Genomic DNA, 281,325 nt, shown 5'->3' on the forward strand with positions numbered 1-281,325 from the left:
GCATAAGGCGAGGGCGGCAGGGGACAGTGGGGCGGGAGTTTGTTTGCTTTGGCATTAATTTCAGAGCTGCTGAACGTGGACAAAAGAGAGAAGGAACATTCTCCTTTCTTCCATTCCTGTAAATATGGGCCCACCTACCCTCCACTTAAGAAGGGTGGCTTTTCTGATTTTAAGATATCAGGCAGCCAGGCGAGGTGGCTGACACCTGGGATCCCAGAACTTTGGGAGGCCGAGGCAGGAAGATCCCTTGAGGCCAGGAGTTCGAGACCAGCCTGGCCAACATTGCAAAAACCCATCTCTACTAAGAATACAAAAATTAGCTGGGCGTGGTGGTGCCTGCCTATAATCCCAGCTACTAGGGTGGCTGAGTCAGGAGAATCGCTTGAACCTGGGAGGTGGAGATTGTAATGAGCCGAGATGGCCACTGCACTCCAGCCTGGGTGACAGTGAGACTCTGTCTCAAAAAAATAAATTAAAAAAAAAAAAAATAATAATAATAAAAATATATAAATTGACTGAGCTTTAAAATAAAGTAGTCAGAGGCCCAGGGTGGTGGCTCATGCCTGTAATCCCTTTGGAAGGCAGAGGCCAGAGGATCTTGAGTGCAGGAGTTTGAGACTAGCCTGGGCAACATAGGGAGACCCCACCTCTACAAAAAAAAAAAAAAAAAAAAAAAGCTAAGCATGGTGGCCCATGCCTGTGGTCCCAACTACTTGTGAGGCTGAGGCAGGAGGATTGCTTGAGAACAGGAGTTAGAGATTGCAGTGAGCTATGATTGCACTACTGCACTCCATCCTGGGTGACAGAGTGAGACCCTATCTCTTTTAAAAAAAAATTTAAAAAGTAGATTTAGTGTGAAGATTCAAGAAAAGAAAGAGAAAGCAAGCAAAACTTTAAGGAGAGGAGAATCGAAATTGGCTGTCTTCATCCTGGACATAATGGACACACCAATTCATGTTACATACTAGAGTTAACTAAGTGTTTTCAGAAACAGTTGCCATTAAACCAACATAGTTATTGAAGCTCTGCTCTGTGTTCTGTGATAGGCACTGTGGATTCAGCAGAGACTAAATCAAAGTCCTTGATCTCAGAGGACATATTTCATCTAATTAAATTCACATATCAGCCTTATGAGGAGGTGTTCTTCCTGTTTCAGGTAATGAGCTTGAATTTCAAATAATGAGCTCAAAACCATATAGGCACTCAGTGGCTGAAACTTCTGTGCCCACATTCAGCTTTTGTTCTATGACTCCAGGCTGGGAGTCATGGAGCTGAGGAGGCAGCCGGTTGTAGAGAAGCAACAGATTAATAAGTAATAGTAAATTATTGAAAGGATATTTACAGAACTGAAGGAAAAGCTGAACAGGTGGTCTTTGGAAAGGACAGAAGCCAGGATAGTTCCAGCGTCCAGGCAGCAGACACCAATAGTCAATGCTTCTACTTTGGGTCAAGAGAGAGAACTCCAATAGGCTTAGGGTGGGTCAGGTGCTCACACTCCTCTAAGGAAGGGGAGGGTCCCTTGAAGAATAGTACCATAGACTACCCAATGTTGGAGGATAATGGCCCCAATGCAAAAATGGGATCCTGCTACCAGACGAATGGGATACAGATGCCAGGTAGCAAAATCCAACAAATGTACACGTGCCAAAATCCCAACTCCATCACTAAGAGCCACGCAATCCTCTGAATATCAATTAGATTAATTGACACTCTTTTTCCTCTTGCTACTGTGGTACATGCAGTAGTTACCTTTATTCTTCACTTTGTTTTCTCATAAGACTAACCAAGGAGTTTTTTAAAATAAAGAAATAAAAGCAAAATTGCTTATTGTCTTATTCTATTCATTGGCAAACTAGTAACATTAAACTCCAGACAGAGCCGCTGGAGAAGAATCAAGTACAATTTAGTAGAAATAACACTGTATGTGTGAGGGTGAGTGTGTGTGTGTGTGATGGAAAAAACTTTGTCCTGCCCAAACTGTAAGTCATGACCATGCCCCTCTCAGCAGAAGTTTATCTTTTTGGAAGAAGTTTGGAAGAAGTTTATCTCATTTGGAAGAAGTTTATAAGAATGCAGCTTAAAAAAAATCGTGTGATTTTGGAGCAAGGTCAAGCCTTTGCTATTGCTTCCACATTTCGTTTTATTTATTTGTTTACTTTTTAGTTTTTTGGGGGTTTTGTTTGTGTTTTTGAGACAAGGTCTCGCTCTGTTGCCCAGGCTGGAGGGCAGAGGCACCATCTCGGCTCACTGCAACCTTCGCCTCCCGGGTTCAAGCGATTCCCCTGGCTTAGCCTCCTGTGTAGCTGGGATTACTGGCACGCACCACCACATCCAGCTATTTTTTGTATTTTTAGTAGACACAGGGTTTGCCATGTTGGCCGGGCTGGTCTCGAACTCCTGATCTCATGTGATCCGCCCTCCTCGGCCTCCCAAAGTGCTAGGATTACAGGCATGAGCCATTACGTCCGGCTAGTTTTTAGTTTTTTGAGACAAAGTCTTGCTCAGCACCCCCAGGCTGGAATGCAGTGGCATAATCACCGTTTACTGCAGCCTTGACCTCATGGACTTAAGCAATCCACCCACCTCAGCCTCTGGGATAGCTGGGACTACAGTCACGTGCCACCACACCTGGCTAATTTCTGTAGTTTTTGGTAAATGAGGTTTCACTATGTTGCCCAGGCTGGTCTTGAACTCCTGAGCTCAAGTGATCTCCTACCTTGGCCTCCCAAAGTGTTGGAATTACAGGCATGAGCCACTGCCCCAGCCTGTTTTATTAATTTAGTTAAAAATATATGAAAAGAGGCCCTGTGCGGTGGCTCACGCCTATAATCCCATCACTTTGGGAGGCTGAGGCGGGTGGATCACCTGAGGTTTTGGAGTTCAAGACCAGCCTGACCAACATGGAGAAACCCCATCTCTACTAAAAATATAAAAAATCAGTCAGGCATGGTGGTGCATGCCTGTAACCCCAGTTACTTGAGAGGCTGAGGCAGGAGAATTGCCCTAACCCAGGGGAGGTTGTGGTGAGCTGAGATTGCACCATTGCACTCCAGCCTGGCAACAAGAGTGAAACTCCATCTCAAAAAGAAAAGAAAAAAAAAAAATATATATATATATATATATATATATATATATATATATATATATATATATATATCACATATGAAAAGGCCAGGTATGGTGGCTCATGCCTGTAATCCTAGCACTTTGGGAGGCTGAGGCGGGTGGGTCACCTGAGGTCAGGAGTTCGAGACCAGCCTGGCCAACATGACGAAACCCTGTCTCTACTCAAAATACAAAAATTAGCCAGGCATGGTGGTGCATGCCTGATATCCCAACTACTTGGGAAGCTGAGGCAGAAGAATCACTTGAACTCGGGGGCAGAAGTTGGCAGTGAGCCAAGATCACACCATTTCACTCCAGTCTGGGCACAAGAGCAAGACTCTCTCTCTCTCTCTCTCTCTCTCTCTCTCTCTCTATATATATATATATATGAGAAAAGCAGGCAGGGCATGGTGATCCACACCTATAATCCTAGCACTTTGGGAGGCTTAGGTGGGCAGATCAGTCGAGCACAGGAGTTGGAGACCAGCCTGAGCAACATGGTGAAAGTCTGTCTCTACCGAAAATACAAAAATTAGCTGGGCGGGGTGGTGCGTGCCAGTAATCCCAGCTACTCCGGAGGCTGAGGCAGGAGGATCGCTTGGGAAGGCAGAGGTTGCAGTGAGCCGAGATGACACCACTAGACTCCAGTCCGGGTGACAGAGCAAGACACTGTCTCAAAAAATAAAAAGAAAAAAGAAAAGAAATCACCTGCCTTATGAAGAAACAGTTGGTAACAGATATAAGATACAGAATGTACAGCCCCTGGTATAGAATAAGTCCTTAGAAATGTTAGTTCCTCTCTGTCCCTGTGTGACATGAAGGGAATTCCAAGGCCAGTACCACTTCCTGGTGGCTTCCCTCACTTAAGTGCTGTGTACCCCATTGCAAAAGCATGTCTCCCAGGTTCCTGATACCACATCCCATGTCCTCTGCCTTTGGGGCTCTCATAGGATAAAGTGTCATTTTCTGTATGAGCTAGAAAAGAATCTTCCGAACAAACGTCTGCCTTGGGAATGATGATATAACTGAACTGAAAGGACAATTAGTTTTCGTCCCCAGACCAACCCAACCTTCAGGGCTGGGGACTCATTTGATGCTCCCATTCAAACAATTGGAGAACATTGTCTCTGAGTACCGGGGCTTTTTAGCCTCTTTTCTCCAAATGTTACATCCTTAGGGGCTTTGAATAGTAGAAGAGCCTACAATAGTGGTTCAGATGGAAGCATGCAGGCACGTGGAGAGTTTCCACTCCCTGATCCCTGAGACAAACCTTAGGGTGGAAAAGAGGCTGCTGGGGAGGTTGGCTCTGAATGTCAACCTAAGGGCTTGTGGGCAGGGGCAACATGTTGACCTGGCTTCCTTTCCACTCTGAGACATCACTGGCTCTCATGCAGAGCTTTTCTTTTCTTTTCTTTCTTTTTCTTTTTTTTTTTTCTTTTTTTTTAGACGGAGTTTCACTCCTGTTGCCCAGGCTAGAGTGCAATGGCACAATCTCGGCCCACCACAACCACCACCTCCCCAGTCCAAGCGATTCTCCTGCCTCAGCCTCCCGAGTAGTTGGGATTACAGGCATACGCCACCATGCCCAGCTAATTTTGTATTTTTAGTAGAGACAGGGTTTCTCCTTGTTGGTCAGGCTTGTCTCGAACTCCTGACCTCAGGTGATCCACCTGCCTTGGCCTCCCAAAGTGCTGGGATTACGAGCATGAGCTACTGCGCCTGGACTTTCAGTTTTTTCTTTCTTTCTTTCCCTCCTTCCTTCCTTCCTTCCTCCCTCCCTCCCTTCCTTCCCTCCCTCCCTTCCTTCCCTCCCTCCCTTCTTTTCTTTCTTTTCTTTCCTTCTTTCTTTCTTTCTCTCTCTCTCTTTCTTTCTTCTTCTTCTTTTTTTTTTTTTTTTTCAGGGTTTCACTTTGTTGCCCAGGCTGGAGTACAGTGAGTGGCACGATCATGGCTCACTGTAGCCTCAACTTTCTAGGCTCAAGCAATCCTCCTACCTCAGCCTCCTTAGTAGCTGGGATTGCAGGCATGAGCCACTGTGCCCAGCGTAATACAGGGCTCTTCATCCAGGATCCCAAGGGGAAACAAAGATAGGATAAAATTACATTGCATTTTCACTAATCTCTAACTGATATTTAGCATCTTCTCCAATGATAAATGTAGGCAATAAACCTACACAGGTATTTGTAGTACATGTGACTGTTGTTAATAGAATTTACAGGTTTATATCATCTTCCGATAGTTGCAGAAATTTCAAAATGTCATGTATGCTCATGGTTACTTTGTAGTTAGTGGTAGTGGTTAGACTCACCACTAGATCTTCTTACACATTTTGCTTCATTTTGATAACTGTACTTCAATATGATTGTTTTCCTTTGTAATCCCGTTTATTTTACTTTATGTAGTTGAAGGTTATTCTGAGACTCCACAGACTTCTCCAGACTTCCAAAGCCTGTCTTAGACATAAAAAGTTAAGAAACCTTAAACCTCTAATGATGCTGTCATTTCCTGTTCTGTATTATTTTACAACCAGGGCAATTAGGAATGCTTTCTTCTTCTTCCTTCATCTTCTTCTTTTTTGAGACGGAGTCCTGCTGTGTCACCCAGGCTGGAGTGCAGTGGCACGATCTTGGCTCACTGCAACCTCTGCCTTCCAGGTTCAAGCAATTCTCCTGCCTCAGCCTCCCAAGTAGCAGGCACCCACCGTGCCCAGCTTTTTTTGTGTGTATTTAGTGGAGATGGGGTTTCACCATGTTGGCCAGGCTGGTCTTGAACTCCTGATGTCAGGTGATCTACCCACCTCAGCCTCCCAAAGTGCTGGGATTACAGGCATGAGCCACCTCGCCTGGCTTGCTTTTTTGTTTAAACTAAATGTTTGCTTGTAAAATTTTTGCCCATATTTTCTTCATTATTACTCAAATTCCATTATTCATTTGCCAAATATTTAGAAAACATTTCTCTTTTACAAAACCACGCTGCATAAAACTGTTATTATGCGAAAAATAATCCTTACTCACCATGCCCTCCACCCCGACCCGCCAACCCCATTTACAATCTGGTAGAGGAGCTGAACTGTTTACTTACATAGGACACACAGGCTGCAGCTTACCATGGACACGGAGGGAGATGATTGTTCCGGGTGCAGGCAATAAGAAGGTGTATTGTGTGTGGAGAATTTAAAAATAATTCTAAAACCAGCTTTTTTTTGAGATGGAGTCTGACTCTGTTGCCCAGGCTGGAGTGCAGTGGCACCATCTCACCATCTCAGCTCACTGCAGCCTCTGCCTCCCGGGTTCCAATGATTCTTCTGCCTCAGCCTCCCAGGTAGCTGGGATTACAGGCACACACCACCATTCCAGGCTAATCTTTGTATTTTTAGTAGGGACGGGGTTTCACCATGTTGGCCAGGGTGGTCTTGAACTCCTGACCTCAGGTGATCCTCCCGCCTCGGCCTCCCAAAATGCTAGGATTACAGGTGTGAGCCACTGCACCCAGCCTAAAGCCAACTTTTTATTGATGCTGTGCACCAACAATTATAAAACAATGTTAGTGAAAAAATACCCCTTGTGGTGTAGCCTCCTCCCACCCTGCTTGGTATACCACTGCACACAGGGGAGTTTAACCATTTCCAGTTTACACACACACACACACACACACACCCTTTGAAACTTCCTCTTCTCCTCCTCAACTCCCCCAGCCCAGTTCTCATGTCACTCTACTCAGGGTGGGATCTGCAGCGCTGCTGGGCCAGTATCCCCGAAGGTGAGTCCAGCCCTCTCCCTGTAAGCTCCTTGGCCTCTGGATGGTCTCATTAATAGTCCAGGATGAGCCCTGCAAACTTGGCGTCTATAGGCAGGTCTCAGCTCTTCTTAACGCCCCTGCGCTTGAACCCCTTGGCAACTGCATTTGACAGTACATGATGCCCATCCCTCATCTCCAGATTTTCCATCCTTCAAGAAAACTCTGGATTTCCTCGTCACGCCAAGGCTTAATGAACTGGCCTGGCAGCTTCTCTGGTCCTCAAGATTCCTTTTCTTGCCTTACTTTCTGAAGACTTCTAGTAGTTTTACGTGGAGGTGTCACTGCCTCCATTTTTCTGCAGTTCTTTTTTCTGTACCCCAGGGACTGCAGGGAGCTGACACCTCATCTGAGCTGCTAGAATTGAGGTGAGAAAGGAGGTTCCTAAGTGCAGAAATGTGTTTTCTCCTCTCAGCCACCACTGAAGGCCTTGGATGTGATTGAGTCAGACCTCCCCTGCACAGTCTCCCTTTGGATTACCTCAAGATAAACCAATTTGTGACTTTAATTACATCTGCAAAGTCCCTTCCCAGCAGCACCTAATCTAAAGTGTGATTCAATGAGTGAAAGAGGGTGTGCTAGCGATCAGGTAGGGAAGTGATTCCAAGGGTCCCTAGACTCCACATTCCCAACGGCAAAATGTGACGTTGTTACGTTCTGACAAGTGAACTCTCCTCCCAAATTCATTGCCTGAGTTGATGCAAATGAATTCAGCCATGCCTTTTGGGTTTGGCATCTGAGAAGTGTCTGTGACTTGGGAAGAGTGGTCAGAATGGCAGGTGATGGGAAGAGACCACATTTCAGCTGGTGGAGAGTGAAAGGACAGCCAACATCTTGCTCCTTCTGAAGCACAGACATACTGGAGATTGAAAGTGTCTGTTGGCCTCACAGGCATTGAGGAAAGCCTCCCATCCTCTCAGATTTTCCTCCTTTTTCCTGAGGTCCCCTGAACCTGATAGTCTGTAATCTTATTCCATGTCTGGGCCAACAAACTACCTTCCATGGAGGATTTGAATATAATAATCAGTTTCCTCTGCATTCCTCCAGAACAGAGTCCACACCATCCACGAGTCTACCAAACAAAAGCTTCCTCACTGGTCTCAATGTTGAGCACTCAAAGTTCTCTGAGCTCATTTAGCACCAACCCATCATCCTTAAAATCCACAGGATGGGCGGGGTGCAGTGACCCATGCCTTTGATTACAACACCTTGGGAGGCCAAGGGGCAGATCTCTTGAGCCCAGGAGTTCAAGACCGGCCTGGGCAACATGGTGAGATACCATCTCTACAAAAAAAAAAAAATTTTTTTTTTTGGAACAGAGTCTCACTCTGTCGCCCAGGCTGGAGTGCAGTGGTACGATCCCAGCTCACTGCAACTTCTGCTTCCAGGGTTCAAGTGATTCTCTGCCTCAGCCTCCCCAGTAGCTGGGATTGCAGGCATCCTCCACCATGCCCAGTTAATTTTTGTATTTTTAGTAGAGACAGGGTTTCACCATGTTGACTAGGCTGGTCTCGGACTCCTGACCTTGTGATCCACCCACCTCAGCCTCCCAAAGTACTGGGATTACAGGTGTGAGTCACCACACCCGGCCTACAAAAATTTTTTTAAAAAATTAGCCAGGAATGGTGGTGCACACCTGTGGTCCCAGCTACTTGGGAAACTGAGGTAGGAGGATTCCTTGAGCCCAGGAGGTTGAGGCTGCACAGTGAGCTGTGATCACGCCACTGCACTCCAGCCTGAGCAATAATGAGACCTTATCTCAGAAAACAAAAAAACAACCAAAAATATCCATAGGATGAAACATATGTTTGATTCTGACAACTTGCTCATGGCACCTTCTGAATGGCCCAACCCCTCACAGATCCCCAGACCAACCCCCTCACACATCCCCAGACCAACCCCCTCACACATCCCCAGACCAACCCCCTCACACATCCCCAGACCAACCCCCTCACACATCCCCAGACCAACCCCCTCACACATCCCCAGACCAACCCCCTCACACATCCCCAGACCAACTCCCTCACAGATCCCCAGACCAACTGTTTTTGTGGCAGAGACAGCTTCTTGTAACCTCTTTTTTTTTTTCTTGGAGATGGAATTTCACTCTTATTGCCCAGGCTGGAGTGCAATGACATGATCTTGGCTCACTGCAACCTCTGCCTCCAGGGTTCAAATGATTCTCCTGCCTCAGCCTCCTGAGTAGCTGGAATTACGGGTGTGCACAACCACACCCGGCTAATTTTTGTGTTTTTAGTAGGGACAGTGTTTTGCCATGTTGGCCAGGCTGGTCTCGAACTCCTGGCCTCAGGTGATCCACCCGCCTCAGCTTCCCAAAGTGCTGGGATTACAGGCGTGAGCTACTGCACCCGGCCTACAGCCTCTAATTTCATTTTCATCCAAAAACTTTAATGGAAGACCCACGGATTCCCTCTTCAAGTAACAGCAAAGCCCATCTCCTTTAAGATTTCTTTGATCATCTTTGTAAAGCTTGACCTTAAAGTCTTCTGAGGATTTCTCCTCGAGGCAAACCAGATACATATACATTTGTATTTCTGTCTTCTTCAACATGAAATTATCCTTATTCCATTTTTCTTTTATCTCCCCTTTTTTTAGGATCAGTGGGTTTGGGGATTTTCTTTGCAGAAGTTCTGCATTCCTAGCATTGACATCTTGTACATTTGCAGGAGAGCTAGATGCCCACCATTAGAAAAGCCACACTTGGGGGCCGGGCGCGGTGGCTCAAGCCTGTAATCCCAGCACTTTGGGAGGCCGAGACAGGCGGATCACGAGGTCAGGAGATCGAGACCATCCTGGCTAATACGGTGAAACCCCATCTCTACTAAAAATACAAAAAACTAGCCAGGCGAGGTGGCGGGCGCCTGTAGTCCCAGCTACTCGGGAGGCTGAGGCAGGAGAATGGCGTAAACCCGGGAGGCGGAGCTCGCAGTGAGCTGAGATCCGGCCACTGCACTCCAGCCTGGGCGACAGAGTGAGACTCCGTCTCAAAAAAAAAAAAAAAAAAAAAAAGAAAAGCCACACTTGGCTGGGTATGTAGCAATGAAACCTTTAGTGGCCTTGGGAAACCACACCTTCTTGTCCAGATCCCACTCACTGTGGGAGTCAGTTGGCTGCAGCCCTAAATAACCCATTTGCCACTGAGATCTTCTTATCTGTTGCAGTCCTTGGTGTCTCCATATAATTTTTGCATTCACAACTGCTCATCAAGTCATCATTGTCATCCACTTCATGTTTGCTACCTAGTCAGGGGCAGGGTTCAGGTAATCAAAGAGGCTGCTCTGCTGGGCCTGCAAGGCTCCACCAAGTATGTCTGAGGCAACAGCCCAAGCACTGTTGTAAACATTTGCATTAGTCCGTTCTCACACTGCTATAAAGAAATACCTGAGACTGGGAAATTTATAAAGAAAAGAGGTTGCCGGGCACGGTGGCTCACGCCTGTAATCCCAACACTTTGGAAGGCTGAGGTGAGTGGATCACTTGAGGTCAGGAGTTTGAGACCAGCCTGGCCAAATATGGTGAAACCCTGTCTCTACTAAGAATACAAAAATTAGACGGGCATGGTGGCGCAGGCCTGTAATCCCAGTTACTTGGGAGGCTGAAGCAAGAGAATCACTTGAACCAGGGAGGCAGAGGTTGCAGTGAGCCAAGATCATGCCATTGCACTCCAGCCTAGGTGACAGAGCAAGATTCCGTCTCAGAGAAAAAAAAAAAAAAAAAAAAGAAGATGTTTGTTGGGCACAGTGGCTCATGCTTGTGATCCTAGCAGCACTTCGGGAGGCCGAGGCAGGAGGATCAATCACTTGAGCTCAAGAGTTTGAGACCAGCCTGGGCAACATGGCAAAAACCTGTCTCTATAAAAAATACAAAACTTAGCTGGGTATGGTGGCATGTGCTTGTGGTTCTAGCTACTTGGGGAGCTGAGGTGGGAGAATTGCTTCAGACCAGAAGGTTGAGGCTGCAGTGAGCTGTGACTGCACCACTGCCTGGGTGACAGAGCAAGACCCTATCTCAAAAAAAAAGAGGTTTAATTGGCTCATGGTTCTGCGGGCTGTACAGGAAGCATGATGCTGGCATCTGCTCGGCTTCTGGGGAGGTCTCCAGAAACTTACAATTATGGCAGAAGGCAAAGGGGGAGCGAAGCTTCTCACATGGCAGGAGCAAGAGAGAGAGGGAGGAGGTGCAGCACACTTTTAAACAACCAGAGCTCACCAGAACTAACTATCATGGGAACAGCACCAGGGGGATGGTGCTAAACCATTCGTGAGAATCCACTCCCATAATCCAGCCACCTCTCACCAGGCCCCACCTCCAACACTGGGACTACAATTCAACATGAGATTTGGTGGGGACACAGATCCAAACCGTATCAACATTGAACACATTGCATCTTTGAATTGTCACAGCAACCCTGTGAGGTGGGTACTAGTGTTATCCACGTTTTACACAAGAGGAAACTGATGCCCAGAGACCTTGCCAAGGTTATAGACAGGACAGCTAGTGCATGACAAAGCTGGAGTTGGAATGCAGCCAGTTCTGCTTTAGTAGCCACTTTCTTGCCTGCCTTTCTATTGTTCTTTATTTCTTTATCTTTTTTTTCTTTCTCTCTCTTTCTCTCCTTCCTTCCTTCCTTTTCTTTCTTTTTTCTTTTCTTTTTTTTTTTTGAGACAGGGTCTGACTCTGTTGCTCAGGCTGGAATGTGGTGGTGCCATCTTGGCTCACTGCAACCTCCACCTTCTGGGCTCAAGGCATCCTCCCCCCTAAGCTTCCCAAGTAGCTGGGATTACAGGTGTGCACCACCACACCTGGCTAATACTTGTATTTTTTTTAGTAGAGATGGGGTTTCGCCATGTTGGCCAGGCTGGTCTTGTACTCCTGGCCTCCCAAAGTGCTGGGATCAGGCATGAGCTATTGGACCCCGCTTGAAGCTACATTCTTTTTTTTTTTTTTTTTTTTTTTTTTTTTTTGGAGACAGAGTCTCGCTCTGTCGCCCGGGCTGGAGTGCAGTGGCCGGATCTCAGCTCACTGCAAGCTCCGCCTCCCAGGTTCACGCCATTCTCCTGCCTCAGCCTCCCGAGTAGCTGGGACTACAGGCGCCCACCACCGCGCCCGGCTAATTTTTTGTATTTTTTAGTAGAGACGGGGTTTCACCGTGTTAACCAGGATGGTCTCGATCTCCTGACCTCGTGATCCGCCCGTCTCGGCCTCCCAAAGTGCTGGGATTACAGGCTTGAGCCACCGCGCCCAGCCTTTTTTTTTTTTTTTAATGAGCGATCTCAGCTCACTGCAACCTCCGCCTCCTGGGTTCAAGCAATTCTCCTGCCTCAGCCTCTTGAGTAGCTGGGATTACAGGCACCTGCCGCAACTCCTGGCTGTTTTTCTATTTTTAGTAGAGACGGGGCTTAACCATATGGGCCAGGCTGGTCTCAAGCAATCCGCCTGCCTCGGCCTTCCAAAGTGCTGGGATACAGGCATGAGCCACCACACCCGGCCAGGCCACATTCTTAAACACCACTTTTTACAGCTTCCTAGAAACTAAATGGGTGAAATCCAGCCTGCCTCCTGTCCTTGTTTTTATCATTTCATAGTGAAAACATAAACTCCCAAGCCCACCTACTCTATTGCACTGTGTCTCCATGACACTCTGTACTTTCTGGATCTGACTCAGCCCTCCACTTGCCCCCTCCCTAACCTGCCTGTGCCCTCTAATAAACTGCAGCCCCCTCCTCTTACCCTTAGCTTCTCCTTGGAGCATTCCTTCCACTTCCTGGCGTTAAGTGAAATTTAACTCTCCCTTGAGGGCACTACCTCCTCTGCAGGCTTCTGAAATGAGAGTTGTTGATTTTCTTACAGCTGAGGGTGCTCTCCTGGCTTCAGATTGCTGCCTCCAGACTACTCCTCCCCTAGCCCCCAACTCTAGCTTAAAATAACCCTCTGCCTTCCAGGCTCAGCAATTAGGCTAAACTTTCCTCTTCCTTTCTCACTGCTACTGTCTGCCAGCCCCCTCCACCTCACTCAGGGGAACGCTGGCCTAGCTGACGTCTAAGTCTTTGCATTGAGTGCTTCCTCAGGGTGACTTCGTTGTCCACCTGGAGGATCCATTCCCTACCTGACCTCTCAATAACCTGGGCACTTGATCCCAAGAAACTTCTCCTCTCCAACTCGGCCACACATTCTCATTGTCACACCCTGGACCTTATCACCTGAAGGAGCCCCTCCTTGAGAATCAGCCAAGCAGCCTGCTCTTAACCCCCACCTCCTAACCTTCTGTCCATCAGTCTGTCTGCCCTCCTCGCAACCAATTTTCAGTCTCCTAGGACCTTCGGATCAATGATGCCCTCCTTCTTCCAGCTTATGAGCCCCTCCCTATTCAGTTCAACTCCACGACCCTTCATTTCAACACCTCTCTGGACAATATCGCCAACTCCCCTTCCCCTCTGTATTTTCATCCTTTTTATCCAAGTGGCAAAACCCTAACCCTGGATGAGCCCAGTGATCTGTTTTCTTCAGGATTTTACTCTGATAGCCAAGAACTGTTGGTGGTGGAAATCACACAACCAGGAAATGGTTCCCACTCCTCACTCATGATCATGAACTCTAAGGAGGCTCCCAGAATTGTTTAGTGGCCCAACCACATCACCCTGGTCAATGGCTATGTTAAACCTCCCTGGTCCTTGAACCTCTGAGGCTCTTCTGTCTCTCACCTCACGCTCACTTGATGACTGCCCTCTTATGTCACAGAGAAAACCAAAGTCATCAGAGGTGAGCTCCCTCAACCATCTGTCACCACCAGATCCACACCCCTCCAAGAGGAACATAATGCATGCAGCGTGTGTACCTTGATTTGATCCTGATTTGAAATATATGTATAGGCTGGATGCAGTGGCTCACGCCTGTAATTCCAGCACTTTGCTTGAGCTCAGGAGTTCAAGAAGGGTGGATTACTTAAGCTCAGGATTTCAAGACCCACCTGGGCAACAAAGAAAAACCCTGTCTCTACAAAATAAAAATACAAAAATTAGTCAGGTGTGGTGGGTCACATCTAAATAGAAGTTCCAGCTACTTAGGAGGCTGAGGTGGGAGGATCACTTGAGCCTGGGAGGCGGAGGTTGTAGTGAACTTTGATTGCACTGCTGCACTCTGGCCTGGGTGACAGTGAGACCCAGTCAAAAAAGAAAGAAGGAAAGAAAGGAAGGAAAGAAAGAAAGAAAGATTGAGAGAGAGAGGGAGGAAGGAAGGAAGGAAGGAAGGAAGGAAAGAAGGAAGGAAAAAGAGAAGAAAGGAAGGAAAGAAATGAAAAAGAAAGACATTTTGAAGAAGACATATAGAAGACATTTTGAAGAAGACATATAGAAGACATTTTGAGGCTAACTGGGGAATATTTGAGCATATTCTGCTATCAGACGAAGTGAAGGGGTGATCGTTATTTTCTAATTTTTTTTTTTTTTGAGACTGAGTCTTGTTCTGTTACCAGGCTGGAGTGCAGTGGCGCGATCTCAGCTCACTGCAACCTCTGCCTCCTGGGTTCAAGCAATTCTCCTGCCTCAGCCTCCCAAGTAGCTGGGATTATAGGTATGCATCACCACGCCCGGCTAATTTTTGTATTTTTATTAGAGATGGGGTTTCACCATGTTGGCCAAGATGGTCTCTATCTCTTGACCTTGTGATCCTCCTGCCTCGGCCTCCCAAAGTGCTGGGATTACAGGTGTGAGCCACCATGCCTGGCTGTGATCATTATTTTCTTAGCTGTGATTATGTATTGTGGTTATGGAATCTCCTTATTTTTGGGAGATGCATGCTGAGGTACTTGGGTGTGAAGCACATGCTTTCCTATATTTTCACATGGTCCAAGAATGTTTTAGTAGTCGCTTAACAATTTCTATGTTAAAAAAAAAAAAAGCGGCGGGGGGGGAGCCGGGCACAGTGGGTCACGCCTGTAATCAATCCCAGCACTTTGGGAGGCTGAGGCAGGCGGATCACCTGAGGTTGGGAGTTCAAGACCAGCCTGACCAACACCGGAAACCCCATCTAAACTAAAAATACAAAATTAGCTGGGCATGGTGGCACATGCCTGTAATCATAGCTACTCGGGAAGCTGAGGCAGGAGAATCGCTTGAACCCAGGAGGCGGCGGTTGCGGTGAGCCGAGATTATGCCATTGCACTCCAGCCTGGGCAACAAGAGTGAAACTCCATCTCAAAACAAAAAACAAAAAACAAACCCACAAAAACGTATATAGGCCTGGCACTGTGGCTCATGTCTGTAATCCCAGAACTTTGGGAGGCCAAAGCAACAGGACCCCCTCAGTCCAGTTTGAGACCAGCTAGGCAACAAGGCGAGACCCTGTCTCTACAAAAAATTTAAAAATTAGCCCGGCATGGTGCCATGCACTGTGGCCCCAGCTACCTGAGAGGCTGAGGTGGGAGGATGGCTTGAGCCCAAGAGTTTGAAGCTGAGATGAGCTATGATCAGGTCACTGCACTCCACCCTGTGTGATGAAGTGAGACCCTCTCTTGGAAAAAAAAAAAAAAAGAACCATATATATATGTTTGTATATATATAATATATAAATATTTGTATATATCTATAAATAACAATTGTTAAATCTAAGTAAAATGATGGACATACAAACAATATTGTATTATATTTTCAAGTTTTCTGTACATTTGAAATTTTTCATAATAAAAAACTGGGCAAAATTCTGTCACTTCCACTTACTGCTCGACCCTTTCAGGCTGGTGTTTATCTCTACCTTGCTGCTACTCAAATGTTTTTTTGCAATGAACTTTATGTCATTAAGTCCATTGTTTCGTTTTCTTCTTACTTGAACTGCCACTAGTAGCTGACGTTGCTGGCCCGTTCTTTCTTGGAACACTGTCGTTTTTTGGCCTCCAGGACTTGGCATCTTCTGGCTTCCTCCTATCCCTCCTCTGGCTGCTCTTCCACCCCTCAGCTGGCCCACTCTGCCTTTGACTGAAATCACCTGGTCACATTGGAGGTCATCAAGAGAGGTTGGTCCTGGACCTTCCTCTTCTCATGCTACCCTTTCCTTCCAGGGGATCACACCTGTCCTATGGCTTCAGTTCCTATTAGCTGGTTACTCTCAAATTTATCTCTTGCCTCAAATCTCCAGATTTGACCACCTTCCTGCCTGGCATCCCTACTTGGATATCCCAAAGGTACTACTAGCTTTTTTTTTTTTTTGGAGACAGAGTTTCACTCTTGTTGGCCAGGCTGGAGTGCAGTGGCAAGACCTTGGCTCACTGCAACCTCTGCCTCCTGGGTTCAAGTGATTCTCCTGCCTCAGCCTCCGGAGTAGCTGGGATTACAGATGTGTGCCACCACACCCGGCTAATTTTTTGTATTTCTAGTAGAGACAGGGTTTCACCATGTTGGCCAGGTTGGTCTCAAACTCCTGACCTCAGGTGATCCACCCGCCTCAGCTTCCCGAAGTGCTGGGATTACAGGTGTGAGCCACGGTGCCCAGCTTAATTTAGCATATTTGAAACAGAAGTCATGATCTTCCCCCAGAAGCAGTATCATCCTCAGATCTGAACCACAGGGGCCCTGCCCTGGCCCACATACTTTAGGGGGATTCACCTATCACAAACAACCTATCACACACATTTATTACACATGACACCTGGGCACCTCTGTCACTGATCTGCTGTCAGTGCTGGCACGGCACAACCTGAAATCTTACACATCTCCTCTTGTAATTAACGCCGTTCAAGCCCTGGGGAACGGTGACTTCTGCAATCTCTTGCCCTGTATCCTGGAAACAAGAGATGACTATAGCCCAATTCTGTGAAAGTCTGAGGTTGTGCCTCTGCCTGGATTCTGAAGCACATACTGCTTTGGAGTATAGGGAGGATTTAAGCAATGGAAACACGTAAGTGAAAGAAAGCACACCTTAACCAGCTTGTTAAATATTGCCTCTCAAATAGTGTGATAAAGTATCATTTCCCAATAGTGTTGAGTACAGTTTTTCTTGTTGCTCTTTGTTTTAGAGGTATGGATGTATGTTGTGCTGCATTTACAACAGTTGCAAAGGATAGCTGAGGAACATGTTGCTGTATTAAACAATCCTTATTACTCTTAAATTTGTATGCATGCAGTGGGAGGGGTGGTGAGGGATAAAAAAAAAAAAACTACACATTTACAGTGTACACTCCTCCAGTGATGGGGACACCAAAATCTCAGAAATCACCACTAAATAACTTATTCATGTAACCGAACACCACCGTTCCCCAAAAGCCTATTGAAAATAAAAATTGAATACATGTAGGTCTAGATATAACTCGTGTGAAGTATGATATTGATTCTCTGTGTTGTAATAGATGGACATTGAATATGAGATTATGAATACAGTCATCCTCAGTATTCACCAGGGATTGATTCCAAAACCCTCACTGATGCTCAAATCCCTTGTATAAAATGGCATAGTATTTGCATAAAACCTATGCACATTCTTCCATATACTTTAAATCATCTCTAGGTTATCTATAGTACCTATTGCAATGTAAATGCTGTATAGTTATACTGTATTTTTTATTTGTATTATTTTTATTACATATACATTTCTTTCTTTCCTTCCCTACTTCCTTCCTTCCTTCCTTCTTTTTTTTTTTTTTTTTTTTTTGACAGAGTCTTGCTCTGTCACCCAGGGTGGAGTGCAATGGCATGATCTCAGCTCACTGCAAACTCTGCCTTCCGGGTTCAAGAGATTCTCCTGCCTCAGCCTCCTGAGTAGCTGGGATTACAGGCACCCACCACCACGCGTGGCTAATATTTTTGTATTTTTAGTAGAGATGGGGTTTTACCATTGTTGGCCAGACTGGTCTCAAACTCCTGACCTCAAGTGATCCACCTGCTGTGGCCTCCCAAAACGCTGAGATTACAGGCGTGAACCACCGCATCTGGCCATATATATTTAAAAAATATTTTTATTCTTCGGTTGGTTGAATCCACAAGTGTGGAACTGCAGATACAAAACACCAACTGTAGTGTAATTTTTATAAAACTATCTGTCTTAGTCCATTCAGGCTGCTATAACGAAACACCTTAGACTGAGCAATTTATAAACAATAAAAACTGCTTACAGTTCTGGAGACTGGAAGGTCCAAGATCAAGGTGCCAGCAGATTTGGTAACCAGTGAGGGCACACTTTGCTTCATAGATGGCACCTTCTTGCTGCATCTTCATGGGTGGAAGGGCCAAACAACTCCTTTGGGCCTCTTTTTTCTAAGACAGGGTCTCGCTGTGTCACCTAGGGTAGAGTGCAGTGGCTCGATCTTGGCTTACTGCAAGCTCCGCATCCGGGGTTCAAGTGATTCTCCTGCCTCAGCCTCCTGACTAGCTGGGATTACAGATGCCTGCCACTATGCCCGGCTAATTTTTGTGTTTTTAGTAGAGAGAGGGTTTCTCCATGTTGCCCAGGCTGATCTTGAACTCCTGACCTCAAATGATTAGCCTGCCTGAGCCTCTCAAAGTGCTAGGATTACAGGCATGAGCCACCGCGCCCAGCCTGGGATTCTTTCATAACGGCATTAATCCCACTCATGAGGACAGGCCCCTCATGACCTAATCACCTTCTAAAGGCCCCATCTCTTAATATCACCACATTGGGGATTAGGTTTCAATTTATGGATTTTAGGGGGGCACAAACATTTATGCCATAGCAATACATAATAAAAATTAATATATATATATATTTTTTTGAGACAGGGTCTCACTCTGTCACCAGGCTCGAGTGTGGTGGCTCAATCATGGCTCACTACAGCCTCGACCTCCCAGGCTCAGGCAATCCTATCTCAGCCTCCAGAGTAGGTGAGGCCACAGGTGTGCGCCACCTCCCCTGGCTAAGTTTTCTATTTTTTGTAGAGATGGCATTTCACCATGTTGCCCAGGGGGGTCTCAAAACAATGGGCTCAAGTGATCTGCCCACCTTGACCTCCATAACACTGGGATTTCAGGTGTGAACCACTGTGCCCAGCCCAAAATTTCAAAAAAAAAAAAAAAAAAGGCAAGCAAAAAGTCAGCTTTATCTAAATGTGTTTGATTTAAAATATTGATGTGTATTAATTATCATTTATGTTTTGTCCAGATGTTGTGTCTCATGGCTGGGATCCCAGCACTTTGGGAGGCCGAGGTGGGAGGATCGCTCGAGCTCAGAAATTTGAGACCAGACTGGACAACATAGTGAGATCAGCTCTCTACAAAAAGTAGAAAAAAAAAAAAATAGCTGGGTGCGATGGCTCATGCCTGTAATCCCAGCACTTTGGGAGGCCAAGGCAGGTAGATCACTTGAGGTCAGGAGTTTGAGACCAGCCTGGCCAACATGGTGAAACTCCATCTCTACTAAAAATACAAAAAATTAGCAGGAGAATGCTTGAACCCATATGTATATATGTATACATACGTGTGTGTGTGTGTGTTTATATATATATGTATATGATACAAAATCAGCCAGGTGTGGTAGCACACACCTGTAGTCCCAGTTGTTTGGGAGGCTCAGATGGGAGGATCGCTTGGACCTGGGAGGTCAAAGCTGCAGTGAGTCGGGATCATGGCACTATGGCACTGTACTCCAGCCGGGATGACAACGTGAGATCCTGCCAAACAAAAAAAAAAAAAGGAAAAATGAAAAGAGTGATTTCACAGAAAATTTGAGATTTCCAATTTCTCACGGCAGTGCCAGCTCTGAATTCCTATGTGGCAACACTGGACCAGGAGGTTCTGACCCTCCAGGAGGGGAGGGTGCCCTCCAGCCTGTTGTATCCTTCCCATGGCACTTGGCACATTACCTGTCTGGCCCTTACAGGAATTTGAGTTGCAAATTGATCTAGATCGTTGAAGGAAGAGTCTGGGTCTTCTCAGTTTTGGGGCACTTTCATTGCCAAGCAAGGTTCTTATGAGATTTTTAGAAGTTGAGATTAAAGAAGAGTTTATATGCAGCTGGAGGTGATGCCTAACAACAACCGTAATAACAGCATCAACAACGACAAAAACAATAGCCTAGAGCAGTTGCTCTAAGCCAGGCAGTGTTCTAACACACTTTACACAACTTATTTACTCTGACGACAATGCTATTAGATAGCACTTTGAATATACACATTTTGTAGATGAGGAAATTGAGGCATGTAGCTGTTAAGATTTATACCAGCCAGGCGCGGTTGCCCATGCCTGTTCCCAGCACCTTGGGAGGCCGAAGCGGGCAGATCACAAGGTCAGCAATTTGAGACCAGCCTGACCAACATGGTGAAACCCTGTCTCTACTAAAAATACAAAAATTAGCCTGGCATGGTGGCGGCTGCCTGTGATTCTAGCTATTCGGGAGGCTGAGACAGGAGAATTGCTTTAATCTGGGAGGCAGAGGTTGCAGTGAGCTGAGATCACACCACTGCCCTCCAGCCTGGGTGACAGAGTGAGACTCTGTCTCAAAAAAAAAAAAAAAAAAAAAAAAAAGATTTGTACCAATTTATACTGTCCAATAGGAGGAGTGAGACTCAACAGGGGGCAGAGGAGAGAATAGGTCAGGAAATAATCACATCTCTCCACCTACACAGCCACCATCATTGTACCCTTCTAAAAAGACTGACAATAAACTTTCATTTAGCACTGTCCCATTTATTAGCTCATTTCATGATCACAGCAACCCAGTTAAGCAAATCCTCACCTTTGCATCGCCTGCTTTGTATCACTTTTTCTTTAAAATTAAAAATTAAAAAAATGGGTTACAAATTCGGCTAACGCCCATCCCATTTCTCTCCTTCCTTATAGTAATTATCATTCTAAAGTTGTTGGGAATTATTCCCATGCGTACTGTATACTTTTTTTTTTTTTTTTTTTTTTTTTTTGAGACGGAGTCTCGCTCTGTCACCCAGGCTGGAGTGCAGTGACCGGATCTCAGCTCACTGCAAGCTCCGCCTCCCGGGTTTACGCCATTCTCCTGCCTCAGCCTCCCAAGTAGCTGGGACTACAGGCGCCTGCCACCTCGCCCGGCTAGTTTTTTTTTTGTATTTTTTAGTAGAGACGGGGTTTCACCGGGTTAGGCAGGATGGTCTCGATCTCCTGACCTTGTGATCCGCCCGTCTCGGCCTCCCAAAGTGCTGGGATTACAGCCTTGAGCCACCGCGCCCGGCCCGTACTGTATACTTTTAAAAGATATGTTTGCTTTCCTAAACATATACCACTGTTTTGTGTATTTTAAAACTCACAAATAATATCATACAACATCCATTTTTGCAAGTTTCTTACTCATTACATTGCTACATATGTCTATAATTTATTTAACTGCCACATAGTATCCCATTATAAGAACAAACCATACTTTATTTATCCATTTTACTTAACAACAGTTAGCTTATTTCCACTTTTTCTTGACAATTAGCTGATACTGCAATGACCATTTTTATCCTGGCCTTTTTGTGCATGTGTAGAAATGTTTTTCTGAGGAATAGATCTAGAAGCAAGGTTGCTGGGTTATAGGGAATATTCATTTTCAGCATTAACTGGTGCCAAAATTTTCTTCAAATTTGTTGTATCTGTTTACACTTCAACACAAAATATATGCATTCCTATTGTCCCACATTTTTGTCAACAGTGTTAATTTTAATTTTGGTGATTTTGTGTGTGTAAAATGGTATCTCATGCTGTGATTTGCATTTCTACATTACTGGTTAAATTGAGCATATTTTCTTATGCTTATTGACCATTTAGGTTTCTTTTTTGTGACTTGCCTATTCACAGCTTTACTCATATTCTCTTGTGTTGTCCTTTTCATATGGATCTGCAATTTGTTTATAAATCCTGATTCTAATCCTTTGTTGTTTATGTAGGTTGTGAATATTCTCCAAGTCTGTGGTTTGTCTTTTACTTTACATTATTTCTTATAAAAGCTTAAAAATCTTTTAATGTGGTCATATGTGTCAATATTTTCCTTTATTGCTTGTGCATTTATTCATAGTTGACAAATAAAAATTGTATCTATGGTGTAACAACATGATGTGTGTGTATATATGTGTGTGTGTGTGTGTGTGTAATGGCTAGAGTAATTACCGTACCTGTTATCTCACATACTATCATTTTAAACGTGATATTTGAAATGCACTCTCCTAGCAATTATTTTTATTTATTTATTTTTTTAAGACAGGATCTTGCTCTGTCGCCCAGGCTAGAGTGCAGTGGCAAGATTACAGCTCACTGCAGCCTGGACCTCCCAAGCTCAAGTGATTCTCTCTTCTCAGCTTCCCAAGTAGCTGGGACTACTGGCACGTGCCACTACATCCCGCTAATTTTTTCTAATTTTTGTAGAGACAGGGTCTCACTATGTTGCCTAGGTTAGTCTCAAATTCTTGGGGTCAAGCAATCAAGCAATCGGCATCCCGAAATGCTAGGATTACAGGCGTGAACCACTGCGCCCAGCAGTGGTTATATATATATTTTTTAAAGATGGGGTTTCACCATGTTGCCCATGCTGGTCTCGAACTGGTCTCAAGCGATCCACCAGCCTCAGCCTCCCAAAGTGCTGGGATTACAGACATGAACCACTGCAGCTGGCCAGCAACTTTCATGTATACAATACATTGTTATTAACTGTAGTCATCATGTTATACAACAGATCTCCTGAATTTATTCTACCTAACTGAAATTTTGTATCCTTTAACTAAAGTCCTCCAAACCCTGCCCACCCACCCCTCGCCCTCCAGCCCATATGCAACCACCATTCTATTCTCTACTTCTGCAATAAATTTTATTTTATTTACTATTATTTTTCATTTATTTTGAGACAGGGTCTCACTCTGTTGTCTGGGTTGGAGTGCAGTGGTGTGATCACAGCTTGCTGCAGCCTCAAACTCCTGGATTCAGGAGATCCTCCTGCCTCAGCCTCCTGAGTAGCTGGGACTACAGGCGCATGCCACCATGCCTGGCTGAGTTTGACTCTTTAGGTTCCACATATAAATGAAATCATGGTATTTGTCTTTCTGTGCCTGGTTTATTTCATTTAGCATAATGTCCTCTAGGTTTATCCATGTTGTCACAGATGACAGAATTTCCTTCTTTTTAATGACTGAATAGTATTCCATTGTGTATATGTACCATAATCTCTTTATTTATTCATTGATGGACACTTAGGTTGATCATGTCTTGGCTATTGTGAATAATGCTGCAGTGAACATGGGAATACAGATATCGCTTCAACATACTGAGTTCATTTCTTTCTATATACACCTGATAATGGAACTACTGGATCACATGGTGGTTTTATTTTTAATTTTCTGAGGAAGCTCCATTCTGTTTTCCAAAATAGGTGTACAAATTTACATTCCTACCAATAGTGTGTGAGGGTTCCTTTTTCTCCACATCCTCGCCACCACTTGTAATCTCTTGGTTTATTTTTATTTTTTATCAGAGCCATCTTAGCAGGTACGAGGTGATATCTCACTGTGGTTTAAATTTGCATTTCCTCGATAATTAGTAATACTGAGCATTTGTTTTTCATATACCTGTTGGCCATTTGTGTGTGTTCTTTTGAGGAATGTTTTTTCAGACCCTTTGCCCATTTTAAAATCAGATTTTTGGCTGGATGCAGTGGCTCATGTCTGTAATCCCTGCACTTTGGGAGGCCAAGGCAGGAGGATCACTCGAGCCTAGGAGTTCAAGATAAATCTGGGCAACATAGGGAGACCTTGTCTCTACAAAAAAATTCTAAAAATTAGCAGGGCATGGTGGAGTGTGCCTGTGGTCTCAGCTACTTGGGAGGCTGAGGTGGGAGGATTGTTTGAGCCTGGGGGTTGAAGGCTGCAGTGAGTTTTTATTGTGGCACTATATTCCAGCCTGGGCAACAGGGTGAGACCCCATCTTAAAGAAAAAAAAATCAGATTTTTGGTTTTCAACAACTCTTGCTATTAAGTTTTTTGTATATTTAAAATATTCACCCCTTATCAGATGTATGGTTTGCAACTATTTTGTCCCTTTCCATAGGTTGTCTGTTGATTGTTTCCTTTGCTGTTCAGAAGCTTTCATTTGATGCAATCTCATTTGTCCAAAAAAATCACTGCCCAGACCAAGATCAGAGGCCGAGATTGCACCACTGCACTCCACCCTGGCGACAGAGAGAGACTCCATCTCAAAAACAACGACAAAAAGGATCTGAAATTGTAAAAATACTAGAAGAAAATATAGGAGCAAAGCAATTCTCCTGCCTCAGCCTCCCGAGTGGCTGGGACTACAGGTGTGCACCACCACATCCAGCTAATTTTTGTATTTTTAGTAGATATGGGGTTTCACCATGTTGGCCAGGATGGTCTCAATCTCTTGACCTCATGATCCACCCGCCTTGGCCTCCCAAAGTGCTAGGATTAGAGGTGTGAGCCACCATGCCTGGCCATTTGAGATCTTATGTTTAAGTCTTTAACTCATTTTGAGTTGAAATTTTTTTTTTTTTTTTTGAGACAGTCTCTTTCTGTCCTTCAGGCTAGAGTGCAGTGGCGTGGTCTTGGCTCACTGCAACCTCTGCCACCCAGGTTCAAGTAATTCTCATGCCTTAGCCTCCCGAGTAGCTGGGACTATAGGTGTGCACCACCACCCCTGGCTAATTTTTGTGTTTTTGGTAGGTTTCACCATGTTGGCCAGGCTGGTCTTGAACTCCTGGCCTCAAGTAACCCACTGGCCTTAGCCTCCCAAAGTGCTAGGATTACAGATGTGAGCCATTGTGCCTGGCCTGAGTTGATTTTTGTGTATGAGATGAGATACGGTCCAATTTTATTCTTCTACATGTGGATATCCAGTTTTCCCAGGACTGTTTATTGAGGAGACTGTCCTTTCCCCACTGTGTGTTCTTGGCATATTTGTAAAGGATCAGTTGGCCATAAAATGTGTGGATTTATTTCTGGTCTCTATTCTGGTCTTACATGTGTGTTTTTGTTCCAGAACCATGCTGTTTTGATTAGTATAGCTTTGTGGCAGCTTCTGAAATTAGGTAGTGTGATGCCTCTAGCTTTGTTCCTTTTGCTCAAGATTACTTTGGCCATGTGGTCCTTGTCTTTTGTGGTTCCATATGAATCTTAGGATTTTTTTTCTATTTCTGTGAAAATGTCATTGGAATTTTGATAGGGGTTGGGGTAGTGTGGCCATTTTAACAATACTAATCTTTCCAATCCATTAACATGGAATATCTTTCCATTTATTTGTGTCTTTCTTTCTTCAATGCTTTATGGTTTTCAGTGTACAGATTTCTCACCTCTTTAATTAAATCTATTCCTAAGTATATTTTTTGATGCTATTATAAATGAGATTGTTTTCTTGATTTCTCTTTTGGTTGTTGCATTATTAGTGTACAGTAATGCTACTGACTTTTGAATATTGATTTTGTATGCTGCAACTTTACTGAATTTATTAGTTCTAATAATTTTTTGGTGATATCTTTAGGGATTTCTCTACATAAGATCATGTCATCTACAAAGTGACAATTTAACTTCTTTCTTTCCAATTTGGATGCCTAGGGAGCCGCAGTGGCTCAGGCTGGCTGTCCTGAGATTGTGCCACTGCACTCCAGCCAGGTGAGGCTATGTGTTCGAGGCCAACCTGGTCAACACTGAAAAATTTGGATGCCTTGTTATTTCTTTCTCTTGCCTATCTGTTCTGGCTAGAACTTCTAGTACTATATTGAATAGAAATGGTGAGAATGGTCATGCTTGTCTTGTTCCTGATCTTAGAGGAAAAGTTTTTAACTTTTCATGATTATGTATGATGTTACCTGTGGGTTTGTCATATATGGGCTTTACTGTGTTGAGATACATTTTGTCTATACCTAATTTGCTAAGAATTTGTATCATGAAAGGATGTTAAATTTTGTCAAATGCCTTTCCTCCATCTATTGATATAATCAAATAGTGTTCTTCATTTTGTTAACTGCTTGTACTTTTACAATTTTGTATAAAAAATCCTTCTTTATTCTGATATCACCAATATATGATCTTATATTTTCTTTGAACAGTTTTCAGTTTTCCTTTTCACTCTAGCTATCTGAAATTTACTTCTGGGTAGGATGTAATGTAGAATTTATTTTGTGTGTGTGTGTTTGGATAGCCAGTTAACTCAAAACCATTGAGCTTTCCCACTGATTTATGTCACTTTCATTATACACCAAGTCTCATATCTTTGAGGGTCTGAATTAGTCCATTCTTGCACTGTTATAGAGAAATACCTGAGATTAGATAATGTATAAAGTTTAATTGGAAGCATGGCTGGGGAGGCCTCAGGAAACTTATAATCATGGTAGAAGGTGAAAGGGAAGCAGGCATGTCTTACGTGGCTGGAGCAGGAGGAAGAGAGGAAAGAGGTGCCGCACACTTATTTATTTATTTATTTTTTAAGATAGAGTCTTGCTCCATTACCCAGGCTGGAGTGCAGTGGCACAGTCTCAGTTCACTGTAACCTCCACCTGCTAGGCTCAAGCGATCCTCCCACCTCAGCCTCCTGAGTAGCTGGGACCACAGGAATACATCACCATGCCCAGCTTTTTTTTTCTTTTTTGTATTTTTGTAGAGATGGTGTCTCATCATGTTGTCCAGGCTGTTCTTGACCTCCTGAGCTCAAGTGATCCTCCTGCCTCAGGCCCCCAAAGTGCTGGAATTACAGGCATGAGCCACTGCACCTGGCCTCCACATACTTTTAAACAACCAGGTCTCGTGATAACTTACTATCATGAGAACAGCACCCAGTGGGAAATCCATCTCCATGATCCAGTCACCTCCCACCAGACCCTACCTCCAACAAAGGGGATTACAATTCGACATCAGATTTTTGTTTGTGTGCGGGGGGACACAGATCCAAACCCTATTAGGGTCTGATTCAAAAAAGTTGTATTCTGTACTGTGGTCTATTTATGTGTGCATATACCAGGACTAGACTCTTTTAATCACTCTAGGTTTCAACAAGTAAACTTGTGACGTATGGTTAGGCAAGGGATCTCATATTCTTCTGCTTCAAGTTTTGTTTTTTCTTGGCCATTTACCCTTCCATAAGAATTTTAAGGCTGGGTGCAGTGGCTCATGCCTGTAATCCCAGCACTTTAGGAGGCTGAGGCGGGTGGATCACAAGGTCAGGAGTTCGAGACCAGCCTGACCAACATGGTGAAACCCCATCTCTACTAAAAATACAAAAAAATTAGCCGGGCGTGGTGGTGCACGCCTGTAATCCCAGCTACTCAGGAGGCTGAGCCAGGAGAATCACTTGAACCCAGGAGGCGGAGGTTGCAGTGAGCTGAGATCGTGCCATTGCACTCCAGCCTGGGTGACAGAGTGAGACTCTGTCTCAAAAAAAAAAAAAAAAAAAAAAAAGAGAGAATTTTAAGAACAGTCTGTCAAGTTCCATAAAATATCTGGTTGGGGTTTTGCTTAAAATTGTACTGAGTTTTTAGATTTGAGAAAAATTATCAGTTTTATATCAAACTTCCGTCTTTATGAGTAGGGGATCTCTTCCTATTCTTTTATAACTTCTTTATGTTCTCTAATAAAACTTTATAATTTTCTCCATAAATATCATATACAGACTTTCTTATTTATTCCTAAGTATCTTATGATTTTTGTTATTACAAATAGTATTTTCTTTTTTCTTTTCTTTTCTTTTTTTTTTTTTTTTTTTTGAGACAGAGTCTCGCTCTGTTGCCCAGGCTGGAGTGCAATAGCACGATCTCGGCTCACTGCAAGCTCCGCTTTCCGAGTTTATGCTGTTTTCCTGCCTCAGCCTCCCGAGTAGCTGGGACTACAGGCACCTGTTACCTCGCTCGGCTAATTTTTTGTATTTTTAGTAGAGATGGGGTTTCACATATTAGCCAGGATGGTCTGGATCTCCTGACCTCGTGATCCGCCTGCCTCGGCCTCCCAAAGAGCTGGGATTACAGGCATGAGCCACTGTGCCTGGCCTAAAATGAAATCTTTTATCTGTTTATTGCTTTGGTGTAGGGATATTGATGTTTGTGTATTCTCCTTGACCCCAGCAAGGAAATTGTTATTTCTGAGAGTTTGTAGGTTCTTGTGAATCTTCTTTGTATAGTAAGCGATCTACGTATAGTAGTTGTCTATGTATAGTGATGGCTTATTTCTTCTTTTTCTTTTTGTGTCAGTTCAGACTTCTCGGCAGAAAGGTAAATAGAAACTGTAAAAACTGGCATCCTTGTCTTTACTTTGGAAGTCACTTCCTATTCCTAGTTAGCTAAATTAAAAAGATTAGAAAAGAAATAGATTCTCACTATGCAGTGGTTATTCACAACCTCAGTCATAGAGCACGACAGCCTCAAACTCCCAGCCTCAGTGGACCCTACCACCTTAGCCTCCCAAGTAGCTGAGACTACAGGCACAAGCCACCACACGGCTAATTTTTAAATATTTTGTAGTTCACTGCAGCACTATTCACAATAGCAAAGACATGGAGTCAACCCAAATGCCCATCAATGAAAGACTGGATAAAGAAAATGTAGTACGCAGCCAGGCGTGGTGGCTCACACTTGTAATTCCAGCACTTTGGGAAGCTGAAGCGAGTGGATCAGGAGTTCGAGACCAGCCTGACAGACATAGTGAAACCCCGTCTCTACTAAAAATACAAAAAAATTAGCCAGGCGTGTTGGCAAATGCCTGTAATCCTAGCTACTCAGGAGGCTGAGGCAGGAGAATCTCTTGAACCCAGGAGGCGGAGGTTGCAGTAAGCTGAGATTGTGCCAGTGCACTCCTGCCTGGGTGACAGAGTGAGACTGTATCTCAAAAAAAGAAAATAATAATAATAATAATAAAATAAAATAAAAAAGGCCGGGCGTGGTGGCTCACACCTGTAATCCCAGAACTTTGGGAGGCCAAGATGGGCAGATCACAAGGTCAGGAGTACACGACCAGCCTGGCCAACATGGTGAAATCCTGTCTCTACTAAAAATACAAAAATTAACAGGGCATGGTGGCACTCGCCCATAGTCCCAGCTACTTGGGAGGCTGAGGCAGAAGAATCGCTTGAACCCAGGAGGCAGAGGTTGTAGTGAGCCGAGATTGTGCCATTGCACTCCAGCTTGAGTGACACAGCAAGACACCATCTTAAAAAAAAAAAAAAAAAAAGGAAAAAAAGTGTAGTATGCGTACACCATGGAATACTATGCAGCCGTAAAAGGGAATGAGATCATGTCCTCTACAGGGACGTGAATGGAACTGGAAGCCATTATCTTCAGCAAACTAACACAGGAACAGAAAACCAAACACCATATGTTCTCACTTATAAGTGGGAACTGAATGATGAAAACACCTGCACACATGTGAGGGGGAACAATAACCCACTGAAGTCTGTCAGAAGGGGAAGTGGCAGGAGGGAGAGCATCAGGAAGAATAGCTAACGGATACCGGGCTTAATATCTAGGTGATGGGTTGACAGGTACAGCAAACCATCATAGCACATGTTCACCTATGTAACAAACCTGCACATCCTGCACTTGTACTCCGGAACTTAAAATACAAGTTGAAAAAATATTTTGTAGAGACGAGGTCTCACTATGTTGCCCACTCTGCTCTTGAACTTCTGAGCTTAAAGAATCCTCTTGCCTTGGCCTTCCAAAGTTCTGGGATTTTAGCAGTGAACCACTGCACCCGGCCTCCAGTTTTGGATCCTGCATCTTGCCACATTATTCCATGCTGGCTTCTGAAGCCAATGAGGCAAAATCAGAAAGGGAAACTAAAAAGTTAAAGGGGGAGAGGGTCTCACAGGCAAGATGGAGGGAGCCTGGGATGAAGGCAGGGCTGTGGAGCTGAATGATGCCAGGAATTAAGGAGGAAGTAACAGTGTTAGGTAATAGCACATGGGACTCTTGGGCTGCAGCTACAGAAGGGAGGATCATGGCCTTAATTCATCACTTCTGAAATCCTGAAATATCTAGCTTCCTGCCCAGATCCTGGCAAGAATGCATCTATCCAACCACTATTTATAAAGTATCCAGTGCTAGGTCCAGGGAATGGCAAGAGTGAGCATCTGCAGTCATAGTCCCTGACCTCAGGGAGCTTACATTCAATGGGGCAGACAGACATCAATCTGTATATAATCATCAACAAATGTAGAACTCCAATAGGGCCAAGTGCCTCTGAGGAAAGGTACACCTTAGTGTGAGTGCTCATAATAGGGGAATTTGACCCTGAAAGGAAGGTCAGGAAGCCTTCCCTGAGGCTGTTAAGAAGCTGAGGCCTGAAGAATGAAGAGGAGCTAAGAGGAACAGAGGAAGGAGCCTTTCCAGCAGGGGGTCTAGCCTCCCTGGAGGCTCTGTGAAGGAGGAAGCACAAGGTGGACAGGGACTGGAGTACACGAGTAAGGGGGAGTGGTGGGAGTGGCTGGAGAGAGGGGCCACCCCTTGCAGGGCCTTAGAGGTCAGGTTAAGGACTTGGGTCTTTAACCTAAGATCAATGGAAAACCATTGAATAGGTAGGTTTAAGGAGGCTGACTGAAACAATCAGATTTGCATTTTTAAAGGATCCCTCTTAGGTGTGCATCATATTGTAGAGAAGGCCATTCCCAGCCTCTTCACCTACTGCAATGATTCAGAGAAGGCCACATGGTCCACATGGTGGCTGGCTCAGGGATGTGGAGGGTTGAAAACGAGTGGACAGACTTGAGATATATTAGAGCAGATAAAATGGATAGGACTAGGTGCTGGATTAAATATTGAGATGCTCATTCTAAACCGCCCCTATGTCAAATCCTTGGAAGGCAGGGGCCATGTCACATGACTATGATACCCAGGTCCCAGAACAACTCCTGACACATGGTAGACTCAAAACACATTTCCTGAAAGGGTGGAAATGATTAGCAGTCTCTCAGGTAATCCTTTGACCTCTAAGGGTATTTAATTTCTTCCAGCATGTGTCAATAATCAACCTCCTTGGTACATCATAGGGAGAGATATTGCCGAGTTCCAAAGAGTATACTCTGGGCAAGTTAATACAAGAATAAGGTCTCACTTATCCTATAACATGAAGAGTAACAGTAAACTTGTAAGAACAAGGCCTGGTGAAGCAAGGAGTAGGCACAGGAAGATGGCTCATCAAATAGGGGTGCTGGGTGTAGTGTGAGCACCTGAGGCAGGAAGAACCCAGCAGCCCTCCGGGAGAACCCAGCAGCCTCTAGGGGTAGGGTGGGAAGAGTTGGGGGACTAGGATTTGATGGTAGGGGGTTGTCATGGAGATCTCTGGAGATTAAGCTACCTATTTTTTTTTTCTATTTTTATTTTTATAAAAGAACCCTTAAGGGCATTTTTTTGTTTGTTTGTTTGTTTTGTTTGGAGATAGAGGTTCACTCTATCTTCCAGGCTGGAGTGCAGTGGTGTGATCTCGGCCACTGCAAACTCCGCCTCCCAGGTTCAAGTGATTCTCATGCCTTAACCTCCTGAGTATCTGGGATTACAGGCATAGGCCACCACGCCTTGCTAATTTTTGTGTTTTTTGTACAGCTAGCGTTTTGCTATGTTGGTCAGGCCAGCCTTGAACTCTTGGCTTCAAGTAATCCACCTACCTTGGCCTCCCAAAGTGTTGGAATTACAGCCATAAGCCATCATGTCCAACCTAAGCTATCTCTTTAAAATGATCCTTCAAGAAAGTCCCAAGGAGTCTAATCCATCCACGACAACAGCAGGTCTGAGACAGCCTGGTGAAATTTCTCCGACGAAGGACAGTAGATGGAAAAGTGCCCCAGGACCTCTTATTTATATAAAAAAACAAAATTTTTTAAGACACTTAAAAGTATGGATTCTTTTCTAAGAAACAGAGGAAACTTTTCCTGGCCTGCGAGCTCCCTCAGGTATTGGCATTTTGGTCTAGAGTGAAGTGGACCTGGGCATTCCAGCTTTGAGTGGGTTCAGGGGAGACACTCAAGCTACCCCTTATGGTTACTCTGAAAATCACTGTGGCTGGGGGTGGGTGGAGCTCTGCTCTGTTATGCTTCCCATAAGTGGAGGAAGTCTGTCTCTGAGGCTGCCCTGCCACGCTCATAGAGCGCTGCAGGCTGGGGGCAGTGATGCAGCCACAGGGGCTCTGATTCCCTGCCTCCCCACTGTGTTCATCTCTTTCCTCCCCATATATGAGGCCTGGTGTCACGGCAGGTGGGTGTTCCAAGTGAAACCACAGTCACAGAGGCAAGCAGTAGAGCCTGTCCCTGATGTGGCCCTGGTGATGCTGCACCAGACTGGGCTGTATCAGAAACCGTGCCTGTAGCCTTTGCTTCTGCAGACTTGCTGGTGCTGCACCGGCCCTGAGCAATGTCCAAAGCCCTTGCCTCACTGGTCACTGTGATGGGGACGCCCCCAGGTATGGTTCTGCTGCTGGTGTTACAGGTTGGAGTGGGGGCCAGCACGCTCGTCTACCACAAGAAGGCTCAGGTGGCACAGACGTAAGGCTGCTTGCCTGTGTGTAGAGTGGCAGGCTGCAGCGGGCTGGAGCTCTGGGGAGAGGCCCTTGCCACGCTGGCAGCAGTGATTGGGTTCAGGCAGGTGTGTGCTGCAGTGCTGGGCCAGGTGTGAGCTGTGGCAAGAGCTGTGGCCACACTTTCTGCAGGAATAGGGCCTATCACCTGTGTGAAAGTGTTCATACAGGTCCAGGTGGGCCCCTTGGCTGAAGCACTTCCTATATTAGGGGGAGGGGAAGGGTCCCTTGCCCAGGCTGTGTAGAGAGAGGTGAGAGCAGTGGGAAGAGACTCCACATTCCAGGCAGGAAATTTGAGTGGATTTGTGGGTGGAGATGGGGGTCCCTGGTAGGGGAGTTGGGGAAGGGTCGGTTGTGACAGCTGGCGGGTGGAGTGTCATAGGAGGTAGAGGGCTGGGTCTGTCCTCTCTTCTCCTCCTCCTCTTCCTTTGCTCCCAGCCTGCAGGGAGAGGGGAAAGAGGTGAGAGCAGCACGGGGGAGGAGGAAGCAGAGGAGACAGAGGTGGGAGAGGAGAGGCTAAGCCCCACACCCAACTGGCGGTTTCAGTGGTGCCTCCCTCCTCGCTGAGGTGGACTGTGAAGGTGGAGAAACCCAGAGCACAGCCTCCTGTGAGCAACTTACCAGGGCGTTGAGGGCTGCCAGGCAAGGACAGGGCCCTCAGAGTTAGGCCTTGCCTGGGCAGGGGTCTCCTGGGGGAACCTTCCCTCAGGCCCCTGAGGCTCTGGGCTCCAGAGCTCAGCTTCTGCGTTCAGATACGCGGTCTGCTCTGCTTTGGAGACTGGGAAGCCTGAGAGAGGTAAAATCGTGCTGGGTGGTAGGTAGGGTAAGGGAGAGGGAGCTTCCCCCCATCTCCCTCACCCACTGCAGAAAGGCTTCTCTGTTTCCTTCCCCAGCCCAGTCCCACCTCCTCTGTGAGGCTGCTCCTAACCTCCCCACTGGCCCACAGTGATCCTCCTGCTTGGGAGTCACAGAGCCCCCCCGCACGGGCCCTTTGCCATTCTTTATACTATAAGGCAAGGCGGTAACATTTTGTGGGGCATCTTCTGCAGTGTCCTCAGCCTTGTGAGAACATCAGAAGCACACGGAGGCTTGGGAAAATGCAACTGCTGGCCCCACCTCCAGTTTCTCAAACAGCTGATCTGGGGTGGGGCCCAAGAATTTGCATTTCTAACAAGTTCCCAGGCGATGCTGATGCTGCTAGTCTGGGATCCACACTGGGAGACCCCCTGATCTGTTAGGCATGTAACTTTACTTGTATTATCTCTAAATTCTCAGGGCAACCTGTTATTCTCCCCCATTTTGCAAGTGAAGAAACAGAGGGAAGACCCAGTGCCTTGTGCAAGGTCGCTCAGTTTCTAAGTGGCAGAGCTGATTTGAACCCAGGTTTGTCTGACTCTAATACTGTATCGACCCTTCTTCCTCTACCCTGTTCCTCTGCATTGTCAACTATTGCACATGTATCTTGTTCCTCAACAAAATAGTAACGTTTTCTTTTGCACACTTTGTATCTCTCACCTTGCCTGACCCAGTAACCCAGGCTTGATCGGGAGGGACTGAAGGACTTGGAAAGGAAATGCCCCGGTGGAGCCAGGATGGAAACGGGTTCCTGTGTGTCTCTCACATGGTGTTACCTAAATATACAGCCATGTCTGTGAGGTTCAGTCACGGGGGTAGGAGGGCGAAAGAACACTCGCACCAGGCCGTGGGGGTGAGGGGGGGGGGCACGAAACGAAATGTGATAGAGAGGGGGGCGTGTGGGGCCAAGGTGAAGACTGGGGACCCAGGAGGGGGCAGGCTGTTTCAGAGTGAAGGCGGGGCGGGCAGCAGAGACAGAGAAGAGGCTGCCGGGTGGTTAGGGCTGGGGAGGACAAGGAGGGTGAGGACAATCCCAGCAGCTCTTGGAGCCAGAAGTCAGGTTAACTCCAGACTTTCGGCTTCCACTTCGGTGTCTCACCCGACTCCTCCCCACCTGCTTCTCTACCCTGAAACTCCAGGAACAACGCCCATCTGCCTCCCACTACAACTTCCCCTTATACCATTCACCTCTTGGATGCTTGGGGTCCGGGAGGAGGGGAGTCAGGATCACGGGTTCCAGGAAAGTGGGTGTAGAAAGGGGCTCCTATGAGGGTAGAAGTGGGTGTTGTCTGCTTCTGCAGGCAAGGGACCAGCCAGCCCAACTGGTCCGCAGTATTTGCTGGGGCTGGAGGATGCCCACCTGCATCTGCGGGATTGAGGGTACTGGGGAGGAGGCCGAACAAACAAGAAATCCCAAGGGTGGAGAAGGGAGCCATCGGATCGGCGGGTGGGCTGCCCAGCTGCGGAACTGGGAGGGCCAAGCGGGCCTTAGAGGGAAACACGACCGGCTCCTCTGCCAGTGAGACAGAGAACTGAGCAAGGGGGAGGAATCTGGGGCCAGAGGGGCTGGGGGTACCGAGAGCAGAGGAAACAGGAAGTGAGGGGCAGAGAGGTTGCGGGTGGTGGAAGGAACAGCAGTCGGTTCTGGAGAGGCGGTTCATCTGCCCCGAATCCCTGCACTGCCTCGGACCGGGTGTGCAGTCGTGCGCCCCTGTCCCCTCAGCCTCAGGCTTGGTGCCCAGCCCCGCTCGAGGAACTCGAGGCCGGTAAGGCAGCCGCGGCTTTCCTTGATGCCCCCAGTCCTCTGCTCTCAGCCGCTGCCTGGAGGAGCACAGAACTACAGTTCCCGGGCGGCCCTCCCTCCGCTCAGCCCTGCCACCCGGCGGGCAAGGGCTGTGCACTCGCACTCCTAGTCCGCAGCCCAGCCTGCCCTTTTTTGGGAGGTGGCCCGGGGACCGGGATGTGGAACAGGGAGCTCCTCCGCAGCCCTCCCCACCTTCCTCCCTCTTTCCAGCTATAGAAACCAGCTGCTCACAGTGACTTCCAAACATCACGGTCCTTCCCACATCTACAAACATCCCTTTCTCTTTTGAGCCATTTTCCTGCTTTCCCTTTAGTCTTGAAACCCTGGATTTCAGCCTGGGCGACTCAAGTTTTAGGGGAAGTATGGGGTCCGACTTGGCACCTGTTTTTTATCCTGTCTTCCAGCTTCATAGATAGTTCCTATTTTCATACATATTTGCTAATTTGGAGTTTCCGACGACATATCATGAATAACCCGACATTTTCTCCCCATTTCCAACGCTGATTTTACATTATTTCTAGGCCTCCCTCCCCAATCTATTTCCCTTTTTCTTCTACACTCCTGATAAACAGACACACAGAACTGCAGGTTTCAAAGAGGAAAAAAGCACGTTTGTTGTTGGTAGGAGGGCGTGAAGGGGAGGGTTCTTCACCTTCTCCAACACGTTGTATAGATGGGAAGTTGCAGGGCAATAGAAAAGGCAGCAGATGGGGGCGTGTTTTGCCCCACTCTGTACAATATAGAAGAATCTCATATAGATACTTTGTATAAAAGCCACGTGTCCTCATTTGTGTCCTCTTGTTGGCGGGCTGGGCTGGGGATACTGGGGGACAAAGAAGCTGGGGTGATGGACCAGGACACAGGGATACCCCATGGTCCCCTTCCTCTGGCTGTCCCCTGGTGGGGTCACTTTGGATCCTTGGTGGGAGCATAGCACAGCTCCAGTGGCCGGGACACCTTCCAGAATTTCTCATTCACCAGCTCCAGGGTCAGCGAGCCATTCAACGTCTGAGGAGGGAGTAAAAGGGGGAGGGGAGGAAAAGAGAGAAGAAAGTTGGAGAAGATGGAAAAGGAAATGAATGAGAGGCAAAAGGTGGAAGGGAGGAAGAAAGAAAGAAAAAAGGAATAATAAAAGGGATGGGGCAAAAAAGGACACGGATGATGGGAAAGGAGAAGGGACATAGAAAGAGATGGAGGATATATAGGGGAAGAGTGCTGATGAGTTAGACCAGGTTCATGGTTCTATGTGGCCCAGATCACCCTCCCTCCTCTCCCCTCTTCTACTACTGCCCTCAGAAGCTCTCACCGTGAACGCCCCGCCTCCAGGTGCGATGTAGATGGTGTACTGCTTTTCACTGACGCCCTCCAGGCTGGGCAAAGCAGGCTCCTCAGGACCGTCACCTCCTCCGGCACCCCCGCCCTCCCCGCCACCCCCATCAGGTCCTCCGGTGTCAGAGGCGCCCCCTCCAGGCCCTCCTGGCTCCCCTGCTTCCTGCTGCTGCCTCCGCTCAAGGGCAATGCGCAGGGCCAAGTACTTGGAGAGGTGGTCCACTGTGGCATTCCCAGTTGTCTTCACATACCTGGAGTGGGAGGGAGGACAGGCTTAGAGCCAGGACGCCTCAGATGGGGACTGGAGGTAGGGGCTTTCCAAAATGGATTCTGGGTTGGGGTAGTATTTTGGGTTTGGGCAAAGCCCACTTCTGATGGAAATCTGTGATCTTTGGTTTCTCAGTGGCTGGGGGAAGGACAGGGCTCCTCACCTAGTCTGGCAGTATTCTCCCTTCTCCACGAGCAGGGGGTGGGGCCGGAACACGAGCTCAATTTCTCCACCTGGCTCTGGGGGGCTGGGGGCCCCAGGAGGGCTTGGGGGGCCCAGTGTTCCCCCTCCCAGAGTCCCTCCCCGGTCACCAGAGTCTTCCGAACCGGCACCCCCACCCACCCCACCAGTGCCGCCTCCCCCTGTCCCTACACTGCTCCCCCCTGCACCCCCTCCACGGGGTCGCTTGGGAGCAGGGCCTGGGGCAGAGTCAGGGGCGGAGTCTGAGCTCACATCTTCTCCATCCCCTTCTCCCTCCCCAGGCTCTCCTTCCCCCCCACTCATCGTTGTGGTCTGATCTGACCCGGGTATCGGCCGCCTCACACGCTGGGCCCTGTAGAAGCAAGTGATTAAGGTTAGAAAGCATCCAGGATAAAGGGCTTAGACTTTAAACTTCAGAGAATTAAGAGATAAGAAAAATCCTCATGATGATACCTAACATTTATTAAACACTAACTGTGTGCTAAGCACTCTGCTAAGTGTTTTGCACCAATCCCCTCACCTAATACAATGAATCCTATGACACAGGTAATTATATTATCTCTATTTTATGGCTGAGGAAACTGAGGCTTAGAGAGGTTAAGTAACTTGTTAGCGATCATAGGCTGACACCTCTCAAAATGTGGTAGCAGCACAGACATCCCCTGGGAGCTTGTGAAATGCAGACTCTCGGGCCCAACTGTAGACATACTGAATCAGAGTTTGCATCTGAAGAAGATCTACAGGTAATTTGGATACACATGAAAGACTGAGAGATGCTGGCCTAGGAGGTGATTTAACTTCCAGCAGTATAAATCCAGAGCTTATTCTCAAAATCGCTCTACTGTTCTAACTTCTAGAAAGTCAAGAGGTAAACTGTATTTTTCCTTCTTCTTTTTTTTTTTTTTTTTTTGAGACTGGGCCTTTTTCTTTCGCCCAGGCTGGAGTGCAGTGGTATGATCATGGTTCACTGCAGCCTCCACTTCCTTCCTAGGCTCAAGGGATCCCCTTACTTCAGCCTCCCAAGTAGGTAGGACTACAGGCATGTGCCACCATGCCCACCTAAATGTTTAATTTGTTGTAGAGATGAGGTTTCCCTATGTTATTCAAGGTGGTCTCAAACTCCTGGGCTCAAGTGATCCTCCCATCCTCACCTCCCAAAGTGCTGGGATTACAGATGTGAGTCACTGTGCCCAGCCCTATATTTTTCTTAATAATAGCAGTGCCAGTTGTTTACTAAGAAACTGCAATTTATACCCATGATTTCCAGCCCTAATGATCAGTCTGTGGTCAGCTCTTAGGATGCTGAGGCTTAGAAGCTAGCAGGCAACAAAGACTGATCCACGGACCCATCCCACCACTCCTGCTTCTCTCCTGACCCTCACACCTGTGCATGGCCTGCATTCGTAGCCCCTCCTCAATGCTGGAGCTCAATGCCTGCTGGTTGTGCAGGCGGCTCAGGCGGATAAGCACTCGATCTTGATGGGCCTCATATTCCTCCCGGCTAGGATAGATCTTAGAGATCAGGGCATCAAAGTTGGGGTCTGGCCGTAGGGATCGCTTGGATACCAGCTTCTTTCGGCAGGTAGGACACTCCTTGTTCCTGGGGTAGAAGAAGGGAAGCCCTGAGTGGTCAGTCAAGGGAACTGAAGCCTAAGCTGAACCAAGACCAGTGAGAGGGCCCTAACTTTGTACCCCTTCATCTCATCTCAAACATGTCTCTCCTATTACCCGCTCCGTAGGGCTGTGACAATGCAGTCAGAGCAGAATCTGTGGAGGCACTCCTTGGTGGTCATCGTATTCTTCAGCATGTCCAGGCAGATAGGGCACATGAGTTCTGAATGCAGTGACCGAGGGGAAACAGCAATCTCTGTGCCATCCATTATGGCTTCCTGGAGGCATCAGTGAGTAGAAAGGTGGTGTGGGTTAGAGGGAAAGGGGTTTTAGAAACAGCAGCCCATAAAATAAGAGTTTTGAAAAATACAGTGAGAAGGCAGAATCTGGGTACCCATGCTGGTCTCTATTCGAGACAAGAATTCTGAGAAAGAGAAGGACTGATGACTTGGAGCAAATGGAGAAAAGACAGACTTTAGTGTCCATTAACTAAGAGTAGGAGCTTTGGAATAGGAGGATCTGAGGTAACTAAGTGGCCTAGGAGTGAAGATGGCACAAATCTGTGGCTGAGAAAAACTATTCGACAAAAATGTTTAAAGTCCTGGTGCTACCTGTATTAGAACCCCATAGGGTGCCTGTTAAAAATTCAGATTCTAAGAACCCAATCCACTACTGAATCAGAATGTTGGGGAGCATGAAGCTCTGCTTTTAATAAACTCCCAAGGTGAGTCTTATATGCACTGACTTATAATACTGAATGAGGAACAGGGAAGGTAATTTTTGTGTTTGCGATCTTTCAAATGAAGACAATAATACTTGCTCCACCTCTCTGGCAGGACTGTTTTGAGGATTAAATGAGGTAAATGCGAAGTGCTTTGGAAAGATTAAGGTGATTCAAAGATAGGGCCAGGCAGGGCAGAATAGAGCAAATTATGGAAAAGAAGCTGTGTGATGGGGTCTGTGGATGGAGGGGTTTGCGGGAGGGGGTAAGCCTGAAAGGGAGAATGCCTGTCACCTGCGGGGTCCGGTGCAGCTCATACAGACTCAGTTCCCACGTTTTGCTGGCATTCTGGGCATTCGCCGGCGTCGTCATGGTGACCGGGCACAGACCCCCCCCACCAGGGCTCTACAGCCGAGGAGGAGGCGAGGAAGGCTGGGGGTGGGGGAAAGGGGAGGAGGGCGTTAGGGGGCCGCCCCTCGCGCAGACCCCGCCCCTCCAGAAGCGCCCCTCTCCGCCCCCGCTCCCGCCCCCGCGCCGGCACTGCCCCTCACCCAGCTCCAGCCGTTCGCGCTCCCGCCGCCGCCGCGCCTCTCTCTAGGCCCGGGCTCCTGCGCCAAGTTCGCTGGGTCCGCAACTGCTGCTCAGACAGCAGCTCCCGCCACCGCCGCCGCCATGGCCCGGGCGCTGGGGCCCTACGTCACTTCCGCCTGCTCCTCCGCTACACCCGCCCCCCCGCCGGCGGAGACGTCACCCGCCATTCGCGGCGCGGGTGGGACGGGACGTGGACGCCGAGGTTCTCCCGCCCACGGGACGAGCTCGTCCCACGTGAGGATCCTGCGTCCCGGGAGTTCTGCGCCACTTAGGGAACCACGGTCTCCGCCCCCGGCCCAGCACCGTCGCGCGGCCAACAACCTTAGCCTCGGTTCCCTTCCAGAGGCCCCCACCCAGGGCCTCAGCTCCAGGGGGCGGGGCCTGGAATATCTGGGACCCCAGGAGGGGACAGAGGGTTCGTGAAAAGGGCTACCTCCCCCACTCTGCGTACCCTGGCGACTCTGGGGATCAACCCCCCTTACTTCTCCGTAACCCCCATTCCAGGATTCCGTGGAAAAAGGCTGCAAAAGATCCTCTGCCGCTTTTGCCCTCTAGTCCAGAGAACGCACCTAGGTCCCGATGTGCTCGGGATTCCCCTTACCACCCTGGGGACTCCCTCCACCCTCCACTTTGGTTCTCCCTAGACCCTCCGACCCGCTCTCCCCCTCGAGGTTTGGGGGCGGCGGCTCGGGACGTCCAGACTCAACTCTCGGCCAGAGCCATAGACTCGAGAATTGCGTTTGGACAATCAGGAGCCGCGGCCCGGGGCGGGGAAGGGAGGGAGGCGCACGGGAGGAACGGGAGGAATGGAGACACCACGCGGAAACAGGGACACACACAAGATGGGGCTCCCATTGGGGAGTGGGGGTGCGCGTGTGGGTGGGGTACACAGGGTCAGAATGTCTGGAGTGGGAAGTGGGCAGAAGCCTCTTGCAGGACTCTAAAGTAAACGAAGGGGATGGGGAGGAAAGAGAAGAGGAAGGGGCAGAGCGATCCCCATTGAGTGTAGGGAATGAGAGGGATACGGAGCGAGGGGGTAGGGGGCAGTTAGAGACCCTGATGGACGTCTTGTCCCCGCCCGAGCTGAGGCTCCCGGACTTGGGCTGCGGCTGCCAGGGGGTGGCCTGTCTCTGGGACAAGGCAGCAGTGGGTGCCCTCGCCCCCCACCCCAGTTCCCCCCTACTTCCCTGTCCTCTCCTTCAGTCCGTGGCCAGTCCTTATGTGGGCGCCAGAGTCGATTAGCGCAGACCCCCCTCCCCTTCCTCCTCCTCTTTCCAGCCCCCTCCCTCCTGCTCTCTCCAGCCCCTTTCATCGGCTGGTTCATTCCCCTAATCCTGGCCCCCTCCCCTAATCCCCCCCATCCGACCCCAGGCCGGCTGCAGCTATTGTAAGGTGGAGAGAAAGGGGAGGGGGGGACTCAGAGAAAGGAGAGGGGTGGGGGAGGGCCACCTGTTCCAAGACCCCCTTTCAAGGCCAGACTGGACACCAAGATGAGGCCATGAACAAATCAACCTTGGGGACCATAAGAACCCAGGGAGTTGGGGGGAGGGGACTGGTGCTGCAGAACCAGTGGAAAGGGGTGATGCAGAAACCCCTCCCTCCAAAAAGACCCGGAGTGTCACGCATACACAGTGACACACACTCTTTCCTCTCACACCCGGCGGCGGGGGTTGCCCTGGGAGACCAGGCAGTGAAAGGGAACAATCCTTCGGGAAAGGGAAAGGAGGGGGAGGTGGGGAAGGGTCTGAGGGCTTGGACACAAGAAGAACCGGAGGTGGCAGGGAAGAGGATTTGGAATTTATTAGGGTCACAAGCACCCCTGCTTCCCATATTCAGCATTCCTGAGCCATACACTGCCACCCCTTTTGTAGCCTGGGAACTTAGAGTCCTCATCAGCAGGAGGCCAGGCAGAGTGATGGGGGGGTGAGCAGAGTCCAGGGTCCTTGAGGCGGTTACATGAAAAGACCTCCTGGGAGGGGCAGAAACATTTGGACAGATGCATGGGTGGAGAGACAAATGGGTTAGGGGGTGCCCACTTTTGTCCCTGGCCTTGGGGACCTCTGCCCTTCCCAGTGGCTCCAGACTCCCCTTACTTGCTTTCTCATATAGTCTGGGTTCTACTTCTCTGCCCTGTCCCTCCCCATGCTGGCCTCATACCAGTGACTTCCACTGAGGCCCCTGTGATGTATCCACTGTCTTCAGATGCCAAGAATGCGACCACATCTGCCACATCTACGAGAATGGTGGGGAGAGGGCAGAATCCTGCTCACTCCTATAGACCCAAAATAGCTATAATCTCCCACCAAAGACATCCCTCTCCACAAACCTCTCCACAGACACCAACCACCAGTCCCATAGAAAATCCCAAAACCTTGGGGATCTCTTCATTCAGGCCCCCTTCCCAGGGACTCCTCTCCATTCAGTGCTCACCCTCAGGGTCCCCCAAGTATCCCATCGGGATCATTTCAGTAATCTGTAAGGAAATACTCATGTGGGTGAAAGCTGCTTTTATGGATTTTTTTGAAGACTGAGTCTGTGACCCTTTTTTGTTTTCATTCCTCATACATTCATTGAATATTTAATGTTTGCCAGGAACTGTGCCCAGTATTCTCTCTCTGTGAAGCCCAGAGAGATTGAGTCTCTGAATGCTTCTGCCCTCCACCCACAGCCTCCTACCTTGTCCACCACTTTCTGTGGCACTTTCTGTGTCATGGGTGTTGCAATGAACCCTGGGAGGACAGAGTTACAGCGGATCCCATGTCTGTGGGAAGGAGAGTGGCTGCTGATTCTGGAGAAGGCTGAATGCTGGTCCCTCCTTCAGACCCCCCAGGTGCTCCCCAGCACCCTCAAGCATCTGACCAACCGTCCAAGCTCCCGGGCTGCAGTCTGGGTCAGCCCAATCACTCCAGCCTTGGATGCTACATAGTTTGTCTGCCCCATGTTCCCCACCTATAGGTGAGTCAGAGATGTGGAATGAGTCAGGAGTCTCAAGGAGGAGTTCTCCTCTCTATGCCACTTGGCTGGCTGACCTCGTCCAACTCAACCTGACCTTTCCTGTGATGCTACTAATGTTGATGATGGAACCACGACAACCACTGGACACCAGGGCTTGTGCTGCAGCCTGAGTGACTAGGAAGGTACCCTGGCGGGAAAGGGTAACAAGGGAGAAAAGATCAGCTGGGGTGACAGCCCTCCTTCAACTCCCTCTCCAGGCTAAGGGGGCCAAAAGTAGCAGGTTCAGAGATCGCCACCTTGAGGTTGACAGCTATGACTTTGTCCCAGTCATCCTCAGACATGTGCAGCAGAAACTCATCCTGGGTGATGCCCGCACAGGACACAACGACAGATGGTGGGCGAGAAAAGCAGGCCTATGGGAGGGGGAAGTTACGCATCAAAACCCCCCCCGCCAAAGTGCCGGGGCAGTGGAGGTAATATTAGAGCTTTAGAGGGGGAAGGTAGCCTGGCGTTCACCTGCACTTGTTCCAGCAGGCGCCTGGCAGCTCTGGCCTCAGACACGTCAGCCTGGAAGGCAGCGTGGTTCCCTCGGGGCGGCCCCTCCTTGTTCCCTGGCCCGCCCAGCAGCCGCACCGTCTCCTGTGCCGCTGCCCCGTCCAGGTCGCAGGCAGCTACGGTGGCCCCCTCTCCGGCCAGGCGTACACTGACTGCTCGGCCGATGCCGCTCCCCGCACCTGAGGTAGGACAGAACACGCCGGACCGGGCAAGGGGAGGAGGCGGCAGAGATCAGAGGTCACAGGGCAGAAAGTTAGTAAAATGTGGATAAGGGGTCAGAGGTCACAGCAGCCGCGGACTCCAAGGGCAAGCCCCTGACATCACTCCAACACCCCAAACCGCCCCAGGAGAGAACCCCCTCAACCTGTGACCAAGGCCAGTGCGGAGCGGAGCCGGTTCTGGAGCTGAGACGCCATTGCGGCCTGTGGGTGGGTGGGAACCCCAGCACTAAGCCAATCCCAGCGCAGAGGGGGGTGTGGCCAGGGCAAAGCCGGGGCCAATCAAAGACCCGCCAGCCTTAGGCCATCTGTGGCCACCAGCGCAGGCCGACCTCCCACTGCGGGGGCGTGGCCAGACACTGCTGCTTAGGGGCCCCGGGTGCGGAGAAGACAGGGGGCCCCATTCCCCCCAAAAAGACAAAGACTGCATGTGGGGCGGAAGATCGGAGGACTTTATTTCCGGTTGCCACCCCTCCCCCTCGAGTCAAACAGTGATATAAAAGGAATAGAAACAAAAAAAATCAGGCCATGAGATTACCAACTAACCCTCTCCCACCCCCATCCCCCGGAATCACTCCCAAATTAGGACACATGATTGATGTCTGATGTTTATCCCCGACTCCTCCTGTTACCCTCTCTGTCCAGGACTCTGGTCTTCTCTGAAGCCTTCACCGACTGGTGGGAGAAAGGGAACTGGACCTTGGAGAACTTTCTGTATGGCAACTTGGTTCTCCGAGAACAGGTGGGGTAGGGGACACCAGGTAAGCTGCCATCACCCCCTCTCCCTTCCAACCTTCTTCATGGCCCCAACATGGTCAAGGGGTGCCCAACACTATCATCCCTCTGGCCTCTCATTCTCACTGCTCCAGCCTCTAAGACTGCCAGCCCTTGAAGGCCCTAATGCCAAAGTAACCATTCTCCCAGTCTACAGTTCCTTCCTTTGGCAGATGTCCCTGGCCAGGGCCCCCAACCTCTACACACCACTGACCTGGAGTTAGGGGTAGAAGTTTGGGGCAGGAGTAGTTTATCCCACGCCTCACTCGAGATGGGCAATCAGCACCATCATGACAACTCCCCCCAGCAGCCCCAGCACCTCCAGAAGTGACTGCAATGGTGATGCCTCCCTCAGCAGCTCGGGCAACACAGACACTGTTGCTACGTAGATAAAGCCACCTGCAGTAAATGGCAGGACCCAGCCAGGACCTGCACCACCTGCAACTTCACTGCCCACTGCTCCTCCTTCAGTGAGAAGGGCACAGGCTGTGCCTGCCAGTGCCCCTACTGCTGTCAGTAGTTGCAGACGCATTGCCTGATGGGCAGAAAAGAGAAAAACACACTCACCAATAGCTAAAGATTATCAGTGGTTTAGAAGTGGCTGGTGGGGTATAGGTATAGGGGACATGGATTTGGAAACTAAACATCAAAGTAAAAAGAGAGGAGGGGGCGGTCTAGAATAGACAATTTCTGAAAAATCTTAGCGATCAGAGGTCCTTTCCAGACTTTCTGATTGAGTAGGCGTGTGTGTGTAAGACTCCACTAAACCATTCAGATGGTTTATAGACCACAGTTTAAGAAATACTGAGCTAAAGGACAAAGTAACCAGAACTTCTTTCCCCTCATTTCTAGAGGACTTGTCAATGACAGTATGAATTGTTTGGAACTAACAAGAGGCTGTTTGGGTTTAGGGTGAGTGAGGAGAAATAAAGGGTTTGAGGTAGCTGTGTTTGGCAGACATCACCAACCTGCTTTTTGCTGCAGCCAGACTGGACCAAGATGGCAAAGTCTCCGACCTCATGGGGCACTTCATGTAGCAGGACAGTCATTGTGGTCAGGATCCCTAGCCCCCGACCCCCTCGAAAGGAAGCCCCAATGGCCAGACCATCAGTGAAGTTGTGTGCCAAGTCAGCAGCCAGATTCAGGTACCCTGACACACGCAGATCTTGTACAGGACGAGAAGAGAAAATGATCAGAGGCCTCCATCACCACTTGTTCAGTCTTGGTCAGTTATTCTCACACCTCCCCTCAGAGACCACTTCACACCCAGTCTTTTAGTGTTTCCGAGACACCTGCCATTACCCACAGCACATATTCCATGTGATTTGTGATGATGTCCCTTGCCCAAATTTATGACCAACTCTGGCCCTTACCTAAGCCTCTTTTTTCTTCTTCAGCATTCTGAGGTCTCACTGGCCCATCTTTGGGTACCGTGCTCCCTCCTCGTCTCTTCTGAACCCCCCCTGTTTCCTTTTCTTCTTCTTCTGAGCTCTGCTTCTCCTTGGTAGAACGCTCTGAGGGAAGAAAAGAGTTAGTCAGCGTGGAGAACAGATCTTCCAACATGTCCTCTCCCTCCTGAGGGCCGTAAGATGAGGAGATTCTGAGGCAGGCAAGTCAGCTTTCGGGAAAGTTGTTCCTGGACTCACCTTGTCTTCCATGTCCATGACTTCCATGTGTGTGACTGTGAGCGTGTCCATGTCCATGACTGTGACCATGTCCTCCTTTCACATGTCTCACAAATTTCTCCACAACAAGAAAGGCAACAATTCCACTGAGAACCCACAGTCCCACAGACAGAATGGGGCCCTGGCCTGGGAATGGAGGCATTGAGACATTAAAGGAGATGTGCATTACAGACTCCTCCTCCTCAAGTGCAGGAGGTGAGGAATAGGGAGAGACAGACCTTCCCCAGCACCCCAACTCCCATCCCCATCTGTCTCTTCCTCACCACTGTGGGAGTGTCCATGTCCGTGTTGCTCCAGAGTGTGGTGAGAATGAGGTTCTGGAAGATGGGGGGAAAACCAGATGAGGGAATATCTGACACAAAGGGTGTGTATTTGGGGGAATATCGAAAGGTCAGGGATCATAAAGGAGAAAGAACCCTTTTCCCCCAAAGAACAAAATAGGTTAGATTTGAGGTAGAAGTCAGAGGTTACTTACCAAGAGCATGAGGAATGAGGTGCAGGAAGGCATCTCCCAGGAGGCCACCGGAAGCAAAACTGAGCAAGATCTGAAGTAGAGAGCGATGCCGGGGGGAGTTTGACTCCACGGGGATAAGGAAGAGGACAAAAAATGGAGCTGCTGAGATCAGCACTGTGGCCCCCAGTGCCTGGTGAGGGAGAGTCAGGGTCAAGTACTGTGGTGTTTTCCAACAATCCAGAACCAGCCCCTCTCTCTCCCATCCCCTGGAGACTCACATAAGCCCAGAGAGTGACAGCATCCAGGTCCTGCTTGATGCCTGGAGCCCCAGACTCCCCATAGCCTCCATGGCTATGCTCATGGGAGTGGCCATGGCTATGGCCATGGTGTAAATCCTCATGTGAATGTCCATGGTCGTGACCGTGGGTATGTCCATGCCAGATGCTCTCGTGAGTGTGGCCATGGCCATGGGCATGGCTGTGTCCATGGTGGAAATCTTCATGTGAGTGCCTGTGACTGTGGCCATGGAAGTCCTCTTGCAGATCGTCGTGCAGGTCGTCATGACCCGCGAGTCCAGCCACCAGAAGCCCCAAGGCCGCCCAGGTCAGCAGTCCCACGGCCACCCAGTGGGGGGCCCCCAGGCCTCTGGCCATCACGCTGACCAGAGGGACAGAGACAGTGACTCCACTTGACTCAACTCTATACCTACACAGGGTCAGCTTTACTCCAATAGCGCCCTCCGTCCACCTCTATGGGCCGCTCTCCCAATCCCTTAAGTTCCCACCTACCTACATTGTTCCCAAGACTAGTTCTCTTTATCCCGAACCCCCTCCCGGATGTAGAGCCCTGGGACACTAGTCTTTCACCAGCCACTTTACAGACTCTCTGGGCCCTCGTCTCTATGACTCATTAGGTAAGGAAAAGGCCTAGAAAGGATGGTAGAGAAAAACAGAATTCTCACCAGCTCCGGGATCCTCTCCTTTCCCGGTTTGCTCGGACGTGGCAGTCCCGCCTTTAGCTCCCGCGAGAACAGGAAGTTCCGTTCCACCTTCGTCCTAGTGCCTTTACCAATATGGCGGTACTCTGGTAGCGACGAATCCATCCTGCACTGATGCGCATGCGCGAGTGTGGAGGTTATTTGAGGGGAGGGTGGGCGAGGCGGGCTAACAGGCCGGAGGAGACCGCCTCCTCGGTTTCCAACTAGACGAGGGGGCGGGAACTCGCGCCGAGACTTCCCGTCTGTACAAAGATGGCTGCCACATTGGCGCTGTCATTTTGGTACAGAGCAGAGCGACGGGCTTAATTCTACCCAATCCAGGCCAGAGTCTTTCTCTCAGGGGCTTCCTCGTGCTCAGCTACTCCTCCGATCAACCCCTGGGAATCCCTGGGAGCTCTTCGGTATCCCTACTCTCAGCCAGGGATATGTCTTGGGCCGCTCGCCCGCCCTTCCTCCCTCAGCGGCATGCCGCAGGGCAGTGTGGGCCGGTGGGGGTGCGAAAAGAAATGCATTGTGGGGTCGCGTCCCGGTGGCGGCGGCGACGGCCCTGGCTGGATCCCGCAGCGGCGGCGGCGGCGGCGGTGGCAGGCGGAGAACAACAAACCCCGGAGCCGGAGCCGGGGGAGGCTGGACGGGACGGGATGGGCGACAGCGGGCGGGGTGAGTGTCCCAGCAGAAGGGCAGGCGAGCCAGTAACCGCGTTATCTGCAACCCCTCCCCCACACCCTCCTCTGGTTTTCCTGGCGCTCCCGCCCCCTTGTTTGTAAACACGCGTCCCCTCCCTCCCGAGGGCCTTAGCACCCTCCTCCCCGGGGCGGGGCGGGGAAGGGGAGCTTCCGCCCTCCTAACCGTGACCGCTTGAGGCCTTGGGCACCGGAGGTCGCGGGCGTGGGAAGGGCACGATTCCTCTTAAGCTTCAGAACTTTGGGCGTTTAAAGGCAGATCCTGCGTCGTAGGAGGGGTCTCTCCCGCCTCTCTCTTTCCCCTGCACGCTCTGGCTACCTGGCTTTACGCTGGGAATAGAGGGGCTCGATGGTCTACCCCACGTGTTGCCCCACCCACGAGACAGGTGTGGCTTTAGGATGACCTGGTATTCAAATAGATCGGTTGGAAAATTTTCCTCACCTGAACTATCTTCCTCTCCTTGTCACCTCCCTCCTCTCACCACAATAAGGAGTTATGCTGTGTTTTTTTAGCCAGTCAAATATAGCAGTGGGGGGTTGTATATCAATTTTAGTGACACTAATGTTTATTAATAAGTTCTGATAACCCACTACCATCGGACCAGCCGGAGTTACACAGTTGTTTGACAGCAGGGTGTCTCTGGACTTGGGGATGGGTGGAGTGGGCTGGGTCCGGCACGGTGGGGTATTAGAGAATTAAAGTCTCTAGTTGGATGTTTGAAGACTCATTTTCTTTTTTTGTCTCTTCTGTCTCTTTTGTGTCTGTGTACGTGTACATACCCCTCCCTAAGACTCCCGAAGCCCAGACAGCTCCTCCCCAAATCCCCTTCCCCAGGGAGTCCCTCCCCCTTCTCCTCCTGGACCACCCCTGCCCCCTTCAACAGCTCCATCCCTTGGAGGCTCTGGGGCCCCACCCCCACCTCCGATGCCACCCCCCCCACTGGGCTCTCCCTTTCCAGTCATCAGTTCTTCCATGGGGTCCCCTGGTCTGCCCCCTCCAGCTCCCCCAGGATTCTCCGGGCCTGTCAGCAGCCCCCAGGTGAGAGGTTGTGACCAACTTACTGCCTGGCCACTTTCATTTTCTTGTTTTCCTTGTAACCGAGGATCCATATGTGAACTTCCCCATGGCCCATTGACCTTCCAATTCTCTAATCTTGTCAGTCCTGTGGTCTTTGTGAGACCCCTTGCCTTTCCTGAGGTGACTGATGTTTCAGTGCATGCTTCCTCCCCTAAAAGAACCCTAATATTCTTTGTTTTTGTGTGTGTGTGTTTTGTTTTGTTTTGTTTTTTGAGATGGAGTCTTGCTCTGTTGCCCAGGCTGGAGTGCAGTGGCACGATCTCGGCTCACTGCAACCTCTGCCTCCTGGGTTCAAGCGATTCTCCTGCCTCAGCCTCCTGAGTATCTGGGATTACAGGTGCCTACCACCACGCCCAGCTAATTCTGATATTCTTGATGTCCTTTTCATCTATCAGTGATTTTCTGCCCTTTTGGTCCCATCTGCTTTCCCAAGACACCTGCCCTTCGGGGTCACTGTGTTGCACAATTTCGGGGGGCCTGTTTATTCTCTTTGGGGTTGTGCTCCAGGGATGGCCCTTCACATAGACTGCAGTGTAAATGATGCCCTCTGGAATGTGCACTGCAGGGCCTTGCTTAGTGGTAGGGAATGATTTCCATCACTTCTGTGAGATTCTCCTTCCCAACAAGTCTTCCTGTGACTTCCCTATTTCCCCCATCCCAGATTAACTCAACAGTGTCACTCCCTGGGGGTGGGTCTGGCCCCCCTGAAGATGTGAAGCCACCAGTCTTAGGGGTCCGGGGCCTGCACTGTCCACCCCCTCCAGGTGGCCCTGGGGCTGGCAAACGGCTATGTGCAATCTGCGGGGACAGAAGCTCAGGTATGGGGCTCAGAGGATGAACAGAGAGGGAGAGTCTGGGCCGTGTATCATCACCTGTGGGATTCCCAGGGCTTATGGGGTTTGGTCAGAGCAAGTGACCTGGGGGAGGCTTGATGAGAGTAAAGAAACTGAAGCTGAGATGTAGGATGCAATTGGGGGGAAGGTCAGAGGGAAAAGGGAGTGCCTGTAGGGTTTCTGAACAGTGGGGAGACTGGGACTGGATCATCACTCAGCTCCTGGTTCCCTATCTCTGTATTTGGCAAACGGAGAGGACTTAAACTTTAAGTTTTGCTAGGGGGAGATTGGAAAGAGACTAAATGGCGAAGCTGTCTCCATGCAACCTTCTTATTGCTCCTCCCGTTTCCCTGTAGGCAAACACTATGGGGTTTACAGCTGTGAGGGTTGCAAGGGCTTCTTCAAACGCACCATCCGCAAGGACCTTACATACTCTTGCCGGGACAACAAAGACTGCACAGTGGACAAGCGCCAGCGGAACCGCTGTCAGTACTGCCGCTATCAGAAGTGCCTGGCCACTGGCATGAAGAGGGAGGGTAAGGACCTTCCCTACCCAGGTGTCTTAGACCACATACCCTTCTCCCCTATCCGACTCAGACTGTGTAGGTCTCTGGAAGGCTGGACTGTTCTCTCTCCTCTAGAGGGCGATATTTGATTTCTCTCTCCCTTTGCAGCTCTCCTCCCTGTTACTCTGTTCTGGCCCTTCAGTTTCCTTCTTAATGATTAGGCCTCTGTGGCCTGCACCTGTGACCCCTCCCTAGACTGGTCCTAGGATAGAATAACTTTTCCTTACCCATGATGGGCTGTCTTCCCATTTCTAACCTAAGTAGTTCCTCCTCTCTTTGATTCCATGGACCTTCTCTGGTCTTTGTTTCCTGTTATCTGTGGTCTTTCCTCTAACTCCTGGGACTCTGACACTCTTAAGCTTACAGACTTTACTGAAGACCTCAGGGCTTCCCTTCCTTCTCCATCCTCTTAAGTCAGATTCCTAGGATTCTGAGAGACCCTTTAGAGTGCATCTTGGTCAAAACGCCCACTTTAGAGAAGATGAGCCTGAGGCTTGGCTTTCCCAAGGTCATGCAACAAAGGAGTGGCAGGCAGGTTTGGGATCAGAACCCACATCTCTGAAGACCTAGGCCAGTGCTCCTTTCACTGCCTATTTGTTGAGTAAGAAGAGCACAAGATTTGCACTCAGACACACTTAGATTAAGTTGTATGACCTGCTATGTAGTATATGAATTTAAGCAAACTAATCTCTTTGAATCCCAAGTTCTTCATCTTTAAAAATGAGAATAAATGCTTCCAGCATCATTATGATAATTGAATAAATGTTAAAATGTGCTTAGCATGTTTCTTGGCATATTTTATTTAAAAAAAAATTTTTTTTCAATCAGCTTTCTCAGGCATGTTTTTTAACCATGTAGTAGGCTCTCCATTTAAATTCCTCCCTAATTCTTTTACCTACCTCACCTTTCCAGACTGACTTATCTGCCCTTTTATAACCCTTGCTTCAGGGCTGCCCCCAGTCCACCCTTTCTAGTGACGTCCCCATTCATATAAATATCTCCCAAGGGCCATGAGATCCTGATGAGGCCAAGTATATTTGTGGAACCCCTTCATGGATGGCTGCTGACTTTCCATTTTTTCTCTCCCGCTTCCCCCTGCAGCGGTACAGGAGGAGCGTCAGCGGGGAAAGGACAAGGATGGGGATGGGGAGGGGGCTGGGGGAGCCCCCGAGGAGATGCCTGTGGACAGGATCCTGGAGGCAGAGCTTGCTGTGGAGCAGAAGAGTGACCAGGGCGTTGAGGGTCCTGGGGGAACCGGGGGTAGCGGCAGCAGCGTGAGTGTTGGGGTCAATCCACTCCCCTTGGTGATGGGGGTTGGGGGAGGCAGTCTAGGTCTGTTCTATATCCCCTCCCCCTCCTTTCCCCTCATAACCTTCGTAACACTACTTGGGACTGGAAGTGCTGCCAAACAGGTCTTTCAAACCTCTGAGGTGGATGTGATAGCTCCTTCTGTCTCCAATCCCCAAACAACCCACTGGCAGAACCACAGGCATGTCCCAAATAAATAATTGTTTGCACGAATGCCAGAAGAGAAGCCTGACTTACAGGGATTGGTTTGGATGGGGCTCACAGGAAGACTATACGTAAGGAGGGGTTGTCAAAAGCCTCTTACAAGGGGCTCCCAGCGTATCTCAAAATCTTCCGTAACTCTTACCCCTGTCCCCTGCAGCCAAATGACCCCGTGACTAACATCTGTCAGGCAGCTGACAAACAGCTATTCACGCTTGTTGAGTGGGCGAAGAGGATCCCACACTTTTCCTCCTTGCCTCTGGATGATCAGGTCATATTGCTGCGGGCAGGTCAGTGACCTTGGATCCCTTTGACCTCTTGACATTTGACCCCTCTTTGACTTCCCAACCTTTAGTGACCCCAGTGGCCTTACCTTGTGTACTCGGAGCCAAACTTGCTGACCTCGCCACCTCTTTTCTCCTTTTCTTCTACTGATGTGCTTTGAATCCCTTGGCCTGATTTCTGGCTCCTGACCCTTGCTGCCCCACCCAGGCTGGAATGAGCTCCTCATTGCCTCCTTCTCCCACCGATCCATTGATGTTCGAGATGGCATCCTCCTTGCCACAGGTCTTCATGTGCACCGCAACTCAGCCCATTCGGCAGGAGTAGGAGCCATCTTTGATCGGTCAGTGGCCCTCGGCTAGGCTGGCATGTAGATAGAGGGGGTGGGGCTATAGGCTGGTCCGTGTCCAAGGCTGGCTGAGCTGTGACCTTTGAGTGACCTGCAGGTCCCTCTCCAGGGTGCTGACAGAGCTAGTGTCCAAAATGCGTGACATGAGGATGGACAAGACAGAGCTTGGCTGCCTGAGGGCAATCATTCTGTTTAATCCAGGTAAGAGGAGGATTACCTTTGTCTCTCAAGGCCAAGGCAACCTTGGAGCCTCCTCTTCTCCGAGACTCCTAAGTTACCCAGCTATCCCCCTCAGTAAGACCCTCAACCTGGAAATCTCCCAACTGGCCAAGGAAAAACCCACATCCACGGATCCATCCCACAAACCCAGTGGGCCCTGCTTCCCTTGCCAGGCCTCTGGTAAAGGGCAAGCAAATGCAGCCCAAAAGGGGCATCCTGTGACTGACATCCACACGGCCATCCTGATTTGGTTTGTCTTCATTTCTCTTCCTCCTCTCTTCCCTGCCATCCCAGATGCCAAGGGCCTCTCCAACCCTAGTGAGGTGGAGGTCCTGCGGGAGAAAGTGTATGCATCACTGGAGACCTACTGCAAACAGAAGTACCCTGAGCAGCAGGGACGGTGAGATGGGGCTGGGGGCACTGAGGCTCCCTTGGGAGTGGGGAGTGCGATGAGGATGTATTTAGGGCCCGTGTGCTTCCAGCTCTCAATCCCCCTCTCCCACCTCCACTCCAGGTTTGCCAAGCTGCTGCTACGTCTTCCTGCCCTCCGGTCCATTGGCCTTAAGTGTCTAGAGCATCTGTTTTTCTTCAAGCTCATTGGTGACACCCCCATCGACACCTTCCTCATGGAGATGCTTGAGGCTCCCCATCAACTGGCCTGAGCTCAGACCCTGACGTGGTGCTTCTCACACTGGAGGAGCACACATCCTAGAGGGACTCCAAGCCCTGGGGCAGGGTGGGGGGCCATGTTCCCAGAACCTTGATGGGGTGAGAAGTACAGGGCAGAACCAAGAACATAAACCCTCCAAGGGATCTGCTTGATATCCCAAGTTGGAAGGGACCCCAGATCCCTGTGAAGACTGGTTGTCTCCCTTCAGTGGCCTTGAGTCTCTGAATTTGTCGGGGTCTCCCGTGATTTGGGGTGATTTCTCACCCTCTGTCCTTCCCCCAGCACAAAGCACTGGCCCTGCCTCCAGGACCTTGCTTCCTTCTCATCTTGCCTCATTTTGCTTCCCATCTGAAGAGTGGAAATGGGGAACTCCCCCAGAGGTGGATATTGGGGGGCAGGCCCCCCAAACTGATGGACATGAGAGTAGGGCCTGACAGGCCTTCCTCTTCTCAAACCTGGCAGATGGGGGCCTCTCTGGAAGAGGGAGGGGCCCTGTTACTGTCCAGAGTCTCTTTTTACACTTCACCTCCTTCTGCAGTCAGACTGAAATATAAAAAAGGTGGTGGTGGTGGTGAAGGGGCTGGTGGAGATGTATGAACCGATCTGCTATTTTTAATTTCCTCTGAGGATAGAGACTTGCAGTTAGACTCAAAGAAGTACTGTACTTTCCCAGGTTGACTAAGAAATGCCAGTGGTGGAGGTGGGTGTTTGGGAAAGGCAGGGCCCTGAAATGGCCTGTCTCTAGGGCTCTCCAAGCACTAGCCTTCCCAGCTTTCCCCCTCCCCATCTCTTCTGTCTAACTTGGGGAAGGGGCCTGGGCTGTGAGGACAGGGCCCCCACAGGGGATGTTTTCCTGAGTGTAGTCCGGGAGGCCTTCCCTTCACAGCTCTCCTCCAGCCCTGGGCACATAGCATAGGTTGGGGACACAGGATCCTGGCCTGAGAATTGAGGGGAGGTGGCCAGCCCGCAGAGGTGGGGTGCTGGGGCTGCATGATTTTTGCCCTGCGTCCTTTCTCTTTGGGGCTCCTTTCCCCTCTCACTCATACATAAAATCGCTTTCAAATTAAAATCGCTGTTTTCTGGACTGAGGTGACTGTATGAGGATGGGCAGCGCCGTTTCGGGCTTGGGGGGGTATCCGGTTGGGAGCTCCGGACGCGATCCCTGGACGCTGCCACCGAGGTTCCCTGGGGCCCAAGAGGTGGACGCAGGGTGGGGGACACAAGGCAAGCTTTGTCGGGGAGGGGGGAGAGGGTGTGCCAGGCTAGGGGCGGGGCCGGCCAGAGGAGGAAGGGGGGCGGTGGCTTCTCAAAGGCGCCTTGTTCGCTCGTGCCCTCTCCGCGCCAGCGGGCGGCGGCGCCTCGGCTCGCTCCGGCCTTCCCTCCGGCCGCGCTGCGGGCTCCGGGCAGACCCGGCGCCGTGCCTGCTCGTGGGGGCGCACTGGGCGCTGAGCGCTGCGGGCTTCTCAGGCGTTGCCCGCCAGGAGGCGGCCCACGTCCCTGAGTGACCCCATTTCCCTGGACTCTTCCAACCAGAGTCAACTGCTCGCTCATCTTACCACTGCTCCCCCTCTACCTGGGCCCTGGAACTCCCTTACCGCGTCCCCCATGTGCATATCCTTGGACCTGACTATCCTGTGTTTGTCGGTGGGTTCCGGTCTCTGGCCTCTTGCTCCCCGTAGAACACCTCCCCACACATCCCCCGCCCCAGTTCGTCGCTATCTATAGCCTTGTCTATAAATACCCCCGCCCCGGCCCGCTCTGTAATTACACGGGGCGGGGTGAGGGAAGTAATTATGGAGACCTGATTATGGGTGGGGTGGGGACTGCGACCCCCAGGCCCGCCTCTCCCCTCCCACTGTGCCCTAAATCCCACCCAGGTCTCTGCTGAAAGGGGACTCTGGGCCCCCAAGAGGGAGGGAACGGGAGTGGGTGTGTGTGACTGGACGTTTGGGTCCTAGAAAAGGAAGGGGCTAGGGAAGATATTTGGGTTCCCGAAAAGAGAATCTTAGGGTACAGGCCATTGAGACCTACAAGGAGCAGGAGAGAGCCAGAGAGAGGGAGGGTTCTCGCCTCCCTCCCCAGGTGGAGACTGAGGGTGGGGTTTCCCCTTGGTGGCTGTGGGCGGGCGGCTGGAGGCAGGGGCCGGGCCGGGGGCGGGGGCGAGGTGGGGGCTCTGGGCGCCAGGGTGGCCGGGGACACACAGAAGCGGCAGCCACCGAGGAGGGAGCAGTGCCGGGAGCCCCGACGGCGCCTTGCTGCATGGAGCTGGGCCGCTGACAGCTGCTGCTGCCCGCAGCCTCTGACCTCCCTGGGACTCCAGCGTCTGAGGCTCATAGTCTGCTCCCTGTCTTCTGTCAGCCTCAGAGCATCCAGCGTCTCAGGCCGACCTGGGTCCCTGGGTCCCTGGGACCCGGCGTTCCGGTTTCTCAGCCATGGAGCGGTGCAGCCGCTGCCATCGCCTTCTCCTCCTCCTACCTCTGGTGCTGGGGCTGAGCGCGGCCCCAGGCTGGGCAGGTAAGCGGAGTCCTGATGCCTGAGTCCTCAGAGTGTGGCTGGAGCTCCGAGTGTCTCTGGGAAGGGGACAGCTGATGCCTGGGGCAGGAGCTTCTGAGTCTAACAAGGAGATTTGGGGCTTCAAGGGTCCAGGCTGGAGGGCAGGACACCTGTGTTCCTTGGATTCAGGGTAGGGATCTCTTCCTCCTTAAAGTGACTGGGGGAGGGCAGGTAGGGCTGAAAGGTGGAGGACCACTTTCGAGAGCCCTGAATGGGGATGGATGCTTGTCTTGGGTCCTTGGGAAGAGCTGAAGATGGCCAGAGCTAAAGATGGCCAGGGCCAGCCGGGTCCAGTCATTGCTGGTGTGGGGGTGGTAGATGCCAGTGTTGATGGGTGAGGCGTGTGTGTCTTCTGGCCTTTCTGTTGCTATCTCTGGGATAAGGGGTGAGCACCTGTGATTCAGAGCAGAGCCCAGTAAGCCCAGAAAGAAAGGGTGCCTTGACTACCTGTCTCATTAGCCTCCTGGACAGGGACCCCCTCCCCCTCCCTGTGCCCTTAATGCTGCCACGCAGCTGGCTCTGGGGAGCACTGGGGCTGGCTGCCAACAGGACGGCCCGCCGGACAGGCCAGGATCAGGTGTCTGAGGCCAGAGCCAACTCTTTGCATTCCTGCCTAGCCCCTCCTCCCTCTGGCCAGCCAGGCTCCCCTGGGACCCTGGTGTCCACAACCCCGATCTTTTCCTTCTTTTTCCCAGGACCCAGAATTCCTGGCTTCTAGGAAAGGGGATTTGATGTCAGGGAGGAGGGGGCTGTGAGCACCAAGCCCTCAGCAGGCTGGGAAAAGTCCACTATTTCTGGAGACACTGAGGGCTGATTTGTATTTAACTTGACGATTCAATTCTTCTCTGCTTTAGAGAGAAAATGGTCAGAATGGCAGCATAAAGGATTTAGATTAGATTTCAGAAGGAAGAACTTCCAAGATGTGAGGACAGTGAGGCCCAGGGCCAGGACATTGAGGCGTATGGTACCTGTAGACTCTAGGAGTCTTTCTTAGGGGGAAGAGGGATCCTCTGGCATGGAGGCAGGAGGATGGCTAAGATGACTGTTTCTTATTTCAGGAGCTGAGTCGGTAGAGATGGGACTTTAGGGAAATGAGTTACTGTGGAATTCCTAAGGTTAGAGAATAAGGCATCTGGGGGGCCAGAGGTAGAGTGGTGGAGGGTGATGGGGCTACCAATGGGGAGCCTGTGGGGCAGATTAGGCTGGAGACAGTGGGGCAAGTATGTGGCCTGGTGTGGGAAGATGGTGGGCGGACCTGTGGGTAGGTCGTCTATATGATCGAATTGTACTCCCCTGGGGTTTGGTGGAGGGTAGGGGCCTCCAAGGTCTCCTTGGCCTGGGGTCTCTGTGAGTCTCTGTGTCTCTGTCTCACTCACCCTTCGTCTCTCAAAGCAGCCCTTGTGTGTTGGTGTTTGCGGAGCTGCCACACGCGCGGGGGCCAGGCTTAGGCGGGGGTTGGGGGGGAAGGCCGTGGTTTCCCGGCTCCTGGACTCAAAGGGCCTTTTCTCTGCCTGCCCGCCCCACCTCAACCACCCCACCCAGCTCTGCTCTCCTGATTGCTCTGGCCTCTGCCCTGCCCCACACTTCTATGAAAGTTTTGCTGGAACTCTCTTTGGGATTTTTCCAATCTGGAGCTGATGGTGTGAAGAGTATGTATACAGAGGAGCAAGTGAGGTCGAGGTGATCTTTTGTTTTCCAGGGAGTTTGAGCCCTAGGAAGCTGAGTTCTAGGTAGACAGGGCTGGTGGGCTGGGTCTTGAATCTTTGGGTCCCAGGTGGTGGGGTTGGTGAGGGGGGTGAGACAGGATTGAGGTTCCAGGTGTGGGGAGCTTGCCTGGGTTCTGGGCAAGCACTCTGATGGGATCCACAGATGTGTGGCTCGGGGCCCTGGACTTGTTCCGGCTCCGCGTGGCAGCTTCAGCCCCCGCCCCCCATTCCTCCACCCCTCCCCAACTCATCTCCTAAACCAGGAGGCACAGACTCCTGGGAGAGCTTTCTTGTATCTTTTTCCTCAGCATGGTCAGGGTTGTTCCCACCCCATCCCCCAAACCTGGGATCGGTAGCTGCTCAAAGCCCCTCCCACAGAGCTGCCTCTCTGGTCTCTTCCTCGTGGCCCCCCTGCACCTCCTGTGCCCAGGATGATCGATTGCCCAGATGTTGTTTGTGCTGGAGACGGGACAGGTGCCAGAGACCCAGAGAGTGAGAGATATGGAAAGAGAGTGAGAGCGAGGGAGAGAAAAAGATGGACAGAATGTGAGAGAAACGGAGGAAGACAGAAGAGATAGAGACAGAAAGACCAACATAATGAGACAGAGAGAGTAAGAGAGTGAGAGAGACAGGAGACAGATGGAGAGTTGAGAGAGATGTTCAGAGAGCACAGAGAGAGGCAGATTCATAGGCTAAAAGACAAAGGGAGAGTGTAAGACAGGCAGATGCTAGGAGAGAGGGGGGCAGGAGTGTCGTGGGGATGAATGCCGGCTGATGCTGCCCTGCCTCCAGGTACCTTTGCATTTCCAGTCCATTCAGGCACTGTTTAGAAGCAAGTGAGGGTGAGGTGACCTTTGCCTTGCAGGGAGTTTGAGCCCTGGAAAGCTGAGTTCTAGATCCCAAATGTCCCCTATTTATGCCCTCCTGAGGGCACGTCCCTTCTCCTGATAGTCATGGACTCTCCCAGGTGCACCCCCTGTGGATGTGCTCCGGGCTCTGAGGTTCCCCTCCCTCCCTGATGGTGTCCAGAGAACGAAAGGCATCTGTCCAGCTGATGTGGCCTACCGAGTGGCACGACCTGCCCAGCTCAGTGCACCCACTCGCCAGCTTTTCCCAGGTATGGGTGACGTGGTGGGGTAGGGAGGCCTGGGGGAGGTAATGGGATGGGGCCTAGGATCAGACACCAGGAGGAAAGAAAGGGGTTGTGGCGACTCCCTTTGCCTCTCACTCTGTGTGTATCTCTCTTGGATACTAGGAGGATTTCCCAAAGATTTCTCTCTGCTGACTGTTGTCCGGACTCGCCCTGGTCTCCAAGCTCCCCTCCTGACTCTCTACAGTGCCCAGGGTGTCCAACAGCTGGGCCTGGAGCTGGGCCGACCTGTCCGCTTCCTGTATGAGGACCAGACTGGGCGGCCTCAACCTCCCGCTCAGCCAGTCTTCCGAGGCCTCAGCCTCGCAGATGGCAAGTAAGTTTGTTTGCTTCTCTGGTCTGCTCGGCCCACACTTTGAGGAGGAAGTGCCCCGGAACTCCTACACTCTAAACTGTGAAACCCTTCAGACTCTTTGGGCCACACCACACCTACCCACTGCCCAAACTTCAGTCACTTCTAGTCCAGAGTTTGGGCTTTACAGTGTGCAGCCTTCTCTGCATGTTGAACTTGCCTGTACCTTGGGCCAGTTACTTAAAGTTTTTGAGCCTCACTTTCTACATCTGTAAAATGGACATTAAATAGAATCGACACAAATAAGAAAGTGATGGCATGGTGCCTGGTGCACTGTAAACACTCAGTAAACGGTAGCCTTTGTTATTACTGCTCTTATCACCATTCGTTTCAACTCTCATCACTGCTCTCCAACCATGTTGACTCCCCCACTTCAGTCAGCCACCAGTTCACTTGAACCTCTCCCTCCATGTCCAGGTGGCACCGCGTGGCCGTGGCTGTGAAGGGCCAGTCTGTCACCCTCATTGTTGACTGCAAGAAGCGAGTCACCCGGCCACTCCCACGAAGTGCTCGTCCAGTATTGGACACCCATGGAGTGATAATCTTTGGTGCCCGTATCCTGGATGAAGAAGTCTTTGAGGTAACCAGAGCAATCAGAGGCAGGATTGACTTCTGGTCCCCTGTCTTGTGCCCACTCCCCTCTGGCCCCAGCATGTCATCTTCCTATTCCCTAGGCCTGCATTTTTTTTCTTGTGAATTTTCATTTCCATTTTATATCTTCAGGGCTGCTGTTCTCTGCAGGAGAACTAGATGCCTACCAGCAGTACTGTCCACAGCCACTTACTCTGTCCCTCAGTCTTCATCAGTTCCGTCATCCATCCATCCCTTCAACCCCTCTCTCTCCTCACCCACCCATCCATTCACTCACTCGCCAGACAACCTACGCACACATCCACCACCCACTCCCCCATGCATTTACTCATCTATGCATCACACACCCACCTACTCATGCATGAAGGCTTATATCCACCCACCTGTCCATCCTCCCCTGCTTAACCACTCTTCCCTTCAAACCACCCATCTATGCTTCCATCCATCTATCCTCTTCAACTCCTCCATCCAGCTATCCACTCACCCACCCACCCACCCTCCCCATCTACCCATGCATAAAAGGATGCATGCATTCCTTCAGCTACCCATCTATCCATTATCCTTCCACCAACTTAACCACTCCCTCCTTCAATACACTCATGCACCCATCTCCTCACCCACTTATTTCCCATCTGACTATTCATTCACCCACATAAGTTCACCCATCTACCTATTCACCCATTTGCTTCCATCTACTCTGTAACCCCTGTTCATCTACCCACCAGTCTACTCTCCCATATATACATTTATTCATTCACTATTTATCAGTGCTCCCATTCATTAATGTGTGTAAGCCCCCAGCCACCCATCCACTCATCTATCCATTCATCCATCCCTCCATTCACCCTCCAAGCCAGTCAACATTTTCTGAATACCTGCTGGCCAAGGAGAATAAAGAAGAAGAATATAAAGTCTCTATCACCCCCAAGAGCTCCCAGGTGGGCTCTGGAAATGAGACAACATCCCCTAAATTACGGTGCAGTGGAGAGTATGCTAAGCACCTTGTGTGGGCAAAAGTAAATGCCATTGGAACTCAGAAATGGGTTCTCCCCACTCCATTTCTAGAGGTCCAGAGAATTATCATCATCACTGCCATTGAAAGACCAAGGCATCTAAGGCTGAGCCCTGTCTCTGGAAGCCACTGTGAAAGGGTTCATGCATTGCCACAAAGGGCAGAGGGGAGGCAAATAATTCTGGAAGGCCTGGGATCTGGTCCTGATTCTGCCATTCTAGGTGACCTTGGGGCAGTCATTGCCTTTTTGGGCTTTTCTGAATGGAATGTATCTGAAAAATGGGTAGAAAGAAAGATCCTTGTTCTGCCAACTTTCCTGGTTGTTATGAAGGTCCCATGAGATCCCTTGAGAACTGAAAAGGGCTGTGCATATGGAGGACTGACAGTGACCTTCTCCCGTCATAGGGTTTTGCCTAGGATTGGCCTCCTACCCTTTCTCCTGGATGATACCCTCTGCCTCTCTCTCTGAATCTCTCTGCTCCATCTTTCTCATGTCTTTGCAGGGTGATGTCCAGGAGTTGGCCATTGTCCCAGGGGTCCAAGCAGCCTATGAATCATGTGAACAGAAGGAGCTGGAATGCGAGGGGGGCCAGAGGGCAAGACCCCAAAACCAACAGCCTCACAGAGCCCAGAGATCTCCAGAGCAGCAACCATCAAGACTTCATAGGCCACAAAATCAGGAACCCCAGCGCCAGGTGAGGGAGCCAGGAGAACCCCCAAGTGCAGCACACCCCAGAGAGGGAAGACGCCCAGGCATCTCTCCTCCTTAGTTGTCCTCCCCACCCTCATCTTCCTATTCTCATCACCCCCTCTTCCTAGTCCTCATTCATCAGCCTTTTTATTTTCATCTAAAAATAAAAAGAGTTGTTATGAAGAATTCGTGGCTGGGAGCTGTGTTCCCTGCTCTGCGTCTCCTCTACCAGTCTTCCTGGAACTGTGTCCCTGGGTTTTCCCTTCCTTCCTTGAATTAAGAGATTGGGAGACAGTGGGGGCGTGGTGAGAGCTGGGGAGGCAGGTAGGAGAGGAGTGTAGAGGGGACTGAAACCAGGAGAAAGCAGTTAGGACGGTGAGACCAAGGAGGAGGAATGGGAAGAAGTGGGGATGGAGGGAATGTCAAAGTAGGGGTGGGTCTGCAGAATTGTGGGGGTGGGGAGCCTGGTCTCTGGCCCCCACCTACCTGGAGGGGCAGGAAAAGGGGAGGTGGTGGGGGAAGGGAAGGGAAGGGAGCTTGGGTTAGGTGGGGCCTTGACAGTTAGAATACAGATAGGCTCTGGGGTCAGTGGACTGAAGATCAGAGGGTCAATCTCTTAATCATGTCTGCTTCTGCCTCACATGTGGAACTCCTTCTCTCTGTTACACCTCCCCCCACCTCCCTCCTGACCCTCAACCTCTCCTTTCATCTTCAACTCTCTGTTCCCCAACACCCACACCATCTTTTTATCTCCCTCTCCTGCCCTTCACCCCACACCTTCCAACTACCTCATCCCCTTCCTGTCTATGCCCACCCCCCAATCCCAGCCCACTGAGTCTCTCTACTATGACTACGAGCCCCCGTATTACGATGTGATGACTACGGGGACAACCCCTGATTATCAGGTAAACTCAAGGGACCCCTTCATTTCTTCCCTTTCTCCCAGCACCCCCAGCAATCATCTCCTAGAACACCTTCCTCCCCCTCCATGCTGTGGGAAGAGGCACAGTGTGTTTAGATGATGGGGATTTACTTACTCCCTGCCCCCTCCCTGTCTCTCTGCTGCAGCACCCTGGGAGCCCCCACCACAGGCCTCCCCTTTCCCCTAGGGGGCGTCGGACCCCTCCCCGAAAGCCTACCCCACCTGCCAAGCGGTCAGCGGCCCGGCAGGCGTCCCCCTCACCAGACCGGAGGCCCTCTCCAACTGCAGGCTTTGGCCCAGCACAGGGCCAGCCTCCCCCTTCCCGACGCCCAGCTCGGAGGGCAGCTTCCCCCACTGCCTGGCCCCCCCCCAGGACCAGAGGCAGCGGTTACTGGCAGGTAGAGCTGGGGCATCCAGATCTCTGCCCCCAAACCTCTATGACCTTGGAGGTTCACTCTCCCCAAACTATCCCCCTCCAAAGGGGCTGCAAGATCTGAGATTTCCCCCATCCCCCAGCACAGACAGACCCTGCCCTTGGGGGACGGGTGCTGCTTTGCCACCCTTCCGCTAACCTTTCTCCTTCCTTCCCACCCTGTGCTACTCTTCTCCTTCTCTCTTTGGGGTCAGGACCCCACCCCAGGTGAAGAGGAAGAAATCCTGGAGTCAAGCCCCTTGCCACCCCTTGAGGAGGTAACTTTATGCCCCACCCTCACCCTAGCTGGGGGAAATGGGCACCTGTGACTCACTCCCCTCGGCCCATGACATCTTGATGGACCAGCCCCTCCTCTGGCCGGAGGGTTCTTCCTCATTTCCATTGATGGCCTCTGTCTTTGGGTCACTCTATAGTTCTGTGGGTCTGCTTGTCTCTCTCAGTCCAGCCAGTTCCCTTCAGTATCCAGGCCTTCTTCCACGATTCTTTGATTCCAGAGTGACCTCGTCTCCATGTTGGTGTCTAATGGTCTTACTTTCTATGTCCTATTTCTGTTTCCAGGAGCCACTTTCTGTCCAATGTTGTCACCGTTTGTCTTCCCTATCTCTCTGGTCATTCCTGGACTACTTTGTCTGTCATTGTGTTCATGGACTGTCCACTCTGCATCCAGCCCTCCGGCCACCCTTCATTTTATCCACCACTTCGTCCCACTGGACCCACTTTCTGGACATCTCTCCCCATTTTCAGCCTTTGATGGCCCTTCCATTTATATACAACCACTCCCATGGCTCTTCTTGGGAGAAAAACTCCAGTTCTGATTAACCTCAGAATCCTTTGGGCTAGAAGTTTTCACACCCTGGGGTCCAGGGTAAGCCTCCTCTCAGCCCTAACATCCCCATCTACTCCTCTCCCTCCCCATCCCTGGGAAGGAGCAGACAGATCTCCAGGTCCCCCCCACAGCCGACAGGTTCCAGGCAGAGGAATATGGGGAGGGTGGCACAGACCCTCCTGAAGGGCCCTACGATTACACCTATGGCTATGGGGATGATTATCGTGAGGAGACAGAGCTTGGCCCTGCCCTCTCTGCGGAGACAGCCCACTCAGGAGCCGTAAGTGAAAGGAGCTTCTCTTTCATTCTTGACCACCAGTGGGAGCTACAAGAATTGCTTCTTGTTGGTTTTGATCCTTGGCTGTTGGCTGTGAGCAACTTCCCATCTGTGACTTGTCATTTTCTGTTCACATATGATATATATGTTGCTTGAAAAGATTACTACCTGCCTTCCCTTGCCAAATGTCTTACCTTGTGACTCTTGTGGATACTTCTGCTCAGGGCAATTGGGAATTTAAATAAAAATTATATAGCTACTTCCTGTCTTTCTTGATCACTTCCTGTCTAACTGAAACTGGATTTCATAAAGCTTTTGGTCAATAAACTACTACCTTGTGTCCATTTTCAGAGTTTCTCTATCATTTCTTCTTGGTGAAACAATTTTTTTGTTCATGTTTCTACCGAACGATCTAACTTCCTATGTCACCTTTTTGTTAACCTACAGGCCACTTATTATCTGTCCCTTCCTGCCTTCTCCAGCTGTGGCATCCATCTTGGTAACTGTGTCAGGTTGGACTGCAAGGGATTTATTATTTCTGTTCTGGCTCTAGTTTTTCATGCTATCTTGTGACAATTTCCTTTGACAATAAGCCACTTCCTGTATGTCTCAGGTCATCTAAATCATAAAGTTTCCATTGTGGGCCTCAATATTTCTCATGGCTACTTCCTGTGTGTCCTAGCCTTGATGTTTGTGTTTTCTGGAAGAATTACTCTTCACTGTCATGATTCCCTTTGCAGGAGTCACATTCTACCTGTTTTGTGCCCTTCTTTTCTCTCTGGGTCATGGTAGCCATGTTGTTGTTGAAGGTTCACTTCCTGGATCCTCTTTCTTTGGCTGCTTCCTGTCTGTTCAGCCACTTCCTGTTTGTCCAGTTTGTTTTCTAGCCATGTTGGCCATGTTTAATTTTCCTTGGCTCTGGCATCATTCTTGCTTCCACATGTTTGTCATTTTGTTCTGTGTCCCTTAGTTGTTCTCATATCTTCCAGTATTCCCTGTCAGTGGGACTGCTTCCTGTCTACTCTGCTCCATCTTCTGCCTGCCTTGCAGTTCTGGCTGCCTCCTCTGCTGTGCTGCTGCGTCCCATACCTCCCCTCTCTTGCCTCCCTTGAGCTTCTGCTGACTTTCTTTTATGCTGCTCTCTGGGTATTTGGGGTTGACATGGGATTTCAGAGAGTTTTGAAACTGATCATTGCTGTTTGGTCAGAATGAAGGTGGAGAGGGACATTCTGAAGATCTTTGTTGGGGGGAGTTGGGGTGGTGGTGAATGTCTCCCATTCTCCCTGTTCTTTTGTTTCTGGCCCTAGAGTTGGGAACAGTTATCTGAGTGGAGGTGTGCAAGGGAGGGAACTGGTGGGCTTGGAATGTACTTGAGGGCCAGAGGAAGGGCAATGCATTCAGTGGGGACTGCTCTCCAATTTTTTTTTTTTTTTTTTTGAGGCAGTGTCTCACTCTGTCACCCAGGTTGGAGTGCAGTGGCAGAATCTTGGCTCACTGCAACCTCTGCTTCCTGGGTTCAAGCAATCCTCCTGCCTCAGCCTCCTGAGTAGCTGGGATTACAGACATGTGCCACCACGCCCGGCTATTTTTTGTATTTTTAGTAGAGACGGGGTTTCACATGGTGGCCAGGCTGGTCTCAAACTACTGACCTTAAATGATCTGCCTGTTTCCGCCTCCCAAAGTTCTAGGATTACAGGCGTGCGTCACCGTGCCCAGCCTCCAAATTTACTTGGAGTATGGATGCTTAACCTTTGGGGCATATTTAAACTTGTGAACCCTTTGACATCCTAAATAAAATTCTGTGCATAATAGCATATACTTTTTCATTTCTGGAGAAAGACTCAGAGCTTTCATCAGATTCTTTTTTTTTTTGAGATGGAGTTTTGCTCTTGTTGCCTAGGCTGGAGTACAATGGCACGATCTCGGCTCACTTCAACCTCCACCTCATGGATTCAAGCGATTCTCCTGCCTCAGCCTCCCAAGTAGCTGGGATTACAGGCATGTGCCACCACGCCTGGCTAATTCTGTATTTTTATTAGAGATGGGGTTTCACCATGTTGGTCAGGCTGGTCTCAAACTCCTGACCTCAGGTGATCTGCCTGCCTCCACCTCCCAAAATGCTGGGATTATGGGCGTGAGCCACCTCACCCAGCCTAGCTTTTATCAGGTTCTCATATGGGTCCATGCCCTCCTCTTACCCCAAATAAAAATCTACCCACAATCTTAGAGAGATTCTTTTATGATGTATCGGGGTAAATGTGTGGAAGGTTTCTTAAGGTTCTAGGGATTCCTGGGGTCAGAGGGATTTTGGGGGATAGTATAGGGTCCTCTAGAAGAGGGTTTGGGAAGGTGGGTGGTTTAAAATCCCTGGAAGGGGCCGGGTGTGGTGGCTCATGCCTGTAATTCCAGCACTTTAGGAGGCCAAGGCAGGTGGATCACCTGAGGTCAGGAGTTTGAGACCAGCCTGGCCAACATGGTGAAACCCCATATCTAATAAAAATACAAAAATTAGCCGGGCATGGTGGTGCACATCTGTAATCCCAGTGTAATCCCAGCTACTTGGGAGGCTGAGGCAGGAGAATCTCTTGAACCTGGAAGGCGGAGGTTATAGTGAGCTGAGATCGAGCCACTGTACTTCAGCCTGGGTGACACAGCGAGACTTCTCAAAAAAAAAGAAAAAAACCCAAAAAACCAAACAACAACAACAACAACAACAACAACAACAAAAACACTAGAAAGGTCTGGGGACCTTCCTGAAAGAGGCTGTCAGGCAGATGGAGAGGTTGTGTTTGCTGAGGTGGGGCTGGGAACTGTTTAGGGGGCAGGGAACCCTGAGGTCTCCTTGGCAGGCTTGAAAGGTGTATGAAGAGGGAGTTTTAGGGGAGGGCTGTGGGGCTTTCGGGTAGGGCTGAAGTGGTCTTGAGAGGATCTAAGAATCAAGGTTGGAGTTGAGATGGGGGCAGGCCTGGTGCTCACAGGCCCCACTGGGGGTTACATGTGTGTCTCCCTCAGGCTGCCCATGGACCCCGAGGGCTGAAGGGAGAGAAGGGAGAGCCTGCGGTGTTGGAACCTGTAAGTTATGCTGGTCACAGGGCTGAGGTGGTGGAAAGAGGAGAAGCAAGTGGGGTTTGGTGTGCTGGTCCTGTCACCTCTGACTTTTAACTTTTGGCTTCACAGGGTATGCTTGTGGAGGGGCCTCCTGGCCCAGAAGGCCCTGCGGTGAGTCTAGCAGTGACCTGGTGACCATGCTTTTCTCAGAAAGCCCTGCTATGTGCTCATCTGAGCCGTCCCCACATATGCCCAGGCCTCGTCCTCAGAACTCTGGAGCATCTCTCCAATCAACGCTTCCCAGATTCCCAGATCTCTTCTGCACAGACCACTCCTTAGCCACAGGCTGAGTGCCCACACCTGTCTGAATGCCCACACCTGACCCCTACTGTTTTGTTCCTCAGGGATTGATTGGTCCCCCTGGCATCCAGGGGAACCCAGGCCCAGTTGGAGACCCTGGAGAGCGGGTAAGGGGGTGTCCTCTATGTGAGGGGGGAGCTTTGGGGGAGCTAGTGGTATCCAAGTGGGGGCTGCCATGCCCAGTAATTTCTTGTTAGGTGGCTTGTTAATGAATGAGGGGATGGTTTGCTTCCCAGCAACCAGAAAGGAGGGCAAACTCTGGTTGGGGAGGGTACTAATCTGGTTTCTCACCCTCAGTTTTCCCCATGGGGGTGGGAGACTCAGGAAAGAGCTAGAGGAGTCTACACTTATTCTGTTGAAGAGGATGTTTCAAAATCGTGCTAAGATCTTGATGTTCCCTTATCTGTCACCCCATATTTTGCATTCTCTTCCCACTCCAGGGCCCTCCTGGCCGAGCAGGGCTCCCTGGATCAGATGGGGCTCCTGGTCCTCCTGGCACATCTCTCATGCTCCCAGTGAGTTGTCTCTTGGGTTTTGGAACCTGCTGATGGGAAAGACAAGGAATTGTGTCGTGTTACCAAGAACCAGATGGGCAGAAAAGCTATGGAGGAGTCTCAAAAGATCATCACTCCAAAGGGATTTGTCTTTGGGGTTGGGGAGATGGGTCCTCATTAGATGACCTAGAACAAAACACCAGTCTTCTAGGACTGGGCAGAACAGCCTATATTTCAGGGACTCTAGAACCAAAAGAGAGTCTTTCTGGAGGCAGAGGCTGGACAGTGGAGGAGGAGGGCAGGAGCTGAGTTTCTGGAATCCTCTAAATGGTTATCTGGAAGCCATGGGAAATGCTGGATGGGCAGAACCTGGGGCAAGTGGCAGAAACGCTGGAGGGAACCTCTGCCTGGGAGGGTCCCATGGCTTTCTTGGAAGAGAATCTGGATCTTCTCTCCTTGCCCTCAGTTCCGATTTGGCAGTGGTGGGGGTGACAAGGGCCCTGTGGTGGCGGCCCAGGAGGCTCAGGCCCAGGCGATCCTGCAGCAGGCGAGGGTGAGTGGGGCTGCTTCCCTGGAAAGGGAAGGCTCTGGAGGGCACTGGAAGGTTTGGTTGGAGTGAATGTGGGGCAGGGGAGGCCTGGGTTGGTTTGAGGTTAACAGGGAGGTTGGGGAGAATCCTGGGTAGTGGATGAGGATCAGGAGAGGAAGGGTGAATTTGGAGGCTGCTGCGGCTGGGGGTTCCCACTGCCTCTCCCTCAGCTCTGCTGTCACCCTGCTTCCCTAGCTGGCGCTCCGTGGACCTCCTGGCCCCATGGGATACACAGGACGCCCTGGACCCTTGGTGAGTGAGCAGGGTGCTTGGGTGGAGGATGCTTTATTTGTGTGTGTGGTGTGGATAGTTCTGGAGAAGGGCTTCTTTTGGGGAACACTCAGAGGCCACTTTTGGGTGTGTCCTTCATTACGACCGTCCTCTCTTCTCTCTCCCAGGGCCAACCTGGGAGCCCTGGCCTGAAAGGAGAGTCTGGAGACTTAGGACCTCAGGTGACCACCCTCCTCCACTGCACCCCAGTATCTGTTCCCCAGCTCAGTCTCCCTCACTCCCCTCCCATGCCTCCTAACCTCACCCCATCTCTCCTCTTACCAGGGCCCCAGAGGACCTCAGGGACTCACAGGCCCTCCTGGCAAAGCTGGGAGAAGGGTGAGTGCCCCAGGGGTGGATGGGTGTTGCGGGGAGACAGGGCCTGCAGTGTAGGGGACTGCGCCCCTGCTTGCTCTGACACTTCCCTTGTTCTCCCAGGGCCGGGCAGGTGCTGATGGAGCCCGGGGGATGCCTGGAGAACCTGGAGTGAAGGTAACAGGCTTGGGCCCCTCCCTGAAGCCTGTAGCCTTCAGCCCACCCTGGGCTCAGTTGTTTCTTGGGGATGGCCTAGTTCCCCAGGCTCCCCCAGGATCAGTGCCCCAACTCAGGTGCAGTAGGAAGGGGTGGGGTTGGACAGGGCTGTGTCCTCACTCTGGCTGCCCCTCCTCCTCCTAGGGTGACCGAGGTTTTGATGGACTCCCAGGGCTCCCTGGAGAAAAGGGCCATAGGGTGAGTACATTAGTGGGTGTGTGTTGTAATTGGGGATAAATCTTTTGTGGGAGTGAGGATAGGTAGGGAAGGGAGGTTGGAGGCTTGGCAGGAGCTCGGTGAACGTAATGGGTCGGCTAAGTGCAGAGGTTCAGTGTCTGCCTGTGTTGGGGGCTCTGAGGCCCCTCTTATGAGTTCCCCCATTTTGCAGGGTGATACTGGTGCCCAGGGCCTTCCTGGTCCCCCTGGTGAGGATGGAGAGAGGGTACGTGTAGTGGCAAATGTAGGGGCTGGGTGCAGGGGAGGTCTAGAAGGCACGGCAGCTTCACCATGTCCTCCTCCTCCAGGGAGATGATGGGGAGATCGGGCCTCGAGGGCTGCCTGGAGAGTCGGTGAGTGTCCAAGGGCTGGTGCTGGGGGAGGGGGCTCTGGGGAAGCCAGGAGGGGGACATGGGCACTAAAGGGACACAGTTTTATCCATTCATGCTGTCTCCTCCCCTCACCCTGAATGCAGGGACCTCGAGGTCTCCTTGGCCCCAAAGGCCCACCTGGTATTCCTGGACCTCCTGTAAGTGACTCCCTGACTTCTGACCCTGAGGTGACCCCTTGACCTCTCCAACTCTCCACCTTTCTAGCTGCCTTCCTGCTCCCTCTCCTCTCTCGGCATGCTTCCCATTCCCCGTGAGCTCCCCCGGCTCTGGCCCCACCCTGCCCTGCCTCAGCCTTCACTCCCCAGGCACAGGGAGGGCCATGTGGTGTGGTGCCCCGAGGGCCCTTGGGCATAGGAAATAAATCCTTGAGAAAAACAAAACGAATGCCCACAAGCCCACAGATCCACAGTCCCACACCCTGCAGGCCTGGGCCAGCTGTGTTTGCTTGGGTTCGGGATGGATTGGAGGTCTGACTGTCCCAACCTTGGGAATGGCTGGGCCTCTGAAAACCACAGGTCCCTCTGGGCCACCTTCAGGCTGCTCACACCCGTCTTGTGTTTCAGGGCGTCCGAGGCATGGATGGTCCCCAGGGCCCCAAAGGGAGCTTGGTGAGTGATGGATGGCAGATCCCGCCCCCATTCTTATCCCCTGAGGTCCCTGCCAGCATCCTGTTGGCCACTATTTTGACCCCTGTCTGCTTCCTGCTCTTGCCCTCTTGGCTGTTGCTGCTGGGACTCAGCTCCATGCTCTAAATTTGTTCTGTCCCCATCTCCTTCTGACCTGTGCCTGGTCATCTGTTTCTAGGGACCCCAGGGAGAGCCAGGACCTCCTGGACAACAGGGCACCCCTGGGACCCAGGTGAGTGGTGCCCCTACTCCCTTCCCCAATTTTCATGGCTTCCCTTGGGCTTCCACAATGGGTCAGATGCTGGAAGAATACAGGAAATTAAGGGTCTCAGGCCCTTGTCGCTCATGCTCTGAATGGGGAGGCTGGCTGGAAGACACCCTGGGAGGCCCCTGTGACTTCTCTTTCCCTGTATGTAGGGTCTCCCTGGGCCCCAGGGTGCCATCGGCCCTCATGGAGAGAAGGTAAGTGACTAAGTGATTTGGAGGACAGGGGTTTAGAGTGGGAATGTAGAGAGAACCCTAAATGTCTGCTGGGATTTTGTCTGTGTCCAGACATGACCCTCCTAGTGACCCTGAGCCTCTTTGTCTTCCTGTAGGGTCCTCAAGGGAAGCCAGGGCTCCCTGGCATGCCTGGCTCAGACGGACCCCCGGTGAGTGGGCCCCCACTTCCGAATCCAGTTCCCTTGGCCTTCCGCCCCAGTGCATGACCTCAAAGCTCCTTCAGTGACCCTTGCACTGAAAGGTCACTGGTGGTGCTTGTCCATGGACAGTTGGCTTCACTAGGTCACAGGAAATTTGTGTTGGAAGAAGTGTAGGGAGGGGTACAGAGAGGGTGACAGGGGCCACTGGTCACATTTTCTATCCCTTACTCCCAGGGTCACCCGGGGAAGGAAGGTCCCCCTGGAACCAAAGGAAACCAGGTGAGATTTTCCATGTCTTTAACCCCTGAGGGAATCTCTACCCAGACTCTAGAGCCTCAAAGTCCTCGGGATTTCCTTCTCTCATTATTCATACGGCTCTGCCACATTCTCAATTCCTGTGCCCTGTAACGCTACCCAGACAGCAATGTTGTTACTTCCATTTCTCCCACCCCTGGAGGTCCCCACAGTGACACTCTGAGGCCCCTTTATAAACGCCTCTCTTTTTTCTTCCAGGGTCCCTCTGGACCTCAGGGTCCTCTAGGATACCCAGGACCTCGAGGGGTCAAGGTAACTGACCACCAGGCTGGGAGACAAAGGGCTGTGGTCAGGGGAGCCATATGGGATCTTAGGAGCTTGGTCCTTCCAACCCACCTCCATCTCCTGATCACTCTATTTCTATCCCCTGTCTAATTCTAGGGTGTGGACGGAATTCGGGGTCTGAAGGGTCATAAGGGTGAGAAGGTGAGCACCATGCCCCCAGCTTCCCAGCACGTCAGTCCTGCCATCTCCTCTCTTCACTGTCTTCCCTCCAGCCTGCCCCGCACTGCCCTCCAGCTCCTGAGCCCCTGCTTCCACCTATGTTCTCGGAATCCCCATTAGAACCCCAGCCCTCTGTCATCTGTGGTGTCCTCTCACCTCTATCTTTCTTAGGGCGAGGATGGCTTTCCAGGGTTCAAAGGTGACATAGGCGTGAAAGGTGACAGGGTGAGTAGAGATTCCACACTGGCCCCAATTCCGTGTCCTACTGAGCCTCCACTCTGGAGACCCCAAGCAACAGTTTATTCTCCTGAGTCTCCAGACTCTGCAGTTCCAGTGCTGTGTTCTCTTGGGAGCCTGACCCCTACAGGATGATAACCCCATGGTCTGTGTCGTGCCTGCCCTCCCATCACTACACTATCCCTGCCTGCCGGCTCCCTGTCCTGCAGTGGCTCCTGGGACCCCTCCAGCCCTCCTCAGCCTCACTGATGCCCGTTTCTCCTCTGGGCCCAGACCCTACCTCCAGTCCCCGACACTCACCTGTCCTTCCCTCTCACACAGGGCGAGGTTGGAGTCCCTGGTTCCAGGGGAGAGGATGGTCCTGAGGGGCCAAAGGGACGCAGTGGACCGACTGGAGACCCTGGGCCCCCAGGGCTTATGGGCGAGAAGGTGATGGGATGAGGGTTTTGTGCCTGGGTCCTCTGGAGGTGTGGGCACTGGGGTCAGGATGGGCATGGGGGGTGCCCGCAGCTGAAGTCAGCCAGTCAGTTGAAGATGGCCATGCATTAGTTATACTTCTCTCTGTGTAAATGGCATCTCCCAGCTGCTGATGGGCAGAGGGGATATATAAGAAGTCAGGGAAAAGTCCCTGTCATGAAGAGTTGGATGGAGACGAGGCTTAGAGAGTAGCTGTTGCTTCAAGGCAGAGTGAACATGCGTTCGGACTCCAAGCAGCAGGAGTTCTGAGATGAGAGAGTCTAATAGCAGTGAGGTCTGTGGTCTCCTGAGCTGACTCTCCCCAGCGCTTGCCCTGTGCCAGGTGCTGTGCTGATGCGTCCTGTCTATACTATGAGGTAGGCATGTGACAGCACTGTTTTGCTGAGGTTTTTACGGAGGCACAGGGATGCTTGTTAATTACATGGCCAGTGAAGGGCAGAGCCAGGGGTTATGCCCAGTCAGTCTGGCTTTAGAGTCTCTGCTCCTAAGCCCTGCTCTGCAGCTGCCTGGGCAGGATGAGCCCTGGAGCCTCTGGGGAAGGGGGCGTGCACAGGAGTCAGGGTGTGGTGGGCAAAGGGCCTGCAGGGGGACTGGTCTTGGTGGAGCAGGAGTGGGTGCTGGAGTAGATCCCACCTCCCTCGTGGGGTAGATGGAGCTGAGGTTGACAGGTGGGAAGCAGCTAGATCACAGTGACCCTGAAGGACCTGATACCTCTGCAGGCGCAGGGGAGGTGGAATCCCAGCACTAGAATTGGGGAAAATCCACTTGTGAGAAGGAGAGACTACAAGTCAGGCAGCTGCGGGGCAGGCAATGGCGGGCTAGAGGCTGGGCTGTGTGGGGTGCGTTGCTGGGTGGGGGCTGGCCATTATATGTGAGGGTTGAGGTCTCCAGGGGTGGAGCAGCATCTGGATCTCCTCTCACTCCTAACTGCTCCCTGTCCCTCCACAGGGCAAGCTGGGTGTTCCTGGTCTGCCTGGCTATCCTGGACGTCAGGGACCCAAGGTGATGCCGTGCCCCATACGTGCCCCTCTTCCTCTCCCTTCCCTGATCCCTGATTCCAGGAAGCACAGATGCAGGGCAGCGGGGGACCCCAGAGGGAATTTAGCTGACCCCCATTTTATAGATGACGAAAGAGGCCCAGAGAGCAGCAGCGGTTTGTCCAAGGCCACTTAGTTCTTGGCAGAGCTCAGGTCTCCCTCGCCACTGCCTTTGTGGCCTCTCCTGACCCCCTTTGCCCCTTCCTGAACCCTACCTTTCATCACTTCTCAATTTCCCCCCTTCTCTATTCTCACCAGGGGTCCCTAGGATTTCCTGGCTTTCCTGGTGCCAGTGGAGAGAAGGGAGCCCGGGTAAGCTGGGGGATGAGAGTGGGTGAGAAGGGAAGGGCTGGAGAGGTGTAGAGGGGGTCTGTGGGGAGTCTCACGCTGGGTAATGTTCTCTCTGCTTCATTCCCATCAGGGCCTGTCGGGGAAATCAGGGCCTCGGGGAGAACGGGGCCCCACGGTGAGTGCAGGGGAGAGAAACAGGTGGCTCAAGGTCCAGAGGGAGGCATTTGGGTTTTTCTGACAACTCCTCTCCCCTCTGTAGGGTCCACGGGGTCAGCGGGGACCCCGAGGTGCCACTGGGAAGTCTGGAGCTAAGGTGAGTGGTCTCTACAGGGCTCCATCTGCCCCCCTGCCCACTCAGCCCCAGCTCTCTGTCAACACCCTGACCTCAGGGACAGCTGGAAAGCAGCTCTTCCCACTCCCTGACTCTGTTTCCCCCCAACAGGGAACATCTGGTGGTGATGGCCCCCATGGGCCCCCTGGAGAGAGGGTGAGTGTGGATCGAGAGTCCCCTTCCCCTGAACTCCCCAGGAAGCCTGGGTGAGCCAGCTCCCTCCTCACCCCAGGGAGGAAGCTGAGTTCCACCCCTCAGCCCCTGCCCCTATTCTCCTGACTTCCACCACCTCTGTCTCTAGGGCCTCCCTGGACCTCAGGGTCCCAATGGGTTTCCTGGACCCAAAGGACCCCCGGTAAGTTGACCCTGAGCTCTGACCCACTTCGCTTCTCTGAGTCCTTCTTCCCTGCCCCCTTTCCAACCGAGAGTTCACCTGACACCTGAACCCCTTCCAGGGCCCCCCTGGGAAGGACGGGCTGCCAGGACACCCAGGCCAGAGAGGAGAAGTGGTGAGTGATGCTCCTGGATACCCATTCTTGGGGGGCTCCCTCAGACCCTTTAACCGCAGAGCTGTCTGGAAAGTCCACAGGGACGTTCTCCTGGCAGAGTGGAGCCTGCCCTGGTGCTGCTCAGACCCAGGGCCCAGGGCTTGGTGTGATCCTGCCTGGGATCCCTCCTCCTGGGAATCTGGCCCACAGCGCCCACACCTGCTTTCACTGCATTCTCCTCTCTTCCTCGCCTAGGGTTTCCAAGGGAAGACCGGCCCCTCTGGTCCTCCAGGAGTGGTGGGACCTCAGGTACGTTTGTCCCTAGGAGAGAATGGACCCCAGACCCTAGCATTAGTCTGTCTGCCCCTCTTTTCTCGGTCACACATCCCTGCCCCTGGTCCGCCTGACCCAGACTCCTGGGGCTGGGGTCAATGGTGGGGGCTGGGATTTCAGGCAGGGGTCCTGAGCTTCAGTCTGTTTTGGGGTACATTCTCATCGTCTTGTCCCCCAGGAGAGGCAGTTCCCCGACAGAGACACAAGGTGGTGTAGTTACTCCACACGGGGCAGGAAAAAACCCAGCAGTGGCCCAGGAATGCTGGGGAATTTCCCGGGGGCTTTGGGGCAGGGATAAAGGGGTTCTGGAGGAGTGTTTTAGGGTGGCCAGGTTGGGCTCTTTTGGCAGACAGTGGGATGAAGGGCCTGAGACTGGGAACTCTCTCTGCCTTTGTCTAGGGAGCAGCAGGAGAAACCGGCCCTATGGGGGAGAGAGGCCACCCAGGCCCCCCAGGGCCCCCTGGAGAGCAGGGACTACCTGGGACAGCTGGAAAAGAAGGAACAAAGGTCAGTGAGGGGCCAGGCAGAGGGGAGGTTGGGGAACTGGGGATTGAGGTGCTGAAAGGAACAGGGAATTGGCGATTTGAGGGGGGCTCGAGAGCTCTCTGTTTAATATGGGAGCATGGCTGTGGCTCATCACCACTCTTTTCCTTTTAGGGTGACCCTGGTCCCCCTGGGGCCCCAGGGAAGGATGGTCCTGCTGGTCTGAGGGGATTCCCAGGAGAGAGAGGCCTCCCAGGCACTGCTGTGAGTGTGACTCCCAGACCCCTGCCTGTCACAAGCACCAAGCGTCCTGAGTCCCCTCCCTGACCCGGACCCCCTCCATGTCACTCCCCACTTGCATCTTTTGGAACCTGTCTTCCCTCCCCAGCCCTTACCCTTCTCTTTCCATGAAGTCTCATCGTCCCCAAATGTTTGGTTCCTAGGGTGGACCTGGTCTGAAGGGGAATGAAGGTCCGTCTGGCCCCCCTGGCCCTGCAGTGAGTCTGGGGTTCCAGGGGGGAGGTGGTAGAAAGGACCCAGGAAAGGGGTGGGTGAGGAAGGGTAGGAGTGGCATTCCAATACCACCAGGGGCTGTGGGGCTGTGCGGCTGGGCAGAGGCTGTCCAGGGACAGCCAGAATGCGTCTGATTTTGGGATCTTCTGGGAATTTTGGTCTGAGGTTCTCTGGTATGGGCAAACTGGGGTCTCCTTCCTGGGGGTCTGACTCATCTGTTCTCTCAGGGCTCCCCTGGGGAACGAGGTGCAGCAGGATCAGGGGGACCCATTGGTCCGCCAGGACGCCCAGGCCCGCAGGGTCCCCCTGGAGCCGCAGGAGAGAAAGGCGTCCCGGTGAGTGTGGGGGTCCTGGGGAGGGGCTCTGGGGAGGGGTCTGGGAGCCTAGGGTTGATGGGCTATGACAAGTTTCCTGTGGGGTGTTTAAGGGTGAGGGTCACCTCCAGGCTATGACTCCTTCGTCCTGTCCCACAGGGTGAGAAGGGCCCCACTGGCCCGACTGGCCGAGACGGGGTGCAGGGTCCTGTGGGGCTTCCTGGTCCTGCTGGGCCTCCAGGTGTGGCTGGAGAGGATGGAGACAAGGTGAGGGACCCCACAGACCCCTACAATCTTCTCTCCAGATGAGATGGCTGACCTGGGCATGACCCCTGGCCCCTGTCATGTCATCCTTCCCACTCTACCTATCACCTTTCTCTAATATCTTGTCTGTCTTCTCCTCCCAGGGTGAGGTGGGGGACCCTGGACAGAAAGGCACCAAAGGGAACAAGGGTGAACATGTAAGTGTCCATGACCTTGACTTCTGATCTCCTGGCCTTTAACCTCATTCCCACCTGATCTCTCTCCCTGTTTTGGTGTCTCTGACTCTCTTCTCTCACCCAGGGCCCTCCTGGACCCCCTGGACCCATTGGTCCTGTGGGGCAGCCTGGAGCAGCGGTGAGTGACCCCTCCACCCCCACCAAAGGCCCAGCAGCCTCTGGTCCTCCCTCAGCTCCCCCTCTGCCCTTGGGGCTGGGAGTGGGAGCAGGGGCTCTGGGCATGGCACCCAGCTCTGTGTGGTATTTGTGGATAGAGAACACCTGACCCATGACCTATCCCTGTGTCCTTGTCTCTGCTTTCCCTCCACCTGCAGGGAGCAGATGGGGAGCCTGGAGCTCGGGGACCCCAGGGACACTTTGGAGCCAAAGGCGATGAAGGAACAAGAGGATTCAATGGGCCCCCAGGACCCATTGGCCTACAGGTGTGTTGGGGGATAGGGACAGGGGCTGAGAGGTGGGGTCAGGATGGGGTGATGTTTGCCCCAGACCCTGCCAGCAGCCTGCTGATGAGGACTGGTGGGCATGTGGGGTCTGAGGGGAGGGGACTGTGGGGCCTATCTGCCTAGGGTTGTGCTTTGAGTGGGGTGGTCACCTGGGCCCATGTTTTGTATACCTGCACAGGGTTTGCCGGGCCCCTCTGGGGAGAAGGGAGAAACAGGAGATGTGGGTCCTATGGTGAGTGTGACCCCTACTGACCCTAGCCCCCATACTAGTCACCCCTCTCCCTGGCCAGCCCTCACCCCACACCCCACTGCCGACTCCCTGGCCTGGCTGCTCGTCCTCCTCTCTCCACCACTTATGCTCAGCCGTCTCACTTCCCTTCCCCATCTGTGGTGTGTCTCTTTCCCCCCAGGGACCACCTGGCCCCCCAGGACCTCGAGGTCCAGCTGGACCCAATGGCGCTGATGTGAGTCATCTCAGCCCCTGTCCCTTCAGATCAATGTGTCTGGTCCTCTGCCTCCCTTTCCCAGACCATAAACTCTAGTATCGTCTCAGGGGCCAAGAGAAGCCCTTACTCCTGGGAGGCCTCCACTGCCTCACTGCTGTGACCTTGGGCTGCTCATCTGGGACTTTGCCCCTGAAATGGCACCTCCTTCCTAAGCAATGACACCTATTTCTGTTCCTCTTCCAGGGCCCACAAGGCCCCCCGGGAGGTGTTGGGAACCTGGGTCCCCCTGGAGAGAAGGTAACTGGGAAGGGGGTGAACGGAGCAGTCATGGAAGTCGGGGATGAGAGTTGGATTTCTGCCAATTTTGGTTGGGGAGACAAAAGAGAATGAGATGTGGGGAATATCAGAATTGTTTGGCCAGGGAAGGAGAGGAGGTTTTTGACTCTAATCTCTTTGCAGGGGGAACCAGGAGAGTCAGGATCTCCAGGGATCCAGGGCGAGCCAGGTGTCAAGGTGAGTGACAGCTCCAAGGCCCTACTCCCCAATCCCCCTCACCCGCCTCAACCCTGCCTCTAGTTTTTCTGTGACCTCCTTGAGCTGGAACTCCTCTGCAGCAAGAGTCTCTGCTCCCTGCCATCCTCTGTGAGGCCTGATCCCTGGTCTGAGTGAGCCCTTCTTCCCCTTCCTCGAAGGGAAGGGGACCAGGGGATTCCCCTTATAGGCTTGACTTTCTGTGTGTGTCCCATTGTCACTGAGGGGAGTAGGGGATGGCTGAAGGTGTCTCGGAAGCAGAGGCTGCAGCCCTGACCTTCAAGACCCCCTGGGCCATCTGTGTCCTCCGCTTGTTCTGCAGGGTCCACGCGGGGAACGTGGAGAAAAAGGAGAGTCGGGGCAGCCCGGAGAGCCAGGACCACCAGGGCCTAAAGGCCCCACAGGCGATGACGGCCCCAAAGGGAACCCTGTGAGTTTGGGGCGGTGGGGATGGAGTCCTGTCAGGCCCTGTGAACGACAGACCTGGGAATATGGGTGTGTGTGAGGGAGGATCTTGGAGTGTGGGGAGCCCAGGATTCGGGGGGATGCTCTGGAAACGGGGCATCTGGAGGGATGCATGGGGTCTAGGATCCAGAGAGAAAGTGAGAGATGCCCTGCAGTTAACACCCTGAGGCATTATACAACACGCAGTGCACGCGGTGGGGAGAGGGGTGCAGAGGCCTCTTCCTGGGGGGTACGGGTGGACACTGCCTCTAGAGGGCAGTGGCATGTGCCTGTGGGCATCTGTGCTGGGTGGGCTCAGGGAGCTGTGACCCTGACTCTTATTCTCCCTCTGGATCAGGGTCCCGTTGGTTTTCCTGGTGACCCTGGCCCCCCTGGAGAAGGTGGCCCTCGGGTGAGTCTTACTCAGAGAGGGGAAGGGGCAAAAAGGGTGGGGCTTCTATGGGGGGGCCTCTGTGTGGCCGCTGGGCTTGGGTATTGGGAAGCTGGGGTTATGGCAGGGCAGGCAAGGGGATGGAGGATTGACCGTTTTGGGGGTGATGCCAGCCAGGTTGGGGGCCCATCTCTGACCTTGCTTCACCTCTGCAGGGCCAGGATGGTGCTAAGGGTGACCGAGGCGAGGATGGTGAGCCAGGACAGCCTGTGAGTGACTGGTGACCCCACAACCCCCCTGAGCCCAAGCCTCATCCCCTTTACCCCTCTTCTGTGCCCCACTCCTGAGGGGCTGAGGAGTCCCTTGGCTGGAGGATAAACACTCAGCTACCCCAATTCCTCTCTCCCTAGGGATCCCCTGGTCCCACTGGGGAGAATGGACCCCCAGGGCCACTTGGAAAGCGGGTGAGTGAGGTGGACCCCTGAGACCTCGGGAGGCAGTCCCTGGGCTGTGTGGATGCAGGCTGGGCAATGGCAGGTGGGACGGGCGGGGAGGTGCCTGGTGTCTGCATTGCCCTGGCTGGGTGTGTGGGCAGGAGCTGGTGGGTTTAAGGGTGTGCAGTATCTCATTGCCCTGGGCAGAGTGTGCGGGCAGGAACTGGTGGGTTGATTGATGTGTGGTGTCTTGGGCATGTTCGTTCCTGGGTTCTAGTGTGTATGTTCTCACCAGGGGGAGTGGTGGTTACTGACAAAGCAGAATGGAAACTGGAGGAGGGGCTGGCTGGCTTTTCTGTGGGCCAGGGGTGAACGTTTTTAGTTGCTGGGACAGGAGACGGGCCACCAGGTAGGGTGTGGGCAAGTGACTCTTCACAAATGTACAGACTACCCAGTATCTTCACAGCTGTCACAGCTGCATCTGTTCGCACATCTGTGAATCAGCCCTCTGTGTGTGTCCCTGTGTACGCACATGTGTGTGTGTGCGTGTGTATGTGTGTGTCCAGGACAGGGAGGGGAAAGAGTTGAGCCTGGCTGCCCATGGCCTCATGTGCTCTTCCTTCCCGCTCCATCTGCAGGGTCCTGCCGGCTCGCCTGGTCCCGAGGGGCGACAAGGAGGGAAGGGAGCCAAGGTGAGGGAAAGGCCGCCCTGGTGCTGGAGCATCCGCTCCACCTCCCACCCCTCAGATGCCTCTGTCCCCAGATGCCTACCCCATGTCCACCTCTCCCATGTTGGGCCCTTCTGGGGAGAGGCGTTCCCTATACTTGTACCTGTGCTAGGGGCTCCTGGAGTTTGGCCCTTCCTCCCTGCCTCACACCTTCCACCTTGGACCCTCTGCCCCCTGCCCACACCCCACTCCTCTGCCCTTCAGGACATATTCCTTGTGTGTGTTTCAGGGAGATCCTGGTGCTGTAGGTGCCCCGGGGAAGACAGGCCCGGTGGGTCCTGCCGGTCCAGCAGGGAAACCTGGCCCTGATGGTCTGAGGGGGCTCCCAGGCTCAGTGGTAAGTCACCGTAGGGAAGGGCTGGGCCAGGGTGGGAGTGAGGAGCCATGGGAGGAGTGCAGTGTGGGGATGCTCCTCCTGACCCCTGTGGTCCCCTCAAATCTTCAGGGTCAGCAAGGCCGACCTGGAGCTACAGGCCAGGCTGGGCCCCCAGGTCCTGTGGTGAGTGACTGGGATAGGGCTGGGTGAGGGGTGAGGGCGCTGCCCTGGGACAGAGCTGAAGCCCTGGAGGAAGTGGAGACTGTTGGGGAGAACTTGGTCCCACCTCTCCCTTGTGGGCCAGGGGTGAACCTTTTTAGTTGCTGGGACAGGAGACGGGCCACCAGGTAGGGTGTGGGCAAGTGGCTCTTCACAAATGTACAGAGAGTGATTTCCCATCTCTCCACAGGGACCCCCAGGGCTGCCTGGTCTCCGGGGCGATGCTGGAGCCAAGGGAGAGAAGGTGAGTGACAGACACATGGCCAGGTGTCTCTCCCATCACCCTTGACCCTGAAACCTGTGGGACTCGAGTGCCCACTGCTCTGCTTCAGGCCTCCAGCAGCCAGTCCCAGGGGGTCCCTGCTCAGTGAGGGCCACTCACGGACCCTGTGCCCGGCTCCCACTCCGTGTCTTCTTGGCCCTTCTCCCCATCCACATGACTCCTCTTTGCATTCTCTTGACTGCCTGCACCCTTCTCTAGGGCCACCCAGGTCTCATTGGACTGATTGGGCCCCCGGGTGAGCAGGGAGAGAAGGGAGATCGGGGACTTCCTGGGCCTCAGGGCTCCCCTGGGCAGAAGGGCGAGACGGTGAGTAGAGGGCATGGTCCTGGAAGTTGTGGGGGTTGAGAGTGGGGTGGAGAGGGGTGGAGCTGGAGTTGGGACTCAGCTGTGGGTGAGCGAGCAGATGCTCAGGAGGGTGTGGGAGGAGGACCCAGTTGAACCAGACCCTACCCTTCCTAGGGTATCCCAGGAGCATCCGGCCCCATTGGTCCTGGAGGCCCCCCTGGCCTCCCGGTGAGTACTGCCTCTGTTCCTCCACCAAATCCCCTAAACCCCTCTGCTGCCTGCCCATAGCCTCCCAGTGACTTCCACGGAACCACCAGCCTAACAAGCATAGTCCTCAGAGTCCCCCATTTGTCCTGTCACCCCCAGTCCCTCCTCCCCATACCTCCAGGGCTGTGAATGTCCTGGTATCCCCACAGGACTGCTCCTCCTGTAGTAACCCAAGGCTCCTGTGAACTTGGGACCTTGCCTCCCCGCTCCTCTGAGTCCTGACCTTCCCCTGCAGTGACTGTCTCTTTCTTGTTCCTCATTTCACAGGGACCTGCTGGCCCCAAAGGAGCCAAAGGAGCCACAGTGAGTGACCCCCTTCAGCTCTGACCTTTGCCCCACCCCCCTCTGGACTTGATGATGTTTCTCCAGGGCAAATAGACTCCCCCCAAGGAGCCCCTTAATCCCAGCCAGGAGGCTGATTTGATCCTTCTGTGACCTTGATCCATACTTGACCTCTTGACCCCTCCATGACCTCATTTATTCCTTGTCAGGGCCCAGCCGGACCCAAGGGAGAGAAGGGTGTGCAGGGCCCTCCAGGACACCCGGTGAGTGAGGAATGGGGGCTGCTCCCAGGGCCATCCCCTTCTGCTCCATTGCTGCCATACTTCACCCTCACACTAACCTCGTCTCTTGCCCTCTCCATCTGTCCCTGCACCCAGGGTCCCCCGGGCGAGGTGATCCAGCCACTGCCCATCCAGATGCCCAAGAAGACTCGGCGCTCGGTGGATGGAAGCCGCCTGATGCAGGAAGATGAGGCCATACCGACCGGGGGAGCCCCCGGCAGTCCTGGGGGGCTGGAGGAGATCTTTGGCTCACTCGACTCCCTACGGGAGGAGATCGAGCAGATGAGGCGGCCGACGGGGACCCAGGACAGCCCTGCTCGCACCTGCCAGGACCTAAAGCTGTGCCACCCAGAGCTGCCTGATGGTCAGTGCCAGCCTCAGGGTGCACAAACATCTCCCCCACAGCATGGGTACCGAACAAGCAGAATGGATGCTGGGGGAGTCCTGGAGAAGGTGTTGGATTGAGGGTGAGGGCTGAGGGGCTGGGAACTGCAGCTATTTACCAACCAGATCAGAAGTATCCCAATACTTGAGCAACTGACCTGGGTCAGTATGTACCAGTTGGTTATCAGCCCAGTGTCTGCAACAGCAGATAAATATACATCTGTGCACACACCTGTTTGCACCTGAACAGATGAATCTATATGATCGCCTGCAACCACATGTTGTCCCAGTATAAGGCTGTCCATACTCGGACCTCCTCCAGTCAGAGGGTCTGGGGTTACTGTTGGGGGCAGAGGTGTCACATGATGAAAGTGGGCTGCAGCGGTAGGATGGGCTATATTCTAGGGTTCTGGGAGGGAGGAGGACCAGGAGACTAAGAGCATGATGGGGAGGGCTGGGAGGGAAGAGGGAATGTGGGGGCAAAGAGCATCTTGGAGCCTGGACCTGGGTGGCCCTGACCTCCCCTTTCCGTCACCCAACAGGAGAGTACTGGGTCGACCCCAACCAGGGCTGTGCTCGGGATGCCTTCCGAGTTTTCTGCAACTTCACAGCAGGGGGTGAGACCTGTGTGACGCCCAGGGATGATGTCACGCAGGTGAGAGCTGGCCCCTGGCTGCCCCTCCCCTGCCCCATAGTGCATCCCCTCAGGGCCTAGTGGTTTCTGGGTTTTGGTGACAGTCTTCTGGCTATTGCCCCCCATGGAGCCTGCCACCCCTTCTCTACTTCTTAGCTTTTTCTTCGTTTCCTTCTCACCGGTCCTCTGATGTTCACTTTGCCTTTCGTGTACCCCCAGTCTCCTGGCTCCCACTCAGCCCCTCATTTCTTTCCCAGCCCTTGCCTTCCAGCCATTCCCTGCTTATGACTCTGGCTCAGCTGTCCTGGTGCTGTAGATGCTCCTGAGGCCCGTCTCTGTCTCCCCCTGACACCAGCCCTCTCTCTCCTTCCAGTTCTCTTACGTGGACTCAGAGGGTTCCCCAGTGGGTGTGGTCCAGCTCACCTTCCTGCGGCTGCTCAGTGTCTCAGCCCACCAGGACATCTCCTACCCCTGCTCTGGAGCAGCCCGCAACGGTCCCCTGAGACTCCGCGGGGCCAATGAGGATGAGCTGAGCCCGGAGACCAGCCCCTATGTCAAAGAATTCAGAGATGGCTGCCAGGTGGGAATAGGAAGAGCTGGGTGGGGGACTGATCTCAGATTCAGGCTGGAGGAAGGAGGTGGGAAGACCCCTTGGGCAGGGCACCCAGGGAGAGCAGGGAGGAGTCTTGTCCTGCTGGATTGTCGGGGATGCCTGAGGGAGCTCAAAAGCCAGTGAGCAGGGTGGAAAAGATGGAAGCCATCAGGTGAGGGTCATTTGGGTACACATACCAGCGTCACACAAGGTAATGCAGACATGTACACAGACTGGCACATGGCTGCCCAGCAGAGGCACACGGTGGGGAAGAAGCAAGCACACACGCATGGGCACACAGACACTCCCAATCTGTACATCCTGAGTCACCCTGATGTGGCCAAGGTGCTCAGAGGAGAGGTGAGCCTGGGCCCCTACCCAGCTCACCCTTTCTTCCCTGTCTCGCCCTGAAGACACAGCAAGGCCGGACGGTGCTGGAGGTGCGAACGCCTGTGCTGGAGCAGCTGCCGGTGCTGGATGCCTCCTTCTCAGACCTGGGAACCCCACCGAGGCGGGGAGGGGTGCTGCTGGGGCCTGTCTGCTTCATGGGATAGGACCTTCTCTGTCTGATCCTGTCCATCGGAACCAGGCCCACCTGGAATCCCACAACATCAGCTCTGTGCCACCTCCCAAGAGGGCTCCTCACCATCTAGGGAGCCTTGGGCCAGGGCACCGAGAGCCCTTAGTCAGGGGCAGGCCAGGGGAGGGGTGAAGTGGTTGCCCGGACACCCCATGGGAGGAGTGGCATCTGGGGCTCTTGGCCCTCCCACCTGGAGCCTGTGACCCGTTAGAGAGCTGAGACCCTTATTTAAAACTCACCTCCCAATCGCCTCAAACAAATGGAAGAGAAGAGAAAGGACACGGTGTATTTTGTATTTAAAAGTAATTATATTAATTATTTAAAGCGTGGAAAGCAAAATAACAAAAAAGAGAAATGCCCACAAAAATCAGCAGATGTTGGAGATAGGGCTCTCGGGGGTGGGCTCCGGCACCCACATCCTTGTGTCAGGACTTTCCTCAGTGACTGTGTGTGTGGGGTTTCAGGGCTGAACCCTCCCTCCCTCCCACCTCACCTGTCACACCCACTGTGAAAGTTGGAATATGTGGTCTCCCTGGCCTCAGGGCTCTGACTCTGCCAGGGTGGGGCTCTCTAACCCACGGGTGTTGGCTGCCTGGCCCATGTGCACACTGTCTCTTCCACTTGGTCTGGGTCTGGCAGGCACTGCCTGCTACTTGAGGGCCAGGATGCTCCCCCAGGGAAGAAACGGAATAGTGTGGGGTGTGTGCAGGGCTGCATCCAGCAGATGGCTGGAATATTAAAATTCTTCTATATTGGCTGGTAAATTGCCATGGCCCTGAGCCACTGAGTATGTTCATTGCCACCTCTGTCCCTCCCCTGGGAACCCCTCCCCTTCCCTGATCCTGAAATTAAAGGGTTAATGTGTGGCATATGGAAGGGACTCCCAGGACCCTGTGCTCAGTGTCCATGCTGACTGATGGTTAAATAACGTGATTGTTTCCTCCTAGGTGTCTGTGTCACTGCTCGTGTTGTTATTTCAGTCTCCCCCAACACCCATCTGATATTCCCTCTCCCCAGCTAAGTGGTTACCAGAATCGTATGGCTTAATCCAGATACCCTGCAAGCCCTGCCCAGCTGGGGTGTCAGGGCCCAGAGTTTACAAAGCCTGGGTGACTAGCATAAAATTACAAATGACGCCCCAGGGACACCAGGTAGGGGTTTAGGGTCCCTGTGGCCCAAGGTTCTGACACCGGTATGCAGTTGCTTCTGGGTGAGGGCGGGCCTGTGCTCCAGAAGGAGCCTTACATAGCCCAGTCTAATCTCTGTAAATGGGGAGGCTGAGGCCCACTTTCAAGAAGACATTTACTGCATCTGTACCTCTGGTCACCTGATGCCTCCCCATCAGGCTTGTGCTGTGCTGTCATGAAGACCAGGACTGTGGCCAGGCCCTCTACACTCGCATGTAGTCATGTGCACACTCCTTGAGTCTTTGTGTTGGGTGGAGATGCACAGTCCCTGCTGTGTCCCCCGACTCTTGACTGACCCCCACTTTCCTAGCCTCCCTCTCCTGGGCACTCAGAAGCTCTGCTCCCTCCGGGTTAGGTGTCCAAGAAGGCCTCTCTTCCAAGGCTGGCCGCGCAGTCGGGACCCCCTAGCTGGCACCCATGGGGCTTCACATTCCCAAGCAGCATTGCCTGGCTCCTGCCCGTCAGGGCGCTGCATTAAAACGTGTTCCAGGGCCTCATCCCACCTGGGACGCCGCTTCCTCGCGGGCGCCAGGCTCGCGGGTGCGTGCCTTTGTGTCCCGGTTTCGCATCGGCAGCCTCGGGGAGGGCCCGGCGGGGGTGCCCTTCACCCTGAGCCCACGCCCGGGTAGGCTGCGCCCCCGCCCCTCCTCCTCGTACTTCTTCCTCCCAGCGTGTCCCCGACAGCATCGGCTTGGCCGTCCCGGTCCCAACTCATTCTCGATCGCAGGAAGCCCCACGTGGGCGTCTAGAGGGCCACCCTGGCCCGGGCGGATGCGCGGAAAAACCTCTGGAGGATGGAAGCCGCTCCTTGGCGCTGGCGCCTCCGCTTCTGCCGCCCCCTAGAGCCTGCGCTAAGACCGCGGCCCTGCACCGGGTGAGCTGAATAATCCCGGTCCCTCAACGCCTCTCCCTCGTCACCCGCTGAGCCCCCACCAACTCCCCCTGACCCAGGAGGCCAAATGGAGGAAGAAGCCCCAGATCTCATCTGTCAGGGGTCCGGTGGTGGATAGGGTTTCTGGGATCACCTATGCCCTCCATCTCAATATCCAAGGGCCAGGGGCTTCAGACACCCCCTTCCCTCCCTCTCAGGGTCAGATCAAGAGAAGATCAGACCTAAATAGGTGCCCCCATCTGTTTCGCCCGCATCCACTCCCAGCCAAGCTAGGCTGGAACTGAGGTTTCTCTGGAGCTCTTTCTGCAGCTGGAGCCAAACCAATAGAGGTCGCCCCCGGAAAACCAAGAGGACTTTCCCAAAGGTCACGTTTGGTCGGATGCTCTGAGTTCCGAAGGCTTCTCTGCATGGAAACAATGCTATACAGTCACTCGAATAACATTTATATACGGCAGCTAAGTCCCCAGGCCAATCCACAAAAGCCTATTTAATTACACAGTGCTGCCAACCAACCCCATCTAACAGTTTCATGAGGGAGTCTGTGCCGAGTCGCTGTTGAGGAGGCCAGGCCCATAGCCTTCTCTTGGCAGCTAACTTCTTCCTCCCCTCCAGAAAGCTAGGGCCAGGCTTTAAGGAAAGGTGGGAGGGGTTTAAGGTCAGGGCTGTAGAGGCCAGGTTTTGGGGTGGAGCTGGGTGTGAATAGGCCAAGTGCCCAGGCCTCTGGGCCTGTGGGTATTGGTAGCGTCACCATTGGCTGGTGGGCAATGGAGGCTTCTGGATGGGGTTGGAGGAGATAGGGAAGAGAAAGGCAGAGGTTTTAGGGAACTACTTTGGGTTTGATTGGGACAGAACATAAACTTTTGTTGGAGCAGCCAAGTTCTGAAAAGTATTGACTGCCTATGGAAGGAATTGAACTTGAACTCAAAAAGTAAGAGAGAGTCATTGATGGTGTTTGAAAAGGCGAGTGATGTGATGGAACTGTGTGCTGCTTGGTGGCGGAGAAGAGGAGGGTTTGGGATGGGGCGCGCAGGGAGATCATGTTTTTGTTTTTTGAGACAGAGCTCTGTCGCCCAGGCTAGAGTGCAGTGGCACAATCTCAGTTCACTGCAGCCTCTGCCTCCTGGGTTCAAGCAATTCTCCTGCCTCAGCCTGCCGAGTAGCTGGGACTACAGGTGTGCACCGCCACCCCCAGCTAATTTTTGTATTTTTAGTAGAGACAGGGTTTCCTCATGTTGGCCAGGATGGTCTTGATCTCTTGACTTTGTGATCTGCCCGCCTCAACCTCCCAAGTGCTGGGATTACAGGCATGAGCCACTGCGCAGGACATCTTGTATAGACGGAGGGCTGTGGGGTGGGTCCTCTGGCCTGTCACACCCTTGGAGCTGCTTTTCAGCTTTGGGCTTATATTTTTAGCATTTGCAACTTATAATCAAAAAATAACTCGTGAAATAAAAATAACTTACAGACCACTTACATCACTGTACCTGGGAGCGCCACATATCCTAGAGGGCCATGGGCTACACAGAGCTGTTCTTGTCCTCTCTTGGCTGTCTTGCATGCTGAGGTTTGTAGTTTTGAATGAACCAGGGCAGGTAGGGGTGGAGGTGAGATAGAGGAAGGAATGAGTCAAAACAAGGCTCTCAGCCTGGGCAACAATGCAAGATCCCTTCTCTCTCTTTCTCTCTCTGTCTTTCTCTCTCTTTCTCTTTGAGACAGGGTCTCACTCTGTCACTCAGGCTGGAGTGGAGTGGCAAGATCATGGTTCACTGCAGCCTTGACCTCCCTAGTTTCCAGCGATCCTCCCACCTCAGCCTCCCAAGTAGCTGGGTTTCCAGGCGTGTACCAGTAGTTTTTGTAGAGATACGATTTTTCCCCTGTTTCCCAGGCTGGTCTTGAACTCCTGGGCTCAAGCGATCTGCCCATCTTGGCCTCCCAAAGTGCTGAGATTACAGGTATGAGCCACCACGCACGGCCCTTTTTCTCTACAAAAAATAATTTAAAAATTAGCTGGGCATGGTGGCGTGTGCCTGTAGTTGCAGCTACTCAAGAGGCTCAGGCAGGAAGATCGCTTGAGGCCGGGAGTTTGAGGTTGCAGTGAGCTACGCTCCTGCCACTCCACTCCAACCTGGGTGACAGGGAGAGACCCCATCACAAACAAACAGACAAACGAACAAACAAAACCAAGGCTCCCGCTGCCTCAGAAATAAGTTTCTGTGTAGTAAGTGGTGGCCACCTTGTTTTGTGGTTAACCCTTTTTGCTACAAGTTTGGTGTGGTCAGCAGGGGGCATCAGGGCCACACCGGAGCTTCCTTCTGTCAAGCTGCGCGGTTCACAGAGACTGTACGTGTGTAGGCCATAGTTATGTTTCTCAGCTCAAACCTAGAGTAAGCAGAAGTCACCTTGAGTGCTTACGATTGGCCTTCTGTTATCTTTTCTCTCATATTCAGGGCAGTTTCATGGGAACTGGCACTGACAGCAGACTGCCGTCTCAGTAGGGAAGACCTGTCCTGCTAGTCCTTGAATAGAGACCAAGGATATCTACAGGGGCATCTCCTTTAGGGCTCTCCCTACATGGCCAGGATGGTAGAACGAACACAGCTCTTAGCTTCCGTGAGAGCCAGCATATCACCCTGTCTGGCTTTCCCTCAACTGGCAGGAGCAGGTCAATCCGTTTTGTTTACTTTGCTCTGGCCACTTTATTTTTTGAGACAGGGTCTCACTCCCCTTGCCTAGGCTAGCATGCAGTGGTGCGATCATGGCTCACTATAGCCTAGACTTCTCATGCTCAGGTGATTCTGCCACCTCAGCCTCCTGAGTAGCTGGGACCACAGGCGAGTGCACCACGCCCAGCTAATTTTTTGTATTTTCAGTAGAGACAGGATTTCGCCATGTTGTCTAGGCTGGTCTCGAACTCCTGGGCTCAAGCAATCTCCCTGCCTCGACCTAAAGTGTTGGGATTTTCTGGCCTCTCTTTCTGTTAGAAACACCTTACTCTAGGTTGAAGGACTTTTGGTTCCCGAGACATGGATGGTTTTCCAAAGTACAACAGATAAAGGCCACACGGGCTCTATAGTAGCTCAGGTAAAGGTCATGTTCCAGGTCTTCGTCACTTCACCTATAATAAGCTTGGACTCCGGCAGAGCCTCGGGCCAAAGAATGTGGGTAACAGAGATATGTTCCTTGTTGTGTTCACATCTCCCCGGGGCCTGGGCTATATTGTTGAGTTAGGTAATGGGCCTGCTGTCCTCACGAAATAAGGCATACTGGTATTTCTAAAGCTGGGAGAGATTTCTTTTCTTTTTTTTTTTGAGACAGAGTCTTGCTCTGTTGCCCAGGCTGGAGTGCAGCGGTGCAATCTTGGTTCACTGCAAGCTCTGCCTCCCGGGTTTACGCCATTCTCTTGCCTCAGCCTCCCGAGTAGCTGGAACTACAGGTGCCCGCCACCACACCCGGCTAAATTTTTGTATTTTTTTTTAGTAGAGACAGGGTTTCACCGTGTTAGCCAGGATGGTCTCGATCTCCTGACCTTGTGATCTGCCCACCTTGGCCTCCCAAAGTGTTGGGATTACAGGCGTGAGCCACCGCGCCCGGCCAATGCCCCGGCCAATGCTAGGAGAGATTTCTTATAATTCCATTACTTTCCAGTTGTGGTTATTTTTATTAATGCCTGCAGGTTTTCTTTACTTTTAGAGCTGTAAATCTATAGAAACAAACAAACCCCAAACCAGCAAACCTGTTTCAGAGACATTAGGGATAGGGAGAAGATGAGAAATAGCACCCTGTTTGACTGGGGCCCTGGGGAGAGAGGGACTCAGACAAAAGAGTTTGAGTGGCAGGTGGTCTGTTTTGGGTGGGTGGAGCAGACTTAGGGCCAAAGGTGGCACTGATTTTAGCTGGCAGCAGTCCTCTCTGTATTTCTAACTGAGACTTCTCCTTCCTTTAGCTTAGCAGGGATGCTTTGCTTCTGAGTTGCACATTTAACCTCAGCATCAGTTTCTTCACCTGCAAAGTGGGATAATACTTGCTCTGTAAGGGAATAATTCCCCCTTTAGTGACAGCCTTTGCAATGGAAGTGGAGGGGAAGGACCTGACAAGATGTCTTGGTTCCATCTCCATGTCTTAGTTATTGCTGACATGCGGGTGTCTGAGGCATGCTACTGTCCCTTTTACACTTTTGATCTTAGTGCTGTTAAAATTCCCTACTTACTATTATTATTATTATTTTGTTGCAAATAGCAAAATCGGATTCAGAATAGCTTAAGCCCTAGAAGGAACTAATTGTAAAAATATTGGGTTTCTCAGGATTTGAAGACAGAGTTGACTCAGCAGGGAAGAGTGAGAGCAGTTCTGGGGACCTCAGGGGCTCATAGACTTTGTCCCTGGAGTGTGGATACCCACCACTCAGCAGAGCTGCTGTTGACCTCTGTGTCTCTGGGCTCCATGGTTCAGAGTCATGGAGAGACAGTCTGGTTGGCTTAGCTTGGGTCATCTGGCTCCCTGAGAACCAATTTTCTGTGGCTGAGAGCCCAGTGTACCAACAAACAGATATGTAGGATGCCTTTTAGTGGAGGTGGAGGGGCATTGGGGGCACTGTTCCCAGATAATGTGGGATCCTAAGGCCCCCAGAAGGTGTCCGCTCTCTTTCCCTTCTTCGCTTCCGTCTAAACAGACTCCTTTATATGCATTTGACCAGCATGATACAACCAGCCCCTTCATGACCACATTTGCTCTCCCTGCCACTCAGTCTCCTGGATGGGCAACCCAAAGTCACGTTCAGCTGCTGTGGCCATGACTTCTCTTACCTCAGAGGCCGACATCTCTGCCAGTTCCTATTTTGCCACTTTGTGATTCAGCACATAAACTTTCGTGGCCATTATATCCAGGGCTGCATTGCGACTTCTGCGGGCCCTGTGTACTTTTCTAAACAATAAACTCAAAATCATACTTATGACCGTGTTGATATACAGGCAAGTATATTAATATTATATATTAAAATATTTTCTTCAGCCTTAAAGTAATTTTTTTTCTATTTTAAAAGAAATGTAAACATTGCCATGGGCCCCAGGGAGTATTGTGGGCCCTAGGCACTGTGGCTGCTGCACATAATGGATCCATGGGCCCTCCTTGTGTCTTCGTTAAAGATTTTACTGTTTTACTCTTAAAATGCAATCACAATTCTATTACCACATTTTTAATAATCATTCCTGTTGTCATCAAATATCCAGTCAGTGTTCAGATTTCCAAGATTGTTTTGTAGGTTTTGCGTGTGTGTGTGTGTTTGACTCACGATCCAAATAAAGTTGATGGTCTTCTAATTCTTTAAAGATCTACATTTTCCTTTATTTATTTAGAAGTCCTTTTTGTTTACGTTTATTATGGACAAATTTAAGCATATACAAAAGTGGTTTATTATTGCTGTTTTTTTTTTTTTTGGAGAGGGTCTCACTCTGTTGCCCAGATTGGAGCGCGGTGGTGCGCTCAAGCGATGCTCCGGCCTCAGCCTCCCAAGTAGCTGGGACTACAGGCGCCAGCCACCATGCCCGGTTAATTTTTTATTTTTGTAGAGACAGGGTTTTGCCATCTTGTCCAGGCTGGTCTCCAACTTCTGAGCTCAAGCAATCTGCTCGTCTTGGCCTCCCAAAGTATGGAATTACAGGCATGACCCACTGAGCCTTGCCTGTTATTGCTATTTTAAAAAGAATTAATACATATTAAAAATCTTTTTCAGTTCTAATTTTGAATACAGTAAATATCAATAACAATATCATAAGTAAAGCTTTTCAGTGTTTTCAGTACTTTTTAAGAGTATAAAGGGGTTTATACTCTTAAAAAGTTGAGAGATTTTTTTCAAATTGAGATTTAAAAAAATTGGGAATCACTAATCTAGAAGAACTGTTAAAAATAATCACGCCCACATGTGCTCACCCTTAGAGACCTGGATTCAATCCATTTGGGGCCTGAGCGAAGGGACTTGTGAAAAATTTCCCCAAGCGATTCCAAAGTGCAGGCTGAGTTGAGAACCTCTGCTGTAAACTGGAGAGATCCCAGTAAGAAATAAGCAGCTGGGCACAGTGGCTCATGCCTGTAATCCCAGCACTTTGGGAGGCCAAGGCGGGTGGATCACATGACGTCAGGAGTTCGAGACCAGCCTGGTCAACATGGTGAAACCTTGTCTCTACTAAAAATACAAAAAAATTAGCTGGGTGTGGTGGCACATTTATGGCATCCTAGCTACTGGGGAGGCTGAGGCAGGAGAATCACTTGAACCCAGGAGGCGGAGATTGCAGTGAGCCGAGATCATGCCACTGCACTCCAGCCTGGTAGACAGAATGAGACCCTGTCTCAAAAAAAAAAAAAAAAAAAAAAAAGAAGAAAGAAATAAGCAAAGATGGCCGGTTGTGGTGGCTCACACCTGTAATCCCAGCACTTTGAGAGGTTGAGGCAAGCGGATCACCTGAGGTCGGGAGTTTGAGACCAGCCTGACCAACATGGAGAAGCCCCGTCTTTACTAAAAATACAAAATTAGTTGGGCATGGTGGTGCATGCCTGTAATCTCAGCTACTCAGGAGGCTGAGGCAGGAGAATCGCTTGAACTCGGGAGGTAGAGGTTGCGGTGAGCTGAGATCATGCCATTGCACTCCAGCCTGGGCAACAAGAGTAAAACTCTGTCTCAAAAAAAAAAAAAAAAGAAAAAAAAAAAAAAAAAAAAAAAAAAGAAAGAAAGAAATAAGCAAAGGCACAGAGTGGGAAAGGCAAACAAATGCCCTAGATCTGAAAGGGCCTTCTGGAAGCTGCTGCATCCAACAGAAATGCTTGCAAATGCAGGCCTGGACAACCCCAATAACAGGGGCTAAAATAAATAGGAATTCATTTTTCTCACAAGAAATCTGAGGATGACAGCTTCCGGCGTTGGTTTGCTCATCTAATGATGCCATCAAGGTCCCAGACTCTTCATATCTTTACACTCCACCCTCCTACAATGTTACCCTTACATATTTTCTTTGGCTAAACTATAAGTACGTTTTTCATAATAGCTGTTCCATTTACTTCACTATCAAACATGACATTCACCAACAAAGAAAAGATGCATTAGACGTGTTCGATACCCCTTAACTGTAGCAATGTCTGCCACCACTTTGCCGTCTTGAAAGAGACATTTTATGGCTATTGCAAATGCTTTGAAGATACTAAGACTTGTACCTGGCAGCTATAGATGAAATGTGGGAAACTGGGAAGTATAATTGCCACTGAATTGTGTTATTGATTTATTACTGCAAATAAATCTACGCAGGTCCCTTCTGAAATCAAGATGGTCCTGAACTCAACAAATGTCTTATTGACATGCATAACAGTGGCTGGTATTCCTTCTTTATCCTGTTTGTCAGTTTTTGGAATTCACTGATTAGATAAAAATAATCTCACTTGCTCCTTACTAATGAGTTCCACAGAGGGGCATGATGTTGGAAAAGGCACCATGCAAGGCGTGATTACTAAGAAGACAAAGGGCTTGTGGGGGAGCTGTTAGGGAGGGTCCTGAGCCAGGGCTTGGGATAAACATCTCATCATTTTACTGTATTTGATGCTTGGAAGTGACATGCACTTTGCAAACTCCATTTTATGTTTTGATGAGTTTGTGCTTATTTGGCTTGGTTAGGATTAGCTGCAGTTGTGAGAAACAGAAAACCCTGAAAACAACAGTGTCTCCACCAAGATAGAAATTCATTTCTCTCTCACATACTACCCTAGGGCTGGTGTAGTGTTTAAGTGTCAGAGACTTAGGTTCCTTCTCTCTTGTTCTTCCACCAGCCTCAACATAGCTCTTCCCTCTCAGGTCCAATATGACTTCTTGAGTTCCAGCTTTCATGTTTGTATTCCAGTCAGCTGAAGGAGAAAGGGGAAATAAGGACAACCCCTCTTTTTTTTTTTTTTAGAGGGAGTCTTGCTCTGTCGCCCAGGCTGGAGTGCAGTAGTGGATCTCAGCTCACTGCAACCTTCTCCCCTCAGGTTCTAGTGATTCTCCTGCCTCAGCCTCCTGAGAGCTGGGATTACAGGTGCATGCCACCACGCCTGGCTAATTTTTGAATTTTTAGTAGAGACGGAGTTTCACCATGTTGGTCAGGCTGGTCTCAAACTCCTGACCTCAAGTGATCCACCCGCCTTGGCCAGTACCTTTAGGCAAAGCATTATAGCAGGCGTCTAAAAACAAATGGGCTGTTTTGTTTTGCTCGGAAATCTCTCCCAAAGGGATTGTTTTGTTTTTTGATGTATTTGAAGGCTGTTATAAGTATCTAGGGCTTTTGCTCATGGAGTAGCTCCCCCCTTTCCTCGTGAGGCCACCATTAGTTACTTTTCCATATACGTCTGCCTCTGAGGTGTCTGGCAGTATGAGGAGGCCTCTGGCTTTGTTAGTACACCACTAGGATGTTTACAACGTGGATCAAGACTTCTTTTTCTTTTTTTTTTTTTTTTTGAGACAGAGTCTCTCTCTGTCACCCAGGTTGGGGTGCAATGGCACAATCTTGGCTCACTGCAACCTCTGCCTCCCAGGTTCAAGCCATTTTTCTGCCTCAGCCTCCCAAGTAGCTAGGATTACAGGCACCTGCCACCATGTCTGTTGTGGGAAATCAGGAACCCCAAATGGAGGGACCGGCTGGAGCCACAGCAGAGGAACATAAATTGTGAAGATTTCATTTTAATATGGACTTTTATCACTTCCCTAATAATACTCTTATAATTTCTTATGCCTGTCTTTACTTCAGTCTCTGAACATAAATTGTGAAGATTTCATGGACATTTATCAGTTCCCAAGTAATACTCTTACAATTTCTTATGCCTGTCTTAATCTCTTAATCCTATTATCTTCATAAGCTAAGGATGTACGTCACCTCAGGACCACTATTGTACAGATTGATTGTAAAACATGTGTGTTTGAACAATATGAAATCAGTGCACCCTGAAAACGAACAGAATAACAGTGATTTTAGGGAACAAGGAAAGACAACCGTAAGGTCTGACTGCCTGTGGGGTCAGACAAAAACAGCCATATTTTTCTTCTTGCAGAGAGCCTATAAACAGACGTGCAAGGAGGAGAGATATCACTAAATTCTTTTCCTAGCAAGGAATATTGATAATTAATAATCTGGGAGAAGAATTGCATTCCTGGGGCGAGGTCTATAAACGGCCACTCTGGAAGTGTCTGTCTCATGCGGTTGAGATAAGGAGTAAAATACGCCCTGGTCTCCTGCAGTACCCTCAGGCTCACTAGGGTGGGGAAAACCCCACCCTGGTGAATTGGAGGTCAGACTGGTTCTCTGCTCTCAAACCCTGTTTTCTGTTGTTTAAAATGTTTATCAAGACAATACGTGCACAGTAATTCTAATTTTAATTCCTCATCAGTAATTCTAATTTTGCCCTTTGCCTTGTGATCTTTGCTTTGCTGTTTGCCATGTGATCTTTATTGCCCTTTGAAGCATGTGATCTTTGTGACCTACTCCATTTGTACATCTCCTCCCTTTTAAAGTCCTTAATAAAAACCTGCTGGTTTTGCAGCTCAGGTGGACCTCACAGACCTACCGATATGTGATGTCACCCCGGCAGCACAGCTGTAAAATTCTGCTCTTTGTACTCTTTCTCTTTATTTCTCAGACTGGCTGACACTTAGGGAAAATAGAAAGAACCTATGTTGAAATATTGGGGTTGGGTTCCCCCAATACATGCCCAGCTAATTTTTTGTATTTTTCGTAGACACAGGGTTTCACTATGTTGGCCAGGCTGGTCTCGAATTCCTGACCTCAGGTGATCCACCCACCTCAGCCTCCCAAAATGCTGGGATTACAGGCATTAGCCACTGTGCCCAGCCACCTCAAGATGGTTTTAATGGTTAGAAATATCAGCCAATTGAATTTTCAGAGACATATGCCACCTAATTTTGTATTCAATACTTAAGTCATTAAACTCCAGTGGTCTGTATACCTGTTTGGTCTCTAAGACAGTTTGGCCTCTAAGTCTGATAGAACTTTCTGTGATGATGGAAATGTTCTACATTTATGCAATTTAATGTGGTGGCCACTATTCACATGTGGCTACTGAGCACTTGAAACATGGCTAGTTCACTAAAGAACTCAATTAGAAATATAATTTTAATTTTAATTAATTTAAATGGCCACAGGTAGCCAGCTGGCGCTACCATATTAGACAGCACAGCTCTGAGGCATCTTGTTCTCTTAAGGACACACATAATTCAATGAAGAGACCCAAGTTTAATACAGATGTGGGATATGCAGTCTTCAGAATTCAAACATGCCAATTAATTTCTGTTCCTCTTTTTCAAGTAGGGGGTTTCAAGCACAAAGGCTTTTGCCTGGTCTTGGGCAGAATTTTTCTCCCCAAAATTTTACTGAAATTTGTGCTCTTTTATAGTCTGTTCCTTTTAACTCATAAAATTAATAATGGAAGACAGAGGTTTTTGGATGCAATTGCTTTAAAAAAAAAATCAGCTTCAGGCCAGGCACAGTGGCTCACACTTGTAATCCCAGCACTTTGGGAGGCCGAGGCGGGCGGATCTTCTGAGATCAGGAGTTTGAGACCAACCTGGCCAGCATGGTGAAACCCTGTCTCTACTAAAAATACAAAAATTAGCTGGGCATGGTGGTGCACACCTGTAATCCCAGCTACTAGAGGCTGAGGCAGGAAAATCGCTTGAACCTGGGAGGTGGAGGTTGCGGTGAGCTAAGATTGAACCACTGCACTCCAGCCTGGGTGACAGAGTGAGACTCCATCTCAAAAATAAATAAATAAATAAATAAATAAATAAAATAACATAAAATCAGGTTTACTGAGATATAATTTAAATATGGTAAAACTGTAGCTGTACAGTTATTTATGAGTTTTGAAAAAATATTCATTTTGTAACTACTATTACAATCAAAATAATATTTTTATTACCCCAAGAAGTTTCCTCATGGACACGGTTTTTTTCAAGTCACTCCTGGTTAATGTGTCATTAGGGTAATAAAACAATGATAATTCTTGAATTGGATTTAGGCTGTTTAAATTTTGCTCAATGGATTGTACCTCGGGGGTGGGAGAATTTACTCTGGCAACTTAGTAAAGGTTGGTGCTGCCAAGTGAAAGCAGACTGTTGGTGAATATAATTTATTGGGGTTGAAAAGGATACATCAGCCAGATTGATGCATGAATGCTAACCAAGGGTTGATTTAGCAAGATCTTCTACTAAGGAAATAATATGTACAGTGCTAATCACATTTTATTTTTCATAATTGAGTTAAATATTTAAAGTGATTAGAATAGTCACTGCCACTTAATACTACTTCAGAATTAGCGACTTTTCTTCATATTGGTGTAATTCACAATTCGCTTCCAAGCTCCACCTACCTTTTGGCTGGTCAAAATGAGTTGTTAAAGAGTCCCACTGGTGGGATTATGTCAGATTTCTCCAATAATGTTTTCATGATTGTTATTTTACATATTCTCCTAGGGATTTGTCACTATTTCACATTACGTTGTTTTGTGGGGAAGTGGCATTCCAGAGGTTCTTTTTTTTTTTTTTGAGATGGAATCTCGCTCTGTCACCCAGGCTGGAGTGCAGTGGCCGGACCTTAGCTCACTGCAAGCTCCACCTCCCGGGTTTACGCCATTCTCCTGCCTCAGCCTCCCGAGTAGCTGGGACTACAGGTGCCAGCCACCATGCCTGGCTAGTTTTTTGTATTTTTTTTTTTAGTAGAGACGGGGTTTCACCGTGTTAGCCAGGATGGTCTTGATCTCCTCACCTCGTGATCCGCCCGTCTCGGCCTCCTAAAGTGCTGGGATTACAGGCTTGAGCCACCGCGCCCAGCCCCCAGAGGTTCTTAAGAGCTTTTCCAGCTCCCAGAGTTGCAATTGTAAGTTCAGATAACATGCCCAGGGGCAGGAGAAATCACCATAGAAACTTTTTTGGTTCTCTGTATCTCCCATTAATGTTTCATAACCTTCCACCTTGATACTTTCCTCTCCACATACCCTGGTGTTCAAAATAGCCCTTCTTATTAGATTGGGTTTTCCTAATTAAAAGTCACCACTGATGTTATATCCCAAAGTTTCTGGAATTCCTGAACATTGTCCTTTGTCTAAACTGTTTTAACTTGAGTGCAGGGTGCCTCCAGACACAGGTTGGAACAGATCTGGAGGGAAGAACACTGGGGCTGTTTCTCCTGTCGTATGAGAGGATCTGGTTTTAGAGCAAAGCTCTTTAAGCTTGGAGAATGAATCAAAGGTGTGGAAGTGCCCTGTTTCTGTATGTTCTAGGAGAAATGTGTTCTTAACGTTTATAAGCTTTTTGTCTTGGCATTCCCCTTTGGCTCGGTTCCTAGCACTGTTAAATTGCATGAGTTGAGGGGTTGCCAAAACTATTGCTAAATTTGTAGCTTCTGTATCTGCTAAAATTGGACTATTTTTGATGTTTCCTTTAACCTGTTTTGTAATCTTATTAATTTTCTAGTGAGCCCATTGTGCTGTTGGAATTCTGATATCCCCAAATCTAATGAGCCATGACCATACACTTTAGCTCCATTCCCACTGGCTTCTCAAATTCTTTTTCATTTTTCCAATTCTCTAGCACTTTCTCTTATAGGTGATTCTGCCTTAATTTAAAATTAAATGAAAACTTCAGCCCCTTGGTCTCACCAGCTGCTAGCATTTTAAGTGCTCAAGAGCCACCTGTGGCTAGTGGGGGCTCGGTTGGAGAGCTGGATATAGAACATTTCCCTGACAGCAGCACTGCTCAATGTATCGCTCTCTGATGATCACACCCAATTTACAGATACTAGGATGGTCTAACTATGTACACTTTCTTCCAAATGATGTCGAAGGCTTTCTCTCAGTTCGCATCTGTTAACAAATATTTTAGAGTCTTTATGGATCAATCTCTCATACATCTCTGCAACAAAAATATATGTATTCATTTAATTCTTGTTTTAATTGACAAAAATTGAATCTATGGTATACAATACGATGTTTTGATTTCTATATATATGCGTACATTGTTTAATGGCTAAATCAAGCTAATTAATATATGCATTACCTTACATATTTTTTGTGTTTGGTGAGAACACTTAAAATTATTCACTTAGCAATATTCAAGTACACAGTACATTGTGATTAGCTAGAGTCACCATGTTATACAGTACATATCTTGAATTTATTCCTCCTGTCTAACTGAAATTTTGTATGCATTGATGTTTATTTTTACATTCAACTCATTAAAAACATAATTATGTCACAGAGGTAGGAGGTTTTGAAAAAAACAAAAAACCAAACAAAAAAATATAATTAGGTTTGTTTGGCAATCTAGCAATGCTTAGTGTGCAATGCTTTTTACAGCCGCTGCTAAAAGCAGAGCAAAACCACAGAAACCTATGTGCTGCCAAAACCTATGTATTTGGTCATATTTATTTTGATATGTGTTTTTTTGTGTGCCTAACCTTTTCTCTAACTTTTTTTTGTAAAAAATGGTGGAGTATTCCCAAATAGTTGACAAATTCCCTTGTTTCCTGTTCTGTCTAGATTTCAGTGTTGGCCACTAGGTGGGGATAGGATCCTGTTTCTCTAGCCTTAACATGATTTTTGAATTTCGATGCTTCGCAATGGATAATCTGACTTTTTCCTCGAAAGTTTTAAAACATTTCTTTTGTGAATTCAAAACAACAGGTTTTAATTCTGTGTAGTTATCCAATAAAAAGGAATAAGAAACAAGTGCTAAATTATTTACTTACAGTGTTTCTGTATGGAAATCCTTACCCCCAAGGCGGCAGGCTTCACAGCTTGACTCAATGGTGAGAAATCTGAGTTGACTCACAGCTTTCTGACTGTACTCTGATGGTACTACGTTAGGATAAATTCTTGGCCAAACAGAAAATCAGGGGAGACTTCCTTCTCCTTGTCAAACTCTAAATTAATCTACTCGTTCTTTTCATAAAGCAAAAGGTGAAATGTTGAGGACTCTGAGTCAGTTATCAATCGAAATGACTTTTAAACTAAGTCCCTTTTAATTATGACTCAAGACAATATTAAATTAATCACTGGGTATTATAAACACTGGCTTCTCAGTCCTCTGCAGATGAGGTTTGCTTGTTTGTGTCTTTCTTTCTTAAAATCCCAAATAGTGAAGTCTCTCTTAAGCAATGGAGGCTCATTCATAGTCAAACTCTTTGCATGTAAAATTCTTTGGGTACAAAGTAGATGGCCTTCCTCTTGTTTTTCTTTTTCTGGAGACAGGGTCTCACTCTGTTGCCTAGGCTGGAGTGCAGTGGCATTATCATGGCTCACTGAAGCCTTTACCTCCCGGGCTCAAGTGATCCTCTTGCCTCAGCTTCCTGAGTACCTGGGACTACATTTAGTTTTTATTTTTTTATTTTTTTGTAGAGACAGGGTTTTGCCATGTTGCCCATGCTGGTCAAGCTATCTGCCTTCCTTGGCCTCCCAAAGTGCTGGGATTATAGGCATGAGCCACCAGGCCCAGCCTGCTTTCCTCTGTTTACCAAGATGTTTGACTGTGGATATGTAAAAGGACAACTTCCCTTTCTCATGTGGGGCACTGAGAGAGGGGCAGCCTCTATTTCCTACAAGAAATATAGAATAGAAAATGTGTAATTTCTCATGGTGTTCTGCAAAAATTAAAAATTTCACAGAACACTCATCTGCATCCCTGGTTTGTAATTTTAGCTTTCCAAAACTTGTCTATATGCTAATATGATTCATAAAACGTTTGTAATAATTTCAGAATGAGAATTTTAAAATGAATTTAGTTCTATATTTTCTATAGTAACCAATATTTCCAGAAAAGTAGGATTTAAGAATATCTTCTATAGCAATATATGCCTTTCTTTGTCTTTTCTTTTTTTTTCCGAGACAGAGTCTCGCTCTGTTGCCCAGGCTGGAGTGCAGTGGCGTGATTTTGGCTCACTGCACCATTCAATCGGCTGAAGGCCTGGCTGGAACAAAAAGGGAGAAAAAAGGCGAATTCACTCTCTCTCTGTTTTGGAGTAGGGAGTCCTATATTCCCCTCCCCTTGGACATCAGATCTCCAGGTTCTCTGGCCTTCACACTCAGGGACTTGCACCAGTAGCCCCCCATGTTTTTGGTCTTGGACTCAGAGTTATTCCACCAGCTTCCCCGGTTCTCAGCCCTTCAGACTTGGACTGAGCCATGCTACTGGCTCCCCTGTCTCAGCAGCTTGCAGATGGCCTAACGTGGGACTCCTCAGCCCCCATAGTTGAGGGAGTGAATCCCCAGCATAAATCCCCTCTCATCTGTCTACCTATGTATATCCAATAAATTCTGTTTCTCTGAAGAAGTCTAACTAATAAAAGCCCCCAAAGGCCCTAGTGCTGGTCTGTTACTAGCTTCCTGGTAGACAATATTTCACACATGGCATCCCAGCTCCTTGTGGGAAGAATTACATGTGTCCTGTGTGGCTCCAGGGGAACAGGATCCTTGGAAGCCTGCGCCTGGTTTCTCCTGGGCTTTGCCCCATGTGCCTTTCCCTGTGCTGAGTTTGCTTTGCATCCTTTTACTATAATAAATCAGAGCCCTGAGTAGGACTGCATGATGAGCCCTGTGAGTCCTCTGAGGGCATCATCTCACCTGGGGTGGCTCCGAAGGCCCCCAACATAGCTCTTCCTTTAGCACTGGTATCTGATAATATGTAAAAATCCCCCCAAACCAACTTGTCATCATAATTTATGAACATATTTCATCAAAATTTCCTGTAGTCACATCCAAGAAGGTCAGTTAAGAAAGAAAAACTCTTTAAGTTTGGTTAAGGCTCTGCCATTTTTGAAAATTCATATTAATCTAATAATATTGTAGCAACTACAAGTTTTCCTGATTGCTATTTTTTTTTTTTTTTTTTTTGCTGGGGGGATGGAGTTTCGCTCTTGTTGCCCAGGGCAGAGTGCAATGGCACGGTATCAGCTCGCTGCAATCTCCAACTCCTGGGTTCAAGCAATTCTCCTGCCTCAGCCTCCCAAGCAGCTGGGATTACAGGCACCTGCCACCACGCCCAGTTAATTTTTGTATTTTTGGTAGAGATAGGATTTCACTATGTTGGTCAGGCTGGTCTTGAACTCCCTACCTCAGGTGATCTGCCAGCCTCAGCCTCCCAAAGTGCTGGGATTACAGGCATGAGCCACCGTGCCCAGCCTCCTGATTACCATTACATAAAATTTGGACTTACTGGCACATCGTACTGTGAAATGACTGGAGAAAACATGACTTCTCTCTTGGTATTAAACATCAATTAAGATGAGTTACAAAAATCATAGTAAACTGTATTCTAAAAGCAAGCCTATGCCTGAAAAATCTGGTATACACATAGTTTTTGAAACTAAGGATGTATTTTCACTGTATAACCTGCAAGAGAAGGAGTTGGGGTGATCTGGTGAACATAGAGTTATGGAATAAGTGTGTATCTACAACTTAGTACAAATCATATACAAAGAGAACAATAATGTATCATGCGGCTGCGCATGGCGGCTCACTTCTGCAATCCCAGCATTTTGGGAGGCCGAGGTGGGTGGATCACCTGAGGTCAGGAGTTCGAGACCAGCCTGGCCAAGATGGTAAAACCTCATCTCTACCAAAAACACAAAAAATTAGCTCTCAGCTACTCTAGAGACTGAGATGGGAGGATCGCTTGAATCCTGGAGGCAGAGGTTGCAGTGAGCTGAGATCATGCCACTGCATTTCAGCCTGGGTGATAGAGTGAGACTCCATCTCTAAATAAATAAAATAAAATAATATAATATATTATGCTATTCTACCTGTTATTTAAAATTGGGATCTTATGTTGATTTCTACATTTGGGAAGCATATTCCTAATAACTGACCTGCATGATCAGTTTTGTATTGTGTTCAGTGGCAAAGCCAGGCTTGGTGTCTGTTCCATCTGGGAACACCAGGAGTAATGGTCCCACTCCTTGCTGCTGAGGGTACAGCATGAATTTGGGCAGCACCATGAAGTAAAGCAAATGTGAGGAGATCCTCTATCAGTTGCACTCCTATTTAATAAGGAGACTTGATCATTATCAAGAAGTTAATTTCTCCATGCCGGGGTGAAACCATACTGACTCATCCTGGGGCTCTTCACTGGACCCAGTGATCACCAAATCCTTCAAGCATAAAATGGCCATGTGACTATCTCCTTCCTCTCAGGATGAAAGGGGCAGACAATAACATTGATTTATGTTCCTCAGGAAAGGACACGCTATAAACTAGAGAACATGGGAAAGAGGAAGTACATGAGTTAAAATGCAGGCACACAGTGGCATGTGCCTGTGGTGCCAGCTACTGGGGAGGCTGACTGGGAGCATTGTTTGAGCCCAGGAGGTGGAGGCTACAGTGAGCTGAGATGGTACCACTGCACTCCAGCCTGGTTAACAGAGTGAGACCCTGTCTCTCTCTTTCTCTTTCTCTCTCTCTCTCTCTCACACACACACATACACACACACACACACATATAGAGAAAATAAAGGAGAAAAATAAATTGTTCTTAAACATAAAATTTAAAGTGGGGTTCTTTGTATCACCACATTCTTTTTTGAGATGGTGTTTTGCTCTTGTTGCCCAGGCTGGACTGCAATGGTGCAATCTTGGCTCACTGCAACCTCCGCCTCCCAGGTTCAAGTGATTCTCCTCCCTCAGCCCCCCGAGTATCTGGGATTACAGGCACGTGCCACCATGCCCAGCTAATTTTTGTATTTTTAGTAGAGACGGGGTTTCACCATGTTGGCCAGGCTGGTCTCGAGCTCCTGACCTCAGGTGATCCACCCGCCTCAGCCTCCCAAAGTGCTGGGATTACAGGCATGAGCCACCGTGCCCAGCTGACTCTAAAATTTCATTCAGCTGTGCACCCAGCTTCACCACATTTTTATAAGAAGAAATAAAATAATAATTACTAATTAAATAATTAAATATTGTTTCCTTCTCCTTATATGTTTGAAAACATCAAAGATTTTCTCCAAAATTATCAAAGCTATAAAAGGGTCAATATAATATCACCTGGTAACAAATGAATTCCTCTATGATGCAAAGAATCAATGTAAAATTATGAAGAAATATCATCCATTCACAAAAGTAACTACAAATAAAAAATCCCAACTTCCGTAATGTATTTCCTCGTTAAGAGGAAGGTGATTATGACGTCCTAATTTTCGTTTTCTTCACTTACCCCCACGCTCTGCAGTAGGCAGGGGCTTTCTGGGTCCTGCTGGTGCCTGATAATTCTCCCACTTCTTCCCGGCAGCTCTAGCATCTTACTTCCCCAGCCACAGCCTGTTTCATCTCCAGCCTTTCTGCCTGGACAGGGGTGGGGAAAGGAGTGCTGGATTCGGAGCTCCTCCCTCCCTGCACCGCCTCATTTTCTCCTCCGGGTCTGGCGCACAGTGGCCATTGCCGATGCACCCTGAAGACTGAAGGAGCCAGGGCAGAGCCAGGATCCTGCGAGCCATGGCCCTGGCTGCCTTGCTGAGCCTCCCGGAAGCCAGGTCATCAGGGGTGAGTGCTCAGGTGGGCGAGGGAGAGTGGGGGCTCTGGGCGCTTCTGGAGTCCACAGATGCTGTTTTCTTTCCTGTTTCTTTTCTCTCTTCTTTACTGTTTTGCGTGAGGCTCCCTTTTGCTTTCTCTCATTCTAACAACAGTATAACCACCGTTTACTGAACGCGTCCTGAGTGCCAAACCTCATGTCCTTCCTCACAACACCATTTTCAGAAAGGCTTTCATTAACGCAATTTTAGAAATGAAAAGACTGAGACTCAAAGAGATTCATAAATGTCTCCTTTCCCCCATGTCCTCGCGCTGAAGAGGGAAGAGCCGGGGCTTGGCAACCTCCTCTGGAGATTCTCTTGTAAATTGTAGAGGTCAGCTTCCTCAAATAGGAGTCTGCAATGTGGGTTTGTTTTTTTTTTCTCCTTCCTTCCTTCCTTCCTTCCTTCCTTCCTTCCTTCCTTCCTTCCTTCCTTCCTTCCTTCCTTCCTTCCCCTTCCTTCCTTCCTTCCTTCCTTCCTTCCTTCCTTCCTTCCTTCCTTCCTTCCTTCCTTCCTTCCTTCCTTCCCTCCTTCTCCCTCCTTCTCCTCCTCTTCCTCCTTCTTCCTTCTCCTTCTCCTTCTCCTTCTTCTTTTCTCTCTCTCTCTCTCTCTCTCTCTCTCTCTCTCTCTCTCTCTCTCTCGATACAGGGTCCTGCTCTGTTGCCCAGGCTGGAGTGCAATAACGTGATCACAGTTCACTGCAACCTTGAACTCCCAGGCTCAAGGGATCCTCGCACCTCAGCCTCCTGGGTAACTGGGTCTACAGGTGTCTGTCACCACACCTGGATAATTTAAAATATATATATATATATATATATATATATATATATATATATATATTTTCTTAGATATGGAGTCTTACTGTGTTTCCTAGGCTGGTCTCAAACTCCTGGCCTCAAGTGATCCTCCTGTCTCAGCCTCTCACAGCACTGAGATTACAGGTGTGGGGCACCACACCCAGCCTGTTAGTGATTCTCTCCCATTTCATTCAGTCCTCAACCCACTGCATTCTCCCTTTTTCTTCCCCACATCTCTGATGCTGCTCTCAGGGTGACCTTTATACAACCCAAACCAGTGGTCACTTCTCTGTCTCTTGTGTATCATTAGTGTGTTTGTGATGCGTCCGCTCCTCTTTCCTGAACTTTTTCTCCTGTCTGTTGTCTTTTATGAACCCACTTCCTCTTTGTTTCCTCCTACTTTCTAGTCTTCTCCTTTTCAGCCTCTTTTTTCATGTCTGTGTTTGTCTGGATGCAGGAGCACACACTCAGACCCTTGCTATTCTGACTTTATGTACTTTTCTTGAGTGGCCCGATCCAAATGTAGAACTTTGCTTATAATGAGTCTCCTTCCAGTCTATGTCACTAACCTAGTGTAGCCTGGGACCCATCCATTTAGCTCTCTGTCCTCAGATTAACTCCATTTGTTCCCACAGAAATTCAAACTAAGCATGTTCCAAACAGAGCATCTAACCTTCTCTCAATTATTTCATTTTTCATCACCTTTGCAGTCACTGATGCCACAGTTCTCCACACTGTCTGGGTATTCTGGACTCCTTCATATCCCTACTTCTGGCACAAGATTTAGTGATTCCTGTGGCCTCTCATGTCATTACTGCCATTCAAACCCATCTGCTGTCTTCCTCACCCCATGTTCCTGCCTCTGCCTACACCCTCATGACTTCCCACCTGATGGCTGAAGAGTTGTACTGGTCTTGCTTTCAAACCAGCCTCCTCCAACCCATCCTCCTTACCGCTGCCCCCTCCACACACAAATCTCATCATGTTACTGTCCTGCTTAAGATGCTTCACAACCTCCCATGTCCAGTGGGATAAAATGCAAACACCTGCCATCAGCACACAAGGCAGGTTACAGTGCAGCCCGGCCCACATCCCACCTGGCTTCAGTCACGCTGAAGAACTGCAGTTCTCCTTGCAACTTCATGCCTCTCTGCTCCTGCCTGCTTCTCCTGCTGGAAATGCCATTTCCCCTTTCTCTGTTTTGCTAACCTCAGGTAAACACAGTCTCCAGGAACCTTTCCTAAATCTCATTTTTTCAAAGTGCCCTCTTTATGCTCCTGAGTGGCTCCAGTGTATATCTTATGGTACTCAGTGGTGATCAAAACAACCTATGGAAATAAAAAATTAAAAAAACACGAAATAAAATACACATGTAGCAATCTTCTTTTCTTTGTCTCTTTGGATTTTGGATTTCAAGCAGCTTGAGGACAAGGCCCATGTCTTCTGAGTTACATCCTTAGTGCCTAGAGAGCGAACATTCACAATGAGTGTTTATTTAACGGAATGAAAATTAACATTTGAAGGTGGAATTTGCTTTAACATGCACAGACCTTTAGTTTTAGACTGTGTGAATATAATAAAAACAATGTAACCTAAGGTAAACAAACTACACCTCTGTGGCACAGCTTGTATGTCACGTTTTTCATTTGGTTTTTCTTTGGGCTTCGTTTCTGTAGGTAAATAATTCTCTAGCCCATAAACTCAGTGGAGGATCCTCAGCATCCGTGTGTGCCTCTGAACGTGCTGTCACTTGATGCATCCAAGGAGAGGACTGGTTTTGTTGGGCTTCGGGGGGAATCCTCGCTTAGGGAACAACAACCATGCAGTGTCATTTCGCTTCGCTTCCTCTTCCAGGCTGAACCCCGTGCTCTCTCATCTTTGTTCTTTTACTGTAATAGTAATAGACTTTTTTGTTGTCAACCTTTTGCTGCTTCTTATACATCAGGTAAAGCTAAGATACTATCCCATAGGTGTTTCAAATGCAACAACTTTTATTTCCAGGTAAAACTACACTTGAAAATACACATTCAACAAGAACATTTTGTGAATGTTATGTGAATGACAACACTTTTAAATTTACTATGCCTTAAAATGAAAGTGTTTTGATAAAATTATATAAGGTACCATTTTTATTCTAAAAGTAAGAACATAACTTGAAGTCTACAAATAGCACTAAGATTCTGGAGGTCTTTTCATGTCCTGCATTATTTTTTTCCCCGAAAGATTTTGATTTCATCTCCCCACTTCCCTGCCTTGCTCTGTGGCTATATCAGTATTTTTTATGTCTGGTCCTGTAGGGGTTCTGAGACCCTGTGGGAATGGGGTAGGGGGACTATGCAATTTTGTTTTTACCAGGAGTTGTGTGACTTGGGCAAGTTACTTTATTTCTGTGGTCAGCTCCCTAATATGTAAAATAATTTCTTCTGTTAAATCAAGTTTAGCCTAAACTTGGTTTAACATATTTTAAGTTTGGCCTAAAGGTTTCTCTGTACATCACGAACAAGTGGAGGTGTAAACAGACCGTAGCCTACAGTTGTGCCAATCACCAAGTTTTGGCCAATCATATGTAGCCAACTGTTTGAACCATGTTCAAGTTAGGCAGACATTGAGCTGTAACCAATCTGGCCGTTTCTGTACCTCACTTCTGTTTTCTGTGTGTTACTTTTCTTTTTCTGTCCATAAACTTTCTTCCACCACGCGGCTGTGCTGGAGACTTTGAGCATACTCTGGCTTGGGGGGCTGCCCGATTTGTGAATTGTTTATTGCCCAATTAACCTCATTTAAAATTTATTCAGCTGAAGTTTTTCTTTTATCAGGTGGTGTCAGCAGTGGGGTTGGAAGTAGAGCTTCTAATCACCCGCAGGAGTGCTGAGTGACCTACGAGGTACACTCCGGGCTCATTGTGTCTCCTTCTCTCTCGGAGCAGCTGGGGATCGTGGGAAGTTCTCTCTCAGATTCTGAAGCTCCACAGATTTGTGTGTTGAGCTCTCTTGAGTTTCTTTGAGTAAATTTCTGATCCTGATTGGGTTTGAAAGTAGCAAAAGAAATTGAACTGAGTCCAGGTTTGGACTGGCTCCAGTAATTAACTGGCTTGGATCTAGTTAGAGGCCTCTTACATCTAACTGGATCAGAAAGAAACCAGTATTAAATGGCAATATTGCAAGGGTGTAAAATTTGGCTTTTGGAAATTCACAGGGATTTTTGTGTTCTACTCCTTTGTTTCATTTTTCTTGTGCACTTATGTAGGAAAAAAAAAATCATTGGCTAAGTTGAACAAGGGAACCTGAGAGCAAAGCCAGTATTTGAGATAAAAACGTGATCCTTAATTTCTGAAGAACTGAATTCCTTTTGGATTACACATGCATAAGTAGTAGGCCCTGGAAGGAGCAAAGTCTTACAGAAATTGTCCTGGCATGGTGGCTCACACCTGTAATCCCTGCACTTTGGGAGGCCGAGGTGGGTAGACTGCTTGAGGCTAGGAGTTTGAGACCAGGCTGGCCAACATTGTGAAACCCTGTCTCTACTAAAAATTAAAAAAAAAAAAAAAAAAAAAAAAATTCAGGCATGGTGGCATGTGCCTGTAATTCCAGCTATTCGGGAGGCTGAGGCACAAGAATCACTTGAACCTAGGAGGTGGAGGCTGCCATGAGCTGAGATCATAATACTGCACTCCAGCCTGGGTGACAGAGACTGTGTCTCAAAAAAAAAAATTTTTTTTTTACTAAAGAACTTGCAGTGGAACATTCCGAAAGAACAACACTGCACTGAAGTGCATTTGAAAATGAGGACTCCCAAATCAGTGTCATGTACAGTCATGTACGGTCTCATGTAGCGATGCCTATTGATATGCAGAAACTTCTAAAAAATTTCAAGACTTTACAAAAAATAAATAAAAATTTTAAGCAACTAATTGATTTAAAAAATTAAATCTGCCTTGCACTTTTCGCTGATGGCTGTGGGTGACAGGATGAGGCATGTACAGGATCATGGGACATGGGGAACTTTTTTCTCCCCAAAGCGGAAACTTGAGAGCTGATGAGACGACTGGAAAAGATCCCTTTATGACTGACAAGCAGCTCCCTGAAGTTTTTTGTTTTTTTGAAACGGAGTCTCGCTCTGTCGCCCAGGATGGAGTGCAGTGGCACAATCTCAGCTCACTGCAACTTCCGCCTCCCGGGTTCAAGTGATTCTTCTGCCTCAGCCTCTCGAGTAGCTGGGATTACAGGCACCCACCACCATGCCCGGCTAATTTTTTGTATTTAGTAGAGACGGGGTTTCACCGTGTTGGTCAGGCCGTTCTCAAACTCCTGATCTCAGGTGATCTGCCCACCTTGGCCTCCCAAAGTGCTGTGATTATAGGCATGAGCCACCACGCCCGGCCCTGAACTTTTAATTTAGTGTCACTGCAATAGATGGGTCCTTCTCTGGCCTCCCTGAACTCTTTGCCTTCTCCACCCTGCTGCAATCAATGCTTTTCTTTTTCTCTTTCTCTTCTTTCCTTTTTCTATCTTTCTGTTACATCTTGCCTAGAGACCACATGTTGAAACTCCTGGCTGGAGGTCATTCCACCCCACTTTGAGTGGATTAAAGATAGCAGAGCCCAACCAGGGGCAAGTTTAAGCCTTACCAGTTCAATATTGGGCACTAAGCAGAGTGGCTAATGTCTAAGTTCTGTCACATGTATTTTGCTGTGGCTGGACGGGAAAATATTAATTCCGCTCCCCCATGCAATCTCTTGGGCAGCATCTTACAAAATTGAGAGGTTTTTGCCTATGGTTCCATGAAATCAAACAAGATGATTTTCCTTTGCATTGTGACTTGGCCCCCAGGCCACACACACCAGGGTGCAGCTAACAGGGTCACTAGGGCCATTCAGAAAGAGGGAGCCCGGAAGCCTGGCATGCTAGCAAAAAGGTAAGAATTTCTTAGCAGTCGGACTTCTGGCCTCTCTCTGTGTGGAAATGGTTGTAGGAATGGTAAAAATCATGGTGTCCTCTGCAAAGTTTTAATTAATGATAAAAAGGATTTGTGAGCTAATTTTAAGCTGTAGCAGATCTGGTGTACTTTGTGCTATGAATTGGTCTTTCTGTGTCATTTGGTCATAAAAAGGGGTTAAATAGGATCAAATGTGGGCCTAGGACTCCCAGAAGCCTGCTGTTCAAGCCAGCCTGGCAAACTGGTCAGTTACAAACTGCAGGTCCCTGAAACCAAAAAACACTGGATAAGGATTCCCTCTCATCTTGTTGTATGTCCTTGGGAGCTTGACCTTATAACCACATGATGGTACTTGCTTTTGGTCTCCACCATCTGGAGGACAGGAATTTTGGAGTTCATGTCATAGTTAGCTCTAAAAATTGTCTTGAACAGTTAAAAGCCTTTGCAAGCGGAAAATTGGCCGCTCTTCCTCTTCTGGGAAGAGCAATGGAAACCACCAGTGGTGTAGCTTAGTGGTTAAGGCTTTTCCATCTTATGATGGTGGCCAGGGTTCAATCACAGCTCAGGGAATGAGACCTGTTTGGTTTGAGATCTTTGCTATTTGCTGATTCTCTTCCCCTCATGAACAACTTCTGACTCCTCATCTTGAGTTTTCCTTTCTCTGAGCTATGTTTGGAAATTCTAGAGTTTGTAAAAATTGCTTGCTACCCTTTTGAAAATACCTCGTACACTTGTGGTTAAGTCATAACCTTAGTTAAGGCTTATTGGTTTCACCTGGGAGATTGCCTTTGGTAAAGTTCAAAAGCCAGACATATTGGCTGTTTAGCCTGGCTAAAGTTGAGTAATAAGATATTTAAAATGATTTTTTTAGGCTGGGCACAGTAGTTCATGCCTGTAATCCCAGTGCTTTGGGAGGCCAAGAAGGGTGGATCACCTGAGGTCAGGAGTTTGAGACCAGCCTGACCAACATGGAGAAACCCTGTCTCTACTAAAAGTATAAAAATTAGCTGAATGTGGTGGCTTGCACTGGTAATCCCACCTATTCAGGAGGCTGAGGCAGGATAATTGCTTTAACCTGGGATGTAGAGGTTGCAGTGAGCTGAGATCGCACCACTGCACTCCAGCCTAGGCAACAGAGCAAGACTCCATCTCAAAAACCAAACAAAAGGTTTTTTTTTGTTTTTTTTGTTTTTTTTTTTTTTTAGAAAGAGCGCTATAGTTAAAAGTCAGCTTAATTAAAAGTGGATATCCAAGCTATAGGTATATTTAAAAGGCCTTTTGGTTTTTTCTCTTCTTGGATCTTGTTTTTTTTTTAAGTTTTTTTTTTTTTTTTTTCTATTTAGCCAACTGAATTGTTTTTCTCCATTTTGTCTTCTTGTCACTTTTGTTGCACACATGAGAGGACTTAAGGTAACTTCTAACAGCCTGGGACTCCTTGGGAAAAACAGAGGAGGCACTACAGATCCTGTTTTGGGATAAACCTCTGTTTTCCTCATGAAACACCAGGAATCAAAAGCAGATAGATCCCTCTGAAAATCTAAGGCTAAGTATCCTTTTGGGGATGGCCAACATGGCAAAACCTAGTCTGTACTAAAAATACAAAAATTAGCCTGGATAAGTGGTGCACACCTGTAGTTCCAGCTACTGGAGAGTCTGAGGCATGAGAGTTGCTTGAGCCTGGAAGGCGGAGTTGCAGTGAGCCGAGATTGCACCACTGCATTCCAACATGGGCAACAGAGTGATACTCTGTCTCAAAATAAAGGAAAGAAAGAAAGAAAGAAGGGAAGAAAGAAAGAAAGAGAGAGAGGAAGGAAGGAAGGAAGGAAGGAAGGAAGGAAGGAAGGAAGGAAGGAAGGAAGGAAGATCATTTCTACAGTTAACTGCTTAATGCTGATGCAGTTTCTGAAAACTTCACAAGTAGGCACAATTCTAGAATATGGTGTCTTTTAGGAGGTTCCTGAAAGGATGGAAAGGACCCCAAAAAGTACTCTTGATTACAGGTTTCTGATAACTTTAGAATCATATCATTTTTACTGGGTAAGAAAATTCCTGGAGCTTTTTTTTTTTGAGACAGAGTCTCACTCTGTCGCCCAGGCTGGAGTGCAGTGGTGTGATCTTGGCTCACTGCAACACTGCAAGCTCCGCCTCCTGGGTTCACACCATCCTCCTGCCTCAGCCTCCCGAGTAGAGTAGCTGGGGCTTCCTGGAGCTTTAATGAAAAGACTGACTGGTTTATAAAACTGCTATTCCAAGTAGAATACAAATTAATTGAATACCAAGAAAATACTTTGCAAGTCTTTCATGCTAAATCAGCCAATACTGAAATTGTTTTGATATACAATTTGAATAAACTCCGTGGTCTAACTCAAATTACCTGTGATAACCCATCAGTTATCAGTGCTATGCCCCTCAACTGGAGAAACAACCGTTTTAAGCATGGACTCATGGAGAACCAAGGTGGCTGCCTTATCCTTCCTGAGCTTTTAAAGCTTTTATAATTTAAAGTTCTGCATTCCATCACTCATCATGGAAAAGATAAAATGATCCAAGTTAAATGCATATTGGTGTGGTGACTTCTATATTGCTAAAATAGTTTATGACCAATGTTTGGCTTGCCAAATCCATATTCCTGGGAAGATAATCAAAGCTTCAGGTACATTCTGCTACCCAGTGAGCCGTCTAAACATTTATGAAGGGATTTCAGTCAATTGTCATTTTCAGTGCATGTTTTCTGGTTGTGAAAAAGCTTTCCTATACAAGTCAACTGATGTTATAACAGTAGATTATTATGACACAGTGTATTTTCACCAGATAAAGAAAGCTTTTTATGGCTCACTGACTGAGGACAGTCAATCCCTTCACAATCTGGAACCTGAAGATTGGATCTTCTGAGAACATCAGAGAAAGAGTGCCCCTGCCATCCACACTGCAGCAAACATCAGAACCATGAACCTTGGGTTCATAATCTCTCAACTGAGAAGGATCCCTCCGCATTCTTGAAACTGTACACCCATCGGAACCCTTAAGGTAAAGCTAACCAGGGAAGTTTCTCCCCAGAGGAAGATGGTATCCTTGATGTGAAGAGCTTTTACCAAGATCACAGATCACGACTTCTCTGCTATAATGAGGCTCTTATCTTTGAGTATTTTTCTCCTTGCTTATGCCTCTATGAACAATAGAAGTACAAAGAGGGTCTGTTGTGTGCACTCATGGGGTAGGTATACTTTTATTTGTGAAGGGTTTTGCAGCCAGCCTTATACATGGATAACCTCACACCTTGATAGATGAAAGATGAAGGCCCAGTGTAGGTGAGAAGTTTTAATAGTACATAGGTTGCCTCATCATCAGTCAGAAACAGAACATTGATTCACTCCCCTATTCCACATCATGGGTTAAAGAGAACATTGCCAGGAGGACTTCACTCTTCTAGAAGTGTCCTTTTTACCATGATTTGGAGTAAAACAGGCAATGATTAGAAATGTATCCCTCATGATAGGCTCTAAACAGAGTCTACTGTAAGGGCTATGGTTATGCAACAGATTTTAAATTCTTTTGTGAAAGTTATGCTTAATAATAGGATTGCTGTAGGTTACTTACTGGCTAAACAGAGAAGTATCTGTGCAGCTGCTGGCACTTGTGGCCTATGGAGAAATACATCACATCAGGTACTACAGAGATTCAGTTGTAGGTAATGAAGAGACTGCCTAGTTAAGTGAGTAACTCTTTATTTAGTTCATTCTTTGATCTATTTAATTTCAGGTGGTTTGGTTTATGGGGACCTTGGGTAAGGAGCATACTACAAACTCTTGGTATTATCCTCCTGATAGTCGTAATAGTAGTCTACCTGGTGCACTGTATTCTCTCAAAAGTTTTACGGCCGGGCGCGGTGACTCACGCCTGTAATCCCAGCACTTTGGGAGGCCGAGATGGGCGGATCACGAGGTCAGGAGATCAAGACCATCCTGGTGAACATGGTGAAACCCTGTCTCTACTGAAAAATACAAAAAACTAGCCGGGCGAGGTGGCGGGCGCCTGTAGTCCCAGCTACTCGGGAGGCTGAGGCAGGAGAATGGTGTGAACCCGGGAAGTGGAGCTTGCAGTGAGCTAAGATCCAGCCACTGCACTCCAGCCTGGGCGACAGAGTGAGACTCCGTCTCAAAAAACAACAACAACAACAACAACAAAAAAAACGTTTTAAATGTTTGCATGTAGCCATCTCTAGAATGTCAAATTGTCTCTTTTCACCTGAAATGACAAGAGTGAAAGAAATGTGTGACCATGAGGGCACTTTAATCTATGAATGATGTGCTGAGACTGGAAACCCAAAATGATGGTAGCTGAGAGTGATGCTAAGGCCCTAGGCTTTGGTCACATTCTCACTTAAGTGAGAATAAAAGGGGATATTTAAGTGAGAATAAAAGGGGATATTTTTAAACAAAATCACGAGAGGTCATTGTTTTGGACTTCAATGAAAGTCCAAATGCACTAAGCTCCAACAGATCAGACCAAACCAAAATGAAGTCAGTCCCTCGTGCTAAATGTGGCATAATTAAACTAAGACTTTAAGGAAACACGTAGATTCTAGAACAGACTAGGTTTTGTTTTTTATCCTATAAACAGAACGTTCCAGCAAAAGGAGGTACCCTGTAATCTAACTCTTACAAAAATAAAATAAAATAAACAAATAAACTGAAGTCCTTGTTCCCCCTTACAAAACTCCTTGTTCTGCTATTTCCCAGTGGGTTTTAAGACCAAATAAGTACATTTACAATGGTCATAGTGGCATCAATGACTAAAGTTTTGGTCAATCTCTCAAAATTGAGATGACGACCAAAAAAGCAAAATTGTTAAATCAAGTTTAGCCTACAGCTGTCTCCTTACATATTTTAAGTTTGGCTTAAATGTTTCTCTGTACATCGTGAACTATAATAATAAGTGGAGGTGTAAACAGACTGTGGCCCACATTTGTGCCAATCACCAAGTTTTGGCCAATCATAGCCAACTGTTCAAACTGTGTTCAAATAAGGATACACCCAGCTGTAACCAATTGGGTGTTTCTGTACCTCACTTCTGTTTTCTGTATGTCACTTTCCTTTTTTTTGTCCATAAATCTTCCACCACATGCCTGCACTGGAGTCTCTGAACCTACTCTGCCTCGGGAGGCTGCCGGATTCACGAATCATTCATTGCTCAATTTGACTCTTTTTTTTTTTTTTGAGATGGAGTCTCACTCTGTCGCCCAGGCTGGAGTGCAGTGGCATGATCTCGGCTCAATGCAGGCTCCGCCTCCCGGGTTCACGCCATTCTCCTGCCTTAGCCTCCCGAGTAGCTGGGACTACAGGCGCCCACCACCACGCCTGGCTAATTTTTTTGTATTTTTAGTAGAGATGGGGTTTCACCATGTTAGCCAGGATGGTCTTGATCTCCTGACCTCGTGATCCACCTGCCTCGGCCTCCCAAAGTGCTGGGATTACAGGCGTGAGCCACCGCGCCTGGCCCAATTTGACTCTTTTGAATTGAATTCAGCTGAAGTTTTTCTTTTTTTCTTTTTTTTGGAGATGGAGTCTCACTCTGTCACCCAGTGTGGAGTGCAGTGGCACAATCTCAGCCCATTGCAACCTCCCCCTCCCGGTTCAAGCAATTCTCCTGACTCAGCCTCCCAAGTAGCTGGGACTACAGACACCCTGCCTGGCTAATTTTTGTATCTTTAGTAGAGACAAAGGGGTTTCACCATGTTGGCCAGGCTGATCTTGAATTCCTGACCTCAAGTGAACCACCTGCTTTGGCCTCCCAAAGTGCTGGGATTACAGGCATGAGCCACCATGTCTGGCCAGATGTTTTTCTTTTAACACTTCTACATGGAAGTGTGAGGATTCAATGAGTAAGTTGAGCACATGGTACATGTTCAGTGAATACTTTCTGATTGTGTTCAGTGTTATCATTATGGGAATGGTGTGAGGGATATGTAAGTCTTCAGAGACCAGGGAAACACCTGAAATCTTCTATGAGTCATCTCTGTCGTTGTTTATCCCCATTCCTTTTCTTTTCATTCGTTTTGCATTTCTCATTTTCTGTTATTCCCTTGCATTCCTAAAAACCTTCCCGTTACCTGCTTGCTTCCTGTATTCTGTGTCGTTTCCTACATGTTCACCATTCTGCAGTCTTCTTCCCCTTCACGCAGCAGACCCTGTGTCAAAGTATGCAGAGTTTGTGCAGACGCACAGACCCTCTGGGGAGTATGTGTTTGAATTTGATGAAGATGAGCAGTTCTTTGTGCACCTGGACAAGAAGGAGATGGTCTGGCATCTGTCAGAGTTTATTCATGCTGTGAGGGGCAGAAAATGAAGGGACCAGGGATGGAAAGGGATGGAGGACAGAACACTAAGCTGGCAGTCCTAACCCCACTGTGTTGGCTCTACTCCAGGTGTCAAACTTTCTCAGTCAGAAGTTGATATAAGGAAGTGACCATCTTCAGGTCTCCTTTGAAGCTCCCAGCCTAGCTTTCTTTTGAATCTCTGCTCTTCAACCACAATGATTTATGTACCTCAAGACCCCTCCACCTCCTGGCTGCCTGTGATCTTCCTGCACCTAGCACTCAGCAAAGGGTCTGACATTTAGATAGCACTCAATCAATATGAAGAATTTAAAGTACAGTGACAAGGTGGTGCCCACACTGGATGGTCTGTATGCTGTGGTCGCATCAGGGACCTTTCTCTGCACCACATTTTTCCTGAGAAATCCCAGAGTTCAATAAATACCTGTGTATGTCAGAGCTAGACACATCTGATGCCTTTCTGTGACTGCTTATATTCTCAGTTCCCTAGGAATGCAAATCCTGGACCTGTAATTGTAGGATACAGGTGCATTATGGGTGCAGATACCTCAGTTTTGCATCCTGCAAGGGTTAGTCTGGAGATTGTTCACTCCACTCTGGGTATTGCTGACACCTACAGCATGTTTCCATGGGACAAAAATGGAAGGGGATGACTCTGATTGGATAGTGAGAGGAACACAGGTAGCTCTGGGAAACTGACCAGGGATAGGTGCCCAGGGGCACGCAAGGCCCAGAAGCTGCTTGTGAGAAGTCAGGGAGAAGGAAGCCAACAACTGGATGTATCAGAGAGCCACTGAGTGCTCATTATGTGTATCAGGAGTTAAGAATCCATCCTCTACATGAAAAGAAAAGCTTAGACCAAACATGTCTTCTACCTTGATTTACAGTAAATATGAAATGCAAAACATGTAACAATTTTGGACTGTAAAAAAAAAGATCAGTGTTTGAAAGAGTGCTGCACATATTGCTTTGCACTTTCAACAACGGGGAGGCGTTTCTCTCTGTATGAATTTTTAGCTCAGGAGGTCTAGGCTGGTGAATGAATGCAGACTTACAGGATAAATGTCTACTGGATGCATTCAAAAGGCCAAGCAACATTTGGTTAAGGGGTATTTGTGACGGCATTCAGAGAAAATGTTGAAAGTGTGTTAGATTGTATTTATCATTGTAAATTCTGATGCTCATTTAATTTCTTAACAGTAATGCTAATACATGCTCTTAGTAAGTTATATGTCGAATCAGTGCTATGTCAATATGGGTCCTATCACACAGATTTGCAGTCTGCTCACCACTGAATAGCTAAGAATAGTGGCTTCAGACCTGAATGGATGAAGACACAGAACACGATGATGGGGCAGCTCACTGAAATACAGTAAATCCAGGAGAGGTCCATGTCCAACGGGCCACCTTATACAATAGCTTGGATATCCCCATTTTCATGGTTGTCTTCTTTCCTATGTGTAAACCACATTGAACTTCTTTATTAACTCTCACTGTTTGCCAAAACTCTCAAGAAAAAAAGTGATGAGACATGACTTGGTATATATTCTTAACAGAAAACAATCGTGTTGGGTTTTGATTATTGATGGCACTAAGGAGAAAGGAGCTTGGCTGGAGGCCCCATGAGAGAAACCATGCATTGAATCCAGGAACAGAATGATAGAAACTGGCTTCAGGGCAACTGCTCAGCAGCAGCATCCTCTTGGGAGGCTGGGGGTCTGTCCTTCAAGCAGATACTGGGACTAAAGAAACAGAAAATGCTTGTTCCAAGGCACATTAGTCTTTTAGGCAAGGTCAAGAACCCAGTGGAGGTAAAAAACAAAGTTATCCCAGGTTGCAGGCCCCCTTCCTTTAAGTCCCAGGAGATAAAAATAATGGTGAGAGGCTGAATCTCACGCTGACAAAGAATAGAGTTGATCTGAGCTTCCTTTAGCAATGGAGCCATTCAATGCTCTTTCCCCACTCACCCCAGGGCTGAGGTTGAAACAGGGGTTCAGGCCTGACACTCTTTTCCTAGAGGAGTCTCAGTGTCACAATGCACAGAAAGGACTTATATCCTCCTGTAACTCCCCTAATAAGAAAATCAAAGCAGGAATATTGCCTGTTTATGCAGATCCTTGTTGAACTGAAATGACAGGAGGAAAGAGAATGTATTCAGCTATTGAAACCACCTCAGACAATTAGAGAAACGTTTCCGTCACACTTCCATTGCCCATCACTCAATGGACGCTCTGCAGGAGGCTGAGTAACTGGGACTTCATGCATCTGGCTGCATTAAGATGCTAGGCTGGGATTCCTCTCTCCTTAGAAGCTGTCCTTGTTCCCGGACTATGTGATTCAGTAAGCTCTCTGGCAGTGCTTTTTTGTCTCAGCCCCTCATCATGGAAGAAGGGTGAGCAAGTCGGGAGAAAGGCAGGTATCAGTCACCTCACAGGATTTCTCACCTTTCTTGCTCCTTCTGTGTATGAAGATGCCCACTCCACAGATGATGAGCCCCAGCACGAAGCCTGGGGCTCCTGTCAGCGTCTTGCTCTGGGTAGAATCAGACTGTGTCTCTGTGAAGAACAGGCTCAGGTTGAGTGTCAGCTCCAGCAGCTGCACCCCTGCTCACATCCTGTCTGAGATCCTGGAGCCTGATGCAGAATATCGGCACGAGGACAGTGAGGGGGATACACCTTGCATAATAGGAAATTGAGAAACAGTCACTCAATTCTGGAACAGAGGGTGTGACCTCAACAACAGACAAATGCAGATTCAATTAGCTGCCTTTCAGAATAACTAGAATAAGCTAAAAGGCTGAAGGAAGACAATAGTTCCCATGTGTAAGGTCAGTTCAGGAAGTGTCTGGTCCCTAGATTCTTGGACAAGGAGAGGAACTATGAATCTTTAGGACCTCCGAGGCTGCGACAGGCAAGTCTCCATTGCCCCCAGATTAAAACTACACTCAGGGTCTTGTATAGAAGAAAAACGGGGTTGGACATGGCCCCAGGGTGTAGACACAGAAGACAAGACGAGTGAACCCCAGAGCCAGAGAGTCCCTGCTTTCCAGAGGTGGAGTCTAGAGGGTCATCAGAGACTAGCTCACTCCACTCCACAGTGACAGGACTGTCCAGGCTGGGGTGCTCCACTTGGCAGGTGTAGACGTCTCCCTGCTGGGGGGTCATTTCCAGCAACACCAGTATCTGGAAGGTCCAGTCTCCATTACGGATGAGGCTGGTGGACACGACCCCAGTTGTTTCCTCCTGTCTATTCAGGAACCATCGGACTTGAATGCTGTCTGGGTGGAAATCTGTCATGTGACAGACGAGGAGGTTGTGGTGCTGTAAGGGCCCCTTCTTGGAGGGGGAGACATTCAGCCTCGGCTGGACTAGGAGTGGGGAAGTGGAAAAGTGGAATAGCATTTGAGATTATTATTTCTTAGACATGCTCATTATGGAACTGATTTCTAGATGTTGAAAATAGGAATGATGGTCGGGCACAGTGGCTCATGCCTGTAATCCCAGCACTTTGGGAGGCTGATGCAAGTGGATTACCTGAGGCCGGGAGTTCAAGACCAGCCTGACTAACATGGAGAAACCCTGTCTCTACTAAAAATACAAAGTTAGCTGGGCGTGGTGGTGCATGCCTGTAATCCCAGCTACTCAGGAGGCTGAGGCAGGACAATCGCTTGAACCCGGGAGGCGGAAGTTGTGGTGAGCTGAGATCGTACCATTGCACTCCAGCCTGGACAACAAGAGTGAAACTGTGTCTCAAAAAAAAAAAAAAAAAAAAAAAAAAAAAAAGAAAGGAATGATGTGATTAGGCCAGTGGATACGGGGAGTACTGAGAAATAGAAATAGTATTGAGAAGAATAGGAGGCACACAAACTTACCAGTTTGTAGCACATTTAAAAGAAATCTTGTCTATCAGCCACTGATTAACAGCCTTTGGACAAAGAATATTTAATCAGCAGTGACACTACCTTATCTTTTGAGTGCTCTATCCTGATGTAAAAGATGAAAAATTTGCTCAAATAATTTCTTGAAATTAATATATATATAAAAACAACATTCTCACGGTCTATTAATCCAATAACTATATTTCATAAATATACCAAGAAAATAAAGTGAGCTTGACATGACTTATTCTGCAAGTAAGCTATGGATTTTCTGGCCTTGCCTACACTCAAAATCCTCCTATTTACATAATATCCTGAGCCCCTACATGCTTAAATGGTAGAAATCCCATCCTTTTCCCTAAGTTCCTCCTCCACACTGTGTTGTCACGTCCACTGAGGTTCTCACAGATAACCAGGTGCTGGCTGTGCCTTGACACCTCTCTATTTTTGCCCCCTCTTTTTCTGCTGCTTACAGATCAATTTCCACACTACCACCTGCAGCTTTTCCTTTGGACCTCAGCCGCCAGTACCCTTTTCCTCCACAGAAGGCAGAAAAGGGCCAACTGCCCCTAGAGAACAGCCCAATTACAGGAATGTTCCAAATCAGAGCTTCTAGGTTCTTATTTACTCTGTTCTTGAGAACACAAATACCTTGACGTGGGCCTGTGCCAGGTAAATCAACAGTCTTGAACTAAGCCACAACACTTACTATGGTATTTTTGCCTTGTGTCCAGGATTATCCACATTCACGGCCTCTTCCCTCGATGTGATTTTATTTCAGAAGCACTTGGCTCTCGCTGTACTTCAACCACCTCCATAAACTCAACATCCATCAGACTGGTCAACTGATGTCTGAATCCCAACTGTGGATTAAGTGGAACTTCTTCCCCATAGGTGTCCTGGGAAGCATGAAAATCATATAGGTGTCTGTTTTAAGGTCCCAGAATATTCCATGAGAAGCACTTTGCTCCATCTTCTTTGTCAGGAGCTGGTCAGCCTGGAGCACATCAGAGACCTCCAGGGGGCGCTGGAGCTAAGGCTTGATACCCACTGGCCTCATTTCTGACCTAATTCAAATATATTTCACCAAGGCAAGGATTCCTGTTTGTTCTAGTTGCCTTTGCTCAATTACTTCTAGATTTGGGTGGGCATCCACACTGGAATGGCCAGGACTTCTATCCTCCTTCTTCCTCCATCTTCCCCACCCGTGTGTTTTTCTCTACTCTAATTCATGCCCTTATGATTTTCCTGGACAATAATAGTAATTTCTTATCTCATCTCTCTGCCTCTGGTTCCTGCTGTCTCCAACTGACTTCACAGTCTTCCGAAAACAGATTTCCAGCCTTGTCATTTTCATTTGAAGATTTCTGAAGATTTTAAAAAATATTCAGTGTTCTGGCACTTATCTGGCTGCTGAGAATCACTTGGGAGCTGATTAAAAACATAGATCTCCAGACCTCCCCACCCAGGGAATCTGAATCTCTAGGCAGTGAGTCGGGGGGAATCTTTGCTTCACAGAGGATCTCAAGGAGAGTCTTCTGAGCAGCGAGGTTGGGGACCTGCTGGCCTAGAGTGTAGCAGGACGAGCCGCAGACAAAACCTTTCAGACACTGAGTTGTAGAAGGAAGGGCTTTATTCAGCTGGGCGCATCGGCAAGCTACTGCCTTAAAATCCAAGCTCCCCGAGTGCACAGTTTCTGTCCCTTTTAAGGGCTCACAACACTAAAGATTTCACATGAAAGTGTCATGATTGATTTTAGCAAGCAAGGGGTACATGACAGGGGTTGCATGCACTAGTGGTCAGAGAGAAACAAAACAGGGCCGGGAGGGAGTTTCACTACGTTCTTTTATACAATGCCTGGAATCTATGAATAATATTGGTTTCTAAGTTATGAATTGATTTTTAACTACTGGGTTTAGGCCAGGCAGGCCCAGGCCTTGTTTTGGGCCTGGCACCGGGCTATCTGTCTTTAGTTTTACTTCCTTATTTTTTTTCTTAAAACAGGTACTGAGTATAAAACAATATAAAACAATATGAGAGGGTCTCTCTCTTTCCTCAAGAGGAGAAACCCACACTCCTTAGACTGGCATCAGGGGGTCTCTGCAATCTGGCAGCTGATTACCATGAAAGAAAATGCTGCCACGTCGCTGATTTGGGCCTCTATGAAGTCTTAGTGACAGTTTTTGCAAATTGTATTACTTTTATTTGGACACCTCTCTCAACCAATTACCTCAGCAACTTTCCTAAACCCATGTCACTCTCCTCATCCTTACTCAATGTGTCCATCTTCTCCCTCTTATTGGATGACATTCCTTCCACTTTCCCAGGAACAGAGGGATCAACGGTGTGACCTCCTGAGCCTCCTCCTCCTCCCCCTTCATTCTTTCCTCTCTCTCTAGGACAAAGGTCCTGTTTAGTGCAAGGCTCACTAGTGCTTTTTGGTCTCCTTCACAGGATTTCTCTCTTGGCCAAATTAATACAGGGGTGGGTTATTAAAAGATTATTTTAGGCAGCTTGAAAGGGTAAAAGTTCTTGGTGGAATTTGTCTTTAATAAAAAGCAGCCCAAAACCATTTTTTTCTCTAACAGAAAGCAGCCTGAAAACTCAGGCATAGATATGCAAACTAGAAGTTTTTATATGTAAATGCCAGCAGCTGTACCTGGAAACCAGGTAATTCAATATGGCGTTTCTCACCCTCTTTTCCTTCTATGTTTATAGGTGTCATGGCAGCCTCCAGGTTAAAGCCGTGTGCAGGTATCATGGCTGCCACCAGGTGGAGGCTGTATTTATATAATAAAAGACTAGGGTGGGAGGGCCAGTCTTTTGCAGGTTATGTAAATGGCACACCTGGTCAAACCAATCCCCTGAGCCCTATATAAATCAATCACTGACTCCTCAAGCCTCGTACAAAACCAGTTGTGTTCCACTACAAACAGGAGACCCTCTCTTGGGCAACCTGCTTTCTCAGCATTAGGAGGTTTTTTTCTCTCACTCTTCTTTTCTGTCTATTAAACTTTCCACTCCTAAACCCACTCCTTGTGTGTGTCTGTGTTGTGAATTATTTTTTTGGCTATGGCAAAGAACCAGGGTATATACCCCAGACAATGGAGCTGTTTCATTTTGGGAGCTCATCCGGGATCCGAATCAGAATGGAAGATAGAAACATCAGAGGGTTGCGTATAGAGCAAACCTCAAATATGTTCTTTAATTTCAAGGCTGTCTTCATACCAGTTTTCTTTCACGGAGAACTTCACCATCGCATGAGGCTGGGAAATGTCTTGGGGCAACTGAAAATTTCTGGCCAGGGCACACCCTGGTGTTATTCAAAGGCTTCTGGACTGAACCCAGCCTCCGACAGCCTGTCCAGGTGTTGGTAATGGATCTCCAGCTATCCTGCTGCAAAATTTTCCTTTCTTTTCTGTCTGTGGTCACTATGTCTCCTGTCCTCTCTGTGTGTGCAATTTGCGGGAAGTTTTACAGTTCAGGGAAACAGTCCTGTTAGGAAAGATCGGCAAATGCCACAGGCAGTAACTCTTACTCTATCCTGTCTCTGGTGAGCACACGGTATTTCTAAGCCAACAGCACCACCGAGAGGAAATAGAAATCCTCTTCATCAGGCACCCTGTCGATTTTTTATCGTTAACACTGCAGCTTCCAAATTCTTTCTTTCCGTGCCACTAGAAAAGCCTCTTCTGTGAACGGGAAAGCTCTGTCTTCAACAGTTAGGAGTAAAATGTCCTCTGTAGTGAAATTTTACTTCTGATACTGTCCCATCATCAGGAAAAACTGCCATTAGGTTCCCACGTTCATTTCTGTCTCCAGTTAGGACAGTACTTAATTAGCAAGGGGATTTTAGGTTCAGAAGTTAACCAGAGCCATTTTGCTAAGGGTAAATGTTTTAGCATGGTCCATAATGGTGGGCAATCTAGTACATTGCCTCTGTTAAAGGAGCCTACCCAAAGACAACATAGTCTCTCTGGAGATCCATTTTTCAGGAAGCCAGGCAGATCACACAAATTTAAGATGTCAAAGGGGATCACACAAGGTGGTTAAGCTAAGGTTGTGTGGGTAAAGCATGATTAATCCCATCACTTAGCTTATCCAGTTCCATGGCTTGGAGGACCATACATACAACCATGGGTGGCACATTTAATGCGTTGCCAGGACCCAGGAACCAAGGAGAGAATACAGTAGGGAGGACGCTTCCACTGTCTTCCCCTCTACCCTGGGTCACAATGAAAGAAAGGGGACTGAAATGACACTTTTATTCTTACTTCTTTTTCTAGATGGGTGACAGACTAGCTTCAGCTTGCACCCCTCTGGAGTGCACTCTGAAACACTGGAACTCCTTTAACCTCAGGACTTTGAATAGAAAAGTGACTCATTTTCTTTTGCACAAGGGCACGGCATTTTTACGAAACCTTTGCAAACATTGTAAGATCAGCCTAGCTTTTTAAATAGGTATATCAGATAGGCCTATAGAAAATAATCCCCCAGAGTTAGACAGGCAGTTTCCAAGGGAACCATCTCAGAATTCCCCTTATTTGGGGTCACTAGTGTGGGGAAAATAAAGATAAATCAGACTGTTGCTGTGTCTATGTAGAAAAACGAAGACATAAGAAACTCCATTTTGATCTGTACTAAAAAAATTCTTCTGCCTTGAGATGCTGTTAATCTGTAACTTTAGCCCCAACCCTGTGCTCGCAGAAACATGTGCTATATTGACTCCAGGTTTAATGGATTTAGGGCTGTGCAGGATGTGCTTTGTTAAAAATGTGTTTGCAGGCAGTATGCTTGGTAAAAGTCATCTCCATTCTCCAGTCTCGAGTACCCAGGGACACAATGCACTGTGGAAGGCTGCAGGGACTTCTGCCCAAGAAAGCCTGGGTATTGTCCAAGGGCTCCCCCGAGACAGCCTGAGATATGGCCTTGTGGGAAGGGAAAGACCTGACCATCCCCCAGTCCAACACCCATAAAGGGTCTGTGCTGAGGAAGATTAGTGAAAGGGGAAGTCCTCTTTGCAATTGAGATAAAAGGAAGGTGTCTGTCTCCTGCTCATCCCTGGGAATGCAATGTCTCAGTGTAAAACCCCATCGTACATTCTACTTACTGACATAGGAGAAAACTGCCTTATGGCTGGAGGTGAGACATGCTGGCGGCAATACTGCTCTTTACAGCACTGAGATGTTTGTGTAAAGTCAAACATAAATCTGGCCTACGTGCACATCCAGGCACAGCACCTTTCCTTAAACTTATTTATGACACAGAGTCCTTTGCTCACATGTTTTCCTGCTGACCCTCTCCCCACCATTACCCTATAGTCCTGCCACATCTCCCTTACCGAGATGGTAGAGATAGTGATCAATAAATACTGAGGGAACTCAGAGACCAGTGCTGGCGCGGGTCCTCTGTATGCTGAGCGCCGGACCCACTGTTCTTTCTTTATACTTTGTCTCTGTGTCTTATTTCTTTTCTCAGTCTCTCGTCCCACCTGACCAGAAATACCCACAGGTGTGGAGGGACTGGCCCCCTTCAACCTCAAGCTCCCTTTTCATTACAGGAGTTTAGGCAAACAAAGGAAGACTTATGCCAATTTTCTGACAACCCCAATAGGTAGATAGAAGCTTTCCAGAATTTAACTCGGGTGTTTCACCTCACATGGAAGGATGTTATGCTGTTCCTAAACCAAACTCTAACCGCAGTTGAAAAGCAGGCAGATTTGCAGATGAGCAACATGTCTCCTATAATACACCAAAAGGGAAGAAAAGAGATAGGGAAAGTGAAAAAATAGCAGAAACACCATTCCCAATAGGAAGGGAAGCAATTCCTCTCGACAACCCCAATTGGGACCCCAATAGCTCTGCAAATGAATAGAAATGGAAGCACTTTTAAATATGCATATTAGAGGGCCTATGAAGAACTAAGGCCTGACCTCTTAATTCCTCTCAACTGTCTATGATAGACCAAAAGCCAGATGGGAATCCTGCAGCTTTTATGGAAAGGCTGAGAGAGGCACTAATAGAGCACACTTCCTTAGCCCCTGATTCAATCAAGGGATGGCTCATTCTGAAGGACAAGTTTATTACATAGGCAGCTCTTGATATTAGAAGGAAACTGTAGAAGCAAGCTATAGGACCAGATAGCTCCTTGGAAAACCTCCTGAGGGTGGTCACTTATAATAGGGACCAGGAGGAGGCCCCAAAAAAGAGAAAGCTCAGGAGAAAGACAGAGGCTCTAGTAGCAGCTTTGCAGGCTTGCAAGGTCTGGGATCCCCGAGGTGCATCCGCCAGTTGCTATCAGGGTGGGAAGCCAGGACATTTTAAAAAGGAGTGCCCAAACAGCAAGAGGAAGCCACCTCAACCTTGTCCAGCCTGTGGTGGAGACCACTGGAGATCAAACTGCCCCCGGAGATGGAGGTCACTGGGGTCAGAACCCGTCTCACAGATGGCCCAGCAGGACTCATGGGTCCCAGAGCTCAAACCCCAGCTCCAGTGGCTCAAACTGCCATTGCAGCACAGGAGCCGCCAGGTGATTCTGGAAATTGAAGGAAGGAAAGTAGACCTCCTTCTAAACAGTAGAGCCAGCCTCTCTCTCTTTTCTCCTCTTTAATCCAGGCCTCTCTTCTTCCCATAGCATGATTGTAAGGGGTCTCAGGAAAAATTCTATTTCAATATTTTTCTCAACCTCCTAATTGCAGTTAGGAGGACCTATTGTTTACACATGCTTCCAAGCCATTGTCACCATGGCTCTAGGCTCTACTAGTCAAAAAACCCTCCAAATTAACCTTAGGAAATAATTTAACTGTTTACACCCCACATAATGTAGCAGGATTACTGTCCTCTAGGGGAGCCTTTAGCTAACAAACAGCAGGTAAAGCAAGAATACATAAAGGCAGGATAAGTAGTAGTCACTCTAAATAATGTCTCTCCCAGACACAAGCACTCAATTAACTGAACTAATAGCTCTTGCAAGAGCACTTAAATTAAGCAAAGGAAAGATAGCTGCTTAGTTCTCCGTGTTCATGCTGCTATTTAAAAGGAAAGACATTCTCTTACCACTAAATGATCTCCTATAAAATATCACCAGGAAATTAACAGGTTATTATCCTCAGTTTTGCTTTCATGAAAAATAGCAGTAATGCATTATAGGGAACATCAAAAGAGAACAGATGATGTAGCCAAAGGAAATAGGTTAGCTGACCAGGGAGCTAAATGGGGCAAGAAAGCCTCAAGGCATTAACACACTTCAAGCCCTTTTAATCTCGGAAGCCTCCATAAGAGAACTTAAACCTCAGTATTCCCCTGCAGAAATAAAATAAGCCATTTCTCAAGGGTATCCCAGCCCTGAGGATGACAAACTCCGTTTGCCAGCCTCCAGTCAACGGAAAGTCCTTAAAATCCTTCACCAAGCTTTTCATGTAGGAAAGGATAAAACGTATCAATGAGCTGAGAGATTGTTTTCAGGCAGAAAACCTCTAAGTTTAAAAATGTAACCTCTCTAGCTCACTTCCAACAGGAACTGGCACAACTAGCAAAAGGCCAACCCCAGGAAATTGGACCACTTTTACTTAGCCAGAAAATGTGGTATTAGTGAAAACTCATCACTCTCTCTCTCCCCTTCCCTAAGCCAAGCTGGGAAGGGCCCTACACAGGTCTTCTTTCAACCCCGTCAGCAGTAAAAGTTACAGGTATCAACTTCTGAATTTATCATACTCAAGTCAAAGCCTGAAAAGCTGAGGGAGCAACCTTTGACAGCCCCGAAGAACATCCTGAATATCAATGTGGAGAAAATAGAAGATCTTAAGCTGAAAATCATAAAAGATAAGTAAATGAGTGAGGGCTACTCATCTTAGTGCCATTCATACCTCACAGGTACTGTTTATCATTTCTACCTTTCCTCTCAAAATTAACTGTCCAGTATTAGAACTTATTTTTAATGCATATTTGCAGGGAGATTTTAATTATACATGGGACTGCATTTGTTACTTTGTAAATCCCCAAAGGGAAACATTATATCTTGGCAAGCAAACTTTTAAACAGAAATTATTTACTACACCACTTTTGTGGGAATTGTTATAGTCAGGCTATTATTTGCAATAGAACTATATACTGTGGCACTCACAATGTCGAATTCTGGTTGTAAAATTCTAATTGCTGTAATATTTTGCCTAATTATCATCTTTATGACAGAATTAATAATTGCAGGAAGGATTTGGTCAAGTTTGTTTTGCTTACAGCAGGAGTAATAGTTACAGACAAGAAGTAAGCATGGAAGTTTTACTATCACTAAATTTGATAGGACTTTTTATTGAAGATTGGTAATACGGTGCACTCTAAGCTGTGGAAAGAAGGTTAGAAAGAAAGAGATTTTATATAAGAAACGATCTTGTATAGTAAATTCTTGTCCTAAAAGGAAATGACTGGTTGTTTAAAGGAACTGGCTGTTTAAAGGAAGGATGTTTAGGACAAGTCAGAAAGTTGAGTATGCTGTAAGAGGGTCTGTGAAAGTCATGAAAGAATTTAATAATTAAGGAATTTAATAATTAAAGGAAAGGAATTGCCAAGATTAGCACCAAAGTTATTTTAGCCACCCAATAACATATTTCTCCCAATCATATCATAAGTTATAAAGAATGGCCTAACTTAAAATTATGCCGTAGCAGCAAGTCAAGGGGGAAGTATATGTTTTTCGCAAAAGAAATGTTACTTTTATATTAACCTTTCTGGTGATGTACAGCGACATCTAGTGGACACAAACCAGTATCACAATCTATTGGTGTAACTAACAGGTATCAAACTCTACTGTCATATTTATGGTCTGTAGGACCCCTACTAACAGTGGTAATCTCAATACTCATATGGTAACCCTATATTTTAAACCTTCTTGTAAAATTTATTCCTTTTCGCCTAGAAGCAATCAAACTTCAAATTGGTGCTGCAAACAAAGCCACACACGGACATGTCATTCTTCCAAGAAGCCTTAGATCAACCTCAGTTGAAGCCCCAACTGCAGTCCCCCAGCACGACGCCCCTTTTCAGCAGGAAGTAGCCAGAAATAAACGTCATCTAATACCCCCTAACAGCAGTTATGGTTACGTCTCCTGAGGGAGGAAATAATACAGGAGTTATTAATAAATTATTTTTAGGCAGCTAGAAAGGGTAAAAGTTCTCAATGGAATTTTCCTTTAATAAAAAGCAGCCCCAAACCATTTCTTCTCTAACAGAAAGCAGCCTGAACACTCAGGCATAGATACACAAACTTGAAGTTTTTATGTGTAAATGCTGGCAGCCGTACCTGGAAGTCAGGTACATCCAATATGGCGGTTCCCACTCGCTTTTCCTTGTCACCACGTTTACGGGTGTCATGGCAGCCTCCAGGTAAAACCACATGTACAGGTATCAAGTCCACCACCAGTTGGAGGCCGCATTTGAATAATAAAAGACTAGGGTGGGAGAGTCAGCCTTTTCGTGGGCTATGTAAGTAACACAACTGGTCAAACCAATGCCCTGAGTCCTTTGTAAATCAATCACCGCTTCCTCAAGCCTCTGTACAAAACCGATTGCATTCCACCACAAACCGCAGACCCTCTGTTGGGTAACCCGCTTTCTCAGCATGAGGAAGGATTTTCTCTCTTCTTTTCTATTAAACTTTCCACTCCCAAACCCGCGCCTCATGTGTGTCTGTGTCGTGAATTTTCTCGGCCATGACAAAAAACCAGGGTATATACCCCAGACAATGGAGCCGTTTCAAAATCACAATGTCCAGTTCCCAGGATCCAGTCCTATGCTCCTCCCGCTGGGTCCCCTCTCCCTGGGTGGTCTCATGTAGCCCAGGCCCCTCCCCGGCCGCAAACTCTTCTCTCTACCTGCCCATCAGACCATCTATCTGCCCCTCAAGCATCTCAAACCCAGGGGTCTCCCTGCAGGTTTCTTCTCTGCGTGGCCTGCTGTGCCATCTCCACCTCCATCTCCACACCACACCCCTGCACGCTGTGTGACCTTTCCCCTCACCCTCACATGCAGTCAGCTGCCAGGCCTGATGAAATCCCGGGAGTCTCTCTCCCTCCATCCTCCTCACTCCAAGCTCAGCCCAGTCTCCGTGCTCACCCTCCGACAAACTCCGGTTGGGCTCCTCCCATCAATTGCCAGCCCAAAGTCCCCTTCCCTCCAGGCACTAAGATCCCTTAGGCCGGCCCGGCTGCCCTTACTCCCTGGGCCCGGCCCCCACGGCTGCCCCAGGAGCCCTGGTCCACAGCCCTCACCTCGGCGCTGCCGGAGGAGTGGCTCCATCAGCTCGTACTTGTGTCTGCACACCTTGTCCACCTCGGCTCGCTTCCGTTCCATAAAGTCCTTCTGGCTGTTCAAGTACTCGCCCGTGGGCCGCCCCATCACTGCTAGGAACTCCCCCACTGCGCTGTCAAAATGCACGTATTCCTCCCGGTTGTAGATGAGCCCGTCCACAAAGCGCTGAGTCCCATTGAACGCCTAGCATTCCTGCCGTTCCTGGTACACGGAATTCTCTGTGAAGAGGGTGGAGAGATGGGGGTGGTGCCACCCCCAACAACACCCCCTCCTCAATATTAGCTATTTCCTCAAATCTTCCCACTCAGGGCTGGATTTAAAAATACGATTTTTCCTACTACCGAGTTCTGTGGTCCCAGGCAGGTCACAGACCCTCTCCAGGCCTCAGTTTTCTCACCATGCAGTGAGAGGATTTGCTGAAAAGAATGAGACTCACTGCTCAGGGTGGTTGAGCAGTCCCTTCGGCTGGCGGCTGGAGGAGGAGGGGGAAATATTTCATGTGAAGCCTCAGAGAGGAGCAGAATCTCATCGGGGGAGGGTCCCTCAGGCAAAGAAACAGAAGGCATGGGAGGAGCTGGGGACCTGGAGGCTGGAGCTGCTCCCCCTACCCAACTTCCTGCCTGACATTTCCGTCCTGATGTCAGTCCTGGCTCAAATACCACCTCCTCCAGGAAGCCGTCCCTTCCTTCTTTCCCTTTTTACAGCTAGGTGCTCTCTTTTCTCTGCCAGTTTCTTAAGAATACCTCAACTCGCTCTTGCTGTTCTGCATGCTGGAAATGTAGAAATCCATTTCCATGCATTTCCTTTCCTTTTCTTCCTTCCTTCCTTCCTCTCTCTCTCTTTCTCTTTCTCTCTTTCTTTCTTTCTTTCTTCTTTCTTCGGAGCATCCCTCCCTCCCTCCGTCCCTCCCTCCCTCCCTCTCTCCCTTCCTTCCTTCCTTCCTTCCTTCCTTCCTTCCTTCCTTCCTTCCTTCCTTCCTTCCTTCCTTCCTTCCTTCCTTTCTCGCTCTCTTTCTCTCTCTCTTTCTTTCTTTCGATGGAGTTTCACTCTGTCACCCAGGCTGGAGTCCAGTGACGCAATCTCGGCTCAGTGCAACCTCCGCCTCCCGGGTTCAAGCAGTTTTCCTGCCTCAGCCTCCTGAGTAGCTGGGATTACAGGCGTGAGCCACCATGCCCTGATAATTTTTGTATCTTTAGTACAGATGGGGTTTCACCATGTTGGCCAGGCTGCTCTCAAACTCCTGACCTCGAGATCTGCTCACCTCGGCCGCCCAAAGTGCTGAGATTACAGGTGTGAGCCACCGCGCCCGGCCAGAAATGCATTTCTTAAAACTTCTTCAAGTTTGCCATAAGAAAGACAATGTAGCCTGAAAGTTAATTTTCACTTTTCAAACATGGCTGTAGAAAGACTTGATCTCAAAATACCTGGAAAATATCTTAATCGATGAAAATCACCAGAACAACCAGAATACTAAGTGGCTGGACTCCTTTAGGTTTAGAAGCATTGATGGTGTCGTTTTTACATAAAGAAGTGTGGCAGCCTTTTCCACCTGTGGTTCTTCCTAGGGAGCACCATGGCAGTGTCCGGCAGGTGCATGTGTATATGGAAGTAGCAATGACCCAGCACATATCTGCTTGCTTCTGTCTGAGCCTCTTCAGACCTGATCTGCTCCTGGTCACAGTGGAGAAATTAAGGTGCCGTGATTTGCACACAGCAAATTAAGATTTGTTTTGGACACCTGTTTCATGTTCTACAAATTTACAACTCACGTTTGTTAACTCACCCCTCACAGAAGATGCACAGCTGGTGGCAGAAGACAGTGGAGAAGGGGTGGGGCTGGTCTCAGGGGCACCATACACTCGGCCTGTAGTTTCCAGTGTCATCTCTAAGGCAAGACCCCAGGACTTCAGATATCCTAACCTGCTTCTTCTCCCAGTGCCTTGGGCTCCAGCCTCTGAAACACCCAGGCCCGTCGCCCCCAGCCCCTTTAGTCCACCCCTGCCTGTTCAACTGCCCCACTCTGAGTGTGTATCCTCTCATTTTAATTTGTTAGTCTTTGTTTCTCTTCCTCATTCACCAATACGAGAACATGTTTTAGTCAAGAGTAAGAATTTCAAAACTTTCCTTTGCAACATTTAACTTTTTAAATGGAATTTTACCTGCAAAGCAGACATAAGTGATGAGTGTACGGTGGAATTTGAAACCTTCATTTTTTTTTGTATATGGGAAACTTTATCCTGTTTGTGGGACCCTTGACAATTGAGTTACCCAGAGCACAATTTGAAAATCAATGATCTGAGTGAATTCATCTCTCACTCAAAATGGGATATATTAACATATAATTGCAGAAAGATATAAGGGAGGCCATATGGGTAAGAAAAGGAACATGTCCCAGGTAGGGGTTCCAGTTCTTGCACTACGACTGATTACTAAGTTATCTTGGGCAAGAAACAACCTTCTAACTCTCAAATTCTTGAAAGGCAAAATAGTAATAACACTATTTACCTAGTAAAATTGCTGTGAGAACCAAATGAGCTCACATATGTAAAATACATAGTATTGTATCTGTCACTGCTCAATCCATGTTAATTAGTTCCCTTCCTCTTTTCACTGTGTGACCTGTTTGAATAGGAGCAAAATTCTAAATAAATGCGTATGAAAAACGAACTGGATCAGCTTATGAGCTACTGGAAAACCTCAGGAAGACTTTCCATGGGCACCAGACCTTAATGGTTGAAAAGTGTTGGCTGTTTGCTGACTGGATCTTCCCACCTGTCTTCTGTGCTAGTGATTTTATTTGAGGACTTAGATTAACAGAAGAGTAAGTACCCAGACTCAAATGCACAATGAGCTTCTGCAAGTGCCAGCTGGTGTGACAGGAGGACTCAGGAGTGTGGCCCTAATGCCTGGGGTAGTGGGTGGGGTGAGGTAAGAAACTCAGCTGTAAAAAGCCCATTTTAAAGCCTGTCAGAGACAAAAGAGTGTTGCCTCCAGGAGTCTGGTTTTTCCACCTGCTGTGTCATCTCCTGCTCCCTAGGTGGTGTCTCAGCCAAGCTTTTCTCCACCCTCCCCTCCCTCACTTTAAGCCACAGCCTGGCTCCTTGTGCCTTTCCTCTTGTGCTGTGTTTGAGGATGGAGATGCGTGTGGAGTTGGAAGAGCATGCGGGGAATTGTGGAAATGGCCCTGTCCATTCTACCCACTCCCTATGGCTCCAGCTCTCCCTCCAGCAGGTTTTGATTGAACATTCATTCTATGCAGGGAGTTCTGATAACCCATCCTCAGTGCCTGTCACATGGCTCCACTGCCTCATCTCATTCCCCCACCAACCTCAACCCAGTCTTTGCCCCTCTACCTGTTCATTGCCCAGCATCATCACATTCCCTCCTGTGCTTTCTGCTACCCTGCACCTTGAGGTTTCCATGGCGTTTCCCAACACCACCCCTCATCCTACAAACAACTCTACCTATGGGCACTGTTGCTATGGACCTCCTGCTGGACACTGTTCAGTGTCACTAGTGCTGCTCCAGCCTCCTCTCTCCCCAACCTCACCCCTCTCCAGTTTCCAGAGCTGAGCCGTCTTGCTGGTTAGTTCTCAGCACTCCTCTGTGACTACAAGTGCAGGTTCTCCACCCTTTCCTGGACAATGAACCTGAGGTAACAGGTGAGGGACTCTGGGGTTTGAGGGGCTGTCCTCAGGAGATTCGAAGGCTGTTATCCTGGAAAATGGGGAGGTGACACGAGGACAGTACTTTCTAGGTAGGTCCTAGGTGGATGTGGAACGGTCTCAGAGGAAGGGTCTATGCAGAAAGGTGGAAGTCAGTGGAAAAGTAAGGCGCCTACTTTGCAGTCCTTCCTCTCAGGGTGTTGATGTAAATTTGGGCCAGAAAGGTAAGAACATTCTGAGAGGAAAACAGTGGGTCATAGAAGCCATAATATTACACCAGCCACAAGGAGACAGCAGGAGACAGAGGTTTTTCCCTTGGTTACTGCTTCCTTGGCTGTCTGATAACCTGCATTCAATCTCTTTCACGTACTCACACATCCTTATCTCATTCTTCTGACAAGTTTCAACCCACCCTGATATTCTAACCAAGTTCTGGGGAGGCTGGGAGAAATACTTTCAACAAGAGTGCCTTCAGGGGCTCAAACCTGTCCTCCTCCCTCCCATCTTGCCTTCATTGTCCAAGGGGCACGGGCTCCTGCTCCACCTTGGAGAATGACAGGCATTCTCCATGAGCACTGAATCCTCAGTGATCTTTGGAGCCTGGACACACCGGCTAAGGGCTCTCTGCCTGAGTCCCCTCAAGGTTGGATGCAGATGTGAGCACACCCAGGAGCCTGCACTTGCCAACCTCTCTCTCTGCAAACCTTGTCTGTCCAAGGTTATCCTGAACCTCTTGGCCCCATTTCCCCATAGACAAGCATCCTGACCCCTGGGCTCCTTATTTATTGTGTCCATGTTCCTGGAGAGACAATAGACCTGCTGGATAGCAACCTATCCTATAGGAGGTGAGTTTGATTCTCCAGCTGTGATAGAAGGACACTAGGCTGTGGCAGGAGCCCCACATGCTGTCTCAGAGTCTGGTTCCATGAGGAGAAAGTCCCCTAGGAATTGTTCCCTGAACCAGACCCTCCAGGAATGGCAGCTCTGCTCTTACCTGGAGTGGCCCAGCCCTGGACCACAGATATGAGCAGCACCATCAGTAATGCTGTCAGAGCCACTGTCCAGGGACCCCTTGAAACCTGTAGGATCATCACGGAGCTGGAAAAGGATGACAGAATGAAGACAACTGCATTCAGGAAAACAAAGACTCATTCAAGGAAGCTCCTATCTGAAATATTAGAGACCGTGAACCCAGGTAGTCTTCTGTGACCCTGGGATTGGACAGACTCTGAGAAAAGAACCAATGGGCACTGAGCTTTGTATGAGTCATTGCTCACTGGGCAGAAAGTTGGTATGAAAGATCTGACAATATGGAGCTGGTGATGCTGTTAAGATGACAGATGGAGAACAGTGACACTCATTTTAACCAGTGAGAGTCATGAGTTTTGGGGAGATGATGTGTTTTCTTTGCTCTGAAGGTGATCTCATATTCTGCTGACCCATCTATGGGCATTACCATTTCCTGAATTCTGCCACACCTCACACACCCACAGGACATGGCCTGGTGTGGAAGAAATGCTATCTCAGTGTGTAAAAGTTCATTCAGTGGCATAATTTAGAGAGATTAGAGTACCCATCCCAGATCTGAAAATGAGGCCTGGAGGCTGTCTTGCCTTTGTTCAAGGCCATGCTTCAGATTAGCGCCCATTCATATCTTCTTTCTCCCGCATGTCTGTGGGTCCTGAGATGTGCGGAGGATACTGGCTCCTTCCATAGGACTGTCATCGGGGTCAGCAGGGCTCAAACTAGGGACCTTACACCTGGGAGCATGGACACACCACCTACACTACTATGTAAGTATGCAGCTTTAAGGACACCGCCTCTCTTGGACTTCAATACTTTGTCTTCAATATGGGGATGATATAACCTGCCTCTACAGCAGGACTCTTAAGATCAAATTAGATCAACAGATCTGTAACTGCTTTGGAAAAATGAGACTATAAATTATACAGTGAATGAGGAAGAAATGAAAAAAATGTCATAAAAGACCCTACCTTTTCCAAAACATCTGATTCTGTTGTGTTTATACTGAATAGTTTAGTAAATTTTCAAAGAATATTACTCCTTAATTTAAAGACCTATAAATGTGATCCTGTATGACCTCCTAATTTAATAATGAAAATGTAAAAGTGGCTTCATTTATTTATCTAAACATTAAAATTTAAATAGAAGACTAGCATGTAAAATTCAAGAGAACAAAATAATTATGCAGTAGAAGGAGTCAGTATAGAATTGTGGGGAAAAAGCTCAGCTTCCCTGCCATAGTCACCAAGACAGCATGGTACTGGTATAAAAACAGGCACATAGACAAAGGTAGCAGAGTAGAGAACCCAGGAATAAACTCAAATACTTACAGCCAACTGATCTTCAACAAAGCAAACAAAGACATAAAGTGGAGAAAGAACACCCTTTTCAACAAATGGTGCTGGGATAATTGGTTATCCACACGTAAGAGAATGAAACTGGATCCTCACCTCTCACCTTACACAAAAATCAACTCAAGATGGATTAAGGACTTAAACCTGAGACCTGAGACTATACAAATTCTAGAAGATAACATGGGAAATACCCTTCTAGACATTGGCTTAGGCAGGGATTTCATGACCAAGAACCCAAAAGCAAATGCAATAAAAACAAAGATAAATAGTTGAGACTTAATTAAACGAAAGAGCTTTTGCACGGCAAAAGGAACCATCAGCAGAATAAACAGACAACCCACAGAGTAGTCACAATCTGTACATCTCACAGAGGACTAATATCCAGAATCTACAACGAACACAAGCAAATTGGTAAGAAAAAACAAATAACCCCATCAGAAAGTGGGCTAAGGACATGAACAGACAATTCTCAAAAGAAGATGTACAAATGGCCAAGAAACATAAAAAATGCTCAACGTCACTAATGATCAGGGAAACGCAAATCAAAACCACAATGTGGTACCACCTCACTCCTGCAAGAATGGCCATAATCAAAAATCAAAAAACAGTAGATGTTGGTGTGGCTATGGTGATCAGGGAACACTTCTACACTGCTGGTGGGAATGTAAACTAGTACAATCACTATGGAAAACAGTGAGGAGATTCCTTAAAGAACTAAAAGTGGAACTACAATTTGATCCAGCAATCCTGCTACTGGGTATCTATCTAGAGGAAAAGAAGTCATTATATGAAAAAGACACTTGCACATGCGTGTTTATAGCAACACAATTTGCAGTCACAAAATCATGGAACCAACTCAAATGCCCATCAGTCAACGAGTGGATAAAGAAACTGTGAGATATATCTATATCTATATGTCTGTGAGATATATATATCTAGATAGATAGATATAGATAGATACAGATATAGATATAGATATATACGATGGAATACTACTAAGCCATAAAAGGGAATGAGTTAATGGCATTTGCAGCAACCTGGATGAGATTGGAGACTATTATTCTAAGTGAACTAACTCAGGAATGGAAAACTAAACATAAGTTCTCACTGATATGTGGGAGCTAAGCTAAGAGGACGAAAAGCATAAGAATGATACAATGGACTTTGGGGACCTGGGAGGAAACGTGTCAGGGGGCGAGGGATAAAAGACTACAAATAGGGTACAGTATATACTGCTCAGGTGATAGGTGCACCAAAATCTCACAAGTCTTCACTAAAGAACTTACTCATGTAACCAAATATCACTTGTACCACTATAACCTATGGGGGAAGAAACAACATAACCATGAACCAACTAATAAAAAAGCAACCTTGCCTTCAGTCTGCATCCTACCCTAGAGACACTCTCCCTGTGTCCTCTTACTTGGAGCTAAGCTTCTGACTTTTGTCTTCAGTACATCCCTGAGGACCCTCTCATCATGGCCATCAGGAACCTCTGCAGAAGGTCAAATCCAATGGGTTCTTCTCAGTGCCTCTGACTTGAGTTACTGATAATATTTGCACTGTAATCCACTTCTTTCTAATGAGCTACTCTGTCCTTATTTTTCTCCTATTTACTGAATCCTCCTTATCCTTTGAAATCATCTCTTAAATATCATGTTCTCTCATCATATCCTGAGATCCCTGCATTTCTGATTTTTGGCACTCTTCCTGGAAAATCTCATCTAACCTACAACTATGCCTGATGACTCTCAGTTCTCTGGCTTAAACTCCTCTCCTGAGACCACCCATCATACATGAATGTTTATGTATTATTATTCCTTAGATAACTTTCAGATATGCTAAGTGCAATAGCCCCACACTGAACTCAATGTCTTCTCTCAGCCAGGCTGTCTTCTCTCATTACCCTTTCTAATGAATGGAATTGAGATGTTTTCACTGGGCTGGGCAGACGTTGGTCAAAGGATACATCCATTTCATTTCATTTAGGATACATTTCAAAGGACACATTTCATTTAGATTGGAGGAATAATTTTTTTTTTTTTTTTTTTTGAGACGGAGTCTCGCTCTGTCGCCCAGGCTGGAGTGCAGTGGCGCGATCTCGGCTCACTGCAAGCTCTACCTCCCGGGTTCACGCCATTCTCCCGCCTCAGCCTCCGAGTAGCTGGGACTACAGGCGCCCGCCACCACGCCCGGCTAGTTTTTTGTATTTTTAGTAGAGACGGGGTTTCACCATGTTAGCCAGGATGATCTCGATCTCCTGACCTCGTGATCCACCCGCCTCGGCCTCCCAAAATGCTGGGATTACAGGCTTGAGCCACCGCGCCCGGCCCGGAGGAATAATTTTAAGAGTTTTATTGTATAACATGGACTATAGTTGCTAACAATGTATTGTTGAAAATTGCCAAAAGGGTGGATTTTAAGTGTTCTCACCACAAAAAATAAGCATGTGAGGTGAGCCATAAATTCTTTAGCTTGATGTAGCCGGTCCATGATGTACATGCACTTCAAAACAACATACATGATAAATATAAACAATTTTTGTCAATCAAAATAATTTAGAAAAGTCACACACACACATACACATACACACACACACACAGAGATGATTGCATTGGCTAGTCTAGGAATAAGAGTTATCTGGGAGTTTTCTACGTCAGATATCACCGACATCACTCACCAATAATCCCTTTAATGTCAATCAAATTAAGTCCTCTTCTTCCATCATTTTGCTACTGTGCCCATTTCCTCTCTCTTTATTCAGGCACTGTTGGTCTTGCCTCTTGAACCAACTTCTTCCACTCAAGCTGCCCACTGTTGCCATAGTGATCTTCCTAAATTGCAAATGTGCCATCACTCTTCCGCTTAAAATCCTTCAATAATTCCTTATGACTTCCAGGACTTCCGAGTAACGACTCCCGAGTTTTGCATGTAACATCTGTCATGATCCAGCCCCTGCCTGTCTATTTTTCCTCTTTTCTTGCTGCTGTTCCACATCCAAAGCTGGCTCCATTCACACTGAAGCATCCGAAGTTCTTCAAATATGTCATGTGCCACACTGGGCCCACACTTTTGAACCTGCTTCCTGCTGTGTGAGAAGTGGCTTCTGCCCTGTTTTTGGACTGTCTACACTGAAGCCATCCATCTGTTCCCCAGCAAGCCTTCCCTGATTCCTTGACAGCAGCATCTTGTGCATGCCCCATATCTGCACTTATCCATCTGGGCCTGTGTTGTCTTGTCACTTGTGGTCCCTTCTGTGAATTGTAAGCATCTGGAGGACAAGATGTATATCTTACTTTTATTTGAATATTTAGCATCTAACGGTGTTCGACAGGTTTTTAACAGTGTTCGATAGGTTTTTAATACTATTTTTTTACTATGACATTATAGTATATGTTAATATCCAGTAGGACATAGGATATATTTTCTCTCTTTTCAATTTTTCATTGTTTACACACATTTATAATTCTATCTATAAGGATTTACAATGACTTAAAATGAATGAAATGAATGGAGAATGTTAGATATTAAGAGACAGTGTGGAAAGCCGGGCCGGGACTTACCTTAGGTACAAAATTTAGGAAGATACCAAAAGAACTCAGTAATAAAAGTCAATCATGTTTTAATGAAATATCTTAAGAAATCTAAATTAATGGAATAATATATAATGAACAAAATGTCAAAAGAGAACTATTCAAAGAAAATGGAGAAGCAGAGAGGCAGAAGAATTAGTAGAATATACTGGCACATAAGCCAAGGAAGTAAAGATTTCCAGGAAGGAGGAAGTAGAGTGGAGTCAGAAGTTCAATAAAAGTCATTTCAGAAATCTTACCTTGGTTTTGAAATCCTTACAGAGAGCAGTTTTACATAACGTGAGCAATTATTTCTCCTTCATCACCATCATTCCAGAGTTGAGCTTCTTCTCTGGCTTCAGAAATGTGGCCCTTCCCCTTGTCAGGATATGTTGGAGACGCGATGCCTACAGATGCCCTCAAAGTCAGCAGGGGTTTGGGGCGAAATTCATTGACTTTAGGGAACTCCTTGACTTCTAAGTGCTGTTCACCTGGAGGACCAGAGCGGGCACAGAGATGACCACGTAGCTTCTGCCTGGGACCTAAACAGGGCAGAGAAATAGGAGGATCAAGTATAAAGGGAGTGGGGAAGATGGGTCTGGGCTTACAGTACTGAACCCAGGGATGACCGTAACTGTATGTGTCTCGAGGCCGGTGACGAAATATGTGAAAGAAAGAGGACTTAGGAGAGCTCTGAATTCCAGCTGTCCTACAAACTTCATCTCAGCTTTCTTTCTCAGTTCATGTGCTCTCTACCACAAAGCCTGATGGAATTGCTGACCCTTCAAGTTCTCTTCTCATCTGCACACCTTCCCTCCTGCTGCACACTGTTCAGCGTCATCACACACTTCTCCAGCCTCCTCTCTTCCCAGTCCCACCCCTTCCCAGTTCCCACAGCTGAACTGTCCTGCTGAGGAGTTCTTAGCAGCCCTCTGTGACCACAAGTGCAAGTTCCGCTCCCTTCTGAAACAAAGTCTCCCATTTATTCCCTCCTGAGGGCATGTCCTTTCCCCTGACCCTCATGGACTCTCCTAGGTGCACCCCCTGTGGATTTGTTCCTGGGTCTGAGGTTCCCTCCTTCCCTGATGGTGTCTGGAGGGCAAGGGGTATCTGTCCCCCTACTGAGTGTCATAAACTGCCCAACTCAGCACACCCACCCTCTACCTCTTCCTAGGTGTAGTGACAAGGCGAGGGAGGTAATGGGGTGGGGTCTGGCTCTCTTTGCCTCTCACTCTGTTTGTATTTCTTTCGGGCATCAGGCGGATTTCCCAAAGATTTTTCTCCTGACTGTTTTCTGGACCCGTCCTGGTCTCCAAGCTCCCCCTCCTGACTCTCTACAGTGCCCAGGGAGTCCAACAGTTGAGCCTGGAGCTGGGCCAACCTGTCTGCTTCCTGTATGAGGATCAGACTGGACGATTTCAACCCCCTGCTCAGCTGGTCTTCTGGGGCCTCACCCTAGTAGTTGGCAAGTAAGTCTTTTTGCTCCTTTGGTCTGCCCGGCCCACACTTTTAGGAGAAAGTGCCCTAGAACCTGTATACTCTAAACTGTGAAACCCTGTTCCTTCTTTTGGCCACACCACACCTACGCACTGCCCAAAGTTCAGTCAATTCTAGCCGAGAGTTTGGGCTCAGAGTGTGGCATCTTTGTCTGCATGTTGTGTTAGCCTGTACTTTGGGCAAGTTACTTAAATTTTTTGAGCCTCAGTTTCTACATCTTAGGATGGACAGTAAATAGAATCAGCACAATCCAGTGAGAAAGTGATGTCCAGTGTCTGGTGCATGGTAAGCACTCAATAAATGGCAGCTTTTGTGATTACTGTTCTCATCATCATTGGTTTCAACTTTCATCAACTGCTCTCCAACCCTGTTGATGTCCCTGATTCAGTCAGTCACTTGAACCTCTCACTCCATGACCAGGTGGCACCATGTGGCTATGGCCGTGAAGGGCCGGTCTGTCACCCTCATTGTTGACTGCAAGATGTGAGTCACCCGGCCTCTCCCCTGAAGCACTGGTTCAGTGTTGGACACCTGTGGGGTGATAATCCTTGGTGCCTGTATCCTGGATGAAGAAGTCTTTGAGGTAACCACAGAAATCAGAGAAGGGAGTGACTTTTGGTCCCCTATCTTGTGCCCACTCCCTTTCTGGCCCCAGTATCCAATGTTCCTATTTCTTAAGCCTTCATTTTTTTTTTTCTCTCATGAATTTTTTTTTGCATTTCCTATATTCAGGACTACTGATCTCTGCAGAATAACTAGATGTCCACTCATGTGGCAGGACTGTCCACAACCGCTTATTCTGTCCTTCAGTCTTCATCCCCCCATCTATCCATCCCTTGAACCCATCTCTCTCCTCATCCCCCCCACCCATTCACTCATTCACCAGCCCACCTACGCACACATCCACCACCCACTCCCCCAACCATTTACCCACATATGCATCATACGCTTACCCATCTACTCATGCAGGAAGGCTTATATCCACTCACCTGCCCATCCTCCCCCTGCTTAACAACTCTCCCCTTCTTTACAACCATCTATTCGACCATGCTTTTGTTCATCTGTCCTCTTCAACTTATCCATCCATCTATTCACTCACCCACCCACTCACACGCCCCATCTACCTATGCATACAAGGATGCATGCATCCGTTCAGCCACCCATCTATCCATTATCCTTCCTGGAACTCAACCACTGTCTCCTTCAATACACTCATGCACCCATCTCCACACCCACTCACTTCCCATCCAACCATTCATTCACTCACCTATTCAATTCCACTCATCTATCTATTCACTCATCTGATTCCATCTACTCTGTACCTCCTGCTCATCTACCCACTGAGCCTCGCATGCATAATTCCCTTTGCAGGAGTCCCATTCTACCTGTTTTGTGCCTTTCTTTTCACTCTGGATCATGGTAGCCATAATGTTGAAAGTTCACTTCCTGGATCTTTTCTTGGCTGCTTCCTGTCTGTACAGCCACTTCCTGTTTGTCCGGATTGTTTTGTGGCCATCTTGGCTGTGTTTAATTTTCCTTGGCCCTGGCATCAGTCTTGCATCAAGTATTTGTCATTTTGTTCTGTGTCCCTTAGTTGCTCTCATATCTTCCAGTATTCCTTGTCAGTGGGACTGCTTCCTGTCTACTCTGCTCCATCTTCTGCCTGCTTTGCAGTTATGGATGCCTTCTCTACCCTGCTGCTGCATCCCACACCTCCCACTCTTGGCACCCTTAACCTTCTGCTGCCTTTCCTTTATGCTGCTGTCTGGGTCTTTGGGATTGATGTTGGATATGGGAGAATTTTGAAACTGATCATTGCTGTCAGGATGAAGGTGGGGAGGGGCATTTTGAAGATCTTTGTTTTGGTGAGTTGGGGTGGTGGTGAATGTTTCACCTTCTCCCTACCCTTATCTTGGCTATGGCCTGGATTAGGAACAGGCATCTGAGTGGAGGTGTGCAAGGGAGGGAACTGATTGGCTTGGAGTGTACATGAGGGCCAGAGGAAGGGCAAAGCATCCTTGCTGGGAGAGGAACTGTGGGGTGTATTGTAGGGGGCTGCTCTGGGGCTTGGATAACTGAGCCCAAGAACTATATCTTTTGCAAAAGCCAGTTATGAGGCCTCAGTTTGGAATATCTCTGGGGATGCTCTCCAAATTTACTTGGAGTATAGATACTTAACTTGTGTAGGGTTTTTACATTTTTGAACTCCTTCAAATTCTAAATAAAATTGTGTGCATAAGGGCATATACTTTTTCTTTTCTGGAGAAAGACTGAAAGACTCAAAGTCCTCTTTCTGAAAAGAGGCTCTCTGGGATTCAGAGAGGTTGTGTTTGCTGAGGTGGGACTGGGAACTGGGGTACTGGGAACCCTGAGGTCTCCTTGGCAGGCCTGAGAGTTTTGTGAACAGAGGTATTTAGAGGAGGCCTGTGGGGCTTGGGTGTAGGGCTGGTCTGGTCTCCAGAGGACCTAAGAATCAAGGTTGGAGTTGAGATGGGGGCAGGCCTGGTGTCCTGGCTGCTCAGGTTACATGTGTGTCTCCCTCAGGCAGCCCATGGACCCTGGGGGCTGAAGGGAGAGAAGAGAGAGCCTGCAGTGCTGGAACCTGTAAGTGATGCTGGTCACAGGACTGAGGTGGTGGAAAGAGGAGAAGCGAGTGGGGTTTGGTGTGCTGGCCCTGTCGCCTCTGAGTTTTAACCTTTGACTCCACAGGGTATGCTCCTGGAGGGGCCCCCTGGTTTAGAAAGCCCTGCGGTGAGTCTAGCAGTGACCTGGTAGCCATTATTTTCTCAGAGATCCCTCCTATGTGTTCATCTGTGCCTTCTTCACATATGCTCAGGCCTCCTCCTCAGAACTCCGGAGCATCCTTCCCATAAAAGTTTTATTTAAAAAAATTATTTCAATAGTTTTTGGGGAACAGGTGGTGTTTGGTTATATGGATAAGTTCTTTAGTGATGATTTCTGAGGTTTTGGTGCACCCATCACCTGAGGAATGTACACTGTATCCAGTGTGTAGTCTTTTATCCCTTACCCAGCTCCTACTCATACCCCTAAGTCCTCAAAGTCCATTGTATCATTCTTATGCCTTTGTGTCTTCATAGCTTAGCTCCCACTTATAAGTGAGAACATACAATATTTGGTTTTCCATTCTTGAGTTACTTCCCTTAAAATAATGATCTGTAACTCCCTCTAGGTTGCTGCAAATGCTATTATTTCATTCCTTCTTAGGGCTGAGTAGTATTTTAAGGTACATCAATCATATATATCTCTATATATATATATATCACATTTTTTTCATTCACTCATTGATTGATGGACATTTGGGGTGGTTCCATATTTTTGCAATTGTGAATTGTGGTGCTGTAAACATGTGTGTGCGAGTGTCTTTTTCATACAATGACTTCTTTCCCTCCAGTAGTGGGATTGCTAGATCGAATGGTAGATCTATTTTAGTTCTTTAAGGCATCTCTGTACTGTTTTCCATAGTGGTTGTACTAGTTTAATTTCCCACCAGTAGTGTAGAAGTGTTCCCTTTTCATCACACCTACTCTAACGTCTATTATTTTTTTGATTTTTAACTTATGGCCATTATTGCAAGAGTAAAGTGGTTTTGAAATCACATAATGGTTTTGATTTGCATTTCCCTGATAATTAGTGATGTTGAGCATTTTTTCATATGTTTGTCTACCATTTGTAGATTTTCTTTTGAGAATTGTCTGTTCCTCTCCTTAGCCCACTTTTTGATGGGATTATTTGTTTATTTCTTGCTGATTTGTTTGAGTTCGTTGCAGATTCTGAATATTAGTCCGTTTTCGTATGTATAGCTTGCAAATATTTTCTCCCACTCTGTGGACTGTTTACTCTGATGATTATTTCTTTTCCTTTGAATAAACTTTTTAGTTTAATTAGGTCTCATCTGCTTATCTTGTTTCTTTTGCATTTGCTTTTGGGTTCTTGGTCATGAACTCTTTGCCTATGACAATGTCTACAAGAGTTTTTCTGATGTTATCTTCCAGAATTTTTATGGTTTTGGGTCTTAGATTTAAGTCTTTGATCTCGGTTGATTTTTGTATAAGGTGAGAGATGAGGATCCAGTTTAATTCTTCCACATGTGGCTTGCCAATTTCCCCAGTACCATCTGTTGAAGATGATGTCCTTTTCCCACTTTATGTTTGTTTGATCAATTGGCTGTAAATATTTGGCTTTATTTCTGGGACTTCTATTCTGCTCAATTTGTCTATGTGCCTGTTTTTATATCATTCCCATGCTGTTTTGGTGACTATAGCCTTGCAGGTAATATGATGCCTCCAGATTTATTCTATTTGATTAATCTTGCTTTGGGTATGTGGGCTCTTTTGTGGTTCCATATGAATTTTAGGATTGTTTTTTCTAGTTCTGTAAAGAATGATGATGGCATTTTGATGGGAATTGCATTGAATTTGTAATTGCTTTTGGCAGTATCGTCATTTTCACAATATTGATTCTACCCATACATGAGCATGGGACGTGGTTCTACTTGTTTGTGTCATCTATAATTTCTTTCGGCCGTGTTTTTAGTTTTCTTTGTAGAAGTCTTTTACCTCTTTGGTTAGGTAAACTCCTAAGTATCTTATTTTTTTGCAGCTACTGTAAAAGGGGTTGAGTTCTTGATTTAATTCTCAGCTTGGTCACTGTTGGTGTGTAGCAGTGTTACTGATTTGTGTACATTGATATTTTATCCTGAAACTTTACTGAATTCATATATCAGATCTAGGAGCTCTTTGGATAAGTCTTTATGGTTTTCTAGGTATACAATCATATCCTTAGTGAACAGCAACAGTTTGGTTTCCTATTTACTGATTTGTCTGATTGCTCTGGCTAGGATTTCCAGTACTTGTCTTGTTCCAGTTCTCAGGGGGAATGCTTCCAACTTTCCCCGTTCAGTATAAGGTTGGCTGTGGGTTTGTCATAGATGGTTTTCATTACCTTAAGTTATGATCTTTGTATGTCAAGTTTGCTGAGGGTTTTAATCATAAAGCAATGCTGGATTTTGTCAAATGCTTTTTCTGTGTCTATTGAGATTTTTGTTTTCAAATGTGTTTACGTGATATACCACATTTACTGACTTGTGCATATTAAACTATCCTTGCATCCCTGGCATGAAACCCAATTGATCATCATGTATGATCTTTTTGATATACTGTTGGATTCGTTAGCTCGTATTTTGTTGAGGATTTTTGCATCTATTTTCATCAGAGATATTGGTCTGTAGTTTTCTTGTTTGTTATATCCTTTCCTGGTTTTGGTATTAGGGCAATCCTGGGTTCATAGAATAATTTAGGGAAGATTCTCTCTTTCTCTATGTTTTGAAATAGTTTCAGTAGGATTGGTACCAATTCTCTTCTTTGACTGTCTGATTGAATTCAGCTGTAAATCCATGTGAACCTGTGATTATTTTATTGTTGGCAGATTTTAAAAACTTACCATTTCAATCTTTCTGCTTTTTATTGGTCTGTTCAGAGTTTCTATTTCTTCCTGATTTATTCTAGGAGGGTTGTATATTTCCGGGAATCTATCTCCTCTAGGTTTTCTAGTTTGTGTGTGTGAAGGTGTTCATAGTAGCTTTGAATGATATTTTATATTTCTGTAATATTAGTGGTATTTTCTTCCATTTCGTTTCTAATTGACGTTATTTGGATCCACCCTCTTCTTGGTTAATCTCACTAATAGTCTATCAATTTTGTTTATCGTTTCAAATAATCAGCTTCATGTTTCATTTACTTTTTGTTTCAATTTCATTTATTTCTCCTCTCTTTGTTATTTCTTTTCTTCTGCTGGGTTTGGGTTTGGTTTGTTCTTGTTTTTCTAGTTCCTTGAGGTGTGACTTTACATTTTGTATTTGTGCTCTTTTAGACTTTTTGACGCAGGCATTTGATGCTATGAACTTTCCTCTAAGGACTGCTTTTACTGTGTCTGAGTGGTTTTCACAAGTTGTGTCACTATTATCCTTCACTTCAAAGAATTTTGCATCTTGATTTCATTGTTGACCTGAAGATCATTCAGGAGCAGATTATTTAATTTCCATGTATTTGTATAATTTTGAGGGTTTCTTTTGGAGTTAATTTCCAATTTTATTCCACTGTGGTCTGAGAGGGTACTTGATATAATTTTGATTATCTTAAATTTATTGAGACTTGTTTTGAGGCCTACTATGTGGTCTATCTTGGAGAATGTTTCATGTGCTGATGAGAATAATGTATATTCTGCAGTTGTTGAGTAGAATGTTCTGTAAATATCTGTCATTTTTTCTAGTGTAATTTAAGTCCATTGTTTCATTGTTGACTCTGTCTTGATGACTTTCTAGTGCTGTCAGTGGAGTACTGAAGTCTCCACTATTATTGTGTTTTTGTCTATCTCATTTCTCATGTCTAGTAATAATTGTTTTATGAATTTGGAAGCTCCCATGTTAGGTGCATATATGTTCAGGATTGTGATATTTTCCTGTTGGACTTATCCTTTTACATTATATAATGTCCCTCTTTGAATTTTTTAACTATTGTTGCTTTCAAGTCTGTTTTGACAGGTATAAGAAGAGCTACTCCTGCTCGCTTTTGTTTTCCGTTTGTATGGAATATCTTTTTCCACTCCTTTACCTTAAGTTTTTGTGAGTCCTTACGCATTAGATGACTCTTGAAGACTGTGGATACTTGACTGGTGAATTTTTATCCTTTCTGCCATTCTGTATCTTTTAAGTGGAGAGTTTAGGCCATTTACATTCAATGTTAATAGTGAGATGGGAGGTACTGTTCTATTTCTTGTGCTAATTGTTGCCTGAATTCCTTATTTTTTTTTCTTTCCATTATTGTTTTATAGGCCCTGTGAGATTTATGCTTTGAGGAGGTTCTATTTTGCTGTATTTTGGGGTTTTGTTTGAAGTCTTAGAACTCCTTTTAGCATTTCGTGTAGTGCTGGTTTGGTAGTGGTGTAGTCTCTCAGCATTTGTCTGAAAAAGACTGTGTCTCTCCATAATGAAGCTTAGTTTTGCTGGATACAAAATTCTTGCCAGAAAATTATTTTGTTTGAGGAGGCTAAAGATAAGACCCCCAATCCTTTCTGGTTTATAGGCTGCTGTTAATCTGATAGGTTTTCCTTTATAGGTTACCTGATGTCTTTGCCTTACAGCTCTTAAGATTCTTTCCTTTGTCTTGACTTTAGATAACCTGATAACTATGTGCCTGGGAGATAATCTTTTTGTGATACATTTCCCAGGTGGTTTTTGAGCTTCTTGTATTTGGTTGTGTAGATCTCTAGTGAGACCAGGGAAGTTTTCCTCAATTATTCCCTCAAATACGTTTTCCAAACTTTTAGATTTTTGTTCTTCCTCAAGAATGCCAATTATTCTTAGGCGATTTAACATAATCCCAAATTTCTTGGAGGCTTTATTAATTAAACTTCTTTTTTCTTTGTTTTGGACTGGGCTAATTTGAAAGTCTTGCTGTTTGAGCTACGAAGTTCTTTCTTCTACTTGTTTGATGCTATTGTTGAAACTTTCCAGTGCATTTGTGTTGCTCTAAGTGTGTCTTTCATTTCCAGAAGTTGGATTGTTTCTTTTTTATGATATCTATGTTCCTGGAGCATTTTTAATCCATATCCTGTGTTTTAAAAAATTTTCTTTAAGTTGTTTTTCACCTTTCTCTGGTATCTTTTTGAGTAGCTTAAAATCAACCTTCTGAATTCTCTATCTAGCAATTCAGAGATTTCTTCTTAGTTTGGATCCATTGCTGGGGTCTAGTGTGGAGGTGGTAGGGGAGTGAAGTAGACTCTGTGAGAGTCCTTGGTTATAGATAGACTTAGTTTGTGGCTTTCTCAAATGCTGGTTATGCTAGCAATGCAGTTGTCATGTGGACAGACTGAGAACCACTGGTTAGTCAGGATTTTTCAGAGAATGGAATTAACTGTTTTCCTCTTTCTTGGAGCAGTTATTCTGTCATGAGTTGTTGTAATGTCCTGAGTTGTTTGGCCTCCAGCCGGGATATGGTGCTTTCAAGAGAGCACCAGCCACAATAGTAGAAGGGGGATGTAAGCTTGCCCTAAGCTGGCCAAGATAAACATTCAGTTTCTCAGGCAATGGGCGGTGTCATAAAGCTCCCAAGAGTTTACATCTTTGTGATTGGCTACCAGGTGGGTAGAGAAATGCCCTCAGGTGTGGGCAGGATTAGGCAGGTCTGAGCTCAGACTCTTCTTGGGCGGGGCTTGCTGTAGCCACTGTGAGGGATGGAGTGGGAGGTTTTTCTCCAGCCAATGGAATTATGTTCCAGAGGGGATTATGGCTGCCTCTGTCACCAGAGAAGTGGGGGAAAGCTGGTAGCAATAGGCTTCAGCCAGCTCCCACGCAGTGGGTGAGGCAGGTCTTGCTCCTGCTGTGCCACACTAACAGCATTGAGTTTATCTCCAGGCAGCCTTCAGGAGGGACTCAGACCTCACTCCAGGCTATAAGTTTCCTGCTTAGAAAGCAAGCACAGCTCTCAGGCCATGTGCCTCCCTCTCTGCCCACAATGTTGGCAGTAACTTCTGCTCTTTCTCCAGCAGTTCCTGTTCACCCCCAGATTCTGCTCCAGAGGATCTGTGCCCAGTCAAAATTATAACAAATTTCAGTTGGACGCTTCTTTCACACTGTGACCCTTTCCAAATTTTGCCGTCTGCCTTCCTCCAGGGCCCTTGTGATATATAGTCAGGGATGGCATCCCTGGGCGTGAACTAAAGACTGGGCGTACCTACAAGACTCCACTGCTGCATCTACTTTTTTTTTTTTTTTTTGAGACAGAGTCTCGTTCTGTAACTGAGGCTGGAGTGCAGTGGGGCAATCTCGGCTTACTGCAAGCTCAGCCTCCCAGGTTTACGCCATTCTCCTGCCTCAGCCTCCCGAATAGCTGGGACTACAGGCATCTGCCACCACGCCTGGCTAATTTTTTTGTCTTTTTGGTAGAGACAGGGTTTCACTGTGTTAGCCAGGATGATCTCGATCTCCTGACCTCGTGATCCGCCTGCCTTGGCCTCCCAAAGTGCTGGGATTACAGGTGTGAGCCACCGCGCCTGGCCTACTTTTATATTTCATGCTAAATCTATTTCAGGTCTAAGTAAAGTTAAATCCTTTTCCTGTAATCTGGATTTTTCGGGTTCCCCAGTGGGGATATGTGCTCAGTGGCAGGTTTTTCCCCTCTCATGCTTTGGGGATGCACAGTTTTTCACCTGTCTGGTGGAATTTGCAGTGGCCCCTCACTTCTTTAAAAGGATCTATGAATTCCTTCGGTTTTCTGGGTATTCTCCTTCAGTGCTTCCTTTCTTGAGGGATGTGTGAAGTGAGTTCCTCAAGATATTTCTTGTCAGGTGAACAGTCTGTGATCTCTGTAGGGCCTTTACTACCCCTGGGCACTATTTGCCCCACAGAGTGGACCTCACTTATGCAGGGCCTGGGAAGAGGCTGATTATAATCTGGTGTCTGAGGCCTGGCAGCACCAGACTCTCTTCAGTGAGTCAGGCTCAAGTCTGAGCACATCTGCAGAGCTTATGTTTGCTGTGTTGCTCATGGAAGGCAGGGAATCAAAAATTGTTTTCTTTGAGATGGACTCTCACTGTTTCCTAGGCTGGTTTCAAACTCCTGGCCTCAAGTGATCCTCCTGTCTCGGCCTCTCAAATCACTGAGATTATAGGTATGGGCCACTGTGCCCAGCCTATTATTGATTTTCTCCCGTTTCATTCAGTCTTCAACCCAATGCACTTCTCCCTTTTTCTTTCCCTCATCTCTGATGCTGCTCTCATGGTGGCAACTAATGACTTATACAACTCAAGCCAGTGGTCACTCTTCTGTTTCTGTCTTATGTGTGTCATTAGTGTATTTGAGATGCATCCTCGTCTCTTTCCTGGAAGTTTTCTCTTGTCTGTTGTCTTTTATGAATCCACTTCCTCTCTGTTTTCCTACCACTTTCTAGTCCTCTCCTTTTCAGCCTCTCTCTTCATGTCTGTATTTGTCTGGATGCAGAAGCACACACTCAGATCCCTGCTATCCTGACTTTGTGTACTTTTCTTGAGTAACCTGACCCAAAATTAGAACTTCACCCACCATGAGCCTCCTTCCAGTTTATGTCACTAACCTAGTGTAGGATGACACCCATCCATTTATTTCACTGCCTTCAAATCAACTACATTTGTTTCCCTAGAAGTTAAAATTCAGTATGTCCCAAACAGAAAATTTTATCTTCTCTCAATCACTTCATTATCACCTTTGCAGTCACTGATGCCACAATTCTCCACGTTGCCTGGTTATTCTAGACTTCTTCATATCCCTACTTCTGGCAGATGATTTAGTGATTCCTATGGCCTCTCATGTCATTACTGCCATCAAACCCATCTGCTGTCCTCTTCACCCCATGTTCCTGCCCTGGCCTACGCTCTCATTACTTCCTACCAGAGGGCTTAAAAGTCCTACTGGTCTTTCCTTGAGTCCAGCCTCCTCCAGCCCATCCTTCCTATCAGTGCCCCATATAAACACAAATCTGACCATGTTACTCTCCTGCTTAAGATCCTTCACAGTTTCCCCCGTGTCCTGTGGATAAAATGCAAACACCTGCCATCAGCACACAAGGCAGGTTACAGTGCAGCCCGGTCCACATCTCCCCTGGCTTCAGTCACACTGAAGAACTGCAGTTCTCCTTGCAGCTTTATGCCTCTCTGCTCCTGAGCCTGCTTCTCCTGCTGGAAAGCCATTTCCCCTTTCTCTGTTTTGCTATCTGCAGGTGAACACTGTCCCTAGGAACCTTTCCTAAATTGTATTTTAACTTTGTTCCTAAGTAGCTCTTGGTATACCTTGTGATACTCAGTGGTGATCAAACCACACATGAAGCAATCATCTTTTCTTTGTCTCTTTTGTTCTTGAATTTCAAGTAGATTGAGGACAAAGTCCCTATCTTTAGAGTTACATCCTTATTACCTGGAGAGTGAAAGTTCACAATAAGCATTTATTTAACTGAATGAAAATTAATATTTGAAGTGTGGAATTTGCTTCAAAATGTGCCAACTTTTAGTTTTCAGATTTTGTGAATATAATAAATATAAAGTAGCCTAAGCTGAACCAATTACATCTATGTAGTCCAGTCTATACACCATGTATTTTTTTTTCCTTTGGGCTTCATTTCTGTAGGTGAGTAATTCTCTAGACCCTAAACTCAGTGGGGGACCCTCACCATCCGTGTGTGACACTGAACCTGCTGTCACTCTATGCATCTAAGTAGAGGACTGGTTCTCCCCGTGTTGATCTGGGAGGGGAAATCCTCACTTAGGGACTATCAATCATGCAGTGTCATTTTGCTTCACTTCCTCTTCCGGCTGAACCCCAAACTCTCTCATCTTTACTTTTTCACTGTAATAATAATTCACTTTTTGTTATCAACCAGTTGCTGCTTCTTACGTATCAGGTAAAGCTAAGATACTATCCCATAGGTGTTTCAAATGCAACAACTTGTATTTCCAGGTGAAACTACACTCCACAAGAAAATTTTGTGAATGTTATGTGAATGATAATACTTTTAAATTTACTCTGCCTAAGATGTAAGTGTTGTGGATAAAATTATATAAGGAACAATTTTTCTTCTCAAAGTAAGAATGTAACTTGAAGTCAATAAATGCCACTAGAACTCTGGAGGTATTTTCATGTCGTTCACGATTTTTTTCCACTCTGAAATATTTATTCCATCCTTCCACTTCCCTGCCTTGCTTTATGGCTAGATCAGTAATTTTTAATGTATTGTCTTGTAGGGTTTCTGAGATCCTGTGGGAGTGGGGCAGGAGGACTACTCAATATTGTTTCTACCAGGAGTTGTGTGACTTGGACAACTTACTTTACCTCTAGGGTCAGTTCCCTACTATGGAAAATAATTTCTTCTACATGGTGGTGTGAAGACTCAATGAGTAAGTTTAGCACATAGTAAGTGCCCAATAAATATTATCTTATTGTCTTCAATATTATCATTATCATAGATGGATGTTAAGTCTTCGGGGACAAGAGAAACAACCTATATCATCCATGGGTCATTTCTGTCTTTGTTTCTTCTCACTTCTTTTCTTTTCTTTCATTTTGCATTTCTCATTTTCTGTGTTATTCCTTCATGTTCCCAATAACCTTCCTGTTACCTGTTTGCTTCCTGCATTCTGCATAGCTTCTTTCATATTCATCCATTCTCCATCTTCTTCTCCTTCATGCAGCAGACCATGTGTCAACATATGCAGAGTTTGTGCAGACACACAGACCCTCTGGAGAGTATATGTTTGAGTTTGATGAGGAGGAGCAGTTCTATGTGAACCTGGATGAGAAGGAGATGGTCTGGCATCTACCAGAGTTTATTCACACCTTTGACTGTGGCGCTCAGAGGTGTATTGCTGGCATCGTCATGGCAAGGAAGCACTTGAACACCCGGTTCAATGGTCCAAACAGGCCTCGGCCACAAATGGCACTGCCTATAGCTGCCTGTTGCTCTACAGTCCAGCTGGAGGGATGGGAGGGCCTCTCTGCCACACAGAGAACTAGAGGCCATGCTGCCCGCTCATGAATGAGCCCCTTCCCTGAGAGCGAGCAGTGTTGGGGCCACACAGCTGGGCTCTTAGGACAGCAGAGGGGGAGGTGTTTTCATCTTACTCAAGAGAAAGGCTAGACTGAGGGGCCCAGGTCAGGAGCATGAGAGGCTGTGACCCTGCCCGGGATCCCTGGGGGAGCAGGAGGATGGGCCTGGGAGAGGTGGCCCCTAATCTGGTGAATATAGGGCTTGGGGTGGTGGAACCTTTGAGACTCAGTCAATGGCAGTAGGCTCCTTGGGTTCTATCCCCTTTTGGAACCCCCCGATGTGACTGTCTTTCCTAAGGAGCCTGTGGCGCTGGGCCAGCCCCACACCCTCATCTGCCATGTTGATAAGTTCTTCCTGCCGGCGCTGAACATCACGTGGCTGCACAATGGAGTCAGTCATTGAGGGTATTGCAGAGACCATCTTCCTGCCCAGCAAGAAGCTCAGTTTCCACAGGTTCCACTACCCGATCCTCCTTCCCACGGCCGAGGACACCTGTGACCTCCAGGGGGAGCACTGGCACCTGCACCAGCCTCTCCTCAGGCACTGGGGTATGGGGCGCCCTCCCTCTGCCATCACGGCATTGGCACCACCTTTATTTCCTGGACCCATCACCCCTCAGCACCTGCTTCCCTCAATCCTATGTTTTATGGTCACTTTATCCAAATTTCACCATCTCATAATTTCAAATACCCAACACCTCCCACACCCAAGTCCAGCCTCTGCTCTCTGTACCTTATTACTCTGTCTTCCCTTAGAAGACAGATAACTAATCCGGGAACTAATCCAGGTGCCTGAGACCATGGAGATGCTGGTCTGTGCCCTCGGCCTGCTGATGGGCCTGGCGGGGATCCTCAATGGCACCATCGTCTCAAAGACCAAGCGATCTGACAGCATCCCTGGGTCCAGGGGCTCCTGTGAGTCATCCTAGAGGTGCATTAGGGACACAGTGGAATAGACGAGATAAAAAGTTAGGGGTGAAGAATGGGAAAGAGAAACACTTCACCAGGGGCTCTTTGAGCACTGATGTTTTAGTGCCATTGGGCTGGATGAAAACACTAACAAATGTAATGAGAAATGACATTCATTGGGTTGCTTACTGTGTTCCAGGCACTATTCTAAGTGCTTCTCATGTGTTCACTTATTTACATGTGGAGGTTGGTTCTTATTTATTTCATGTTACAGAGGGGGAATCAGACACGGGGGGAGGTGAAGGCCACACAACTTCAAAGTGCAAAGCTTGGATTTAAACTCAGGCTTTGGACCAACAGTGGCTGCAGTCTTGTCCAGTATTAGATTATTTCATCTGCACCCACAATCTGTCTTCCTCCATTTTACACAGCCTTAATTTTCTTCTGCCCGCAGAGGGATGTTCAGAACTCCCAATGCCACGTTAAACATTTCCAGCAACGAAGGACATCCTATCTTTTGCACAATCTCACAGGGAATCCACCTCATTTCTTTGAAATATATAAGCTATAGACTTTTGGTTCACTATCTTTAACACGTCATGAAATTGATTAAATTCTGTCTATGTCTTGAGCTGAATTCAGTTTAAATTAATATGAATTTTGTGGAGTCCACTAATGTGTTAACCACGTTATATATTTTCTGACACTGAAGGATCATTGCATTCCTAGAATAAATCTAAATTGGTCAAAACTGATTGTTTTTATAATGTACTGTTAGATTCAGTGACTGTCTCTGGAAATACAAATGAACCAACCTCATAAAATGATCTCAAAAATGCTGTTCCATTCTGTTTTCTAGAATCACACATGTAAGAGGCATAATCTGCTCCTGGAAATGTGGGAAGATGCCCCTAACGGCAATATGATCAGGACAGGGCCTTTTGGAAGGCGATTCTTTGCTTCCCATGACAATTTCTTTGATATTCTCTACTCTATTTTAGTTTTCTATTTCTTCCTGTCGTTTTGACCTTTATATCTTTCTAGAAATGTATCCATTTTATCTAAATTTTCAAATTTATACGTATAGAGTTGGTTGTAAGATTTTTGCATATTAAAATGTGTGTACAAATAGTCATTTCCCCTTTTCATTCTGAATCTCCTGTATTTTCCTTAGGAGTCTCTCCAGAGGTATCATTAAGTTTTCATTGCCTCAAAATTTGATTTTGTTTGTCTTCCCTATTTTTATATTTCATTGAATTCAGCTTTTGTCCTTATTGTTTACGTGTATATTCTTTTTTCTGTTTTTCTACTCTTCCATCCTCTTAATTCACATAATTATCTTGTTTGTTTTCAGTCATTTCGCTCTAACAAAATTGTTTAACAAATAGTCTGACATTCTATGCAGCATTTTGAATGAACTTATCTCATCTTTCTATAAAGACTAAACATTATGTTTTCAGTTATTTCCTCTCCCTCCACTATTTCCCTGACTTTCTAGATGTCTAATTATCAAGATGTCAGATGTCTGTTTCTATCCTTCATTTCTCTTCACTTTTCCTTTACATTTTCTATGGTTTACTCCATCATATTTTCCTTGGGGCAGTTTCTCAGCCTGACTTTTTGCTTATTAATTACACTTCAGTTGCAAAAGTCCTATTTATTATCTCATTTATTATGTTTCTTATTCCAATCTTTATCAAAGCTCAGTATTTGTGCTTGATTCATTGGCTTCTTGCTTTTGCTTCAAATTCCCAAATTCTCCTTTACTTCTCTATTTAAGCCCTTTTATTGTGAGCTAGGGGACATTTGGAAGAAACACACAAACCAATAGAACGTACGTTGAATGATTATCACCACAAGCACTCATGTAACTAGCACCTGGGTGAAGAAATAGACTGTTGCCAGTATCCCTGTGCCTTTCCTTAGGCCAGCAGGTAGTTTGTAAACTTTTCAGGAGCCAAAGGCTACTGATATCCATAATGCCTAGCATTGCTCCTGGTACACAGTAGGTCTTCCATAAATATCTCTTGTAGAAGTATTTTATTATTTATTTAATATGTACTGCTTAAATATTTTCCACTTTCAAGGATTCCCACTCATTTGAAATTAGTTGCAGCCATGTGATTTACATTGGAAAATGAGATGCGAGAAGTGTGTTCTTTCTAGGAGGGATCATTAAGAGCCAGTGAATGATTTCTTAGGTTCCCTTCATTCTTCTGGGGAGGTTCTGGGAGCAGAGGTGCAGGAGAAAGCCTGTCAGCCTGGCTTCCTGAGTAAGATGATGAGCAGAGCTTCCCGGACGACTTACTTTGGACGTGTAGCATGAGCCAAACCTGGATATCTGGGTGTTTGTTACTTTAGCACAGCTGATCCTATTCTTACTGTGTAAAAGGAGCTGAAGGGAAGGTGCTCAATGAGACTTCAAAGAACCTGAGGGACAGGAGAACTAGAAGGATGTTTCATCCCATAAGCCAAGTGCACAGGACTTTCAGGGACAGTTTACAATGTGATGTGCTCAAAAGGCGTCAACTGTGGTAAGTGTTCACTGACCTGGTAGCAAATGGTTATTAGAATCCCTTTAAAGAGCATCTTCACAGCCCATGCCCAACTCCCACCTCCTTCCACTTTCACCATCCCCTGGCTCAGCCTCACTGCTACTTGACAAATGGGCACAAAGGGAGGATGAAATGACTTCTCCTTAGGGTCCCCCTTGATCACCATCTGGGACTGCATCATCTGTTGGGTGGACCACCTTCTCCTTAGGAGACTGTGAGGGGTAGAAAATGAAGGGACCAGGTGGAAAGCGGTGGGGGATACAACACTCAGCTGGGAGTAAGCCCACGGGGTGTGTTCTACTGCATTCCATCTTTCTGAGTCAGAGGCTGACACAGGGGAGTCACCAGCTTCATCTCTCCTTTAAAGCTCCAGTCCCAGCTTTCCTTTGAATCTCTGCTCTTCAGCCCCAGTGACTGATGTACCTCAAGACTCCTCTGCCTCCTGGCTGCCTTTGATCCTGCTGCACATAGCACTCAGCAAAGGGCCTGACTCTTAGAAAACACTATAAATATTGAAAATTTGAAGTCGAGTGACAAGGTGGTCCCCAATTTGGATGGTCTCTCAGCTCTTGTCTCCTCTGGGACCTTTCTCTGCACTGTATTCTTCCTTAGAAATCCCAGAGTTTCATAAACACCTGCATATGTCACAGTGAGACATGTCTGATGCCTTCTTTCTGTGACTGCAGGGCCTTTCCTTATCTCCTTATACCGTCAGTTCCCTAAGAGCACATATCCTGTTCCTGCAATGTGGGTGCAGATCCCTCATTTCTGATCCTGCCAGGTGTTAGTCCAGAGATTGTTCACTCCACTCTGGGTACTCCCTAACCTGTAACGTGGGTACAGGTGACAAGCATGGAACAGAATGACTCTGATGGGATATGGTTTGGAATGTTGACTGCTCCGTGGCTCTGAGGGTAGAATTTATGTGCTCTGGGTCTGAGGATTTCATAGTCATCTCAATTTGAAGACTTTCTGCTATTCTCATGACCTCCTTCCATCGCTGAATCCCTGGATTAAAATCATATTAATTTTCTGCTGCAAAAGTTTCTCACAAGTTTCCTGTGAAGCCAAAGTGAAAATAAGACAGATAAAGGGTCCTCATTTATTTACTATATACTGGCCTCATTACCCCATTATGTGACAGCTGAAATTACTACACAGAAACAAGTCAGTAGCATTTTCCTTTATAGTTTTTGAGGAAACGAGGCTGAGCAGGGATAAGGATGTTTTAAAAAGAAAAAATGATTGTGTCCTATTCCCTAGGTTAAGAGGATTATGAGACATAATTTGTTATCCTTATGGGTGGCTTCTCTTTCCTGACTCCCTCACTTAGTCCATCCTCTCTGTAGACTCCAGCTATATTTACTTGTATCTGTACCAGTGAAGCCCAAGTCTGTACCTTCAGCCCCACCTCTCTTGGAATTGGAGGCAGCCGGTCCCCATATGGTGGATATTATTTGCAAGGGGAGGTGGGCAAGAGGAGCACAGTAGTTTTTGTGAATTGACCAGGGACAGGCGCCCAGGGACACACAAGGCCCAGAAGATGCTTGTAAGAAGCCAGGGAGATTGAAGGCATCAACTGGATGTATCAGAGAGCTGCTGTGCACTGCTTATGTGTATCAGGAGTGAAGAATCCATCCTCTACACAAAAAAAGAAAGTTTGCAACAAACATGTCCTCTACCTTGACTGAAAGGTGTCAGTGTGAGACGCAAAACACATAACAATGTTGGATTGTTAAAAAAAAAAAAAAAACCAAAAAGGCCAGTGTTTGAAGAAAAGTGCTACACGTATTTCTTTGCTCTTTCCCTAGTGCGGAGGCATTTCTGTCTGTATGAAAATGAAGACAGGAGGTCTAGGCTGGTGGATGAATGCAAACTTAGATGACAAATGACATCTACTGGATGCATTCGAAAGGCCAAGTCATATTTGGTTAAGTAGTATTTGTGATGGCATGCAAAGAAAATGGTTAAAGTGTATTAGATTTATAAAATTTATTTATTTATTTATTTATTTATTTATTTATTTATTTATTTATTTTTTGAGACAGAGTCTCGCTCTGTCGCCCAGGCTGGAGTGCAGTGGCCGGATCTCAGCTCACTGCAAGCTCCGCCTCCCGGGTTCACGCCATTCTCCTGCCTCAGCCTCCCGAGTAGCTGGGACTACAGGCGCCCACCACCTCGCCCGGCTATTTTTTTGTATTTTTTTAGTAGAGACGGGGTTTCACCGTGTTAGCCAGGATGGTCTCGATCTCCTGACCTCGTGATCCACCCGTCTCGGCCTCCCAAAGTGCTGGGATTACAGGCTTGAGCCACCGCGCCCGGCCGATTTATAAAATTTATAATTTTAAATTCTGATATTAATTTAACTTCTTAATAGTAATGATAAAACATCCTCTTAGAAAGGTATATGTTGAATTAGTGCTGTGTGAATACAGGCAGATTTGCAGTCTGCTCACCATGGAATAGCTAAGAATAGTGGTCAGAGACCTACATGGATGAAGGCACTAAACTTGATTTGGGGCAGCTCACTGAAATACAGTCAATTCAGAAGAGTGCCATGTCTAACAGGCCTCATTATACAATAGTTAACACATCCCCATTTTCATGGTTCTCTTCTTTCCTACATGTAAACCAAAATGAACTTCTTTATTAACTTCTACTGTTTACTAAAACCCTTAGAGAAAAGTGACAAGAGATGATTTGGTGCATATTTTTAAAGGAAAACAAACACTCATGTTGGATTTTGATTATTTGTGGTGCTAAGAAGAAGGGAACATGGTTGGAGGCCCAATGAGAGAAACAGTACTTTGGATCAAAGAGCAAAACGATAGAAACTGACTTCAGAGCAACTTCGTGGCAGCAGTATCCTCTTGGGAAGCTGGAGGTCTGTCCTGGAACCAGGTGCTAACGAAACAGCAAATGCTTGTTCTAAGGCACATTAGTCTTTTCGGTGAGGTCAGGAGCCCTGTGGGGGTAAAGGACAAGTTATCTCAGGTTGCAGGCCTCCTTCCTTTAAGTCCAAGAGAGAAAAATTATGGTGAGAGGCTGAGTTTCAGGCTGATAAAGAACAGAGTTGATCTCTGCTTCCTTCAGCAATGGAGCCATGCAATGCTCTTTCCCCACTCACCCGAGAGCTGAGGTTGAAAGAGGGATTCAGGCCTGAGATTCTCTTCCTAGAGGAGCCTCAGTGCCACATTGCACAGAAAGGACTCATATCCTCCTGCAACCCACCCCACAAGGAAATCAAAGCAGGAATATTACCTGTTTATACAGATCCTCGTTGAACTGAAATGAAAGAGGAAAGGTTTTGTATTCAGCCATTGAAACCACCTCAGATAATTCGAGAAACATTTCCATCCCACCAACTTCCATTGGCCATCACTCAATGGACGTCTCGCAGGAGCCTGAGTACTTGGGACCTTATGCATCTGGCTGCATTAAGATCCCAGCCTGGGATACCTCTCTCGCTATAGGTCATGTTTGTTCCCTGACTATCTGATTTCAGTGGCCTCTAGAGCTTTCTGACTTTTCTTTTCTGTCTGAACCCCTCATCATGGAGTAAGTGTGAATATGCCAGGGAAGGTAAGTCCCGCTCACCCTGCAGGTCTTCTCACCTTTCTTGCTCCTCCTGTGCATGAAGATGCCCACTCCACAGGTGATGAGCCCCAGCATGAAGCCCCCGGCTCCCGTAAGCGTCTTACTCCGGGCAGAATCAGACTGTGCCTCTGAGAAGAACAGACCCAGGTTTAGTGTCACCTTCATCAGCTGTGCCCCTATTCAAGTCCTGTCTGAAATTCTGGAGCCTGATGCAGAATATTAGGACGAGGACTGTGCCAGGGGAAAAGCTGGCTTAAGAGGAAATTCAGAAAGAGTCACCCTCATATCTGGAACAGAGGGTGTGATCTCAACCAGGTGGCAAATGCTGATTCTGGAAGTTGCCTCTCAAAATGCCTGAGAAGAGGGTAAAATGCTGAAGGAAGAGATCCGTTCCTATGTGTGAGGTCAGTTCAGGAAGGTGTCTGTGTCCCTAGATTCTCTGACAAGTGGGGGAACTATGAATCCTTAGGACCCCTAGGCCAGGGTCAGGCAAGTCTCCATTGCCCCTGTTTGAAACTACGCTCAGGAGCCTGTACAGAAAAAAGATGGCGTTGGACATGGCCCCAGGGTATAGACGCAGAAGACAAGATGAGTGGACCCCAGAGCCAGAGAGTCCCTGCTCTTCAGAGGTGGGGTCTAGAGGGTCATCAGAGACTAACTCACTCCACTCCACGGTGACAGGACTGTCCAGGCTGGGGTGCTCCACTTGGCAGGTGTAGACGTCTCCCTGCTGGGGGGTCATTTCCAGCATCACCAGGATCTGGAAGGTCCAGTCTCCATTACGGATCAGGTTGGTGGACACGACCCCATCTGTTTCCTCCTGTCCATTCAGGAACCATCGGATTTGAATGCTGCCTGGGTAGAAATCTGTCACATGGCAGACGAGCAGGTTGTGGTGCTGTAAGGGCCCCTTCTTGGAGGGGGCGATGTTCACCCTCGGCTGGACTAGGAGTGGAGAAGAAAAATAATGAAATAGCGTTTGAGATTGTCCCTCCTTTCCTTCCTTCCCTCCTTCCTTCCTTCCTTCCTTCCTTCCTTCCTTCCTTCCTTCCTTCCTTCCTTCCTTCCTTCCTTCCTTCCATCATTTTTTTTTGAGGCATAATCTTGCTCTTTCTTTCTTTCATTCTTTGTTTTTGCTGAGATGGAGTCTTGCTCTCTTACCCAGTCTGGAGTGCAGTGGCGCAATATTGGCTCACTGCAACCTCCAGCTCCTGTGTTCAAGCAATTCTCTTTCCTCAGCCTCCTGAATAGCTGGGATTATAGGTGCCTGCCACCACACCCGGTTAATTTTTGTAATATTAGTAGAGATAAGGTTTCTCCATGTTGGTCAGGCTGGTTCTCTAGGAGCACTTGACCAACTCCTGACCTCAAGGGATCCGCCCACTTGGCCTCTCAAAGTGCTGGGATTACAGGCCTGAGCCACTGCTTCTGGCCAGATCATTATTTCTTAGGCATGTTCACTATGTAATTGATCCTAGATGTTGAAAATAGGAATAATGTGATTAGTGTAGTGGGTAGGGGTAGCACTGAAAAGACAGAAACAGACCTTCAAGTAGAGCATGCGTGATCTTGAATAAAATAATAATTAGTAAGCATATAGGGGAATGGCAGGGAGACAGTTTGCACTCTGTAGTGCATTTAGGAGAAATTTTAACTAAAGTAATTTGGGCAAAGAATATTTAACCAACTGTGAAATTACCTATCTTTTCAAAGTTCTATCTTGATACAAAGGATGCAAAATTTACTCAAATAATATCTTGAAATTAAGATATACAGACAATGGAATTATGGTGGCCTGTTAATCTAATAACTTTATTTCATGAAAATACAAAGAAAATGAAGAGAGCTTGACATGTCTTATTCTGTAAATAACCTATGTATTTTTTTACCTCACCTACAAAAACTCAAAATCTTCATATTTACATAATATCCTGAGCCCCAGATTCTTGAGTAGTAGAAATTCCGTCCTTTCCAAGCTCCTCCTCTGTGCTGTGTCTTCAGGTCCCGTGAAGGTTTCACAGATGACCAGGTGTTGCCTCCCTCTGCATTTCTGGATTTGTGCCCCAGCTTGTTCTGTTGTTCTCAGGTCAATTTCCACAACTGCCACTAGGAACTTTGCTTTTGGATCTCTGCCACCAGTACCTTTTTCCTCCTCAGAAGGCAGAAAAGGCCAGGCAGGGTGGTCATGCCTATAATCTTAGCACTTTGGGAGGCTGCAGCATGAGGATCACTTGAGCCCAGGGTTTCGAGACCAGCCTGGGCAACATAGTGAGAATCCATCTCTAAAAAGAAAAGTAAATTAGCTGGACATGGTGGTACCTGTATCTGTAGTTCTAGCTACATGGGAGGCTGAGGCAGGAGGATCACTTAAGCCCAGAAGGTTGAGGCTGCAGTTAACCATGATGGTGCCACAGCACTCCAGTCTGGGAGACAGAGTGAGAACCTGTCTCAAAAACAAACACAAATACAAAACAAAAAACGAACACAGAAAAGGGTCAAGTGCCCCTAGAGAACAGCTCATTCAGGGAAATCCAATAGAGAACAGCTCATTCAGAGGAATCCCCTAGAGAACATCTCATCAAGAGATGTGTCTCAAATTAGTCTTCTAGGTCCCTAATCACTCAGTTCTTTCCTTTCTACTTCCGGAGAACAAAAATACCCTGACATGGGGCTGGGCCAGGTGAAAGCAGTCTTGAACTGACCCACAACCTTCACTCCCTATTGTATTTTTGCCTTGTTCACAGACTGATCCACATTGCCAACCTCTTCCCTCAATGTGAGTTTATTTCAGGGGCACCTGTGTCTCAGTACTTCATCACCTCTGTAAACTCGGCATCCATTAGACTATTCAACCCATGTCTAAATCTCAGTTGTGAATTATGTACAATTTCTTCCCCATAGAGCTCGTGGGAACCATGAAATCAGGGGGAATACTTGAGTGTCTGTTTTAAGGTCCTAGAACATTCCATGAGAGGCATCTTGCTCAATATTCTTTGACGGGAGCAGGTCAGCCTGGAGCACATCAGCAACCTCCAGGGGGTACTGGAGCTAAGGCTTGATACCCAATGGCCTCATTTCTGACCCAGTTCAAATACATTTCACCAAGGCAATGATTCCTGTTTGTTTTAGTTGCCTTCTCTAATGCCCAGAAAACATTTGCTCAATTACTTCTAGATTTGGGTGGGCATCCACATTGGAATTGTCACTACTCCCTTTCCTCCCCCTTCCGACCTATCCCCTGCCTCTGTGTTTTCCCTGTTCTAATTCATGCCTTCATTGCAATTTCCCTGACAAATAATAGCAGTTTCCTACCTCATCTCCCTGCCTCTCGTCCCTCCTCTACCCAGCACCCTTAATTGTGTTCTGAAGACACAGCTCCAACTTTCTCTTTTTCAATTTTCAAAAATCTTCAGTGTTCTGACAATACTTATCTGGCTACATGGGAACCTCTAGGGAGCTGATTACAAACAGATCCCCAGACCTCCCCACCCAGGAAATCTGAGTCTCGGGGCGGTGAGTCTGGGGATCTGTGCATCACAGAGGATCTCCAGGAGAGTCTTCTGAGAAGTGAGGTTGGGGACCTGCAGGTCTAGAGGAGAAACCCACACTCCTTAGGCTGGCGTCAGGGCTCTTTGCAATCTGGCAGTTGATTACTGTGAAAGAAAATGCTGCCACGTAGCTGATTTGTGCGTCTACAAAGTCTTAGTAACAGTTTTCGCCAATTGCATTAGTTTTCTTTGGGCACCTCTCTCAACCATTACCTCAGCAACTTTCCTAAGCTCATGTCACTCACCTCATCCCCACCCAGTATGTCCACCTTCTCACTCCTAGCAGGTGCACTTCCTTTCACTTTCCAGGAACAAGGAAATCAAAGATGTGATCTCCCCAGCTTCCTCCTCCTCCTCCCTTCTTTTGTTCCTGTCTCTAGGAAAAAGTCCCAGGGCTCAACCCCACACCCTGATGCTGCTCTCTCAGGTCCCTCAGGTTGGTGCACCAGGCTCCCCACTCCACAAGTTCACAGGAGGAAGCCAAAGTTCCAAGGCCCTCCTGTCTCATCCTTAAGAAATCCTCTTACTGAACACATCTCACCTCTCTCCATCCCTTTACACCCAGACTTCCTGAAGGAAATAATGAATGAGCTCAGACACTGCCCTGTGCCAGCCATGGGGAGCCCAAGACAAACAAAATCCATCTCAGCCCTGAGGAGGATGCGCCATACTCAGCCTCATCCACCCCCTCCCATTCCAGCTCCCACTGCTGCAGTCAACCTGCTCTCCCCAGGTGTCCCTGGTTTCCAAACCCACTTTCCGTCTTCTGTTTTCTGACCTTTCCAAGTCACTGGCACCGTTGTCCACTACACTGTTGAGGTCCCCTCTCCTCAACTTCCAGGACTCTTCTCTGAGGGCCTCTCCTCACACTGCACTTGGTTTTTTGTTTTTTTTTTTTTTTGTTTTTTTTTTTTTGGTCTCTTTCACAGACTTTTCTGTCCTGGCCAAATCACAACTGTCCAGTTGCTGGGATCCAGCCCTTTGCTCTTCCCCCGGGGTCCCTCTCCCTGGGTGGTCTCATGTAGCCCAGTCTCCTCCCTGGCTGCAGACCCTTCTGTTTACCTTCCACTCAGACCATCCATTTGGCCCCTCAAGCATCTCAAACCCAGGGGTCTCCCTGCAGGTTTCTTCTCTGCCTGGCCTGCTGTGCCATCTCCACCTCCATCTCCACACCACACGCCTACACGGTCTCCTGTGGCCTCCTTTCCTCTCATCCCACATGCAGTCAGCTGCCAGGCCTGATGAAGTCCAGGGGTTCTCTCTGCTCCCATCCTCCTCACTCCGTGATCAGCCCAGTCCAGGTCCGCACGCTCCCTCCCCTGACATGCTCCAGATGGGCTCCCCCACGAATCCCCAGCCCAAAGTCCCCTTTCCGCCTGGCACTAAGGTCCCTTAGGCCGGCCTGGCTGCTTCTGCGCCCTGGGCACGGGCTCCCGTGGTTGCTCTGGGACCCCCGGCCCAAAGCCCTCACTCACCTCGGCGCTGCAGGGTCACGGCCTCGTCCAGCTCGTAGTCGTGTCTGCAACTCGTGCCCGCCACTGCCTGCTTCTCCTCCAGGATGTCCTTCTGGCTGTTCCAGTATTCCGCAGCAGGCCGCCCCAGCTCCGTCACCGCCCGGAACTCCCCCACGTCGCTGTCGAAGCGCGCGTACTCCTCCCGGTTGTAGATGTATCTCTCCAGGTAGCGCTGTGTCCCGTTAAACGCGTAGCATTCCTGCCGTGCCTGGTACAGGTAATTCTCTGCGGGGAGGGGGCGGACATGAGCGGGGGCGCCACTCTCACCTAATCCCCTTTCTTCCCCCTTCTCTCAATTTTAACGATTCTTCCCAAATCTTCCCACTCAGGACTGGATTTTAAAATAGGAGTTTTCCTAGTACCGAGTTCCGTGGTCCTAGGCAGGTCTCAGAGCCTCTCCAGGCCTGTTTTCTCACCACGCAGAGAGAGAATTTACTGAAAAGAATGAGATTCACTGCTCAGGGGGACTGAGTGATCACTAGGGAGGGGCGAACACTGAGGGGAAGGCAGTCCCTTCTGCTGGCAGCTGGAGGAGGAGTGGGAGACGTTTCACGTGGGGTCGCTGGGAGAAAAACCAGGGGCGGGAGGAGCTGGGGATGTGGAGGGCGGAGCTGCTCCCCCTACTCAACTCCCTGACTGACATTTCCATCCTGATATTAGTCCTGGTTCAAATGCCACCTCCTCCAGGAAGCCCTCCCTTCCTTCTTTCTCTTTTCCATAGCTAGGCGCTCTCTCTTCTCTACCAGTTCCTTGAGAATTCCTCAACCTGCTCCTGTTGTTTTGCATTTAGGAAATGTAGAAATATATTTCTTAAAACTTTCTTCAACTTTGGTATAAGAAAAACTCTGTAGCCTGAAAGTTAATTTTCAAACATGGCTGCAGAAAGACTTGGTGTCAAAAGATGTGGAAAATATTTTAAACAATGAAAATCACCACAACCACCAGGGACCTGTTGGGGTGGAGTCCTTTGGGTTTAGAGGAATTTATCTAATTTTTTTGGGCAGTTTTTATGGTTTTATTTAAACACAAAACGTGGACGTGAACTTTCTCTCATTTTCTTCGCTGTGCACCCTGGCGTTGCGGTTGGTGACTGACGGCCGGCTGGGTGACTCTTTCCACAATGGCTTTGCAGTTCTTGGAGGAAACTATGAGCCATCTCAACACAGTAAGATTTGTTGCACATCAGCAACACTTTCAGCTCCTTGATGTTGTGGACCAGAAACTTCTGGAAGCCACTGGGCAGCATGTGTTTTTTGTTGTTGTTGTTGCTCCCATAAGCAAGATCTTGGCATCAAGATCTGACCCTTGAACCTTCTAAGAACCCTGTTGTCGAGACCTCTGGGTTTCTACCAGTTACACTTAATTTTGAGATTTCAGTCTGAGTGGTGCCGCATGAACTTGTTGGTCCTCTTTTTGAGGATCTTGGGCTGCATGAGGAGTCTGAGGGAGGCCATGATGCGGAGGAAGAGATGGCTGCCAGCTCCATAGGCAGCACCAAGGAAGACAGCATTGATGTAATTTTTACATAAAGAACTTTGGCAGCCTTTCCCACATGCTGTTCTTCCTAGGGAGCGCAATGAGCAGTGTCTGGCAGGTGTGTGTCTACACAGAAGTATTAGTGATGTGGCACATGTTTGTTTCTGTTTGAGTCTCTTCAGGCCTGCTCTGTTCTTGGGCACATTGGGGAAATTAAGGCGCTGTGATTGTTCTGCTCATCTGTTTCATGCTCCACAAATTAACTTCTCCAGGTTATTAACATCACCCCTCACAAAAGCTGCATAGCTAGTTGCAGAGGACAGTGGAGATGGAGTGGTGCCGGGCTCAGGGGCACCACAGAGTCCACCTTTAGTCTCCAGTGTCATTGCTAAGGCAAGATCGCAGGCCTTGACTCAGATATCCTGACCTGCCTCTTCTCCTGGTGTCTTGGGCCCCAGCCCCATAAACTTCCAGGCCCAGCACCTCCCAGCTCCTTGAGACCAGATTCCTCCTCCTCTGCCTTCCACCCGCCCCTCCCTGTTCAGTTGCCCTGCTCTGAGTGTGGATTCTCCCATTTTCTTTTGTTAGTCTTTGTTTCTCCTCTTCAATCACCAGTAAGAGAACATTTTTTCACTCAAGAATAAGAATTTTGAATTTTTTCTTTGCGGCATTTAATTCCTTTTTTATTTACCCAGTCTTAGGTAATTTTAAAAATACATTTAACTTTTGAAATAGAATTTTACCTGCCAAGTAGATATAAGCGATGAGGGGTTTTATGGTATAATTTGAAATCTTCATGGTTTTTTTTTCTTTTTTTTTTTTTTTGGTATATAAGAAACTTTACCCTGTTTCTTAACAATTGAGTTGCCCAGAGCACAGTTTGAAACCACTGATCTGAATGAATTCATCTCTCACTCAGAACAGGAGATAGTAAAAACCTCTAGCTCCCTATGGGTTGTCTCAGCCAAGCTTTCCTCCCTCAGCCTCTTTAAGCCACAGGCTGGCTCCTCAGCCCTTTTGTCTTGTGCCCTGTTTGAAGTTTGGGATGTGTGTGGAGTTGTAGGAGCATGCAGGGCATTGTGAAATCGGCCCTGCCCTCTCTACCCACTCCCCTATGGCTCCAGCTCTCCCTCCAGCAGGTTTTGATTGAACATTCATTCTACACAGGGAGCTCTGGTAACACACCCTCAGTTCCTGTCACGTGGCTCCACTGCCTCATCTCATTCCCACTACCAACCTCAACCCAGCCTTTGCCCCTCCTCCTGTTCACTGCCAGCATCACATGCCCCCTTCTGCTCTCTGCTCCCCAACCTCTGGGTTTCCTTGGTGGCTCCCAACACTGTCGCTCATCCCACATAACAGCTCTGCCTATAGAATGGGGGTGCCGCATCCCCTCACCTTCTGCTGGACACTGTTCAGTGTCACCTGCGCTGCTCCAGCCTCCTTTCTCCCCAGCCTCACCCCTCTGCAGTTCCCAGGGCTAAGCTGTCCTGTTGGTTAGTTCTCAGCATCCCTCTGTGCCTACAAGTTCAAGTTCTCCTACCCTTCCCGGACAATGAACCCAAGGTAATAGATAAGAGGTTTTAGGGTTTGAGGGGCTGTATTCAGGAGAGTCCAACCTTGCTACCCTGAAAAATGAGGAGGTGACATGATGTCAGTACCTTCTAGGTGTGTTCTAGGAGGGGTGTGGAGGGGTCTAGGAGGAAGGGTGTAAGCAGAAAAGGTGGAAGTCAGTGGAAAACTAAGGTACCTACTTTGCAGTCCTTCCTCTCAGAGTGTTGGTGTAAATTTGAACTAGAAATATCCTGAGAGTATCCTGAGAGAAAAACAATGGATCATAGATGCCATAATATTACACCAGCCACAGGGAGGCAGCAGAAAGAAGATATTTTTCACTCGGTTACTGCTTCCTCAGCTGTCTGACAACCTGCACTCAATCCCTGTTACGCACCCACACAACCTCATCTCATTCTTCCTACAAGTCTCAACCCACTCTAGTACTCTCACCAAGTTCTGGGGAGGCTGGGAGAAGTACCTTTAATGAGAATGCCTTCAGGGTCTAGAACCTGTCCCCAACCTGCCCTCCCATCTTGCCTTCATTGTCCAAAGGGCATGGGCTCCTGCTACACCCTGGGGAATGAGAGGCATTCTTCATGAGCACTGAATCCTCAGTGATCCTCAGAGCCTGGACACTCCAGCTTAAGGCTTTCTGCCTGAGTCCCCTCCAGGCTGGATGCAGATGTAAGCACACCCGGGAGCCTGTACTTGCCAACCTCTCTCTCTGTAAACATTGTCCATCAAGTTTATCCTGGATCTCTTGGCCCCATTTTCCCAAAGACAAGCATACTGACCACTGGGCACCTCTCTCTGTTTGCTGTACCCATGTCCTTGGAGAGAGAATAGGCCTGTAGGGTAGCAAGCTATTCTATACGGGATGAACCTCTTCTCTAGCTGGGAAGGGAGGACACTGCCTTAGGGCGGGAGCCCCTGCAGCCTGTCTCAGAATTTGATCCCTTAAAGAGAAAGTCCCCAAGGAATTGTTCCCTGAGCCAGACCCTCCAGGAATGGCAGCTCTTCTCTTACCTGGAGTAGCCCTGCCCTGGACCACAGATGTAAGCAGTACCATCAGTAACGCCATCAGACCCACTGTCCTGGGGGCTGCAGAAACCTGCAGAACCATCATGGAGCCAGAAAAGGATGGCAAAATGAAAAGAGCTGCAGTCAGGAAAAGAAGGACTCACTAAAGGGGGCTCCTGTCTGAAATATTAGAGACCATGAACCCAAGTAGTCTTCTGTGACCCTGGGATTGGACAGAGTCTGAGAAAAGAACCAATGGGCACTGAGCTTTGTATGAGTCATCACTCACGGGGCAGATGGTTAGTGTGAAAGGTCTGAAAATATAAAACCTGTGATGCAGTTAAGATGACAGATGGAGGATGGTGACACCCATTTTAAGCAGTCAAGTAAGTCATGAGATTGGGGGAGATGATGTGTTTTCTTTGCTCTGACGCTGATCTCAAATATTCTGCTGGCCATCTACGGGGATTATCATTTCCCCAATTCTGCCACACCTCACACACTCACAGGACATGGCCTGGTGTGGAAGAAATGCTATCTCAGTGTGTAAAAGGTCAGTCAGTGGCATGGTTTAGAGGGATTAGAGTACCCATCCCAGAACTCAACTGAGGCCTGGAGTCTGTCTGTCTTTTCTTTGTCCAAGGGTGTGTTTAAGATTAGCACCCGTTCATATTTACTTTCTCTCAGAGGTCTGTGAGTCCTGCAATGTGCAGGAGATACCAGGTTCTTCCACAGGACTCTCATCAGGGTTAGCAGGGCTCAGTCTAGGGACTTTATACCGGGAGCATGAACACACTGCTCACCCTACCATATAAGTATGCAGCTTTAAGGACACCGCCTCTCTTGGACTTCGATTCCTTGTCTTCAATATGGAGATGATAGAACCTGCCTTATAGCAAAGCTCTTAAGATCAAATGAGATTGATAGGTCTAAAATTGCTTTGGAAAAATAAAGCCCATAGAGAATATAAATTGACTAGTAAATAAGGAAGAAAGTGAAAAAAGAATCATCAAAGACCCCACCTCCTTCAAAGCATCTGATTCTATTTTGTTTATAGTGAATATTTTTACAAACGTACAAAGAACATTACTTCTTACTTTAGACACTTGTAAATGTGATCCTGTTGGACCACAAATTCTAATTTCAAAAAAGAATCAAATTGGCATAATTTCTTTTTTTTTTTTTTTTTTTTTTTGAGATGGAGTCTCGCTCTGTGGTCCAGGCTGGAGTGCAGTGGCCGGATCTCAGCTCACTGCAAGCTCCGCCTCCCGGGTTTACGCCATTCTCCTGCCTCAGCCTCCTGAGTAGCTGGGACTACAGGCGCCTGCCACCTCGCCCGGCTAGTTTTTTGTATTTTTTTTAGTAGAGATGGGGTTTCACCATGTTAACCAGGATGGTCTCGATCTCCTGACCTCGTGATCCGCCCGTCTCGGCCTCCCAAAGTGCTGGGATTACAGGCTTGAGCCACCGCGCCCGGCCTGCATAATTTCTTTAAATCGAAATTAAAATGTAAATAGAAGGCTAGCATGTAAAATGCAAGAGAAGAAAATAATTATGTAGTAGAAGGTGTCCAGTAGGATTGAGGGGCCAGGAAAGGAATGTGGAGAAAAGCTCAGGTTTTTAGTAACTGCCTGGATGGGACGCTTCTCCTTATCATTTGTCTGCCATAGATAATTAGACGGATACTTAATTCCTCGATGTCTCAGGTAATTTATTTTTACAGTAGACATTAATAATACCTCCCTCAGGTGTAATGTGAGGTTTAAATGAGGTAATGCGTGCAAAGCACTAATAACAGCATCTCTCATGTGCTAATCTGTTAGTAATTGTTATTTATGCAAGGTAAGGCTACCACAAATAAGATAAAATATTAATGTAATTTATGTACTTCATCATTACATTAAATAGTAAATGTTTTGTGATCTTCTCTATGAGTGTCGAAGAAATCGCTCAAAATTGAAATATTTAAAATGAGACTAGAAAAGTATTTTCTTAAATATGGTAAAGACAATAAAAATAAAAAAATGAACATTACCTTTTACAGAAAAGCGTTAGAGAAACCCTTCTCAAAAACAACATCAAAATATGGGTGTACATTGTTACCATAGGTAATGCTGTCCTGGGTATTCTTATATGAAAATGAAATAACATGACTAGTAATTTAAAGATAAATACCTGTTTAAACACCAGGAAAAGTCAAATACTAAGATATCTGAATAATAAAAGTTATCTAGAAATTTCACTAACAAAGGTAACCAGGAATAGATAAATACTTAAAGATCAACTTCATTCGAGTTAATTAAAACCTCTAAATAGAAATTATAACACTTCTGCAGAAATGATTACATTAAAAGTAGATATCTCAGGGAGGTGGACCTGAAAGATTAATTACGTATTTTATTAGATAGAGCATTCATTCTTAATTATCAGCAGAATATTTTTGTAAGCTTGACAACATAACATAAAACATGATTTAAAATATAGTGACCAAAAACCATCAAAGATCATCTGACTGTCTGGGATGCGGGTGGGGGTTGGGAGAAGGAACATAATGGGAAACATTTGCCATCAGAAGAAGGTGTGACTTATCTTTCCACGTCTCTTTCTCTAACTCTGAAAACGAACTGTGAACTGGAGCTCTCTTGACCACGCTGGTACCTAAAATTCTCCCATCTCTTCCCCAGCACCTTCCAGCATCCTCTTTACCCAGCAACAGAGAATGTCAGCTCTATGATTTCTCTGATTGGTGAAGCCCAGCCATGCTGACTCCTCTCCACGCATTTTGACCATTTCCAGTGCTAGAAGCCCACAGTTTCAGAGTCTCATCTGCCTCCACCCAGCCTCAGTTCCTCATCACTGTTCCTGTGCTCACGGACATCAGTTATAGACCCCACAACATGTGCCCTGAAGACAGAATGTTCCAGACCAGAGCTGTGATCTTGAGAACCCTCTCCTTGGCTTTCCTGCTGAGTCTCCGAGGAGCTGGGGCCATCAAGGGTGAGTGCTCAGGAGGACGCAAGAGCGTCGGGGTGAGTGGTGGGGAGGCTCACATCAATTGTTGCTTCAGGAATCAGAGATTTTAGGGGCTCATTGATCTGTCTGGCCCTCATGATAGTCTGTGTTCCCTCTGGCCCTCATAATAATAACAGCAATAGCAGCCAGAATTTATGACACGCCTGCATAGTTTCTTTCCCCATTTATATCTCACAGGAAACTTCAATGAAGATATTATTCCCTTCATTTAGAAATCATTCCCTTTATTTAGAAATTATTTTGAAAAAACTGAAGCTCAAAAAGATGAATACGTTTTCCAAGGTTACACAGCAGATCAATGAGCCAAGTTTGAAGTCCAGACCCAGCTTTGAGGGTCATACACTGCCTCCCCCAGATTCTTGCACACAGTGAACTTCTACCAGGGCCCTCTGGGCCCCCACATCCCTCCCATCTCTCTGGGATCCCCAGCCTCTGTCTTTTGTGGCTGCTTCACAGGAACTCCGAGCTATGGGCTCTGCATTAGGAGAGAAAGTGCTGAGTTTTCATGTATCCTCCCATCCTCCCTCTCTCCTAGGACCGTAGGGCCCTTCCTGGGTCTTTGTGGGTGGTCACAAGCTTTCCTCTCTCAAGACAGCAGTGTTGCATGGTCTTGATAGCCTTGTGATTCGGGTTCTGAGAGGTCCAGGACTGAAGAGAGGCCTAGGCTTTGGAGAGCTGCAAGGACTCAGCCAGAGATGAGCCGTGGTGAATGCTCTTTCTTCCTGTAGCTGACATCAGGGAGAATGACATCAAGCCTGTGTATGATGCTGTCATCCCGAAATCTAGTGATGGGGAAGGTTAGAATCCATAACATACAAGATGCACACTGGCCTCAGACAGTTTTATTTAAGATGTGTGGAATAAACAGGAGGTGAGGCTGTGGAGACCAGAAATATCTATTGCCCTGTTCATGGCCACCTGGGTTATTTCTAATGTTATGTTACAATAAACACCACAATGGGCATCTCTTCACAGATTTGAATACTTTTTAGGATTCTTCCTAGAAATTCCTAATTAGCTCAGCTGTCTCTTCAGGGCTTCCCTGCCCCCAGTGGTTCCTTGTCTCTTAACATTTAAACATGTCCTTTACCTTAAAAACATAAGTGCAAACCAACTGATAAAAAACAACCGTGACTTCAGTCTGCATCCTACCCTAGAGACACTTCCTTTGTGTCCTCACACTTGGAGCTAAGCTTCTCACTTGCCTCCGGTACATCCCTTAGGACCCTCTTATCTTGGCCATCAGGAACCTCTGCAGAAGGTCAAATCCAGTGGGTTCTTCTCAGTGCCTCTGACTTGAGTTACTGATAATATTTGCACTGTAATCCACTTATTTCTGATGAACTACCCTGTCCTTATTTTTCTCCTGTTTCCCTGGATCCTCCTTATCATCCTTTAAATCACCTCTTAATTATCATGTTCTCTCATACCCTGAGACCTCTGCAATTCTGACTTTTGGCACTCTTCCTGGAAAATCTCATCTAACCTGCACCTGCCTCTGATGACTGTCAGTTCCTTGGCCTAAACTCCTCTCCAGAGACCACCCATCATCCACAAATGTCTATGTATTATTTCTCCTTAGATGACTTCCAGATCGTCTACTGCAATAGCCCCACAGTAAACTCAGTATCTTCTCCCAGTGAGGCTGTCTTCCCTGTGAGAAGTGGCTTTTGCCCTGTTTTCTGAATGTCTACATTGAAGCTATCTGTTCCCCAGGAAGACTTCCCTGATGTGCTGTTTGATCGCATCTTGTGTATACCCACGTATCTGCACTTACTATTCTGAACATGCTATTGTCTTGTCTCTTGTGTTTCCTTCTGTGAATTGTACAAGTCTGTAGAACAGGACCTATGTGTTATTTTTATTTGAATGTTTAGCATCTAACAGTGTTTGATGTATAGTAGTCTTTTAATACACATTTTTGTCTAAATGGAAATGATATTTTGAAGTAAAATAATCGGTTTAATATCTGGTTGATCTTTAGACTGCAGAACTTGTGAAAGTGTTTTTTAAAAAGCATTTTTAAAACTATAAGGAACATTCACGTATTAGGAAGATGAGTTCCCAATAATTGCTAGAGGATGTTGTGTCTTTTTAGTTTACCCTCTTTTTCCTGATGAATCCTTTGAGTCCTTTAAACTGAGAAGGAAGCTAAGTTTCCTTGTGAAATACCTATAGGATTTAATTTAATTTGTTTAGTTTGAAATACCACTCTCTGCTTGGCCACTTACAGTGACAGGGAGTCATTCTCAGTGCAAAATAAGACACAGACCCTATCCTCCAGACACTTACAATTACAGTGACAGAGAGTCATTGTACATACATGTACAGAGACATAGACCAACAAGGGAGTTTTTTTTTGAGTTTGATGAGGATGAGATGTTCTATGTGGATCTGGACAAGAAGGAGACCTTCTGGAAGAGTTTGGCTGAGCCTTTTCCTCTGAGACTCAGAGTCATTCTCCCTGTCACTGTAAGTGGCCAAGCACAGACTGGGTCCCCACATGTGAGGGCTGCAAACTCACAGGGAAATCCGTGAGTTGGGAGGTGAGAGCCAATGAGCCCTGTAGTACCTTCTCGCTCTCATGCATTTATCATTCTAAACCCAGACTTTCACATATACATTCATTGTTTTCTTTCATGATGATAATTGCATTTATCCTCTTATCTTTGCTACTTCTTGCAAACTAATACAGATTAAGAAACAAAATAAATTAAATCCTACAGGTATTTCCAACTCAGCAATAATTTCTAGTTGGCCTCTAAAACAAAAATCAAAATATAAATGTGAGAAAAGTTTAGAATGCTTAGTACCTGGGTAAGGAAATAATCTGCACACTAAACCCCCGAGTCATGACTTTACCTGTACAACAAACCTGCACATGTACCCCTCCCTGAACATAAAATAAATGTTAAAATATTTCTTAAAAGGAAACAAAAAGTTTGGAACAAATGCCAAAATAACTGTACTGTACTTTTGAATTTATATGCCCCAAGTGAAAAATATTATCAACAAAGCTGTACATTCTAGTTTCATGTTCATAAACTAAGACAGAAACTTTAAAACTGTCAAGAACACTAAAATTTGAAGGATATTTTCTTTGTCCTCCCAATTTTCTATTTTTTCTCTTTCTGCAATAAGAAAAATAAAATGTCCACTTTCCCACCCCATGACTCGAAAAACAATTTTACATCTGTGTCTTAGAAGAATTAAGACCTTAAGGGTAGAAAAAATCTACTAGTTCCACCAGTAGCTGTATGACCTTGGCCAGTTATTAATATATAACCTCTCTGCATTTCCTTACCTATAAAATAGTATGCTATGTATTTGCTTCATAGGGTATTGTGATAATTCAATGAGTGAAATATATAAAGTATTTAGAAGGATGCCTGGCGCAAGTAAGTGCTCAACAAATGTTAGCTGTCATTGTTACTATTGCTATTTTGTAGGGTCAGGATGCCCAGACTTTCAAAGACCGGGAAGCAGCTTGACTTATCAAAGATAAACTTCATTTTGTTCTTCGCTCCTTTCTTTTTATAACTACTCAACCGCTCTGTATTATTTCCTTAATGGTGTTGGTCTCTCTTCCCCATATGTCCTGCCTTTGACCTCTTACCTTCTTCCTTTTTATATTCATAAGTCTTTATTCATTCTCTAGCTTTCACCACTTGCATATTCAAATTGACATTTTGTCATGTTTTTCTCTACTTTCTTTATGCAGCGGACCATGTATCAACTTATGCCATGTTTGTACAGACACATAGACCAACAGGGGAGTTTATGTTTGAGTTTGATGAAGATGAGCAGTTCTATGTGGATCTGGACAAGAAGGAGACCGTCTGGCATCTGGAGGAGTTTGGCCGAGCCTTTTCCTTTGAGGCTCAGGGCGGGCTGGCTAACATTGCTATATTGAACAACAACTTGAATATCACGATCCAGCGTTCCAACTACACTCAGGCCGCCAATGGTATTGCCTATCTTTGCCTCTTCCTCTGTAGCCCAACTGGAAGGGATGAGAGGGCTTCTCTGCCACCCTTAGACTAGGAAGCCTAAGTGCCCCCTGCTGTGTAATCCTCTTCTCCTAGTGGCCATGGGCTGATCCCACTACAGCAAGGGCTTGCATCTTCTCTTCTCAGGAGAGAGAAAGATGAGCAGAGTGAGGCTGGTCAGTGGTGTGATACCCCTCTCTGTGATTCAGAGCTGCCATAAAATCTAAGGCTGAGGTAGAGGACCACCCTCCTCCCCCACAAGAGGTGGAGCCTTTGTGATTCATCCCAGAAGAGGGGCCTAACGTGGTGCTCTCTCCTCCCAGATCCCCCTGAGGTGACCGTGTTTCCCAAGGAGCCTGTGGAGCTGGGACAGCCCAACACCCTCATCTGCCACATTGACAAGTTCTTCCCTCCGGTGCTCAACGTCACGTGGCTGTGCAATGGGGAGCCGGTCACTGAGGGTGTCGCTGAGAGCCTCTTCCTGCCCAGAACAGATTATAGCTTCCACAAGTTCCATTACCTGACCTTTGTGCCGTCAGCCGAGGACTACTATGACTGCAGGGTGGAGCATTGGGGCTTGGACCAGCCGCTCCTCAAACACTGGGGTATGCAGCTCCTTTTCTCTCCATAATCTTCTGGCATCCTCTATTCCAAGGACCTGGTGTCCTCTGCACCAGCTTTCCCCACTGGCCAGGTCTCAGTCCTCTCCTCATCCTAATGTCCAATTAACTATCCATAACCTTCAATTCCCACACCCATCCCACACCAGAACCACCCTCACTGCACCTCCTGACCCTATCTCTTCATTCTTCCCCCAGAGGCCCAAGAGCCAATCCAGATGCCTGAGACAACGGAGACTGTGCTCTGTGCCCTGGGCCTGGTGCTGGGCCTAGTGGGCATCATCGTGGGCACTGTCCTCATCATAAAGTCTCTGCGATCTGGCCGTGACCCCCGGGCCCAGGGGCCCCTGTGAAATACTGTAAAGGTGGGAATGTAAAGAGAAGGCTCTAGGATTTGTAGAATGTAAGGAAGGGAGGAAAAATTCAATCCGATAATTGTTCATTGATCTTCTAATGGGTTAAAAGCATTCAGCCGCATAACAACAACAACATTGATAACTAACAGTAGTTAATATGCTCAGGCGCTATTCTGAGCGTTTACGTTTATTAACTCACTTTATTCTCACAAATAGTCTTTGAGGTAGGTACTATTATTTTCACCATTTCACATGAGAAATATTTCTATCTTTTTACATACACAGAGACCTTAAGCACCTTGATCAAGTTCCCACAGCTATGAAGTAGTAGGGCTAGCTTCCAATCCAGAAAGTCTAGATCCAAGACTGTTTATCCACTATACTATACGCCCTATTTTGTGAAGGAAAAGACCAAGTTCAAATTCTCCAAGAGTCCATTGTCTATTAATGGAGGCAGAGCCATATTTCTATATATAATTACAACACAGTGTGGTGGGTACCTGTACTATTTACTGTCTTTACTTGGACTCATTCCATGGCAATGCCACACAAAAAATGCCCCTCCAGAGATCTTATAGTTTTCTATTTTTCATAACACTCACCATGTTTTATATTTGTAAGTGTTTTGGGAATTCTCTTAGCATTAGATAGTGAACTTCCATGCAGATGACCACATCTAATTCATTATTATTGTTGTTATTCATGCTGGACATCAGGTACAAAAGGTTAAGGACTTCTCAGTTCATTATACTATCATCATTGGTGCCTCCGAGCTCTCAATCTCTCTCGATTTATTTGGTCCCTTTTATCCCCAGTCGTTACTCCCATATCTAACCTCTTACCCCGACCTCATAGGCAAACATTTTAATGAATTTGCTGTTTCCTTTCATTTGCATAGATCCTATATAATATGTATTAGTGTTCAGTGTACATGTATTTTAATTAGCCAAAATGACATTAAATTATAGATCTAATTTTGTACATCCAGTTTGTTTCTTCCAAATCTTCCATAATGTTTTGCTGTATAAGTCCATGCATTAGTCCAGTTTGCATTGCTATAAAGGAATACCTGAAGTTACCGAATTTATGAAGAAAAGAGCTTTAATTGGCTCACAGATCTGCAGGCTGTACGAGAAACATGGCACCGGCATCTGCTTCTGTTGGGGGATTCAGGAAGCTTTTACTCATGGTGGAAGGCAAGGGGAGCTGGTGCATCACATGGTCAGAGAAGGAGAAAGAGAGAGAGAAAGAGGTGCCAGGCTCTTTTTAACAACCAGGTTTCATGCGCACTAATAGAGTGAGAACTCACTCATTACCCTAGACAGGGAACCAAGCTATTCATGAGGGAGACTCTCTCATGATTCAAATACCTCCCACCAGGCCCCGGCTGCAACACTGGGGATCAATTTTCAACATGAGACTAGGAAGGGACAAATATCCGAATCATATCAATCCATGTATCTATATTGCTCCTGGATTATCCCTGGATCTCCATTATTGCAAGTGATGATTGTATCTCACATGGACCTGCGTATGCATGTGGACCTGATCTGCATTCCTGGAATGTATGTATCCTAGAAAGGGGTTGCTGGGTTGATGGAGATGCAGCTCCTTAATTTGACTAAGTACTGCTCATCTGTTCATCAGAATGGCTATACTCATCTGTACTTCTGTTGTCAGTACCTGAAATATCCTGCAACTCCCAAATGTACATCAACACCAGACATTATCCAGTTTTCTAACTTTTGCCAATTTCATGTGCATAAAGAAATATGCTGTTTTATTTTGCACTTCTTTAATTGCTTATAATTGGGGCTATAATTGGGACTGATTAGCCACTTGGGGGTTCCTTTTCTATAAATTGCCTGTTCAAATTATTTGCCCATACTGTGGGCTTCTATATTTTTCTTATTGATTTGCAGGAGATCCTTATATAGTTCTGCTAGTAGTCCCTTGTCAGTTGTAGGCATTGCAAATGTTTTCCCCTAATCTGACTTCTGGTAACTTTCTCCTTGGTTTCCTTTATTGAAGATAAATCCTTAATATTTTGTAATGAAGGCCATCAGCAGTTTTTTGTTTTGTTTTGTTTTGTTTTGTTTTGTCTTGTCTTTTCTTTCTTTCTTTCTCTCTCTCTTTCCTTCCTTCCTTCCTTCCTTCCTTTCTTTCTTTCTTTTCTTTTCTTTTCTTTTCTTTTCTTTTCTTTTCTTTTCTTTTCTTTTCTTTTCTTTTCTTTTCTTTTCTTTTGATGGAATCTTGCTCTGTCACCAGGCTGGAGGGCAGTGGCATAAACTCAGCTCACTGCAACCTCTGACTCCCTGGTTCAAGAGATTCTCCTTCCTCAGCCTCCCAAGTAGCTGGGATTACAGGCATGTGCCTCCATGTCCAGCTAATTTTTGTATTTTTAGTATAGGTGGGGTCTTATCATGTTGGCCAGGATGGTCTCCATCTCCTGACTTTGTGATCTACCTGCCTCAGCCTCCCAGAGTGCTGGGATTACAGGTGTGAACCACTGTGCCCTGCCTGCATGTCTTTTTGAAAAGAAGTCTTCCCTGTAAGATATCAAAGATACTCTTAAAATATCTCCTGTAGTTTTAAATTTCACATTTATTACTTTAATTCATCTAGGATTCATCTTTGTGTTTGATGGGGAGCATGTTTTATTTTTCTCTACATAAAGGGCCAGTGTTCCCACAACTACTAAATAGTTCACCTTTTCTCCATAAGTTTATGGCATGTCCTTTGCTGTACTGAAAGCTCCCATTACAGACGGGCCTCTGTTTGGGTGCCATCTTGTTCCACTGTTCTGTTTGTCTCTTCTTGTACCAGTGTCCTAGTATTTTGATTACTACGACATTCTAGTGTGTGTTAGTATCCAGTAGGAGAAACTCTTCCTTATTTTTCTTTGTTCACTCAATTTATAATTATATCTATAATGATTTATAACAGAATAAAGTGAATGGAGAATGTCAGATGTTAAGAGGAAGTATGGAAAGGAGGGCTGGGACTAGGGTGATATAAGGGATGCACTTGACTTAGGTGCAAAATTTGGGGGATACCAAAAGAACTCAGTAATAAAAGTGAATCATATTTTAATGAAATATCTTGAAAAAGCAAAATTAATGCAAAGATACATGATTAACAAAATATCAAAAGAGGAGTATTTAACAAAAATGGAGAAGAATCAGAGAGGCAGAATAATTAGAATATGTTGTCACATAAACCAAGGAATTAAAGAATTCCAGGAAGGAGGAAGTGCTGCTGTCAGATGTTCAACAGAGATCATTTTAGAAAATTTATCTTGGTTTTGAAATCCTTTCAAAGAGCAGTTTACACAATGTGAGCAAGTATCCTTCCTTCATTGCCTTCATTGATATGGTTTGGATGTTTGTCCCTTCCAAGTCTCATTCCAGGGTTAAGCTTCTTCTCTGCCCTCAGTAATGTGGCCCTTACCCTTATCAGGATACTTTGGAGACATGAAGCATGTAGGATGGCCTCAAAGTCAGCTGAGGGTTGAGGGTGAAATTTGATGACTTTAGGGAACTCCTTGGCTCCTATGTGCTGTTCACCTGGAGGACCAGGGCATGTGCAGGGATGACCACCTTCTCCCCGGGACCTGAACAGGGCAGAGAAATGGGAAGATCAGGTATAAAGGGAGTGGGGAAGATGGGTCTGGGCTTCAGTAGTGAACCCAGGAATGACAGTAACTGTGTGTGTTGCTGCAGGTGACAAAATACCTGAACAGAAGAGGACTTAGGAGAGATCTGAACTCCAGCTGCCCTACAAACTCCATCTCAGTTTTTCTTCTCACTTCATGTGTTTGCTACTCCAGTGGCTGACTGAATTGCTGACCCTTCAAGCTCTCTCCTTATCTGTTGCCTTAAAATAGTCATTCCTTAGTAAAGTTTCCAACAAATGGAAGGTAATGAATAAATGTTGACACTTTGGTAGCACTGATATGGACACTATCCCTTCACTGAGCCTTTTATCCTTTGTTCTCCTTTGAAGCATCCTTCACTGTAACCTTCCCGAGAATACCCTAAGACCAATAAATACTTCAGTATTTTAGAGCTGAGAGACTCTGAGTCATTCTTACTGGAAGTCTAGGATCAGGTCACATGTGAATACTATTTCTTGAAAGTGTGGTTTCAAGCTCTGTTGCAGATGAAGTTACTAAAGGTTCGGATCCCACCTGAATGGCAAGGTCTGAGGATAGTGATTCAGCCCTGGGTTCTTCCCTAACTACAGGATAGGGTGGGGTAGAGAAAGGATATTTGGGGGAAATTTTGCTTGGATGAAGATTTTCTTGGATGTAGTTTGAAGACTGCAGTGTTTGAAATCTCTGAGGGAAGAGATTAAGTCTGTCTGGATCAAGATTTCAGGCAGATTTGGATTCCATTCACAGCCCCTGAGCTTCCTTCCCAAGGCTGGATTGTAATTATAGCAATATCTCATGGAGGATATTTTCTACATGATAAACTAAGAGCCAATAAATAAAATTTAAAAATTCCCTCATTCATTGCAATTTTTACCAGCCATAGTCATTCCATGTGGGAGAACTTAAATCATCATTACCAGAGCTTTCAAAGATTTGAGAACAGTTATGATTATGAAGAAAAATATCTTAATTGAGCAAGGATTTTGTTTCTTTATGAGTGTTCATTGGATATTAAGATGAAAAGAGCATGAGATGGTAAAAATGCGGATAAATATAAAAACACGTTTTCTAGATTTTTTAAGTTAAAAAAGATAATTGTTTAAAGTAAAAATTATTTGGGGCTTTATAACATACCCAGAAGTAAAACATGATGACAATGGCACAAATAATAGATGGGAGAAATGGCAGTATAATGTTGTAAGTTTCTTTTACATGTGAAGTGGTGTGTTATTATTTGAAGGTAGAATGTATTAAGATGAATATTTTAAACTCCTGACAATTACTGAAAAAAAAAAAGGGCTATAGCTAAGAGGCCAATGGAGAAGATAAAATAGAATACTAAGCATAATTAATTCAAAATAAAAACAGGAAAATCTGATAAGACAAAGAGAAAACAAACTGTAAGATGGTAGAGTTTAAAACAACCATACTAGTATACACATGTAACAAACCTGCACGTTGTTCACATGTACCCTAGAACTTAAAGTATAATAATAAAAAAAAAAAAAAGAAAATTGCCATCAACTACATTGTTCCTGTTAGAACTTAAAGAGGAAGGATTAGATTCTACCATTAAAAATTGTTGTCTGATTAAAAAAAACAACCATACTAATAATTGAATTAAATGCATATGGTCTAAACATTGTAAAAGGCAAAGATTGTCAGAATGCACAAAAAATGAATAGGCCAACTTTATGCTGTCTACATAATGCCCTCTTTAAATATGAAGGCAAAAACAGGTAAAAAGTAAAAGAATGAGAGAATACATATACACCATGGAATACTTTACAGCCATAAAAAAGAACGAGTTCACGTCCTTTGCAGGGACATGGATAAAGCTGGAAGCCATCATTCACAGCAAACTAACACAGGAACAGAAAACCAAACACCGCACGTTCTCATTCATAAGTGAGAGTTGAACAATGAGAACACATGGACACAGGGAGGGGAACATCAACACCGGAGCCTGTCGGGGGATGGGGGGCGAGGGAAGGGAGAGCATTAGGACACATACCAAATGTATGCAGGGCTTAAAACCCAGATGACGGGTTGATAGGTGCAGCATGGCATATGTATACCTATGTAACAAACCTGCACATTCTGTACATGTATCTCAGAACTTACAAGAAAAACAAACAAACAAACAAACAAACGAAGAACGAGAGAAGGAAAATAATGCCAACCATGGAAATGTTGGTGGCTGTATTAATATCAGAAATATAGAACTCACAATAAGAAATATTACCAAGAAGAAAGAAGGATAGTTCATAATGATAAAAGGATCATTTTATTACCAACATATAACAACCCTAAATGTGTACGTTCTTAGAAAATATGTCTTAAATCACACTAAACCAAAAATGATAGAAATAAAAGCAGAAATAGACAGATTCACAATTATATTTTAGTATTCTAGCACTCAGTAAACAATAAAATATTTAGGAAAAAACTCAATGAGGACACAAAAGATTTAAATAACATTATCAATAAACCAGTGTGATCTAATCAAGATCTATAGAATATATCACACAATAGTGGCAGAATACACATTATTTTCAAATGCTCAAGAATATTCCACATGACAGACTATACATTGGGTCATAAACACATATAAACAAATATCTAAATAAATACGTACATGTGTCTGTTGAAATCATACAGAATACATTCTTGGACCACAATAGTATTAAATTAGAAACCAATAACAGAAAAATACCTTGAAAGTCCCAAATACCTAGAAATTTAAAAGTATACTACTGAATATCACCTGGATTTTAAAAGAGTCAGAAGGAAAATTAGAAAATATTTTGAACTGAATGAATATGAAAGCACACTATATCAAAATTAGTATGATACAGTAATTAGAGAATAATTTATAACTTTACATAATTGGAAAGGAAGAAAACTCTAAAATCAATTATCTATGCTCCCATCTTTAGAAGCTAGGAAAAAAAGATCAAATTAATCCCAAGATTAATAAGAGCAGTAATAAATGCAATAAAATGGACAAGCAGTAAAGAAAATAAACAAAGCCAATTGCTGGTTTTCAAAAAGGCTCAATACATTAATGAATCTCTAGCTAGATGGATCAGAAAAAGAGATAAGACTCAAATCCCCAATATCAGGAATGGAAGTGGGTACATCACAACAAATCATACAGACATTAAAAGTATTATGATAAAATACTATGAAAATGCCAATAAACAAAAATGACAATAAATTTGACAATTTATATTGTTAAATTAAATTAAATGTGGTGTAAATCTTTCTCCATATCTTGAGTTCCTACATAGCAAACTCACCTAACATAATGGCATTATGCAAACAAACTACAGTCTAACTTAAGAGTGTTTTAATAAATAACTGAGTCTCAGCCAATCACAGGCTGCCAAGTGATCATACTATGTCTCCCATAAAGCAAATGCCTCATCACACCATGCCCATATAAGGCAAACACTGAGCTGTAACCAATTGGCTGTTTTTGAGTATCACTTCCTGTTTTTATCTATAAACACTGCCTTCTCATGCTGGATAGAGCTCTCTGAGTCTTTCTGGGTCCTGAGGGCTGTCTAATTCATGAATTGTTCTTTGCTAAATAAACTCCGTTAAATTCAATTTGTCTAAAATTTTTATTTTAGCAACATGAAATAGAAACATTTCTTGAATGATTCAAATTACCAAAACTAAATCAAGAAGAATCTGAATCGATGAAAGAAATTAAGTTTGTAATTTTAAAAATCCTTCTCACAGAGAAGGCCAAATGGTTTCCAGATCAGATGGCTTCACTGATTAATTCTATTATACATTTCAGGAAGAAACCATACCAACTCAATACGAACTCTTTCAATAAAACAGCAGAAGAAAACACATCCCAATAATTTACAAGTCCAGTATACTAACACCAAACAATGACATTAAAAGAAAAGGAAACTAAAGACATGCATACATCACAAACATAGCCACAAAAATGTTTAACAAAATATTATAAAATTGAATTTGACAATATATTAAAAAGGATGATATAACATGATCATAAGAGTTTATGCCAGGAATGGAAGGCATGTTTAACATGCAAAAAAAATCAATGTGATTCCACATCTCAACAGAATACAAAAGAAAAATTTTATACTTATGTAAATGGATGCAGAAAAAAGCATTTGCTCATTCATGATAAAGAGTCCTAGAAAACTAGAAATAAAAGGGAATTACTTCACCTGATAAGGTGTGTTCATGAAAGCCAGCAACTGAATTTTTCAATTTTGGCGGGGGGGCGTTTTACTTCCTCCATAAAACTATTAAATTATCTAATGTGAAAGTGGAATTCAGTGAAGAAATGTTCCCTACTGGAAAAATACAAAATGCTGGATATTGTGTGAACAGTTTCTATGCATTCTATATAAATGAAACTATTGGCTATGACTATATAATACATTATTGAAAAAAGAAGATGGCCTTCTTTTTTTTCCCAAATGGCTGTTGAATTTATTTGCTTAATTAATAATGGTCCTGGCAAAAATTAACCAATGCTGAGACATTTGTAATGAAATACTAATTTTAAAAATCCGTGACACCTTGGTAGAAATTAGAGTTTACACAAACAAAAAAAGAATCTTCGATACTGCCAGCAGCTATAAAGTGAATGTACTGAGACCGACAGGACAGCAAGAAAGCATTTGCACATCTATATCTGACACCTGACCATACTTTCAGTCACCCGAATATCTTCTCTCCAGATTGAAAAAAAATAGTATGCTGATTTCTATAACAAAGCTTTTGTTTTCGTACAAAAATCAAATAATAGCCAGAAGATATCATTCTTAAGCTGGATGACAGATGAGCATGCTGAACACAAAGCATGGTTTGCAGGGAAAAGATGTTTTTAACAGAGAAATTAAGGACCGAGTTTGAGGTAATGATGGAACATCCAGATGGACGCACCCAGGACATATACTAACATGAAGCCAGAGACTGTACACTAGTGGGTTTTCTGTGACATAATGATTGATGCCATGAGGGTGACTGAGATCTGCAGGAGAACGAGTGTAGAGAGATGAGCAAACGGCTGAAGATTATGCCTTAAGTATGTCTCCATTTAAGAATGGGAATTGGAGGAGCAGTGCACAAAGGAGTATGTATTATTTCCTGCCTCAGCATTTTGGGGTAAATAGGGTAAGGAAGAGAGGGATATGGGAAGAGAATGTCCTGTCTCTCCATCTCACTTATAACTATCTGTTTTGGCACCAATTTAATAAGATCCAATAGTTTGATATACCTGTCAAAGGACTTAGCATAACATTAGGCTGCATTAATATCAGTAATATTTCTGTAATAAGGAACGTGATAGATCTCCCATTCCCTGCTTGGACTTTAGCTGAAGCTCTGCACACTCAGACATAGATTTTTTTTTTTATATATATATATATATATACTTTAAGTTCTAGGGTACATGTGCACAACGTGCAGGTTTGTTACACATGTACACTTGTGCCATGTTGGTGTGCTGCACCCATCAACTTGTCAGCACCCATCAACTCCTCATTTACATCAGGTATAACTCCCAGTGCCATCCCTCCCCTCTCCCCCCTCCCCATAATAGGCCCCGGTGTGTGATGTTCCCCTTCTCAAGTCCAAGCGATCTCACTGTTCAATTCCCACCTATGAATGAGAACATGCGGTGTTTGGTTTTCTGTTCTTGCGATAGATTGCTGAGAATGATGGTTTCCAGCTGCATCCATGCCCCTGCAAAGGACACAAACTCATCCCTTTTTATGGCTGCATAGTATTCCATGGTGTATATGTGCCACATTTTCTTAATCCAGTCTGTTACTGATGGACATTTGGGTTGATTCCAAGTCTTTGCTATTGTGAATAGTGCCGCAATAAACATACGTGTGCATGTGTCTTTATAGCAGCATGATTTATAATCTTTTGGGTATATACCCAGTAATGGGATGGCTGGGTCATATGGTATTTCTAGTTCTAGATCCTTGAGGAATCGCCATACTGTTTTCCACAATGGTTGAAGTAGTTTACAATCCCACCAACAGTGTAAAAGTGTTGCTATTTCTCCACATCCTCTCCAGCACCTGTTGTTTCCTGACTTTTTAACAATTGCCATTCTAACTGGTGTGAGATGGTATCTCACTGTGGTTTTGATTTGCATTTCTCTGATAGCCAGTGATGATGAGCATTTTTTCATGTGTCTGATGGCTGTACACATGTCTTCTTTTGAGAAATGTCTGTTCATATCCTTTGCCCACTTTTTGATGAACCCCATCAAAAAGTTTGTTTTTTTCTTGTAAATTTGTTTGACGACTTTGTAGGTTCTGGATATTAGCTCTTCATCAGATGAGTAGATTGCAAAAATTTTTTCCCATTCTGTAGGTTGCCTGTTCACTCTGATGGTAGTTTCTTTTGCTGTGCAGAAGCTCTTTAGTTTAATTAGATCCCATTTGTCAATTTTGGCTTTTGTTGCTGTTGCTTTTGGTGTTTTAGACATGAAGTCCTTGCCCATGCCTATGTCCTGAATGGTATTACCTAGGTTTTCTTCTAGGGTTTTTATGGTATTGGGTCTAACATTTAAGTCTCCAATCCATCTTGAATTAATTCAAGGAGTAAGGAAAGGATCCAGTTTCAGCTTTCTACTTATGGCTAGCCAATTTTCCCAGCACCATTTATTAAACAGGGAATCTTTTCCCCATTTCTTGTTTTTGTCATGTTTGTCAAAGATCAGATGGCTGTAGATGTGTGGTATTATTTCTGAGGACTCTGTTCTGTTCCATTGGTCTATATCTCTGTTTTGGTACCAGTACCATACTGTTTTGGTTACTGTAGCCTTGTAGTATAGTTTGAAGTCAGGTAGCATGATGCCTCCAGCTTTGTTCTTTTGACTTAGGATTGTCTTGGCAATGCGGGCTCTTTTTTGGTTCCATATGAACTTTAAAGCAGTTTTTTCCAATTCTGTGAAGAAAGTCATTGGTAGCTTGATGGGGATGGCATTGAATCTATAAATTATCTTGGGCAGTATGGCCATTTTCACGATATTGATTCTTCCTATCCATGAGCATGGTATGTTCTTCCATTTGTTTGTATCCTCTTTTATTTCACTGAGCAGTGGTTTGTAGTTCTCCTTGAAGAGGTCCTTTACATCCCTTGTAAGTTGAATTCCTAGGTATTTTATTCTCTTTGAAGCAATTGTGAATGGAAGTTCAATCCTGATTTAGCTCTCTGTTTGTCAGACATAGATTTTTAAGAAAAATCTGTACCACCTGTATAGTAGTATAAAGGAAAATGGAAAACAAGAGTACAATAGTTCAAAGGGTTGTGATTTTTGAACTGTTAAAGAATCTGGTCAAGTTTGATCTGGTGAAGTGAAAAAAGCAGAACCAGGATTGGTTTAAGAATCTCTGACTCCAAATAACTATACCTCAATTGTGGAGGTCCTAGGAAGTCAGGCAAGGGTGTGTTGCTTTATTTATGAAAAAAGTGTACTCACGTATCTCTAAATATGTAAGGTACATGATTGATTCCTTTTTTGTTGTCTTGAGTAGCAGGATCTGCTCCTAGCAACATGCAGATGGGGCTTATGTAAGCCCTAAGCACTCGTGTATGACAGAGGAACAGAAGATTCTTCCTTAGAGTGAGAGAACTTCAAGCAAGATTACTCCAGTCCGTCCTCACTTTTGCTCTCTCTTTCTTTTTTCAGCTCACATAGAAAAGGCTTTTTTTTTTTTTTTTTTAGTATTTAAGCTCAATTGCTCTTACTGTGGGACAGTGAAGGCTGTGTGTTACACCCATAAAAACTATTTGTCTCCATTTCCTCTCCAAAAAGGCAGCATTGTAGCACTTCCTTCTCTGCTTTACCTTCTCTCTCTCTTAGCCAGGGGCTCCATTGCTCAGGGTTACAATACACAGTCAACTAAAAAAATCTGTCCCAGAAAGGGGCTATTGAACACTCAACTGTCTGTTTGATGGTTGAAGCTCTAAGAGTGAGAGTAAAATGCTGATGGAGCAGGTCTGGAGAAAGCTGTGATGACAAGAATTATTACTTCTGCTTAATTTGAGTGTGAGGCATCCTCACTTGTGCCAGGTAATAGAGGTACTGAGATTGTCCTGAGTGAGTTGCAGAGAAGGGAGAGGTGTTAAACAGAGATGTTGTATCCTTGAATTCTGGAAAGAGAAGTGGCATGCTATCAAGAGAATAGTTCTGTATCATAGTAGGAAAATGTTATCAGAGGTGTCACGTGGACATAGACGTAAGAAAACTGAGGGTTGAAGTGGGTTCTTGGGAAGGTCATGGCCTCTGCTGTTGAGAAAATCTGAAGTGTATGCCAACTAGGGTTAGAATTGCTGCCTCACAGGAAGTAGCACCCATGCAGCCACCAATTAGAGCTGCCCTGCCTGGATCCTTTTAGTATTTTAGGATTGATAAACAGGTATGAATAAAAAATGAGCAAACTCTTGCAAGGTAAAACTAAGGAGAAAAAATAGAAATAGTGCGTGGAAACAAGTTAGAAAAGAATAATACAGCATATAAGTACAAGTCTAAACAGGTATGCATAAAAAGTGAGCAAACTCATGCAAGGTAAAACTAAGGAGAAAAAAATAGAAATAGTGCATGGAAATGAGTTAGAAAAGAATAAAACAGTATATAAGTACAAGTCTCCATACCTGTCAGCACATGGGAATAGTTTTGGTGTGTTCTAAAATAGTTTTTCCTTAGAGCTTCAGGTTGTAAATTGCCAAGGCAAGTCTGCTTGGTGCTGGAGTCTGGAGTCTTTACTTTTCTTCTAGTTACAGCTCTCAGAGGCCTGTTCAGGTTCTCAGAAGCATAGTACCCATTAGCTACTTTGTTAGATCTACTGTGAAATTTGGCTTCTATATCCGTTTTTACAATTTAATGTTGGATCAAAAAGACTGGTTGGCCTCTTAGAAGCCTTTCTAAATTCTACTGACCTGGAAACTGTTAAGAGAAAGAGCTATTTACTCCCTGAGGAGTGCTTCTGAGTTACTTCTACTTCACAAGTTCTAACCTGTCATCAAGCCATTCCATTTCAAGTTGCCAGCTGTTTCCTTTCCTTGAGACAAACTCTGACTTAACACAGATTTGATTCTCCAGGTTTCCTCAAAGAACTGATCTGGTCCAGCATGGTGGCTCCTGCCTGTAATCCCAGCACTTTAGTAGGCTGAGGTGGGAGAATCACTTGAGTTCAGAAGTTTGAGATCAGCCTGGGTAATATGGTGAGATCCCATTTCTATAATAATAATAATAATAATAATAATAATAATAATGTCAGGTGTGGTGGTATGTGCCTGTGATCCCAACTACTCAGGAGGCTGATGTGGGAGAACAGCTTTTCCCCCCAGTGAAAACAAACTCAAAAAATTGGAAAAAGTGACTATTACACGAGATGTACAAATATAAACGTAAGGACACGGGAAGCATGAAAAAGCAAGGAAATACGACACCTTCAACAAAACACAATTCTCCAGAAGTAGAGTACAATTAAAAAAATTTACAAAATCCCAGAAAGAATTCAAAATTGTGACATAACAAAGCTCAACGAGACACAAGAGAACTCCAAGAAACAAAATAAATAAATCAGAAAAGCAATTGAAGATTTAAATGAGAAATTTACCAAAGAGATAGATAACATGAAGAAGAACCAAAGAGAAATCCTGAAACTGAAGAAGTCCTTGAATTAAATACAACATGCAATTAAAAGCCTTAACAATCAACTAGACCAAGAAGAGGAAGAACCTCAGAACTTGAAGAAATTTCTTTTTAAATAACCCAGTCAGACAAAAATAATGAAAAAAAGACTTTTAACAATGAGCAAAGCAGGCCAGGGTGCAGTGACTCACACCTGTAATCCCAGCACTTTGGGAGGCTGAGGCAGGTGAATCACTTCAGCCTGGACTTTGAGACCAGCCTGGGCAACACAGTGAGACCTCATCTCTACAAAAAATACAAAAACTGGCCAGGCACCGTGGTGTGCACCTGTCATTCCAGTTACTCAGAAGGCTGAGGTGGGAGGATCTCTTGAGCCCAGGAGGCAGAGGATTCAGTGAGCTGAAATTGCACCACTGCACTCCAGCCTGGGTGACAGAGAGAGACCCTGTCTTCACAAAAGAAATAAATAATAGAAATTTTTTAAAACGAGCAAAGCCTTCATGACATATGGAACACCATATAGTGATCAAATATTTGAAATATCAGTATCCTAGAGGGCAAACAAAGAACAAAACACTTAGGAAACCTATTTAACAAAATAATAGGTGAACATTTCTCATGTCTAGCAAGAGATTTAGACATCCAGATATACCCAAAAAATACCAAACCAGATATTACGCAAAAATGTCTTCCTTCCAACACATTATATTCAAACTCTCTAAAGTCAAAGACAAAGAGAGAATTCTAAAAACAGCAAGAGAAAAACATTCAGTCATTTATAAAATTACCCCTATCAGACTAACAGTGGATTTCCCAGTAGAAATCTTACAGGATGAAAGAAAAATGGTATGTTATATTCGAAGTGCTGACAGGATAAAACTGCCAGTAAGGTACTATGCCCAGAAAATCATCCTTCATAAATGAGTGAGAAATAAAGTCTTTCCCTGAGAAGAAAAAGTTGAGGAAATCCATTATTTATTAGACTGACCCTACAAGAAATGCACAAGAGACTTCTAAACTTGGAAATGAATAGATGACATTTACCATCATGAAGAACACATAAAAATACAGAACTCACTCTTAAGCAAACACAAAAATGAGAATGAGAAACTACGCAAATGGTATTACTACTGAAAAAGTATGATGAAAAACAATAACAGAAAAAAAGAACAAAGAATATACAAAACAATGAAGAAACAATTAACAATATGATAGAAACAAAACCTCATGTATCAATAATTACTTTGAATGTAAATGAAATTTTTAAGTTCTCCACTTAAAAAGTCCAGACTGGGCCAGATGCAGTGGCTCATGTCTGTAATCTCAGCACTTTGGAAGGCCAAGGTAGGGGGGATCACTTGAGGTGAGGAGTTTGAGACCAGCCTAGCCAACATAGCAAAACTTTGTCTTTACTAAAAATACAAAAAAAAAAATTAGCCAGGTGTGGTGGTATGGATCTGTAATCCCAGCTACTTAGGAGGCTGAGGGATAAGAATCACTTGAACTTGGAAGGTGGAGGTTGCAGGGAGCCAAGATCATGCCAGTGCACTCCAGCCTGGGTGACAGAGTGAAACTGGGTCTAAAAAAAGAAAGAAAGAAAGGAAGGGGAGGGAAGAGAAGGAAAGAGGAAGGAAGGAAGGAAGGAAGGAAGGAAGGAAGGAAGGAAGGAAGGAAGGAAGGAAGGAAGGAAGGAAAGAAGGAAGGAAGGAAGGAAGGAAAGAAAGAAAGAAAGAAAGAAAGAAAGAAAGAAAGAAAGAAAGAAAGAAAGAAAGAAAGAAAGAAAGAAAGAAAGAAAGAAAGAAAATCCCAGTGCTTTGGGAGGCTAAGGCGGTTGATCACAAGGTCAAGAGATCAAGACCATCCTGGCCAACACGGTGAAACCCCATCTCTAGTAAAAAATACAAAAACTAGCTGGGTGTGGTAGTGCATGTCTATCATTCCAGCTACTTGGGAGGTTGAGGTAGGAGAATCACTTGAACCTGGGAGGCGGAGGTTGCAGTGAGCCGAGATCATGCCACTGCACTCCAGCCTGGTGACAGAGTGAGACTCCATCAACAAAAGAAAAGAAAAGAAGAAGGAAGGAAGGGAGGGAGGGAGGGAGGAAGGAAAGAAGGAAAGAAGGAAGAAAGAAAAAGAAAGAAACAGAAAGAAAGAGAGAGAGACAAGAAGAAAGAAAAGAAAGACTGGATGAACGGGTGAAAAAATATGATCCAACTATATGCTGCCTACAAGAAATGTGTTTTACCTGCAAAGACTTATATACACTGAAAGTAAAGGGATAGAAAAAGATATTTTATGCAATAAAAAAGAGCAAGAGTAGCTATACTTATATCAGATAAAACAGACTTTAAGGCAAAAATAGTAAAATAGGACAAAGAAGGTCATTACATAATGATAAAGGGATCAATCCAGGAAGAGAATATAACAATTATATATATATATACATATATATACACACACACATACACTCACTAGAGTATCCAGATTTATAAAACAAATATTACTAGATCTAAAAAGAGAGATAAATTCCAATAAAATATTAGTGGGGGACTTCAACACCCCACTCTCAGCAGTAGTCAGATCATCTAGATGGAAAATCAACAAAGAAATATTAGACATAAAATGATCTTTAGACCAAATGGACCTAACAGACATTTACAGGATATTTTATCCAGCGACTGTAGAATACACAATCTTCTCATCAGCACATGAACATTCTCCAGGATAGACTATACATTAGGCCACAGAACAAGCCTCAACAAATTTTTAAAAATTGAAATTATATCTCCTCATACCACAATGGAATAAAACTAGAAATCAATACCAAGAGGAATTTTGAAAACTATACAAATACATGGAAATTAAACAATGTGCTCTTGAATGACCACTGGGTAAATAAAGAAATTAAGAGGGAGGCCAGTGTGGTGGCTCACACCTGTAATCCCAGCACTTTGGGAGGCAGAGGCAAGTGGATCATGAAGTCAGGAGTTTGAGACCAGCCTGGCCAATATGGTGAAACCCTTGTTTCTACTAAAAATACAAAAATTAGCTGGGTATGGTGGTACACACCTGTAGTCCCAGCTGATCAGCAGGCTGAAGCAGGAGAATCACTTGAACCCAGAAGGTGGAGGTTGCAGTGAGCCAAGATTGTGCCACTGCACTCCAGCCTGGGTGACAGAGTGAGAGAGTGAGACTTTGCCTCAAACAAACAAACAAACAAAAAGAAAGAAAGAAATTAAGAGGGAAATAAAAAAATTTCTTGAAACAAATAAAAATGGAAATATAACTTACCCAAACCTATGGAATACAGCAAAAGCATGCTAAAAGGGAAGTTTATAGCAATAAACACCTACATCAAAAAAGTAGAAAAATTTCAAATAGATAATCTAACAATGCACTTCAACAAAATAGAACAGCAAGAACACACAAAACACCAAATCAGCAGAAGAAAAATAATAAAGATCAGAGCAGAACAAAATACAATATTGATGTTAAAAAATACAAAGCATCAACGAAAGAAAAAGTTGAGAAGATAAACAAATTGATAAACTACTAACTAGGCTATGGGGGTCTGACCTGCAGACCCTGACCCAGTGATGGAAGAGAGGTGTATACTGACACAGATATCTTGCTTGTCAGTTTGGCTGAGGGTCCAGGCCCCACACAGACACCAAGGAAGGTGCTGTAAAGAGTTGCAGCCACAGCCCTGATCAGTCAGCAAAGCTGGCATTTATTCAATAAAGATTAAATGACAAAGGTCGTGAGTAAACACCACTAGAGGGTAATTGACCTGGTTGCTGACCACCCCCCTCCCCTGCCCCGAGTGGAGAGCAATTACGCACCCGCAGTTGATGAAATGTTGGTCTTATGACCAGAAGAGTAAACAAGCTATTTAGATAAACTACTCTACATTCCTTTGTATCTATGTCCCAAGAAATTAACTCAAGGTAAGGATTATGCTGCTTTCGGCCACAACACTGTCTTGAGTTTTTTGCAATTACCTTCTGGCCTTCCAAGAAGGTTTGTGTCTATATCCTATAATTTTACAATTTCTCCCGCCATCTTGACTGAACCCCCACATCTCCTCCTTTTCTGTTTTTTTGCATCGGGTTCTGTTGACTGAAGCATACAGATGTGTGCAGCAACAGATCTGTCAGTCTAGGCAGTCATTGCTCTTATTCTGGCTTTGTATCCTAGAATTAGCAAACAACATAAGACAATCATGAGTATAATTAGCAACATTCTTTTTCAGTCAAAGAGTGAACCCCAGGAGTGGGGGTCTAACCAGGAGAGATGATCTTGCACACCCTTCCATATGGCTGTTTGTTGGGTGTGTAGATCTACAGTGGGAAGGGATTCTAAAATTTTAGTTTTATACTGTTTTACATCTGCTGTTAAATTGCCATGAAAGGTTCCCCCGAGGTGTTGTTTCACCTCATCCCAACTATGTATTGATTGATTCCCTGGTAAAGAAGTGACACAGATACGTTTATACTCCCAGTGCAGTTTAGTTGCTGTTGGAACGCCAGTGCATCTTGTCACACCCCTACATATTCCAGGGCAGCATGAAGTCCATGTAAGCTCACTGCAACCTCTGCCTCCAGGTTCAAGTGATTCTCCTGCCTCAGCCTCCCGAGTAACTGTGATTACAGGTAGGCGCCACCACGCCCAGCTAAGGTATTATAATTGCCTAGCTGGAGGCTACGGGCTTCGTCTCCATGACAGACCTCCCATCTAAAGTGGAATCCATTACTTTCCCAGCTTTGTTCTTTAGCACAAGAAGGAATGTTTGGGAAAGAGGCATTGATTACATTACCCAGTTTCAGGCTACATGCAGCTTAGGTTTTAAGGCATTTCTTTTGCCATGATGTAGCCATAATTGTGTTTGGGCAAGTACACAGTAAGGGTTATAACCTTTATAACTTACACACAGTGGGAGGATAGCGGAGTGATATGTAGGGTTATCTGGCACCTTAGTCCAATGTGTGCCATTATGGAGGGACCCCACTGGGAGTAAATCTATCCCTCCTAGCCAAGCAGTTACATTACTAAAGGTTGGGAAGAGAGTCTCTGCCCAGATGACAGGGTGAAAGAAAGGTGGATCGAAGATATGAGCCCAATAGAGTGTAGCAGGTACAGGTTGCAGATAAAACGAGAACATAAAAAGGATCAATACCCAGGGTCACTTCCAAGATGGCTGAATAGGAAGAGCTCCGGTCTGCAGCTCCCAGGGAGATCGACGCAGAAGATGGGTGATTTCTGCATTACCAACTGAGGTACTTGGTTCATCTCATTCGGACTGGTTGGACAGTGGGTGCAGCCCATGGAGAGCAAGCTCCCCACAGGGCAGGGCATTGTCTCACCCGGGAAGCACAAGAGGTCAGGGGATTTCCCTTTCCTAGCCAAGAGAAGCTGTGACAGTCTGTACCTGGAAAAAAAAGGGTACACTCCTGCCCAAATATTGTGCTTTTCCCACAGTGTTAGCAAACGTCAGACCAGGAGATTCCCTCCTGTGCCTGGCTTGGTGGGTCCCATATCCACAGAGTCTTGCTCACTGCTAGTGCAGCAGTCTGAGATCGACCTGTGAGGCTGCAGCCTGGCAGGGGAAGGGCATCCACCATTGCTGAGACTTGAGTAGGTAAACAAAGCAGCTGGGAAGCTTGAACTGGGCAGAGCCTACCACAGCTCAGCAAGGCCTACTGCCTCTATAGACTCCACCTCTGTGAGCAGGGCATAGCTGAACAAAAGGCAGCAGACAACTTCTGCAGACTTAAACGTCCCTGTCTGACAGCTCTGAAGAGAGCAGTGGTTCTTCCAGTATGGCATTCAAGCTCTGAGAATGGACAGACTGCCTCCTTAAGTGGGTCACTGACCCCCAATCAGCCTCACTGGGAGACGCTTCCCAACAGGGACTGACAGACATCTCACACAGGTGGTGCCCCTCTGGGATAAAGCTTCCAGAGGAAGGATCAGTCAACAATATGTGGTGTTCCGCAGCCTCTGCTGGTGATACCCAGGCAAACAGGGTCTGGAGTGGACCTCCAGCAAACTCCAACAGACCTGTAGCTGAGGGGCCTGATTGTTAGAAGGAAAACTAACAGAAAGAAATAACATCAACATCAACAAAAAGGACATCCACACCAAAACCCCATCTGTAGGTCACCAACATCAAAGACCAAAGGTAGATAAAACCACAAAGATGGAGAGAAACCAGAGCAGAAAAGCTGAAAATTCCAAAAACCAGAATGCCTCTTCTCCTCCAAAGGATTGCAGCTCCTCGCCAGCAATGGAACAAAACTGGACAGAGAATGACTTCAATGAATTGACAGAAGTAGGCTTCGGAAGGTCAGAAATAACAAACTTCTCTGAGTCAAAGGAGCACATTCTAACCCATCACAAGGAAGCTAACAACATGAAAAAAGGCTAGATGAATGGCTAACTAGAATATACAGTGTAGAGAAGACTTTAAATGACCTGATGGAGCTGAAAACCACAGCATGAGAACTTCGTGATGCATAAGCTTCAATAGCCAATTCAATCAAGTGTAAGAAAGGATATCAGTGATTGAAGATCAAATTAATGAAATAAAGTGAGAAGACAAGATTAGAGAAAAAAGAGTAAAAAGAAATGAAAAAAGCCTCCAAGAAATATGGGACTATGTGACAAGACCAAACCTACGTTTGTTTGTTGTACCTGAAAGTGATGGGGAAAATGGAACCAAGTTAGAAAACACTCTTCAAGATATTATCCAGGAGAACTTCCACAACCTAGCAAAGCAGGCCAACATTCAAACTCAGGAAATACAGAGAACACCACAAAGATAATCCATGAGAAGAGCAACCCCAAGACACATAATTGTCAGATTCACCAAGGTTGAAATGAAGGAAAAAATATTAAGGGCAGCCAGAGAGAAAGGTAAGGTTACCCACAAAGGGAAGCCCATCAGACTAACAGCAGATCTCTCAGCAGAAGCCCTACAAGCCAGAGGAGAGTAGGGGCCAATATTCAACATTCTTAAAGAAAAGTATTTTCAACCCAGAATTTTATATCCAGCCAAACTAAGCTTCCTAAGTGAAGGAGAAATTAAAGCCTTTACAGACAAGCAAATGCTGAGAGATTTTGTCACCATCAGGCCTGCTTTACAAGAGCTGCTAAAGGAACCACTAAACATGGAGAGGAACAACTGGTACCAGCCACTGCAAAAATATGCCAAATTGTAAAGAACATCGATGCTATAAAGAAACTGCATCAATTAAAGGGCAAAATAACCAGTTAACATCATAATGACAGGATCAAATTCACACATAGCAATATTAACCTTAAATGTAAATGGGCAAGATGCCCCAATTAAAATACACAGACTGGCAAATTAGATAAAGAGTCAAGATCCATCAGTTTGCTGTATTCAGGAAACTCATCTCATGTGCTGAGACACACATAGGTTCAAAATAAAGGGATGGAGGAAGGTCTATCAAGCGAATGGAAAGCACAAAAAAAAAAAAAAGAAAAAGAAAAAAGAAGAAAAAAAAAAGAAGCAGGGGTTTCAATCTTAGTCTCTGATAAAACAGACTTTAAACCAACAAAGATCAAAAGAGACAAAGAAGGCCATTACATAATGGTAAAGGGATCAATTCAACAAGAAGAGCTAACTATCTTAAATATATATACACCCAATACAGGAGCACCCAGATTCATAAAGCAAGTCCTTGGAGACTTACAAAGAGACTTAGACTCCCACACAATAATAATGGGAGGCTTTAACACCCCACTGTCAATATTAGACAGGTCAACAAGACAGAAGGGAAAAAGGATATCCAGGACTTGAACTCGGCTCTGCACCAAACGGACCTAATAGACATCTACAGAATTCTTCACCCCAAATCAACAGAATATACATTCTTCTCAGCACCACATCGCACTTATTCTAAAATTGACCACATAATTGGAAGTAAAATGTAAAATACCAGAAATCACAATAAACTCTCTCAGACCACAGTGTAATCAAATTAGAACTCAGGATTCAGAAACTCACTCAAAACTGCACAATTACATGGAAACTGAACAACCTGCTCCTGAATGACTGCTGGGTAAATAATGAAAAGAAAGCAGAAATAAAGATGTTCTTTGAAACCAGTGAGAACAAAGACACAATGTATCAGAATCTCTGAGACACATTTAAAGCAGTGTGTAGAGGTAAATTTATAGCACTAAATGCCCATAAGAAAAAGCAGGAAAGATCTAAAATTGACACCCTAACATCACAATTAAAAGAACTAGAGAAGCAAGAGCAAACACATTCAAAAGCTAGCAGAACGCAAGAAATAACTAAGATCAGAGCAGAACTGAAGGGGATAGAGACACAAAATTCCATCAAAAAATCAATGAATCCAGGAGCTGGTTTTTTGAAAAGATCAACAAAATAGACTGCTAGCAAGACTAATAAAGAAGAAAACAGAGAAGAATCAAACAGATCCAATAAAAAATGATAAAGGGAATATCACCACTGATCCCACAGAAATACAAACTACCATCAGAGAATACTATAAACACCTCTATGCAAATAAACCAGAAAATCTAGAAGAAATGGATAAATTCCTGGACACTTACACCCTCCCAAGACTAAACCAGCAAGAAGTTGAATCTCTGAATAGACCAATAATAGGCTCTGAAATTGAGGCAATAATTAATAGCCTACCAACCAAAACAAGTCCAGGACCAGATGGATTCACAAGCCAAATTCTACCAGAGGTACAAAGAGGAGCTGGTACTGTTCCTTCTGAAACTATTCCAATCAGTAGAAAAAGAGAGAATCCTCCCTAATTCATTTTATGAGGCCAATATCATCCTGATACCAAAGCCTGGCAGAGACAAAACAAAAAAAGATAATTTTAGAACAATATCCCTGATGAACACCGATGCGAAAATCCTCAATAAAATACTGGCAAACGGAATCCAGCAGCACATCAAAAAGCTTATCCACCATGATCAAGTTGGCTTCATCCCTGGGATGTAAGGCTGGTTCAACATATGCAAATCAATAAATGTAATCCATCATGTAAACAGAACCAATGACAAAAAGCACATGATTATCTCAATAGATGTAGAAAAGGCCTTTGACAAAATTCAACAGCCCTTCAGGCTAAAAACTCTCAATAAACTCGGGATTGATGGAACATATCTCAAAATAATAAGAGCTATTTATGACAAACCCACAGCCAATCTCATATTGAATGGGCAAAAACTGGTAGCATTCTCCTTGAAAACTGGCACAAGACAGGGATGCCCTCTCTCCCCACTCCTATTCAACATAGTGTTGGAAGTTCTGGCCAGGGCAATCAATCAAGGGAAAGAAATAAAGGGTATCCAATTAGGAAAAGAGGAAGTAAAATTGTCCCTATTTGCAGATAACATTATTGTATATTTAGAAAACCCCATTGTCTCAGCCCAAAATCTCCTTAAGCTGATAAGCAACTTTAGCAAACTCTCAGGATACAAAATCAAAGTGCAAAAATCACAAGCGTTCCTATGCACCAATAACAGACAGAGAGCCAAGTCATGAGTGAACTCGCATTCACAATTACTACAAAGAGAATACAATATCTAGGAATCCAACTCATAAGGGATGTGAAGAGCCTCTTCAAGGACAACTACAAACCACTGCTCGGTGAAATAAAAGAGGACACAAAAAAATGGAAGAACATTGCATGCTCATGGATAGGAAGAATCAATATCGTGAAAATGGCCGTACTGCCCAAGGTAATTTATAGATTCAATGCCATCCCCATCAAGCTACCAATGTCTTTCTTCACAGAATTGGAAAAAACTACTTTAAAGTTCATATGGAACCAAAAAAGAGCCCACATTGCCAAGACAATCCTAAGCAAGAAGAACAAAGCTGGAGGCATCACGCTACCTGACTTCAAACTATACTACAAGGCTACAGTAACCAAAACAGCATGGTACTGGTACCAAAACAGATATATAGACCAATGGAACACAACAGAGGCCTGAGAAATAACACCACACATCTACAACCATCTGATCTTTGACAAACCTGACAAAAACAAAAAATGGGGAAAGGATTCCCTATTTAATAAATGATTCTGGGAACACTGGCTAGCCATACGTAGAAAGCTGAAATTAGATCCCTTCCTTACACCTTACACAAAAATTAACTCAAGATGGATTAAAGACTTAAATGTAAGACCTAAAACCTTACAAACCCTAGAAGAAAACCTAGGCAATACCATTCAGGATATAGACATGGGCAAGGACTTCCTGACTAAAACACCGAAAGCAATGGCAACAAAAGCCAAAATTGACAAATGGGATCTAATTAAACTAAAGAGCTTCTGCACAGCAAAAGAAACTACCATCAGAGGGAACAGGCTACCTACAGGATGAGAGAAAAATTTTGCAATCTACCCATCTGACAAAGGCCTAATATCCAAAATCTACAAAGAACTTAAATTTTCAAGAAAAAAAAGCAACCCCATCAAAAAGTGGGCAAAGCATATGAACAGGCACTTCTCAAAAGAAGACATTTATGCAGCCAACAGACACATCAAAAAATGCTCATCATCACTGGTCATCAGATAAATGCAAATCAAAACCACAATGAGATACCATCTCATGCCAATTAGAATGGCAATCATTAAAAAGTCAGGAAACAACAGGTGCTGGAGAGAATATGGAGAAATAGGAATGCTTTTACATTGTTGGTAGGAGTGTAAATTAGTTCAACCATTGTGGAAGACAGTGTGGCAATTCCTCAAGAATCTAGAACTAGAAATACCATTTGAGCTAGTGATCCCATTACTGGGTATATACCCAAAGGATTATAAATCATGCTACTATAAAGACACAGGCACACGTATGTTTATTGTGGCACTATTCACAATAGCAAAGACTTGGAAGCAACCCAAATGTCCATCAATGATAGACTGGATTAAGAAAATATGGCACATATATGCCATGGAATACTATGCAACCATAAAAAAGGGATGAGTTCATGTCCTTGCCAGGACATGGATGAAGCTGGAAACCCTCATTCTCAGCAAACTATCACAAGGACATAAAACCAAACACTGCATGTTCTCACTCATAGATGGGAATTGGACAATAAGAACACAGGGACACGGGGTAGGGAACATCACACACCAGGACCTGTTGGGCATGGGAGCCTGGGGGAGGGATAGCATTAGGAGAAATACCTAATGTAAATGATGAGTTGATGGGTGCATCAAACCAACATGGCACATGTATACCTATGTAACAAACCTGCACGTTGTGCACAGGTACCCTAGAACTTAAAGTATAATAGTAATAATAATAATAATAAAGGATCAATACCCTATGTGAGTTGCAATGTACAACAGAAAACATAGCGAGGAGCAAATTATCTGGAGTGAATGGTGTCTGTTTCCGGAGAAGGATTCCTTCAGCCTCCTGAGTTGTCCTCTTCAGCATCCCCCAAGCGATGTTCAGGCTTGTGTCATCCACGGAAGCCACATCATCCAGGGCCGTGGATCGTGCAGGGTTAGTTCCTTCATTTCTGGTACTGGGTTGGGTCCTAGCCACATACATCATGATGTGTACGTTCGATGTGTCATGCTGGAATCCAAAGAGGACTTGAGAGGGTGTGGACACAAGCATACCCTCTTCCCCAAGTTAACAATTCATTTGGACCACACCATACATTACTGTTTACATCTTTCCATAAAATGGCAGGTTTTATGTCTTGAGAGGTTTTAGTAAAAAGTGTTTTTCTATAGCTGATTGAAATTTGTCATCTACATTTTAAAAATTAAGGGTAAATAAGGCTTGTGCCAATAGTGTTGCAGGGTCTTTACCCATACTCCCCCTTTTCTGTTTGTTGAACATATTTTTAAGGATGGAGTGGGCACGTTCTACTATCACCTGTCCTTAGGGGTTATACAGGGTGCCAATGGAATGTTGAATATTCCACATGTGACAAAATTGTTGAAATTGTGAGCTAGCATAAGCTGGACCATGATCAGTTTTAATTTTTCTGGGCTGCCCTATAAATGCAAAAGTTAAAAGAAGATGTTTAATGACATATATAGTGGACTCTCCAGGAAGAGCATATGCACTAATTAGATGAGTGTTGGCATCAACGGATACATGTACATATCTTAGTTTTCCAAATTCAGGGATGTGTGTGACAGCTGTTTGCCATAACTGATTAGGTTCTAATCCTCTAGGGTTAACACCTGTTGAAGGAGGGTACATGCCTGTTAGCTGGCAATCTGGGCATTGTAGGATAATTTGTTTAGCCAGTCTCTGGCTAAGTTGAAATTGCTTAGATAAGTTTCTCCAGTTTTGGTGGAAAAATTGATGTGATTGTGTGGCTTGGTCAAGCAGTGATGTCATAACCTGAAGGTCTGCTTGATCATTGCCATAAGCCAATGGGCCAGGCAGTGAGCTGTGGGCTCGAATGTGTGTAATAAAAATAGGATGTGTACATTGATGTGGCAATTGCTGAAGTCAGAGAAAAAGAGCACACAGGGTGGGCTCCAGAGTGGACTTAATTAGAGCTGTTTCAAGGTTTTTGCAATAAATAAACAGAGTAGGCAGAATCGCTAACTATATTGATGAGCTGAGTAGAAAAAGTTTCCAAGGCCAATATCAGGGCTCTGATCTCAGCTCTCTGAGTGCTAGTCAACCCAGATCGAGTGAATGAATTATGTGGTCTCCACCAGACTGCCACCTTTCCATGTTTACCTGAACCATCAGTAAACAGTGTCAAAGCATTAGGTATGGGGGAGTGAACTATTTTTGTCAGCAAGATCACAGGAGTACGGGATAAGAAATGAAGGAGTTTATTAGCAAGAAGAACATGCTCTATTTGTCCTGTATAATCAGAGAGAGCTATTTGCAGATCTAACAATAGAGACAAAACTGCTTCAAAATACCTTTTACTTAAAAAGTAATTTGATGATCATATGATATCAGGATATCAAGATCATAACCTAGCAACTGACTGCATTGTTTGTGGTCTGAATATATCACTTTACTGATTAATTGAATATAGGGAGAGAGTGTTTTAGTCCCAGTATGTGAGCAAAAAAAAAAAAAAAAAAAAAAAACCATTCTAGAAAGTGCAGTCCTGGGGTCATCCATCCTATTAACCCCGTAGGGGAGTGTTTGGTGGGAAAAATAAACAACTGGATGGAAAAATGGGTGTCTATGCGATCTAGTTGCGTCTGAGAAATGGCTTGTCCTATTTCCTCGATTTTCCTTTTTGCTGCAAAGATTAAATATCTGTGAGAATCCAGGGCTGTATTGCCCTTTAAGATATAAAACAGGTTTTGCAGCTTATAAGTAGGAATGCCTAAAGTGGGGCAGAGCCAGTTGATATTACCTAGTAATTTCTGATAATCATTTAAGGTATGTAAGTTGCTAGTATTTAATTTAACCTTTTGAGGTCTTACTGACTGGAAAGTTAGCATGTACCCAAGATATTTCCAAGGAGAGGAAGTTGTACTTTTTTGGGTGCAATGATTAAACTTCTTAGCTGTGTATTCTTTATTACAGAGGTATATAGATTTAAAAGTATTGGCTCTGTTGGGGCTGCTGGTAAAATATCATTCATAAAATGAATAATCTTACAATTAGGAAATTCTTTTCTACTGGGGAGCAAAGCTTGATTTACATAATACTCACATGGTAAGTACTGTTTAGCATCCCGTGAGGAAGCACTTTCCAATGAAATAGACAAGGTGTCCTTTCATTATTGATAGCTTGTATTGTAAATGCAAATTTTTTCTCTGTCCTGTTCTGCTAGCGGAATTGTATAAAAGCAGTCCTTTAAGTCAATAGTGATTATAGGCCAATCTTGAGGAATCACCATGGGGGAAGAAAGGCCCTGTTGAAGGGGTCCCATACATTGCAAATTAGCATTAATAGCACATAGGTCATGCAAAAGTCTCCATTTTCCAGACTTTTTGGGGATGATGAAAATGGGCAAATTCCAAGGACTGTTAGATGGTTCTACATGCCCAGCCTTTAGTTGCTCTTCAACTAATTCAAGGGCTTTTTGTAATTTCTCTCCCTTCAGAGGCCACTGTTCTACTCAAATTGGATCTTGAGAGAGCTACGTCAGGGATAGGGGAAGAAGAATAACAGTGGCCACTGTTAGAAAGGGGTCTGCAGAGTGACCCCTGCAGATCCTATTAGAAGGGCTAATAGGTCCCATCCCCAAAGATTAACAGGGATGGGCATGATTAGAGATTGTATAGCTCCCTTTCTTCCTTCTGAGTCACAACAGGCTAGGGGGTGCGTGCTCTGCTTGGCTGTGTGTGCTTCCCCAATGCCAACAATTTTTTGTTTCTGAGTGACCCAAGGCCAAGTTTCTGGCCAGTTTTGATCAAAAATGATTGAAATGTCCACCCCTGTGTCCAATAAGCCAGTAAAATTCTTATTTCCAATTTTTAAGGTAATCATGGGTCTCTGATCAGTGATTAACTGATTCCAATATACACCTGTGGCTTCTGTGCTCCCAAAACCTCCCTTTCCCCTTTCCTTCCTGTGGGCATTGAGGACCCAGTATGGTAAAATCAGTAACTGAGCTATCTTTGATCCAGGGGGAAGAATATGCAGACCTTTACATTCCATCATAACCAATATCTCACCTTGGTAGTCACTATCAATTACCCTGGGGAGCACATTAATTCCTTTACTGGATAGGTTAGACCGCACTAGGACTAATCCCACTGTTCCCGGAGGCAGCGGGCCCCATATCCCGGTTGCAAGTCTTTAAGGGTCTTCTCCTTTCAGTACTAATTTGTTGGAGCAGAGTAAGTCCAGTCCTGCATTCCCAGTGGTGGCTGCTCTGAGAGAGAGGACCTCAGTCAGATGGAAAGCCCCTGGCATTGCTCCAGTTTGAAGCAGGGCCTAAGGCCGGCCCCTCATGACGTTTCCTACCTGGTTACTTACGGGATTTCCGTTTTCATCAAATTTTGACCTGCATTGATTTGCCCAATGTTTCCCCTTTTTACATCAGGGGCATATAGAAGGGGGTTCTTTCCCTGAGTTACCTTGATCTCTATTATGGGAGCATTCCCTCTTCATATGACCTGGCTGTCCACATAGAAAACAATTTTGGTTTCTCTCCCTTTTCACTTTAGGAGGCCTTAATGCCATAACCAATATTTTGGCTTTGTGTGTCTCAGTTCCCACCAGCTGACATGCTTGTATAAATTCCCCAACTGTGGCTGCCTTTCCTCTGATTGCCTGCTTTGCTTGCTGGCAATCCACATTAGCGTTTTCAAAAGCCAATTGCAACAATAAGATATCAGCAGCCTGGGCGTGACTAATTTGTCTCTTAATTGCCTAGGTTAACTGACTGATAAACTCAACAAATGGCTCCTGAGGCCCTTGTCAAACATTTATAAAAGATCCCTGCTGAACTCCACTTTCAGGAATTCGGTCCCAAGCCCTGAGAGCGCACAAAGACACTTGAGCATAGGCCTGGGGATCAAAATCTAGTTGTTGTTGTACATCGGCATGGGGACCCTTCCCCTGGAGCATATCAGCTGTTATATCTTGCCCGGTCACTTGATTCTGGTTGGTTTGTTGCTCACACAACTCATCATATTCTGCCTTCCAGAGGAGGTATTGGCTAGGCTTCAAAGTTGTTTTAGCTAGCATTGACCAGTCCCATGGGGTCATACAAAAGTGGTCTGCCAAGGCCTCAATCATTCCTTTTGTAAATGGGCTAGTGGCTCCGTTTTCTTTAATGCTTTTTCTTAGCTCCTTATAAGCATTAAAAGAAATGGGTTTGTGTACCTGATTGCGTTGTCGGTCTTGCATTACCGGGCAGGCTAAGAGCTCCCCTTCTAATGCTGCTTGCTTAAGACAAAGTCCCACAGCTGGAGCGTGTCTCCTGTCTTTTTTCCTATCTATTGGAGGAGGGGGTCAGGCAAAACCTCCATTTCCTCTTTATTATTTTGGCCTGGTGATATCAGGGCTGAGGGACTCGGGGGTGGTAAAGTACGTGACGGTGCCTCCTCCTTTCCCTTTTTAGGCTCTTCCACGTATAATGGGACCAAAGCTGCCATTACTAAGGCCCATAGTGTTAAAGATGATACTGGGACCCGTTACCCTTGAACATGATGTTGCTTAAGATTTCTCCTACTTGTTCCCAGAGCTCTAGGTCTAGCGTGTCTTCTTTGGGGAATCATGGGTTATGGGATACAACAGTTTGCATTAGGTGCCTTAATTGAGCCTGCAAAACCAAGGCTCTGCTAGCTTTAAGCAGCTGTTTCAATATTTTATATACTGTTTCTGTTGAGCTGATAAGTGTTGCCCCATGATGAAACCTTAGCCTGAACAATCTCACGCCCCAAACTTGGAAATCCCTAGTGGGCAGCAATGACTTGATTACTCACTGAATGCGCAGTTCCTTTTTCACCTTTGTTTTCAGGGGGTCCATCACTCTCCCTTTGCAGCATTCCTCACACAGGGCACCAGCTGCGGGGGTTTGACCCACAGGAGCCACAGATCCTGACCCAGCAATGGATGACAGATGTACACTGACACAGATATCTTGTTTGTCAGTTCGGCTGAGAGTGCAGGCCACACACAGACACCAAGGAAGGTGCTGTAAAAGAGTTGCAGCCGTGGTCCTGATCAGCCAGCAAAGCTGACATTTATTCAGTAAAGATTAAATGACAAAGGTCGTAAGTAAACACCACTAGAGGGTAATTGACCTGGTTGATGACCCCCTGAGTAGAGAGCAATTATGCACCCGCAGTTGATGAAAGGTTGGTCTTATGACCGCATGTAAACAAGCTATTTAGATAAACTACTCTACATTCCTTTGTATCTGTGCCCCAAGAAATTAACTCAAGGTAAGGATTATGCTGCTTTCAGCCATAACCCTATCTTGAGACTTTTGCAAATACCTTCCAGCCTTCCAAGAAGGTTTGTGTCTATATCCTATAATTTTACAATTTCTCTCACCATCCTGACTGAACCCCCACACTAGACTAACCAAGAAAAGAAGAGAAGAGAATGCCCAAGTAAACAATATCATAAATGAAAAAGAAGCTATTACAACTGATCCCACAGAAATACAAAAGATAATCAGAAACCGTTATGAACAAATATATGGTAACAAACTGGAAAAACAAGAGGAAATGGATAAATTTCTGGAAACATACAACCTCCAAGATTGAATCAGGAAGAAAGAAAATCTGAACAGACCAGTAATGAGTAATGAAATTGAATCAGTAACAAAAAATCTCCCAACAAAGAAAAGTCCAAGACATATAGTTTCACTGATGAATTCCACCAAACTTTCAAAGAACTAACACCAATTTTCCTCCAACTAGTCCAAAAAACTGAAGAGGAGGGAATTCTCCCAAACTCATTCTACGAGGCTAGCATTACCCCAATGGCAAAACCAGACAAGGATGCTCCAAGAAAAGAAAACTAAAGGTGAATATCCTGATGAATACAGATGGAAAAATACTAACCAAAATAGTAGCAAACTGAACCAAACAGTAGATCAAAACAATAATACAATGTGATCAAGAAGGATTTACACCAAGGATGCAAAAATGTTTCAACATACAATAATCAGTCAACGTGATACATCACATCAACACGGTGAAGGCCAAAATCCATATGACTATCTCAATAAATGCAGAAGAAGCATTTGACAAAATTCAATGCCTTTTAATGATAAAAACTCTAAACAAACTAGGCATAGAAGGATCATGCCTTAATATAATAAAGGCTTTATGTAACAAAAACCCACAGCTAACATCATACAGAATGGTGAAAACTTGAAAGCTTTTTCTCTAGGAACGGGGAAAAGACAAGTATACTCACTTTCACCCCTCCTACTCAACATAGTACTATTCTGTCCATCCAAGGAGGCACTGAACATCAGCCCTGTCTCCTATCCACCATCTTGCTGGCAAGAGCTCATAAAGCAAGTTCCAAAATAATCTTATATTTAGAAAAACCAAACACTCCACCAGAACACTCTTAGAACTGATAAGAAATTCAGTAGACTTGCAGGGTACAAAACCAACATACAGAAATAAGTAGCATTTCTATTCACCAACAATGAAATAGCTAAGAAAGAAATGAACAGGCAATTCCATTTACAACAGCTACAAAAAATATGATAAAATACTTAGGAATAAATTTTACCAAAGAGGTGAAAGATCCCTACAAGGAAAACTACAAAATACTGATGAAAGAAATCGAAGTGGACACAAACAAATGGAAAGAAATTCCATGCTAATGGATCAGAAGAATAAATATCACTAAAATGACCATAGTGCCCAAAGCAATCTACAGATTTAATGTGATCCCTATCAAAATACCAATGTTATTTTCCACAAAAACAGAAAAAACAATCCTAAAACTTTTATAGAACCAAAAAAGAACCTGACTAGGCAAAGTCATCCTGAGCCAAAAGACCAAAGCTGGACGTATCACAATACCTGAGTTCAAAACATTTTATAAGGCTGTAGTAACCAAAACAGTAGAGTACTGGTATAAAAAAAGACACATAGACTAATAGAATACAACAGAATAGGGGAAAGAATCAAGGTGGATGGGAGGCAGGAAGAGATTGCCCCTCCAATTTGGATGAACAGAGCAGCGTGTGGAGTCTGGCATCATGAATTTTTGCTCCAGACCTACTGCAGGAATAAATTGGGAAAGCCGAGAGAACCCACAGACCCTCTGAATGATGCAGATTGCTCCTGCAGGACCTGGGAGACGTCCCAAATACTATGAGTGCCCAAATTGTGGAAGTCGGAAAGTGGGATGTCCACCCCTAAACACATACCTCACTAGGGAGTCTGAAGGTCTAGATCATGGGAGAAGATTCTGACCTGATCTGGAGCTGAGTCAATTTAGAGAGCTGAGGGAAATACAGGGGTAGAGGAAGCAGCAGAAGGGACTTGTCTTGGGGACCAACACTCAGCTCCTCGTTATGTATGCAAATTTCTGCAGCTGGCTTGAATATCTCCTCAGAAAATGGGATTTTCTTTTCTTTTTTTAAAATTTTTTAAATTTATTATTATTATTATACTTTAAGTTCTAGGGTACATGTGCATAATGTGCAGGTTTGTTACATATGTATACTTGTGCCATGTTGGTGTGCTGCACCCACCAACTCGTCAGCACCCATCAACTCGTCATTTACATCAGGTATAACTCCCAATGCAATCCCTCCCGGGATTTTCTCTTCTATCACATTGTCAGGCTGCAAATTTTCCAAACTTTTATGATGCTTCCCTTTTAAAACTGAATGCTTTTAACAGCACCCAAGTCACATCTTGAATGCTTTACTGCTTAGAAATTTCTTCCACCAAGGTGGATCGCCTGAGGTCAGGAGTTTGAGACAAGCCTGGTCAACATGGTGAAACCCTGTCTTTACTAAAATTACAAAAATTAGTTGGGCATGGTGGCAGGTGCCTGTAATCCCAGCTCCTCTGGAGGCTGAGGCAGGAGAATCACTTGAACTCGAGAGGCAGAGGTTGCAGTAGGCCAAGATCGCACCACTGCACTCCAGCCTGGGGGACAAGAATGAGACTTTGTCTCAAAGAAAAGAAAGAAAGAAGAAAGAAAGAAAGAAAATAAATAAATAAATAAATAAATAATAAATAAATTTCTTCCATCGGATACCCTAAATCATCTCTCTCAAGTTCAAAGTTCCACAAATCTCCAGGGCAGGGGCAAAATGCCACCAGTCCCTTTGCTAAAACATAAAAAGGGTCACCTTTGCTTCAGTTCCCAACAAATTCCTCATCTCTATCTGAGACCATCTCTGTCCGAATTTCATTGTCTGTATCATCATTCAACAAGTCTCCAGAAAGTTCCACAATTTCCCACATTTTCCTGTCTTCTTCCAAGTCCTCCAAACTCTTGCAACATCTGCCTATTACCTAGTTCCAAAGTTGCTTCCACATTTTTGGGTATCTTTTCAGAGGTGCCCCACTCTACTGGTACCAATTTACTGTATAAGTATATATTTTCACACTGCTGATAAAGACATAACTGAGACTGGGCAATTTACAAAAGATAGAAGTTTAATTGGACTTACAGTTCCATGTGGCTGGGGAAGCCTCACAATCATGGTGGAAGGCAAGGAGGAGCAAGTCACATCTTACACAGATGGTGGCAGGGAAAGAGAGAGCTTATGAGGGCAACTCCATTTTCAGAACCATCAGATCACCTGAAATCCATTCACTACCACGAGAACAGCATGGGAAAGAGCCACCCCATAATTCAATCATCTCCCACAGGGTCCCTCCCACAACAGGTGGGAATTATGGGAGCTACAAGGTGAGATTTGGGTGGGGACATAGAGCCAAATCATATCACCCTAGAACAAATGGATTTAACAGATATTTATAGAACATTCTACTCAACAACTGCAGAACGTGCATTATTTTCATCAGCACATACCTGGAACATCCTCCAAGATAGACGTTATGATAGGCCACAAAACGAGTCTCAATAAGTTTAAGAAAATCAAAATTCCACTGTGGAATAAAACTGGAAATTAACTCCAAAATGAATCCTCAAAGATATACAAATACATGGAAATTAAATAATCTGCTCCCAAATGATCTTTGGGTCAACAATGAAATCAAGATGGAAATTTTAAAAATCTTTGAACTGAACCACAATAGCGACACAGCTTATCAAAAACTCTGGGAGGGCCAGGCACGGTGGCTCACGCCTGTAGTCCCGGCACTTTAGGAGGCCAAGGTGGGTGGATCACCTGAGGTCAGGAGTTCGAGACCAGCCTGGCCAACATGGTGAAACCCTGTCTCTGCTAAAAATACAAAAATTACTGAGGTGTGGTGGTGTGTGCCTACAATCCCAGCTACTCGGGAGGCTGAGGCAGGAGAATTGCTTGAACCCAGGAGGTAGTGGTTGCAGTGAGCCAAGATTGTGCCACTGCACTACAGCCTGGGCAACAAGAGCAAAATTCTGTCAAAAAAAATAAAAAACAAAAAAAAACCACCTCTGGGAGAGGAGACAGCAAAAGTGGTGCTAGGAGGAAAGTTCATAGTATTAAATACCTACATCAAAATGTCTGAAAGAGCACAAATAGACAATCTAAGGTCACCCTTCAAGGAACCAGAGAAACAAGAATAAACCAAACCCATCAGAATATAAGAAATAACAAAGATCAGAGCAGAAATAAATGAAATTGAAACAAAAAATACAAAAGATAAATGAAATGAAAAGCTGGTTCCTGGAACAAATAAACAAAATTGATAGACCATTAGCAAGATTAACCAAGAAAAGAAGAGAGAAGATCCAAATAAGCTCAATTAGAAATGAAACAGGAGATATTACAACTGATACCACAGAAATACAAAAATATCATTGAAGGCTACTGTGAACACCTTTATGCAGACAAACTAGAAAGTCTACAGGAGATGGATAAATTCTTGGAAATATACAACCCTCCTAGATTAAATCAGGAAGAAATAGAAACTCTGAATAGACCAATAACAAGCAGCAAGATTAAAATAATAATTTAAAAACTGCCAAAAAGAAAAAGTCCAGGACCAGATGTATTCACAGCTTAATTCTATCAGATAGTCAAAGAAGAATTGGTATCAATCTTACTGAAACTATTCCAAAAGATAGAGAAAGAGAGAATTTTCCCTAAATCATTCTATGAAGCCAGTATCACCCTAATGCTAAAACTGGGAACAGGCATAAGAAAAAAGAAAACCACATACCAATATCCCTGATGAACATAGGTGCAAAAATTCTCAACAAAACACTAGCTAACTGAATCCAATAGCATGTCAAAAAGATAATGCGCCATGATCAAGTGGGTTTCATACCAGGGATGTAGGGACGGTTTAACACATGCAAGTCAATAAATGTGATACATCACATAAACAGAATTAAAAACAAAAATCATATCATCAACCCAATAGACACAGAAAAAAACATTTGACAAAATTCACCATCACTTTATGATTAAAACTCTGAGCAAAATCAGCATAGAAGGGATATACATCAAGTTAATAAAAGCCATCTATGACAAACCTACAGCCAATTTTATACTGAACAGGGAAAAGTTGAAAGCATTCCCCCTGAGAATTGGAAGGAAACCAGAATACTCACTTTCAGCACTTCTATTTAACATTGTATTGGAAGTCCTAGCCAGAATAATCAGACAAGAGAAAGAAATAAAGAGCACCCAAATAAGTAAAGAGGAAGTCAAACCATCACTGTTCACTGGTGATATGATCATATACCTCAAAAACCCTAAAGACTCATCCAAAAAGCTCCTAGATCCGAAAAATGAATTCAATAAACTTTCAGGATACAAAATCAATGTATACAAATAAGTAGCACTGCTACACACCAATGACCAAGCTGAGAATCAAATCAAGAACTCAATCCCTTTTACAATAGCTGCCCGAAAAAAAAAAAAAAAAAAAAACTTGGAATATACTTAACCAAGAAGGTGAAAAATCTCTACAAGGAAAACTACAAAACACTGCTGACAGAAATCATAGATGACACAAACAAATGGAAACACATCCCATGCTCATGAATGGGTAGAATCAATATTGTGAAAAGGACTATACTGCCAAAAGCAATCTACAAATTCGGTGCAATTCCTATCAAAATACTGCCATCATTCTTCACAGAACTAGAAAAAAACATTCTAAAATTCATATGGAACCAAAAAAGAGCCTACATAGCCAAAGCAAGACTAACCAAAAAGAACAAATCTGGAGGCATCACATTACCTGATTTCAAAATATAAGGCCATAGTCACCAAGACAGCATGGTACTGGTATAAAAGTAGGCACATAGATCAATGAAACAGAATAGAAAACCCAGAAATAAACCCAAATACTTACAGCCAACTGATCTTTGACAAAGCAAACAAAAACATGAAGTGGGGAAAGGACACCCTATTCAACAAATGGAGCTGGGATAATTGACAAGCCACATGTAGGGTAATAAACCTGGATCCTCATCTCTCACTCTATACAAAAATCAACTCAAGATAGATCAAGGACATAAATCTAAGACGTGAAACTATAAAAATTTTAGAAGATAACATCGGGAAAACCCTTCTAGACATTGACTTAGGCAAGGATTTCATGACCAAGAACCCCAAAGTAAACGTAATAAGAATAAAGATAAATAGCTGGGACCTTAATTAAATGAAAGAGCTTTTGCATGGCAAAAAGAAGTCAGCAGAGTAAACAGATAACCCACAGAGTGGGAGAAAATCTTCACAATCTATACATATGACAAAGGACTAATATCCAGAATCTACAACGAACTCAAACAAATTAGTAAGTAAAAAACAAACAATCCCATAAAAAATGGGTTAAGGGCATGAATAGACAATTCTCAAAAGAAGACATACAAATGGCCAACAAAATATATGAAAAATTGCTCAGCATCCCTAATAATCAGAAAAATGCAAATCAAAACCACAATGCAATACCATCTCACTTCTGCAAGAATGGCCATAATCAAAAAATCAAAAAATAATAGATGTTGGCAAGGATGTGGTGAACAGAGAACACTTGTCCACTGCTGGTGGGAATTAAACTGGTAAAACCACTATGGAAAACAGTGCAGAGATTGATTAAAGAGTCCTAAAAGTAGAGCTACCATTTGATCCAGCAACACCACTACTGGGTATCTACCCAAAGGAAAATAAGTCATTACATGAAAAAGATACTTGCACACACATGTTTATAGCAGCACAATTTGCAATTGCAAAAATGTGGAAGCAATCCAATGAGTGGATAAAGAAATTGTGAGAGATATATGTATGATGGAATATATATATATGATGGAATATATATATGATGGAATATATATATGATGGAATATATATATATGATGGAACATATATATATGATGGAATACTACTCAGCCATAAAAAAGAATGAATTAATGGCATTTGCAGTGACCTGTTTGAGATTAGAGACTATTATTCTAAGTGTAGTAACTGAGGAAGGGTAAATCATATGTTCTCACTCATAAGTGGGAGCTAAGTTATGAGGATGCAAAGGCATAAGAATGACACAGTGGAATTTGGGGACTCAGCAGGAAAGGGTGGGAAAGGGGTGAGGGATAAAAGAGTACAAATTGGTTGCAGTGTATACTGCTCAGGTGATGGGTGCACCAAAGTCTCAAAAATCTTCACTAAAGAACTCACTCATGTAACCAAACACCACTTGTTCCCCAATAATCTATAGAAACAATTTTTAAAAAAGAATAAAACAGAATAGAAAACCCAGAAATAAATCCACATATTTACAGCTGACTTACATTCAATGAAGCTATGAAGAACATTCATTGGAGATATGACATCCTCTTCTATAAATGGTGCTGGGAACACTGGATAACGATATGCAGAAGAATGAAACTGGACCCCTACTTCTCACCATATACAAAAATCAACTCAAGATAGATTAAAGACTTAAACATAATATCTGAAACTATAAATCTGCTAGAAGAAAACATAGAAAAAAATTCTTCAGGACATTGGTCTAGGCAAAGATTTTACGACTAAGATCTCAAAAGCACCAGCGACAAAACCAAAAATGGACAAAAGGAACTATATTAAACTAAAAAGTTTCTGCACAGCAAAAGAAACAATCTACAGAGTGAAGATAAAATCTCTTGAATGGGAGAAAATATATGCAAGCTACTCATCCAACAGGGGATGAATTTCCAGAATATACAAGGAGCTCAAACATCTTCATAGTAAAAACATAAATAATCCTGGCCAGGTGTGGCGGCTAATGCCTATAATGTCAGCACTTTGGGAGGCTACAGCAGAAGGATCGCTTGAGTCCAGGAGTTCAAGATCAGCCTAGGAAGCATAACTAGACCTCGGTTTCTTACTAAAATTAAAAAAAAAAAAAAAAGTCTGGTATGGTGACATGAGCCTGTAGTCCCAGCTGAAGGACTGAGGCAAAAGGTTAGCTTGAGCACAGGATTTTGATTCTGCAGTGAACTATGGCACCACTGCACTCTAGCCTGGGCAAGATCTAGTCTCAAAAATAAATAAATACACAAATAAATAAATAAATAATTCCATTTTTTTAAATGAGCAAAGGACATGAACAGACATTTCCCAAAAGAGGATAGACGTTTGTTCTCTTCGTTGAGAAAAGAAAAATCAGAGCAAGAGAAAGAAAAGACGACATATAAATGGTCAAAAGGTACATGAAAGAATCCATGAATCTTTAGCTAAAACACTGAGTGAAAGGTGGTTGGAGAAACTCTCATAGTAACACCCCACAACTTATTAAAATCAAAACAAAAAATGGTATCTTTATGATGGAGAGAACTGGCAGATGCCACCTTAACCAAGTGATAATACTTAATTAAAATCCCCAATACTGGGAAAAACTGTCAATCCATAACTTTTGATAAGATGCATTGAGAAGCACAAAACATTATGTAGGTGGATTCTTGCCAAAGATGTTTACCTGAAACCAGTCATGAAAAAAAAAGACAAATCCAGAATAAAAAACATCGTATAAGACTAAAAAAAAAAAAAAAAAAAAAAGAATGCTCAAAATCACTAATCATCAGGGAAGTGCAAATCACAACCACAATGAGGCCAGGCGACAGTGGCTCATGACTGTAATGCCAACACTTTCAGAGGCCAAGGTGGGAGGATCACTTGAGCCAGGAGTTTGAGACCAACCTAAGCAATGTAGTGAGATCCCATCACTACAAAAAACAAAACAACCACAATGAGATATCATTTTACCCCAGTTAGGATGGCTATTATGAAAAAGATTAAAAAACAACAACAACAAAAAAAACCCACAGGTGTCGGCAAAGATATGGAGAAAAGGGAACTCTTTTTATTATTATTTTTACTATTATTATTATGCTTTTAAGTTCTAGGGTACATGTGCACAATGCACAGATTTATTACATATGTATACGTGTGCCATGTTGGTGTGCTGCACCCATTAATTCCTCATTTACATTACGTATATCTCCTAATGCTATCCCTCTCCCCTCCCCCAACCCCAAGACAGGCCCAGGTGTGTGATGTTCCCCTTCCTGTGTCCAAGTGTTCTCATTGTTTGATTCCCACCTGTAAGTGAGAACATGTGGTATTTGGTTTTTTGTCCTTGTGATAGTTTGCTGAGAATGAGGGTTTCCAGCTGCATCCATGTCCCTACAAAGGACACGAATTCATCCTTTTTTATGGCTGCATAGTATTCCATGGTGTAAATATACCACATTTTCTTAATCCAGTCTATCACTGATGGACATTTGGGTTGCTTCCAAGTCTTTGCTATTGTGAATAGTGCCACAATAAACATACGTGTGCATGTGTCTTTATAGTAGCATGATTTATAATCCTTTGGGTATATACCCAGTAATTGGATAGCTGGGTCAAATGGTATTTCTAGTTCTAGATCCTTGAGGAATTGCCACACTGTCTTCCACAATGGTTGAAATACTTTACAGTCCCACCAACAGTGTAAAAGTGTTGCTATTTCTCCACATCCTCTCCAGCACCTGTTGTTTCCTGACTTTTTAATGATTGCCATTCTAACTGGTGTGAGATGGTATCTCATTGTGGTTTTGATTTGCATTTCTCTGATGGCCAGTGATGATGAGCATTTTTTCATGTGTCTGTTGGCTGCATAAATGTCTTCTTTTGAGAAGTGTCTGTTCATATCCTTTGCCCACTTTTTGATGGGGTTGTTTGTTTTTTTCTTGTAAATTTGTTTGAGTTCTTTGTAGGTTCTGGATATTAGCCCTTTGTCTGATGAGTAGATTGCAAACATTTTCTCCCATTCTGTAGGTTGCCTGCTCACTCTGATGGTAGTTTCTTTTGCTGTGCAGAAGCTCTTTAGTTTAATTAGATCCCATTTGTCAATTTTGGCTTTTGTTGCCATTGCTTTTGGTGTTTTAGACATGAAGTCCTTGCCCATGTCTATGTCCTGAATGGTATTGTCTAGGTTTTCTTCTAGGGTTTTTATGGTTTTAGGTCTAACATTTAAGTCTTTAATCCATCTTGAATTAATTTTTGTATAAGGTGTAAGGAAGTGATCCAGTTTCAGCTTTCTACATGTGGCTACCCAGTTTTCCCAGTACCATTTATTAAATAGGGAATCCTTTCCCCACTTCTTGTTTTTGTCAGGTTTGTCAAAGATCAGATGGTTGTAGATGTGTGGTATTATTTCTGAGGGCTCTGTTGTGTTCCATTGGTCTATATCTCTGTTTTGGTACCAGTACCATGCTGTTTTGGTTACTGTAGCCTTGTAGTACAGTTTGAAGTCAGGTAGTGTGATGCCTCCTTGTTCTTTTGGGTGAAGATTGTCTTGGCAATGCGGGCTCTTTTTTGGTTCCATATGAACTTTAAAGTAGTGTGAAGGACCTCTTCAAGGACCACTACAAACCACTGCTCAACAAAATAAAAGAGGACACAAACAAATGGAAGAACATTCTATGCTCATGGATAGGAAGAATCAATATCGTGAAAATGGTCATAGTGCCCAAGGTAATTTATAGATTCAATGCCATCCCCATCAAGCTACCAATGACTTTCTTCACAGGATTGGAAAAAACTACTTTAAAGTTCATATGGAACCAAAAGAGAAAAGGGAACTCTCATTCACCATTGCTTGGAATGTAAATTAGTACAGCCACTATGGAAAATAGTATGGAGATTTCTCAAAAAACTAAAAATAGAACTACTACACAAGCAATCTCACTAATTAGTATTTATCCCAATGGAAAATAAATTAATGTATCAAAGGGATATATGCACTCCCATGTTTATTGCAGCACTATTCACAATAGCCAAGATATGGAATCAACCTAAGTGTCCATGAATGGAGGAATGGATAAAGAAAATGTAGTATATATAGACAGTGAAACTATTCAGCCATTTAAAAAGACGAAATCATGTCATTTGCAGTAATATGGATGGAAGTGGACATCATAATGTTAAGTGAAATAAGCCAAGCACAGAAAAACAAATATCACATGTTCTCACTCGTATGTGGGAGTTTAAAAAGTTGATCACATCAGGGTAGAGAGTAGAATGATAGATACCAGAGACTAGGAAGTGGACAGAGATAAAGAGATGTTGGTTAATGGTTATGAACCTACGCTAATATAAAGAATAAATTCTAATGTTTGATAGCAGAGTAGGGTGACTATAGTCAACAACAATGTATAGTATTTTTCAAAAAAATTAGAAGACAGGACTTGAAATGTACCGCATGTATAAAAATGATAAATGGTGGGTGATAGATGCCCTAAATACCCTGACTTCATCATTACATTGCATGCATGTGACAAAATACCACATGTACCCCACGAATATGTTCAAATATAATGTATCAAAAAAATTTTTAAATTAGAAACAAAAATCAACCCCCCCAACCCAAACATGTAGTTTAGTTTTTATTTTACAGAGACAAAGCATAATGAAATTTTCACTTATACATTCCAAATCTTCAGAACTTACATTATTAAGTAAATGAATACTAATATAATAATAATATTATTATATTATTATATAATAATAATATATAATAATATAATATATATTATATTATTATTATATACTATATTATTATATACTATATTATTATTATATATTATATTGAATACTAATATAATAATAATAAAAATATTAAGATACATATTTTTCATTTCTGAATTACAGCCAGTTGGAAGACAGGCAAAAAAATATGAATAGAGTGACAAGAAAAAGAAGATAGGAAAGAGCCAAATCCAGAGAAAAAGGAAAGAAAATAGGAAGCAAGTACAGGAATGAAATTGTCCTTATACAGAGGCTGACTTACCTTTAAGCTAAAGAGACTTAATATTCAGGACTCCTTCTTGCAGAAACCTTTTAACATCATATATTTTTGTACAATCTGCAAGAAGTAAGATAATTTAACAGCAAATTGTTAAGACTGTTGTCTTTCTTCATTCTGACTTCTCATCCATCATACATTTTTGCACCTTGTTAGGTGGCAATAGAGTGACCATAGATATTTCAGAAATTCAAATAAGGGAAAGTTAACTTGGGGATACACAAGGTAGAAAAGGTATTTATGGTTTTACATCCACTCCTTTTATAATTCCACAGTTAAATTATTACACAGGCTTAATCAGGGACATAGATAGGTTTAAACTAAGGATGACTGATTCTAATACTAATGATCTTAGAACTCTCAATATTGTGTTTTATGTGCTTACTAATCACCCATAGGTCATGATTCTTCAGCGTAAAGCCATAGTAATATACTGTCACTTGCCAACATTTGATATTGTTTACCTCCTTTCTACCCAGAGAGAGGCAGAGAAGTAGTAAATAAAAGGCATCAACTCATTACTCTAGTCATTTACTCTCTGTCACGCTATTGTACACTACACTGTAGCCATACTGGATGCCTTACCTTTACCAGACCATGTACTTGATGTACTTGACCATTCTCTTTCCCCAGCCTCAAATGAATCTGCCCAAGCACATCTATACAGATTATTATTAATTTCTTGCTGATATTACTTGAAATACTGACATTGATGAAGATAATCCCTCATTTCTAATTTACTATGACAACAATGACATCAATGATAAACTGGTTAATGAGTGTCATTAATTCTAAGATTATCTGAGATTAATGATTACCATAGAGTAACTGAAGAGGAATAAAATTATTTTTCTTCTAGTCCCAGACATAATGTGTGTTTGATCAGTTGTATTCTCCCACCAGGGAGTGACTATGGTTTGCTGGTCAAAGTGGTAGATTATGATAGTCATAACACATCATTTGGTTAGCTCCCAGATCCGTACTATATTAATGCAATATATACGCTTGGCTAATGGAAGATGTCCAATATCAACTTCCACTTCTGAAATAAGAGATTATGAAGGAAGAGACTAGTAGAAATACCTGAGGTTCCAATTCTAGACCCAGTTGTAAATAAAAAACAATACTGTGGATTGCCTTCCCCTTTTTGGCTATGATGGAATAGCTTGTGCAATACACAATAACAATGAGTAAAGCCAGATAAAACACAAAAATAGGCTGAGCACAGTGGCTCATACCTGCAATCCCAGCACTTTAGGAGGCTAAGGCAGGAGGATCACTTGAGCCTAGGAGTCTTAAGACCAGCTTGGGCAACATAGCAAGACCCAGTCTCTACAAAAAAAAAAAATCAACTGGGCAAGGTGGTGCATGCCTATAGTCCTAGCTACTTGGGAGGCTGAGGCAGGAGGATTGCTTGAGCACTGGAGCTCAGGAAGCTGAGTCTGCAGTGAGCTATGATCACACCACTGCACTCCTGCCTGGGTGACAAAGCAAGACTCCTTCTCAAAGGAAAAAAAAAAAAAACTACAAAAAATATGTTTGAGGGAATCATAAAACTCTTAAGGTGATCACAGCTTGAGAAGACAAGATCATGAAAAGAAGATAACAAGAGAGGAGCCAGCATTCTCCAGTCGCTTTACTCCTAAAGAAATTATCTTATTTTTAGGGCAGAGCAACAGACCGATAATTCTAGCAGACAACTTATGGCCATGGAGAGACAAAGAATGGTGTTTGGGGCTGCCAAATTTAAGGGGTCAGGATGTCAGTGAAACAGTAGACAATGACAACCATAAAAAACTTAAACCCTGCTTCAAGTCAGATCCATTCCAGATTAAAATAAGGATCACTTTCTACTCTATATGCCTAACAGAGGATAGGGCAAATTCCTTCTGGAAGAAAAGCGCATCACTGAGAAAAATAATGAATAACTTAATTATTGGATTAGAGATAAACTTTATAGTAGCCGTAATGAATATGTTCAAGATAATAGAAATCATAATGAAAAATTTTGTTAAAGAAATAGAATGTATAGAAAATAATTAAATAGAAATTCTAGAACTAAAAAATGGCAATGATATAAAATTTTAAAAACTCCTATAGATGGGTCAATATTGGCAAAAATAACAAAGAAAGAACCTCCAAAAACTCTCCTCTCCATAAAAGCAACAGGAAAAGTGACAAAAATTGTAAAAAATCAACTTTTTCAGAACTCTGGAAATTAACCAAAGTCTTGCAGCAATCCAGGGAACATTTACTAAAGAAAAACAGTTTTGTGACATTTTAACTTGTACAGTTCCCATTCTGTCCTCTCAGGTTCTGCAGTAGACTTGAAAACCAACAAGCTGTAATCGTGGTGAAAACCAGCAGCCTGGAGGGAGCAGCACAGAGCTGGGGCTTTTCCAAAACCTCGTGATCAGAGAATTATCATTATTTTACCTGTCTGGTGGTTTCCTGGAATACCCAATTTGCAAAGTACGTCTCATTTGACCTGATTGTGAATTTGCCCAGTGCAAAAATCCTTTTCCATGAAAATAGTTATTGGAAACAATTAAAGGCAACTGAGTTGCCTGAGGCAGCGGATAACAGTTGAGGAAAACGAGAGATTAAATAAAAAGCTTAAAGGGAAAATTTGGGAAATGAGATGTCCAAGGGGTTTTGATTATTTCCATCATATTCCTGGAAATCTAGAAGGCCATGTACATATGCAGGACGGGGTGCATACTTAGGAAAGACATGAGAAGATTGTAAGCTTTCTTCTTGGACTGGCCTTGGGGCTCTGTACAAGGAGGAGATAAAGGGTAAAGCAGAGTTGTCGATTGTCTGGCTGAGTGTTGAAGGTGTTTACCAACATGCACACAGAACCTGCTGTGGTTTGAATATGGCTTGTCCTCATCAAAACTTATTTTGAGGCTTGGTTCCCAATCTGGTGGTGTTGGGAGATGGTGCCTTTAAGAGGTGCTTAGGTCATTAAGTTGGATTGGTGTCTTCCTTGAAAGACTGGTTAGTTATCAAGTTCCCATGAGAGTGGGTTGTTATAAAGTAAGTTTGCCTCTCTTGTTTTGTCCTCTTCACATGTACCTGCTTCTCCTTTTGTTTCTCTGCCATGTTTCGACACAGCACAAGGACCTCTGCAGAAGCCAACAAATGCAGCTGTCTAATATTGAACTTTCCAACCTGCAGAACCATGAGTAAAATAAACCTTTTTTATTTACAAATTACCTCATCTCAGGTATTCTCTTATAGCAACACGAAACAAAGACAAAGCCCCCCAGGAAAGACTAGGAGATGTGTTTATTCCAGGCATTTTAGGAAACCTTTGTTCAAACATTAGGTGACCACAGAGCTAACTGAGAAAAAGTTTAATAGTTACACATAACAAAGATTCAGACTTTGTAAGATTTGTTCAGAAAAGTCACAAAACAAAACAACAACAAACAATGAAAGCAAACCCCAGAAGGGAAAGGGAGGGAAGAATCTGATTATCTGGATTGCCACATTATATTACACAAAATATCTAGTTTTCTACAGAAATTACAAGAAATGCAAAGAAATAATAAAGTATGGCTTGTACATGGGGGGAAATTAATATATTAAAAAATGTCTCTAAGGAAGCACAGCAATTAGACTTACTAGACAAAGACATTAAATAAGCATTTAAAATACATTCAAAGAACTGAAGGAAATCATGTTTACTAAAGGAAAGCATATGAATGATGTCTCACCACCCAATAGAGAGTAGAGCAACAGGAATTATATTTAAAAAAGAACCAAATAGAAATTCTGAAGTTGAAAAATACAATAACAGAAATGAAAATTTCACCAGACTGGCTTGACAGCAGATTTGAGCAGGCAGAAGAAATAATCAACAAAGTTAAATGTAGGTTAATTTCGATTATCCAATTTGAGGAAGAAAAAGAAAAATGAGAAAAGAAAAATGAACAGATCCTCAGAGACCTGTAGAACACCACCAAGCAGACCAAAGTATGTATAATTGTGGTCCTAAAATGAAAAAAAGAGTGCCAGAAAGAATGTTTGAAGAAATAATGACTGAAAACTTTGCAAATTGGATGAAAAATGTTAATCTACATATCTGAGAATCTTAATGAACTGTATGTAGAATAAACTCAAAGAGATCCACACCTACACACGTTGTAATCAATCTGTTGAAAGTTGAAGACAAAGATATCATCTTGAAACCAGTAAGAGAGAAGTGACTCATCACATTCAACCAAGAAGATTGACAGATGATCTTTCATTAGAAACCATGGAGGGTCAGGTATGGTGACTCATGCCTTTAATCCTAGCACTTTGGGAGGCTGAGGTGGGAGGATTGCTTGAGTATAAGAGTTCAACACCCCATCCCTACTTAAAAGAAAAAGGTAAAAACACAAAAAAGAGAGACAGAGAAAGAAAGAAAGAAAGGAAGAAAGGAAGAAAGAAAGAAAGAAAGAAAGGAAGGAAGAAAGAAAGAAAGAAAGAAAGAAAGAAAGAAAGAAAGAAAGAAAGAAAGAAAGAAAGAAAGAAAGAAAGAAAGAAAGAAAGAAAGAGAAAGAAAGAAAGAAAGAAAGAAAGAGAAAGAAAGAAAGAAAGAAAGAAAGAGAGGGAGGGAGGGAGGGAGGGAGGGAGGGAGGGAGGGAAGGAGGGAAACTATGGAGGCTAGAATGCAATTGAAAGACATATTCAAAGTGCTGAGGGGAAAAGTTGTCAGCCAAAAACTCTAAATCTGGCAAAACTATCCCTCAAAAATGAAGGAGAAATTAAGACATTTTCAGGTAAAAAGAAACAGAGATTTCATCATTAGCAAGATAGCCGTACTAAAATACTTTCAGGCTCAAGTGAAGGACACTAGAATATAGTATAATATAGTCAAATCCATGTAAGGAAATAAAGACACCAGTAAAGGTAACTGAAATAGGTAAATATAAAAGACAATATAAATGTACTTTTTAATACCTTTTTCCATTTAATTTAAAACTTCAGCAAACAATATTTATAAATCTGTGTTGATAGGCACACATGTAAGAATGGTGTAATTTGTGCTGGGCACAGTGGCTCATGCCTGTAATCCCAGCACTTTGGGAGGCTGAGGTAGGGGGATCACAAGGTCAGGAGATCCAGACCATCCTGGCTAACAGGGTGAAACCCTGTCTCTACTAAAAAATAGAAAAAATTAGCCGGGCGTGGTGGCGGGCGCCTGTAGTCCCAGCTACTCAGGAGGCTGAGGCAAGAGAATGACGTGAACCCAGGAGGCGGAGCTTGCAGTGAGCCGAGATGGAGCCACTGCACTCCAGCCTGGGAGACAGAGCGAGATTCCTCCCAAAAAAAAAAAAAAAAAAAAAAAAAGAATGGTGTAATTTGTATGACATAACAGCATGGGGATAGAGAACAGAGCTATACAGAAATAAAGCGTTTGTATACTATTGAAATTAAGTCAGTATTAATACAAACTGGATTATTAATATGCTGATTTTAATCTGTAGGGTAATCACTAAGACAAAAAAGTAGAGGAACTAAAAAAAGTAGAGTAAAAGAAATGATAAGTGAATTAAAATGATACAGTAGAAAATGTCTGTTTAACATGACAGAAAGCAGTAATAGAGGAATAGAGGAACAAAAAAGATATCAGAAAAATAGAAAATAAACAATGAAATGGTAGACATAAAAATATGTTACAGTAATCACATTAAATATAAATGCATTACACATTTCAACTTAGACAGGTTAGCAGAAAGGATAAAATTAAAATGATGCAAGTATATATTCTCTGCTGGAGACAAACCTCAGATACAAAGTTACAAAGAGGTTGAAAGTACAAGGCAGGAAAAGATACATTATGCAGGGTGCGGTGGCTCAAGCCTGTAATCCCAGCACTTTGGGAGGCCGAGACGGGCGGATCCCGAGGTCAAGAGATCAAGACCATCCTGGCTAACATGGTGAAACCCCGTCTCTACCAAAAAAAATACAAAAAACTAGCCGAGTGTGGTGGCGGGCGCCTGTAGTCCCTGCTACTAGGGAGGCTGAGGCAGGAGAATGGCGTAAACCCGGGAGGCGGAGCTTGCAGTGAGCTAAGATCCGACCACTGCATTCCAGCCTGGGCAACAGAGCGAGACTCCGTCTCAAAAAAAAAAAAAAAAAAAGATACACTATGCGAAGAGCAACCAAAAGAAAGCTGCAGTGGCTACACTAATGCCAGACAAAATAGACTTTAATACAAAAATTACCACTAGAGAAAAGTAAGGACATTTTAATGATAAAAGATAAATTTATAGCTGTAAATACCTACATTAAAAAAGAAGAAAAATTGCAAATCAGTAACAACCTTCCACTTTAAGAAATTAGAAAAGAGGCCGTGTGCGGTGGCTCACGACTGTAATCCCAGCACTTTACGAGGCCAAGGCAGGTGAATCACTTGAAGTCAGGAGTTTGAGACCAGCCTGGCCAACATGAAGTAACCCCGTCTCTACTAGAAATACAAAAATTAGCCTGGATGGTGTCAGGCACCTATAATCCCAGCCACTTGGGAGGCTGAGGCAGGAGAATCGTTTGAACCCGGGATGGGGAGGTTGCAGTGAGTGGAGATCAGGCTGCTGCACTCTAGCCTGGGTGACAGAGCAAGACTCCGTGTCAAAAAAATAACCCTGTCTCAAAAGGAAAAAAAAGAAAGAAAGAAAATAAATTAGAAAAGAGTAAGACAAACCAGAACTAGTGAAAGGAATGTTAGAATGGGAATAAATGAACTAGGAAATAGAAAAAGATAGAGAAAATCAATAAAACTAAGTTTTTGCTTTTAAAGAATCAAAACTGAGGACACTTTAGCTAGACTGAGTAAGAAAAAAAAAAAAAGAAGAAAGGAATCGAATTACTCAAATCAGGAATAAAAGATGAGACCTTTCTATCACCTTACAGAAATGAAAAGCAATTATAAGGGAATACTGTGGACAATTGTATGCCAACAAATGTATAATCTAGATAAAATGGACACATTTTGTGCTGGGCAGGGTGGCACACATCTGTAGTTCCAGCTACCAGGGAAGCTGAGGCAGGAGGATTGCTTGAACCCAGGAGTATGGGGTTATAGTACACTTCAGCCTGGACAACATAGCAACCTGTCAAACAGAAAAAAAAAAAAAAAGACAAATTTCTCAAAAAACATAACTACTAAAACAAAATTAAAAAGAATACAATATTTCAAAGTATTTTATCTTTTATAATGTTCTTTGACAAAAATAGAACAGAGTTAGAGATCAACAACAGAAAGATAACCAGAAAATTTTGAAGAGTTTAGAAATGAAGAAATACAAATTAAAATAATCCATAGATCAAAGAAGATAATCAGAGATTAAATCTAACTATTGTCAGATCCCTGACAATAAAAAGTGAAAATATCAGCTGGGTGTGGTGGCTCATGCCTGTAATCCCAGTACTTTGGGAGGCTGAGGCAAGAGAATTCTTGAGCCTAGGAAGTTCAAAACCAGCCTGGACAACATGATGAGACCCCATCTCTACAAAAAATAAAATATAAGTTAGCTGGTGTGGTGCTGCATGCCTGTAGTCCTAGCTTCTTAGGAGGCTGAGGTGGGAGGATCACTTGAGCCCAGGAGTCCAAGGCTGCAGTGAGATATGACAGCACCACCGCACTCCAGCCAGGGCAACAGAGTGAGACCCTGTCTTGAAAGAAAAGAAAAGGAAAGGAAAGAAAAACAAAAGAAGGAAGGAAGAAGGAAAATTGAAAATATTGCAAATTATACTTACATTACAAAATATTATAACATAAGATGAAGCTGAAGTCAGGTCTAGACAAAAATTATATGCAGTCTTAACTACATATAATTAATTGGAAGGAAAAAAAACACTGACAATCAATCACATACTTAGAAAAAGAATGCCAAATTTAACCGAAGAAAAGTAAAAGTAAGGGAATTATATACATAATAGAAGAAAATAATTTGATAGGAAAAATAATAAAAAATATCAGCAAGACTAAAGGTTTGTTTCTTTGAAAAGACTAATAATATTGATAAAATTTTAGCAAGACTGCAGAAGATTTTAAAACAAGACAGAAGGCATGAAATTCCAATGTCAGGAATGAAAAATGTACTGTCATTAAGGATCCTATAGACATTAAAATTACAATAGAAAATATTATAAATAACTTTATGCCGGCAAATTTGAAAAGTTAGATGAAATAGACATATTCTAGAAAACAACACTTACTAAAATGAACTCAAGAAATAATAGAAAAATTTTCATAATCCTGTATCTATTAAAGAAATTGAGTTGGTAATTACAAAACTTTCCAAGGAGAAATCTGTAGGCAAAGATGATCTTATTGGGTGAATTCTTCTAAATATTCAATGAAGGCATTTGCTAACCTTACACAAGTGATTCCAAAAGATGGGGGAATAAAAGAACGTTTCTCAACTCATGCAGCAATATGCCAAATCCTCATAAGCATGAAGCAAAAACGAAAACAAAAAAGCAAAAGTCAGGCTCATCTCGTTTTTAAACATAGATATAAAACTCCTAAATGATCTATTAGTCAATTAAATATAACACTATCTAAAATAATGACCAAGTTGAGTTTATTCTATGAACACAGGGTAAGTTTAATACACGAAAATCAAACAATGAAAATAGTAACTTACGACTGAAAAATCTGTCAGTTACCACTAAAATCAAGTAGTCAAAATTAGCATCACAGGGTAAGTTTAATATATGAAAATCAAGCAATGAAAATAGTAACTTTATGGTTGAAAAAAATCTGTCAGTTACCACTAAAATCAAGTAGTCAAAATTAGCATCACTGATAATAGAACAAATGGACATCATGTGTCTCCTGATTCAATGTGTGGAGATACAATATCAACTATGAAGAACTCCTGCCTTTGTCACATCCTCTATGAGCTATTTAGTTCCTTTCCAATAAATGCCTTTTCTGCTTAATTATTCAAGGTTGCTTTCTATTGTTTAAAATCAAGAAGGTGCGTTAGTACAGTAGTAACAGCTATTGAGCACTAATGCTCACAGCAATGTTTTGACATAGATATTATTTATCCTTATTCTAAGATGAGGTAATAGGTAGTTATAGTTAAGAATATGACCCCAAATCACATACACAATAATAGGTGAAGGGAAGATTAAATTTCAAGTTTACCTGTCTCCAAATTTCATTCTTTTAAACTCTCTAACCCTTCTCCCTTGACCATGCTTGGCATTTTTTAACTAAGTGATTTTAGCCGGGAACCTGGTTTACCCAAATACGCAGAATCAGCAATCTGTCTCCCTCCATACCCTTCCCTGGGATTTAAGGATGTCGGAAGTTAAGGAGAGAAGATGAACATGTGCTTTTACTGTGATGCTATCTGGGAAAGAGAAAAGTTGTGTGGGGTCCAGATAAAAATCATTGCCTCTCAGAGAACAAAGACATATTCTATTCCCAGGGGGCTGCTCATGGGATCTTTTTATAAGGCTCCAAACAGTAAGACTACATTAAGGGCTAGATGTAGGGCTAGCTCCCGAGTGATGGAAAAGAATCGGGACAGCTCCCTCCTGGGGGTCTCTCTCTCTCTCTCTCTCTCTCTCTCTCTCTCTCTCTCTCTCTCTCTCGACTCCAAACAGATGCAGCATCACAAAAGAACCTCAAGTTTTGTATTATTTATTCCAGGAACCGCAAAGGGAAGGTGAAAGAAATCTGGGGAGAAAAAATTCTCCTGTGAAAGCATGACAAAATAGGTGTTGGGGTGATGTTGATGTTGAGATAGGCAAGTGCAGGCTCCTGACTGCCACCTGGGGATGGGAGCAGGAGGGAGTGCTGGAGACTGTGGATTCGGAGGTTACTAGTGTAGACCTGCAGGGAGCCACAGGCCAGGATGAGTTCTCCAGAGCAGCAGGCGTAGAATGATAAGAGGAGAGCTGATGACTAACATCAGGTGTGTAGTTTTAGGAGCGAAAAAGAGTAATCAACAGAGGCGACAGGTTTTCATTCCTGCTTTGGCACCTGGAACAATGGGAAGGGTTTGATTGCCTGTGCTACTTAAACATTCTCCTTCCACGGTCTCTTCGTAGACTGTCTCCTTGCTCACCTCCACCTCAGATTGTCCCCTGGATTTGAGGCCCTAGCCATCATAACATGTTCAGGCTTCTGAATAGAGCTGTGAGTAGGGGGAGGGAGGGAAAATATCAGGGGAAAGGATTTATCTGAATGCATGTAGAGACTTCAAAGAAGGTCTTTTCCTGCGAAATTCTGGTAACATTTCTCTCTATCCAATAAGAAGTGGGTGAAAGGCAACGTCACTAGTTTCTGGCAGACTAAGCCCCTGAGAAGGTCCTGCTGCACGGATGTGTGTAACTGAAACTGTGTATAGGGAGCTTGTGATCTATACAGAAGTAGCAAGGGCAAGAGGAACAAGAGAGGGTCAAAGGCACCAAGTGCAGAGGCAGTGGGTGGGGAGACCCAGATACGGAAGCCTGTGTTTCTCTGTGAATGCTTGGAAATTCCCTGACTGGGTCCAAACAGTAGAATATGGCTGAATTCTAAAGTCTGTTTTCAGAATAATGAGAATTGATAAGGAAGCTCATTTTCAGACTTATCATTAGTTATGAGATGACAGAGGGTTAGGGAAGCCACAGTAAGAGGAAGAGATTCTAACGCTAACTTCTTAGGACCCCACCCTATCCCTAAATTTTCAGGTAGGAGACAGAGGAGTGTTATGCATCTCTGTATCATTCTTTATTGGAGTGGGAAGAGAGAGAAAGGAGACGGGAGGGGAGGGAAGCGGAGGGAGAGATGAAGAGAGAGAGATGGAGAGGGAGAGAGGGGGAAGGAGAGAAGGGAGGGAGAGAGGGAGAGAGAGAAGAGAAAGGGAGAGAGAGTGGGGAGAGAGGGAGAATAAGTATAAATCATCAATTAATCTGTGGATGTCTGATTGGCCACTTTCTGGATTATTTCAGACACTGAAACTTGTGAATAGTGGTAAGCAGGACCTGGACCAGGAGAGCACGTCAAAAGATAAGGACATGTACATAGGATGTTAAAGCCTGCTAAACAGGTCCTCACAGGCCCACCTTTTACTGCTTCCTCTTGGAATAAGCCTCTCCTGCCCTTCCCTCCATGTCATTACCACTGTCCCCAATACCACAAAGTGGAAGATTGTGGAAATCCCTTAAGAAAAAGAAAAGAAGCTCATTATCTACATCAGAAATTCTCCGTAACTCCCATCCTTCCACTTCCTTATGCTACCTGACTCCCTTCCTTATCACTCTACATCAGTTGGATTGTATCAACATTTGGCCTTTCTTAAAGCTCCTACTCTGGTGTCCAGAGGACAGATTTCTGTCCCAGAGCAGATATAAATGTTACAAGGGGAGTGTTTGATGGAGAAAGGACCCCATGTTACTTTTGCAGTTGAAACTAGCCTCTATATAGGAATTAAAAGACTATGAAAAGAAAGTAATGATGGAGACATTATTTTCCCTATTGTCATGGATCAATGGCATCATCTGGGGATTAGGCCAATGGCTGCTTTGAAGGAGTATTTTATAAAGTAGACATTATCAGTGATGAATCTGTGTGTGTGTGTGAGTTGAAATGGAAGTATAGTAAAGTGGTCAGACTCCTTGATGAATCAATGTTTGGTGTAAGGAAAGAGGAAGAGAGAGACAAGATAATATGAAAATCTGATGGCTGATAGAGGTGGAGAGCCAACATCACAGCTCGGGGATGATGTATTGCTGAATTCTCCCTGTTGGCCTGTGACAGCATTTGTGGTTAGAGACATGAGAAGTAAAAGAAAAACCCACGCCTAGAGGTATCACATTTGTCAAAAATAATAGAAGAGAAAACCATGCCAGACAGTCTTAGAGAAGATAAAAAGTTATCACATGATTTCAGGGCATTGGGAAGTCCTTGCTTTTTCAGCCACTCCCATCTTATAGTTGTGTCTTAAATTTATCCATTAGAAAGTTGCTTTGGGTGAGTGGAGTTTGTTTATTGTTATAACTTCTTAAAATACAATATCCCTTGCTAGATTCAAGACATATATACCTGAGTCCCATGCAAATACGGGACACTATGGGTGCAGTAAATGAACGACCATATGGAAGAGTTACAGGAGCTAAGATGAAACATGAATCATTAAAAACTGAGGATAATTGAAGGACGTAAGTCCTACAGTGGGGTCTTTATTCTGAATCCTGCCACTAAGTGCTCAATAAAATCAAGTTAAATAAGTGAGTAAATGAATAAACGATAAATGAATGAATAAGTATGGATTTTGTTTTGAAAGATAGAAAGCATTCACAAAAGCAGAGATTATGAGGTATGGAAAAGGTTTTTTTCTAAGAATAGCCCCTCAAACATTCTTAGATTCTTGCTGTTTTCTGAGTATCCCAGCGTCAACTGTCTATTCCACTTATTTACACAATGAGTGTTAATTGATAGACATTATGTTCTATTCAGTCAAATAGCAGCAGGTGTATGGAGCTGAAAGAAAAACAGGGTTTGACAGTGTTTTCTCTTCTACTTAGTGTAACCTGTCTTATCTAGATATCTTTCACCTAAATCTCTGCTGGATTGAGCCACACTTACAGTTTCTCCTTTTCTTTTTCTTATTTTTAAAGCAAATATATGCTTTTTGTAAGACTTTTAAAGGCTTTATGCCTAATGACTTAGGTAAAGAGAAGAAAATTATCAAAAGAAATTTACAAATTCTAAAAATAGAAAAGACATCTTAAAAAGTTATATGAAATCCTTGAGATCTTAAAAAATCCCGAATAACCACAAAAAAAAGTAAAAAGATGAACAGAGTTGAAGAACTCATACTTCCCCATTTCAAACATTTTACAAAGCTACAGTAATCAAAACAATGTGATACTGGCATAAAAACATACCAGTGGAACAGAATAGAGACCCCAGAAGTAAACTCTCAAGTATCTGGTCAAACGATCTTCCATCAGGGTGCCTAGAGTATACAATGGGGAAAGGACAATCTCTTCAACAAATTGCGTTGGGAAAACTGGACATCCACATGGAAAATAGTGAAATTGGATTCTTACCTGACACCATATGCAAATACAAAAATTAACTCAAAATGGATAAAAGACCTAAATGTAAGAGCTAAAAGTATCAAACTCCTAGAAGTTCTATCAAACATAGAAGAAAACTTTATGGCATTAAATTTTGCAATTTATTGGATATGACCAAAAACAGGCAACAAAAAAATACACAAATTCAACTTCATCAAACTTAAACATTTCTGTACATCAATGAAAACAATCAACAGACTGAAAAACAATATGAAATAAAATATTTGCAAATTATCTTTTCAATAAGAGGTTAATACCCAGAATATATAAGGATCTTCTACAACTCAACAGCAGCAACAATGACAAATAGTCTATAAACATCCTCAACAAAATACTAGTAAACTGAATACAACAGCACATTAAAAGGATCATTTATCATGATCGTGTGGGTTTTACTCCAGGGATGCAAGATGTTTCAACATACTCAGGTCTAAAAATGTGACATACTACTTTAACAGAATGAAGAATACTAACCGTATGACTATCTCAATAGACTCTGAAAAGCATTTGGCAAAATTCAACATCCTCTCGTGATTTAAAAAAAACTCTCAATAGATAAGGAATGCACTTCGACACAATGAAGGTCATATACGACAAACTCATAGCTAACATAATTCTCAATGGTGAAAAGTTGAAATTTTTTTCCTCTAAGACCAGGAACAAGACAAGGAGGTTCACTGTAACCACTTCTATTCAACATAGTACTGAAGTTCTAGCCAGCAATTAGGCAAGAGTAAGAAATAAAAATTATCCAAACTGCAAAGGAAAAATGTAAATTGTCACTGTTTATAGATGACATGATTATATACATAGAAAACCATAATGACTCCACTTAAAAACTATGAAGTAACAAAGAAATCTAGTTGCAACAGAATACAGATTGTACTGAAAAAAAATAAAGGAATCTCATAAAGTTGCAGGATACAAAAATCAACATAAAAAATCAGTAGCATCACACTAACAAGGAACTATCTGAAAATGAAACCAATAAAACAATCTCATTTATAATAGCTAAAAATAAGTAAATAAATAAAATAATACATTTAACAAAGGAGGTGAAAGACCTATACACTTAAAACTATAAAATACTGATGAAAGAAATTGAAGAAATCAAAAATAAATGGAAAGATATCTTGTGTTTATATAAGAATCAATATTGTTAAAATGTCTGTAATACCCAAAGTGACCTGCAGATTCGATGCAATCCCTATCAAAATTTCCTTACATTTTTCACAGAAACAGAAAAAAAATCCTAAAATTAATATGGAATCACAAAAGACCTTGAATAGCCAAAGCAATTGTGAGCAAAAATAACAAAACTAGAGGCATCATACTGTCTGATTTCAAAATATACTAATGTACTACAAAGCCATAGTAATCAAAACAGCATGGTACTGACATAAAAACAGATGCATTGACAGAGGAAAGAGCCCAGAAACAAACTCACATATTCATGATCAATTGATTTTCAACAAAGGTTCCAAGAACCAACAATGGTTTGTAAAGCATAGTCTCTGGATATCCACATGTAGAAGAATGAAACTAGACTCTCATCTCACATTTTATACAAAAATCAACTCAGAATAAAGGCTTATACATAAAGCCTGAAACTGTAAAACTACTACAAGAAAATATAGAAGAAAAGCTCTATGACATTAGTTTGGGCAATATTTTTTTTTTATATAATCCCAAAAGCACAGGCAACAAAAGCAAAAATAGACAAATGGGATTATATCAAACTAAAAAGTTTCTTTTTCTTACAGTCAAGGAAGCAATCAATAGAGTGAAGAGACAACCTATGGAATGGGACAAAATATTTGCAAACCATATGCTCGATAAGGGGTATAGGAATCCAAACAACTCAATAGCAATAAAACAGCCTGATTTTAAAATGAGCAAAGGATTTGAAAAGACATTTCTCAAAAGTTGACATACAAATGGCCAACAGGCATATGAAAAAAAATGCTCAACATAGCTAATCAGAGAAATGAAAATTAAAACCACAATAAGATATCATCTCACGACTGTTAGAATGACTATTATCAAAAGATAAGAGGTAACAAGTGTTGGCAAGGGTGCAGAGAAAAGGGAACCCTTGTACACTGTTGGTGGGAATGTAAATTATTTAGTCATTATGGAAAAACAGTATGAAAGCTCCTTAAAAATTAAAAATAGAACTACCATATGATCCAGCAATCTCATTTCTGAGCATACACTCAAAGGAAATGAAATCAGCACTTCATAGAGATATTTATGCTCCATGTTCATTGCAGCATTGTTCACAATAGCTAAGATATGGAAACAACTTAAGGGTGTATCAACAGATAAATGGATAATGAAAATGTGGTATATACACACCATAGAATACTATTGAGCCTTAAAAAAGAGGAAGATCCTGTCACTCACAACAAAAACGGATGAACTTGAAGAACATTACGTTAAGTGAATATGCCACAGAAAGACAAATACCACAGAATCTCATTTATATGTGAATCCAAAAAAGTTGAACTCATAAAAATCATGAATAGAATGGTGGTTATTAGAAGCTGAAAATGCTGCTGGTTGGAAAGATTTTGTTGCAGGAAACAAAATTTCAGTCAAATAGGAGGAATATGTTCAAGAGGCCTAGTGTACAATGTGGTGACTACAATTAATAACAATGCATTGTATTCTTGCAGATTGCTAAGAGAGTAGGTTTTAAGTGTTCTCACCATAGAATTATATAATGCATGTATTAATTAGGTCAATTTAACCATTCCACAATGCATACATATTTTAAACATCACATTGTACATGATAGGTATATATAATTTGTCTTTGTCAATTAAAAAAAACAAATAACCTGGTTTAAAAGTGGGCAAAGGACTTGAATAGATAACTCTTCAAATAATATATACAAATAGCCAACAAGTGTATGAAAATATGCGTAATACCATTAATTATCAGAGAAACATGAATCAAAACCACAATGAGATAGATATTATCTCACAGCCATTAAGGTGGCCACTATAAAACCAAACCAAACCAAACAAAAAAAAAAAACAAGTGTTAGCGAGGATGTCAAGAACTGGAATCCTGGCGCACTGTTGGTAAGAATGTAAATGGTGCAGCCACCATGGAAAACAGTATGAGATTTCCTAAAAAGTTTATGAATAAAATTATCGTATGACTCAGCAATTGCACTTCTAGATACATAGCCAAAGGAAAAAAAATCAACATTTCATAGAGATATTTCTGCTCTCATGTATATTGCAGCATTATTTACAACAGCCAAAGGGTGTGAACAACCCAAAAGTTTACTGACAGATAAATGGATGAAGAAAATGTGGTATACATATATATGCAGTGGAATATTATTCAGCCTTAAAAAAAGAAGAAATCCTGTTAGATGGTACAACATGGATGAACATTATGGTAAGTGGAATAAGCCAGTCACAAAAAGATAAATACTGCATGATTACACTTAACAAGAGATATCTAAAGTCAAAATAATAGAAACAGAAAATAGAGTGGGAGTTTCCAGGAACTGGGAGAGCGGGATATAAGGAGTTGTTCCCTGAGTATAAAGTTTCATTTTGCATATTAAAAAGTTAGAGTTGTCACACAACAATGTGAATATTGTTTACCCAACTGAACTGTACACATAAAAGGGTTAAGAGGATAAATCAGATATGGATGAGACTCAAGGTATGATTCATTGTGAGGCAAATTGCTCTCCAGCTGTGAAATTGAGTATGCTATTTGCTTCCAAAATATAATGATGGGACAGGCATAGGATAGAAGTTCTTATTCCAAAAGGGAGGAATGGGAGAGAAGAAAGGTGTACCAGGTCCTGAGCAAGTCAAGTTTCCAGAATAATCTTTTCAAATCAAGGTTCTGCCCTCCAGGCACACTGGGGAGGTGGCCTCTGCCTCATGGCTTTGTGTGGTCTTGCACTCATAGTTGCTCGCTTTGGTGGCCCTACCCCTGAGGCAGCTCTGTGCCCGAGGCTCTCCCAGGCTGAAATTGTATACCAGTGGTTCAATTGGGTGCAATCTTTCCATGGTGGCCCTGCACATGGTGGCTTTCTGCCTACACTCTGTGGCTTTCTAGAGCATCCTTTGAAATCTTGGTGGAGGTTACCATGCCCCCACAGGTTTTCTGAGCACAGCACACATTAAACCAGGACCTGTTGGAGCCACACCTGGGGTAGCCTAGGAGTCCTGTGATGGAGTGTGGAGAGCAGAGCCTCAAGGTGGCCCATGGTAGTGAGCCGAAGCCCCACAAGTACCTGCAGCCCCTCCTTTGAAATGATTCTGTCCCCCATGCTCTTGCATTCTGCGCCTCAGGTAGGAGTGGCAGCCCTGATCTGAAATGCCTTTGGGTCATTCTTTCATCGCCTTGATGAATAGTACCCAGAGTCCACTGTGATCGTTGATCCATACTAATTTCCTCATCCAGTGGTTACATAGACACACCACTGGTGTTCTCTCCTGAACATGCTTTCTTAGTTTTCACAATACGGATAGGCTGAGAATTTTCTTAATCTTTAAATTCTGCTTCCTTTTAAATTAAAAAGTCTATCTGGTGCCATCCCCTTATCTCAGCGGCAGGGGCTGACAAACTTGAATCGAGAGGGTGAACTAGAGGAAGTGGGGGACATCTTCTCTCCTGTCCTGGTGAGGAGTTGCTGCAAGCTCCCTGTGCTTCCCCTCCCTGATCCACAGGCCCCTGCAGCCCATGTGATCCAGGGAAGCTGGGGTGCCCCCCCTCACCCCACACCTGGCTGGCCTGCAGGTGGGGTCCCCTCAGCCCTCAGGGTTCCAGGGACACTTGCGTAGGTCCATCTGTGACGGGCCACGTGTGCATATTGGGCAGGGGAACCGCACCAGCCTCTAGTTTTCAGTGGAAACTTATTGAATGAGGAAGAGCTAAAGGTAAGTGAGAAAGGGTGGATTAGTTAGCCAGTGCCACCATAACAAGATACCACAGGCTGGGTGGCTTAAACTTAAACTTATTTTCTCAGAGCCTGGAAGTCCAAGATCAAGTTGCCAGCAAGGTAGGTTCCATTCTCAGCCTACCTTGGTAGGTTCCATTCAAGGTAGGTTCCATTCTCTCACTGGCCTGGAGATGACTAGATGACTGCCTTCTCACTGTGTCCTCACAGGGCCTCTGTGCATTTGCTCTCCTGGTGCCTCTATCTCTTCTTATAAGGACACCAGTCTCATTGGCTTAGGGCCCCACCTGGATGACCTCGTTTCACCTTAATTACCTATTTAAAGGCCCTCTCTCCAAAGCAGTCACATTAGGTGTTAAGGTTTCAACATAGGAATTTCAAGTTGTGGGGAGGGATACAATTCAGTCCTTAACAAAGGCATAGCTCCTGGAATAATTAAACTTGCAAACAACAGCAATTGTGCTTTGAGGCAGGAGCATGACCCTAAGCCAGGGTTTCTCAACCTGGCACCATTGCCATTTTGGGCTGAATAATTTGTTGTGCTGGGCGCTGTCCAACGCACTGCAGGATCATCCCTGGGCTACACCCACCAGATACCAACAGTGCTCCCCTCTCCTAGAGTGAGAACAAAAATGTTTGCAGACATTGGCAAATATCCCCTGGAGGCAAAAATCACTCCTGGTGGATATTGCTGTAGGCACAGCTCTTTCAGCAGCAACAAAGTGTAGAAGGACAGATTTCCTCCACAGAAGCTTCATAAGTTAAATAGGCCGTAAATATCCTTGAGCTCTCTTAGCAATCCTTCAAGTTTCTGCCACCCTTGTGTGTGTGTGAGTAGATTTTTTAAATATATTTACATGTTTTGAGAATTTACACTTTTCACTTTTGGGACTAACACATTCCCATAGGTTTATTAGCCTGGTATGAGAGAGTCTACCTTTTTACTTATGTTAAACTTACCATCTTCAAAGTTTAAAAGATTCTCCCTGTTGTGTGTTTCAGGATTTGGTGAACAGGATTAATGTAGTCTGACTTTTTCCAAGATTATAGACTTGCACCATATATGCTGTCTACAATGGACATCTTTTATTTCTCTCATAGTGACCACCCCATTCCCTAGATTGTTTCTGTTGTTTCTAGAGCTTTGTCATCTCCCTATGTCTTCTCCAAAACTCAGGACCAGCGGTGGAAGGCACTGTAGGAGCAGTGGGCACACTCCCAGGGGCTGAGCCTGGATTGATAGGGTCAGGAAGGAGGATGGACTTGGAAGGTCACACTAGAGGCACCAGATGATGTGATGGATGAAAAGGCACATTAAAAAGTAATACGTACGTCCAGGCGCAGTGGCTCAGGCCTGTAATCCCAGCACTTTGGGAGGCCGAGGCAGGCAGATCACGAGGTCAGGAAGTTGAGACCATCCTGGCTAACATGGTGAAACCCCGTCTCTACTAAAAAATACAAAAAATTAGCCGGGCATGGTGGCGGGCGCCTGTGGTCCCAGCTACTCAGGAGGCTGAGGCAGGAGAATGGCGTGAACTCGGGAGGCGGAGCTTGCAGTGAGCCGAGATCGCGCCACTGCACTCCAGCCTGAGAGACAGAGCGAGACTCCGTCTCAAAAAAAAAAAAAAAAGTAATACGTACGTTACAAATGCAACTCCTTTTGTGATAATTATTGTATCAAATTGGGCATTTCTGAGCTTACCCTGTTATTCTCCAAAGCAGCTGGCTAAGGCTGTTCTTATTTTTTCTTTAACCTTCCTGCCACCTTCAGATCGAATTTATTTGCTACACTAGTGCCAGGTTAATAGTCCTAGAACACAACCATGATCATCTCACCTCCTCCTCAAAAACCTTCGCTGTCTCTCCACTGCCTGCAAAGTCCCACAACCTGAGCCTGGCATTGCAGGTTGTCTACAGTCTTTCCTCAGCCTAATCTCCCAATGTGTCCTTACGAACACGGTGTGCTCCAGACAAACTGGACTTTGACATGACATAAAAAATGTTTTCACATTTCCCCCTTTACATCTTTCAAACCATTTATTGGTTGCTAGTATGATTCCCTCCTCAACCCCAGAGCTCTCTGTTTTGAGGCAGAAAACAAGAGGCCCAGAATCAATTAACATCAGTTTCCTGCCTTCACTTTCCTATGGCACTAAGTCAAGTCAGATCAGCAAAGCCTTTATAGCTAGTCCCAGCCTGACTCTCTGCCAAAACCTACTTCCTAAATCCTCTGGAAATGAGGGCCGTCCCACTCCAGGTTGGCCTCATGAAGACATCTCAGTCCCATCAAACTTCCCCTTAGCTTTGAGGCTAATCCATGCTGGCCATGTATACAGTTTTTCTCTGTGGGTTTATCCCCTGAAATTCTACCACGTCCTTGGATTATCACCATACCCTTGATGCTGCCTCTGTCTCAAAGGACACTTTGGACTCTGCCTGTCCTTGCTATCGCCTGTCTGGGCAGTGGTCTGCTTAACTCTAAGCCCTGAAGTCCTCCCTTCCCTCCTGGACTAAGTTTCTCACATTTGCTCAGTTTGGTGGCAACAATGTTTCCTATTCAGTTGCTAAGACAGGAGTGACCCTTTGGCGTGGTCTTTGAGATTCTCTAGGGACCTCAGCCTGGATGGCCTCCTGGGAGCTTGCCTGGCTTTACACTGAGCTGCAAACCATGAGAGGAAAGCTATTCAGCGCCTCCAATTTAAGAGATCACCTCTAAGTCCCCTACAGAGTTGCTCTTTCCTTGTGTCTCAGGGTCTCCTCTGGGTCACATGTCTTTTGCAGAAGACTAGCAGTGAATTGCCATGGGATTGATAACAGAGCCCTCTGGGCTCAGTGGCCAGCTTTGTCCTTTTCCTTGGTCTGTCTCTGATTATTTACAAACATATAACTTTCTAGCCCCATCAAGGAGGTTGTCTTTTGGAATGAGAGCTGTATAAACAAAAAAGGTTAAGAACTTAGTAATGGAGTTAATCTTCACCAAGAAAGGAGGCAATCCATTTCCTCACAAAACTTTCCAGAGAGCAGGAGATGCAGCTCTGAGAAAGGAAGGAAATAGTTCCGGGGAGGGGCTGCTGTTTGCTGGGCCACTTTGCATGTGACGAGAAAGTGAAAGCAGTACTGAAGCAACCTCACGAAAGGCTGTTTCTGCGGTAAACACCTACTTCTCCAAAGAGAACGTTCTCCATTCCCTCGTGGGCCAATGGGCAGTGGGAACTGAGAGTGTCATTTGTGTCTGGCAGACTATTTCCCAAGAAGGGCCTGGTAGCCAGGCAAGCCACAAAGTTGGAGACACTGTTTGAGAGGAAGTAGACCGGTTTTTTCCTAGTTGCTTGTTTTCATCAAGCAAGCACCACGTAAGTAAAAAGCAATTTTAAAAACTGATTTTTGGTTTTGAGAAAAGTCAAATGTACAAAGCCATTTGTGATTGCATAATAAAACTGCATGCCTAAGAATATAAACATTTTGATAGATTAGCTATTACACAACAACATTCAAATATCTTTTAATTTTTCATTTTGATCAGATGAAGACAACCAAAGCAGGAAAGTGAGTGTACGGAAACGGAAAAAGAGGTGGATTAATGTTAGAGAAAGTAGAGATACCTAGAAGAATAAAACTGTGGTCCTAAGGAGAGAGAAGGTGGAATGGTTAGATTTTGCTCTCCATTAATAGAAGACCAGGTTGCTGTATTCAAAAGGTCGGGGGAGAAGAAAGGATGTGACAGCTACTAAGCACCTGGTAGTCGCCAAGGGTTGTCCTTTACTATGTTAGACATAATTAGATGACTAAGAATTGAAGCTATACAGGCCAGGCGCAGTGGCTCATGCCTGTAATCCCAGCACTTTGGGAGGCCGAGGCGGGCGGATCACGAGGTCAGGAGATCGAGACCATCCTGGCCGCATGGTGAAATCCCGTCTTTACTAAAAATACAAAAATTAGCTGGGTGTGTGGTGGCACGCAGCTGTAATCCCAACTACTCAGGAGGCTGAGGCAGGAAAATCACTTGAATCCGGGAGTCGGAGGTTGCAGTGAGCCGAGATCGCACCACTGCACTCAGCCTGGCGACAGAGCAAGACTCCATCTCAAAACAAAACAAAACAACAACAAAAAAAAAAGAATTGAAGCTATACAAATGAATGTTTGATCGAGGAGACATTGTTAGCTGGGGACAGATCCCTAGAGAGACCCTGCATTTATGGATTCCCAGAAGAGCAGAAGCTCCAGAATGAATGATCTGAATGGTGTCAAGAAAACCAGAGGAGTGTGATGTCTTGAAATCTGAATAAAGAGAGAAGTCAAGAAAGCAGAATGATCCACTGTGATGAAAGCAGCAAAGAAATCCACCAAGATAAAGATTTGATGACCTTAGCAATCAATTTCTGTCCCATCGAGCTCATGGACAAGGAAGTCAGACTGTGATGGGGCTGAGAATGCGTGGGAGGGGAGAAAGGAAACACAGAAGTGTAGCATTTTCTTTAAGGAACCTGGGAAGAGTAAAGAAGAGAGATGGGGTGGAAGCTAGGGAGATGAGAAGAGCCTTGAGGACAAGGAAGATTTGAGCCCAAATTCTAGACTGAGGAGAAGGATCTTGTACCAAGAGACTGAACAGAGTTAACAGAGAGATAGAAGGGAGGACGGCTGAGACAAGCTCCCGGTGGAGGCAGCAGTGAAGGTTTTGAGGGCACAGGTGGAGGTCAGGGTTAGCCTGGAGCAGGAAGAGCCCCAGCCTCTGAGACTTGAGGAAGAAGAATAAAGGGAAACCAGGGTCTCAGAATGGTCAGAATGTCGCTGATGAAGGACGTGCCTGACTAATTTTCTTGAAGTAAGAGGCAAGGAATTCCTGCTGCTGTGTAGAACTGAATGTGGAGTGAGCGGAGAGTGAGAAGGTTTGGAACTTTCACAAGGAGACTGGGATAATTAATTAATTGATCGATTAGTCAGTTAAATGGTTTGCTGCCTCTTTTCTCTTCCTATCAATTCAAGTCAATCCTGCTTTCACCTGGCTCCAAAACAAAAACTGTGCCTGCTTGCCATTAACCATAGATAAGGCACAACCCTATTACTTTAGCAGGACGTCTGTGGCTTTCACAATTTGACACCAGCCTGTTTTCTAAGCCTCGTCTCCTCCAGCTCCTCATCTCCTTGGCCACGCAGCAGTCCCCTGCCTACCATATGCTTTGAGGCCTCTGTGCCTTTGCCCAGGCCGTCTTCTCTCCTTGCAAGGCTCTCATCCTCTTCTCCACATCAGTAAACTCATATTTATCCTCCAAGGCACAGTTCAAATGTCATCTTCTCTCTAGCTTCTCCTACCGAGGACAGAATTAAGAATTCCCTTTTGTGTATTACACAACAATTTATTTATTCTTCTTATAGTAAACATGGGAAATTGCTGTTTCAAATACATGGTGTCAGAAGCTGCTTTAATATTCTGGAGATGTAATTAATCTCAAGGAGGAAATTGACCTTTGATTTAGAAAAACACGTTAATGTGCCACTTCATTATAAATGAAATACTCAAAGCTCATATAGACAGAAGTTACATGTTTCTGTGAAGCATATGGGGATATATGTTATTATAAAAACATTAATTTACTAGAGTTCTTAATGTTTTCCTTTTGCACTTCTTTAGATGTGACCTTATGCCTATTCACCCAGGGGAAAATTTGGATTTTTATCACAGAAGACCAAAAGCAAACAATATTCCAAAACAGAATATTGACAGCCATATCAAAGTCATAGTCTTAAAAATTAGACATTGGTAAGAGAAAAGGGAGTTTCTAAATTTACAAAAGTCTAGGTCCTTAGAGCTCTCTGCTGAGGATTCATTCTAGACTGAGATCACCTCTTTCGGGAGGTGGGCACGCACTGGCCACTTCCGTGTTCCCAAGATCTTAGAAACACCAGAGGCCGGGCGCGGTGGCTCAAGCCTGTAATCCCAGCACTTTGGGAGGCCGAGGCGGGCGGATCACAAGGTCAGGAGATCGAGACCATCCTGGCTGACACGGTGAAACCCCGTCTCTACTAAAAAATACAAAAAACTAGCCGGGCGAGGTGGCGGGCGCCTGTAGTCCCAGCTACTGGGGAGGCTGAGGCAGGAGAATTGCGTGAACCCGGGAGGCGGAGCTTGCAGTGAGCTGAGATCCGGCCACTGCACTCCAGCCTGGGCGGCAGAGCGAGACTCCGTCTCAAAAAAAAAAAAAAAAAAAAAGAAACACCAGAACCCTCTCCTTTCAACCCTCTGCTACCTCCACATGGCACTAGAGCCCACAGGATCTACCTTGGATCTACAGCTTGGATCTACCCACACACATTCCAGAGTCTCGCGGGATCTTCTAGGGATGTCCCTGGTCTGATAAAGAGACACTGTCTGTGGGTATTATCCTTTGCTATCCCAATTGCACTCTCTGTTTTTGTGGGGACACTTGGGAAGATGAAAAACACTCTGTCACCATTACCATCTTCTTCCTGTGTCCCCAACATCTGACAAATTGAACATTATTTATAAGGTACTATGAAAACAAAAGGAAAAGCAAATTAACCAAACATTTTCAGAAGTCTTCGAAAGCTGTAAAAACCATTCAATTCAACATAAAAGGACAAAATCTTTAAAGTAAAGTTTTTGGCATATTGATAAAATTGGAGAATTGATGATTTGATGTATTAATTTCTGATTAGTTGATGGGTTGATTTTAGTGAGTTAACATGCAGTAAATTGGTTTTCAGGATGGTCATGGAGAGGGTAGAACTGGCCTGGAGCCAGGGGCCACAGCCCAGACCACACGGGCCCAGGATCAGGCTGAAGGATGTGAGTAGGAGCAGAGCCATGCTGGGGCTACCAGCAGCCAAGGTGGCTGAGCCCCATTGCCTTCACCAGGGATAATCAATCACAAATTAAACCAGCCATGGAAATGTTGGCAATTGATGGGGAGAGGCCAAGGAACTGGGAGCAGAGAACCATCAGAAAAGAGAAAAAAAAATGCCACCTAGACCCAGCTTCCCACGGCCAGCACGCTCTGTAAGTTCATCCTCTGCCCGAGGATGTCATTCTCAAAATGGGGAGGGAGAGGGGAGGGAGAAGAAACCAATGAAAGAGTCCGCCTTTCCCAAAAGAGAGTTGAAGTTTTTCAAAAATACCTCTTTTAAACAGGAAGGGCTGTATCTGTGCCTTTTAATGGCCAATTTTGGGGTTTTCCTACCATCATTTGGAATTGTTTCTCCACAGTGTAATGAGACCAGTTATATATTTTTAAAGTTACTTTTCTTTTCACAAATAAGTTTTAACGTATAAATTTCAAACTATCTGTAGATACAAAGGAAGAGTGATTTTAGCTTAGAATTTTCCAGGAGGTAGAGGTTGGAGCTCTGGGATCTAGAGAAGTCAGGAGACGGGAGGGGAAAGTTCTAACGGAAGTGAGCAGTTCCCAGCCAAAGGACAGAAGTCTAGAGTTTGAAAAGTGATGGCTGACGAGAAATCTGCTGTGCTAGGGAGCTCCCCCAAATGACCACAACAGTCTGCCCAGGGCAGGAGGCTGGTGCAGGAGATGACATCAACTCCATATGTAAGCACACATTTGCATCACTTCTCTGTCCAGGAATTATCAAACATTCTGGTGACAGCACTGAGCCACTTGAATTCCTGCAGTTATACAGGCACTTAAAACTACTTAATTACTAGGGAAAGGATTGCCCCAGAAAGTTGCAGACCACATGAACATTTATACTGCACATTAATATAATGGACTTTCTCCTTTTTCCACAACATATTTAGTTCTGTGTACAGATTTCCAAGACAGCCATTCTTGATGGCAGGAACTATAATTGTGTTCCCAAAGCCTAGCATGGTGCTTAAAGCAAAATAGATTAAAAACAGAGCCATGCAGGCCAGGTGTGGTGGCTCACGCCTGTAATCCCAGCACTTTGGGAGGCGGAGGCAGGCGGATCACGAGGTCAGGAGATCGAGACCATCCTGGTGGACATGGTGAAACCCCGTCTGTACTAAAAATACAAAAAAACTTAGCCAGGCGTGGTGGCGGGCGCCTGTAGTCCCAGCTACTCGGGAGGCTGAGGCAGGAGAACGGCGGGAACCCGGGAGGTGGAGCTTGCAGTGAGCGGAGATCTTGCCACTGCACTCCAGCCTGGGCGACAGAGCAAGACTCCGTCTCAAAAAAAAAAAAAAAAAAAAAAAAAAAGGCGATGCACCAACAAAAACAGATCTAAGGTCCAGAATGGAAAAATGCAATGGTAAGGTCGCCCTCTGGTGGAATATCTAGGTAGTAACAGAAGGACTTGAAGACGCTGGCAAGCAGGCTGCTTAAGTGGAAAAATCTCAAAGGAGCCAGTGGCCAACTGGTAGCCAACCAAGAGCAACCAGAGCAGCGCTGTCCAGTAGAAATATAATGGGAGCCTCTTAATTCAATTTCAAATTTTCTAGTAGCTACATTTAAAAAGCAATAAGAAACAGGTGAGATTAATGTAATATATATTTTAAACTGCAAATATACAAAAAAATTGTCAATTGAACATTAATTAATATAAAAATTACTGAGATTATGTATATATATTTAATCAAGTCTTCAAATTCCAGGGCATTTCATACTTAGAGTACGTTTTCTGCTTAATAACTACAGGTGGTTGGCAGCTACTGCACAGGACAGCACAGTCCTTGAGGAAGGGGATCGTGTCCTGCTCTTCTGTGCTCCCAGAGCAGGACACAGGGCCCAAGTCACATCAGGTGCCCTATAAACATGTATTTAGTGAAGAATATCCCCCAACACCTACCTGAACTTGTCATGCTCCAGAGAACATGACAGATACAACTTTACCTCAAAGTCAGCATTTTAGACAATTTAGAACAACTGGATTTCTGTCGGGTTTTTTTCTTCTTCTTTTTTGAGATGGAGTCTCGCTCTGTTGCCCAGGCTGGAGTGCAGTGGCGCGATCTTGGCTCTCTGCAAGCTCCGCCTCCCAGGTTGTCGCCATTTTCTTGCCTCAGCCTCCCGAGTAGCCGGAAGTACAGGCGCCCACCACCACACCAAATACAAGCTAATTGTTTGTATTTTTAGGAGAGACGGGGTTTCACCGTGTGAGCCAGGATGGTCTCAATCTCCTGACCTCGTGATCCGCCCGCCTCGACTCCCAAAGTGCTGGGATTACAGACGTGAGCCACCGCACCCGGTCTTGTGTCATTTTTAAAGGACACTTTAGTACGTTTTTGTTGAACCTATGTTTGCCCCATTATTAGACTCTAATCCCAATAACAGTACCTCTCCCTGGAGCCAGTGTTATCCACTTTATTTACTTTTATTTGTTATCATTGACTTATTTATTTAATAATGTGCTAGCATTTGGGCGGAAAGGAAGATTGTGTAACCAAGATTCAATAAACCATGATCCCTTCTTACAGGCCCTTTCCATCTAGGAGGGAATGTGGGCCATACATATACATTCCAAGAAAACCAATAATGAGGAAGCCCTGGTGAGATGAAAGGTGTTTTGAACTGGGTTGTTTGCTGGCTGTGGCTATGAGAAGGTTCCTGGAAGCTTCTGCTCTTGCCTCCCCGGTGTTGGCCTTGAACAATCACTGTCTGCTCCATGCTGTGAAAAACGATGGCAAGATCCTGATTGCCTGTCCAGCTGTTGAGGGGTGGGTGAGAAAATCCAAGCTGAAATCCTGCTGGAGTGGGAGGAGCTGGGGACTGCCCTAGTCATTGCCTCCTCCACCATCCCAGCTAGCAGTGCTCCCTATGTCTCCTAGTGCTCCCACTCTGAAGCCCTGACCTGAAGTGACACCCAAAGGGTAGTGACTGTGGTTTTGTGCTGGACTAGGACTCCAGCTGGCCCTTCTTTCTCTTTACACACATGACACTAACACAGATAGTCACTAATGGGCCAAAATAATAAGACCTTTAGGGAGTGCTGCCACCTCAAAAGAAAAACAGCAAACAGGACCATCTATGTCCTTGAAAGAATTAGTAGAAAATAGAGACCAGTCATTTACAGTGAGAATTAAAAGTGCACTTTAAAAGTAAAAAGCTACTATAATATGAAAAAAAAATAGAAAATATAGGAAAAACACCTAAAAGTTCTAGGTGTAAAATAATAATAATAATAATAAAAGCAAAAGCCACATTAATGGGATAAATAGTGGGAGAGATGCAACTGAAAAACAAAACAGAAAGTTGGAGGACTACACTGAGAAGCTAGCTCAGAACAAGAGAGGGAAGAATTGGGAAGTTATCAATAGAAAAGTCAAGGAAAAAAGGAGGAGAGAATTGTCCAAATATACATTATATGAGTTTCACAAAGACCAAAAAAATAGAGGAGAAAATAGTTACAGGAATAAAAAAGATGAATTCCTGGAATTAAAAGATAGAGAAGATCCATAATGTCTTACAGAGAGACGGAAAAACCCACTCTAGACACACTAGCAAAATTTAAAAATATCAAAGACAATGAGAAAATTCTAAAAGATTCCAGCATGAAAGACTGACATGGGATTTTTTAACTGTGACATTGGATGTGAAAAAAAAATCGGAATGATCTTATTTAGAATATTAAAGGGAAAAAAACTTCCAATAGAATTTATTACACAGTGAAACTTTTTTCAAAAGTGATTGTATAATAAAAAAAATATATCAAGCATACAAGGTTTCAGAAGGTTTGCTATGCAAATTCCCACATTTGACACGTTTTGGAAGAATTCTAATCAGAGAAAGCATTCTAGAAGGTGCCAAAAGATATGAGAAGTAATGTTGACCAAATACTTTGGTGAAGGAGAAAATATGTGAATAAATTTGAAAGCATGCTAAAGTTCTTATCCAGTCAGAGGGAAGCTGAGGAAGGTATCAGTAACACACACACACACACACACACACACACACACACACACACACACGGGCAATGAAGACTAAAAAAGAAAACTTGGCCAGGCATGGTGGCTCATGCCTATAATCCTAGCACTCTGAGAGGCTGAGGTGGGCGGATCGCCTGAGCTCAGGAGTTCCAGACCAGCCTAGGCAACACGGTGAAACCCCATCTTTACTAAAATACAAAAAAAAAAAAAAAAAAATTAGCCAGGCATGGTGACGTGCACCTGTAGTCCCAGCTACTTGGGAGGCTGAGGCAGGAGAATTGCTTGAACCCGGGAGGCAGAGGTTGCAGTGAGCCAAGATTGAGCAACTGCACTCTAGCCTGAGCAACAGAGCGAGAGTCTGTCTCCAAAAAATCAAACAAACAAACAAAAAAAAAAAAAAAAAGAAAGAAAAGAAAAAGAAAGAAAGAAAAAAGAAAACTTAAAAAAATAGAAATATTGAAATAAATAAGGTATTAGAAACAAGTCCAAGTGCATCAATATTCACAATAAATGCAGAAAGATTGTCAGGACAAATTGGGAAAAGACTCAGTTCACCAAGATTATCATAATTCCCAAGAGTAAGCACCTAATAACCTAAAAGCATAGAGGGCAAAAGATTTAAAAATTAGAAACAAGTTGAAAAGCCTACAGTCATAGTTAGAGATCTAAATATACCATTCATATGCCAGGAGTGGTGGTACATGCCTGTAGTCCCAGCTACTCCAGGAGGCTGAAGCAGGAGGATCGCTTGAGCCCATGTGTTTGAGGCTGCAGTGAGCTATGATTACTCCACTGCCCTCCAGCCTGAGCAACAGAGCAAGACCCTGTCTCTAAAAAATAAATTAAAAAATAAATGCACTACTCTTCGTTATGTATCGTTCAGTCCAAAAAATAAAGAAACCCACAATAAATTAGAATGATAAAATCCACATGCTTGATCCAATAGACTTGTACATGTATAAAATTCTGCATCAAATTTATTAGAGCCAATGTGAAATATTTACAGAAGTTGACCACACTCCAAGCCATAAAGGATTATCACGTAATTAAGTTTTAAGTTAATAACAAAAAACATACTTTTAAAAAATCTATGTATGTTATGAAATAAAAAACACCAAATACTCAATTGTTATTAAACAAAGAAGCAACATTCTTTATCATGAGTTCTTCATGGCTTTCCCATCTATTATCTCGTGGTTCCAGCTCCCACCTCACTTGGGGAGAGATGAAGGTGGTGAGGGTCTTAACCAGGGCAGGATCAAAGCAGTGAAGACACTGTTCATTCATGCACAGATACCTCCTAGGCACCTATAATGTGCTAGGCATTATGCTAGACACTGCGGGATGGAAACAAAAAAACTAAGATTAAGGCTTCTCATAAACTATGCCACACAAATCAATTACTAGTTGTAATTTGATTAATTTGAAGTCAGAAGCTGTGTCTGCCGCACTCAGAATAGGCATCCCTTCTTATTCATTGAGGAAAGAGCATTGGAGCAGGATTTACCAGTCCACAGGCTACCCAAGAACCACCTAGGGAGCATGCTGAAAACACAGGTTCCCTGTCCCTGCCTTGGAAAGGCTAATCTAACCCATGAGGTCACGAGGAAACCCAGGAACATGTAGTATAACAAACTCCCCAGGTGATTCTCATTTGGAACCAGAGACCCAGATGATTTCCTAGCTCCTTCCAAGTTGAAACTCATCGATTTCATGGTCTTTGACACATGGCCTAATTTGGTTAGATTTATCTTTACTCAGATGTTAGCTTTACATATATACACACACACACACACACACACACACACACACACACACACACACACACACACACATATACTGGACTAAATTCTCCCAGTCGAGCCCAACTAGAAGCCAAAGACAAGGGTGATGCCGTCCTCCAGCCTGTGGCAGCCTGGAGGAGGTGCCCGGGTCCTGGAGGGACAGACAGAGAGGCCTAGCACCTCTGCCCTCCTCAGGGAGTCCACGGAACTCCTTACACTCTGCTTTAGACCAAACGTCTCCAACAATTACACATTTTTTCTTACACAATGAAATTTAATAATAATAAAAGAAAAATAACATTTTTAAAAGTGATTTAAAGTTTTAAGAGGTTTTTATTCCATTATGCAGCCAATGTTTTCCTTTTAAAGATTATTGGTAAAGTTTATTTTACTTTCTAACTCAAAATTTGTCCACAGAAACTTCTTGGGAAAGTAGGATTCCCTGCATCGCAGATCGACATAGAGAGAGGATTTGTTGGAGCTCAGCTGCGCGGCGCTCTGACGGCCTTTTCTCTCCCTTCAGGGAGGGAGTCCCTTCTTGGAGGACGTGGTAACAGTTGGTGCAAACCCCTCCCGTCCTCCAAATCTTCTTTTGGCCTCTCCTGTTGGCCTGGTGAATCCTTCCACCTTCTCACCCCGGCTCTTTCCCTCTTCACCCAGCAACAGTTACATTCACTCAGAGAATTTCTGTGATTGGCTGAAGACAACAGGGGTCGCCCCCATCCTCGAATCTGTTTTCTTCGTCTTCACCTCCGCCTGGTTCCTGTACTCCCACAGGGACTGAGACTGATTTGATTAAAGCACCAGAGTGTAATGGCCCTCAGAGCAGGGCTGATCCTGGGGTTCCACAGCCTGATGACCCTCCTGAGCCCGCAGGAGGCAGGTGCCACCAAGGGTGAGTGCGAGGGCGAGGCGGGTGCGGCGAGGAGCAGAGATTTACGGAGTTGGGTTACATGAGGAGATGACATGGAGGATGCTTGTTCCTCTCCCTCTCTGGTTTATGAGCAACTTCCTTCACCAAGAGACACCCAATCCCCCTCACCTCTGTCACATCCACTCTGGACTTAAATGAAGGTGCAGCTAGGTCAGCTGCGCAGGTGCCCCATTCAGCCTTTGCTGACGTTCAGATTTCTCCTGATTCCTTCCTCCTTCCTGAGACCCAAACCTCCACCCAACAGGTGCCAGCAAGCACCCTGATTTCTCTGCTACCCCTGGCCTGGAGTGTGGCCCATCGAGTCCAGTTCTGTTGCAGTATTTATGCCCATGCCGGTAGTTATCTATTTACCCGTCTTTGTTTATCGGGAGACATGAGCTGGTTTGCGGGTCTACAGCTGGTTCATCTTTATTTCTTTTATTTCCCTGGCCCGCCATTGTGCTGGGTGCATGCTAGTTCCTCAATAACTGTTGCTCAAACAACTTCATAGAATTCTGCAAGTATTAGAACTTAATCCCTAACTTCCAGCAAACTAGACAACAGTTATGGAAGAGACACACTCAGTCATAATGCTCTGAGATGGAGGAGTTGGGACATGAACTTTGACTTCTGACTCCTCATCCAGTGCTCTTTGCAATGCCTTGAGTTGCCTTTTCTTATCCCCTTGGTCTCTGGGTCACTAACCTTAATTCTTACCCCTGCCAGCCGTGGCCTGTTTCCCCTTACACCCACCTGCACTGCATCTCTGTGCTGAGCTCCACTACTCTCCTGTCCTTAATCATTCCCCCTCATCCCACCCGCACAGTCCCACCAGCTCACAACACAGGACCTGACAACACAGACAGGGCAGACGACCACAGCCGAGATTTAAATTCTGGAACCCCAAGCATGATTTTAGGCAGCCCCTCCTCTTCCCATCCTGATAGGCCAGACTGCACTGTCTCTGTGCCGGCTGCAGTGTGCTGGGACGAGCCTCTTTCTTCCCGTCCTCTCCCTTCCCCTCTCCCAGGGCCAGCCCAGTGTCAGAACAGGACTGTGTCCCCCCACAGAACCCAGGACGGGGCCCAGGCTCAGGGACTCAACAATCACATATTGTGGATGAGACAGACACATTTTCTTCTCTCTCCTTGACCCTGAACTCACCAAATACAGCTGACCACATGGGCTCCTACGGACCCGCCTTCTACCAGTCTTACGGCGCCTCAGGCCAGTTCACCCATGAATTTGATGGGGAACAGCTGTTTTCTGTGGACCTGAAGAAAAGCGAGGCTGTGTGGCGTCTGCCTGAGTTTGGCGACTTTGCCCGCTTTGACCCGCAGGGTGGGCTGGCCGGCATCGCCGCGATCAAAGCCCATCTGGATGTCCTGGTGGAGCGATCCAACCACACCAGAGCCATCAACGGTACCAGCCCTCCCTCTGCCCACCCAGTCAGGCGGGAAGGTCAGAGAAACTTCCTCCCAGTTCCTAGGCCCCCATCACTCTGGGGCATGCTCTCAGTGCCCGTGCCTGTCATGCCTTGTCCCTTTCTTTCCCAGGAGGCTCCATGTCTTCCTAGACCCCGTTGGCATCCCTCTCCTTGAGGAATGACACCTCTCACCTGGACTCCCACCCAGGGACCAGTCAGATATAGGACCTCCTGGCATCCCACTCCCTCCCCAGTCTCCTCTCCCTCTGTTTTTCTCCTTTTCTGCCCCAGTGGATACCATCCCAGAGCATCCCCTGCCCACAGATGGCTACGAAGGGGGAACGTCACTTAATCCCAGTCTTAGTAACGCCCTGGGAGGAGGGATGAGCCTGTGGACTCAAGCCCCATTCCTCCTAGTGCCTCCACGGGTGACCGTGCTCCCCAAGTCTCGGGTGGAGCTGGGCCAGCCCAACATCCTCATCTGCATCGTGGACAACATCTTCCCGCCTGTGATCAATATCACCTGGCTGCGCAACGGCCAAGCTGTCACTGAGGGAGTGGCCCAGACCAGCTTCTATTCCCAGCCTGACCATTTGTTCCGCAAGTTCCACTACCTGCCCTTTGTGCCCTCGGCCGCGGACGTCTATGACTGCCAGGTGGAGCACTGGGGCCTGGATGCGCCACTCCTCAGACATTGGGGTACGGAGCCCCCTCCCCACACACCCTCCTGGCCCCAGGTTTCCTTTACTCTAGATTCCTTCCCTATACCACCAATTCCTTCCTTTCTCTCCCAGAGCTCCAGGTGCCTATTCCACCACCAGACGCCATGGAGACCCTGGTCTGTGCCCTGGGCCTGGCCATCGGCCTGGTGGGCTTCCTCGTGGGCACCATCCTCATCATCATGGGCACATATGTGTCCAGTGCCCCCAGGTGCAGAGGCCCCAGGAGTCTGGCGGGGGAGGAAAGTGGATGACTCTGAACAGGACATGCGCGGAGAATCAGAGATTCTGTCGCGGGGAAAGAGTTCAGGAAAGAAATGGGCATGGAAGAAAGAAGCAGAGGTGGGGTGAGAGAGTGAGGTTTTGGGGGGAGGTGGGCACTCAGAGATAGGATCCCAGCATATTGAAATTGAGCAACATCGATTGTGTGGTTTCTGCTACTTTAGGTAACGATCCTTCTGAGAGAAATGACTTGTGGGAGACACCCTGCAGATCCTCGTGGATTTGTGACAGCTCCTGCGTGCTCAGTGCGCTTTAAGTGTATCCTGCTGTGCTGACCTTGAGTGGGATCAACCTCTGCCCTACAGGACCCCCCTTTTTGGCGCCAGTACTCATGGCAGGGTTTGTGGGACACCTACTAGCTTTCCTTCCCTTTCAACACACACACACATTTTTGCTCTACCCAAAGCTCTGGCTGGCAGCACCAAATGCTTTGGTAGTGTTTGCACTGTGTCCTTTTTAGGCCTTGGCCAGTTCTCCCAGGGTTGAGGCATGTGATGCTGGGGATTGGCAGCAGTCCTGGGGCCCGCATGGGTGTGTCTTGCTCCATTTGTCCCATTGTGTGTTACTTTGTGAATGAGCCGTTTCACATGGACCTGATGAAATTTGCCTCCTGAGTTCAGTTTTGCCCTGAAAGGGATGCAGATTATCCTGTTCCTTATGACCCCCTCAGCTAACAACCCCCTCAGCACTGGGACAGGACAGGCTCATGGGGACTCCACTCCTGCCTGGGTTTACTCTGTATGAAGAGACCATTGGTATCCTGCCATGATGTCATCTCCTTTTTCTACTTTCCCTAGAGTCCCATGCATGACAAAGAGAGGCCCAAGGCTTGGATAAGGTGGCCACTTCCCTCAGTGGGGTCAATCATGTTAGGTAGGAGGTGGTAGAGTCGGTGTGCAAGGTATCTGGTAAGAGGGGCGGTCCACCTAGACATGTGGCCTAGAAGATTTTAGTCTACTTTTCTGTGAACAAAATTTAAAACATACAAAGAGATAAGTCACCATACCATGTAGTTTATGTCAAGACCAAAATGAGCAGTACAGATTACGGTTTTCAAACCAGAATGCACATAAGAACTGCTTGGGATCCTTTTAAAAGTACAGGCATTGGCCTGGTGCAGTGGCTCACTCCTGTAATCCCAGCACTTTGGGAGGCCAAGGGGACAGGATCGCTTAAGGCCAGGAGTTGGAAACCATCCTGGGCTACATAGAGAGACCCCATCTCTAAAAAGAAAGATTTAAAAATTAACCAGGCATGGTGGCTCGCACCTGTATTCCCAGCCACTCGGGAGGCTGAGGCTGGAGGAGTGCTTGAGCCCAGGAGTTCAAGGCTGCAGTGAGCCGAGATTGCACCACTGCACTCCAGCCTAGGTGACACAGTGAGACCCTGTCTCTAAATAAATAAATAAAATATAAAAATAACAGGCATCACCCAGACCTACTGAATTAGAATCTCGGGGGTGCAAGGGGCAGCAACAGGGAGGCTGTCTTTTTTGAGACAGGGTCTCGCTCTGTCACCAGGTTGGAGTGCCATGGCATGATCTTGGCTCACTGCAACCTCAGCCTCCCGAGTTCAAGCAATTCTCCTGCCTCACTGAGTAGCTGGGACTACAGGTGCGCGCCACCATGCCCAGCTAAATTTTGTATTTTAAGTAGAGACGGGGTTTCACCATGTTGGCCCGGATGGTCTCCATCTCCTGACCTCGTGATCTGCCCTCCTTGACCTCCCAAAGTGCTGGAATTACAGGCATGAGCCACCGCGCCTGGCCGAAGCTGTCATTTTTTAACAGGCTCTGGATGACTCTGATGCAGCCATCCTGGACCTAGGCTGCGGTCTGGTCACTGGGACACAGTGACATAATCAGGTGCCATGGGGGGTCGTGGGAAGGGGGATCCCTAAGGTCTGAGGTGGACCAGGAAGGCTTTCTGAAGAACCTGGGTCTGTTAGGGCATCAAAGCCAATCAAGGTACAAGTAAATAGGGACAAAATGAGGGTTTGAACTGTGAGCAGTTGGTCCTGGAAAAGAAAGAAACCGAGAGATTATGGGGACTCAATGGGCTTCTTAAGAGAGAATAAGCTGAAATCAATGACTAGAAGACCCTGACGGAAGTGGAGGAGAATCATCTCAGGCAAACTTTTTGTGTGCCAGTAACAGAACCCCTCTTCGTGTGATCACATGCAAAGTATAGGATGTTTGCAATATAGCTGTGGGGAGGAGTGCAGGGCCCAAGGGTAGATTCTAGCCAGGCCTCCCAGGAACAGAACTGGGATCCGAAAAGCCCGGAGAAGCTAGAGCTGCCCCTCCAACCCTCTCGGATCCACACGGTCTGTGTTCTCTAGACCCCCCTGCATGTTAGCGGTGTTCTCTCTCTGTGGACTGACTGTCCTTTTCAGTGAACACGTCCACCCGAAAGCTCCTGAGTTTATATCATCTCAGCCCTCACAACCCACAAAGGCTGTGTCTCCTAGTCACAGCTTTAAATTACTGGAAAAATAAATGACCAGCCAAACGTGGAGCAGGTGTCCATCCCAGCCCTGTGTAGTTAGAACAGGAGACAAGATCCCACACAAATGTGGCTGCCAAGCACCCAGCCCCGGGGCAAGGGGTCAAGTTCTTGTCAGAGAAAGAGGAATAAGTTGGTTCTCAGAAGACACCACAAGATACGTGTGTTCCCAACAATCTCTGATCTCTGCTGATCTTTTGCTTAGCAGTTAACTTGATGCATCATTGGGAAGGTGTTTCTCTCATCTCCATCCTAAGGCTTAATAAAGTCATTAAAATTGTGTTCTTTTGACCAAAGAAATGTATGGTGTTTTTTTTTTTTTCACTGTTGCATATACTACCCTGAAGTCACTGGAACTTCTAGGAATAATTCCAGAGCCTTTAGATTTATGCGTCTGTGTGTATACTCACATGTGTTTCTAGTCTCAAGGTACGTAGTGTTTTATTTTAAAAAACAAATTGTGCTCCTGCATTCCTGATCTTTCACTCTGTTTTAGAGCAGACATCCGGTAGTCTCCTGTCCTTTGTATCCAAACTCTCCCTTTTTGCAGGGTCCCCCTACAGATCATAAGCACGTCATCTCTCCAGATAATGAGAACATCAAGTCCTCTGTCTGTCCTTGACCCAGTCTCCCTTCCACCCGAGCTCCTCCCGGTCACACCCTCTGAGAGTGTCTGCATGGACTGCCTCCAGATCCCCTCTTCCCATCCACTCTCTTTCGGTTTTAATTTTTAACCAAATTATGTTATATGCATAGTTTAAAGAGTCAAATAGTTTTTACAAGATTTGTTACAGAAATACCAGTCTCCAACCCCCCTCTGCCACCATATCCTCAGCCTCACAGAAAATAACTTTCAGTTGTTTTAATGTGTTCTGTTGGTATTAACCTCCCATCTCTAATTAACATGTTTGTGTTGCTACATCTAGATTTTTCAGCTTTAGGCTTTATCTCTTTACCTCTTGCTGTGGGAGAGGGGGATTTAGATTTTTTTCATCCTCAAAGAACATCATGCACCCTTCCCATGCCCCTTCTTTTAATATGAGTATATTGTCATTTTTACAACATAGTAAAAATTACTATGCTTACTATGTTTATATCAGTATGACCATGTAATGGCAAACCATAGAGCAAACCATGCTTGCTCTTCCTTTTCTAGATGACTTTGTTTTCTCTGGAGTGTGTAATTGTCCTGTTTTCCTTTGTGTGGCTGTATTTGTCCTTATTATTAATGAATCACAAAATTCCTTGCAGTACGATCAAACACGTCAGGTATTCTGTCAATTTTACCATCAGATGTAACTCTCCCAGAATCTTCTGTCGGCTCCAGTCTTAACTCTTTGCCCTTGATGATACAGCGTTCACTCTGAGATCACCCTTCGCCGTCCGCATCAGGATTTACCTGTCCTTCGAGTTGGATCTTCTGTTTCTTGTATCCAGTCATTGCCCCTTTGTGGTCTGCCTTATTTTAATGAGGCACCTCTTCTTTTCACTTCCTGCGAAACAGTGCATATGAGGAAAACTTTGTATGCTTCGTATGTCCGAAAATGTATTTATTGTACTCTCAAACTTGAATAATAGCTTGCATGGGTATAAAATTCAAGATTGGAAATCATTTCCATCAGAATTGTTAAGGCATTTCTCTATAATCCCTTAGCTTCCTGTGTTATTGTTGATAAGCCAAAAGATATTGTGTCATGAAACTTTGTATGTAATCATTGTTGTTTTTTCCTCTCTGGAAGCTTATAGGATTTCTGCTTTTCCCTTTCCTCCTTTAAATTCTTATAGGTGCTCCATAACCTACAAGGTGAAGATCCTTCTCAAACTGTCCTCAGTGTACTGTTTTAACCATATTTCTTTTCTTTTCTTTTTTTTGAGATAGAGTCTCGCTCTGTTACCCAAGCTGGAGTGCAGTGGTGTAATCTTAGCTCACTGCAACCTCTGTCTCCCAGATTCAAGCAATTCTCCTGCCTCACCCTCCTGAGTAGCTGGAATTATAGGCACCCGCCACCACGCCTGGCTAATTTTTTTTATTTTTAGTAGAGACGGGGTTTCACCATGTTGGCCAGGCTGGTCTCGAACTTCTGACCTCAGGTGATCCACCTGCCTTGGCCTCCCAAAGTGCTGGGATTACAGGCATGAGCCACCAAGCCTGGGCTATTGTAACCATATTTATAATAGCACCTCCTGAAAATGGTCAATGCCTAAGTCACAGAAAATTGTTGTTGCGCGTTGACTCCTCCCTGCCTTCGCACAAACTATTATCTGTGCTGGACCTGCCTTCCTCCACCAACCAATCAAAATTCTACCTGTCCTTCCAGGGTCCAGATTAAATGTCACCTCTTCTGTGAAGCATTTCCAATCCCAGCCCCCAATATGCTGGCCACCATCTCCCTACAGTACTACCACATTCCGCCCTTTGTCAGTTGACTGTGTATGAATTTGCCTTTGCCACTAACTGCTCCTCTAAAGCAAGAGAAGTCTGTGTCTTACAGTTCCAACACCCAGAACATAATGGGCATTGAAACACTGTAGAATTCTATTTAATTCAATTTTGTTTGCTTCAAATCCAGCCTGGTCCGACTGTCTGCAGCTGGTTTTAATAACATTGGCTACTGTTTACCCAACACATGCATGTGCCCAGCCTTAATGCTTTTCACGTGTAGTGGATTTGAATCTTGGTCCAAAAGATTAATAAGATAGTGCGCAGAATGCAAAAAATAGTAAACGTCTTTAAATAATCGAAAATCTGATTCAAAACCTGCTGTTTAAAAAATCTTAAATCTGATTCAAAACCCCTGCCACAAGGCTGGTTTTAAATTCAATCTGTCATTACTGGGGCTTCTGGTCTCTTACAGTTGTTCCAAGGGTCTGGGCCCTGACACAGTGCTGAGGCCTTGGAGAAGCCTCTGTTGTCTCCCTGCATCTGTCCGGACTGTTTACTCCAAGCATGCCCAGGGCTTAACCTGTATGGTCTTTTCAAGTGGCAGCTCTGCTGCTTCTGCACCAGGCTTGGGGCAGGGGAATCTTTAGTGAGGAGTGATCCCCAGTGCCTGGGAGCAGGACTGCAAAGGCGCACCACACGGCCAACTTCCCCCTCCCTGGGAGGCCTCCCCACCGGCCTTGGCTGCCGCGAAGAAGCAGGGCTCTTTCAGACCCACAGGCCACTGTGCCTTCCTCAGTTTAGGAGAACCTTCCCCCTTTGCCTGTCAAAGGCATTCCCCTCTCTCTCTCTGGCACAGTGTCTGGGACACCTGGCATCATGTCAAGTGAGCTTCAGGTTTTGGGAAATCCAAAGCCACAAGAGGAAGGGCCTTGGAGGTGACATGTGCTATTGTCTTGTGTGACAAACCTAAATACAAACAAAGAAAAAAGAAAAGCATCATTCTGCCATACATGAATTATTTTATTTCTTCCTTATGACCAATCTGTAAGTTAAGTATAATGATTTCATTTTATAGAGAAGGAACTAGGATTCAAATTACTTGACTTGCCCAAGGTCAAACAGCTAGGAGGTGGCTGGAAGGTCTGTGTAATGCTAGAGCCCGTGTTCTTTCCACTGCACTGTCCTACTCAGCAGCGAATGGAGACCAGCTTGTGAGACATGAGGCAGGATGAACAGGGTCAGACATCAGCATTACTAGGAAATGTGTAGGAGGAGGCATTCCCAGCGTTGGTAACAAACTTCTTCTGAGGTTTCAGCAGCAACAGGCTGCAGGGAATGAGGTGAGCTTGAAGAATGACTGGGGTTGGAATTACTGAAGAGATTTTCTACTCCATCCTGGATCAGTCGAAGCACTCCCCTAGTTCAGACTTTCTTTCTTGCTTAGTCTAAATTCCCTGCTGGCCAACAAGACTCTATATGATCTGGCACTGCATGTGTCCTCATCTTTACTTCCCTCCACTCATCCTTCTTTCATTAAGCAACAGCCACACTATCTTTCCCCAGAATCCTCCTGCCCAAGATGTTAACATTAATGCCTCCAATTCGTCACCCATTCACAACTCATGTGGTATCAATTCAGAGAAGCTTCACTGACCAACTTTGCTAAATAAACCACCTATCTCCAGTCTCTCCCTATCATGTTACCCTATTTATCTCTACAAACAGATGCCTTTCAATGAATGATGTCCCACTTCTCAGGCTTTCCTTTCTTCTCTGACCTCAGAAAAGCTTCCAGACAAGTGATCATGCATGCAGAGGAGCGGATTCACTTCCTCTCCTCTCCTTATGGTTTAGGAGGTTGCTACCTATGACTTGTAATTTGGCTCCATCTTGTGGTTTGCTTCCACCCCACATGGAGCCTCCAAATCTGAATAAGCCTAAGGTCTCCCAAGGCGGACTCCTTGGCACTTCCCTCTACTGGAAACGTTCTGTTGCCTCCTCCCTAGACTCCCAACACCGCTCTTGAGACCTTGTCAGATTCCCAGTTGCCCTTTATTCCTTTCCTCAGGCCTTCAATATGTGGATGTGCTTCAGGTACAAGTTCTTACTGTAATGCCTGGAACATGGTGGTTACTCAATAAATATTTAAAGCCCCAGCTGACTAAAACAAAATGTAGTCACCCTGCTGTCAAATTCCTTGATGACATGTCCACATAAAGAAAAATATATTAAAATTTGTTCTTCCAATTTATTAACAAGTATTGTTTTGTTAATACTGTTATCTTTCATTTATTGAGCACTTCCAATGTGCCAAACACTAGTCTAACCAACTGATACTTGTCGAATCCAGTATCTCCACATTCACTAAGAAGCACACCTGGTATTTCCTAAACTGTTGCATGAAACCCAAGTGTTTAGGAGAGTGTTAATAACCTAACCAAAAACAAATCAATAGAAGTAATATTTTTCTGTTAAAACATATTTTAATACATGTAAGGAAATGCCAAACTTAAATATGTATCTTTTTGTTTTGTTTTGTTTTGTTTTGTTTTTGAGACAGAGTCTCGCTCTGTTGTCCAGGCTGGAATGCAGTGGTGCCATCTCAGCTCACTGCAACCTCCGCTTCCTGGGCTCAAGTGATTCTCCTGCCTCAGCCTACCGAGTAGCTGGGATTACAGGCATCCACCACTGTACCCAGCTAATTTTTGTATTTTTAGTAGAGACAGGATTTCCCCATATTGGATAGGCTGGTCTTGAACCCCTGACCTTGTGATCCGTCCTCCTTGGCCTCCCAAAGTGAATTATGTATCTTTGTTATATAATAATCTGCCTTTTAAAAATGATATGTCATTATTTGTAACAACTGAAAATTATTGGAAACATGCTAGTAAGAGTACAATAGTTGAAAAAATTATAGTACATCTGCACAATGGAGTAATGCAAAGCTATTAAAAAGAATGAGGAGATAGAAAAAATACGTTCCAATGTTTGATAGCAGACTGGGGTGACTGTAGTCAGCAACAATATATATATAGTATATTTCAAAGTAGCTAGAAGAGAGGACTTGAGATATTGCCAACACATAGAAATGATAAATACTCAAGGTGAAGGATACCCCAAATACCTGACTTGATCATTACTCTCATTGTATATAACAGACATAGTAACAGACACTCACATGTACCTCATAAATAAAATATGTAAAATATCATGTATCAATTAAAGGAAAAAGTCTAACAAAAAGGAATGAGAAAGATCTCTTTGAACTAATGTGGAGGAATCTCTAGGCTAGAGTGGAAAATTCACAGTACAATAGAATGATTTAACTATGTACTGTCTTTGGGGTAAGAAAAAGGAAAGATATATATTTTTTGAAAAAGGTGGATTGGGTCAGATATGGTGGCTTGTGCCTATAATCCCCACACTTTGGGAGGATGAAGTGGGAGGATCACTTGAGGTCAGGAATTTAACACCAGCCTGGCCAACATAGCAAGACTCTGTCTCTACATAAAAATAAAAAAATTGGCCAGTTATGGTGGTACACCCCTGTAGTCCTAACTACTCAGGACGCTGAAGCAAGAGGATCACTTGAGCCTAGGAGTTCGAGGCTGTGGTGAGCTATGATGGTGCCACTGCACTCCAGCTTGGGCAACAGAGTGAGACCGTGTCTCCAAAGGGGGAAAAAGCTACATTGGAAGGATAAACAAGAAATTAATAAAAAATGGCTACTTTTAGTGAGGAAGGGAGAAGTCAGAAGTGAATATTGACCTTTGAAACGTATAAATACAATATTAATAAAAAGTTGACAAAAAAACCTCTAAAATTTAAAACGAATAGAACTGAACCACACAGAAAAAATAAGTATTCCAAGTGATATTAAAAGATACTACTGGGTCGGGCGCGGTGGCTCACGCCTGTAATCCCAGCACTTTCGGAGGCCGAGGGGGGCGGATCACGAGGTCAGGAGATCAAGACCATCCTAGCTAACATACTGAAACCCTGTCTCTATTAAAAATACAAAAAATTAATCGGGCGTGGTGGCTGGCGCCTGTAGTCCCAGCTACTCGAGAGGCGGAGGCAGGAGAATGGCGTGAACCCAGGAGGCGGAGCTTGCAGTGAGCCGAGATTGCGCCACTGCACTCCAGCATGGGCCACAGAGCCAGACTCCGTCTCAAAAAAAAAAAAAAAAGATACTACCGTATATTCTTGGTGGAATACATTTCTTCTCTCTCTTCTCTCTTTCTGTCTCTACCTCTCTCTCTCTCTCTCTCTCTCCCTTTTTGACAGGGTCTTGCTCTGTTGCCAGCCAAGGCTGGCGTGCTGGAGTGCACTGGTGTGATTATAGCTCAGTGCACCCTCAAACTCCAGGGCTCGCGTGATCCTCCCACCTCGGTCTCCCAAGTAGAGTAGCTGGGACTGCAGGAACATGCCACCGTATCCAGTTAATTAAAATACATTTTTAAAAATAGAAATGGGGTCTCCCATTATGTTGCCCCAGCTGACTTAATAGAATATATTCTAAGAACAAAAAGAACTATCAAAACTTTGAACATCATTCAGTTGTTTCATGGTTAAGTAATATTTGTATCTTTATTTGAAACTATATTATATGTAAAATAAAGCAAATCAGTGATTATGTTAATATAATTAAGAACTAAGATTTTGAGGCCAGAGGCAGTGGCTAATCTCTGTAATCCCAGAACTTTGGGAGGCCGAGGCGGGCAGATCACAAGGTCAGGAGTTGGAGACCAGCGTGGCCAACATGGTGAAACCCTGTCTCTACTGAAAAAAAACAAAAAAATTAGCTGGGTGTAGTGGCAGGCGCCTGTTATCCCAGGTACTAGGGCGGCGGAGGCAGGAGAATTGTTTGAACCCGGGAGACAGAGGTTGAGGTGAGCTGAGATTGCACCATTCATTGCACTCCAGCCTGGGCAACAGGGCGAGACTCCATCTCAAAAAAAAAAAAAGAACAAAGATTTTTAATGTATAAAAAGCAACTAAATCTAGCTGAATTAAAACAATAATATTACATTTGAACTAGAAAAAAATATTTGAACTAGAACTGTCAATTTTAACTAATGATTTACTAATATGGGTGTCCTAACTCTAGCAAATGAAAGAGCTTAATGATAGCCCTGTAGCAATGAGCATCCCCAGTGCACAGACTGTAGTTTCTAAATATCATTTCCCACTCAAAAGAAATAGAGCCTCTTGGAGAAGTGACCAGTTACAGGCCTAAGTTATGGAAAATACAAAGCAAGTGTGAGTATCTCATTGTTTTCATAAAACAAGGCACTGTTCAAAGACTAATAGAGTCATGTCAAAAAAAACAGTTCAGCCAGTTTGAAGGAGCTTCCATTGGCCAAAATTGGAACAACTCAGACATCAAAAAGATGACTATAATATAATTAAAAGCATTGAGTATATAAAAATACGTGGGTTCCTATTAATAGTCGAATACAGATTTTAAAAAGTAAGCAACAATAACCCATTTATATTACCACTGGATGTGATCTTCTAATTCCTAACACAGAAAATTGATACTTAAAGAAAGCAAGTATATATCCTGACATTTCACAAGGAAATGTTCCATTGATGAAAAAAAGGTCTACCCTTCAGAGTAGCAGTGAATAAATGTTGGGAAAAATAATGGAATTAGAAAACCAGCATTTTGTAAGCCTAATGTGATCATTGATTCAGGGAAGCCATCGTATATGTTAAAATCATTTAGGAGACTAGATAGTGGGGAACAGGAGAGTCACATCATGCCGAAGTATTACGGTCATAGATTATTTGCTATTGACAAATGGGAGAAAAACCTTTACAGAGGAGAGAACTGGCTGTCATCACCTCGACTGAGTGATCAAGTTTAGCCTCACCAATAATAAGACAAGACATTAAGTGTATGCTTCCTAATAAGATGAAATGCAAAGTACACAGCAATATCTATGAAGAATTATTGTAAAAAATCTTTCATCTGAATCTAATCAAGCCTTTGTTTCCAAAAGTTCTAGTCTATAAAAAATACATTGGATAGAGGAATAAGTCAAATGAAACCACAAAGAAACAATCACACAAATTCAAAATGTGAGAGATTCTACTGGTCTGGGCTCTCTAAAAAGATGATGTTTTAAAAATGGGTGGGATAGTGGGAATTAAGAGACATTACAATCAAATTTAGTGGATGATTCTTGGCAATATCTTTGGGGAAAAACAGATATAAAAGCACTTTTCAGACAAATGGGGAAATTTGAATATGAACTGGTAATCGATGATATTAGAGAGCTGTTTTCAGTTTTGTTCAGTATGATTACAGTACCATGGCTATGTATCAAGGCATCTTTATGCTAAAGTATTTAGGGATGAAATGCTAGGAGATCTCTCATTTACTTTGAAATGAATTTAGAATACACACACAGTTCAAACAAATACGGCAAAATCTTGACAGTTGTTGAATCTATATGCTGGGTATTTGTCTTAGTCCATTTTGTGTTGCCATAACAGAATCCCACAGACTAGGTAATTTACAAAAAAAAAAAAAAGAAAGAAAGAAAAGGAAAGAAAGAAATTTATTTCTCACAGTTCTGGAGGCTGGGAAGCCCAATGTCAAGGTGCCAACATCTGGCAAGGGCTTTCCTGCTGTGTCATACCACGGCAAAAGAAAAAAGGATTAGAGAAAGGATGGAGGAGAGGAAAGGAGTCAAACTCATCCTTTCATCAGGAATTCACTCCTGAGATGAGACAACTAACCCACTCAAGAGACGATGGCATTAATCCCTTTATGAGGGCTCTGCCCATCTCTTTAAGAGATGACCTAATCATCTTTTAAAGTTTCCACTTCTCAACGCTGTTGCATTGGGGGTTAAGTTTCCAATGTTTTATATATAACAATTTTATGTTATATATAAAATAAAGCAGCAAGATGGCCGAATAGGAACAGCTCCAGTCTCCAACTCCCAGCGCGAGCGACACAGAAGACCGGTGATTTCTGCATTTTCAACTGAGGTACTGGGTTCATCTCACTAGGGAGTGCCAGACAATCGGTGCTGGTCAGCTGCTGCAGCCCAACCAGCGAGAGCTGAAGCAGGGCGAGGCATCGCCTCACCTGGGAAGTGCAAGGGGGAAGGGAATCCCTTTTCCTAGCCAGGGGAACTGAGACACACAACACCTGGAAAATTGGGTAACTCCCACCCCAATACTGCGCTTTAAGCTAACGGGCACACCAGGAGATTATATCCCACACCTGGCCGGGAGGGTCCCACGCCCACGGAGCCTCCCTCATTGCTAGCACAGCAGTCTGTGATCTACCGGCAAGGCAGCAGCGAGGCTGGGGGAGGGGCGCCCGCCATTGCTGAGGCTTAAGTAGGTAAACAAAGCTGCTGGGAAGCTCGAACTGGCTGGAGCTCACAGCAGCTCAAGGAAACCTGCCTGTCTCTGTAGACTCCACCTCTGGGGACAGGGCACAGTAAACAATAACAAACACAGCAGAAACCTCTGCAGATGCAAACGACTCTGTCTGACAGCTTTGAAGAGAGCAGTGGATCTCCCAACACGGAGGTTGAGAGCTGAGAAGGGACAGACTGCCTGCTCAAGTGGGTCCCTGACCCCTGAGTAGCCTAACTGCGAGACATCCCCCACTAGGGGCAGTCTGACACCCCACACCTCACAGGGTGGAGTACCCCCCTGAGAGGAAGCTTCCAAAGCAAGAATCAGACAGGTACACTCGCTGTTCAGAAATATTCTATCTTCTGCGGCCTCTGCTGCTGATACCCAGGCAAACAGGGTCTGGAGTGGACCTCAAGCAATCTCCAACAGACCCACAGCTGAGGGCCCTGACTGTTAGAAGGAAAACTATCAAACAGGAAGGACACCTACACCAAATCCCCATCAGTAAGTCACCATCATCAAAGACCAGAGGCAGATAAAACCACAAAGATGGGGAAAAAGCAGGGCAGAAAAGCTGGAAATTCAAAAAATAAGAGCACATCTCCCCCGGCAAAGGACCGCAGCTCATCGCCAGCAACAGATCAAAGCTGGATGGAGAATGACTTTGACGAGATGAGAGAAGAAGGCTTCAGTCCATCAAACTTCTCAGAGCTAAAGGAGGAATTACGTACCCAGCGCAAAGAAACTAAAAATCTTGAAAAAAAAGTGGAAGAATTGATGGCTAGAGTAATTAATGCAGAGAAGGTCATAAACGAAATGAAAGAGATGAAAACCATGACACGAGAAATACGTGACAAATGCACAAGCTTCAGTAACTGACTCGATCAACTGGAAGAAAGAGTATCAGCGACTGAGGATCAAATGAACGAAATGAAGCGAGAAGAGAAACCAAAAGAAAAAAGAAGAAAAAGAAATGAACAAAGCCTGCAAGAAGTATGGGATTATGTAAAAAGACCAAATCTACGTCTGATTGGGGTGCCTGAAAGTGAGGGGGAAAATGGAACCAAGTTGGAAAACACTCTTCAGGATATCATCCAGGAGAACTTCCCCAACCTAGTAGGGCAGGCCAACATTCAAATCCAGGAAATACAGAGAATGCCACAAAGATACTCCTCGAGAAGAGCAACTTCAAGACACATAATTGCCAGATTCACCAAAGTTGAAATGAAGGAAAAAATCTTAAGGGCAGCCAGAGAGAAAGGTCGGGTCACCCACAAAGGGAAGCCCATCAGACTAACAGCAGATCTCTTGGCAGAAACTCTACAAGCCAGAAGAGAGTGGGGGCCAATATTCAACATTCTTAAAGAAAAGAATTTTCAACCCAGAATTTCATATCCAGCCAAACTAAGTTTCATAAGTGAAGGAGAAATAAAATCCTTTACAGATAATCAAATGCTTAGAGATTTTGTCACCATTAGGCCTGCCTTACAAGAGACCCTGAAGGAAGCACTAAACATGGAAAGGAACAACCGGTACCAGCCATTGCAAAAACATGCCAAAATGTAAAGACCATCGAGGCTAGGAAGAAACTGCATCAACTAATGAGCAAAATAAGCAGTTAATATCATAATGGCAGGATCAAGTTCACACATAACAATATTAACCTTAAATGTAAATGGACTAAATGCTCCAGTTAAAAGACACAGACTGGCAAACTGGATAAAGAGTCAAGACCCATCAGTCTGCTGTATTCAGGAGACCCATCTCACATGCAGAGACATACATAGGCTCAAAATAAAGGGATGGAGGAAGATTTACCAAGCAAATGGAGAACAAAAAAAAGCAGGGGTTGCAATACTAGTCTCTGATAAAACAGACTTTAAACCATCATAGATCAAAAGAGACACAGAAGGCCATTACATAATGGTAAAGGGATCAATTCAACAGGAAGAGCTAACTATCCTAAATATATATGCACCCAATACAGGAGCACCCAGATTCATAAAGCAAGTCCTTAGAGACTTACAAAGAGACTTAGACTCCCATACAATAATAATGGGAGACTTCAACACTCCACTGTCAACATTAGACAGATCAACGAGTCAGAAAGTTAACAAGGATATCCAGGAATTGAACTCATCTCTGCAGCAAGCAGACCTAATAGACATCTATAGAACTCTCCACCCCAAATCAACAGAATATACATTCTTCTCAGCACCACATTGCACTTACTCCAAAATTGACCACATAATTGGAAGTAAAGCACTCCTCAGCAAATGTAAAAGAACAGAAATTATAACAAACTGTCTCTCAGACCAAAGTGCAATCAAACTAGAACTCAGGACTAAGAAACTCAATCAAAACCGCTCAACTACATGGAAACTGAACAACCTGCTCCTGAATGACTACTGGGTACATAACGAAATGAAGGAAGAAATAAAGAAGTTCTTTGAAACCAATGAGAACAAAGATACAACATACCAGAATCTCTGGGACACATTTAAAGCAGTGTGTAGAGGGAAATTTATAGCACTAAATGCCCACAAGAGAAAGCAGGAAAGATCTAAAATTGACACTCTAACATCACAATTAAAAGAACTAGAGAAGCAAGAGCAAACACATTCGAAAGCTAGCAGAAGGCAAGAAATAACTAAGATCAGAGCAGAACTGAAGGAGATAGAGACACAAAAAACCCTCCAAAAAATCAATGAATCCAGGAGTTGGTTTTTTGAAAAGATCAACAAAATTGACAGACCGCTAGCAAGACTAATAAAGAAGAAAAGAGAGAAGAATCAAATTGACGCAATAAAAAATGATAAAGGGGATATCACCACCAACCCCACAGAAATACAAACTACCATCAGAGAATACTATAAACACCTCTATGCAAATAAACTGGAAAATCTAGAAGAATGGATAATTTCCTGGACACTTACACTCTTCCAAGACTAAACCAGGAAGAAGTTGAATCCCTGAATAGACAAATAGCAGGCTCTGAAATTGAGGCAATAATTAATAGCCTACCAACCAAAAAAAGTCCAGGACCAGATGGATTCACAGCTGAATTCTACCAGAGGTACAAGGAGGAGCTGGTACCATTCCTTCTGAAACTATTCCAATCAATAGAAAAAGAGGGAATCCTCCCTAACTCATTTTATGAGGCCAACATCATCCTGATACCAAAGCCTGGCAGAGACACAACAAAAAAAGAGAATTTTAGACCAATATCCCTGATGAACATCGATGCAAAAATCCTCAATAAAATACTGGCAAACCGGATTCAGCAACACATCAAGAAGCTTATCCACCATGATCAAGTGGGCTTCATCCCTGGGATGCAAGGCTGGTTCAACATTCGCAAATCAATAAACATAATCCAGCATATAAACAGAACCAAAGACAAGAACCACATGATTATCTCAATAGATGCAGAAAAGGCTTTTGACAAAATTCAACAGCCCTTCATGCTAAAAATGCTCAATAAATTCGGTATTGATGGAACGGACCTCAAAATCATAAGAGCTATTTATGACAAACCCACAGCCAATATCATACTGAATGGGCAAAAACTGGAAAAATTCCCTTTGAAAACTGGCACAAGACAGGGATGCCCTCTCTCACCACTCCTATTCAACATAGTGTTGGAAGTTCTGGCTAGGGCAATCAGGCAAGAGAAAGAAATCAAGGGTATTCAGTTAGGAAAAGAAGAAGTCAAATTGTCCCTCTTTGCAGATGACATGATTGTATATTTAGAAAACCCCATTGTCTCAGCCCAAAATCTCCTTAAGCTGATAAGCAACTTCAGCAAAGTCTCAGGATACAAAATTAATGTGCAAAAATCACAAGCATTCTTATACACCAGTAACAGACAAACAGAGAGCCAAATCATGAATGAACTTCCATTCACAATTGCTTCAAAGAGAATAAAATACCTAGGAATCCAACTTACAAGGGATGTAAAGGACCTCTTCAAGGAGAACTACAAACCACTGCTCAGTGAAATAAAAGAGGACACAAACAAATGGAAGAACATACCATGCTCATGGATAGGAAGAATCAATATCGTGAAAATGGCCATACTGCCCAAGGTAATTTATAGATTCAATGCCATCCCCATCAAGCTACCAATGAGTTTCTTCACAGAATTGGAAAAAACTGCTTTAAAGTTCATATGGAACCAAAAAAGAGCCCGCATCTCCAAGACAATCCTAAGTCAAAAGAACAAAGCTGGAGGCATCACGCTACCTGACTTCAAACTATACTACAAGGCTACAGTAACCAAAACAGCATGGTACTGGTACCAAAACAGAGATATAGACCAATGGAACAGAACAGAGTCCTCAGAAATAATACCACACATCTACAGCCATCTGATCTTTGACAAACCTGAGAGAAACAAGAAATGGGGAAGAGATTCCCTATTTAATAAATGGTGTTGGGAAAATTGGCTAGCCATAAGTAGAAAGCTGAAACTGGATCCTTTCCTTACTCCTTATACGAACATTAATTCAAGATGGATTAGAGATTTAAATGTTAGACCTAATACCATAAAAATCCTAGAGGAAAACCTAGGTAATACCATTCAGGACATAGGCATGGGCAAAGACTTCATGTCTAAAACACCAAAAGCAACGGCAGCAAAAGCCAAAATTGACAAATGGGATCTCATTAAACTAAAGAGCTTCTGCACAGCAAAAGAAACTATCATCAGAGTGAACAGGCAACCTACAGAATGGGAGAAAATTTTTGCAATCTACTCATCTGGCAAAGGGCTAATATCCAGAACCTACAAAGAACTCAAACAAATTTACAAGAAAACAAACAACCCCATCAAAAAGTGGACAAAGGATATGAACAGACATTTCTCAAAAGAAGACATTCATACAGCCAACAGGCACATGAAAAAATGCTCATCATCACTGGCCATCAGAGAAATGCAAATCAAAACCACAATGAGATATCATCTCACACCAGTTAGAATGGCGATCATTAAAAAGTCAGGAAACAACAGGTGCTGGAGAGGATGTGGAGAAATAGGAACACTTTTACACTGTTGGTGGGATTGTAAACTAGTTCAACCATTATGGAAAACAGTATGGCGATTCCTCAAGGATCTAGAACTAGATGTACCATATGACCCAGCCATCCCATTACTGGGTATATACCCAAAGGATTCTAAATCATGCTGCTATAAAGACACATGCACACATATGTTTATTGCAGCACTATTCACAATAGCAAAGACTTGGAATCAACCCAAATGTCCATCAGTGACAGATTGGATTAAGAAAATGTGGCACATATACACCATGGAATACTATGCAGCCATAAAAAAGGATGAGTTTGTGTCCTTTGTAGGGACATGGATGCAGCTGGAAACCATCATTCTTAGCAAACTATCACAAGAACACAAAACCAAACACCGCATGTTCTCACTCATAGGTGGGAACTGAACAATGAGATCACTTGGACTCGGGAAGGGGAACATCACACACCGGGGCCTATCATGGGGAGGGGGAGGGCGGAGGGATTGCATTGGGAGTTATACCTGATGTAAATGACGAGTTGATGGGTGCTGACGAGTTGATGGTTGCAGCACACCAACATGGCACAAGTATACATATGTAACAAACCTGCACGTTATGCACATGTACCCTAGAACTCAAAGTATAATAATAAAAAATAAATAAATAAAATAAAATAAAATAATAATAAAATAAAATAAAATAAAGCAAATCAGTGATTATGTTCATGTAATTCAGAACTAAGATTTTTAATGTATAAAAAGCAAGTAAAAGTAGCTGAATTAAAACAATAATATTAAATTTGAACTAGAAAAATATTTTGAACTAGAAATGTCAGTTTTAACTAATGATTTACTAATATATATGTCCTAGCTCTAGCAAAAGGAAGAGCCTAATAACTTTGGGAGACACATTCAAACCATAGCAGCTTTCAAATATTATTTTACTTTTTCCAGGTTTTCTGTAGGTTTGGAAATTTTCACAATTAAAGAGGTAGGGGTGTGTGTGTGTGTGTGTGTGTGTAATGCTTTATTATACTTGAAAATAGCAGGAAATTAAAGGAGAGAGCACTAGATTCCTGAACTCATAAGCTGATGTATGTCACCAATTGAATAATTTTTTTTTTTTTTTTTGAGACAGAGTCTCGCTCTGTTGCCCAGGCTGGAGTGCAATGGCGCGATCCCAGCTCACTGCACCCTCCACCTCCTGGGTTCAGGTGATTCTCCTGCCTCAGCCTCCCAAGTAGCTGGGATTACAGGCACCCACCACCATGCCCAGCTAATTTTTGTATTTTTAGTAGAGACAGGGTTTCACCAGGTTGGCCAGGCTGGTCTCGAACTCCTGACCTCAGGTGATCCACCCGCCTCGGCCTCCCAAAGTGCTGGGATTACAGGCATGAGCCACCACGCCCAGCCTGTTCTGTAATATTTTATAATTTAAATAAATAATGTAAATGCATTTTTTGTTTTAATTAAAATAAAATAAACATAATATAATGCCTTTAAATTTTTGTTCCACTACATGGCTGTTACATACATACATAAAATTTGACCATTTCTCCAGCAGATTTCTCATCCATTGGCTCAAAACACAAACTCATTTTATTTTGGGAGCCCTACAATTGCTTTATCAATATTATATCATTTGAAAAAAAAGTTCTGTAGTCAAAAGTTACTGTAACATTGTCTATAGACATCCCAGGAACACCAAATGTAAGTTCACCTGGAAAAATGTTGTTTTATAATTTTGTATTTTCCCCGTGTTTGAGATGTTATTGCCATTCCCAATCAGAAAACAGAAAAGAGCAATAAAAAATAGTAAAAATGAAGAAGGTGCCAAGTTTCCAAAATCTTAAAAAGTTCTTATAATTTTTGACTCTCCTTCTTATATAGTCAATGTAAGCCCAGATGCACACCTACCCCCACCCCTAGCTTTCCTGTCACCATCCATCTCCTACGGTCCTGTTCCCTCAGGCCTCTTCCTTCACAAAAGTCCCAGTGTCTAAGCCGAGCCTGAAGGTATGGTTAGGATGAATGGTCGGTATGAATAGTTACCATTTAGAAATTATGCAGTCTAAAGTGAGTATTAATAGTTCAAGTTAGCCTGCTTTCTCTTCATGTGGCAAAAGCCATCACTGGAATTTCCTTTACTTATATTTGTGGAATGAAGTCGTTTGTTTCTTATTTGTGTCTTCACACTTCTTAATAATTCTCCAGCTAAGCTAAATTAATTGGGCTTGGTGAGAAAAATAAAATTTTCTACAGTATACAGGAATCTTGTGCAGAAGCTGCATTTACAAACAGAAGAACTGAAAATAGAGACATTACAACTGACACTATAGAAATATGAAAGATCATCTAAGACTACTATAAACACCCCTATGCATACAAACTATAAAATCTTGAGGAAATGAATGAATTCCTTGAAAGAGTCCTCTAAGCTTGAATCAGGAAGAAATAGAAATCCTGAACAAACCTAGAGGAAATGAATGAATTCCTAGAAGCATACAACCCTCTAAGCTTGAATCAGGAACAAATAGAAATCCTGAACAAACCAGTAACAAGTAGTGATATTGAATCAGTAATAAAAAACTTAAAAAAAAAAAAAAAAAAAAAAGGCCCAGGACCAGATTCATAGCTAAATTCTACCAGACGTTCAAAGAAGAACTGGTACCAATCCTATTGAAACTATTCCAAAAGATTAAGAAAGAGGGGATCATACCCAACTCATTCTGTGAAGCCAGTGTTACCCTGATGCCAAAGCCGGGAAAGAACACAACAAAAAAGAAAACTACAGACCAATATTCCTGATGAACATAGATGCAAAAATCTTCAACAGAATACTAACAAACCAAATCCAACAGCACATCAAAACAATAAATCACCATGATTAAGTGGGTTTCATCCTACCGATGCAAGGATGGTTCAATATATGCAAGTCAATAAATGTGATTCACCACATAAACAAAATTTAAAACAAAAATATGATCATTTCAATCAATGCAGAAAAAGCATTTGGTAAAATCCAGCATCCCTTTATAATAAAAACTGTCAACAAACTAAACATAGAAGGAACACACCTCAAAATTATAAAAGTCAGATATGATAAACACACAGCCAATATCATACTGAATGGATGAAAGATTGAAAGCCGACCAGGCATAGTGACTCACACCTGTAATCCCAGCAGTTTGGGAGGCCAAGGCGGGTGGATCACCTGAGGTCAGGAGTTCAACACCAGTCTAGTCAAAATGGTGAAACCTCGTCTCTACTAAAAATAAATAAATAAATACAAAAAATTAGCCAGGCATGGTGGTGCATGCCTGTAGTCCCAGCTACTTGGGACTGAGGCAGTTGGGAGGCTGAGGCAGGAGAATCGCTTGAACCTTGGAGGCAGGGGTTGCAGTGAGCCGAGATCCCGCCACTGCACTCCAGCCTGGGTGACAGAGTGAGACTCCATCTCAGGAAAAAAAAAATGAAAAAAACCCCAAAAAGTTAAAAGCATTCCCCCTAAGAACTGGACAAGACAAACATGCCCACTTTCACCACTCCTATTAATCATAGTACTGGAAGTTCTAGCCAGAGCAATCAGACAAGGGAAAGCATACCCAAATAGGAAAAGAGGAAGTCAAATTATCTCTGTTTGCCAATAATATAATGTATACCTAGAAAATGCTAAAGACTCCTCCAAAAGACTCTTAGATTTGATAAATGCATTTAGTAAAGTCTCAGGTTACAAAATCACCATACACAAATCAATAGAACAGCTCTATACCAATAACGACCGAGTTGAGAATCAAATCAAGAACTCAATCTCACTTGCAATAGCTACAAAAATTGTAAATGTCTAGGAATACATTTAATCAAGGAGGTGAAAGATCTCCCTAAGGAGAACTACAAAACACTGATGAAAGAAATCATAGATGATACAAACAAATGGAAAACCATGCCACGCTCATAGACTGGAAGAATCAATATGAAAAATGACCATACTGCCCAAAGCAATCTACAGCTTCAATGCAATTCCTATCAAAATATCAGCATCATTTTTCACAGAATTATGAAAAGCAATCCTAAAATTCATATGGAACAAAAATAGAACCTAAATAGTCAAAGCAATCCTAAACAAAAAGAATAAATCTGGAGGCATCACATTACCCAACTTCAAATTACACTACAAGTCTAGAGTAACCGAAACAGCATGGTACCGGTATAAAAGCACACAAGTAGACCAATGGAACAGAATAGAGAACCCAGAAATAAAGTCAAATACCTACAAGCAACTAATCTTCCACAAGCAGATAAAACAATACACTGAAAAAAGGACATCCTATTCAGTAGATGGTGCTGGGAAAATTGAATTGCCACAGGTAGAAGAACAAAACTAGGGCTGGGAGCAGTGGCTCACGCCTGTAATCCCAGACTTTGGGAGGCTGATGCAGGTGGATCACTAGGTCAGGAGTTTGAGATCAGCCTGGCCAATATAGTGAAACCCTGTTTCTACTAAAAAATGCAAAAGTTTGCCCGGTGTGGTGGCGTGCGCCTCCCGGCTACTTGGGAGGCTGAGGCAGGAGAATCGTTTGAACCCAGACGAGACTCTGTCTCAAAAAAAAAGAAAGAAAAAAAGAACAAAACTAGATCTCTGTTTCTCAACATATACAAAAATTAGCTCAAGATAGATTAAAGTCTTAAATCTAAGACCTGGAATCATAAAAATTCTGGAAGAAACTTTGGAAAAACTCTTCTGAATATTGGCCTAGGCAAAGAATTTATGAATAGGACCTCAAAAACAAATCCAACAGAAACAAAAATGAATAAATAGGACCTACCTAATTAAACTAAAAAGCTTCTGCACAGCAGAGGAAATAATCAAGAGTTAAACAGACAACCACAGAATGGGAGAAAATATTTGCAAACATCTGACAAAGGACTAATATCCAGAATCTAGAAGGAGCTCAAACAAATTAGCAAAAATAAATAAATAAATAAATTAAATTAATAAATAATCCCATTAAAAAGTGAGCAAACAACATTGACAGACATTTCTCAAAAGAAGATATACAAATGTACAGAAACATACGAAAAAATGTTCAACATCACTAATCATCAGGGAAATGGAATTTGTTTTTTTTTTTTTTTTTGAGACAGAGTTTCACTCTTGTTGCCCAGGTTGGAGTGCAATGGCGAGATCTTGGCTCACTGCAACCTCCACCTCCTGGGTTCAAGCAGTTCTCCTGCCTCAGCCTACTGAGTAGCTGGGATTACAGGCCTGTGCCATCATGCCCAGCTAATTTTGTATTTTTAGTGGAGATGGGGTTTCTCCATGTTGGTCAGGCTGGTCTTGAATTCCCACCTCAGCCTCCCAAAGTGCTGGGATTACAGGCATGAGCCGTCGCGCCCAGCCCGGAAATACAAATTAAAACCACAATGAGATACTACCTTATCCCAGCTAGTATCATTGATATTAAAAAGTCAAAAAGCAATAGATGTTGGCAAGGATGCAGTGAAAAGGAATAGCTTATACATTGTTGGTGGGAACGTAAATTAGTACAACCTCTGTGGAAAATACTATGGAGATTTCTCAAAGAACTAGAAGTAGATCTACCATTTGATCTAGCAATCCCACTCCTGGGTGTCTACCCAAAGGAAAAGAAGTCATTATATCAAAAAGACACAGAATTGCAAAGATATGGAATCAACCTAAGTGCCCATAAACTAGTGAGTGGATAAGAAAATGTGATGTGTATATACCATGAAATTGTACTCATCCACAAAAAAGAATGAAATGATATATTTTCCAGCAACTTGGATGGAACTAGACCATTTTCCTAAGTGAAGTAACTCAGGAACAGAGAACCAAGTACTACGTGTTCTCATTGTTAAAGAAAAAAAACCTTAGACAAATGAAATTCAACAGAGTTTAATTGAACAAAGAACAATCTGTGAATTGGGGAGCCTCCTGAGCCAGAGTAGGCTCAGGGAGACTCCAGAACAGCCAAGTGGTGGAAGATTTATGAACAGAAAAAGGAAAGTGATGTACAGAAAAAGGAAAGTGATGTACAGAAAATGGAAGTGAGGTACAGAAATAGCCGGATTGGTTACAGCTCAGTATTTGCCTTATTTGAACACAGTTTGAACTGTTGGTCACCTTTGATTGACCAAAACTCAGTGTTTGGCACTAGAGTAGGTTTCACTCTGATTATACATCCAGTTAGGTTTCAGTTTACTATGTATGGAGAAACCTTTAGGCTGAACTTAAAACATGTAAGGAAGCAGCTTTAGGCTAAACCTAATTTAACACTCACTTGTAAGTAGGAGCTAAGCTATGGGTGTGCAAAGCCATACAGAGTAGTATAACGGACATTGGAGACTCAGAAGTGGGGAGCGGGGTGTGGCGTGAGGGATGAAAAACTATTTACTGAGTGCAATATACACTATTGGGTAATGGGTACACTAAAAGCCCAGACTTTACCACTATACAATTCATCTATGTAAACAAAAGCCACCTGTACCCCTAAAGCTATTGAAATAAAAATAATAAAAACAAAATTCTAGGCTAGGCCTGGTGGCTCACATCTGTAATCCCAGCACTTTGGGAGGCAGAGGTGGGTGGATTGCTTGAGGCCAGGAGTTCGAGACCAGTCTGGACAACATGGCGAAACCCCGTCTCTACTAAAAACACAAAAATTAGCCCAGCATGGTGGCGGGCGCCTGTAATCCCAGCTACTTGGGAGGCTGAGGCAGGAGAATTGCTTGAACCCAGGAGGTGGAGGTTGCAGTGAGCCAAGATCATGCCACTGCACTCCAGCCTGGGTGACAGAGCAAGACACTGTCTCAAAAAAATAAATAAATAAATAAAAATAAAGTTCTAAAAAGATAGAGGTGTGTGTGTGACTGTGTGTATGCGTGTGCGTGCGTGTGTGTGTGTGTGTTCATCTCTAGCCTCATTCTTTAGCTCAGGTTGGTGGAGTTAACAATATCTGGAAGTTTTTTCTAATTTTTACTTCTGAATTCCTTGTTTGCTTATATCTAGAATATAACTAGAAATGTTTGGTATGGAAAGATATAAACTTTGAAATTAGCTTTATCTTGTCTCACGAGCTCTGTGATCTTAGGCACGTTAACTTAGAGTTTCCTCCTCTCTAAAATAAAAATAATAATATATATGTGATAGGAATGTCATGTTGACCAAAAGAGGTAACTATGAAAAGTGCCTATCAATATACACCTGGCAGATAGCAAGGGCTCAGTAAGTGTCAGTTACCCTTCCCTGGCTTTCTCCTTCTCTCTCAGTTTCCCCAGACTCAGAGGAAAAGAAGGTCCTTTCTGTTTTGTTTTCTACCTGACTCTGAAGTTCAGGACAGATGCTTTTGATACCCCTTGCAGTAACATCAGCCACCTTCCTCCCAATCACAGAACTGCTTTCTGAGGTAGCCTTTCAACCCCAAGCTGCTCCCTCAGTTGCTCATCATTCTCTCCTGCTCTCAATTTTTGTCTCTTGCATTACTCCCTGGCCAAATGATTGGTGAAATAGTTGTGGGGCTCTGTAGGGTCTATTTGCAAGACCAAAGGCAGTGATAGAAGGATATGAGATCACTGGGAATCAGCCTGAATAGTAGAGATGGATTCAAGAACAGTACATCAGGGGGTTGTGTCATTGTGGTTGGAAACAGGTCCAGAAGAGAATGCAGAATTTTAAGGGGAAGTCTAAGCACAGTGTCATAGCCAGTTTCAGCACCAGGTCACAGACCAGACATCAGGGAATTGGGGACGACGTAAGGAAAGTTCTTCACGGAAGGCAGGGTGAGCAACCTGAAGCTTGACACAGCAATCAAAGGGCACAGAGACTGGGCAGTGCTAGTGCTTTCTTAAATCAAGAATATAGAACAATATGTCATGATAACCATGGATCTGGAAGAACAACCATCATTTTATTTTGCATCAGAGAGAATAAAGTTTCACTCTGACAGGGAGGCAGGACTGCTTGGCCCTTGCAACTATCATTTTGTAACTTTTCAGCTTCCACTTACCTGGAGTTACTTAAGAGTTAAAAGAATATGAGCAAACTTAGAAAACCTTGAGAACTGCTTTAAAACAATTATTTTTGGGTGAGGCGTGGCAGCTTACGCCTGTAATCCCAGCACTTGGGGAGGCAGAGGTGGGTGGATCAGATCACTTGAGATCAGAAGTTCGAAACCAGACTTGCCAACACGGTGAAACCCCATCTGTACTAAAAATACAAAAATTATCTGGGTGTGGTGGCACACACCTGTAGTCCCCAACTACTTGGGAGGCTGAGGCATGAGAACTGCTTGAACCTGGGAGGCAGAGGTTGCAGTAAGCCAAGATCGTGCCACTGTACTCCAGCCTGTGCTACAGAGCAAGACTCTGTCTTTTAAAAAAATTATTTTTGAGAGAGAGAAGAAAATGGGTAGATGAAACTGCAAAATGTCTCTCTTTTTTTTTTTTCAGTAACTCTGGGTGAGAAACAAAACCATGCAGGAGGACAA

The 281,325-nt window shown here is 45.0% G+C and overlaps 8 protein-coding genes, 4 long non-coding RNA genes and 1 pseudogene across 32 annotated transcripts; 6 read left to right on the forward strand and 7 right to left on the reverse strand.

The window, feature by feature from the left end:
- Nucleotides 1-16,001: 16,001 nt before the first annotated feature.
- On the forward strand, nucleotides 16,002-33,998 carry LOC105474446 (uncharacterized). The gene is made up of 3 exons (XR_982774.3): nucleotides 16,002-16,809; nucleotides 33,635-33,742; nucleotides 33,889-33,998. It is a non-coding gene; the product is annotated as an uncharacterized lncRNA (long non-coding RNA).
- Nucleotides 33,999-35,607: 1,609 nt separating this feature from the next.
- On the reverse strand, nucleotides 35,608-39,855 carry LOC105474444 (ring finger protein 1). The gene is made up of 7 exons (XM_011729080.2): nucleotides 39,700-39,855; nucleotides 39,443-39,580; nucleotides 38,545-38,705; nucleotides 38,201-38,416; nucleotides 36,779-37,168; nucleotides 36,325-36,598; nucleotides 35,608-36,026 (listed from the first exon to the last, which is right to left on the reverse strand). Exons 2-7 carry the CDS (start codon nucleotides 39,518-39,520, stop codon nucleotides 35,925-35,927), a joined length of 1,221 nt encoding a protein of 406 aa, XP_011727382.1. The 5' UTR covers nucleotides 39,521-39,580; nucleotides 39,700-39,855; the 3' UTR covers nucleotides 35,608-35,924.
- Nucleotides 39,856-41,514: 1,659 nt separating this feature from the next.
- Nucleotides 41,515-43,803, reverse strand: LOC105474440 (hydroxysteroid 17-beta dehydrogenase 8). Of its 2 annotated transcripts, none has more exons than XR_011623814.1 (9): nucleotides 43,614-43,803; nucleotides 43,211-43,428; nucleotides 42,991-43,107; nucleotides 42,789-42,881; nucleotides 42,603-42,688; nucleotides 42,416-42,500; nucleotides 42,111-42,212; nucleotides 41,897-41,971; nucleotides 41,515-41,708 (listed from the first exon to the last, which is right to left on the reverse strand). XR_011623814.1 is itself a non-coding variant. In XM_011729073.2 (9 exons), the coding sequence occupies exons 1-9, from the start codon at nucleotides 43,663-43,665 to the stop codon at nucleotides 41,692-41,694; spliced, it is 786 nt and encodes a 261-aa protein (XP_011727375.1). In that variant the 5' UTR covers nucleotides 43,666-43,803; the 3' UTR covers nucleotides 41,515-41,691. The 2 variants fall into 2 exon arrangements, 1 of the variants encoding a protein (XP_011727375.1); XM_011729073.2 differs by having other exon boundaries at nucleotides 42,170-42,212.
- Nucleotides 43,804-43,898: 95 nt separating this feature from the next.
- On the reverse strand, nucleotides 43,899-47,451 carry LOC105474441 (solute carrier family 39 member 7). 3 transcript variants are annotated; one of them, XM_024790579.2, is made up of 8 exons: nucleotides 47,342-47,451; nucleotides 46,659-47,037; nucleotides 46,402-46,570; nucleotides 46,190-46,243; nucleotides 45,888-46,052; nucleotides 45,615-45,755; nucleotides 45,210-45,406; nucleotides 43,899-44,776 (listed from the first exon to the last, which is right to left on the reverse strand). In XM_024790579.2, exons 2-8 carry the CDS (start codon nucleotides 47,031-47,033, stop codon nucleotides 44,504-44,506), a joined length of 1,374 nt encoding a protein of 457 aa, XP_024646347.1. In that variant the 5' UTR covers nucleotides 47,034-47,037; nucleotides 47,342-47,451; the 3' UTR covers nucleotides 43,899-44,503. The 3 variants fall into 3 exon arrangements, with proteins under 3 accessions (XP_024646347.1, XP_011727377.2, XP_070953311.1); XM_011729075.3 differs by having other exon boundaries at nucleotides 46,659-47,351; XM_071097210.1 differs by lacking the exon at nucleotides 47,342-47,451 and having other exon boundaries at nucleotides 46,402-46,554; nucleotides 46,891-47,073.
- Nucleotides 47,452-47,613: 162 nt separating this feature from the next.
- Nucleotides 47,614-54,650, forward strand: LOC105474442 (retinoid X receptor beta). 3 transcript variants are annotated; one of them, XM_011729077.2, is made up of 10 exons: nucleotides 47,614-48,037; nucleotides 48,852-49,099; nucleotides 49,800-49,956; nucleotides 50,328-50,507; nucleotides 51,639-51,811; nucleotides 52,207-52,336; nucleotides 52,539-52,671; nucleotides 52,775-52,878; nucleotides 53,191-53,296; nucleotides 53,411-54,650. In XM_011729077.2, exons 1-10 carry the CDS (start codon nucleotides 47,803-47,805, stop codon nucleotides 53,556-53,558), a joined length of 1,614 nt encoding a protein of 537 aa, XP_011727379.1. In that variant the 5' UTR covers nucleotides 47,614-47,802; the 3' UTR covers nucleotides 53,559-54,650. The 3 variants fall into 3 exon arrangements, with proteins under 3 accessions (XP_011727379.1, XP_011727380.1, XP_070953310.1); XM_011729078.2 differs by having other exon boundaries at nucleotides 52,787-52,878; XM_071097209.1 differs by lacking the exons at nucleotides 47,614-48,037; nucleotides 48,852-49,099 and having other exon boundaries at nucleotides 49,410-49,956.
- Nucleotides 54,651-54,934: 284 nt separating this feature from the next.
- Nucleotides 54,935-85,497, forward strand: LOC105474438 (collagen type XI alpha 2 chain). Of its 12 annotated transcripts, XM_011729064.3 has the most exons (67): nucleotides 54,935-55,210; nucleotides 55,925-56,080; nucleotides 58,793-58,942; nucleotides 59,081-59,291; nucleotides 59,745-59,907; nucleotides 61,434-61,625; nucleotides 62,449-62,526; nucleotides 63,171-63,233; nucleotides 63,903-64,082; nucleotides 67,092-67,151; nucleotides 67,257-67,298; nucleotides 67,532-67,594; nucleotides 67,928-68,002; nucleotides 68,448-68,534; nucleotides 68,766-68,822; nucleotides 68,969-69,022; nucleotides 69,126-69,179; nucleotides 69,279-69,332; nucleotides 69,516-69,569; nucleotides 69,760-69,813; nucleotides 69,896-69,940; nucleotides 70,063-70,116; nucleotides 70,543-70,587; nucleotides 70,784-70,837; nucleotides 71,023-71,067; nucleotides 71,202-71,255; nucleotides 71,481-71,525; nucleotides 71,760-71,813; nucleotides 71,943-71,987; nucleotides 72,177-72,230; nucleotides 72,564-72,671; nucleotides 73,668-73,721; nucleotides 74,015-74,068; nucleotides 74,178-74,222; nucleotides 74,307-74,360; nucleotides 74,490-74,534; nucleotides 74,680-74,733; nucleotides 74,834-74,887; nucleotides 75,122-75,175; nucleotides 75,599-75,706; nucleotides 75,857-75,946; nucleotides 76,126-76,179; nucleotides 76,423-76,530; nucleotides 76,669-76,776; nucleotides 76,917-76,970; nucleotides 77,074-77,127; nucleotides 77,324-77,431; nucleotides 77,631-77,684; nucleotides 77,863-77,916; nucleotides 78,142-78,195; nucleotides 78,358-78,411; nucleotides 78,752-78,859; nucleotides 79,232-79,285; nucleotides 79,480-79,533; nucleotides 79,675-79,728; nucleotides 80,337-80,390; nucleotides 80,656-80,763; nucleotides 80,872-80,925; nucleotides 81,152-81,205; nucleotides 81,443-81,550; nucleotides 81,704-81,757; nucleotides 82,064-82,099; nucleotides 82,288-82,341; nucleotides 82,456-82,723; nucleotides 83,286-83,398; nucleotides 83,751-83,957; nucleotides 84,383-85,497. In XM_011729064.3, exons 2-67 carry the CDS (start codon nucleotides 55,999-56,001, stop codon nucleotides 84,521-84,523), a joined length of 5,211 nt encoding a protein of 1,736 aa, XP_011727366.2. In that variant the 5' UTR covers nucleotides 54,935-55,210; nucleotides 55,925-55,998; the 3' UTR covers nucleotides 84,524-85,497. The 12 variants fall into 12 exon arrangements, with proteins under 12 accessions (XP_011727366.2, XP_070953313.1, XP_070953314.1 ...); XM_071097212.1 differs by lacking the exon at nucleotides 55,925-56,080 and having other exon boundaries at nucleotides 55,086-55,210; XM_071097211.1 differs by lacking the exon at nucleotides 54,935-55,210 and having other exon boundaries at nucleotides 55,764-56,080.
- LOC105474437 (uncharacterized) lies at nucleotides 67,713-72,681 on the reverse strand. Of its 2 annotated transcripts, none has more exons than XR_011623815.1 (3): nucleotides 72,543-72,681; nucleotides 72,162-72,366; nucleotides 67,713-68,031 (listed from the first exon to the last, which is right to left on the reverse strand). It is a non-coding gene; the product is annotated as an uncharacterized lncRNA (long non-coding RNA). The 2 variants fall into 2 exon arrangements; XR_011623816.1 differs by having other exon boundaries at nucleotides 67,745-68,028.
- A 15,915-nt stretch (nucleotides 85,498-101,412) lies between the features above and the next one.
- Nucleotides 101,413-104,984, reverse strand: LOC139363431 (uncharacterized). The gene is made up of 2 exons (XR_011623818.1): nucleotides 104,852-104,984; nucleotides 101,413-101,615 (listed from the first exon to the last, which is right to left on the reverse strand). It is a non-coding gene; the product is annotated as an uncharacterized lncRNA (long non-coding RNA).
- Nucleotides 104,820-117,720, forward strand: LOC139363430 (uncharacterized). Its single transcript, XR_011623817.1, has 2 exons — nucleotides 104,820-105,177; nucleotides 113,750-117,720. It is a non-coding gene; the product is annotated as an uncharacterized lncRNA (long non-coding RNA).
- Nucleotides 117,721-117,804: 84 nt separating this feature from the next.
- On the reverse strand, nucleotides 117,805-136,251 carry LOC105474436 (HLA class II histocompatibility antigen, DP beta 1 chain-like; annotated as a pseudogene).
- Nucleotides 136,252-161,242: 24,991 nt separating this feature from the next.
- LOC105474433 (HLA class II histocompatibility antigen, DP beta 1 chain) lies at nucleotides 161,243-171,524 on the reverse strand. The gene is made up of 6 exons (XM_011729056.3): nucleotides 171,334-171,524; nucleotides 167,236-167,499; nucleotides 162,876-163,157; nucleotides 162,230-162,340; nucleotides 161,877-161,900; nucleotides 161,243-161,580 (listed from the first exon to the last, which is right to left on the reverse strand). The coding sequence occupies exons 1-5, from the start codon at nucleotides 171,431-171,433 to the stop codon at nucleotides 161,881-161,883; spliced, it is 777 nt and encodes a 258-aa protein (XP_011727358.2). The 5' UTR covers nucleotides 171,434-171,524; the 3' UTR covers nucleotides 161,243-161,580; nucleotides 161,877-161,880.
- A 2,598-nt stretch (nucleotides 171,525-174,122) lies between these two features.
- LOC105474435 (HLA class II histocompatibility antigen, DP alpha 1 chain) lies at nucleotides 174,123-183,392 on the forward strand. Of its 2 annotated transcripts, XM_011729059.2 has the most exons (5): nucleotides 174,123-174,324; nucleotides 178,082-178,327; nucleotides 178,673-178,954; nucleotides 179,168-179,334; nucleotides 183,048-183,392. In XM_011729059.2, exons 1-4 carry the CDS (start codon nucleotides 174,225-174,227, stop codon nucleotides 179,320-179,322), a joined length of 783 nt encoding a protein of 260 aa, XP_011727361.2. In that variant the 5' UTR covers nucleotides 174,123-174,224; the 3' UTR covers nucleotides 179,323-179,334; nucleotides 183,048-183,392.
- A 68,865-nt stretch (nucleotides 183,393-252,257) lies between these two features.
- Nucleotides 252,258-258,319, forward strand: LOC105474430 (HLA class II histocompatibility antigen, DO alpha chain). 3 transcript variants are annotated; one of them, XM_071097218.1, is made up of 6 exons: nucleotides 252,258-252,729; nucleotides 252,840-253,074; nucleotides 254,266-254,553; nucleotides 254,936-255,217; nucleotides 255,313-255,448; nucleotides 255,684-256,446. In XM_071097218.1, exons 2-6 carry the CDS (start codon nucleotides 252,993-252,995, stop codon nucleotides 255,685-255,687), a joined length of 792 nt encoding a protein of 263 aa, XP_070953319.1. In that variant the 5' UTR covers nucleotides 252,258-252,729; nucleotides 252,840-252,992; the 3' UTR covers nucleotides 255,688-256,446. The 3 variants fall into 3 exon arrangements, with proteins under 3 accessions (XP_070953319.1, XP_070953318.1, XP_011727357.2); XM_071097217.1 differs by having other exon boundaries at nucleotides 252,258-253,074; XM_011729055.3 differs by having other exon boundaries at nucleotides 252,518-253,074; nucleotides 254,266-254,514; nucleotides 255,684-258,319.
- The last annotated feature ends 23,006 nt before the right edge of the window (nucleotides 258,320-281,325 follow it).

This window comes from Macaca nemestrina, chromosome 5 (genome assembly GCF_043159975.1).
Source record: "Macaca nemestrina isolate mMacNem1 chromosome 5, mMacNem.hap1, whole genome shotgun sequence".
Taxonomy (NCBI): Eukaryota; Metazoa; Chordata; class Mammalia; order Primates; family Cercopithecidae; genus Macaca; species Macaca nemestrina.

What these genes read in the sequence shown, in the direction of transcription:
- LOC105474444 (XM_011729080.2), bottom strand. Translation starts at nt 39,520, where the DNA reads ATGACGACGCCGGCGAATGCCCAGAATGCCAGCAAAACGTGGGAACTG. An exon ending in AGCTGCACCGGACCCCGCAG is followed by an intron (nt 38,706 to 39,442) that starts GTGACAGGCATT and finishes TGATGCCTCCAG; the next exon opens with GAAGCCATAATGGATGGCAC. An exon ending in CTGGAGGCGGGGCGTTCACG is followed by an intron (nt 36,027 to 36,324) that starts GTGAGAGCTTCT and finishes CTCCCTCCTCAG; the next exon opens with ACGTTGAATGGCTCGCTGAC.
- LOC105474440 (XM_011729073.2), bottom strand. Translation starts at nt 43,665, where the DNA reads ATGGCGTCTCAGCTCCAGAACCGGCTCCGCTCCGCACTGGCCTTGGTC. An exon ending in TTAGTAGCATCACAGGAAAG is followed by an intron (nt 42,689 to 42,788) that starts GTCAGGTTGAGT and finishes ACTCACCTATAG; the next exon opens with GTGGGGAACATGGGGCAGAC. An exon ending in ATACTTGGGGGACCCTGAGG is followed by an intron (nt 41,972 to 42,169) that starts GTGAGCACTGAA and finishes CCATTCTCGTAG; the next exon opens with ATGTGGCAGATGTGGTCGCA.
- LOC105474441 (XM_024790579.2), bottom strand. Translation starts at nt 47,033, where the DNA reads ATGGCCAGAGGCCTGGGGGCCCCCCACTGGGTGGCCGTGGGACTGCTG. An exon ending in CTGTCACTCTCTGGGCTTAT is followed by an intron (nt 46,571 to 46,658) that starts GTGAGTCTCCAG and finishes CTCCCTCACCAG; the next exon opens with GCACTGGGGGCCACAGTGCT. An exon ending in ACATGGACACTCCCACAGTG is followed by an intron (nt 46,053 to 46,189) that starts GTGAGGAAGAGA and finishes CTCCATTCCCAG; the next exon opens with GCCAGGGCCCCATTCTGTCT.
- LOC105474442 (XM_011729077.2), top strand. Translation starts at nt 47,803, where the DNA reads ATGTCTTGGGCCGCTCGCCCGCCCTTCCTCCCTCAGCGGCATGCCGCA. An exon ending in CACTGGCATGAAGAGGGAGG is followed by an intron (nt 50,508 to 51,638) that starts GTAAGGACCTTC and finishes TTCCCCCTGCAG; the next exon opens with CGGTACAGGAGGAGCGTCAG. An exon ending in GTAGGAGCCATCTTTGATCG is followed by an intron (nt 52,672 to 52,774) that starts GTCAGTGGCCCT and finishes AGTGACCTGCAG; the next exon opens with GTCCCTCTCCAGGGTGCTGA.
- LOC105474438 (XM_011729064.3), top strand. Translation starts at nt 55,999, where the DNA reads ATGGAGCGGTGCAGCCGCTGCCATCGCCTTCTCCTCCTCCTACCTCTG. An exon ending in CTGGAACCAAAGGAAACCAG is followed by an intron (nt 71,526 to 71,759) that starts GTGAGATTTTCC and finishes TTTTTCTTCCAG; the next exon opens with GGTCCCTCTGGACCTCAGGG. An exon ending in CCAGGGATGATGTCACGCAG is followed by an intron (nt 83,399 to 83,750) that starts GTGAGAGCTGGC and finishes CTCTCCTTCCAG; the next exon opens with TTCTCTTACGTGGACTCAGA.
- LOC105474433 (XM_011729056.3), bottom strand. Translation starts at nt 171,433, where the DNA reads ATGATGGTTCTGCAGGTTTCTGCAGCCCCCAGGACAGTGGGTCTGATG. An exon ending in CCAGGGCAGGGCTACTCCAG is followed by an intron (nt 167,500 to 171,333) that starts GTAAGAGAAGAG and finishes CCCTCCCCGCAG; the next exon opens with AGAATTACCTGTACCAGGCA. An exon ending in CGTGACCCTGCAGCGCCGAG is followed by an intron (nt 163,158 to 167,235) that starts GTGAGTGAGGGC and finishes CTCCACTCCTAG; the next exon opens with TCCAGCCGAGGGTGAACATC.
- LOC105474435 (XM_011729059.2), top strand. Translation starts at nt 174,225, where the DNA reads ATGTGCCCTGAAGACAGAATGTTCCAGACCAGAGCTGTGATCTTGAGA. An exon ending in AGGAGCTGGGGCCATCAAGG is followed by an intron (nt 174,325 to 178,081) that starts GTGAGTGCTCAG and finishes TTCTTTATGCAG; the next exon opens with CGGACCATGTATCAACTTAT. An exon ending in CTACACTCAGGCCGCCAATG is followed by an intron (nt 178,328 to 178,672) that starts GTATTGCCTATC and finishes CTCTCCTCCCAG; the next exon opens with ATCCCCCTGAGGTGACCGTG.
- LOC105474430 (XM_071097217.1), top strand. Translation starts at nt 252,993, where the DNA reads ATGGCCCTCAGAGCAGGGCTGATCCTGGGGTTCCACAGCCTGATGACC. An exon ending in GGAGGCAGGTGCCACCAAGG is followed by an intron (nt 253,075 to 254,265) that starts GTGAGTGCGAGG and finishes CACCAAATACAG; the next exon opens with CTGACCACATGGGCTCCTAC. An exon ending in GCCACTCCTCAGACATTGGG is followed by an intron (nt 255,218 to 255,312) that starts GTACGGAGCCCC and finishes TTTCTCTCCCAG; the next exon opens with AGCTCCAGGTGCCTATTCCA.